The sequence below is a fragment of the Pelophylax lessonae genome (assembly GCF_965119305.1).
Source record: "Pelophylax lessonae genome assembly, chromosome: 5".
NCBI classification, from domain to species: Eukaryota; Metazoa; Chordata; class Amphibia; order Anura; family Ranidae; genus Pelophylax; species Pelophylax lessonae.
In genome coordinates, this window is record NC_138772.1 from 44245680 (window position 1) to 44529492 (window position 283813).

General features: G+C 46.1%; 1 protein-coding gene across 1 annotated transcript; it reads right to left on the reverse strand.

Annotated features, from left to right (window-relative positions):
- Positions 1-27104: 27104 nt before the first annotated feature.
- Positions 27105-202766, reverse strand: GLCCI1 (glucocorticoid induced 1). Its single transcript, XM_082258801.1, has 8 exons — positions 202352-202766; positions 141861-142012; positions 121710-121799; positions 91349-91459; positions 66904-67053; positions 52703-52916; positions 33525-33645; positions 27105-27871 (listed from the first exon to the last, which is right to left on the reverse strand). Exons 1-8 carry the CDS (start codon positions 202632-202634, stop codon positions 27517-27519), a joined length of 1476 nt encoding a protein of 491 aa, XP_082114927.1. The 5' UTR covers positions 202635-202766; the 3' UTR covers positions 27105-27516.
- Positions 202767-283813: the final 81047 nt, after the last annotated feature.

The window sequence follows — 283813 nt, forward strand, 5'->3', positions numbered from 1 at the left end:
TTGATAAAACACATGTAGTAAAAAAGGATTGCGCTCGCAGTGTGGAAATCGGGCATGCAAAGTTCTCATCCTCCTCCTGATAAACCAGATGACAGTCATGTGGATCCCATAGATGTATCAAGGTCTGCTTCCCGCTGTATCTGCTGGATTCACAAATCGCTGGTCTGTGTGGAATAGCCCTACAATCAATTAGTAAATTTACATGCAAGAGGCCTAAAGCTCAAGTTAGTGTTGGATCAAATAGGAAGGAGCGAAATCTAGTTATTACTTCCTGTCCCCGTGACACCTGTACAAAGTGCATCCAGTAGTGATCGTCGCAGGTAATCGCTGGCTGAGAGGATATCCATGGCCACCAGATCCCTGTCTTTGAAGTGTACAGGGCTTGTTAGCCGCAGCTACCCGCTCACAGATAGCAGAAAAAGCAGCAGGAGTCAGCAGATTCTTGCCGCTGTCATTTCACACCAGTGCTACTGCATGGCAAAGCCCCTGTCACTGTATAGACACACAGGAAACAATTTTTTCGTGTGTCCCATTGACACTACAACATACCGCATTTTATCACCACTCACTGTACAGCGCCATTAATAATGTGTACTTTTGTTCACTTCAAATAAAGTTTGCACAAAAAAAAGGCAGTTCTGTGATGTGTGTAGCACCCACCTGGTATAGAGCACACTGCTAGTTTGGCTCCCCAGCAATCAAATCAGTGGAGCAGGGATTGATTATTAGGGGCTGCTCAGTGTTTCACAGGCTGCTGTTCTGTTTCTTCCCCGTCTTCTAGAAGTATAGTGGGAGGTAGAACAGAAAACCAGAATATTATTTGCACTCCAGCCAACCCATGGGAAGCTGTGCCCAGAAGATGGAGGGTGAGCCCATAAATAGTCCTGAGCAGTAGTGTTCCTGGGTCTAGAGATGTCTGTGCAGGGCTCTAGAGGAAGACACCAAGGTCCCCTGGCTAGGATTAGCTGGGGGGGGGGGGGTCTATTTGGAGATCCGTGTCCAGAGATAAAGTTGGGTCTGGAGAAACTCACTGGAGAGAGCCAGGAGGAAGTTGGTGGGAAAGAGTCCAGCTGTTCTGTGGTGGTGAGTCTGCACTTCCTCACACTAGGATGAGTCTGGTCACGTCCCCTGGTAGGAGGCAACCGAAGATCCTGTAGCAAAGTGAGTAAATTACCCCAATGCTGAAGGAAAGTGACTGTGTGCAGTTTGTTTTTACTCTGAGTACAGGTCACCAGCAGCATAGAGAGCTTGTGGGACACTCGGTGTGTACAGTGCAGCTAAAATTAGGTACTCAAGCTATCTAGTTCTGCAGTTTTCAGGTTAGCCCATGCTCTCTCTCCTTATCCCAGTTCATCGTACCACAAAGAACCCCTACCTAGACTGTTTTCTGAGCTAGTGGAATTAAGAAAATGCTGTGCACCTGGCTGCGTGTGGTCAGGAGGAAGTTATACAATTACCAGTGGCTCCCACGAGGGTGTGCCACACTACCTACCCCTTACTGCAGTTGGGAACAGACAGCTACCAGAGAGGTAAGGTTTTAGTGTGAATTTGCTCTTGGTGTGTCATATCTTTCCAGGTGTGTGCTTCTGGAAAGAGTTAATTTTGAGGATCATAGGATAACATTTTCCAGTAATGTGCCATAAAAGAATGATGCCAGCAGGCAGATAATCTATATCCTATGAAAGTTTATTGGCGTGGTGATCAGTGGAACATGAACATTGAAAAAGAGAACATTAAATATTTAACCTGAGCTGATTAAGCCGTTATTTGTATGCGCTTTTAAATGCACCAAGTAAATATTTTTTTTTAACCTGAGTGCTGTTCATTCTGTTCATGTTTCTTGCTGGTGATTGCATGGGTTTTGCTGTATGTTGGCTGAATCTAGTAAAGTACAATGAGGCAGTGATAGGACTGAGCTCACATCCTCCCCCACTGACTTGTCTTGGCACCCATTCACACCTTTACATTACAGGAGCATGTTATATGCGATGGTGCACTGCAGTGCCATTCATTTTGAATGGTACCCCAACACGTGCATTACAACACACGCTACAGTGCAGAACAAATATTGCAGGTATGTTTGGCCTGTCCATTCTGATGCCCTACCAAAATTATCCAATCCATTTCCAGTGAGCCCAGGGTGTCAAGGCTCTGTGCCCACAACCTCGACTGACAGGTTAAGGAGGCGCCACCTGCTACGGCCCATATGATTCACTCATGCTGGAGGAAGAGGACTTGTGATGATCATTTTTGTTTTAAGGTGCAGGGATGCCCCAGGGAGGAGGGGAGATGGCACTCGTACACACAATATGAAAACCGGATGGAAAATTCCGCTTTCGTTGCGGAACAAGTGAACAGGGAAAAATGGGCAGTGTAAGGATTTGAGTGACTTTGGTAAAGGTCACAATTTAAAGTTTAGACAACAAGGTCAGAGCAATTCCAACGCTGCAGCTCTTGTCGCCTGCAGTGGTCAGGACTGACCAAAAGTGGTCCAAGGAAAGAAAACTAGAAACAGTGTCATGGGCGACCAAGGCTCATTAATGCAGGTGGGAAGCAAAGGCTGGCCGCTCTACAGTCCAAGAGAAGAGCTAATGTAGCTCAACTTTCTGAAAAAGTTAATACTGTGTTCTGATAGAAAGGTGTCAGAACACACAGTGTATCGCAGTTTGTGTATGGGGCTGTGTAACATAAATGTCAGATATAGGGTAGCTTTGCGGTAGCGAAATATGAAGTGAGTGATCTGTAGATGTAGTATCATTTTGAGTTAATTCATTTAATATCAGTCACACACACACACACACATGTCCTGTTAATAGCATCTGAAAAGACAGGGGCCATCCTAAGATAGAGTTGACACCTACATGCCAATAAGGTCCCCCATGCAATTGAGCAAGAGAATGGTCACCTTCCGGGAAGCTTCAAAGGAGACTGCTAGTCATTTTGGCTGCAGAAATCCGCAGGAGGGTGACAATAGGTTCCGAACCGTCTGTGAGCGGTTGCTGTTTTTATCAGATCAAAGGAATGTATTTTATCTCTCATAAAAGTTAAAATATTAGTGGCAGAGAGATAAAAATAATTCCTTCTTGTGGCTCACATGTGGGGAGACACGTACATGTAAATCTGCGTCTGTGGCATGTGTGGGGTCCTGGAGAATTGCACAAAACCGTTGTATAGCGCCTGATTGCGGCAGGCAAGCAGTGTTTGGTACTGTCGCGGTCAGACCGATGCGCTGGTGTCAGAACTCCTATCCCTGACCCATCGGTCAGCGCCATTCTGGGCCAATTCCACTCTGGTCAGTTCAGAACACAGAACATCGGGTGGGCTGAGCAGGGCACAACCCACTGGGGGTTGATTGGGTAAGGGCTAAAGTCCAGCTCACATCAATATTCCAATAAATTGGGAAAGTTGAGATTTGCACGTGATTCTTCCTTGAAGCCAGTTCTGAACTGGGGAGTTCCCGCACGATTTCCGGTATGCTTCTGCCAAAGAGATAATCTTAGGTAAAGTTTATTTCTGGTTTTTATTCCCTTTTATTTTCATAGCAAATTGCCAATTGTGTGTCTTCTTATCTTTTGTGTATTTTTTGTAACTGCTTTTGTTTTGTATATATTTTTTATGCACTGCCCACTTTCGGGATATTAAATTATAAAATTAATAAGTGACTTCTGTGTACTAAGCTAGGACTCATACCTCTAGAGAGATTATTTGCATTTTAGTGCCTAAATCGCTTGATATATACGCTACATGCCAATCTGTATGCAATTGCACTGTGTGTTGGAAGATTGCATGCAGATTGTACACCAGACAGAGATCTGCGTGTGTGTGGTGTCCCAGCAGACCAGTCTGCGGACAAACAGTTGGGTGGTGGCAGGCTATCGTTTGTGGTGTGTGGGTGTGGGGACAGTGGGAAGAGTGATTAACACAGGGGTTCTGGCTTGTAGGATAGCTGGAGGAATCCTAGTAGTGTGTGGTAATTGCTAGACTACTCCCCAACCCTTAGAGTGCACCAGATTGTATGTAAGATTTGTATCTGCCTGTGTGTGGTCAACCAGCTGGATTGGAATCTCCCTCTAGTGGTGACTGAAGGCAGTGCAGGCTGTGAAAGTGTCACAGCCAATATTACTTAGTAGGAATTTTCTTTAATCTGTTATCCCCTTATCTTCCCCAGTCACGATTCATCACGTCTCGGTCTAGCTAGTCGCCGTGGGTGTGGTCAAAATTGGCGGCAGCTGGCGGGATCTGCTTAGTACATTAGTGCATGGTTTATTCTTTTAACCCGTGTCCTAAAGGTTGGAAGCTTGTTAGAAGCAACTGACCTACAGAAGCTCACTCAGTGTATAATTTTTGTTTTGTTGAAGACACACTTGGCTATTTGCTCCCCACCCCCTCTTTTTTTTCTTTTCTATCTTTTATTTTGGCAAAATTGCTGAGACGGTGATCAGCTACCTAAAGCAAAGCCGAGATGACCTGCTGAATCTGTGTGAGACCAGAGGCATCCCGACCACACGGGGCCATACGAAGGATCAGATGATATGCGCCCTGGCCGAGAAAGACAAGGAGGAGCGAGCCTCTGCTATGGGGTCATCAGATGGGACTCATGACGCCCCAGAGGAGCAACAGTCCTCCCCACCAGCTGATGTTGACGACGGTGATGTCCAGGAGGACCAACGAGAGGTCCAGTCATCATCCTTAGAGGCTGAGCTACAACTGCTAGGCCCAGTCAGTGACTCATTACGTGTTGAGTTCATTCTGCTGGTGCATGGAAGCAGCAAATAAGCATCAGCTGGAGCTAGCAAAACTTCAGCTGCAGCAGAACAGGCCTGCTGGCAACGCTGAGTCCAGGGAAGAACGAATACACAAAATTCCCCTGGACAAATTCCCAACCATGGACAAAGATGGCGATATGGACACTTTCTTACAGGGATTTAAAAGGACTTGTCGTCAGTACTGCCTGCCCAAGGAGCAATGGGCCCAGTACCTCACACCAGGGCTGAGAGGCAAGGCCCTGGATGTGCTTGTGAGTCTTCCAGAGAGTCAAGGAAGGGACTATGAGGCCATTAAGCAAACCATTATTAAACGGTACCAACTCACGCCAGAGGTGTACCGCAAGCGTTTCAGGACATTGCATCGAGGTCCTAATGACAGCTATGGTGATCTTGTTTGTAGTCTGCGCACTGCTTTCCAGCAGTGGCTAAAGGGACTGTCTGTAAGCACCTTTGACGCCTTGCAGGAGCTAATGATTAAGGACCAGTTCCTACATACATGTCCTTTTGAGGTCCGGCAGTTTGTGCTGGACCGAGATCCCAAGACGGCGGATTAAGCAGCGGAAATAGCTGATACCTATGCGGCTAACAGAATGGCAGACACCAGGAGGTCCACTGCAACCAGCGGGAAAGGAGTGAAAGCAGATATACCCTCTTCTCGGGACAGCCAGAGGACAAAGCCACTTGGACCTCCCGGAGCCAAGCCAACAGGTGTGAATACCCGGAAATATTTTGTCTGCAACCAGATTGGTCACGTCAGTATGTCCTGTCCTGAGAGAAAGAAGGCTGCTCCATCTACACAGCCAATCAGCACAGAGCCTGCTGTCTTGTGTGCTTCCAGGAATGCAGGGGTGCTCTCTGATAATCTGCAGCCTGTCACTGTGGGTGACAAGGTTACCACTGGCCTTAGGGACAGTGGAGCGAAAGTGACATTAGTGCGCCCTGAAATGCTGAAACCTGAGGACCTCATCCCTGGTAAGACTATGACTGTAAAAGGTGTTGGGGGTGTCAACCCAGCCATAGCCACAGCATGGGTTTTTCTAGACTGGGGAGCAGGAAGAGGAATGAGAGAAGTGGGGGTAACGGACGCTATTCCCTCAAATGTGTTATTGGGTACTGACCTGGGACGGTTGGTAGCCCGTTATGAAGCGAATTCAGCCCCCCGGGGACCTGCATCTCCACCTGAAGCCCCGGATTCATTTAAAGTACTGTTGGGTGACTCAGTGCACATTGGGAACTCTGGGGAGGGTCAAGGGGCTAATGACTGTGCGCAAGGTCCTAGCCCTAGTAAGTCTCCAGAGCCAAGGCCTGGAATAGAACTTAAAGACTTGATGGACTCTAAAACTAATTATGTTTTATGTGACATGAAATGTCAAGATCTGTGCAGTGCAGACCTTACCTCTGCTGCAGTGGTGACTCCTGGGGCCCACTAGTCAGCCCCAAACTGGTCCCTGCCCACTGCTACAGAGGAACCGTCTGTGGAAGGGCCTGATCCAACTAGGTCAGACCCTTGTGAACTTGGTCTGGCGGGCCTAAGGTCCCCTCACCCTGTTGTCTCCCTGTCATCTGTGGCAGACAGCTCTGAGTCCCCCGAGGCTGTTAAAGTTGACATCAGCCTGGAGGAGTTCAGGGGTCTGGCTGACAGACTGACAGCTGGGGATAGCAGGATGAAGGTGTCCTGGGAGCAGGTTTGTGATACTGTAACTGTTTGTGAAGAAAGGGAATGCTCTGGAGTACCTGGTGAAAAGGAAATGTGTGTTTCAGCATCTCCTAGTAAGGTCAAGGAAGGGGTGCCTGTAGCCCTGTGTGGGGAAAAGTCTTCTGTGGTCTGCTCCTCTGTCATCGCAGCTACCAGTACTTCCATTGTGGATTGCCGGCTGTGCATCACAGAGAAAGGACCACCGAGCGAGGGTTTAAATCTGACCCAATCGGACTCTGCTCCCTCAGTAGCTGGGGCTGATGGCACTGAGTTTCTAGGGGCTGATACATTTGATGCCAGCTAGGAGGAACTCAGTTGCTGTGCCAACCAACTTGTGGCCAAGGGCGGAGTAGAAGTTTGTGACTTGGGTCAGGTGACAACCCCTGGCAGGGTCCAGTCTCCTGTGACCTCCTCTGTCACCACAGTTGCGAGTTCTGCCACTGCAGACTCGTTGCTGTGTGTTGCAGAGGGAAGACTACAGGGTGATGGGGCAAATCTGGCTCCATCAGGGCCTACCTCAGCAGCTGCAGCTGACAACACCGAGTACCTACCGGTTGATAAATTTGATGTTAGCCCCAAGGAACTCAGGTGTTGCGCTGGCAGGCGTTCGGCTGAGGAGGACAGAGCAGAAGTGTGGGAGATAGGTCAGAGGGTGGAGTCCCTGGTACCCAGGTCATGGAACCGTGTCCAGATCACCCAGGAACGGCCTTATGCCAGGCTCAAACATCTGGGTGTGGTAGCTAATAGAGCACCACCAGATGACCAGAGCCAATGGCTGAGAATGATGACAGCGCACAATGACAAATTCACTTGTACCCTTTCAGTAGGTAGTCAGTGGCCAGTGGATGAAGTGCATACACAGGGTGATCTGCTGGCCAATCCAGATCCAGACCCGATAGGATCCATCAGAGAAGGGTGTGGTAGCCCTATCCTATCTGCAAAGGGACAGGCTGAAATGTCAGCGGTGCCAAGCTTCAGTTGGGGAAACCCTCACCCCCCCCCCCCCCAACCTAGGGAACCTTCCATGCCGACGCGTTAGCTGACCCGTTTAGGCTCAGCTGTGCGTCATCTAGAAGAGGGGAGATGTAACATAAATGTCAGATATAGGGTAGCTTTGCGGTAGCGAAATATGAAGTGAGTGATCTGTAGATGTAGTGTCATTTTGAGTTAATTAATTTAGTATCAGTCACACACACATGTCCTGTTATTAGCATCTGAAAAGACAGGGGCCATCCTAAGATAGAGTTGACACCTACATGCCAATAAGGTCCCCCATGCAATTGAGCAAGAGAATTGTCACCTTCCGGGAAGCTTCAAAGGAGACTGCTAGTCATTTTGGCTGCAGAAATCCGCAGGAGGGTGACATTAGGTTCCGAACCATCTGTGAGCTGTTGCTGTTTTTATCAGATCAAAGGAATGTATTTTATCTCTCATAAAAGTTAAAATATTAGTGGCAGAGAGATGAAAATAATTCCTTCTTGTGGCTCACATGTGGGGCGACACGTACATGTAAATCTGCGTCTGTGTCATGTGTGGGGTCCTGGAGAATTGCACAAAACCATTGTATGGCGCCTGATTGCGGCAGGCAAGCAGTGTTTGGTACTGTCGCGGTCAGACCGATGCGCTGGTGTCAGAACTCCTATCCCTGACCCATCGGTCAGCGCCATTCTGGGCCAATTACACTCTGGTCAGTTCAGAACACAGAACATCGGGTGGGCGTGGGGGGGGGCGTGGGGGTGATTGGGTAAGGGCTAATGTCCAGCCCACATCAATATTCCAATAAATTGGGAAAGTTGAGATTTGCACGTGTGTGTGTGGTGTCCCAGCAGACCAGTCTGCGGACAAACTGTTGGGTGGTGGCAGGCTATCGTTTGTGGTGTGTGGGTACAGTGGGAAGAGTGATTAACACAGGGGTTCTGGCTTGTAGGATAGCTGGAGGAATCCTAGTAGTGTGTGGTAATTGCTAGACTGCTCCCCAACCTTTAGAGTGCACCAGATTGTATGTAAGATTTGTATCTGCCTGTGTGTGGTCACCCAGCTGGATTGGAGTGGAGTCTCCCTCTAGTGGTGACTGAAGGCAGTGCAGGCTGTGAAAGTGTCACGGCCAATATTAGTAGGAATTTTCTTTAATCTGTTATCCCCTTATCTTCCCCAGTCACGATTCATCGCGTCTCGGTTAGCTAGTCGCCGTGGGCATGGTCGAATCGTGACAGGCTGCATAGCCGCAGGCTGGTCAGGGTGCTCATGCTGACCAATGTCCACAGCCAAGAGTGCTTATAATGGGCACATGAGCATCAGAACTGGACCGCAGGGCAATGGAAGAAGGTGGCCTGGTCTATCACGTTTTTTCTTTTACACCATGTGGTGTGGGTTGCTTGCCTGGTGCAGAGATGGCATCGGGATGCATTATGAGAAGAAAACAAGCTGCCGGAGCTTAAAATTAGTTTGGTGGTCATAATGTTATGGCTGATCGTTGTAAATGCATTAAAAGCAGTTAGTGATAATACACAATAAAGCTAACAGTTTGAGAACACCTGACCATTACACCTACACTATACACCCTGAATGGAAAAAGTAAATGTAGAAATATGTGAACCATCATTTCTAATCTTACTGGCTTCCGCATTGACACCACTACCAAGCTAGTCATTGATGGAATGTAAGCATGCCTTAAAGCTAGGTTCACACTATTGCAGCTCTGGGGGCCAAGGCATGGCAGCCTTTTTATTTGGGGAGGATGGAAGGTCTGGGTCTCAGGACCACCTTGTCTCTCTATAACACAAGAAAAAGCACAACTCAGACAAGCTTGATGGAGGTAACAGCCAACAATAGGCCATCTTAGTTGTAAGCTCCCCCAGTAGAAAATCTGAAATTGGTTCGAAGCGAGGTCTTTGAAGACTTGAAAGTACCAGATTCAGATACAAGACGCACACAGGAAATCAGAGTTGGAGATGAACATGAGCAATTCATTGTATAAAGACTTGACAAGAGTGCAAAGCCAAAAGGTTCTGGAACAGTTTGGCTAATGCAGAAACCCATCCCTTTAGAGCAGGGATCCTCAAACTACGGCTTCCAGCTGTTGCAGAACTACACATCCCATGAGGCATTGTAAAACTGACATTCACAGACATGACTAAGCATGATGGGAACTGTAGTTCCTGAACAACTGGAGGGCCATAGTTTGAAGACCCCTGCTTTAGATTACTAAGAGCCAGATTCTTGTCCAGACCAAACTAGAGGAAGGCTAGGATGTCAGCAAAAGAATATTCCAGGGTTTCAGGTGCCTGCTCTCGAACCAGCCAAAGTAGGCCCTTCCAGGTGCAACAGTGGATTTTCTTGAGTAGGGTGGGAACAAGTGTCAGCAATGCCCCTATCTTTTAGGACCTGTGTTTCAACAGTGATGTTGCCATTAGAGCAATGACTGAGAAGCAGGTTGAAGCAGAGGGCCCCGTGACAGCAGGTCTGGCCTGTTTGGAAAAGGTCAAGCCTCATCTGCCTGGAGTCTGTGTATGTCTGTATACCAAGTTTCCCTGGGCCAAAATAGAGAGTGTTTTCGCAATCTTGCAAAGCAGCCAAGGGTGAATCTTCACTGGAGGGAATTATACACCAGTCTGAAACAAGGACAGAGAACTCACCAGGGCATAAACTGCAAAAGCAGGGGAAACCCTGGACCTGGTCACAGTCCCGTGCAGTTTTTGTTACTTCTGGAGGGTGTGTCGTCTACATCTGATACTCCCTATTTCTGACAGGGACGTGGTAACTTCAACTCAAAGAATCTTTTTGCTACAAGTCCAGGTATTGACAACTCAGTCAGCTTGCCAATTTTTCGCCCCCTTTATGCAGACAGCAGAAAGAGTGGTTTCCTTCCCAGGAGAGAATTAGATTTGCCTGACTTTGGGTAGCCCCTTGACTGTTTATTTGGGCCCCAGCCTTGGCATTGTATGACTGCACACTAATTATTTGAGTTGTATGCATGGGATGAACGGTGCAAGTCTGGACCAAGGCCATAGGTTTGGGTGTGTTCTTGTAGACTAAGGCCAGCCACAAATGATGCAACCTGTGGTTTCAGGAATTAAATTTCCTCCAACAGATACTGCTAACAGGGGAATTCCTCCCACGGAACCATTGTATTCTCCTAGAAGGGGGAGGAGCCAAACACAGTGATTCTTGGTAGCAGTTATAACAGCCACTAGCAATTATCGCATGTAAAATCCAATAGGCTGGTTATACCAAAGTAGATTGATTAACTTGGGTACATTCAGCCTGACTATACATGGTTCAAAACTGGGCCAAGATTCATTCAAACAGTCTATAGCGGACTTTAGTCCTAGCTTAGGCAGGTGTCAATGCTCTCTATACAGATAGGCCAGCAAGCCAGACTCCACAGGGGAAAAGATTACTTTGAAGATAATCAAGCATACCACTAACCTAATAGTTGGTATTGATTTATGTTTGAAATAGGTAAAGAACAGAACAATGTGCTTCACGGCCATACTTATGCCTCGTACACACGCATCGATTATTGGCCGGGAATTTTCGGCCAGCGTCTGATCGGCCGATTTTCGGCTTGTTAGTATGATGCTTCCGACAACCGACTCCGACTTTTCGGCCGAAAAAAATCTGGTGTGCAGGCTATAAAATTTTTGTTGGCTGTCAACACAACAGCCGATTTTCCATCAGTCAGTACAGAATTTGGCAGACAAAAATCTGATGAGCAAGACTGGGCATGCTCAGAGAAGAAAAAACACACGGAAAGTAAACCAGCACATGACATCACTTCTGAAGTAGATTTTTGTTGGCCATGAAAATTCGTGTGCAGTCTAGGCACATTCCAACCAACAAAACACCACTCTGGACAAAAGTCGGACGATCGGTCGGCCGATAATCGTTGCGTGTGTACGAGGCATTAGATTCCCCTCAGGCTCATTCTGGCTCCTTGGGGGTGGGATGACCCCAAGCAGGTTTCTTTCTATCCACGTCTCCCAGCTTTCCATTGAAAGCCCACTTTCATACACATAACTATGTAGGGTATTATGTTGCTTGACATGGTAATTTTTATTTTTTTTTTTGAAAATCTTTTTATTATTTGTAGCATAAACAACAACACACAAACAGTTGGTGCAAAAGAGTCAGCAACAGCCCGCTACCGGCGACCGGCAGCAGGGATAACAATCCGGAACTTGGGGTGCCCACGCAGGGGCGGATCAATAAGACATCGAGATATGAGCACATATCAGTAAACCATATCAGTCACAGACAACAATCGGGGCGGCAGCCCATCCAATACCAAGATGTGTCTAGATGACCCCCGGACCCCCCCCTCCCAGACACTCTGCAAGCAGCTGTACCGAAGAGTCCGCCAGCCACCTGGCCCAGACTCTGTCATGTTTCTTGGGGCATCCCCTATGAAAGTAGGTGTCTTTGTATAACGGTTTTACCGAGTCCAACAGTGCCCTCCATCGCTGCAGCGAGGGGGGGGACCGCTGTCTCCAGTGGAGGGCAACATTCTTCCTAGCGAAAAATAAGAGGAGACCCATGAGGGTGCGGTCCGCCACCCTAGGCAGCAGATCATCCAGGAGACCCAATAGAGCTATTTTAGGTGAGGGGTCGAGCGAAACCTGCAGAACCCCATTCGCAACCGCAAATATGCGCGACCAATAGTCCGCCAGACCCGGGCACGTCCAGAAGATGTGTATAAAGTCCCCAGGAGCGTGGCCGCACCGCCAGCACTCCGGGGAGTGGGAACCATGCATCATGTGAAGGCGGTGAGGGGTGATGTAAGCTCTGTGGGCAATTTTATATTGGACCATGCGGTCCCTGATGGAGATCAGTATCTTAAAGGGGGAATCCCACATCTGGCGACAGTCCTCCTCGTCCATGTCCGGGATGTCCCGCGTCCAGCGGGCCCGAGAGCTCTGGAGAGGACACCCGAAGGAGATGGGCATGCAGGATGGAGGCGGCACGGTCGGCGCAGTAATAACGGAGGACTCTCTCCAGGTCCGACAGCACCGCCCCCCCCCCCCCCCGGGCGGGAACTGAGCTCCGAAGGCATGGGACAACTGCAGGTAACGGAACAGATACGATGGCGGTATCCCATGAGAGTCAATGAGGCCCTGGAATGTGGGAAGGGAGAGGTCCGTGGACAGATCCGAGATCCTCTTGATTCCAAATTTAGTCCAGGCCACCGGGTCCGGGATATTATATAGGTGTGGCAGGGCAGGATTAATCCACAGTGGTGCATTGGGGGAGACCGCGGTGCTCGGGTACACTTCTAACGCCAGACCTTGGCGCCAGGCCTTGATCGTCGTCCTCATGGAAGAGGTCAAGGCGTATGGAGCCTTGGGGCCCCTAAATAACAAATGCGACAATGCCTCTACGGACCCCAGCACCGCCGCCTCCGTCACCACTGCGGAGTTGAAAGCATCTGGAGATAGCCACCACACCGCGGTGACCAGTTGGGAAGCCAAAAAGTACTTATGACAATCTGGGAAGGCCAGGCCCCCTTGAGACTGGGGTCTCATCAGCGTGGAGAACCTGTAACGGGGGGGCGGGAGCCCCATAGAAAGGAGGAAAAAATCTTGTTCAAGTTGGTAAAGAAAGACTTGGGGATCCACTGGGGCGAGTGTCGGAAGAGGTAGGTCAATTTGGGGAGGATCTTCATTTTTACTAGGTTTACGCGGCCCAGTAGGGAAAGGGGGAGGTTCTCCCATGCCTTCAGCTTGGCCCGAATGTCCCGCACCACCGGATCCAGATTGAGGGAAATGAACTCCGTAGGATCTTTGGACACCCGCACACCCAAGTACATGAAATTCTCGACCCACTGAAGCGAGAGATCCGACGGGGCGCCACTCCTGGCCTCCCCGTCGATCGCGAGCAACTGGGATTTCGACCAATTCACCCTCAGTCCCGTCACTTTGGAGAAATCATCCAATATAGTAAGCGCCCCCCTAAGCGAGGGACCCGCATCCTGCAAAAACAGGAGGAGGTCATCCGCGTACAGCGCCACCCTCTCCTCCAGCCATGCCACCCGAAGCCCCCGAACCTCCGGTGAGGTCCGGAGCGCCTCGGCCAGTGGCTCCATAGCTATAGCAAAAAGGGCCGGAGAGAGAGGGCAGCCCTGCCTCGTGCCTCTGGATAGCGGGGATGAGGGGGATAGCCTGCCCCCCAATCGAATGGCCGCCATCGGAGAACCATAGATAGTCCGTAGCCACTCGATGAACAAGAGAGGGAACCCCATGCGCCTGAGGACCTCCCATAGAAAGGGCCATTCCACAGAATCGAAAGCCTTCTCTATGTCTAGAGAGGCGACCACCCTCGTACCGGAGTTCAGATGCTGCGTTTGTAAATTGGTGAAGAGCCTACGCAGGTTGACATCGTTGGACCTGTGGGCCATAAACCCGGTCTGGTCCTGATCTATCACAGAGGGGAGGACGGGGCGAAGTCTGGAGGCAAGTATTTTCGTAAGAATTTTGAGGTCGTTGTTAAGGAGTGCTATCGGTCGGTACGAGGCACACAGTTTAGGGTCTTTCGGAGGTTTGTGAATCAGGATAACGTGTGCCTCCGCCATAGAGGGTGGTAGCGAACCCATCGCCAGGCAGTCGTTATACAGCGCCGCCAGGAGAGGGGCCAGGACACCAGAGTGAGTTTTGTAAAATTCGATGGGTAACCCATCCGGGCCGGGAGCCTTGCCTCCAGGGATAGAACGAATGACAACCTCCACCTCCTCCTCCGTGACCGGCCGAACCAGACCAGCGCGCTCAGAATCCGACAACCAGCCCAGGGCCACCGGGTCAAGTAGCGCTGCAGGACCTTCGGCCGGAGATCCGTGGGAAGAGTAGTGGCATATAATTTGGAATAGAAGGCACAGAACGCCCCCAAGATCTCCGCCAGGGACGTAACAGCCTCCCCAGTAGGGGAAGTGAGCTCCGGTACCAGGGTGAGGGGGGGCATCATGGTGAGACATCACCGCCAACAACTTCCCGTTCCGGTCCCCATGTTCAAAAAAAACCTCTGCCTGGATTGGTACATGGACAATCGGGTAACCTCAGACAGGTGGAGATGCAAATCCCGCCTGGCCGACTGCATCCCCTCAAAGTGGACGGCCGAGGGGTCCCGGGCGTAACAGCCCGAAGCCTGACATGGTAATTTTTACTTTGCTGCTTCATCTTATCCCATTTACCGTATCACTGGCAGGGAGCCTTGTGAATGAACCCTTGTGATGTCTCATCATGCCTGCTTTTAATAATGATCATGTAAAAGACTTTTGATTTTATGTAATAAATGGTTTACATTGTACTCAGAGGCACCTTCCCCTTTTATGTATCCTTTAGAGCTTGCTTCTGCTCTCTGGAAAAGCAGCCCAGGGGACAGTAAAGACACCATTCACCTATACTAGAGGCCAACATTGGGTGCTGAAAAGCGTGACTGCTATCACAGAAGGGCCTGTGACTCCTATATATTCGTAGCACTGCCATGATGGCTAATATAATACCTTTCGTGAAAGCAAATTTAAAAAAAAAAAGTGTTAAAACACAAAAGTACAGTCAGCATTTGCCTGAACTTTGATACTATTGGTCAGTTTTTAGATCCTGACTGGTACACTATAACCACTTCAATACAGAGGACTTGCAAGAACTTACTGTAAAATCTTTTTTACTGTAAAATCTTTTTTTCTGATGTGCATTGACAGACACAGCCTCATCTTCTCATGAGCTGTGTGGGTTCTGCTGGCACCTGCAGGAGTAGTCTAGGCAGCACATTAGTACAAAGTTTTTACATATACACACTCACAGGGCTGTCCCTCCAGACATAACCCTCACAGACACAGCCCATAAGTTTAGTTGCAAGCAGTGAAGACCAAACTAGAAACCCCATCAGAGGCACAGGTGCTGCATCTGCCAATGGGCATCAGAGAAAAAGATTTTACAGTAAGATCTTACAAAAATCTTATTTTTGTATATCGTCCAACAAACAGCCTCATCTTCATGGGACATCCCAAAGCAGTATCAGCCTGAGGGGTGGGAAAAACCACAACCAGAAAGTAACAAACTCCAAAGGCTAAACCTAGCCAATTGGTTAACATGAAGCTCAACCAAAACATGAGCTCACCAAGGTAAAGGACCCCTAAAAGAATAAGAAAAAAAAAAAACATTCTCTTATGAGACAGCAGCCTGCAAAACCTTGTGGCCAAAAGACGCATCTGAAGAAGCCAACAAATCCACCTTGTAAAATTTGGTAAAGGTGTACACTGACTACCAAGTCACTGCCTTACAAACTTGTACGACTGCGGTCTGATAGCGTAAAGCCCAAGAGGCATTCAGCGCTCTAAAAGACGCACCTTCACAGGGAAAGGAGGAACATGACCCTTGAATGAATATCCTGAACAACTGCCTGCCTGATCCATCTCAAAATGGTCGCAGCGAGAGTCCAATTTTCTAAAGGCTTCAGTAACCATCAGATAAACCCTTACCACCGCCAGAGAGTGCAAGGCAATTTCCTTGGACTGTTTAGGCTTAGGACATAAGACATCGTGTTGCCTTCCCTAAGATGAAAATCCAAAACCACCTTAGGGAGAAAAGATGGTTTTAGCCAGAGGACCACCAAATAAAGCCATCGCCACCAACTCGAATACTCTGTGAGCAGAAGTGATAGCCACTTAGAAGGCAACCTTCTGTGACAAGGAAAGCAGAGAAATCTCCCCAATATTCTTTAAAAAGGGAGGCTTTTGAAGAACAGACAAAACCAGATTGAGATCCCATGAAAGCAACAGGGATCTCCTCTGAGGAGCCAGATGACGCTGCCCCTGGACGAAAGTGCGAATCAAGCTATTAGTAGACAACGGACGTTGGAAGTAAATAGCCAAAGCCAACACCTGGCCCTTGATCGTCCAATGCCAAGCACTGCTCAACCCTTTTTTTATAAAAAGGCCAAAACCCTAGCTATAGAAAACAAGTGAGGCTGCAGCAATTCACACCATAAAAAAATGTAAGATTTCCACGTACGATGATAGATCTTCCAGAAAACCCAACTCCCTGGCCTTCAAAAGGATAAGAATCACCGAACGAGATAGACATCTATCCCTCACCACCTTGCTTTCAACAGCCAAGACATTTAAGACAGCGACCATAAAGCAGGATAGAAGATCGGTCCTTGAGACAGAAGATCTCCCAGCAAAGGAAGTCTCCATGGAGAGTCTACAACCATTTTTACCAGGTCTGCCTACCAAAAACAATGAGGGCAGCAGTCTGGTGCCACCAGAAAGACTAATGCCTTCCATTGCCAACTAGCGAAGAAACCTTGGCAGGAGTACGAGCAGAGGGAAGGCATCAAATCAGTAAAAACTGGCTCCAAGGAGCCACTAGAGCATCTGTGGCGTCGGCCAGAGGATCCCGAGACCTATACAATTTGGGCAATGTTGGGACTTTAGATGAGACCATATGTTAGACAGGTACATTTGGTTTGTTAGCAGACTGGTGGGTAAGTATAGCAAGCTAAGGGCCGGTTGGTTTCCACAGACACACCTTCTACAATCCCCTTTTTCTCTTCAGTTTTGTTATACACAGGGATGGAGACGCTGAGCAGTGCTCGGCAGTGTCTCATCTAAAGTCCCAACATTATATGAGACACTGCCGAGCACTGCTCAGCGTCTCCATCCCTGTGTATAACAAAACTGAAGAGAAAAAGGGGATTGTAGAAGGTGTGTCTGTGGAAACCAACCGGCCCTTAGCTTGCTATACTTACCCACCAGTCTGCTAACTGTCTAACATATGGTCTCATCTAAAGTCCCAACATTGCCCAAATTGTATAGGTCAACAGGGATGGAGAGACGCTTGCTTTACAGGCTGGTGTCTCATATAAAGTCCCAGTTTGGCTTTACTACTGGGATGGGGGTGTGTTTTCCAGCTGAATTGTTAGTTTGCACCCTATGGCCATTAGTTTTTACCAGTTATGGATGGGAGCAGATTGGGGGAGGATTGGGCAATCTCCATGCTCAGCTGTTTACCATCCATCAGCATTCACGTACTTCCATGTTGGAGACACTCCGACCAAGTAGTGTTAGGACTTCAGGATACACAAGGTGCCATGGAGTGGCCTGCAGCTTATACATGCGTTGCAAATGTGTGTTAACTAAACCCCTGTTTTTAACCTATATTAGACAGGTACATTGGGTTTGTTAGCAGACTGGTGGGTAAGTATAGCAAGCTAAAGGCCGGTTGGTTTTTCCACCCACACACCTTCTACAATCCTCTTTTTCTCTTCAGTTGAGGATCCCGAGACCTGGCCACAAACAACTGACATTTCCTGTTGAGGCAAGACGCAAACAGATCCACCTCCGGAGTCCCACCACCGGGCACACAGGAGACAAAAACACCTTCAGATGAAGGGACCATTCCCCTTGATCCAACACCTGACAACTCAGGTAATCCACCTGCCAATAGGCAACACCCAGAATGTGGACTGCGGAACGAGCCAGAACATTGTGTTCCGCCCAAATCAGAATCTCAGCCACATCTTTGGCCGCCAGGACACTCTTGGTGCCCCCCTGATTGCTGTAAGCCATGGGTGTGGCATTGTCAGACTGTATCCAAACCGGAGAGCCGCATAGCCGACTCGTCCAGTGAAGCAGGCAGACCTGGATAGCTCTTAGGTCCACAACATTGATCGGCGAGGAAGAATCTTCCTTCGGCCCAAGCCCCCTGGGAACAGAGCTTCCCCAGCACTCCACCCCAACCTGACAGGCTGGCATCCATGGTGATCACCATCCAAAACACCGGCAGGAAGGACTTGCCCTGGCACAGGGCAGGTAACCAGAGCCACCAAGAAAGAGCTGACTTTGTGGAATCTTCTGGTCCAATGACTGAGGATCTCTGTTCCATTTCACCAGAATCTCCTATTGCAAAGGTCTCGAGTGAGACTGTGCAAACGGGACTGCTTTGAAGGTCGAAACCATCAGACCCAGGGCCCTCATGCAAGCCTGCAAGGACTGATCAGTCTCCATCAGCAACCTGACTGCTTTTTGCAGCTCCTGAAGTTTGTCCAGGGGAAGAAAGCCCCTCGCTATAGCAGTCGAGGGTCAGCCCCAGATAAGTGACCCATACTGATGGCGTCAGAGCAAATTTTTTTAAATTGATCGTCCACCCGATTTCTTGAAGGGTCTGAATCGTGATAGATATGTTGCCCAACAGATCAGAGTGGGAGATTGCTCGGAACAGATCGTCCAGATATCCCACAATAGAGATATCTCGCCGACATAAGGCCAACACAGGGGCCAGGACTTTGGCAAATACTCTGGGAGCCAAGGCAAGACCAATAGGGTACCACCACAAATTGAAAGTGCTCCTCTGCCACCGCAAAGCGAAGGAATCGCTGATGTCCCTCGAATATGGGGACGTTGAGATGCGCATCATTGAGATCGATGGAGGCCAGAAACGCTCCCCAATTCAATGATGCCACAACTGACCAAATGGACTTAATTTGAAACCTCTGCACTGGCACAAAGCAGTTCAGAGCCTTGAGATCCAGAATTGGACGCACCTTGCCCTCCTTTCTGGGCACTGTGAACAGGTTTGAATAGAAGCCTTGAGAGCGTTCCTGCTGAGGAACTGGCACAATCACCCCTTAAGTCTGGAGATCTTGCACAGCCTCCCGCAGATCCTTCAAACTCTCCGGAGACAGGTGAAGTTGACTGAAAAAAAACCTGTCCCCTAGCCGGGACCGGAACCAGAATTTGATCTTGTACACGGAACATATCAGTTTGCGAACCAAATCGTCCTGAATGAAAGCAGTCCAGGGTTCCTGGAAGAAGCACAGACATCCCCCCACCCCTGAGCCAGGTGAGGACACCCCTTCATGTTGAAGAGGACTTGTTAGCAGCACCAGACTGACCAATCTTGGGCTTGCCCAAAGGATTTTTAGCTCCTCCAGAAGCTCTGAACGGCTTATCTTTTTCCTGCACCCCGGAGGCACGAAAAAAACGCTTGTGAGCAGAAAAGAGGGACCCAGCTTAGTACGGGGAGTCTTACCCTAGGACAGGGGTTCTTAACCTGGGTTCGATTGAACCCCAGGGGTTCGGTGAGTCAGTCTCGTGGGTTCGGCGGAGGTCAAGACACACACCCGACTCATAGGATTCGTGATGACACGCCCCACTCATTGGCTGCAGGTGATCACGCAACATCGCTTGGCCTATCTGTTCTGCAGGGAATTTGGCACACCCAGTAGTTGAATTGTAACTGTCGTGATGGTACGTCGTGTGATTTTTCTTAATATTAATCCCTTCATACTATGTCGAGCAAAAAAAGAAAGTGGTCGGACGAATATGTACAATATGGATTCACATGTATAACGTAACGTGATGAGTCAGCGTCCTAACTGCATGAACTGCAATGCCAAGTTGAGCAATTCTAGTCTAGCACTGGCAAAACTAAGAGAACACTTCCTTAAGCTGTACCCATCAACCAACCGATCCTCATAGCATGGCAAACCACACACCATTGGTGAAACACTCATAAAACCAGCTGTGTTGAAGAATGGTTTTGTTAATTTTTTGCACCCATGTATAAATATATACCTAAATATATACCTATGTTTTGAATTTGAAAAAAATCGCAAATTTTTTTTTCCAATTAAGAAGGGTTCGGTGAAAGCGCATATGAAACTGGTGGGGTTCAGTACCTCCAACAAGGTTAAGAACCACTGATCTAGAGACAGGGTGGCCCACTATAGGTGGCACCATCCAACGGTTGGAGACCTTTTCAGCAAAAGGATACCAGCGTTTAAAACATTTGGGCACAGCTAACACATGCTTAACTGCACCGCCATTGGTCATTCACAATATCGTGAAAAGTGTCAGAAAAAAGGGAAAACCCTGTCAGCGTTGAGACTTCTGGGAGCCAAAAGCCACCCACGTCCCTGCCAGCGCAGGCTCATCAACCAATTTTAAAGTGTCTCGTACTGAAATAATCAGGGCTTCCACTAAAGCACATTCCCGCACTGTAGCTGAAGAGGGCCCTCTTCCCCATCTGACTGCAAGGACAACAACCCCTCAGGAAGGGGAGCATCTGGGGCAGCCTTATCAGCCTCTGAATCAGAGGCCACCTCCATAGATGGAGAAGGCAGCGGCCGTTTTTGGCTATCACCCTTTCCCTTGACTAAACCAACTTTTGTCGACCGGCTTTCCAGAGCTGCTGAAATCGCGGCCAGCGACTGCAATCCGGACTGTCCGGGAGTCCCACAGAGTGGGTCTGAGGACGATTTCACAGTTTGGGGCTCCATAGTGCAAGTTGCAAAAAACAGTACTGTCGCTTTAAGAAGCGCCAATCGCGGTTCTCACCACCGATCGCCGCGGTTACCCATACAGTTACAATAGGAAGCTCGGGGAAAATGGCTGCCCCATACAAATCTATGGGGAAAACCGACATTGCCCTCACTTAAGATGGCAGCGCCCACGGCTTGCCATGTGGCCAGGGACCGACACTATGAAGGCCTTAAGGATCCACAACAGGAACCAACAATCCCAAAGGTACCCTACCACCCCCCCAGGGTGCCAGGTGCCCCCACATAAACCCCCTCCCCCCATGGGAACTAGGAAAAGGGGGGGTGTAAACACAGAGGGGTCTTTTAGGAGGCACAAATCCCATATTCCCCAGGAGAGGGCCCACATCCCCCCCCAAGGCCATCAGGGGCAAGGGGGGCACATTTACTTACCATGCCATGGACCGGGTGGGCTCCGCTCAGGGCAGACTGCCTCCCGCCAAAAGTGGGGGTGCTGGCAGCCGAGGGGTACGCTGCAACTCAGTGCATTCCAGGTCGTCGAGTCCCGGCGAGGCATCTGTTTGCAGGCTCGTCCCCATCTGGAAAAGGGGCACCGTCGTGGCAAGGCCTAGTGCTGGACTATATCCTGCTCACGCGTGTAGGTCAGGCTTGGGGGGACCATAAGGATCTAGATTATCCAGTGCGAAGCCCCAGCTGGCATCGTTGCTTCTAGATCACCAGGAAATTCTTCCCTGAACACTACCTAGCAAGTAAAGAGAAGAAAATATTCTGGAAAGAAAAAAAAAAAACAGACCGGAGTCCCAGGTTCTATTCCTTCTCTAGGCAGAAACACTGATGTTCTGGTCTGTGAGGGTTATGTCTGGAGGGACAGCCCCGTGGGCGTGTATATGTAAAAACTTTGTACTAAACGTATTGTCTAGACTAATCCTGCAGGTAGCAGCATAACCCACACAGCTCATGAAGATGAGGCTGCGTCTGTCAATGGACGATAGACAAAAGTTTTTCCTCGTTATATTTTGTAAATACGTTTTCGCCTTCACTGACCAGGAGGCACTAATATGCAGCACTCATGGGCACTGCTAGGCAGCCTTTATGGGCAATCATGGGTGGCGCTGATGGGGGTTGCATTAATAATCACTGCACTATCAGTGCAGATCCCCGTCAGGAGAGCCACTTATCGGCTCTCCTCTATTGATGCACTGTAAGCGTGAATAGAGGAATGCCGATAACTGGCACTTCCAAGTTACTGTGTGGTCGCGCATGAGCAGCTCGTTGTGAAGGATGTCCTAGGACGTCCAGTCAGAACTGGAAAGCCACCGCCCAACTGTCGTTTTGCTATTGGCTGGGTGGGAAGCGGATACAAATGAACCCTCAATAGAGCCCAACAAACACAGATTCTTCACTCGCTGCCTACAATCAATTTAATACAATAAGTAAAAACAAACAACTTTTTTTTGTTTTTTTTATTAATAAATTTAAATAAAGACACGAGAATTTCTATACTGAAAAAATACAAAACAAAAGCCACACATTTTTTTTTTTTCTCTCCAAAGCAATATCGTGTGGTAACTGGAATACTGTAAAGCACATTGGCTAAAAATAACAGGACAACTATGTACAAATCTTTCATCGTTATTTCAACGAAAAAGGTCTACAGCGTCCGAGAATATGAGAATTGCTAGTACAGGGAATTGGAATAGACTTCTCTATAACAGGCAAGAGCAAAACCTCATCCTTCAGCAACAGGAAAACAGCATGTCCCAACATGCCTTCTTGGTAATAATGGGATTTGTAGTACTTCCATAGCTGAAAGATGAAAGGATTTCTCAACATCGGCTCAACAACCTTGATATAACACCTGAAATATGTCAAGAAGATTAAAGAAAAGCTTATGTGGGAAAAATATTTGACATTTCAAAAGGTGCGCAGGAGACATCTGGTCAATGTGACTGAATGACAGACAACATTTTAATGTCTATTAGACTTGACATGAACATTGTAAATACTGTAATGAACATTAACAGGAAGGAAAAAAAAAAAATCAAGAGTTGTACGTCGATATATAAATTCATCTATCCACAATCAGGTTCATGTGTTCTTTTTTTACATTTTTATTTCTTCTCATTCAAGACCTGAGATTTGTTACAATAAGTGCCATTCTTTCTGCAGTGTACTGTAGGAACTGGCTTCAGTAAAGAGAAAAGACAAAAAAAAAAAATGCTACTTAGGCTTAAACAAGTACAAAAATATAAATAGAAAAAAAAAAAATTAAATATCTTTATTCTCCACCTAAGGTCATATACTGAATTTTGTTTTTACAATCATTCAAACGGCAAGAGGAGAGTATTAGAGGGGGGGAAAAAAAAGGCAACTTTTTATTTTTCCAACACAAAGATATTGGAGAATGGTCAAAAGTTATATGAAAGGAATAAGATTCTGTGTATATTGCGTTGTGCAAAAAAAAAAAAAAAAAAAAAAAGGGATTTGGTATGGGCCGTGGCGCTGGGCCACATGTTGGCAATGTACAGAATAGGGAAAAGTACAGACGGATTTTTATCCAATCGTAGGAAAGTTCACAAGTGAGTGCTCTAACTAGAAAAATAGACCCCACCTTCCTAGTGGGCTTTGATAAACAAGAGTTCAAAGTATTGCTTGTGCTACCCTTTAAAATGCCTAATTTTTTTAAAGCTTTTTTTTTTTCCCCCAGATTTAGGTTTTTTTTTTTTTTCCTTTTTGAAAAAAAGACAGCAAACTAAAGTTTTACAACTTGAACTAAGCTTTATATTTCATCAACAAAATAAAAATGGCTTTCAAGGCTTCAAAAAGAAAAAAAAGGGCAATATTGATTGAATTAAGACAGGCTCCCTTCATGCAGCGGCTGAGAGCCATTTCACAGGATTGTGCCTCTTAAATCGCTCTTAGCAAGTAATGATTCGGCCCGCAAAGATGGCTGTCCCTCTTCTGAGGCAAGTCCACTTCTTTTAGAAAGTCAGAAGGGCAACAGGATTTAGTAAACAGGGACCAGTAAAGATAATTTTGAGAGACAAACCTTTGACGTGCTGATTGGGGGCACAACTTTGAGCAGTCCTTAAAATGTTCTTATCACCTATGATAAACTGAGTCAGCTACTTTGAGGGACCAGCTTGTAGCTTGCAAAGATATATCAATTCAGGAACACCACTCCCGGTGGAGCCAACCAGCTGATAATTGTTCTAGCCCACAAAATAGCTGCATTCACCGATGACAGGCCAACTTTAAGGACCTTTACAGAAACCTGGAGAAGGGGAGGAATGGTTAGACGGCCAAAACTAATACGTCAAGGTTTGCTGGCTTGGAGTGGTGACCCGTGTCCAGGACATTCCACCTAGTTTGGTTCCCAAAAAGTGGAATGTTGCAAGAGAAGGAAAAAAAGAATATAATATAAAAATAAAACTTGTGCCCATTTCTTTTTTTGAGCGGCTTGCAAGATTCGGAATTTCCAATGTAGTTTACATTCCAAGTTACCTGAGATTTAGACTTCGGCTGAAGTACCTGAAAGTTAGGCCGTGGGAGGGCACTGTGCAATTAGCCTTGGCCCATGGATTTATTTCTGCATTCGTACGTCTGAACTGCCACCACACAACGGTTCTGTCGCACAATGACCCCCCTTATTTTTCATTACCATACTGATTTGTCATACACCTGGATTTTTTTTTTTATGTAAAAAGCCAATCCTGTAGTACAGTAGTCTCCATGGGACAACACGAAAAATAAAGGGCTAGAGTATCGTGTGTTCCTCACAGCAGCCAATCAGATTCTTCCTTTCTCATTTCCAGCATGGGTTAGAAAATGTAAGGGAGAATGTCTGACCGTGTGTACAGTTTTCTTCTCGCATGCTAACATAGAGGAGGGCCCTTCTTTAAGCTAGTGTCACACAGACCGCTTGTGCTCCAGTTTGGTTGGCCTAGGCCTAACATTACCCTGTGTATTCCTGCATGTAGCATAGAAAGGACTTGTACATCCTGTGTCCTTTCCTTCATGCTTTTTAAATTAAATTACCAGGGGAAAAACAGAAAAGAACCCGAACCTTGGCCAGATGCTGAAGTCCCAGAGAATAGGCAATTTAAGTTTTGCTGCACACATGTTCAGCGAGTTTAGCAGAGTTGGAACAATACTTCCCTGTGAATTCCCCTTTGTGAATGATGCATGCCGGTCACAATTGTTTTTCCCATGCCCAAGAATGCAGTCCAAAAAGTTTGTACTTGTGAGCATTAAAGAGGAAGTAAACCCTCCTATGACACTTTTCCCTATAGGTAAGCCTAACCTATAGGTACTGTAAATATCTCCTAAACATGCACCGTTTAGGAGATATTTACCTTACATGCTGCCAGTGACGTCACTGGCGCATGCGCTTTGAAGGAACGGCCGCTCATGCCGTTCCTTCAGAGACCTGTGCCGTGACCATCGGCTCCCACGTGCGTGCGCGGGAGTGACATCACCGCGGTTCCGGCCAATCAGATGGCCGGATGCCGCAATCCCAGAAGACGGGCGACTGGACATGTCACCCGTCAGAGGTAAGCGGATGGCACGGCGGGGGCTCGTTCTAAGGTATTTCATAATGAGCTAATATGCGATGCATACTAGCTCATTATGGGTTTCTCTTACAGGTTGCAAAAAGGAGAATTTTTTTTTTCAGGTTTACAACCTCTTTAACTCATAACCTGTCTCCAACTCCCATATCTCATTCATAATCAACTATCTATTGTGAAATAAGTGGTTCACCACAAGCTGGGGAGGTTTCAAATTTCACCATTTACCAAACTTGCACAATTGACTTACAAATTGCAAATCACACCTATTTCCTAATCAAGGGCATATTCACTCAGTTTGCCTCAATTTAACTAATTTGAGGCAAACAGCATACCAATTCAGTCATTTCTACATTTAAATACACAAGCAAATACATTATTGAAGAACAAAAGGAACAATAATCTTACCTTCAACTAATCAGCAATGCCAATAGTGCCAAAGACCTTTTTATCCATGAATATTTGGAACTTTTTCCAAGCTGAACCTAACTTACAAGGTGTCTTCTTGCTAGAATGGCTGACACTTTGTCATGCAGATGGATGCATGACAATGGCTGACACCGTCATGCAGATGGATGCATGACAATCAAAACTGTTGCTTCTCAACCTCCCTTATCCATACACTAAATAACTGGTAGGGGTGCTTTCAGTGAATTTCAACCCTCAACTCATTACAGTGATTCTGAAGCCTTAAGGTTTTTCACCCCCCCCCCCCCCCCCCGAGACCCCTCCTTTTTCTTACCTGAGCCAATCCAGCGATGTGCACGACTGAAGCGACTCCAGCCGTTCTCTCATCATTAGACAGATTGAAAGGCTCCTGCTGCTACCAAATCCTGTGACATGGGAGCATGGCCGAGGTCTATTGTTTGTCAATGGACACAGCAGCGGGACTAAGGGGCGAGCCCACACGGGCGCCCCCACGGAAAGTGGCTTTCCGTGTGGGCACCCGCTGATGAGGGGGGGGGGCCCGGAGCGCTGGCTGAGGACCCCAGAAGAGCATTGGGGCTGCTCTGTGCAAAACTATTGCACAGAGCAGGAAGTATAGGCATGTTTGTTATTTTTATTAAAAACCTGAAGGTTTACAACCACATATATGCGTATCGGATGTGTTTTTAACCACATCCGATTTGCATAACTTGTGAACTGGACCAGCTTTAAGAAGGAGTCGGTTCACACATTTCCAGGGCGGCTGTAGTCCATTTTTGAAAAGGCTCCTGTGCGATTTTGGGTCTGGTTTAGGTGCGATGTCAAGTAAAAATTTGCCCCGGCTCCAAACCGCAGCCGGACATGTGTGAACCAAGCTTACAGGCATTGGCTGTAAAAGGAAATATTGCCACATTGCTATATGTTTGCAGTGCCCCCTCTGACAACCAGTCTGTCAACACATAGAAATTTCAGATTTTACTGGCTTCACACAGTCCAGCAATGGGCTCCTATAGAAGTTTAATAGCTGAAGCCAATAAATCTGACATAAGCAGAGATTCTCTCTCTCCTAAAAGAGCTTAGTCAAATACCTCTCAGCTCATTAACATTTGCAGGAGAGCCAAGGGCTGCATTAAACAAAAGTGCTTACCTGATATGCACAGAAGACAGAAAGGACATGCTGCTACAGATACAATTTAGAACAGCGCCTCTTTTACCCAGTCTTCCTTAAGCAAGGCCCATTTCATTTCCAGGCTTTACCAGGACCAAGCTCTTCAATTAAAGTTAATGAGCTGAGGAATGCAAGTCTGGAAAAAGATGCCATCGAGAAAAGTGGAAAGGGTTCTTTTCCTTAACCCAAGAAATTTGCAAGACACTGGAAACCAGGACTTGGTCCCCTCTGCCACATGCAAAGCACCTGTGTGACACTAGCTTTAGATGTTTTGTGGTTTTAAAGAAATTTTATGCTTTGATAACAGAATGCAAAATGTACCTGTTCAGACAAACTGCAAAATGCATAGTCCACAATGAAATCATTCAGAGATACTGGTGAAAATTTCTGCACATATTTACCTTTATCTAGAAAGAATAAACCAGAATTTTTTTTTTTGTTTTTTTGATTGGGGGGATTTGGTCCCAGCCCCAGACAGACATTGGCAGATATGAATAATTGACGCTAAGCAGTACTTTTCTGTTACAATAAGGATCAGAGAGCGTTAACCAATCTGCATGCAGAAGTTGTTGGTCTGGCTTCTAGACAGCTCAAGAATGGCAGAGGCCAGCTCCGCCCAGCTTACATGACAACATGGTTGTGGGTAGGAGGAGGAGACCGTGATAACTGATCATCGGCAGGTCTCTCCCCAGTATGTTGCTGTTCTTGTGAGGAGTCTTGGCCATTGGCTTCAGTGTTGTCTACGGTGCTGGTGGCATTATCGGTCAAGGAGGAATTGGAGACCTGAGATGTTAGGTGCTCAACAGTCACAGCAGAGCTCGGGACAGGGTTCTGAAGATTCTTGATGGTCAGGTCTGAAGTAATGAGCAGGGAGGTCAGGAGCTTTACAGGACAGAACGCTGATCCGGTGGGGTAGAAGTTAACCTTGTTTTTGTCAGGACATGAAAGGAGAGCGGTAGGGACTGGCTGACGAGACCTGAAGAGAGGAATAGACAAAAGTGCTGTATCAATCTGGATTGTGATATGGCCATGAGAAAAGTCACAAGCACACCGAGATGAATGAGAATCTTTATAAATGTTGCTGTAATGTTAATGGTGAAGCCAATTCTGATGTTAAAACATCTTCCATATATTTTGTATTTATTAAATGTAGACCCTGAATTTAAAGATAACCCTACAAGACAATTTGTGGAGCAGGGGACTTCTATTAAGACAACAGTTCCACTGCTCCAGAGCCTTCCTGCACAGGGCATCAGCCCAATAGGAGTTAACTGTAAAATGTAAGGGTAAGTTCCCATTTTGAAAATAAAAAATGCACATTTTTTGCAGGTTAAAAAAAATTAGATTTTTTGACTTACCGTAACATTCATTTCTCTGATGTTCATTGACGGACACAGCTTGTGATCTCCATAACCGTTGGGTTATACTGGCCCCTACCGTAGGACACTAGGCAGAAAAAAATTCTGGCTACACCTATGGGCAGTCCCAGGGGGTATACCCCCTCTCTCTGCTATAGCCACTCAGTTTAGTGACAAGCATTGTCAGAAGAACTACACCTCCACGGGGGGGGGGGGGGGGGGGGATGCTGAGTCCGTCAATGAACATCAGAGACGTGGATTTTACAGTAAGACGAAAATCCCATTTTCTCTTTGGTTCATTGACGGACACAGCTTCTGATCTGCATAACCGTTGGGACATCCCAAAACGGTGTTAAACATCAGGGGTGGTAACAGCAAAAAGATTCCCAAGGCTAAACACTAGCCAACCAGGCAACAGGAGCTCAACCAAAACAACTGGAGCCCACCTGGAAAAAATAAAAAATAAAATAGACCCTCAAAGAGGATCAAGTCATCCTAAACAGCAGCCTGAAAAACCCTGCGGCCAAAAGAAGCATCCGCCGATGCCAACACATCCACTTTATAAAACTTTGTGAAAAGTGTGCACAGACGACCAGGTGGCTGCCTTGTAAACCTGCATCACTGACGCCTGACGGAGGGTCCAGGACCAACCGCACCAGATTAACGTACCAAGCCCAGCGAAGCCAGTCCGGAGACACTCGATCCTGTGTAGAAGTCTTGGCAGACGCTTGAGAGGTAGGAAGGCATAAATCAGACGATACTGACCCCATGGGCCACCAGGGTGTCTGTGGCGTCCCCCAGAGGATCCCTTGACTGAGCCACAAACCTCTGCACCTTTCTGTTGAGCCGAGACGCCAACAGATCCACCATGGGGATGCCCCACTGGAGACAAAACTGATAAAAACCCCTCCGGATGAAGGGACTACTTCCCTTGGCCTGCCGACTGAGGTAATCCGCCTGCCAGTTTTCCACCCTGGGAATGTGTGAAGGGGAGAGGGCTGAAATTAACCATTCTGCCCACTTTAGAATTCCAGCTACCTCCAGGAAACTTCTTCTGCCCCCTTGATGATTGACATAAGCCATGGCCGTGGCATTGTCCGACTGAACAACCCTAACGACTACCCATCCAATGGTCCATACAATGGTCCATACACAGTCAATGTCTTGGAACTCCGAGAGATCAGATTGGAAGTCTGGACTCTTCCAGTGTCCAGATCCCCTGAGCAGAATGCTTGCGGAGAATGCCTCCCCAGCCGTATAGGCTGGCATCCGTGGTGACCACTGTCCAATACAAGGGGAGGAAGGATTTGCCCAGCCGAAATGCCAGAGAACGAAGCCACCCTATCAGGGACTCCTTCATTCCATGACTCAGCAGGATCTGACGGGAAGAAGTTAAACTAGGATCATTCCGAAGGGCCCATGTCCTTGGGGAGATAGCTACTCATCCCATACCATGCGGGCACCACTCCAGACAGAACCCCTCTCCATCGAAATGGGGGACTACCGGCCAGGAGGAATGCTACGACTCGGTCCAAAACCCGGTCGTATGCGACCTCGCGAGGCGTTTAACTATTAGACCAGCTCCTGTCCAGTGGGGCTATGCTGCGGCCGACCTAGCACGGAGCTGAGGTCTGCACACGCTCGCTGGCCAGACTGGGGGTGACCACCGGATCTATATTATTCAGCCCATCGCCCAGTCCGGCAGTCAATTGTAGATCTCACAGGAAAAAAAAAAAAAACCCGGAGAAAAATTTCTATCTAAAAAGAAAGAAAATCTGCCAGGACAAGAGATCCCAGCAAGGAGCTAGGTCCTTACTCCTGACTAGGCAGAAAAAAAAAAACTGAGTGCCCATAGCAGAGAGAGGGAGTATACCCCCTGGCACTGCCCAAAGGCGTAGCCAGACTTTTTCTGCCTAGTGTCCTACTGCTGTAGGAGGCAGTAGCCCCCAACGGTTATGGAGTTTGGAAGCTGTGTCCATCAATGAACGAAAGAAAAAAGGTGCATTTTTTAATGGAGCCTGCAGAGCATTGGACCTGAGATCAGCAATGTCTGGCTCCTGTTGCCTCTCAAGATAGTGGTCTGCCCAGACCACGTACGGTCAGGGCACACGGTCAGGAAGATCAATGGACTAGGAATGCGCTTACCAGCACCCTTGTAGTTCACTGAGAGCTACAAGTACTTGTAGTCTTATTCATTCACAGGAAACTGAATGATTGACATGGCCAAGTGGGCGGAGCGCTTCACTCCCACACTGTTTACAAATTGTGACAGCGGGGGTGGGGAGAAGATCCCCTGCCTGCTGTCATTTGGTTGGGGGGCTGCATGTTCCACCATAACAAGCAGATGGAACATGTTCCTAAGGTGAGGATAGCCTTTAAAAGCATACCATTTTAAATGGTCATTTGTTCTGTTTCGCCAGATATAAAGGAAACAAAGCTGAAGGATGCCAAGGTGCAATAGATTACACTTTTGCTTTTCGGGTTTAAAGTGGTTCTAAAGCCTCAAGGGTCTATAAGTTGATGCATTCTACTGCTGCACCCCCCTTATTATCAGAGCCTGATCCAGTGACTTGCACAAGAGAAGCGGCTTTCACCGCTGTCTCCCTTCTCATTGGGCAGATTTGATAGCAGCAGGAGGGGCACTGGACAGATAGAAGAAGCCAGGAGTGGCGGCCGGGGACCTGCGAAGAGGAGGATCAGGGCCACTCTGTGCAATTCCATTGCACAAAGTATAGAGAGGATTTTTTTTATCATTGTTCCCCTTTACAATTGCTAAAAATATGGTTTAAGGAGGACATAAGCTGAAGGTGACCGTTCTTTGTCATGTTAGTGCTTAGGAACAAAAAAGATGGCCAAAAAAAAAAAAAAAAAAAAGTCTGATTGCAAAGAAAAATTTAAAAATGAATGCAGGTACTTAATATATTTAAGAATTTGACCCCATGAGGTTTTGCTGTAGGTGTTCTTGCCAAAATGCACCGGTAGTGGGAAGGATTCCACACACTGCAATATGCTTGGCATATGTGGTTGAAGAACAAGCGTTAACACGTGAATAGCGTCCCAAGTATAGGAAAGGTTCCCCTCCACCAGCATACAGATGCACTATACACTTAGCAAACTTAACTGACTCCCTATTATAGGGAGTCAAATTGGCCATATGGGAAAATCCAAGAGGTCATACATGAGGTTACAGGAATGATTTCAAACCGCTGCTGTTGCTCATTCAATATGTATATAAATCACGTATTAAAAGCTCCAGTGTTGCCATAGAAAGAGGGAGAGGAAGAAACTCCCATGGTGCAGTATATTAAATCATTTAAAAAAGGTAGAATTGCATTTACATAAGACGACAGGGACCAGCATGTATCATATAGGAATCACCGGTTTGCGCTCCACCTGACTGGAAATGACATATCGCAAACACCTGGTCAGCTGAAACGCAGGTGGAGCCCAAACCAGTGATTCCTATACAATACATGCTTATCCCGGTCTTTGATGTAACAATTTTTTTTTAATAAATGATTTGACATACTGCACCATGAGTTTTCTTCTCCCTCTCTATATGGCAACAATGGAGCTTTGTATATGCCTATATATATCTATATACATACATACATACATATACACACACATATGCATATATATACTGAATGGATGACAGCAGCGGTTGGAAATCAGTCCTGTGACCTCATGTACGACATCCTGGATTTTCCCATACGTGCAATTTGACTTCCTATAATAGGGGTCAAGTCTGGTAAATATATAGTGCATCGGCATGCTGGTGGAGTGGAACCTTTCCTATACTCACTGAGGGATTCCCGTGTGGGATTATATACGGACTTCACAATTATCTATTTTTTATCATTTTAATGAAGAAGATGTGTTTGTCTATTCACTACTGTTTATTCACTATGGTGATATGTATTTTAGGATGTAAGAGCGTGGTTTCTGTTTCTTTTCATGGTATAGGTGTTTTTTTACACTTTACAACACGCAGCTTTTTATTGTAGTTTAGTTGTTTTTTGGTTCTTGATTTGCACGGTTTAGAACCTATTGGGTTCCTATATTTTCTTTTAGTAGTTATCCTGTGATATAATGAATACTAAAAAGATATCCAGCGAGATTGCAGGTGATACACAGCCAACAAAAAAGGTAAGCATGTTTGTCCTTTATTTTGAATTGTAAGGTGTGTACTCTCAGATGAGCCCTCTTTGGATAGTTCTTTTCGTGCCTTCGACCTGTGGTTGCTGGGCAGTTGGATAGCTTCTGCCTCTCTGCACAGAAGTGCACTGGTAATCTATGGATTCTTCAAAATGCGCAGTTTTGAAACAATGCAGTGGGGGGGGGGGGGGGGGACCCACAATTGTTTTACTTTCTGCTAAAAAAAACATCCAATTAAAAAAAAAAGAAAATCAAATTTCTTCATCAATTTAGGTCAATATGTATTCTGCTACATGTTTTTTTGTAGAAAAAAACCCCAATAATCGTATATTGGTTTGCACAAAAGTTATAGTCTCTACAAACTATGGGATAGATTTATGGAATTTTTTTTCTCTTTTTTACTAGTAATGGGGGCGTTCAGCGATTTTTAGTGGAACTGCGACATTGCAGCAGACAAATATGACACCAAGTGACACTTTATGGGGACCAGTGACACCAATAGTGATAGGTGCTATGAAAAAAAAAATGCACTGTCACTGTACTGACACTGGCAGGGAAGGGGTTATTAGGGGCAATCAAAGGGTTAAATGTGTTCCCTGGGAATGCTTGCTGTGTGTGGGTGCTTTGACTCGGGGAAGGCAGAGATCTGTATTCCCGCTTAGCAGAAATGCAGGATCTCCATCTCCCCCCTGTCAAATGTTTGTGAAATGCTGCTATGTGAGTGATGCTATAATTTACGCAGAAAGAGGGCAGCTGGAACCAGGGACCTCAACTACCTCAACTACTAACTATAAAAACAAATGGCAAACACACACATTTAGCAAGAATTTAAATTGACACATAATTAACGCCAATGAAAAAATTAGAGCAACTCAAATGGTAGTTGTGTCTGCTTAGCATAAATGCATTTTTTTCTGTATGTCTAGAGTATACCTGTAAGCAGAGAAGACAAGTTTGCAGCAGAAAAAAAAAAAAAAAATGGCTCCCCGCAGGTTCTGTGTCTGCAACCGAATTACAGAGCAGCAGTTCAGTCGCAGACAGAGGGCTTGCAGTGTGGCCAAAGCCTGCCTTACCGCTCAGAAGCCACCAGCAGACGAAGAGGATACTACTTACGACATCTCCTCAAAGACCTTCACTCGCTCACATCCCTCTGGGGGCTCCCGTTTGAACATGTAGCTGTTGTTTGGTTTGGGAGAGGAGGCGTACTTGGGCAGCGGTGAGCTACTCCCACTGTCTGAAAATTTAAACAGTGATATTACTAGTGATTGAGAGCACGCTTCCTTTTCATCTAGCTCTTAAGAGTTTCAGATTCAGTGTTAGGCATTTGGTTTTGTGCTCATCCTTATTCATAAAAAGGTGGAGGAGAAAAAAAATACACAATCTGGATCACATCCAGAATGCAAAGCAGAGGCAGGGGAAAGTAAGCAGTGAAAGCATACAGCAGACTGAAAACTTCAATATCACGGTTAGTACATACAGGACATGCAAAAGGAAAGAAAAGAACGCCTGTATTAAGCAGAGTAGGTGTTTTGGCAAAGGCCTGACCAAAAAAAATCTGAAACTTTCCTAAAACTAAAATTTGCCAACAGAAAACAATTCTGAGCAGTAGATTCATTTGATTGTTAAAGAGAAGTATGGGCTTCACAAAAAACACACACTCACCTAGGTGGATGCAGCATAGATCTGATGTTGCACCTGTCCCCCGCTGGATCTGCAGTGAGAACTGAGCGAGCAATCACCACTGATCACTTGGTTCTCCCCCTCTACTCTGAGCAGAGTCGGGACTGTCAGTCAGCAGCTCTCTGCTCTGCCCTCCAGCACTCACTGGAGTGCTGGGCTGTGGAGGGGGCAGAAAGGGCTGGCTCCAGCTCTCAGCAGATCAGAGAGGTGGTAATGTTTCCAGAGCCTGGACCGGCTCTGTGATGTCAGCCAACAGCAGGCTTTATCCTGCTGAAAACTGATTACAGGAGTGCAGAACAGCTTTAAAAGAAAAAAAAAAAAAGCTTTAAAAGCAAAAGTAAACCGCATTTTTTTTTTTTTAATCCCTACAAGGTAAAGGCATAATTGTGCTAGTATGCATCACATACAAGCACATTATGAAATATTTACCTTAGAAGGAAGCCCCCCAGCTGCGCACTGTCACTGGTGAGAGGGCTTCCATCTTCACCTGGCCTTTCTTCAAAGTTTGCATGCGCACAGGAGCCGAGCCATAGGCCGCAGCACAGGGTTCTGAAGGGACCCATGTGTCTGACATCACCGGCTGCATGCAGTGTGAATATCTCCTAAACAGAGGTTTAGAAAATACAAGTACCTACAGGTAAGCGTCATAGTATTACCTGTATGTACAAGTGCAAAAAAAAAAAAAAAAGTTTACTTCTACTTTAAATATATATTTTAGGATCAGAGGTTGAAGCGGTACTGCTCACATTTTTAAGTAGATCTAAACCCTAACAAAGTGAGATTTAGCATGCTAAAGAATTGTGCATCAAATGTCATTGTGTTTTTGCCCTTGCTACAGGGTTAGCTGCACATCACTGCTCGAGACTGATTTTTCAAGAGTGACAATGGTGGGTCATATACGCATTGTGTGTCGATAAAACTTCATGTAATTTCCACCAAGGCCGCTTGTGATAGGTTGACAACAGAGAGCACAACTGAGAGACGCTTGTCATGGGGTCATAACAAAAGTGCTTGAACAGGGACCTTTGTTGCAGGATCATCAGGGATAGTTTAATGAAAGCTGCAGATTTAAAAAGTAATAAAAATTGCTTTTAGAGCCCACTTACACTTGCAAGTTGTAGCATTGCATGTTAAAATTGATTAATGTGTACTGCATGGCAACGCATCTGCTCTGTGTGTGGCGTGTTGCCATGCATTGGGATTGGCATCCGATTCATTGTACAATAGAGTCCATCGCATATACTATTTGTTATGGCAATTGCCATTTTCAGAAAACAGATTTGACTATTTTTTAGTCTGTTGTGGTGCATTGGTATATATCCATAATGTCCTGCCTTACATATCCATAAATAATGTCCTGCCTTACACGAAACGTGTGTTAATGCATAGCAATGGAAAGTCTTAATGTGAATGGGCCATTACAAATTGCATGTTAAAGCTTGAGATTTTAGTAGTGGGTTTAGATCTACATGAAATTACACAATTTCAGCAGCTTAATTCTAAAACGAACATGGAAAATCAAATCCGCAAATACTGGCATAGGTTTATCTCAATATACTTAAAAAAAAAAAAAAAGGTTTCTCCTTAAAAAGCAGAGTAATGTTTCATTGAGAGACTGCAGAGACTGAAAACAGCAGCAAGGTCTTGTTCACTAAAGCCCCTTGCACATTGGACTGTCCAGCTGCAGTGCATTACTGTGCTCAGCAGGGACAGATGCAACGACCAGCCTAGACATAGGAAGCCTTTGTCCCTGAATACAATGGGCCCTAAAAACGCCAGTACCATTAGGTACAGCATTCAGCCTGCCATAAACGCTGCACCTGTCCCTCCCTGGCACACCAAATGCCAGGCTGGAGGGACAGACTGGCCCTGTCTGCAAGCGGTCTTAAAAGTCCAAGACTTTCTACAACCATGGGGAGGCAGAATTCAAATCTCCGCAAATGTGGATGTCTCCTAAAATGGACAGGGCTTTGCAATATGCTATTTAGCTATTGTGGAACAATACATTTTACAAGTCTGCAGCTAAAGGCTTTTTACAGGACTGCTTGGAGAGGAGATTGGGGAAAGGTAAGGAGGTGCTTTCCTAGGACTTCTGGGGAAGGAGGTTGGGGACAGGTAAGAAAGGCATTCTCCTAGGACTGCTGTGGGAGGAGAATGGGGACAGGTATAAAAGGAGCTCTCACAGGTACTGCTGGGGGAGGAGAGTGGGAACATGTAAGCAGATGCTCTCTGAGGACTGCTGGTGGAGACTGGGGACAGGTAAGGAGGAGCTCTCACGGGACTACTGGAGGAGGAGATTGGGAACAGGCAAGGAGCTGCTCTTACAAGACTTCTTTGTCAAAGGGATTGAAGTCAGGTCAGTAGATACACTCATAGTTGGGGAAGGGTTGGAGGGACAGGAAAGTATGTGCTTTTATAGGACTGCAGAGAAAAACCTTGAGCCCACTAAGTGAATTTAAACCTCAATAGACTAACAACTCTCAACCAACACCCAAGAAGGGCGCTAAAAAATTCTTAACCACAGTTGCTTTAAAAAAAAAAAAAAAAAAAAAAAAAAAAACGCAATTACAATGAAAAATTGGATTTTTGGACTACTGTAAAATCCATTTCTCTGACGGACACAGCTCCAGTCATCTTGACCATTGGGTTATGCTGCCCCCTACAGGAGTAGGACACTAGGCAGAAAAAAAAAAAAAAACTTCTGGCTACACCCATGGGCAGTCCCTGGGGGTATAACCCCTCTTCCTGCTATAGTCACTCAGTTTTTTTACAAGCAGAGTCAGGAGAATTATAGCACCCACTCCTCTGTGGAGTTATGTCCATCAATGATCAGAGAAATAGATTAAGGTAAGTAAAAAAAAAAATCCCCATTTTCTTTCATTCTTGACCATTGGGACATCCCAAAGCAGTGTCATACATAAGGGGTGGGAAACAGCAAAAAATTCCAAAGGCTAAACAATAGCCAACCAGGCGAGGGGGGCTCAAAACAACTGAAGCCCACCTGAAAAACAATACACCCTCAAAAGAGAACAGGTCTTCTTAATAGCAACCTGCAAAACCTTGCGGCAAAATGAAGCATCCGCAGATGCCAACACATCCACTTTATAAAACTTTGTAAAAGTGTGCACTGACAACCAGGTGGCCGCCTTGCAAATCTGCGTCACCAACGCTTGATGACAAAAGGCCAAGGAGGCACTATGCGCCCTAGTAGAGTGCGCCTTTACAGGGAACGGAGGAACATGACCCCTGATGGAATAGGCCTGAATCACCGCCTGTCTGATCCATCTGGAAATGGTCGCAGAGGAAGCGGACAACCCTTTTGCAAGGTTCATTCGTGAGCAGAGTCTGGCCTCCTGAAAGGCTCCATAGCTGCCAGGTACACCCTAATTGCCCGGACGAGATCCAAGGCATGCAAGGCAATTTCCTTTGGATGTTGAGGCCCAGGACACCGGGAATTAGAGCTGCACGATTCTGGCAAAAATGAGAATCACGATTTTTTTGCTTGGAATAAAGATCACGATTCACTCACGATTCTCAGCACCACGTATATTTATACATTTATTTATTTTTTTTTTTTTTTTTTAGGGATTACATTTTCTGCACATAACACTACCTTTTCAGCATTTTTACTTGTGAATTATCAATATTATAATAATGAAATTATTATTTTCATTATATATATATATATATATATATATATATATATATATATATATATATATATATATATAAAATACAATAAATATAATGAAAAACGGAATTTTTGTAAAATCTTACCTGTAAAATTCCTTTCTCTGAGTCCTCCGACAGTCGCCGCCTCTTCATATTCGTCACATATGGGGTATTAGACTTTGCTCCGAAGGAGTAGCTAGGCAACAGAATATGTTAACAATAAAGCTTTAACATATCCCACCCTCAAGGGGTGGTCCCCTCAGTCAATACCCTCCTACTTCCTGCAACCATATCTCAGTTTTAGTGGAATAGCAGTAGAGTATACAATCAAACCCCAAAAGAGGGGCGGGGGCGGCGACTGTCGGAGGACTCAGAGAAAGGAATTTTACAGGTAAGATTTTACAAAAATTCCGTTTTCTCTTACGTCCGACAGTCGCCGCCTCTTCATATTCGTCACATATGGGGACGTCCCAAAGCAGTGCAAACATGAGGGGTGGGAAACGCATCCGCGCCGAAAGGCAACGCAGTCTCCACAACAAAGAAAGGAACCTTACCAAAGGAAGGAAACCAGCTGGGCAACAGCAAAAATAAGTGCTCAACAGGAGCAACAACCCAGGAAAAGACAAAAAAAACAGGGGATACAAAACTTATCCCAACAGCCAGGAGTCCCCAACAAGGGACCCTAGGGAACAGCCGCACTAAGAACCTTGCGGCCAAAGGAAGCATCCGCCGATGCCTGAACATCTACTTTGTAGAATTTTGTGAAAGTGTGCACGGTCGACCAAGTCGCCGCCTTACACACCTGGGCTACAGAAGCCCCATGACGACAGGCCCAAGACGTACTCAGAGATCTAGTAGAGTGCGCCTTCACAGGCACAGGGGGAACCTTCCCCTGCAAAGCATAGGCCTGTTCAATGGTCTGCCTGATCCATTTGGCGATGGTAGAGGCCGAAGCCGCCATGCCCTTCCGAGGACCCTCTGGAAGAACAAACAAGGAGTCCGTCTTTCGAAAAGACTCAGTCGATTTAAGGTAAACCCTTATCGCCCGAACAACATCCAGAGAGTGCAATCTCACCTCCTTTGGATGTTTAGGCTTCGTGCACAACGAAGGCAAGACAATATCCTCATTAAGATGGAATTCCGAAACTCGTTTCGGCAGAAAAGAAGGATTAGGTCGCAAGACCACCTTATCCAAATGAATAACCAGGTACGGAGACTTGCAGGACAAAGCCGCCAGTTCCGACACTCTGCGAGCCGAAGTGATCGCCACCAAAAAGGCGACCTTTTTGGACAACATAGACAACGAGATCTCCCTGATCTGTTCAAAAGGAGCACGTTGTAACACAGAGAGAACGAGATTCAAGTCCCAAGGGGGCAGAGGATCCCGCCTCGGGGGAACCAGATGCCGCACACCCTGAACAAAGGTGCCAACCAAAGGATTGGAAGCCACGGGACGTTGAAACAGAACGGCCAGAGCAGACACCTGACCCTTTATCGTAGCCAGCGCCAAACGCTGATCAACACCCGTTTGAAGGAAAGACAGCACACGGGACACCGAGTACGTGCGGGGTGAAAACCCCCTGGACTCACACCAGGCAAAATAGGCCTTCCAAGTACGGTAATAAACCTTCCCCGAGGAAGACTTCCTCGCGTTGATTAAAGTATGAACGACCTCCGGAGAGAGACCCCTCTCCTTCAGGACCTCGGTTTCAACAGCCAGGCCGTCAAAGCCAGCGACTGTAAAGCAGGGTGGTATATCGGTCCTTGAGACAGTAGATCGTCTCGAAGAGGCAGACGCCACGGGGCGTCGACCGCCAGATTCACGAGGTCTGCGTACCAGGACCGGCGAGGCCAGTCCGGTGCCACAAGAATCACCGTGTTGCGTTCCGATTGAAACCTGCGAAGGAACCTGGACAGCAACTGGATCGGTGGAAACGCATACATCAGTCTGTACTGATGCCACGGGGCCACTAACGCGTCCGACGCGTCTGCCCGAGGGTCGCGCGTCCGTGCCACGAACCTCCTCACCTTGTTGTTGAGACGAGACGCGAACAGGTCCACATCTGGAAGACCCCACTTCGCGCACAACATCTGGAAGACAGCCGGGTGGAGAGACCATTCCCCCTGATCCAGGGTCTGGCGACTCAGATAGTCCGCCTGCCAGTTCTCCACCCCCGGAATGTGAACCGCCGTTATCGCCGGGACATGAGTCTCGGCCCAAGATAGAATGTCGGCCACTTCCCGAGCCGCTCGGGCACTCCTGGTGCCCCCTTGGTGGTTGATGTAGGCCACCGCCGTGGCATTGTCCGTCTGCACCCGAACCGGGCAGCCCTGCAGCCGGTCCGTCCAGCGACGAAGACAGAGACTTATCGCACGCAATTCCAGAATGTTGATCGGAAGGGAGGACTCCCCCTCCGACCAAGTTCCCAGGGCGGACAGAACGCCCAGAACACCACCCCAGCCCGACAGGCTGGCATCCGTGGTGATTACCGTCCACGAGATAGGACGAAACGACTTGCCCCCGGACACCATCGGGGACTGGAGCCACCACAGAAGGTCTTTTCTGGTGCGATGACTCAACGAGATCTGAAGATCCAGAGATTGAGGTCGCCCGTCCCACTTGGACAGGATCTCCGCTTGGAGACCCCGCGTGTGAAACTGGGCGAAGGGAATCGCCTCGAAGGCCAAGACCATCAATCCCAGACATCTCATGCACGTCCGTAGAGACGATTGCGGAACATCCCGGAGGGACCTGACTTCCTCCTGAAGAGTTCTGAGTTTGTCTTCCGGCAGGAAGACCTTCGCCTGCACCGAGTCCAAAATCATTCCCAGGTAGGGAAGACGAACAGACGGACTCAGTGCCGACTTTGGAAAATTTATCGTCCAACCAAACTCCTGCAGAGTTTGCATCGTGACAGACAGGTCCTGCTCCAGACCCTGGCTGGTCGCAGACCGAACCAGAATGTCGTCCAGATACCCCAGGACAGAAATGCCCTGGGCCCTCAATAATGCCAGAACCGGTGCAAGCACCTTGGTGAAGACCCGCGGAGCCGAGGCAAGACCAAAAGGCAACGCCACGAACTGGTAGTGATCCTCCGCAATGGCAAATCGAAGGTACCTCTGGTGACCCTCGAAGATGGGGATGTGAAGATACGCATCCTTCAAATCGATGGAGGCCATGAATTCCCCCGGAACCAGGGCAGCCACCACCGACCGCAGGGATTCCATGCGGAACTTGCGAACCCACACAGAGCAGTTCAGAGCCTTCAAGTCCAGAATCGGACGAACCTTGCCCTCCTTCCTGGGCACGGTGAACAGGTTTGAATAAAACCCCCGAAATCTGTCCCGATGAGGCACCGGAACCACCACTCCCTGAGCCCTCAGGTCCTGCACCGCCAGGTGTAGGTCCCGCAGGCGCTATGGAGACAGTTGAAGATTTGAAGGAAAAAATCTGCTCTCCGGCCGAGAGAGAAACTCGATCTTGTAACCATACCGAACGATTTCCTGAACCCATCTGTCCCGCACACGGGCCAACCAGGGCTGAAGAAAACCGAGCAAGCGTCCCCCCACCCCAAAACTGGGTGAGGGCGCCCCTTCAGGCCGAACTGTTATGGGCTGCAGGTCCGGATTGGCCGGACTTCTGCTCACCAGACCAGGGCTTCTTCTGAGAGCCTTGACCTTTGAACGGCTTGCCCTTGTAGTGCGGCCGAAAGGCACGAAAGGACCGCTGAGGGGGCCGAAAATTAGCATGCTTCTTCCCAGAAGCCCCCTTAGCCTTGGGGAAATGGGGCAAGAGAGTGCTCTTACCCCCGGTGATTCCCTTAATCAACACATCCAGGGACTCCCCAAAAAGGCGAGACCCATCATAAGGCAGATTGGCTAAGGTCTTACGCGAAGATTGGTCCACCGACCAACATTTTAACCAAACCAGGCGGCGAGACAACACCGCCACACTGTGCACCCGTGCAGCCAACGGAATCAGGTCCAGGTCCGCATCACACAGATACATGACACCCTGGTGGATCTGATCCACCATATCCAGGGTCGCCGGCGAGGCCGAGTCGGCCACCAAGACGCGCCTAAGCATCTGCGTCCAACTTGCGATCGCCTGGGCCGCCATGAGAGAAGCAAACAGAGCTTTAAGCATAGAACCCGTAACAGAATACGTATGACGGGCCAGAGACTCCAGTCTCCTATCTGTGGCATCACGGAAAATGGGTGAACCCTCTGCAGGAATCGCAGTGGCCTTGTTCAAAACCGCAATCGCATGATCCACTGGTGGAGGCACGCACCACCTTTCATCAGTGGCAGGTGAAAAAGGATAACGCAGCTTGAATCTACTTGGTACCGCAAAAAGTTTGCGCAGATCGCGCCATTGATCCTTAACAGCGCGCTGAAAATCAGCATTGCAGGGAAAAACCTGTGGCGTCCTGCGTTTCCTCTGCGTCCCATAAGCCGCCAAGGCAGCGGGGGGACACACTTCGCCCTGCAAACGCAGCGTTTGCTTAATAGAAGCAATCAACTCATCCATGATTGCAAGCTCTTCAGGCGAGCCAGGGGGAGAATTATCAACCCCCTCAACTTCAGCCTCCACCTCAGACCCCACTAGATCAAGAGAGGAGCGGGACCCCGATAGGGAAGCCCCTGCTAGAACAGCCCCATCACCTTCACCCTCAGAATCAGAGGAGAGCACAACTCTGGGCCTTTTGGTAGAGTGAGCAGCCACCAGCATTTGCACCTGAGCAGCAAGGCCAGCCACAATAGTGGCTAAATCCCCCCCTGGGGGGGAAGCAGCGGTCCCCTGGCTTTCCACCAATACTGTAGGAAATTTGCCCTCCTGAGAATCCATTGCCCCTGTAATGCCAGACAACCAAGGGTTAACTGCCCCTTTCAGCAAGCGCGGCAAGTGCAGCCCACCGCGTCACACTAAGCACAATGAGACCCCCACAGGGATATGTAAACTGAACACAGGCAATGGATAGCAAGAAACAGAAGGATAAAACCTGAGGAGACCCTCGCCGCTGCTGCCTCGATCGGTGTTCCTGGGAAGAGGAAGTGATGCTGCTAGGGCGCTCTATGTAAACCTATGGAGGCTACAAGAAAATGGCCGCCATGCATGTAAAACATGCGGCCGGAGCGAGGGCAGGCAAAATGGCGTCTTTTGGCGCCGAAACCGTCGCTCCACAGTGCAGTAATGCACACATGTCTGTATGTAAAAAAACAGAACCGATCGCTGCAGCGATCGCTGTAAGTGCCCAAACATGCCATAAAAAATGCCCCACAGCACACAGCTTTCCACACTGATCATGCTGACACCCATAGTGCCACACAACTCCCCCCCCCCTTGCAGCCCACAGCATGCAGCCGAGAGATAGGGAGACAAACAGTGTGAATAGAGGCAGGTTACACAGTCCCAGACTGACACCCCTCCAGACAGACAGGTCCCCACATAAATACACTTACCTCACCACGGTGTGGGGGACCCGCACAGGCGAACAAGCCGCTACACATGAGGCAGGGAGAGTCGCATACAAGACGCTCCGAACGTGGGTTAAGAAACCGCACAGCGTCCAGTGAGGTAGCCACCTCACCAAGCATCCCTGCACCGAACAGGGATGGGTCGTTCACTATGCCAGGAGCGTTACCTGGCTGAACGCTCGATGGCAGACTGGGAAGCCACTGACCCACGACCTGCGACCAGGGGGATCAGCCCGAGACCCAGTCCGCATGATCCTCTTCGTCCGAAGAACTAACGCTGACAAAATAACAGCTAAATAAAGGTAGAGAGAAAAACTCAAACAAAATATTAAAAAGAAGAAAGAGTCTGGGACATAAAGTCCCAGCACAGAGAGAGCCAGCCACTCCTGACAAGCTAGACATTAAAACTGAGATATGGTTGCAGGAAGTAGGAGGGTATTGACTGAGGGGACCACCCCTTGAGGGTGGGATATGTTAAAGCTTTATTGTTAACATATTCTGTTGCCTAGCTACTCCTTCGGAGCAAAGTCTAATACCCCATATGTGACGAATATGAAGAGGCGGCGACTGTCGGAGGACGTAAGAGAAATAATAATTTCATTAATTATTATATTGATAATTCACAAGTAAAAATGCTGAAAAGGTAGTGTTATGTGCAGAAAATGTAATCCCTAAAAAAAAAAAAAAATAAATAAATGTATATTATAATGAAAATAAATAAATATATATATATATATATATATATATATATATATATATATATATATATATATATATATATATATATATATATATATATATATATAAAATTCATTACAATATACATTTAATTATTTATTTTTTAGGGTTTTCCCCTCTCTCCCCCCCTCCTCTGTCCTTGATTACCTCATGGAAAGCTCATCATGCCATAATTTTCCTCGAACCCGTGAACAAATAGGACCTCATCACTTGCGGGGACAGAGCAGGCGGGGCTGAGGTGGGACGGAAGACACCGTCGCGTCATCTGCAGACTTGAATTGAGGAGGCGTGACGGAGGTGCGGCCTGCCGCGTCATCTGCAGAGTGCTCAATGGAGGAGGCGTGATGGAGGTGCGGCCTGCCTCGTCATCTGCAGAGCGCTGAATAGAGGAAGCGTGACGGAGGTGCGGCCCGCCGCGTCATAGAGGAGGCGTGACGGAGGTGCGGCCGTGAAATAATCCCACCCCCAGAATCGGCGATATTCGTGATGGAGATCGCATAGGGGGGTGGATCGAGATCGCGATCCCAGAACGATTAATCGTGCAGCTCTACCGGGAATGCAACAATATGTCTTCATTCAAATGAAAGTCAGAGACCACCTTAGGAAGGAATGACTGACTGACAGGGGCGAAGCAATATCTTGTGAATCACCAGAGGTAAACGAAAGGATAACGCCAGTGCTGACACCCTGCATGCAGAGGAGAGCCACCAAAAAAGCCACCTTCTGGGACAGAGTAAGCAGGGGAATCTCCCAAATATTTTCAAAGAGGCTTCTGGAGAGCTGTAAGCACCAAATTAGGATCCCAAGGCGGCAACGGAGCCTGCACTGGGAGGAACCAAATGTCGGACACCCTGAAGAAAAGTACGCACCAGGGAATGCGTGGCCAAAGGACGTTGAAAAAAAAGAGCGCCAAGGCCGATACCTGGCCCTTGATGGTACTCCAGGCCAATTTCTGTTCAAACCCCTGTTGAAGGCAGGTTAAGATTCGAGCCGAGAAGAAGCGAGGATGGACCCCAAGGAGACTTATAACAAGCAACATACGTCTTCCACACACAATGGTAGATCTTCCTAGCGGTAGATTTCCTAGCTTTTAACAACGTAGGAATCACCGACTCAGATAAACCTCTATCCTTTAGCACCTGGTGGTTAACAACCAGGCTGTCAAAGCCAGTGACTAAACCAGGATAGAAGATCGGTCCTTGGGACAGCAGACCCTCCATGAGAGGACGCTTCCAAAGAACGTCGGCAACCAGCCGAACTAGATCGGTGTACCAGGTCCGGTGAAGCCAGTCTGGTGCCACCAAGATGACCGAAATCCCTTCTGCCTTGATCCTGCGTAGGAGTCTGGGCAGAAGCTTGAGGAGAGAAGGCGTAGATTAGATGATACTGACCCCACGGGACCACCAGCACATCTGTGGCATCTGCTAGAGGATCCCTTGACCGAGCAACAAACCTCTGCTCCTTTCTGTTGAGCCGAGACGCCAACAGATCCACAGCTGCTGAAACTCCTCTGGATGAAGAGACCACTCCCCTTGGTCCAACACCTGCCGACTGAGGTAATCCGCCTGCCAATTTTCCACCCCGGGAATGCGTACGGTGGAGAGGGCTGGAACGAACCGTTATGCCCACCTTACAAGGCCGGCTACCTCCAGAGCCGGCAGGGCACTTCTTGTGCTCCCTTGGTGACTGACATAAGCCACGGCCATGTCCGATTAAATGCGCAACCCTGAAAATGATCCATCCAATGATCTAGACACAGTCTGATCACTCGGAGTTCCAAGACATTAATCGGTAGTTTGGACTCTTCCAGTGTCCAGATTCCCTGATCAGAATGCTCGACGAGGATGCCTCCCCAGCCAGACAGGCTGGCATCCGTGGTGACCACTGTCCTATACAAGGGGAAGAAGGATTTTGCCAGCCGAAATGCCTGAGAGCGAAGTCCCAATATCAAAGACTCCTTAGTTCCCCGACTAAGCCAGCTCAGATTGTCCAGACACTGCAGAGTCTTGTCCCATTTGGTCAGAATCTCCCTTTGCAGGGACCTCGTATGGAACTGTGCAAACGGAACTGCCTTAAAAAAGGTAGATACCATCAGCTCAGCACCCACATGCAAGTCTGGAGGGATGATAATTTGTTGGACAGCAGGAGGCAACGTGCAGCCTGCAATTTCCGGAGTTTGACCAGAGGAAGGAGCACTCTGGCTATGGCAGAGTCTAGAGTCAGACCCAAATAGTCCAGCTTCATGGACGGCACCAGGGCAGACTTCTGAAGACCAAAGGGTAACCCCACAAACTGATAAAGCTCCACTCCCACAGCAAAGCGGAGAAAGTGCTGGTGACTGGCACATATTGGAATGTGAAGATAGGCATCTTTGATATCTATAGGAGGTGAGGAAATCGCCCTGACGCAGAGTTGCGACCACCGTTCAAACTCTTAACTTTTGTACCCACACAAAAGTTTAGCACCTTGAGGTCCAGGATTGGCACGCTTTGCCTTCCTTCTTGGGGACTGAACAGGTTTGAACAAAAACTCTGAAAATGTTCGGAAGTCGGAACCGCAACAATTACCCCTTGAAGGAACAGGTCTTGTACCGCCCCATACATACCTTGTAACCGGTCTGGGGACAGGTGCAGGTTGGAACGAAAAAAACCTTGCTAAGGGACAAGAGCGAAACTCGATCTTGTAGCCGGACCGAATGACTGTGGACTCACTTGTCTTGCACCAGGGAAGTCCACGGGTCTGGAAACCAGCGAAGACGTCACCCCACCCCTGTAACCGGTGAGGGTGCACCTTCATGCAGAAGGAGCCTTGTCCGTGGGTCTGGAGAAGCCGGATCTCGGCTTTCCAGCCCAGGTGTTTGGATCCGCCAGAAGCCCTGAAAGGCTTCGCCCCCTTGTCAGTCAAACCCGAGGAACAAAAAAAAAAAAAAAAAAAATGAGCCAAGGAAGGTCCACGTTTTCAACCAAGTTCCTTACCCTTCGTTGCCTGCAAAAGAAAGGTACTCTTCCCTCCTGCGAGACCTTTTAGGTCATCCAGGGTAGCTCCGAAAAGATTATCTCCTTGAAAGGAAAGATCAGTCAAGGTCCTTTTAGAAGTCTTGTCTGCAGACCAGCATTTGAGTCAAAAAGACACACTGAAGGACCACTGCCAAAAGGAGAGGCAAGCCATCAGGGGAGCCGCGTCCAAAGAGGCATACTGAACTGCAGCCCCTGGGTCAGCTGGTCCACAAAGGCAGGAGGGAGCAATTTTCCTTCCAGGTCACAGCATAGGAGCTTAGCCCACTCGGTCAGAGTTTGCGACACTAGGGCAATGGTAAATACCAGCCTCATTGCCAAAACAGCTAAGGTATACATAATGCGGACCCACGGGCTCTGCCTTCCGGACAGCTGGATCCTTAAAGGCCAGGGGACTCTTCAACCAGAATCATGTTTGCCTTGTTTAAACTGGAAACCGGAGGGTCCACCACCAGTGGCACAGTCCACTTCTTAAGGAGGGACTCCTCATAGGGGTAAAGCGCTTAGGAACCCCCACAGGGACGCTTTGGTCGTCCCCACTCTTTAGCGACAATTCTGTCAAAATAGGCGGGGAAAGGAAACACCTTTGTCGCTCTGGGATGGCTTGTGAGTGCCAAAGGGTACCTGTGCCTCAGTCGTAGCTTCAGCTGCGTCCTCTATCTTGAGGGTCTCACGCAGATACAATATCAGTGCATCAACCAGCGCCTTCTCGTGTGCAGTCGCAGATGTGGAGGAATCATCCTCACTATCTGAGGATTTCAGGCATGTGGTCGGAGACCCACATCCGCAGTTGCCGAATCAGATTCAGGATCTGATGAGACAGATGAGGCAGGGGCACTTTTTTGCTAGCCCGTAAGCTGCCTCCACCCGGGACACAAGGGACTTCTCCAGGACCGCTGTCAGTGCATGGATGGATGGTTGGGACCTGGAGGGCCCCGCAGCCTCAGAGGTGATCAGGTGGGGAAACGTGCTCCAAAGACTTCATGAGTCACCAGGGGGGACCCAACAAAAAAGTGCAACACTGCTAAGGGACAACTCCCAGCGCACTGGCAGCACCACCAGGTCGCCAGCACAAGGCATTGATCGATCCTCAAGAGAGCAAGAGGATCCCACCAGAATAACCACCCGCCACCTACACAGGCACCTGCAACCACCAGAAGAATCTACAACACGTTTGGACAGCTACTCGCCATACCAGGAACAGGGTGGGCACAGTTCCAGACAGATCCTGTCTGGAGGTCAGGTCATATGCGACCTTGCGAGATGTTTAACTTGCAGGGCCAGCCCCTGTCCAGTGGGGCTATTTCGTGGCCGACCTAGCGCAGGCCTGCGCGCGCTCACTGACAAGACTGGGGTGACCACTGGATCTGGAGTATCCAGCCCGTCGCCCAGTCTGGCAGTTGATTGTAAATCTCAGGAAATTTTTTCCTGACTAGGAAAAACTGAGTGACTATAGCAGAGGGAGTATGCCCCATGGGACTGCCCATGGGTGTAGCCAGAAGTTTTTTTCTGCCTAGTGTCCTACTCCTGTAGGAGGCAGTATAACCCAATGGTAAGAATGACAGGAACTGTGTCCGTCAATGAACGAAAGAATTTGTGTCACATATTAAATACAGCATACACATGTAGTATAGGGGGGTGGGGCTTATTCTAAGACTAGGAGTAAACCTGGGCCTAGGGCCCAAGTATAAAAAAAAAAAAAAAAAAAACACACACACACACACACACACACACACAGGTACTCACAGGCGTCAAACAGCGCCTGCATTTCAGTGCCATTGTTACCATAAGTATATTTTAGGCTGTTGGCAGGGCAATGCAGTTTGCCTAAAATGATTAGTAAACTTTGTAGAACTTTTCCCTCTACAAGAGGTTTCATTTTAAAATGAACCCATGCTTGATTGTGAGTACATTTAACCACCGCCCTCCAAAGCTGCACATACTTGACTTCCTTTTGCTACAACCACAGAGATTGAGAAAGGTGGTCTTGTTAAGATTTGGAAGCTACACAGACTCTCCTACCCCATGCAGCAGTGCTGAATAGCCAGCCATACAAGCACTAGTGTTGCCATGTAGGAGTAAAGGGAGTGATCTACATGACGCCACACCCAAAGTACTGGGTACATCTCTCTGCTAAAAAGTAGTACAGAAGCCAATAGAAGCTGGGTATTTGCAGCTGGAGAGGGCAGTTATTAAATGAAACTATTTCAATGCTCTGCAAGAACAAATTACAGGTTCTCTTTAAACCTATTTTTTTAGTTATGACAATATACAGAAGGCAGCACAAACCGACATCCTGACCCAACTAAGCATATGAACAGGTTGAGCAGCAATTGCAACGTTTAAACAAAGCAATGACAGTTGATATGGCACCTGTTCTGTGTACCTTGGAAAGCACAGCGCAGTTTCTACAAACAATCAGGGGCACAAAGGGATGAATTCTGTTCACAGGAACTGAGCTGCCAATGAAGTCAGCACTCTGGTATGCGAGATGTTGTGTGGCCTAGGTGCTGGTGGGGTGAGGTGTGACTTGTCAAACAAAGGACTGTCAATATTTTCTGACTACATGTCCAGTACGAGTGAAACTTTTCCACGCGGTCAGTCAAAAACTTGCTAAATATTATATATATATATATATATATATATATATATATATATATATATATATATATACACACACACATACACACACACACCGTATCTCACAAAAGTGATTAGTGAGTACACCCCTCACATTTTTGTAAATATTTTATATCTTTTCATGTGACAACACTGAAGAAATGACACTTTGCTACAATGTACAGTAGTGAGTGTACAGCTTGTATAACAGTGTAAATTTGCTGTCCCCGCAAAATAACTCATTACACAGCCATTATTGGCTAAATGGCTGGCAACAAAAGTGAGTACACCCCTAAGTGAAAATGTCCAGATTGGGCCTAAAGTATCAATATTGTGTGGCCACCATTTTTCAGCACTGCCTTAACCCTCTTGGGCATTGAGTTAACCAGAGCTTTACAGGTTGCCACTGGAGTCCTCTTCCACTCCTTCATGGCGGCGACATGGAGCTGGTGGATGTTAGAGACCTTGCGCTCCTCAAAATTCCGTTTGAGGATGCCCCACAGATGCTCAATAGGGTTTAGGTCTGGACACATGCTTAGGCGGTCCATCACCTTTACCCTCAGCTTCTTTAGAAAGGCAGTGGTCGTCTTGGAGGTGTGTTTGGGGTCGTTATGTTGGAATACTGCCCTGTGGCCCAGTCTCCGAAGGGAGGGGATCATGCTCTGCGCTTCAGTATGTCACAGTAAATGTTGGCATTCATGGTTCCCTCAATGAACTGTAGCTCCCCAATGTCCAGCAGCACTCATGCAGCCTCAGACCATGACACTCCCACCACCATGCTTGACTGTAGGCAAGACACACTTGTCTTTGTACTCCTCAACTTGTTGCCGCCACACACACACTTGACAGCATGTGAACCAAATCGGTTTATCTTGGTCTCCTCAGACCGCAGAACATGGTTCCAGTAATCCATGTCCTTAGTCTGCTTGTCTTCAGCAAACTGTCTGCGGGCTTTCTTGTGCATCCTCTTTAAAAGAGGCTTCCTTCTGGAACGACAGCCATGCAGACCAATTTGATGCAGTGTGCGGCGTATGGTCTGAGCACTGACAGGCTGACCTCCCACCCCTTCAACCTCTGCAGCAATGCTGGCAGCACTCATACGTCTATTTCCCAAAGATAACCTCTGAATATGACGCTGAGCATGTGCATTCAACTTCTTTGGTCGACCATGGCGAGGCCTGTTCTGAGTGGAATCTGTCCTGTTAAACCGCTGCATGGTTTTGGCCACCGTGCTGCAGCTCAGTTTCAGGGTCTTGGCAATCTTCTTACTGCCTAGGCCATCTTTATGTAGAGCAACAATTCTTTTTCAGATCCTTAAGAGTGTTTTTTGCCATGAGGTGCCATGTTGAACATCCAGTGACCAGTATGAGTGTGAGTGATAACCCCTAATGTAATACACCTGTTCCCCATTTACACCCAAGATTTTGTAACACTAACAAGTCGCATGACACAGGGGAGGGAAAATGGCTAATTGGGCCCAATGTGATGGACTGGCCAAGCACATCTCCAGACCTAAACCCTATTGATCATCTGTGGGGCATTCTCAAACGGAAGGTGGAGGAGCTCAAGGTCTCTAACATCCACCAGCTCGTTGATGGAGTGGAAGATGCCTCCAGTGGCAACCTGTGAAGCTCTGATGACCTCCATGCCCAAGAGGGTTAAGGCAATGCTGGAAAATAATTGTGGCCACATAAAATATTGCCACTTTAGGCCAGTTTTGGACATTTTAACTTAGGGGTGTGCTCACTTTTATTGCCAGTGCTTTAGACATTAATGGCTGTGAGTTGAGTTATTTTGAGCGGACAGCAAATTTACACCGTTATACAAGCTGTACACTCACTACTTTACATTGTAGCAAAGTGTCATTTCTTCAGTGTTGTCACATGAAAAGATTTAATAAAGATATATTTACAAAAATGTGAGGGGTGTACTCATTTTTGAGAGACACTGTGTCAAAAAATATTCCTAGATAAAAAAAAAAAAACCATCACAGCACTGTCCTCCATCAAGAGATCTAAAGAATCACTATCACTTAGTGCAGAGGATGCAGTCCTCTCTGCTCTTTTGTCCCATCAGCAAGCTCTTTTCATTAGGTTTGCAACACTTTGCAATAAAATAAAACCTGATTGGCCAACAGAGCTGCCCTTTCTCCAAGCTGCTAGTGCCCAACCTGCAGCCTTTTTTGTATAGCCTCGGGTCCCCGGCAGACACTAAACTGGTACCCTATTGCCCTGTTATAGTAGTGATTTCAAGCAGCCTTATGTAATGCATCTCCAGTCTGACTGCCTCTTGCGCCATGCCCGCAGTCTCTAACCGAAAAATGGAATATAAAATAATGCATGTATCTTTATGTGAAGAACAAAGGATCACTATTCCTTTTTAAATCAGACACCGCTACTGCGCTCGGCCACCACATATTTTTAATTAGGCCCAGGATGTTTTTGGGTAAAGAGGACACTGTGGGCAATTTAAGTCTTGGAGAGCAAAGATCAGCAGAGCCAGCTATGGGACTGGTAAGTAGAATATATAGCATTTGTTATTTTTGCCATGGGACAGCGATTTTATTTTTGGTGTTTGCTACTATAAATAAAATGTTCGGTCAGGAACAAATGCTCAAATATGTGGGCTTTGCAACAATAGTTTCTCCTTTTCATCAGGAAGCCATAAAAGAAGACCATATAAAGAGACAGAAATTAGCTATAGTTATGTTAGTAAGAACTAAAGAGTCCCTGTCTCCTACAGAAAAACACAAGCAAGCACACTGAAGACAATATTTCAGGAAATCAAGTTGATGAAATCTGCAGGATTTAGTGGTCTGGCTGCAATTTAGGTCTCCTACCAAAGCAAGGTCATTAGAGAGCCGACAGGCTGGATGTTAGTTCAGCCAATCTAATTTTCCCTGTATGAAGAAATCTATGGAAGATATTTGTATAGAAGCACAAAGCAAGGAAAGACAGACATAGGTGACACAAAATGGCTGAGAAGACACAAACTATGTAAAATGACAATGGACAAGTGAAAGCGGCACAGGCTGAACACAGGCGACAGAGGCAAGGGGGGGGGGGGGGTGACGTCTGCCGCTACACTCACCTTTGTCTCTGTCAAAGAGCAGATCATCTGTGGAACAAGGGCTGCCCTCCTGTGATTCGGGGGGACAGGATGGAGAGGCGCACGGGGAATGGTTGCTGCTGCAGCTGCTGCTTCGCTCTTGGACAGAAGGTGTCTGAGTGTCAATGCTGCGGGTGCTGCTGCTGCGATATGTGGAAGGTAAGGGAGCTCGACGTCCATCAGGAATTTCTAAAGGCTGTAGGCAAGAGGTTAGGGGGTAAAGAAATATAAATGTGAAGCTTTTTTTTAAAAAAACTGCAAAGTAATTTAGTCAAAATCACAAGAAAAAAATACGCTCTACATCATAAACCTATTAAAATTAAACACAGAATACAAAAACATAAGCAGATGTTACAGTCAGTGTAAACCTTATTAAAACTACAGATTCAGAGACAGATGAAGATATAGGCAATCTCAATTCACAGCCCATGTCATCAACTTGCTTTTACCAGACATTGGTGCGCAAAACAGAAATCTATATCACTTACCAGGCGTGGGATTTTATTTTAAGACCTCTCACTGGCAGTCAGTCTCCCTACCATATACAAGATCCGATGGAAAGGACCATTACTATTTATAAATGTCAATATAATAACCGCAGCTTATTAAATCACCCGATCCAAAAGCAACACTTGTGCCATATGAAGATATTACTCTCAGGACACTTAAGGCTTCGCTGTGATAATAGGCAGTTGAAGTGAATTTTCACCAACCCCCAAAAAAATGTAAAGGCAGCTGGACAGTGTTGTACACATGCTTCAATGCTTTGCTTCTGGGGGCAGGTCCAGGACAACCTGGGGGCAGAGGAAGGCAGTTGAATAATGCTGGCCAGCAAGACGGAGGATATCTAGTGACAGGTTGAGAGATGCATGTTGCCGGTTTTATTTCTACTTTTTGGGCTTCGTTCAAATGGGGTGTACTACAGCAATTCCCTGTGCGAGGGTTGTGTTCACCAGCACGGGGATGTACAGGTGTTCCATGCATCCCCATGCCGGCAGTCCAATTGATGTGAATTGGATGTGCGTGGACACAACCGCTGCACTAAATACAACTTCCATGTGGGTGTGTCCTTCCAAACCTACACTGTCTGCATCCAGAGACATGTATAAATAAAACTATAAGCACCCTCAATAGTTTGTCTCATCTCTAACTGCTACATCTGCAGGGCAGCTTTTTTTTTTTGAAAAACAGATTTGCTGGCTAGACCACCAGGTAGAAATAAAAAAGCAAGCCTAAAAAAACAAGCTAATGCAGCCACCACATCTAATGATTGGTAATCTTCAATACATTACATTTTTTGATTCTGTGTTTTAAGGGCCAGTTCACACCATAGACACGCAGTTCGGATGTGTTCCAGATTCTTTTCGGCATGCACGTTTTTGATGCGTTCCAATGCATTTTTGGTAGTTTTTTTTTTTTTATGCAGTTCAGTGCATTTTTCCCCCTTTTTTCTTAACCTTTAAAAAGGTCATGTGCTTTCCAGTGAGTTTTTGATGTGTTCCAATACAGTCCAGTGCATGAAAAATGCAGCATGTTCTATTTATTTTTCTGAAACTGCGAGCACTGGTGTGAATTATGCTATAAGAAACCATATAACCTACTTTCCATGCATTTTTAATGCTTTGAAAAAAAAAAAAAAAAAAAGAACGCACTGTACTGCATCTGGTGTGAACTGGCTCAAAAAGGTTAAATTCTTAAATGTGTTCCACCCATATTTAGAGTGTAACATGTTCATCATATGGTGTGGGATGGACATGCCAAGGTACTTCAGAACTTTATAGAGTTCAATCTAAAACTTACGACGAATGATGAGACTACCATAACTTTCCTGGACGTACAGATCTCCAAGGGTCACGATGGTCTATTGGGGTGCTGTATACCGGAGAATCAGACGGAATTGCTCCGATGATGCAACATTTAAAAATGAGGCAGACAATCTGAGACAGACTCCGTAGTCCAGGATATTCCTCAAGCCTTAAAAAGGCTTAGAGGAAAGCATGTAGTAAAACAGGTCATGACGCCTTGTATAGTTGTGACATGGTCGGATGCTCCTTGGTCCACCCAGCACGGGGAGGGGGGTACCACCCAGGTCATCTTGGGTGGATGCCTCCCATCCCCCATCTCTGTCTAACTGCTCCAGTCACTGGGTTACGGTTTTGCCTTCAGCGCCGGTGGCTGGACGCCTGGTGCCACCCCACAATCCACTGGGTGAAACATCTTGGAACGCTTTGCGTTTCGGCAATGGCGCCTCCCCATCCCCAGCTCTGCCCTATACCCGCCAGACATAATATGATGGAACGCATTGCGGTCAGGAAGCTGCGCCGCCCACCTGTCATGGCTTCGGCATCTGGGATTGGCCCTCCTCCCCGGAAGTGAGGTCATCTCCCCCCGGTAAGCTGATTGGGATGGCATTGGGTGCCGTGGAGCCATGGGAGCAAGCATGGAACATCGATAAGCTGTCCATCAAGGGGCCAGAGCTTAATGATTGGTTAAGCTCCCCCCTTGAGCTTCTCAAAGCTCATGTAGCTGTGGATCAGTTATGCCATTCACCATTGAGAACACATGGAGGTATGTTTTCTATTGTATTAGGTCAGTGATCTTGTCTCCCCTTGTACATGCCGTTCTACAAAGTTTTTTTTTTTTTTGTTGATTCCCCTTTTCCCTTAAGGGATAGTGTTTTAATACGCTGACTTTCTATGCAAAACAGCTACTATATTAGTACTTGTTAATATACATATATGCATGCAGGGACTTACTAAATCTCTAATTTATGGGCATGTGCAGAGGATGCAAATCTCAGGTCATCTTATGCCTCGTTTCCACTGAGTGGGTCGGTTCGGTACGCTATTTTGAGTGTTTCCATTATGAAAGTGGCCCATACAACCGAACCAAACCGCACCATTCCTGGTCCTCCTTCAGATGTAGGGCCATAAAATGGTACGGTACGGTTAGGGCGGAGCTACTGGCGTCACACGATACATTCCACTGATTGGCGTACAGGAAAACCTCAGTGCTCACGTCAAAAGGCATTTGGTGTAAACCCCACATGGCCCCTGGCAGTCCGACTTGCAGTGGAAACGCTCACCTGAATAGGCCGGACCATTCTAACCCTTCCAAACTGTACCGACCCGAACCGTTCCGCTCAGTGGAAACAAGGCATTAGTGACTCTTCAACCAGAATCATGATTGCGTTGTTTATTCTGGAAAACAGAGAGTCCGCCACCAGTGGCACAGTCAACTTCTTAGTAAAGCGCTTAGGAATCCCACGGGGATGCTTTGGTTGTCCCCACTCTTTAGCGACAATTCTGTCAAAATAGGGAGGGAAAGGAAACACCTTTGCCACTCTAGAGGGCTTGTGAGTGCTAAAGGGTACCTGCGCCTCCATCGCAGCTTCAGCTGTGTTCTCCATCTTCAGGGTCTCACGCACAGATACAATCAGTGCATCAACCAGAGCCTTTTTGTGCGCGGTCGCAGAAGTGGAGGAATCATCCTCACTATCAGAGTATGTCAGGCACGTGGTCGTAGACCCAGCAGGGTTACCCACATCCACGGTGGCTGAATCAGATTCAGAATCCGATGAGACAGATGAGGCAGGGGGCACTTTTTGCTAGCCCGTCGCCCACAAGCCACCTTCACCCAGGACACAAGGGACTTCTCCAGGACCGCTGTCAAGTGCATGGATGGATGGTTGGGGCCCAGAGGATTAGGTGAGGAAACGTGCTCCAAAGACTCCATGAGTCACCAGGGGGACCCCACAAAAAAGTGCAACACTGCTAATGGACAACTCCCAGCGCGCTGACAGCACCGCCCAGTCGCCAGCACAAGGCACAGAGCGATCCTCAGGATAAAGGGAGAGGATCCCACCAGCATTACACCCGCCTCCTACACAGGCACCTGCGACCACCAGAGGAATCTGCACTACACGTGCAGTGATCATAAAGCTACATGATTCAGGAGTCAGCACCAGGGGATAAAGGAGGGGCTCCCACCGCCGAAAACACCACCCAAGGGGCTCCACCATCATGGCCCCTGCTATTTGCATTGGTAAACCACAAGAAAATGGCTGCCGGACTACACAAACATGGCCGTGTATAGAAACACCGAGAATAGGGGGGATGAGGCCACAGGACAGATCCAGGCAGGAGGTGGGGCCCTGGCACGAGCCCCCACCAGCTCAATCGATTGTCCGTTTGCCCACGGAGCATCCCCCCCCCCCCATTAGCACCCTGCCCCCACAACAGAAAAGCAGCCAGGCCACCCAAAAAAAATACATCGCCAGCATATGGGGGGGGGGGATGCGGGGGCCTGCGGGAAGGGGGCGAACCCGGGGGTCCGACTGTCCCATGGAGGGGCCCACGTCCACCCCAAAACCCTCAAGTGGTGGTGGGGGGGGGGGGGGGGGGGAGGTTGGAGGCCGGGCGGGACACAGCTACTCACCATACCAGAAACAAGGTGGGCACCACTCCAGATAGATCCTCCTCTCCATCGAAATGAGGGGGCTGTCGACCAGGAGGAAGGCTGCGAGTCAGCCTGAGGCCAGGTTGTATGTGACCTCGCGAGACGTTTAACTCGCAGGGCCAGCCCCTGTTTGGTCAGGCTATGATGCGGCGGAGCTGAGGCCTGCACGCTCGCTGGCCAAACTGGGGGTGACCATTGGATCTAGAGCAGGAGTCTCCAAACTATGGCCCTCCAGATATTCAGCAACTACAATTCCCATCATGCCTAGTCATGTCAGTTTTAAAATGCCTCATGTGACGTGTAGTTCTGCAACAGCTGGAGGGCCGTAGTTTGAAGATTCCTCATATAGAGTATCCAGCCCATCACCCAGTCCGGCAGTTGATTGTAGATCTCATGGGAAAAATCTAGGAGAAAAAAGTTCCCCATCTAAAAATTTTGCCAGGACCAAAGATCCCAGCAAGGAACTAGGTCCTTACTCCTGACTAGGCAGAAAAAAAAAAAACTGAGTGACTATAGCAGGAAGAGGGAGTATACCCCCTGGGACTGCCCATAGGTGTAGCAAGAATTTTATTTTTCTACCTAGTGTCCTACTCCTGTAGGGGGCAGCATAACCCAATGGTCAAGAATGACAGGAGCCGTGTCAGTCAATGAACTAAAGAGAAAAGGCAATTCCGCCGAGGATTATATTTAGGAGTGTTTGCTTTATGCGGCCAATTCCACTTTAAGAACAGTTCGCAAGAAAGCTGTGTACCCAGAAACGTATTTATAGATTGTACAAAGAAAACAAACACGATTTACTGCCGTTCTGTGTGAGGAAAACTCCCACACCAAAGTGGAAAAAATAAGCGTACATCTCTGGGTCAGGACGAGGGGAAAGCGGTGCTAAACTCAGCCCATTCCTTACAGGGGGTGGGCGTGAGTCTGAGCTGAATAATACAGTACAGTAATGACAGGCCCAGAAATAGAATCCCAGTGAATCTACAACACAGAGGTGAATAGGAAGAGGGGGAAATAATTGCTAGATAGAAAATGTGGTGTACGTGAGCACGTCACTACAGAGAAGCCAAGTACATCCACACTTCCATGTTCCTGTGCTCTATAGCACACAATAGCATCCAAAGAGGAACCGAGATGAAAAAAGTAAAAAATATATTCTCCAACACGTCAAACACAAGGCCCACGGGCCAAATCTGGCCTGCCGGGCCATTTCATGTGGCTTTCACACCCTGGGATTTTTATCAGTCAGAACATGGCGAAACTTCGTTCCGCCACCTTCGGCTCTCGCCCTCAGCTACCCCACTCACCACTGTCACTTGCAAACACAGAAGCCTTCTGTAATTACAAGAACAGCTTTCCTCTTGGCAGCTCTCTGGTCTAACAGATCCCCGACTACCCTGCACGCGCTCAAGGCAGGGCTCAGCTGGGCCAAGAGGCAGAGCCACCTACACTGCTGGGAGGTACTAGACTTGGATCAGGTAGGAGAGATGTGAGGATGTACGCAGAGTACCCCTCAGTCTTGCACGCCACATACTCCTGAGTACTCCTACGTATTCAAGTAGATATAATCTTACAGATACTACTGATCCTTTGAGGGTAACAATTTAATCGCTGGCCGCATCATTATCGAGTTTGACGCTCCTGCTCTAGGTCATTAAAATTTAAAATGAAATAAGTAAATCTTCCGCAAGTTTTTTGTTCCATCTCTTTAAATGCTGCAAGTACAGAAAAATCACCATTGATCTACTAGAAATCCAGTGAGCACCCAACTTCCTGTATGAACGGACAACCGACTCAGAGTGCCCCTGCTACACTAAATTCTTACCTGCTGGACAACACCGCCCCCTTCATAACATAAATGAAGCCCAACAAAGAATTTGGTAGGGTTTTTAATGCAGAAAAAACTAATAGGGTTGATTTAATAAAACTGGAGCACAGAAGCTGGAACAGCTGTTCATGGTAGCCAATCAGTTTCTAACTTCAGCTTGTTCATCTAAGCTTTGACAAAATCTGAATGCAGATTGGTTTATATGCAAAGCTGGCACACTCCAGTAACTTTCCTCTACTATATCTCCCTCTTGCATAAAATGTCCTTACCTGCCTGTCTCCACCGCACCTTACATAGTTACATAGTAGGTGAGGTTGAATAAAGACAATAGTCCATCCAGTTCAACCTGTGTAGGTGTGTGTGGCCGTAATCATCTCCCATACCCCTAAATGTTCTGATTCTTGAGATGTACGTCTAAGAGTCTTTTGAAAGCAACCATACTTCCCGCAGAAACCACCTCTTGTGGTAGAGAATTACACAATCCTATAGCCCTAACAGTAAAGAACCTCCCTGTGTTGCCTGAGGTTAAAACGCATTGTATGCCCGCGAGTCCTCATGCAATCCTCTCGACTGAATAGCTTTTTTTTCTATGCGGAGATCACCATTGAGGCATTTATAAATTGCTTTCATGTCCCCTCTCAGGAGTCTCTTCTCCAGGGAGAATAAATCAAGCGATTGCAGACGCTCCTCATAATTAAGGTCCTCCAATCCCCTAATTAGTTTAGTTGCCCTTCTCTGGACTCTCTCCAGCTCCAACACATCCCTCCTGAGGACTGGTGACCAGAACTGGACAGAATACTCCAGATGCAGCCGGACCAGAGTTTTATAAAATGGTAGGATTATAGTTTTATCTCTAGAATACATCCCTTTCTTCATGCATGCTAACATTCTGCCGACTTCGGCAGCTGCCGCTTGACATTGCATGCTATTGCCTAGTCTATCATCTACCAAGACTCCCAGATCTTTCTCCATTTTTGATTCCCCCAAAGTTTCCCCCCCCCCTAAAGTGTATTGTGCTTTTATGTTTTTAGTCCCCAAGTGCAAAACCTTACACTTCTCCAAATTAAACCTCATTTGCCATGTCGTTGCCCACTTTTTTGTCCAGGTCATTCTGTAGGATATCTGCTTCATGCCGTGCAGTTATTGCCCTGCCCAATTTTGGGTCATCTGCAAAAACTAAAATAGAGCTACTGATCCCGTCAATGCGGTTTATGAATAAATTGAACAGGGTTGGTCCCAGGACTGAGCCTTGGGGGACCCCGCTTACTACCTCAGACCAGTCTGAGTATGCGCCGTTTATTACCACCCTTTGGACACGCCCTTTTAGCCAGTTCCGTATCCAAGAGCAAACCTTGCGGTCGATGCCTGCAGACCTTTTATAAATTAAGCGCTAGTTGGGAAATGTATCAAACGCCTTAGCGAAATCCAGGTACACCACATCCACAGGTCTCCCCCTATCTAGCTCACAGCTCACCTCCTCGTAGAATGTTAAGAGATTGGTTTGACAAGAACGCCCATTTGTAAACCCGTGGTGATTACTGCTGAAGAGGTTGTTTTTAGTAAACTACGATATAGTCCCTTATCCCCTCCAGAAGTTTACATACTATCGATGTCAGACTGACAGGCCTATAATTTCCCGGGACATGCCTCTGCCCTTTTTTGAATATCGGTATCACGTTCGCTTTCCTCCAATCCCCTGGTACATTTCCTGTCATAATACTGTCAGCAAAGATCAGGAACAGTGGTCTAGATATAGTCTTACTAAAGTTCGTTGAGTACTCTCGGATGTACGCCATCTGGGCCTGGTGATTTATTTGTGTTAATTTTATCCAGCCTTTCCTTGATTTCACCCTCTGTTAGCCATAGCGGCAAGCCCTGTGTATTACTACTAACCATACAGTCATGGTCAGTGTACCCCTCCTTTTCCTATGTAAAAACTGACGAGAAAAAAAAGTGTTCAGCACGGTTGCTTTTTCAGTGTCGTCTGTAACCATCCTCCCATCATCGTTTATTATGCTCTGCCCTAGTTTTGCCGCTGATATAGTTAAAGAATTTCTTTGGGTTCTTTTTACTATCCTCTGCTATTTGTCTCTGCTCGAAAGCCGATACTGTGCCCTCTGATTTATATTTCATAAAGGCCATTTTTTTTCCCCCTAATAAGTTTAATATTACGGTTTAGCCAGCCAGGTTTGGCTTTGTCTCTTCTAAATTTATTTCCCATAGGAATGCACTGTGCGATGCAGTTGTTTAATATGTTCCTAAAGCATTCCCATTTTTCCTCTGTGGTCAGTGTTACTTGGGTTTGGTCCCAGTTAACCCTTTCCATCATTGAGCACAATTTGGGAAAGTTTGCCCTTCTGAAGTTTAGGGTTCTTATGTTCCCCACTTGCCTTGTTGTATTGTTATTTACACTAAATGTGATCGTCCTGTGATCGCTAGAGCCAAGGTTGTCCTGGACTCCGACCTCCGAGATTAGGTCTGGGTCATTAATAGATACAGCACTGCATTTTCTCTAGAAGGAGAATCCACCAACTGAGACATGTAGTTGTCCTGTAAGGTTTCCATGAATAGACGGGCCTTCTGTGAGTGTGCAGTCCCCTCTTCCCAGTCAATGTCGGGATAATTGAAGTCCCCCAATATGATGACTGATCCCAGTTTTGCCACTTTACCCAGGCAGTGATATAAATTCCAGCTCTACCTCCTCCCTTTGGTTGGGTGGCCTATAGTAAACCCCCACAATTACTTTTCCCTTTACTTCTTCCCTATTGAATTCTACCCACACGGATTCTAACTCCATACTCATCCCTTCCATAATATCACTCCTCTCTATCACCCTTCCCTTATTCTTGACAGACATACCCCTCCCCCTCTTTTTCCTACCCTGTCCTTCCGGTACACCGAATACCCTTGGATATTGGCCAGCCAGTCATGTGAGGGGTCGAACCAAGTTTCCGTTATTCCCACAAGGTCTATGTCCTCCTCATGTACTAACATTTCCAACTCATCCATTTTATTAGCTAGGCTCCTGGCATTAGCATATACCCCTCTTAGTTTTGTGGAAGTAGATAGTGAATGGTGATTATTTTTATTCCTGTATGGTCTGAGGTTTTCCCGCACAGACCCCCCAATTGACATTATGGAACTAATGTCGCTGCTGACTAATACTGCCTTCTGTCCTTTGCTCCCTCCCTCCTGACTCTACTTCTGAGCCCCCCCCCCCCCCCCGTCTCCTAGTTTAAAAGCCCCTCCAACTCTTGGTGGCCATCTTTCTCCCCAAAAGAGCTGTACCATCCCCATTAAGGTGCAACCCATCCTTACTAAAGAGCCGGTAGCCGACTGAGAAGTCAGCTCAGTTCTCCAGGAACCCAAACTCCTCCTTCCTACACCAGTTCCTCAGCCACTTGTTAAGTTCCCTAATCTCCTTCTGCCTCTCTGGTGTGGCTCGAGGTACCAGCAGTATTTCAGAGAAAACCACCTAGGAGGTCCTATTCCTCAATCTATTCCCTAAATCGTTCTTTAGGATCCGCCAACTTCCTCTTACTTTGTCATTAGTGATTAGTGCCCAAATGCACCATGACCGCTGGGTCGTCCCCAGCCCCGCCCAATAATCGGTCTACCGGATACGCGATGAGCCGAACTCGAGCGCCCGGTAAACATACTGTCCGGCTACCGCAATCTTTGACAGATTGCCCTCTCTGTCCTCTTGATAATTGAGTCCCCTGCTACCACAACCTGTCTAACCTTTCCTGAGTCTCAGCCCCCCTCCTTCCTAGAGGCGCCACTCCCCTGGCAGCTGGGGGAGGGTGCCTGCTCCAGCACTGCCAACCCTGAGTTGATATCCCCATCAACATGCAACTTTGTTAGGGTGTACCAACTCAGGACTGGCCTCCCTGGCACTCTTCCCTCTACCCTTCCTAACAGTCACCCAACTGCCTACCTCTGATGCCTGCGTCTCCTCTACTCCTCCCTCCTCTATGCCGACCCCTGCCAGTGCCCGATGGGTAATGTCCAAGCTCCTTTCCAGGTGTTGCCACTGTTTTCTAGATCCAGGATCTGGGCTTCCAGGGAAACAAGTAGCACACATCTTGCACAGCAGTATTCGCCCTCGATTGGTTCATCAAGAAACGCATACATGCAGCAAGAAGTGCACTGAGTGGCATCCCCAATCCTGTCGGACATTACCACCCTCTACTCTATGGGGATAATTAGTAATGACCTGCTATTCCTTACCTACTCTACAGTTATCTCCACGGTACTAACCCTAGGGTACTCACCAGTTGCTAAGATACTTACCAGTCCTCCCAGGTACTCAGTCGCAGAGCGCGGTCAGTCGCAGAGCGCGGTAAGCTATGTACACGCAGCTCAGTGTACAGTTTCAGCATCTGCCCAGTTGAATGAACTGCCACAAATGCGCACCACCCGGGGTACTTAAATTGATCTTTTCCCCTAGGAGGTGGGATGATCTTCCTGATATGACCACTGTGGCTGCTACTGTGGTCACATGATCAATAGCCCATTTTGCCGGCTCAGAATCATCACTAAAGCTCGAAAGCCCTGTATAACAGCTTTGTCACTGTGCTGGGAGTGTGTGGGTGTTAAAGCTCACCCTCTTCGCTGCCCCATATATGCGTTATGCAAGCAGCAAGCAGTTACTCAAAACACAACCCGAAAAGGTTACATTTTTCCTGTAACACATTCAACACAAGTGAAGCGTATGGCCATTAGGTATTTTAAAGGCCTGAGAGACTTCGAACACTTAAACCCACTTCCTGACCAGTGATACTTCTATTTGCAAAGACACAATAACAATGCTTTGGCACTGTTTTTCAAGCAAGGAACAGACAAAAGCTAGACCTTTATTCTGCATGCATGAAAATCAGTATGTTCACAGTAACATCAGATATTAATTCTGGCCTTGGTGCGATTTTTTTCCTGCAACAGTGTTAATGGAGGAATGCCACCCGCAGAGAATATGTTTTCCTGGAACAGGGAGCCATCCTTGCTGGGAGAACACAGTGATTACTGCTAGTGGTTCTCGCCGCTGGCAAAAGCTGCATGAATAAAAACGAACATGCTCGTTGTACCCAAGTCCATTAATGGATCGACTTGGTACAATCAGACTGCCCATACATGGTGAGATTTGAACCCTATATGGCTGGCTAGTCCAACACCAAAGAAATCAATCAAATGTAAGGATGAGGGAAGCAAAACAGGGTGAAGCTAGGCACAACTTTTTGCAAGAAAATTCTAGAGCCTACCGATTGTTTTGATATGCAGGTTTCATAGAAGGTAATTTCTGCTAATCCATTTATTGTGAAATGTTCAGTGTGAATTTCTCAAATTGGCAAAACAATTAATCTAAGAGATTTTATCCATTTTGTCAAAGTGTCTGAAGGAACTACTGTCAGTCCAGGTTAGTCAGCAGCAACCAGATTCTTGTCCTAGAACAGCCTCTCAAAAAGGGTTCCTCCAGAAGTAAAGGTTCCATATGTAACCACTGACGATTTCTTTCAGCTTCTGTAAGGGGGTAATTTTAACCACCAGCTGCCAGCGCAAGGGGCCTTTTAAACTTGACTGTCAAGTGGCATTTTAACCACTGATTACCAACGTAAGGGTCACTTCATTGACTACAGAAGCAAAGAAGAGCATTTTACATCATATACACCATCACAGTAAGCAGGCCAATCTCCACTAATGTAAGGAAAACACTACAATTTTTACTGTCTGCCTATTCTGGCTATTAGTATGAGTCCTTTACTACTGAAAATAACTTTGCCGTATAGAGCAGCCCTGGGTTTCAATAACGCCAAGTACCCTACATTCTTTATTTTTTTTTATCACATTATCACAACCCACTGTTTAGAGCTGTAAATACTATTAGCAGGGGTTTTTCCATGTTTTAAAGGTTGAGAAAGGCTAATCTAGAGTATGGGGGGAGAAGAAAAAACTGCAAAACTAGACTATTCTTTCTTTAGACCCACTACTTGTGTAACTGGTCTCTAGGGGAGATAACAGGACACAGTACCTGCCACATGCACCCCCCAACCAGTTTTAATCTAGCACTGGAATGGAACTTGCAGCCAGAAGAGAGCTGGAAGCAAGTTACGAACAGTGCAGAGTTGGCACAGCCCCCGAACCAAAACAAAAGAGCTCTAGAGATAGATGCACTATTAAATCCATTCGAAATTTAAAGTATGTCTGGAAAGGATTAAAAAAAAAAAAAAAAAAAAAAATCAGTATAGCTCAAAAATGCTGAAGAGAAAGACCTGAAGGGTAATCCTGTCTAAAATTTAGTGCACGCCCAACTCCCTGGTTGAGCCGATAATGTTGCTTTTGCTAAACAGATACCCCAACCAACTCCAGTACTCATATTCAGGACATCGCCCCCTTATGTTACGTTATATAGATTTTTTTTTTTTTTTTTTTTTTTGGGGGGGGGGGGGGGGGTCTGTAGACCAGAAGGGAAAGCTGGGCAGATGGCATTCTAGGAACGCCACATAATGTAATTTTTATCCAAACAAAACTGCTGAAACTGGATTCTGTATGTGTAATTTCGAACTCCCTTTCACCTTATACAGAGTGGAATAATGATGGGTCTTGCCATGAATAGTCTCTCAGCATTTTAAAACTGCAGATCTAATCAGTACATCTTTTATTACATGAGTACATATGCCTTTGCACCTCATTTACATTAAAATCTAAACTTAATTGTGATGGTCTTAAACACAACATACATTACAAAGACTAAGATCTCTTTAAATATCTTCTATAACCAATGGCATCAGGGGAATCTTACAGTGCCCCAAGATAACATTGTCAAAGTATAGGCATGCTGTGGTCCCTTCAGCTGTGTTGAATAATTCATCTCTGACCATTAATGTTTTAGGCATACCTGGAAGCTTAATGACCGAGCAAGAGGTAAGTCCAGGAAGGAGTCTGACGCATCCTTCACTTGGAGAAACCAAAGCCCTGATGTACAGCCTGCCTAGGCATAGAAGCAAAGTTGGTCACCCCCTTTCGGCAAGGGCCCCATTCACAGAATGCTTTGCATTTACTGGATGAATGCAAAGCATTCTCCGATTGCATGAGGAGACAGTGATGTCACCGTTCTAAGGGGTTGACTGCCTGTGTTTCAAAGGCAGGATAGCTGCTCAGCACAGGAACCAGGAAGCAAACGGAGATCATTGATATATTGGGGTCTTTATTCTTTCGACCAGGTATAGTATGGGGGGTCCAAGCTAGATCAAGTAACTATCCATAAAATAGCCATACCTGGAATTCCTCTTAACGCAGAGTTCCACCCAAAAGGGAATGTTCCTCCTCTGCATAACTTAGTATGTCATTTTAGGGATGTGAGGGGCAATGGGGGACGAACACGTCACAGGTCCCAGTCTTCTGCAACACATCCCAGGAGACAACAGGACCATTGTCAAAAGTGCAGCATGACTTGTGCATCCGCAGTCGGCTGTGAAGTCGAAAGTCGCACAGCCAACTGCCCAGTTAGGATACCGGGATCCTGTAGGCTAGTGAACTAACCAGGGTGAAGACGGTGCCTCTATCGTTGGCCAGGAGTCTATTAAAAGTCATCACCCACTGTATATGTAGCCGATTTTTTTTTTTTTTTTTTTACAGACTGGACAACCGCTTTAAGCAATAGGTAAGGGGAGGATTCTCAGAGAGCCTTGACTGATATAACCATGGTGTGTAATCTGAAGTAGCCACTGCAAAGCTAGAGAATAAAAAATTATGTCTAGATTTCAGGCCTAGCGCAGGTGAATACACTTAGCTCATTTTCCAAACAGGTCATTTATTTCCTCGGTACCCATGTCGGCAATATACGTGTCAACTTCCACCCGTCTACATGCAGTAACCAATGTTCTTGTAACTGAACACACGATACCTTGACTCCGTCTTTTTCACTAGTTTCCTTAATGAAGACTCTCTCGAGTTCAGGGCTTATTCCTTCAACGTTACATGGAACTCTGGTGCCTATGGATTTTGGTACCAGGATGCTTGAAGTGGGCACAGGAATGGATCGGGATAATGAAGCCTAGAAGTACAGAAATAGGAAGACAATATTAACCACTTGAAGACCAGGATTTTTTTCAGCACTTTTCTAGTAAGTAATTTTCTAGCAAAATATACTGTTTTATACTTTTAAACATATGTTTTTTCCGCAGAGACCCTAGAGAATAAAATGGCTATCGTCACTTTTTAGTTCACAGTATTTGCGCAGTATTTTACCATAAAATCCATTTCTCTGAGGTTCACTGACGGACAGCTCCTGATCTTAACCATTGGGTTATACTGCCTCCTACAGGAGTAGGACAATAGGAAGAAAAAAAAAAAGCTTGACTACGCCTATGGGCATTACCAGGGGGTATACTCCCACTCAGCTATAGCCACCGAAGTTTGTTACAATGTCAAAAGAAATCCAACTCCACAGAGGGTTGGGTGCTGTGTCCGTCAATGAACATCAGATAAAATGGATTTTACAGTAAGACAAAAAAAAAAAAATAAACGCATTTTCTCTATCGTTCATTGACAGACAGCTCCCGATCATGATCTACTTAACCATTGGGACATCCCACAGCAGTGTTAAACATGAGGGGTGGGAAAAGCACAAAACAATTCCCCAAGGCAAAACCATGCATAGCCAAAAAGGTAACATGGAGCTCAACCAAGAACTGGAGCTCACCTGAAAAAAAAAAAAAACAATACGCCTTTAAAGAGGACTAGGTCCTCCAAATAGCAGCCTGCAAAACCTTGCAGCCAAAGGAAGCATCCGCAGATGCCAACACATCCACTTTATAAAATATTGTAAAGGTGTGCAAAGACGACCAGGTAGCGCCTTGCATACCTGCATCACTGACGCCGGATGATGAAGACCCAGGAGGCACGTAGAGTGCGGCGTAACAGGAAAAATAGGAACCTGACCCTTAATTGAATAGGCTTGAAACACCGTCTGTCTGATCCATCTGGAAATGGCCTCAACAGAAGCGGACAACCATTTCCGAGGGCCATCCGTGAGCACAAATAGGGAGTCTGACTTCCTAAAACACTATTGCTTTCAGGTACACCCTAATTGCCCGAACACCCACCCAATGGCAAGGCAATTTCCTTAGGATGTTTTGGCCTGGTACACAGGGAAGGATTCATTCAAATGAAAATCAGTGACCACCTTTGGAAGGAATGACGGGCAGGGGCCAAAAACCACCTTATTTCTGTGAACCACCAAGTAAGGTGAACAAGACAACGCCAGCCCTGACACCCTGCATGCAGAAGTGATTGCCATCAAAAAGGCCACCTTCAAGCAGGAGAACCTCCCTAAGACTTTCAAAAGAAGGTTTCTGGAGAAGGACTGAAAGCATCAAATTGAGCTCCCAAGGCGGCAATGGAGACCGCACCAGAGGAGCCAAGTATCGAACTCCCTGGATAAAAGTACCACCAAGGAAAGTGTGGCCAATGGTCATTGAAAGATGACCGCCAAGGCCTGAGACTTGGCCCTGCGCTGCTCAACAGACCCAACAAGATGACTCGCGTCCGCAGCGGCCGAATCAGATTCAGGATCTGAGGAGATAAATGCAGGTGAAGGCGGGGGACACTGTTTGCTAGCCTGTTTAGCCCAGGACAAAATCCACCTTGGGACAACAGACTCCAGGACTGCCGTCAGTGCAGTAAGGGATTGTGAGGACTTAGGCAGCCTTTGAGAGGGGATCAGGGGGTGGAAATGTGCTCCAGGGACTACATAAGTGAAAAAGGGGGGCCCACGATAAAAGGTGTAAAACACTGCTAGGGACACCCCCACCGCACTGACAGCCCCACAGGGCGCCAGGCACAGAGCACCAACCAATCCTATAGCAGAGAATGAGAGGACCCCACCACCAGACTTCACCCCTCACCGATCAGACACCGCAGCACCAGGCTATCTTCACACACATGCAGTGATAAGGAAGAGAAAGGAGTCAGCATCAGGGGATAAGGAGGGGTTCCCACCTTGGATTGTCTGTTCCCTACACTGTCTGTCTGTCTATGATTTTGAAGAATAAAGAGACTTCATTGCTTTCATTCACCTGTGTGCGGTTCCACAACTTCTATTGCATCATTCCGGATGGCGGGTCTTACCAGCACCAGGTTGGGCTGATACACCTGAGCGGCTTTCCTTCCCTGATTATCCAGAGAATGAGAGGACCCCACCACCAGACTTCACCCCTCACCGATCAGACACCACAGCACCAGGCTATCTTCACACACATGCAGTGATAAGGAAGAGAAAGATACAGGAGTCAGCATCAGGGGATAAGGAGGGGTTCCCACCGCCAAAATCACCACCCATATATGCTTCACAGTCATGGCTGCCGCTATTAGCAATGAGAAACCACTAGAAAATGGCCAATGAGGCTACACAAAAATGGCCCTTGAATTTACAGCACACAGGTTTCAAGAAAATGGCGGCTCCCGGGGGCCCAGGAGGCAACCCAAGAGCCCCAAAAACATTACCAGCAGGAAAGGAGGGGCCTGGCAGAACACCCTCCAGCTACAGCCCCTCCCAAAAGCCGATCGTCTGGTCGCACGCTCCCCCACCGCTAGCTCAGCACCCCAGACCGACCTTAAAAGGTGGTATGGCCACCCCATGGGGAAGGTGGGGTAGGCAGATGAGGAGTGAAGTGTCCGCAGGGACCACAGAGAGGGAGAACGCTGAACAGGGAGGAGAACCCGGGGGGGGGGGGCAGACCGTCACCCTAAAACCCTCTAGGGGGAGAGGGGGTGGCCAGCTACTTACCATACCAGGAACAGGGTGGACACCGCTCCAAACAGAACCTCCTCTCCATTGAAATGGGGGGCTATCGGCCAGGAGGGAGGTTGCGACTCAGGCAGAGACCAGGTCGTATGACTTCCTGAGATGTTTAACTCGCAGGCCAGCCCCAATCCAGTGGGGCTATGTCAGAGCCGATCTAGCGCGGAGCTGAGGCCTGCGTGCGCTCACAAGTCAGACTGGGGTGACCACTGGATTTTAAAAAATATCCAGCCTGTCACCCAGTCTAGCAGTTGATTTTAGATTCTTACAGCAATAGAAAAATCCATTAAAAAAGGGGAAAAAACTGCCAGGACCGAAGATCCAAGCAAGGAACAAGGTCCTTACTCCTTACTAGGCAGAAAAAAAAAACTGAGTGCCAATAGCTGAGAGTGGGAGTATACCCCCAGGGACTGACCATAGGCGTAATCAAGCTTTTTTCTGCCTAGTGTCCTACTTCAGTAGGGGGCAGTATAACCCAATGGTTAAGATGATCAGGAGCTGTGTCCATCAATGTACGATGGAGAAATGCATTTTATTGAATAAAGAAAAAAAAATAAAAAAAAAACACACCACAACAATTACCTTAATTTTTTTGTATAATGTAAAAGATGTTACTCCGAACAGATAACTTACACGTCACGCTTTAAAATTGTGCACGCTTGTGGAACGGCAACAAACTCTGGGACTTAATTTCCATAGTTAATGCTTTAAACGCCTTTACAGGTTACCTGTTTAGATTTACAAAGGAGGTCTAGCGCTAGAATTATTGTGCTCCTTTTAACACTTGTGGCGATCTCGCTTGTGGTTTGAATACCGTTTAAATATGTGTGCAGGACTTACGTATGTGTTCTCTTCTACTATTTTACTTTTTTTGTACTGTCCAGTTTTTTTTTATCACTTTTATTCCTATTAGAGCCCATTCAGACTAGCGCGACTTGTCAGCCTGACAAGTCGCGGTCCATTGAGTAGTACAGGAACCGTTCTAATAGGAGCGACACAAGTCGCTCCGACTTAGAAAAAGGGTCCTGTACTACTTTGGGGCGACCTGGGAACGACTTGCATAGACTTCCATTATGTGAAGTCCCTGCAAGTCGCGCCGAAGTCACGGTGCACAGCGGTGCACGCGACTTCACAGGTCGCCCCCCAAAGTCGGATCGCCTCAGTGTGAACTGGCTCTTACAAGGAATGTATACAGCCCTTGTAAAAAAACAAAAACAAAACAACAAAAACAAAACGGGTGCCTTGAGGTTTCTTCAGGGATGCCTTGGCAAAATACCTAAAAATTGCCCCAAAAATGTATACAACCTGGTGGGTGGATGAAACCTGCCTTTTAGTTACACAAAGCCACAGGTCTTCATTGTGCACCACAACAACCTTCTAGCTGCTAGCCAATGACATTGGTTAAGGAGGATGTCAGTTGCCTGCATATCATCCTTGTTTGACCCTCACTTTCCTATCAGCTTTGTGGTCTCATTAGCGAAGTGATGGAGAAAAACCTGAGGGAGAAGAGAAACAGTGGAATACTAGAGCGTATCAGTTTGGAAAAGTGTATTTGCTTTGGAATATTAATTCACCTCTAACATTGGGTGACCTACATGTATCCATTTACTGATGTTGCTGCATTATGTAAAATTACAAAAATAGTTTTTACATTTTTAGAATGGGGTGCCTCAAAATTGTCCATAATTTTGGAGGGTGCCTTTAATGAAAAAAGAGACACTGCTCTATACAAGTCAATAGAACATCCAAACCTCTTGTAATGAATGACTAACTGTACTGTGTACCTTTGTTTTGTAAAGCAAGTAGGTTGATGCAGCTTAGCAGAAGGCTGGATACAGGTCAGAAGGAAGACAAGACAATTCAAAACACAACTCTCAAACTGACGTAGAATGCAAGCAGAAGACACATGAAAGTGTACAGCATTTTTACCCCAGTCACAAGCTTAAAGCCCAATGACACAGGCTCCAAGACAACTCACAAATACAGGGCTGCCAAGCAAAAAATGTAAGCTTGCATATTTACAACTACACTTTAAGGTCCAATCACATGCAGCAGGACTGTTGGTATATTCCTATATATAATAAAGGTGTGTGTGTGTGTGTGTGTGTATATATATATATATATATATATATATATATATATATATATATATATATATATATATACACACACACACACACACAATATATATATATATATATATATATATATATATATATATATATATATATATATATATATATATATATATATATATATATATATATACACACACACACACACACACACATACATACACACACACATACATACATACATACACACACACACACACACCAGCTTAAAGTGTTACTAAACCCAGGAGCCTGCATTATCTGGTCTCCCACAGTACACAGAAATGTAATAGTTTTAGTAAATATACAATGCTAAATACCTTTTCCCATCAGCAGTATCTAGCAGCCTTGTGACGTTGTGTCCAGCAGAGCACTGGTTAAAAGTTATAGGAGTTTTCATTCTTCTCCGATTGTCCTTTGAGGCTGCAGGACCACTGACCCTATATATGGACAGTGCTAATTGACCCTGTGCAGATTACATGCACCTTCCCAAGAAAAAAAAAAAGTCTCCAGCAATAAACACCAAACTGAGCATGTGCAGAGTGCCTCCAAGGCTCAGTTCTATCGGGAGATGGGTTGGGGGACAGTAAAAAGGGAGGAATCAGAGGACAGGATCAAACAGCCCTTTTAAACAATGCAGAGAAATAACCCCTTGGGTTCCACATAGGCTGATTTTACTGTTGTGGGTTTAGTAAAACACAAATGTCCCTGGTCTCTAGAGGAAATGACAGGACACGGTACCTGCCACATGCACCCTCCAACCAGTTTTAATGTAGCACTGGAATGGAACTTACAGCCAGAAGAGAGCTGGAAGCAAGTTACGAACAGTGCAGGGTAAGAACACCTGGGTTAAAAAAAATAAATAAAATAAAAAAGCCACACACAAAGCACTCGCACTAAACACAAAAACACTCACACCAAACCCCAAAAAGCCAGTGAACTAGTACTGACCAGCACATACCCCTGGTGGATAGATTCAGCAGGCTTTTTACAGTGTTTTTTGATATTTGTGGCCTGCTACACAATGCCATTGACAGCCCTCTCAGTCTAAAATACATTTCACTTGGTTGAGACTACAAGAGGATCGGAGTGGTGGTGTTGCTGCAACAAGGGAACACATTGGTCTGTCTTTATACATGCGTAGATTTGGAGCCTTACAGAAAAGGCCGATTTGATCGTTGGGATGTTCGTAGCAAAGTGTAGGCAGATAAAACCTGCACTCTGTCAACCAGCATTCCCTGTGTCAATTAAAACCGACCTAACCTCAAACAACTGAAGACTTGCTATTTAATAGGGAACATTTAAAAATGTTGATTGTGCCTTTTGTCTTGAATTCCTCCAGCAAAATATCTGCACTTCCTGTGCCTAGAGCCGCATATCCGCACTGTTTATCATTTGCTGCCCCACATGGTTTGTCCCACCAGATTCGGTAATGTCGTTTTTGGGGCTGCTCAGTGTTTTCCTTGCTGGAGAGAAAGTAGCAGTGCAAGGTTCTCCCTGCATCCGATTCCTTCATTCTTTGAAATCTGTGCTGGACTCTTCTGCTACTTGATCATTACCCCATCAGTCATCACTGACATGAGGAAGAAAACTTTCTCCTCTACCTAGATGGCCGTCTACACACACAGCACAGAATGTATGGTGAGTCAGGAAGTTAGGAAAAGTACAGCTGCAGGGAGACCAAAGTCAAAACTAGTCCTCTGCCATATGCCTGCTTTTTTGGGCACAACTTTTACAGTACAGGTTCTGTTTAAAATGCATCGCCGCAGTGGATTCCAACATCTTTTTTTGTTATCTTAATAAATTATTCTTTTTTGTAGGGCTCCCGCCCCCCTCGCTACAAATTTTCTACCCTCATGCGCCCCCTGTCACAGGCGGGCCTTGCGTTTCTGGACTGCCACAAATACTTTTTGGCATCCCAACTGGTAACTTTGGTTTGGTGGCTGGAAAAATATTGCCCTTCATTGGCTCCCTCCACGCTCTTGCAGTGGAGGGGTCTGGTGGACACAGCCATACCTCTGCACCGTGATACCTACTGCCATAGAGGTTGCCCCAAAAACATGATAGAGTTTGGGCACGCTGGTTAGCGGACTCTTCTGCTGTATTGCTACATTAATGGTTGCTGTGCCTCTGACCCACGGTCTCGCTGCACTATACTGTTTAAGTGGCCTGAATTTAATTGCGTTTCCCCCATTATGATCTCTCTACCCTGTTTGCTGGATTTTCCTCTCAGATGTATTGGTTTTTGAGCCTTACTGCTTTTTCTCCATGTTTGTCATCGCCCCTGCGTGGGCAGCAAGTTGCTGATTGACTCATTGCTATAATCCTTATTCAACGACTTTTCGCACCTGGTTTTGTTTTAGTTTTGTTTCTTTGTTATGGTTTTTCATTCAATAAAAAACTTAAAAAATGTAAGCGCCCATTCAGACTGGAGCGACACGACTTGCTGGGGCGACCTGTGAAGTCGCGGTGCACAGCGTACACCGTGACCTCGGCGCGACTTGCAGGGACTTCATATAATTTAAGTCAATGCAAGTCGCCTCCAGGTCGCCCCAAAATAGTACAGGACCCTTTTTCTAAGTCAGAGCGACTTGTGTCGCTCCTATTAGAACGGGTCCTGCACTACTCAATGGCGAGCGACCGACTGCGACTTGTCAGGCGACTTGGCGCTAGTCTGAATGGACTCTTAAATGTAAAAGGAATGTTTATATTTAAAGTGATTATAAAGTTTTTTTTAGTTAAAAGAAAACATTGTATTCTTACCTGCTCTGTGGAATGGTTTTGCACAGAGCAGCACTGATCCTTCTCTTCTGAGGACCCCCACTGGCGCACCTGGCTACCATTCCAGCCATGGGGGCACTCGTGTGCAAGCTCCCAAAGCCTGCCCCCTGTTTATTTGTCACTGCTCAGATTGACAGCAGCTGGAGCCAATAGCTCCTGATTTTGTATCTGAGCAAATGAGCGAGGGAGGCTTGGCTCTCGTGAATCAAGATCAAGTTCAGGTATGTTTTTGAAGTGGAGGCCCAACCAAAAGGAGAAGTTGGTTTTCCCCGGACCCTTATTGCAAAAACCTTCTGTCTTTACCTCTAACTAAAAGTGTTCCTTTAGGGTTGGTTCGAACTTGTGTGTTCTTGTGTGGTGCGATTTTGCAGGCCATTTATCTGCAAATCACACCGGACCCGGGAAAAGTAGGACGTGCACTAATTTTAAAAACTTGTGGCACCAAACTGCATGGCACCCAGATGCAGATCGCAAGGGACATTCATTTGAATGCAGTGCAGGAAACCCGCAAGAACACATCCCCATCGCACACTGCGTTCTGGTGTGAACCGACCATAAAAGGGTGTATTTATAGTGTGCAAATATTTAGAGTTATCACAATGTGTATGCTCACAGTAAAAACATGTTTGCTGTACAAAATTTCCATTTCTAGGCTCTCCAGCTGCTGGCTATCCCTGAAAAAGGGGCCCATTCACCCTAATGGTGTTGCATGAGAGTGTGCTGGGTAGGGGACAATGCGCTGAGCATTGCAATGTTTTCTTGTTACAGTTTATTAAAACGTTGCCTCATCCAATGTGACGTGCTGCGTTGTGTTACAACACTTGTGCGTTTTGCAAAACTGCACACATTCTGCATTTACACAATACACATGCATGATGTGAACAGGACACAATTGCCAAAATAAAATCTTAGGCAAATTCTCCTAATGCACAATTCTCACAAAGGGAAGTATCTAGCACTGTATACATTTCAGCTATTCTAGTCTATGTTTTCTTGGAAGGTGTTGCCCTGTCTGGGTATGTTTATGCTTTCAGCCAAAACTGATTTCTGCATGCCAGCTTCACTGCTTTTATAGAACCTACAAGAGAACGGGCGAGAACAAAAAACTTACTGCAGTTCATTAAAATCGGACATCGGAGACAGCCAACTTCAGACAAGTAATGGTGGCCACATGGTAAAATGTGATCTGAAGATATCCTGTTTCAGTCAATTTTGTTAAGAGGAAAGCTGAACAGGCAAAACAGACCAAATACAAATATGGGAACTGTATTACCTACCAAAGAGTTCTTGTTTCGGTCTATACAGTTCGAAAAAATCACACAGCTCTGTAACAAAACACAACCCTATTTGGCAGGGGAGGTGACCCCAGTTTCTTTAGCCACCTCTTATCAGCATGCTCTTTGTTAACATGCACACTGCAGCACAACCAACTACGCTGCTTCCCCTGTTCCAGTCTGTGCTCTGCTGTTCAGAGGCTGATACTAAGCTGGTTAAACGTAACAAAAAAAAAAAAAAAAACTTGACTATCCTCTTTATTAAGGGTCCTTTCACACGGGCGATCTGATCCGATCCGCCTGTCACTTTTTCAGGAGGACCTGATCAGATGCTCCATGCAGCCCTATAGGGCAGCGGATGTCATCAGTGACATGTCCGCTGACACCCGCTGCTCTGACACGATCCGTGAAATCCAGACCGATGGAAACCCTATTTTCCATCCATCTGGCAGATCGGATGGGATCAGATGAGAACGGACAGGCGGTCTGTTCTCATCCGATCTCCCCATAGAGAACAGCAGGGATCTGACAGCTCCATCTCTGCAGAGTGGAGACTGAGCTGTCATGCGCCTGCTCATCGGGGATCGGGCCGATCGATCGCCGCTGAGCAGAGCGGACTCTGTCAGCAGTTGCGCCTGTGTGAAAGGACCCTAAATGTCTCTTGTGCTGCTGGCTGGGCAGTTGAAACGGGCATATTTCATATATTTTCAAATAATCATGGAGTGGCGAGTATCTACCAGCAAGTAAAACTGGGTTTCACCCCCTATATAATTACTCTATGAGCCCCACCACCCCCCTTCTGTTCACCTAATGATCCCCCCTTATGGCATCTTGCAACACATGCCCCCTCAACCTAGGGGGTATACACTCACACTTGGGCTTAAAGAAAAGCCTAATATAGGATTTTCTCATTTCCCTTTTCCCTATCGTTCTTAATATTCATGCATATCTAGCAATTATTACAAAAGTCATCCACCTCTATAGTTCTGTTTGTTGCAGCCAAAATCATCCTGCCTCTGTGCATACATGTGCCTATCTGATGTGTGTACACATGCGGAAAGTCTGATCCATAAAGGATATATGCGCACACCGATCTACTGCTTAATGCTGAGAAAATGAGCATCCAATCTATTTAGACATGGATACACATATACAATTTCTATTTTTTTTTATTTTCAGCCAAAATAGGTCATTTCCAAATTGCCTTTAGGTCTCAGCTTATTTTAAGGGTTTTAAAATTTATTCTGTATCTCAGTAAAAAATGTTTTATGTTATCTCGGTAGATAGTATCCCTGTACATCCCTTTGTGAGCTGGACATCCAGCATTCCCCATTATGTTTTTTGAGAGCCTCCCCCTAGTGGGCTATTTTAAGCCTCAGGCATACCCGTGTAATGCTTTGAAGGAGCGTGGCCGCCACAATATCTGCAGCGCGCATGCTCAGAAACGCGTCGCATACCAGAGAGGTCACAACCCACCGCTGAAGCCATCTGTGTCCCAAGCCTCGTTCTGTCTAACATCAACCGCCCAGTCAGCTCTCAGGTGGTGACCAGATAGGACTCGCCCAGACCGCACCTTCCTCCAGGACGCCACCAGCGTATGGGACACACGCCTACTGTGTCCGTGTACATCCAACAGCCCATAGAGGAAAGTGGGCTGTGTCCGAGTACATCCAACCACCCATAGAGGAGAGTGGGCTGTGTCAGTGTACATCCAACCACCCATAGGGGAGAGTGGGCTGTGTCCGCGTACATCCAACGGCCCAACAAGGAGAGTGGGCTGTGTCCGTGTACATCCAGCCACCCATAGGGGAGGTTGGGCTGTGTCCGTGTCGCTCTGCATAAGCGGAAGAGACACAGACCAGCTATCCACCAGTTCAGTGGGTATCCCCCTGAGCAGGCAGACTCCAATTGAGCCCGTCCCGTGTATAAGGGGTTTAAAGCCTCAAAGATGCATTTCTGAATTAGCAAGCAGTTTAAGTACCTGCATTTACCTTGGTATTATGCCCTTACAGTCGACAGTACAGCAGAGCTCAGGCAAGGGTAGGGTAATACAGAGATCTGAGGCTGTGCAAGAAGATTGCCGTTAGAGCACAGGAAAAATAAAATCCTATAGGCAGCTTTTTTACGGTCCAGTTTCAAAGGGATGAGATGACAAGTGACAATGAAACTGCAGCAGAGAAAAATCATGCCCCTTTCCCCGATAGACATGGCAATGTTGCTTAGCAGATCTCAGGAGTAACAGCAGCTCAGATTAGAGACCAGGTCAATGGCACACGGAGTTCTAGCAGCAGACACATCTCTAGAACAACTGTTAGGAGGAGACTGTGTGAATCAGGCCTTCATGGTAGAATATCTGCTAGGAAACCACTGCTAAAGAAAGGCAACAAACAGAAGAGACTTGTTTGGGCTAAAGAACACAAGGAATGGACATTAGACTGGTGGAAATCTGTGCTTTGGTCTGATGAGTCCAAATTTGAGATCTTTGGTTCCAACCACCGTGTCTTTGTGCGACGCAGAAAAGGTGAACGGATGGACTCTACATGCCTGGTTCCCACCGTGAAGCATGGAGGAGGAGGTGTGATGGTGCTTTGCTGGTGACACTGTTGGGGATTTATTCAAAATTGAAGGCATACTGAACCAGCATGGCTACCACAGCATCTTGCAGCGGCATGCTATTCCATCCGGTTTGCGTTTAGTTGGACCATCATTTATTTTTCAACAGGACAATGACCCCAAACACACCTCCAGGTTGTGTAAGGGCTATTTGACCAAGAAGGAGAGTGATGGGGTGCTGCGCCAGATGACCTGGCCTCCACAGTCACCGGACCTGAACCCAATCAAGATGGTTTGGGGTGAGCTGGACCGCAGAGTGAAGGCAAAAGGGCCAACAAGTGCCAAGCATCTCTGGGAACTCCTTCAAGACTGCTGGAAGACCATTTCAGGTGACTACCTCTTGAAGTGTGACTCTACAATTTTCGCAGTCATGAAAATAAAGAAAACTCTTTGAATGAGGTGTGTCCAAACTTTTGGTCTGTACAGTATATATATATATAATATAAATAAAATAAAAATTCAGCCTGGAGCGGATATACAGTAGAACCTTGGATTGCGAGCATAATTCGTTCTGGAAACATGCTTGTAATCCAAAGCACTCTTATATCAAAGCGAATTTCCCCATAAGAAATAATGGAAACTCAGATGATTCGTTCCACAAGTCCTTCAGTTTATAGTCTATATACAAAGATTATAGCAATGTTATAGGTTGTGTAACCATAAAATGTCCATCCACAATATGCAGCCTCCGCAAGGGGATTAGAAGCAAAATCTAGCAGAGCTACAGAATATAAGAGATGAGAGGAGCCTCTAAGTGTAGCAATATGGTTACATTTAATGAAGGTACAACATATAGCAGCTCACATGGTTGATGATTAAAATAGGCACACCTAAGTATGCAGGCATCCGGGGTAAAGCTGTCCACATAGACCATCTTCTGAACCACCGGCTCTCACCACTGTCAGTCTGCAATCCTGACCGGGAAGAATAGCCTGCAGTAGAGTGATCTGAAAGTGAGGCTTTGAATCCCTTGTGGAGTGCAGCGGGGAAGGGATGATGAAGATGGCTGTGCAGAGGAATGGTCTATGTGGACAGCTTTACCCCAGATGCCTGCATACTTAGATATGCCTGCTCAATCATCAACCATGTTGCTAAATATTGAACCTTCATTAAATGTAACCATATTGCTACACTTTAGAGGCTCCTCTCTTCTTTTTTATACATGACGCTACTTGTATATCAAGACATCGCTTGTATATCAAGTCAAAATTTATTTTAAAAATGTGCTTGTCTTGCAAAGCGCTCTCAAACCAAGTTACTCTCAAACCAAGGTTTTACTGTATATATATTATATATATATATATATATATATATATATGATAAACTAAACTATCATCACCCATGATGCCACCACAAGAATGCAGGGAAGGAAGGGTGGAATAAAAATACCAGGAATGACACAAGTGACTGAGAATTCAGTGAAAATTTTCTACAATTTATCTGGGGGATGTGATAAAATATAAACAGTACGCCTTCTACAGAAGCACCAACACTGGAACATGAATTCCAAATTGAGACCATAGCATTCTTTTTTTTTGTTGGGTAAGTTATTTTTTTTTTCCTGAATCATACTTCCCTAGATGGATACTGCATCAGTCACTACCCCCCCCCCCCTTCGGGCTCTAACACTGAGAACAGAGCGATCAAACACTGCTGATCATTTGGTTCTAATAACTCCCTGAGCAGAGACCCGGGGCAGAGTCACTGCTGTTTGCTCTGCCCCAGGCCCCCCACCGGAGGGTTGGCTTGTGTGAAGGAGCCATCTCAGCCGCTCACTGAGAGGCTTAGCCGGGTGCCAGTCCAGGCCTGTGGGCGGATCCAGAGGTCATTATTGCGATCTTGCCCAGCTCTGTGACAGCAGAAAAGTTTGCTGAAAAAATGAACTGCACTCCTGTGATCCAAATGAGAAGTACAGACAAATGAGCTTTGACTGTACTTTTATTTTATCCTTTAATGTACGTTTCAAACCCTTGTGAATTCTGGATAATTTACAATTAAAATGTAAGTCAAGCCAAAATTTCTTAGTTTTAGAGAGGGATGATATGAACCCGTCAGGTTTTTACTGTTATTAGGGGCCTGTTTTACACATCCTTCAGCTTGTAGAAGAGCAATGTAAACAGAAAACTTTCATGAAACTTTGAACCCTAAACACAAAAGCTGTTCAAAGATTGCTCAGTCACACTAGGCAGCAGAAGAAAATGGCAATGCTGCTGGCAGAAAAATTGCTCCTATGGAGCATATTGTAGACTTGTTTAGGTGCATTTGCATTTAAGTATTTTTCCCCAAAACATTAAGGGGGAAAAAAAAAAAGTTCAATAAGGGTCGGTTTACATCATGCCCGAAGCTGAAACCCACAGGACGGCACTGTGCCTTTGTGTGATTCAATATCCATTAGGGCTGGGCGATATGGCTGAAAACTGCATCACGATATCAGTGTTTCATATCGGTCGATATCGATATATATTGATATTTTTTATTACCCATTTAAAATAAGGACCCTAGGGTGAGAATGCAGGGTGACTGGCATGGTGCAGGAGAATGCAGGGTGGCTGGCATGGTGCAGGAGAATGCAGGGTGGCTGGCATGGTGCAGGAGAATGCAGGGTGGCTGGCATGGTGCAGGAGAATGCAGGGTGGCTGGCATGGTGCAGGAGAATGCAGGGTGGCTGGCATGGTGCAGGAGAATGCAGGGTGGCTGGCATGGTACAAGAGGATCCGGGGTTGTGGGCATACTACAGGCGATGCAGTGCTGTGGGCATGGTACAGGTAGACTATGCCCGCAGCACTGCATCCCTTGTAGTGTGCCCGCAGCCCTGCATAACGGCAGGTAGTGAAGCTGTTTCACTTACCTGTTCCAGAGGCGCCTTCGTTTTAAAAATGGCGCCGCCCGGTGCCAATACGTCATTGCGCACGCGCTGCCACCGCTCGTGTAATTTCGGCTATTCCCGGCCTCTCCCGAGCGGCGGCGGCGCGTGCGCAATGACGTGTTGGCGCCGGGCGGCGCCATTTTTAAAAGTTTAAACCCGTCGGAGCGGACTTTTCAATTTATCGTTCAAGTTTTCTTATTGCTATCGAGCACGGGACTATCGCGATACCCATCGGTATCGTTTTATCGCCCAGCCCTAATATCCATGCAAAACACTGCTTTTGCAATCTGCAGCAGGTGTCAAAAAAAAAAAAAAAAAAATGCTGCAGGTGTGCAGTGCGATTCTAGCCCACTCAATGAATGGGCTTGAAAGCGCACCACTCAGACTGGCATGTGAATCGCACAGGAACACAGCACACTCCTGTGCAATTCAGCTACAGGCATGGTGTGAACTGGCCCTAAAATGATTTGTCGCACCTAAACGCTGCATTTACATGTTTAGGCAATTCAATCAGTCGTTTTCTACCCAATAGCTCCTCTCAAAATCACACTTGTGATTTTTTTTTTTTTTTAAACTGTAAATGCTTCTCCATAAATATGCCTGTAAGCGCCCACACGTGCATGGACACATAGGCTAACAGTTGTTTCTACAGGCTGAAAGCAAAAATGCCAAACGCATGAACAAGCAGCATTTTTTATGCCCAGTGTGCATGAAGTTTTAAAGTGCCCTTTTCAACTGGTTTAGAAATGCTATATACGGATCTTAATGGGAGTGCTGATTGTCACTTCAGTCTGCTAGCAGGCTTCAGCAGACTTTCAACAAGCTTTAAGACTCAGCTGTCAATCACAGGCTCAGAAAGGGGGAACACTCCCCCAAACTGTGTGGTCATGGCAACACCAAGCCTTTTTAGATGATTTCATTAGTGTGAGCTTGTACACAGCCTTGCTGAGAGCACTGACCGGACTCATTTTCCCCCAAGCCTGTCAGTACACGCTGCAGAGGACTCTTAGGCCCCCTTCACACGAGCGATCCGATCAGACCTGCCTGTCAGTTTTTAGGCGGATCTGATCGGATCCCCCATGCATCCCTATGGGTCAGCGGATGTCAGCGGAGATATGTCTGCTGACACCCGCTGCCATCCGCATCCGATCCTGTCCGTGAAATCCGGAGGAATGGAAACCCTATTTTCCATCCGTCCAGGGGATCGGATCGAATGAGAGCAGACAGGCGGTCCGCTCTCATCCAATTCCCCCATAGAGATGCATGGGGCTCTGACACCTCCCTCCCCACAGAGCGGAGAGGGAGATGTCACCTTCCTGCTCAGCGGGGATCTGTGTTTACGATCCCCTGCTGAGCAGCACGGATCCGCCTACGGAGGTGGCCCGTGTGAAAGAGCCCCTACACTCAGAACTGCCAACCATCCTGCCCCAATGGCAATTGTATGTGTCCTGGGATCTTGAGGCTCTGTACAAGGTTTTTTTTTTCTAAAGTGGCATTCGGAATATTTTCATTAGTTTTAATAAAGTGTTCGTAAACTTCCATCACTAACTTTTACCTATAGGTAAGTCTATAACAAGGCTTACCTATAGGTAGTGTAAATATCTCCTAAACTGACACCATTTAGAAGATATTTACTGTACATACAGCCAGTGACATCACTGGCGCATGATCACTAAAGAAACAGCCAACCGTGCCAATCCTTCAGAGCCCTGTGTCAAACTGAGGCTCCAGGACGCACGCGTAGGTGTGACGTCATTGTGGCTCCGGCCAGTCAGAGCGAGTCCACAAGCCCGGAATGAAGACTGGTGAATATGGGAGAGCCTGCAGCTCTGACAGCGACGCTGGAAGAGCTTTATTTTAAGGTAACATTGTGCTAGTATACGATGCATAGCACATAACATTACCTTGCAGGTTAAGAAAAAAAACTTTTACAACCGCTTTCAAGTGTTTACCTTCTCTAGATTGTGCACTTCCCTGTTTTTTCGTTTATGTCTGTATAGAACCTTCGTGTATTGCCTTGTGCATGCTTCCCCCTGAAACAGCTGCAGAAGATCAAATAATACTACCCTGATGCAAGATGTAGGACATAGCCCCTTCTAGTGCTGGAGATCCCCTTTAAACAGTAACTCCACTTTTGTAAAAAAAAAAAAAAAATAAAAAACACATTCCCCTCTGGATGATCTCTGTACATTGCAAGGATTTTTAACTAACTTTGTAGCAGATTCCTACCTTTTGTTAGTCTGAAGAAATCCCTGTGTGTTTGTGTTCATGTGCACAGTGAATCTGTATTGACAGGTTTCATAATTATTCAGCTGCTGCACTTGCAGGGCTCTAATGGGGAAGTGGCAGGGACTGCATGCTGTGAGATGTGATTTTTCTTTTGGAGGGGTCTCCTCAAAAATGAAATTTTTGTTGCAGGGGGATGCCTGAAATGTGACTTGTAATCTTGCATACTTCTGGGAAAATCAGTGGGCCAATCACACAAGCAGGAAAGGATATTTCGGGAGGGGGGATGGGCTTCTGTACACATTAGGTATACAGAAAACCTCCAGGTAGCCATATTGCATTTTACAGAGGCTGCAGATTAAAAAGAAAATTAAATTTTTAACATTCAATTGCAATATGAATTGAGTTGCAATTGTATGCACTCTATTCATATTTTGCTATCCCCCCCCCCCCCCCACAAAAGTGCAGTTACCCTTTAAAGACACACAATGTCAACTGTCTATTTCTATGCAGTTGGCGGTGTTCACAAACATCTGAACAGATCAGGAGACTGAAGTAATGTCTCCACCTGCCTGCAGCATACCGATCAGATTATTGCAGCCAGGGCAAAGTCACTGGACTGGAGCTTCAGGTTGGCATTTTTGGTGAAAAAAATGTAGAGGAAAAAAAAAAAGGAAGGAGCCATCGCTCTTTATGAAGACATATCAGGAATTTCTTCATGCAGACCTGTAAAGTTACTGGAAGTTCCACTTCAACTATTCCACGTATATATATGAAAACCTACAGTGCTTAGGCATTCATCTTGCGCAATGCAATGTACACATCCCAAGAACAATCAGCCAAATTCTGAAAGATACAGTTTCCAGGCAAGATTTATCAGAATACACACAGGGCTGCTGAGTGGATTAGGGATCGGCACATAGGACAAACATTGCTGCAGACAGTTTCCAAACACATCAGGCAGGCATGAACTTGCCTGGCTTAAGTAACTCCGGAATAATTACCAATGAACTGTACCTACAAATATCACAAGCCCGTTCTTTATACCCCATGCCATTCTTTATAGTCCATTAACAACCCACAAGGAGAGAAAGAAAAGGGGAACTGGGACTTTGCAATACCAAAACACAAATAATGTAAGCAATATATGCTAGAAGTGAATATGTAGAGTTAAAAACACAACATTTTATTATTGTAACCGCATTAAAAAAATCCCTGAGGGAGATATCTTCCGGAGCCTGGAGGCCCTAGCCTTCGCTAAGTCTAAAACTTTTCCCCACCTATGCCCTTATGCAAAAGGTATGGAATAAGGCCAAACAGCTGCAAAATGTTGTAGGTTTCACCGCCTTCAGCCCAATCTGAGACAATGCCCACTTTCCCGAGTTGACCAAACTGACCTGTGAAGCTAGGTGGGAGGGGTTGGGTGTGATATTTTCGGAGCTTAGCACTGTTTCACTTGCCAGAATCAATGAGAATCTATTACCAACTACGACATGCAGTGAGGACACAGCAAGGGTCGGACTTACGGGACCTTTCATCTACACCTATCTTTATGAGTGAAGTTGACTCTTATAAAGGGTTTATTTTCTCACTGCCTCCGCATGCTTCTTACTGTGTTGCTCGGTGGCCATCCGGACACTGCTGTTGACAAATGGAAAAGAGATGTGGATACCTTCGAGGATGAACAGTGGGAGGAGGCCCTGTTGACTTTCCAGCAATGTTCGCTTAACGTGGCTGAATGTCTGTCCCAGTTGTATCTGCTTCTGAGGGTGCACTATACCCCGGTATAACTGTTCAAGATGGGCATTAGGGACAGTCCCACGTGCTCTAGATGTTGCCGTGATCATGGAGACCTCCTTCACCTGGTATGGAGGTGCCCGAAGTTGCACATATATTGGAAGGGAGTTATGGAAATTTTTAACAGGGTCTTCCAGGTGTCCCTTGGCGAGGACTCCAAACAGTGTATACTGGGGATCTTCAGTGACCTACCGGTAGATGACGTTACTGGCCAGGCCAGGAGAGCACTGATCCTGAGACACTGGATCTCCGCCTTTTTGGTCACTTAAAGTGAAACCTCTATCTCTCAATCAACATTGACTATTTTTTATTCCTCATGCTTCTAAATCTTAAATATATAGAAAGGTATACTATATTTACCAATTTTAAACTTTTTTAAATTTTTTCCAGTTGCTTCCTGGTTTCCATGCCTAGGCAAATGATGTCATACATCCCAGAAGTCTTCGTGGGGGGAGGGGTTATCGCAGCTTAGCACACCCTCCTGCATGCATGCCTGAGCTAAGGGCCAATGGATTCCAAGAAGCAAATGCTACTTGAATCACCTGTTCTTACTCAAGATGGCCTAGGCCCGAAATATTAGAGGGATGTTTTTCAAAGTGACTTCTCAGCAAAATAAATCATGGAGACATGGATAGATGGGGGAGTTTGCTTTGAATATTAATAATGAATTAAATAGTGTTTGATTTGAGGTGCTCAGATGTAGTGTAGTTCCGCTTTAAAGAAAACTTGTAGCGCAAATATATGGGGGGTTGGTTACCACCTCCTGCGGAAAATTCTAGCTACAGGCGGTCCCCTAGTTACAAACATCCGACTTACAAACGACTCCTACTTACAAACGGAGGGAGACAACAGGAAGTGAGGAGAAATCTACCTGTAGAAAGGGAAATTCACTCCTGTAAGAGTTCTCATGGGAAAAAGGTGTCTCCACTGAAGCTTTATCACCAATCCTTGTCTCCACAACAACCCAAAATTTTCAAAATCCAATTGTCATAGGGACAGAAAGTGAGGTGAAATCTTCTGAACAGGGGTACAGACAGCAAAACAAATGGCACAGGGGTGTTAACCCTTCCCCATGCTATCCATAATACTTGAAAATGATTTTTTTGGCTGGAGCTAAGCTTAAAAAAAACATACATGTTCCGACTTACAAACAAATTCGAAGAACAAACCTACAGTCCCCATCTTGTTTGTAACCCGGGGACCGCCTGTACCTGGCTGTCAGGCAGTCTACCGGCTGCATGCTTGTTCCAATGTAGTCATTGAAAATACTGACGTTAGGGGACCAGCATGACAGCCGAGCAACCTGCAGTTTTGGGTCAGCACCAGCAGCCTACATATTTCTCTCACCACAGGATTTCCATAATGACAAAAAAAACGTTTTATTACGCTCTGCATAGTTTAATGAAAGCGCTCCTCTCCTCTGGCTTCCTTGCATCCCGCTCAAACTCCCCAACTATAAATCCATTATTACAGCAGCAGGAGTCGGTGTTTTGAGCAACCATTACTAGGAGATATTCAGCCAGGGGTTCAAGCCAGGTTTCCATGCTGAAACACAGTGTGGTTGTACTATGAGGAAAAAGGGGGCCAACAGTAAAAACATTACGCACAGCAGTCAAAGTAACTAGGCAGACGGAACTTGGATACAGGAAGACATTTAAAGTGGAAAATAAAAATAATGTTCTTTAGCAAGGAACATACATTCCACATTAAAAAATTATGCTACTAAATTAGTGTGTACTGTAAATTTCCTCCAGCATTGTTCTGGTTTCTTCTTGCTGGAGGCTGCCGTTTGGCTTAAGCCAAGAGCCCCTGAGCAGCAGTAAATCTTTAGACAGTCAGCAGATCGGACTCTACAAATTTGGCAGAATAGAGAGCAACTAAGCATGCGCAGAGCAGGGTGAGACACTATTACTGGGTTTTAAAAACAGTTTAGAGACTTTTTAATGTGTTACATAGCTATACCTGCAAAAGGGACAAGCCTGATCACTCAGAGTTCCAAGAAATTGATTGGAAGTCTGGACTCTTCTAGCGTCCAGATCCCCAGAGCAGAATGCTGGCCGAGGATACCTCCCCAACCAGACAGGCTAGCAACCATGGTGACCACTACCACTGTCCAATACAAGGGGAGGAAGGATTTCCCCAGCCGAAGTGCCGGAGAACGAAACCACCATATCAGGGACTCCCTCGTTCCCCGACTCAGCCGCATCTGATTGTCCAGAGACTGCGGAGTCTTGTCCCATTTTAATCAGAATTTCCCTTTGCAGGGACCTCATATGGAACTGTGCAAATGGAACTGCCTCGATGGTAGACACCATCAAGCCTAGCACCCACATGAAAGACCAGAGGGATGACCATTTGTTGGACAGCAGGAGACGAATTGCAGCGTGCAGTTTCTGGAGTTTGTGCAAAAGTATATTTAAATCGGCGCAATCAATTTCCTTAATATATAAATATAAAGTGCAAAAATAAGCAGCTATACCAACTCAGCTTACCACTGCAAAGTAATAAAAAAAATCTCAAAACCATACGGTACAGCGCTAAGTGAATAAAAAACAAAAATGCCAGTAAATAAAAAACAGCCAAGGTGCACTAAGTGACTAAGTGTTTAAAGTGCATAAATTAGTGCAATTTAAGGTGCTTGAAATGCAATACTATATTATCAAGCTGCATATCACATTCACAATGCATACAAATATAATTCATAAACAGTCCAAAAAGCTTGTGCAAAAGATGCTTGGAAAAGGTGCTTGAACAGGTAGGTGCTAGAGAGAAGTATGTGTGCTTCCACCACCACACAAACGATTGGCCTCTCACCTGAAACTAAGACCTGTGTGTCACCACTAGGTCAAAAGCAGGGGTTGTGAGCGCCTTTTCCTTTTCAGACTCGTTAAATCACTGCTGCTTAGTAGCTAGGATAGGCCATAGACTTGAACCGTGTTCCCCTCATGGTTTTGTTTTTTACATGGAAAAGACAAAGATGCACAGGATCTAATGCTCACCGTTTAAAAATAAATGTATTGAGAATTAAGTTAATAAAACACTATGTAATGGCACTAAAAACTAGTGCCTAAGGAACGCTTGTCTCTGTACTAATCCGAGCTGACTGGCAGCTTCCTGATTGCTGGTGAAGTCTCCGCCCCCTATACACGTTACGTCAATGGGACACTAGACTTCCTCAGTAGGGGGTGGGAAGCGATGTACTGTATGGTTTTGAGAATTTCAGGAGTTTGTCCAGAGGAAGGAGCACTCTGGCTAAGGTTGAGCCAGAGTCTGGCCCAGATAGTCCAGCTTTGTGGTTGGAGCCAGAGCAGACTTCTGAAAATCTAGCAGAACTCCGGCAGAGTTCATACTAAGATCGTCAGGTTCTCCAGAGCAGAGGGAGACTCCGCTCCCAGAAGGAGATTGTCCAAGTACCCCAATACTGCGACCTGATACGGGTGAGGGCGCACCTTCATGCAGAAAGAGTATTGTCCCTGGATTTGGAGACGCACGATCTTGGCTTGCCAGACCAGGTTCGTTTGGATCCTCCAGAAAAGGCCCTGAAAGGCTTTAAGCCCTTGTCAGTCGGCCCTGAGGGATGAAAAAACTTCCAAGGTCCACTTCTACAACCAGGTTCCTTGCCCTTAGTAGCCTGCGGAAGAAAATGTAACACACACACCCCGGTGAGACCTTTAATGTCATCCAGGTTAGCTCCAAACAGTCACGTTTGTCACATGCGTTCAGGGTGAACCTTCTCTCATCTGTGAAAAGCACAGGGTGCCAATGGTGGACCTGCCAATTTTGGTGTTCAATGGCAAAATGCCCATCGAGCTTCACTGTGCCAGGCCCACAAGAGGACATCAAGCCCTCAGGCCACCCTCATGAAGTCGGTTTCTGATTGTTTGGTCAGGGATATTCACACCAGTGGCCTGCTGGAGGTCATTTTGTAGGGCTCTGGAAGTGCTCATCCTGTTCCTCCTTGCACAAAGGAGCAGATACCGGTCCTGCTGATGGGTTAAGGACCTTCTATGGCCCTGTTCAGTTCTCCTACAGTAACTGCCAGCTGTCTCCTGGAATCTCCTCCATGCTCTTAAGACTGTGCTGGGAGACACCGCAAATCTTCTGGAACTAGCAAGTATTGATGTGCCATCCGAGAGAAGTTGGACTGCCTGTGCAACCTCAAAAGTATTGCCTCATGTTACCAGTAGTGACACTAACCCTAGGCAAAACTAGTGAAAAACAGTCAGAAAAGAGGAGTAGGGAAAAAAATGTCAGCGGCCTCCACCTGTAAAACCATTCCAGTTTTGGAGGTCGTCTCATTGTTGCTCATCTAGTGTACCGTTAATTTAATTAACACCAAAGCAGCTGAAACTGATTAACAACCCCCTCTGCTACTTAACTGACCAGATCAATATCCCAGGAGTTCATTTGACTTGATGCTATAATTTTTTTTTTTTATAAATTTTGACTTGATAAACGATGACTTGATATACAAGTAGCGTCACATCACAACTGAGTATAAAAGAGATAAGAGGCGCCTCTAAGCAATACAGTTACATTTAATGAAGGTACAACATTTAGCAACTCACATGGTTGAAGATTAAAACAGGCACATCTAAGTACGGTAAGCAGGCATCAGAGTTTCCTTTTATGGGGAAATTCGCTTTGATATAAAAGGAGTGCTTTGACTACAAGCATGCTTTCGGAGCGAATTATGCTCGCAATCCAAGGTTTTACTGTACTCCGATTAAAAAATATTCCTTTAATTTTTTTGAGCAGTGTATATAGAGAAGTCACACAGGCTTGGATACAGATGCAAACCCAGCACCTACATAAAAACCTGAGTGATATTCCATCTGACCATTAGAATGGTTATAAAGCCTAAACATTTCCTACCTTATTGCATTAAGGTAAAAATAGTTTAGAATTAGTATCCACACCCACCCCCCTCCCACCTTTTTAGTTAGCCAAGCCCTCATTCAAGCCAGCACTGTAAATGTCTGCAGCTCTTCTCTGCTGTCACTTTCTGATCTCTCAGGCTTTGCTGAGGCAGCAGGAGGCATTGGCTCCCAATGCTGTAACTCAAAGCCAGTGTGATGAGGGAACGGGGCTGAGTCCCACGGTCTGTGTCAATAGACACAGATAGTGAGGCTATGGGGGCACTTGGCAGAGGTGTGCCAGCAGGGAACCCGAAAAGAGGAGGTTTGGGGCTGCTCTGTGCAATGCCATCGCACAGAGCAGGCAAGTATAAACCTGTTATGGTGTTTTAAAAAAAAAAAAAACCCCACACACAGTAGATTTACAACCATTTTAAAGAGGAATTCCAGTCAAAACCTAACACCAAATCTACTCTCAACCACATTCAAAGCCTAATCTATCTAGCCCTGTAAAAAAATAAATTGCTATACTTAACTGTTCTGCAGCTTTTCCAGTCCGATCTCCAGCTGCGGATGCTGTGTGCAGGAGAGAACCGCCAATGACTGGGAAATGGCTGGAAAGTGAAGTCACCCGTAGTAACTATGGGGCTTTCGTTGTCGGCTGCCTATCCTGCACACTGAAGCCGCCACTGACAGCTCAGCATGGGAGCTGACCAGAGCAGCTGCAGAACAGGAAAGTATAGTGATTTTCGCTTTACAGGGCTAGACAGATTAGGCTTAGAATGTGGCAGAGAGTAGGTTTAGAGTTAGTTAGGTTCTGACTGGAATTCCACTTTAAAGCCTCTACCAGAAGGATGCAAACCAATAGACCAATAAAACCACATAATGCACTTGGAACATCATTGAAGCAAAAGCTCTGCTTGGTGTGTGCTGAGCCATTCAGCACAATACAAGCTCTCACCCTGGTAGGAAGGGGAAGGGAGACTTGGAGAGCATAGGGAATGTTGTGGACATCCTCACCTGAGTATGATTGATTGCTATGTGGTTTCCCTGTAGAGGCGATGGACTGTCTTTATCTTTGATGTGACGAGTGTTCTTGGTCCGCTGTAACTGCTGTCTTAGTTTGGCGATCTGTTAAGAGAAAAAACAAAACATTTGTACAATTTTCTAGCCAGGATGAGATTTTGGTGGGGATTCAGGTAAACCAGCAGATGACCAGTTAATTACTAACAAAGCCAATCCATTTAGTACTAAAGTCCGCAACAATGACCAAATAAGGAAACTTGGGACTAGGAGATACACAAGCTGCAATGATTGACCCAAAAAAAAAAAAAAAAAAAAAAGGTCTGGCCTGGCTTATGTCAATCCCATGGCTTCAGTAGTTCCACATCCACTGACATGGAATAATATGCACGTGAAGCTAATCCTTTATGGTGACATAAGAGGCTGCATGCTTATTGCAGGTCAGGGGCTCAGAAATCATTAAACATAGAAAACCACTGTTAAAAAAAAAGTGCACACAGGAGGGCGCAAACGCCTAGTGCAATGGCAATCTTTATTGATCATACGGCATGCAAAAAAAAAAAAAAAAAACTCAGATGAAAAAGGAGCGTCAAAAATCACATTGCGTTGCAGATACGGGTCCTGCTGATTGGCAAAGACCTTCTACGGCCCTGTATGCCTCTCCTAGAGTAACTGCCTGTCTCCTGAAATCTCCTCCATGCTCTTAAGACCGTCCTGGAAGACACAGAAAGCCTTCTGGCAATGGCACATATTGATGTGCCATCCTGGAGGAGTTGGACTACCTGTGCAACCTCTTTAGGGTCCAGGTATCGCCTCATGCTACCAGTAGTGACAATGACACTAGCCAAATGCAAAACTAGTGAAAAACAGTCCAAAAAGATGAGTAGGGGAAAATTTCAGTGGCCTCCACCTGTAAAACCATTCCTGTTTTGGAGGTCGTCTCATTGTTGCCCATCTAGTGAACTTGTTAATTTAATTAACACCAAGTCAGCTGAAACAGATTAACAACCCCCTCTGCTTAACTGACCAGATTAATATTCCAGGAGTTTAATTGACTTGATGCTATACTCTGATTAAAAAGTGTTTCTTTAATTTTTTTGAGCAGTGTATTTTGGCTTTCATAGAGGAATTCATGGATTTTCTTTTTATGGGTATGGCCAACATAACTTTAGCAAACCTCCTTAAAGTGTTACTAAAACCCAGGACCCTGCATTTACTATATCTGGTACCCCACAATACACAGAACATGGAAATGCAATTATTTTTTTAAATATAAACTAATACCCTCTCATCAGCATAAAGCAGTCTTGTGATTTCTATCAGTGTCTGGTTAAAGCTTGGAGTTTATTCTCCTCCGACTTCCCTATGAGACTGAAGGACCCGTGACCATATGTGTGGACAGTGCTGATTGGCCCTGTGAAGATCACATTAGCAATATACACAAAACTAGGCATGTGCAGAGTGCCCCCAAGGCTCTGTACTATCAGAAGATGGGACTGGGCACAGTAAAAGAGGAGGATCAGAGAAGACAGGCTTAAACAGCCTATTTACACAATGCGAAGGATTAACCTCTTTATTGTTGCGGGTTTCTAACACTTTAATATACCACAAATCAGCAGGCTGCCCTAATGAGGAGTGGTATGCTACCTAGGCATACGTGCAAGCCTGTAGGGAGAAGGATTTTTCTTTAGGAGCCATACAGAATGGCTGTTATTGGCAGCACTACACAGATTTAAAAGCTCAGATAAGGAAAGGAACAACTCCCAACTTAGAGAGTGCAGGCCGTAGATTCTGGATTGAGCTGCTTGCTTATCTGAGGGATGCAAAAGGGGATACAGGTAGGCGGATAAGTTATTACGATTAAACTAGAACTACTCATACTGCAATTCAAAAAGTAAAACAGGACTGCATTTTGGGAAGAAACACTTAATGCACATCCAGCACATGAAGAGAAAGCAAAGGCAAAGTGCATGTGAAAAGACTTTGTACAATTTAACTTAAAGGAAATACAGTATAAATTGAAAAAAAGGATTAAAGTGGTTGTAAAGGTAGTATTATATCTTAATGCATTAAAATAAAAATTCTTGTGTGTGCAGCAGCCCCCGTAATACTTAGCTGAGCCCCCTCTGAATCCAGTGAGGTCTCAGAGCAGGGAAGTTAACAGGTTTGTTATTTTGATAGGAAAAAAAAAAAAAAGAAAACAAGACTTTACAATCACTTTAAACTTGTTGGCATTACAGGAACAAGTGCAACATCAGATTTGGTTTAGGAGTAGACTCACTAAAGTTACAAAATTATAATCTGAAAAGCCTGTCTATGATATAGAAGCGCAAACCTGGACTGGCTAGTTATTTATTTCATTCTGTTCATACCCTAACCTGCAAACTGTTCAGAAAGGAAAGAAATACATTGCAATTACATTAACATAGGTGGTTGCTCTACACAATGTGATCACAACCATATTTATTTATTTCAGGTTCTTATATAGCGCTGTCAATTTACGCAGCACTTTACATATACATTACACATTCACATCAGTCCCTGCCCTCAAGGAGCTTACAATCTAAGGACTAACTCACATACATACACAGTAGGGCCAATTTTATACAGGATCCAATTTACCTACCAGCATGTCTTTGGAGTGTGGGAGGAAACCAGAGTACCCGGAGGAAACCCACGCTGGCACAGGGAGAACATGCAAAACTCCAGGCAGGTAGTGTCGTGGTTGGGATTCGAACCAGCGACCCTCTAGCTGCTAGGATATTTAACCATATCCTAGGCGCAGGTTTTCTGTACAAATCGTTCTCATCAAGAAGACCTTTACCATTAAAGTGTATGCCTGAGTGAAATGATTTTCGCACTTGCAGTAAAAAGTAGTCCATTGAGGGGGAAAGGCAGTCTTCAACCTCCAAGTTTTAAGGCCAACTAATGGGGGGGTCAGCCCATGATAACCCCTCCCACCAAAGCATGCTTTTGTTGTGTAGTGCTGTACTGAGCACATAATAAATGAATGCCAAGAAAATGATTTAGAGTGGAATATCACCCAAAAGGGGAAGTTCCGCTTGTTTGCATCCTACCCTGCCACATTTGGCAGTTTTTTGGGGGAAGCGGGTACCTAGTTCAGATATACAATGGCAATCTGAGCGGGAAGCTCTGCCCACCCCAACAGTCTTCTGGGGCACATCAGAGGTCCCAGAAGACTGCGGGACCATTCATAAAGTGCATGGGGCTTGTGCTTGCACAGTAGGAAATTGGCTGTGAAGCCACAAGGCTTCACTACTGGTTTCCCGTACCCAAGATTTCGGTGCCTGCACCTGAAGTCGTTCGAAGAATCAGCTCTGAAGAGGACACCGCTGGATCTCTAGACAGGTAAGTGTTCTAATATTATACAGTATTTGTATCTACTGACTATTTTTTGGGGGAGCCCCGAGCTCCTCCTAGAGGAGTGCAAAAATGCCATTTATCTCTCACTTGCTAAGGGAAACAGGAGTCTAGCAATCGTAAAACATCCAAAAGCAGCCCAACTGAAAGGTTGGCAACACCAAAAACATACTAAGAGGCCCAAGAAAACAGACCTGGGGACTGACTGCAGCTAAAACTGCCGCAAAGCCTGGTATCAGAAAAAGGCCACAAAGTCCACCTGGTAGAACTCAAACCAGACGACAGCCTTACAAATATGGGAATCGGCTGTTTGATGCTGAAAACCCCAAAAAGCACCCACAGATCTCTCTAATGGGTTCAAACAGCCATTTCTACAGAGAAAACTGGATTCAGATCCCACAGAGCAACAGGGGAACAAAGCAAGTGAACTACATGGGAGACTCGCAAAGAAAAAAGTCAAGGATTTAGGCCAATGGTCTCAAAACAGAAAAAGGGGCAGAAACCTATCTCTTGATAATGCCAAGTGCCACTTGTGCAGGCCCAACTGCAGGAAGGAGAAGATTAAGCAAATGGAGAGGGAAGAAAGCCCCAAAGCCCATACGTTCACTGATTTTGTGGGAAGTAGCCACTCTAGATTTTAGAATTGTAGGAAACCCACAAATTTAGAGATGTCTCTGTCTAAAAACCAGGACTTCAAACAGCAATGACCATTAAAGCCAGATACTGTGAAGCAAGATGGTAAATTGGTCCTTGAGACAAGGTTATCAACAATTTGGAAAAGCCCAAGGAGCATCTGTCAGGAGTACCAAATCCTGCACACCTCACCCATTTCAGGTCCTGGAACCCCTCTGGGTGTAAGAGTCACTTCCCCAGGTCCAAGCACTGTGACAATGGTTTACACATGGGATGATCACAGTGGAACAATATGCTCTGCCTGGGACAGGGTCCAATCTCTTGCTGTGGCTAGACTTCTCATTTGTCCCTGGTTAGTGTACATGGCTGTGGGGTTACATAGTTACATAGTTAGTGAGGTTGAAAAAAGACATCAGTCCATCCAGTTCAACCTATGATGTGTGTGTGTTTGCTGTGAACCGTACATTGTATACCCCTGTATGTTGTGGTCTTTAAGGTGTCCAATAGTTTTTTGAAACTATCAATGCTCCCTGCTGATACGAATTCCACATCCTTACTGCTCTTACAGTGAACAACCCCTTACGCACTTTAAGGTTAAACCGCCTTTCCTCAAGTTTTAGTGAGTGGCCACGTGTCTTATTGTATCTCCTTTCTATGAATAGTTTGTTCCTTATGCTCAGGTCACCAGTACAGTATTTGTACATTGATATCATATCCCCCCTCAATCGTCTCTTCTCCAGAGAAAATAGGTTCAGTGCTAGTAGTCTTTCCTCATAGCCGATGTCCTCCATTCCCCTAATTATTTTTGTTGCCCTTCTATGGACTTTCTCCAGTTCCAGCACAACCTTCCTGAGGACCGGTGCCCAGAACTGGACAGCATACTCCAGATGTGGCCGGACCAGAGCTATCCAGCTAAACCTGATGATCTTCCATCAGGATGGTCCAAAATCGAAGAAACAGCCAAATCATCCAAAAAGTGCCAGAATGCTGATCGGGAGATAAGACGAATGAGGTCTAAGCTCCCTACACCATGGAGTGATCAGGATGACTCCATACAGCCTGACATTTGTCATGAAGTTCTTCCAAAAGATAAGGAAGAACTTTCCTGATTCCAGAACAAACTTCCTGAGCCACCAAGTCAAAGACAACCAGATCCCTCTGTGCCAGACAGATTGGTCTATCTGGGGAATTGATTGTTTTTGTCTCACCACAATAGGATATTGTGTTGTGGAGGCCTGAAGTGAAACTTGGCAAACATGCTACCATCAGACCCAAGACTTATGCACAGGAGGAGAGATTGCCGATTCTGGGATTGTACCGCTTCAATTTGATGAGCTGTGTTCAGGACTAAACTGATACTCTTTAAAAAAATAAAATAAAAAAGTCAGATTCAGCAATGATTGCTGAAGGTTCAGAATCCATCAGATCTACTTTATGTTTAGACAGTCAAGGCTACGATGTCAGATAACACCCATAGCAACTGTTCTTTCAAAGGGGAGGTTGTCTAAGTAGCCTAAAATGGTGAACATCTATCTGAGCAATAAACGTAGTATAAAGGGCCCCACAGTAAAACAAACTGCAATGGAAAGATGGGGACATGCAGGAAAGCATCCTTGATCACCACAGAAGCTAGAAAGGAGGTAGTGAAAAGACCAGGTGGATTTCAAGCAGAATTTCTGGGCTCACATTCAGAGCTTTGAGATCAAGGCAGATGCCCCATTTGAGTTTGGGAAATGGTGAACAGTTTCAGTTAAACTTCTGGATCCATTCGAGTGAAACAGGGGCAATAACATTATGTTTAAGAATACACGAGAACGCTTAAAGTAAAACTATACGCAAAACTTTTTTTTTCCCCATTTTGGATACAAGAGAGGGCAATAACCCATTCATTTTTCTGCCATCTGTGTCCCATCGCGGAGATTTGCCCTCACTTCCTGTCCCATAGCCACAGGAAGTGAGAGGAAATCCCTGTAAATTAAGGAAATACATTGGGGCCCCCCAGGTCACCAGAACTAGTGTCTCAATTGGAAGATTTCACCTCTATTACTATTCTGGGGACAACCCAAAATTAGGGATTTTCTTTTACTTACACACAAGTATACAGGTAAACAGGATAACTAGAGGGTCAATCTCCCTTAAAAAGGACACGATGACAAAAACTGACGAGCATTCTAATCTCTTGCATCCCTCCCTATCCAAAAATATAAAAAAAAAAAAAGAAGATTTGCCTTTAGAAAAACTTTAGGCCCCTACCTGCCCAGCATATAGTAAAATGACAACAAGTGGGAGCAATGTTGTTCTGGGACAAAGTCATAGGGGGGGAAAAAAAAAAAAAAAAAAAAAAAAAAAAAACTCACCACACCTCAATACCTTGGACTCTCTACTTTCCAAAAAAAAAAGGTCAATTAGGGGATATTTGTACTGCCCTGGCATTTTCAGCCTCAAGAAATAGGAGGCTGTCAGTACATCAGGATTGATCAATTTTCCATGTACTATAGTTTGTTGACACTAACTTTCCTACAGACTAAATCTACATGGATTTGGGTTACCGTATATACTCAAGTATAAGCCGACCCGAATACAAGCCGAGGCACCTAATTATACCTCAAAAAACTGGGAAAACTTATTGACTTGAGTATAAGCCTCGGGTGGGAAATGCAGCAGCTACTGGACCACCACAAGGCCCAAAACAGGGGCTGCGGGCATGGTGCAGGGGGTGCGGACATGGTACAGGAGATGCAGGGCTGTGGGCATGGCACACAGGCATGGCACAGGAGATGCAGTGCTGTGGGCATGGTACAGGAGAATCTCCTATACCATGCCCGCGGCACTACATCTCCTGAGGAGATGCAGGGGCTGCGGAGGAATCTCGCTTACCTTTCCGCCTTGCATTTAAAAATGGCACCGCCCGGCGCCAACACGTCGCCGCGCATGTGCCGTCTGGCCGGGAATAGCCGAAAGTGTACGGGCTTTCCAGAGGGGCGGCAGCGCATGCGCACTGACTGGGTGAGATTGATTTGAGTATAAGCCGAGGGGGGCTTTTTCATGCTGAAAAAGTCGGCTTATACTCGAGTATATATGGAATTTTCCAAGACATTTAGCAGAATACATTGTGGCCTAAATTTTTAGAAAAAAAAGTTTACAAAATTTTACAACTGAAAAAAAAATTTTCTTCAATATTGTCTAATTTGTTTAGGGAAAAAAAATAAACCCAGTGGTGAAATAAATACCACTCCATTTCTTTGGGAAAATAAAAAGGTTACATTTCTTGTGGGTACAGTGCTGCAAGACCGCGCAGTATTCATTCAAAGTGTGACCGTGCTGAAAGCTAAAAACTGGCCTGGTCAGGAAGGGGGTGACAGTGCCCAGTGTTGAAATGGGGATCTGCTAATTTGTGCACTGACACAGTAAATGCTGGCAGGTGAGGACAAATTCCAGAATATATCCCTGGGATGCCATTACCTTCACCAAAAAGGTCAGCTGTGAAATTTCCATTACAACCCATCAGGACATGGTAAACTGAGCAAGTCTGAACCAGGGGCAAAGGAAGTTTTCATCATAAAATAAACCATCTTCCTTGGTGTGCAATATACTAGCTTTACAGAAAATGCAGGTTAATGGTCGGTCAATATGGCGCACTTTTCTTCGTTCATCAATTGTTGGCTGTGGCTCGCCCCCCCCCCCCCTCGCCCTTTCAGTTATGACCACCACCACAACCTGGCAGAATTTAATTTACTTTTACACATTGTTTAAGGCAGCAAAACCCATTAACAATATCAGTCCTGCCAGAACAGTAAAGAATTCTGGTTAATTTGATGGTTTAATCGTGTGATAGTGCAGACGCGGGATAGTGGAGACGTTCACTTGCACTTTGTAATTAAACCAACTAGAACAAAACTGATGTCTAGGTTACCGAGTGTGGGCGTAAAGTAACTAGCGAGAAGTGTAAAGCGGCGGGCGTGGGCGCAGTATGGATGACACATAGTAATTTGCAACCTGTGCTTTTATTCAGGCAGCACAGCTCTCTCATTGGCAGTGACAGATTGGGGTTATTCGGAATTTTAATAGTTGCTGACCTGAAATAACATTCGATATTCAGGAGAGTCTTCCTTTGCCGCAACAAGTGTCTTTCACGACAGGAGTGCATGCGGGGCATACTTTTATGAGTGAAAGTTCCTGGGAACTTAGCATCCAGTTCAAACGATGCTATCCAATGGGGGAAAGTGGTAAACTGCAATTTAGAAATTCGGAGGGGGAACGTGTTCAATTCCATTTAAAAGCGGAGTTCCACCCTGGGAAAGCTTTTTTTAATAAAAAATACCCCCGGGTCAGTCAGGGCTAGTGCATTCCACAATGGATAGCCTCTGATCTGTCCCAGGTTGCACTTACCTTTTAGAAGAAATACTTACCTCACCATGCCCAGAAGCTGTTTAGCAAGGTATGATGGCGCCCGCACCGGAAGGGACGATCGGGGCCGGTGCAAGCGCATTGATTCCTGGGAGCGATGACGTTCAGCTCCCAGGAATCATTGCAAGCCAGGCAGTGACGAATCGCCGTGACCGCCGAGGGGAGGAAGTAAGGTAAGTATATTTTCTTCTAAACCAGGTAAGTAAAAAAAAAAAATAAAAATTGCGATTATCCATTTGTTTTTCAGGTGACCCCGGGCAGGAAGATGGAGGTAGGTTGAATATTAGGGTGGAACTCCGCTTTAACACATCATTTATTATACTTTAAAGCACATTTAAAGCAAAAAAACATTAAAAAAAAATGGACAAAGTGCCACATCCCCTAATAACTAGGAATGGAAAAGGGGTGCTTAACTTGGCGGATTTTTACAATCTTTAAATTCAAGACCATATAAGAATAGAGAAAATACAATCAATACATTAGAAAGGGGATCTCCTCTTAGAGAACAAAATAGAGCGCCTGATGAAGTGGATATAGTCCATGAAACGTGTTAAGCTGGGTTATGGCAAGAAAATTGGATTTCAGTACATGAAAAATACTTTTTTGAATTGATACACTATTGTACAGTTGTGCTCATAAGTTTACATACCCTGGCAGAATTTATGATTTCTTGGCCATTTTTCTGAGAATATGAATGATAACACAAACTTTTCACTCATGGTTAGTGTTTGGCTGAAGCCATTTATTATCAACTGTGTTTACTCTTTAAATCATAATGACAACAGAAACTACCCAAATCACCCTGATCAGAAGTTTACATACCCTGGTGATTTTGGTCTGATAACATGCACACAAGTTGACACAAAGGGGTTTGAATGCCTATTAAAAGGTAACCATCCTCATCTGTGATCTGTTTTCTTGTAATTAATGTGTGTATATAAAAAGGTCAATGAGTTTCTGGACTCCAGACAGACCCTTGCATCTTTCATCCAGTGATTCACTGTCGTTTCTGGATTCTGAGTCATTGGGAAAGCAAAATAATTGTCAAAGGATCTGCGGGAAAAGGTAGTTTAACTGTAAAAAACAGGAAAGGGATATAAAAAGATATCCAAGGAATTAAGAATGCCAATCAGCAGTGTTCAAACTCTAATCAAGAAGTGGAAAATGAGGGGTTCTGTTGAAACCAAACCACGGTCAGGTAGACCAACTAAAATTTATGCCACAACTGCCAGAAAAATTTTTGGGATGCAAAGAAAAACCCACAAATAACTTCAGGTGAAATATAGGACTTTGAAAACATGTGGTGTGGCTGCTTCAAGATGCATAATAAGTAGGCACTTGAAAGATGGGCTACATGGTTGCGTTGCCAGAAGAAAGCCATTGCTACACAAGTGCCACAATGTATCCCACTTACAATACCCCAAACAGCACAGGGACAAGCCTCAAACCTTCTTGCACAAAGTCATTTGGAGTGAGGAGACCAAAATTTTGCTTTTTGGCCTTAACCATAAACGCTACATTTGGAGAGGAGTCAACAAGGCCTGATGAAAGGTACACCATTCCTACTGTGAAACACGGAGGTGGATCGCTGATGTTTTGGGGATGTGTGAGCTACAAACGCACATGAAATTTGGTCAGAATTGATGGCAAGATGAATGCAGTATGTTATCAAAAAATACTGGAGGAAAATTTGCATTCATCAGCCCGGAAGCTGCACATGGGACGTACTTGGACATTCCAACATGACAATGATCCCAAACACAAGGCCAAGACCTGTCATTGGCTACAGCAGAAGTGAAGGTTCTGGAGTGGCCAGCTCAGTCTCCTGACCTCAATATCCTGACCTCCAACCCCCCGTCCCCTTCGGAAAGATTTCTGTACATGTCCTGTACCTAAAAGTAACAGCAGAATGAGAGTAAAGCTCTTTAAAAATGAGGGGGGAACCCCTCAAACATCTGTTAATAGAACAGGTGCCCCCATTGAAAGGTTTTCCATATAAAGTGGTTCTAAAGGTAGGTTTTGCATTATCTTAATGCACGTAATGCATAAAGATAATACCTTCAGTGTGCAGCAGCCCCCCTCATACCTGAGCCACATTTCGATCCAGCATCCGCATCCAGATGTGACTCTCCATCCTAATTGGCGGAGATTGCAGCGGGCGCCAGTCAGTAAGTCAATGAGAAACAAGGGGATGGAGGGGTGGCAAGGGGGGGGGAGGGGTGGCAAGGGGGGGGGGGGGGGTTGGATGGGCCGAGCCACAGCTCAGAATCGGAATGGACACAGAGCAGCGACTCTGGCAGCACCATACCAAGCTGATTGTGGGGGCACCTGGCAGGGGACTCAAGAAGAGGCAGATCGGGAGTGCTCTGTGCAAAACCATTACACAGAGCAGGTAAGTATAACCTGTTTCTTATTTTAAACAAAAAAACACAAGATTTCACAATCACTTTAATGCCTGTTCTGGAGGTAATCAGAACATTTTGAATTCACCATCACTTTTTTTTGTCCAGGTGACAACAAAAATGGACTGAATGAATCTTCCCAGCAGAAATACAGATGGTAATAAAAAACTGACAGAGGTCCTAAATTTCCCACATACTATAAAAATTAAAGAGGAAGTAAACTCTCCTCTGCAACTTGTACCTATAGGTAAGCCTATGAGAAGGCTTACCTAAAAAGGTACTGTAAATATCTCCTAAACATGTACCGTTTAGGAGATATTTACCTTAAATGCAGCCGGTGACGTCACTGGTGCATGCGCTCTGAAGGAACGGCCGCTCATGACGTTCCTTCAGAGCCCTGTACGTCGGCTCCCACGCGCATGCACGGGAGTGATGTAATCGCGGCTTCAGCCAGATGGCTGGATGCCGCAAACCCGGAAGAAGGGCGACAGAACATGTCAGCCATAAGACAGGTGAGCGGTCGGCACTGCGGGGCTTCATTCTAAGGTAAGTATTTCATAATGAGCTAGTATGCGATGCATACTAGCTCATTATGCGTTTGTCTTTCAGGTGTTTGTTTTTTCAAAAAAAAATAAAAAAAAAATTCTGAGGTTTACAATCACTTAAAAGAAAAAATGACTTGCTAAAGATACACTTTAAAGGAGTTGTAAAGACGCATTCTATGCATTAAGATAAAAAGCCTTTTGTGTGCAGCAGCCCCCTCATACTTACCTGTGTCCCCCTTCTGTCCAGAGATATCCACGAGTCCCTTGGCCGTCCGGGACTCTTGGCTGAGCTACAGCCGCGGCACCATTGCTTCCCGCAGCCATCAAAGTCAGAGAGCCATTCAGGGGGAGAGAGGAGGAGAGATCTAATGGCAGCTTCGTGCCTGAATGGACACATGGAGCTGCAGCTTGGGTGCCCCCATAGCAAGCTGCTTGCTGTGGGGGTACTCGATAGGAAGGAGGGAGGGGTCAGGAGACCCGAAGAGGGACCCGAGTAGAGGAAAAATCCACTGCACAGAGGTGGCAAGTATAACAGTTTTTTTTTTTTTTAAAAGGATACTTTACAATTACTTTAAAACTGTGCCGACTAGGACATTCCAATATTTACATGTTCTTAACAGGTTATAAATGAGCAAAAAAAAAAAAAAAAAAAAAATCTCATCATTGACCTCTGTAGCTGAAGGTAATGCAGTGACTTGGCTGCCTTCTATGCAAGTGTAAATACAGGTGGACATGAAGTGGGGAGAGGAAAAATGTGGACTAGGAAAGCATCACAACTGCTCTTGTGAAATGTTAAAATAAATCGCTTTACAGTGCCTGGTTAGCAACAGATTTCAAAGCTCATTTGCTGCAAAATAATGCCCTGTCCATAACCTGGCCACAGTGTAAAAAGGGCCATATACTGATCGAAACTGAGCCAACTCAGTACAGACCAGACAAATTTCCATTAGTGTTTGACTGTCCCTGCTCGACAAATGTTTAGTATTTGATCGACTACTGCCGAAGCAACTTGCTGGAAAATTCTCCTCGATCGTTCGCTACAGCCACTAAACAGTGTATTGTGAGTGGCATGTTGTGGTCATGTGTACTGCTCTAAGCACACTACAGAACCCGAGTCCCTAGTTCATGTTCAGAGGACGACTCCCTTCCTACATATACTGGGACCATGGACATTGAATGTAGCCACTATTTAGCAGAAAGTCAGATCAAAGCAGTAAATAAAAAAAATTATAAAAAGGGCAGATTAAAAGTGTTACTTAACCCAGGAGTCTGCAGTCACTATATCTGGTCTCCCACAGGACACAGAACATGGAAATGAAATTATTTTAGTAAATATAAACTGCTAAATAACTTAGCAGTATCTAGCAGTCTTGTGACTTCTATAAGTGTCTAGTTAAAGCTTGTAGGAGAAGTTTTCATCCTCCCCTGATTATCCTATGAGGATGCATGGTTCACTGACCCAGTGCTGATTGACACTGTCAAAAAAAAAAAAAAAAAGCTAGCAATACACACCAAACTGAACATGTGCAGCGTGACCCCAAAGGCTGTCTTATCAAGAGATAGTCTGGGGACGTAAAACGAGTATCAGAAGACAGGATCAAACAGCCTTTTTACACGATGTGGAGGATTAACCTCTTTCCAGTGAGTATAACAAGCATGCACTACTGCATATACAGACTCATTTTACCATTGTGGGTTTAGTAACACTTTAAGACTATTGTTTCAAACAAATCATGTCCCTGGTCTCTAGAGGAAATGACAGGACATGGTACCTGCCACATGCACCCTCCAACCAGTTTTAATCTAGCACTGGAATGGAACTTGCAGCCAGAAGAGAGCTGGAAGCAAGTTACGAACAGTGCAGGGTTAGAACGACCCCTGGGCCAAAAGAGCAAAAAAAAAAAAAAAAAAACCACACACACAAATCTTGTTTTATTTAAACCCCCGGTGGATAGATTCAGCAGGCTTTTTACAGTGCTTCTTGAGATTTGAAAAACCAAAAAAAAAAAAAAAAAACGGAATTTTTGTAAAATCTTACCTGTAAAATTCCTTTCTCCGAGTCCTCCGACAGTCGCCGCCATCATATTCGTCACAATGGGGGTATTAGACTTTGCTCCGTAGGAGTAGCTAGGCAACAGAATATGTCAATATTAAAGCTTTTAACATATCCCCACCCCAGGGGGTGGTCCCCTCAGTCAATACCCTCCTGTTTCCTGCTTCAGTTTCAGTGGAATAGCAGTAGAGTACCTAAACCCCAAAAGAGGGGCGGGGGCGGCGACTGTCGGAGGACTCAGAGAAAGGAATTTTACAGGTAAGATTTTACAAAAATTCAGTTTTCTCTTACGTCCTCCGACAGTCGCCGCCATCTTCATATTCGTCACAATGGGGACGTCCCAAAGCAGTGCAAACATGAGGGGTGGGAAACGCAGCCGCGCCTAAAGGCAACGCAGTCTCCACATCAAGAAATTAACCTTACCAAAGGAAACCAGCTGGGCAACACAAGAAAAAATTTGCTCAACGGGAGCAATAACCCAGGAAAAAAACAAATAACCCAGGGATACAAAGAAATCCCAAACAGCCCAAAGGACCAAAACCAGGGACCCTAAGGGACCGCCGCACAAAGAACCTTGCGGCCAAAGGAAGCATCTGCCGATGCTTGAACATCCACTCTGTGGAACAGAGTGAAGGTGTGCACGGTCGACCAAGTCGCCGCCCTACACACCTGGGCCACAGAAGCCCCATGACGACAGGCCCAAGACGTACTCAGAGATCTGGTAGAGTGCGCCCTCACAGGCATAAGGGAAACTTTTCCCCGCAAAGCATAGGCCTGTTCAACGGCCTGTCTGAACCAATTGGCGACGGCAGAAGCCGACGCCGCCACGCCCTTCCGAGGACCCCCGGAAGGACAAAAAGAATCCGACTTGTGAAAAGATTCAGACGATTTTAGGTAAAGCCTAATCGCCATGAACAGCATCCAAGGAGTGCAACACCACCTCCTCCGAATGTTTAGACTTCGCGCAAGGCGAAGGCAAGACAATGTCCTCATTGAGGTGAAATTCCAAAACCCTCTTCGGAAAAAAAGAAGGGTTAGGTCGCAAGACCACCTTAACCAAGTGATTGACCAGATACAGACAATGGCAGGACAGGCTGCCAGCTCCGACACTCTGCGAGCCGAATTGATCGCCACCAAAAAAGGTGACCTTCTAGGACAACATAGACAACGAGATCTACCCGATCCGTTCAAAAAAGAACCATGTTGTAACACGGACAGAACAAGATTCCAGTCTCAAGGAGGCAGAGGCACCCTCCTAGGAGGGACCAGATGCCCCCGAACAAAAGTGCCAATCAAGGAGATAGATGCCATAGGACGTTGAAAAAAGAACGGCCATCGCAGACACCTGACCCTTGATCATAGCCAGCGCCAAACGCTGTCAACACCCTTTCGAAGGAAGGACAACACCCCAGACACCGACCACGGGCTAGGTGAAGACCCCCTGAACTCACACCAGGCAAAATAGGCCTCCGAAATACGGTAAAAGACCTACCCCGAGGAAAAAATTCCTCGCGTCGATCAAAGTGTGAATGACCTCAGGGGAGAGACCCCTATCCCTCAGGGCCTCGGTATCAACAGCCAGGCCGGCAAAGCCAGCGACTGCAAGGCAGGATGAAATATCAGCCCTTGAGACCGGAGATCTTCCCGAAGAGGCAGACGCCACGGGGCGTCGACCGCCAAATGCACGAGGTCTGCGTACCAGGACCGGCGAGGCCAGTCCGGTGTCACAAGAATCACCGTGTTTTGGTTCCGAGACCAACCTGCGAAGGAACCTGGGCAGCAATTGAAAACGGTGAAAACGCATACATCAGTCGGTACTGAAGCCACGGAGCTACCAACGCGTCTGACGCGTCTGCCCGGGGATCGCGTGGCCTTGCCACGAACCTGTACACCTTGCTGTACAGACGAGACGCGAACAGGTCCACCTCCGGAAGACCCCACGTCGCGCACAACATCTGGAGAACACCCGGACGGAGGGGCCATTCCCCCTGGTCCAGGGACTGGCGGCATCAGATAATCCGCCCGCCAGTTCTCCAACCCCTGGAATGTGAACCGCCGATATCGCCGGGACATGCGTCTCGGCCCAAGACAGAATGTCGGCCACTTCCCGAGCCACCCGGGCCCTCTTGGTGTCCCCTTGGCGAATGACGTAAGCCACCGCCGTGGCAATGTCCGTCTGCACCCGAACCGGACAGCCCTGCAGCCTGTTGAAGGCAGAGAATCATCGCACGTAATTCCAGAATGCTGACCGGAAGGGAGGATTCCCCCTCCGACCAAGTTCCCTGGGCGGACAGAACGCCCAGAACACCACCCCAGCCCGACAGGCTGGCATCCGTGGTGACCACCGTCCATGAGAGAGGACGAAAAGACTTGCCCCCTGACACCGGCGGGGACAGGAGCCACCACAGAAGAACCCTTCTGGTGCGATGGCCCAACGAAATCCGGATCCAAAGATCGCGGTCGCCCGTCCCACCTGGACAGGATCTCCGCTTGGAGACCCCGCGTGTGAAACTGGGCGAAGGGAATCGCCTCGAAAGCCGAGACCATCAATCCCAGACATCTCATGCACGTCCGAGTGGACGAGGACGGAGCGTCCCTGAGGGACCTGACTTCCTTCCTGAAGAGTCCTGAGTTTGTCGTCCGGTAGGAAGACCTTCGCCTGGACAGAGTCCAGAACCATTCCCAGGTAAGGGAGACGAACCGATGGGCACAGTGCTGACTTCGGAAAAGTTATCGTCCAACCAAACTCCTGCAGAGACTGCATCGTAACGGACAGAGCCTTCTCCAGACCCTGGCTGGTCGCAGACCCAACCAGAATATCGTCCAGATACCCTAGGACAGAGACGCCCTGGGCTCTCAACAAAGCCAAAACCGGTGCCCGAACCTTGGTGAACACCCGTGGAGCCGAGGCGAGACCAAAGGGCAACGCCACAAATTGGTAGTGATCCTCCGCTATGGCGAATCGAAGGTACCTCTGGTGACCCTCGAAATTCGGGATGTGAAGATACGCATCCTTCAAGTCGATGGAAGCCATGAACTCCCCCGGAACCAGGGCAGCCACCACCGACCGCAGAGATTCCATGCGGAACTTGCGCACCCGCACAAAGCGGTTCAGCGCCTTTAAGTCCAGAATCGGACGTACCTTGTCCTCCTTCCTGGGCACGGTGAACAGATTGGAATAGAACCCCCGAAACCTGTCCCGATGAGGCACCGGGACCACCACTCCCTGAGCCCTCACGTCCTGCACCGCTAGATGCAGATCCTGCAAACGCTCCGGGGACAGTAGAAGATTTGAGGGAAAAAATCTGCGCTCCGGCCTATAGAGAAACTCGATCTCGAAGCCAGATCGAACGATTTCCTGAACCCACCTGTCCCGAACACGGGACAGCCATGGCTGAAGGAAACCGAGCAAGCGTCCCCCCACCCCAGAGTCGGGTGAGGGCGCCCCTTCAGGCCGCACTGTTGTGGGCCGCTGAACCGGACTGGCCGGACTTTTGCTTACCAGTCCACGGCTTCTTACCAGGAGCCGTCTTAGCCTTGTGGGATTAGGGTAAGAGCGTGCTCTTACCACCCGTGATCCCCCTAATTAACGTATCTAGGGACTCACCAAAAAAGGCGAGAACCATCATAGGGCAGATTAGCCAAGGTCTTACGCGAAGATTGGTCCACCGACCAACACTTCAACCAAACCAAAACGGCGAGACAATACCGCCACACCATGTACACGTGCAGCCAACGGAACCATATCCAGGTCCGCATCACACAAATACATGACACCCTGGTGGATTTGATCCACCATATCCAAAGTCTCCTGGAGGGCAGAATCAGCCACCAGGACGCGATTAAGCACCTGCGTCCAGCTCGCGACAGCCTGGGCCGCCATAAGTGAAGCAAATAAAGCTTTCAGCATAGAACCCATAATAGAATAGGCATGACGGGCAAGGGACTCCGTCCGTTTGTCCGTGGCATCCCGGAACACTGGGATATCCTCAGCAGGAATCGCAGTGGGCTTATTCAGAACCGCTATCGCGTGATCCACCGGAGGTGGGACAAACCAACGCCCATCAGTAGCGGGCGTAAAAGGATAGCGCAGCTTAAACCTACTTGGTATAGCAAAAGGCATGCGTATATTACGCCAATGTTCCTTTACAGCGCATTGAAAATCATCAGTGCAGGGAAATACCTGCGATGTTTTGCGTCTTTTCTGCGTCCCATAAGCCGCCAAGGCAGCAGCAGGACAAGGTTCATCCTGTAAACGCAGTGTTTGCTTGATAGAAGCAACCAATTCATCCATGAGTGCAAGCTCTTCAGACGAGCCAGGGGGAGAAATATCAACCCCCTCAACCTCAGCCTCCATTTCTGACCCTACAAGGTCCAGGGAGGAACGGGACCCCGACAAGGAGACCCCAGCAACAGCAGCCCCATCACCAACACCCTCTGAATCAGAGGAAATTGAAAACTCTGGGCCTTTTTGAGGATTGAGCAGCCATCAGCAATTGCACCTGAGCCGCAAGGCTAGCCACAATCGCAGCCAAACCCCCCCCCCCCCCCCCCGAGGGGGAAAACCGCAGTCCCCTGGTTTCCCACCAATGTGACAGGAAATTTGCTTTCCTGAGAATCCACCGCCACACAAGCACACCCACACCAGGGACCCCCACAGGGAGAAGTTATACTCAGACAAGGATACAGAGAATAGAGGGAAAAAACCTGGAGAGACCGCTGCTGCTGCTGGCCAGATCGGTGTTCCTGTAGAAAAGGAATTGCTGATATTCAGGGCGCTCCATTAAAGCCTATGGGAGGCTACAAGAAAATGGCCGCCATGCATGTGTACCATGCGGCCGGAGCGAGTACAGCCAAAATGGCGCCGTTTGGCGCCGAAACCGCCGCTCCCCCACCTCATGAAGGTGGAATAAAAATACACCACATAGTTATAAAGAACATGGTGGACCGCCGCAGCGGCGCTGTAATGTGCCCCAAACATGATAGCATCAAGTTCAACAGCACACAGCCGTTCACACACTCAGACTGACACAGAAGTGCAGCACAGCCCCCCCTCCTTGCAGCCCACAGCATGCAGTGTGAGAGATAGGGAAACATCAATAGTGTGAACACAGGGCAAGGTAACAGTCCCAGACTGACACCCCCCAGACAGACAGGTCCCCACATGAATACACTTACCTCTTACATGGCGTGGGGGACCCGCACAGGCGAACAAGCCGCTGTACGTGACAGGGAGAGTCGCATCCAGGACGCAGCAGAAGGTGGGTTGAGAAACCGCACAGCGTCCAGTGAGGTAGCCACCTCACCCTAGCATCCCTGCACGGAACAGGGATGGGTCGTTCAGAAAACTCAGGAGCGGTACCTGACTGAACGCTCGATGGCAGGCTGAGAAGCCACTGACCCACAACCTGCGACCAGGGGAGTCAGCCCGAGACGCAGCCCGCATTATCCTCTTCATCCGAAGATCTAACTATTGCTGGTAAAAATAACAGCTAAATAAAGAAAGAGAAAAAACTCAAATAAAATCAAAAAAAAGAGAGAAGGCTGAGACAAAATGCCCCAGCATAGAGACATCCAGCTACTCCTGACAAGCTAGACATTGAAACTGAAGCAGGAAACAGGAAGCAGGAGGGTATAGACTGAGGGGACCACCCCCTGGGGTGGGGATATGTTAAAAGCTTTAATATTGACATATTCTGTTGCCTAGCTACTCCTACGGAGCAAAGTCTAATACCCCCATTGTGACGAATATGAAGATGGCGGCGACTGTCGGAGGTCGCAAGAGAAAAAAAGTTTGGCTAGACTTTAATGGTCATTTAACATCACACGCAGTCTAGTTCATGCATGTCTGCATTGAAAATACATGGAAAGTAGGTTGATTGGTTTCCAGTGTCCTAGTTCACACCATTGGGTTCCAGTTCTAGGAAGGAAAAAAAACGAAAATGTATTTTTTCTGCACTGGAACGCACAAAGACGCACCGAAATGCATTAGAATGCATCAAAAAATGCATCAACCACTAAAGTGAAAAAAAAAAAAAAAACAGGAAAAAAAGGCATTTAAAATGCACCCGGAAACGCATCTAAAATGCGCATGCAGAAATGCATCTGGAACGGATCTGGGGTGTGTTTTTGTGGCGTAAACTTGCCCTTAAACCTTTAAATTTCATAAACTTTAAGGCCTCATGTACGCTACTTGTAAACGGATGTTTAGGAGCAGTTGGGCGTTTTTTTCAGAAGCCCCTGAACCTTCCTCTATGTTATCTGTCCATGTACACAGGGTCGTTTACAGTCATTTACAGGCAGTTGAGTTCAGTGTGGTTTTTTGGAAAGGAATAATTTGCGTTCAGGATGTTCAGAAAGTGTGTTTACCGGCGTTTCAAACGCAAAACGCGACCGAACGCCATCACCTGCATTTGGCGCTTGCGTTTTCCCTGTTTAAAGGGGAATGATTTTTTTTACCTCTAAAAACGGATCTGAGCGCAAACACCCGCTAAATGCCGCTGCAAACGTGACAACGGACGTTTTAAACGTCCTTTACATAGCTGTTAAATTCCAGCGTTCAAAGGACTTTTTAAAACGTCCCGTGTACATGTAGCCTTAAAGTTAAAGGCTGCCTGGTTACTTTCCCCTGCAGTTTCTCTTATGAGAAAAGAACCAATCATGTGACTAAGCAGACATTCCCATTTTCAGAAGCAATATTCATGTATATAAAATCGCCTTATGAAACAAAAACCACAAGTGTCATCTATAGAGGGGTTCACACTACAGTGGTGAGCACCTTCACTGCACCAGCCGTTTCCTACACCACCCAAAAGCAGACCCTAAACTGGCTCTCTGATGGATTTCTGGTTTGGACTATTTTTTTTTTTTTTAAACTAAAGGGGATCTCAAGCCTACTCCCCGAGCCCCTCAAATTCCAGGGATACTACCCCCCCCCCCTCTCAAGCTGGTCAGCAGATGGCTACATCTCAGCCAAGAAATATCTAATGCTACAATACGTCCTTGACATAGCTCTTGAAAAAATAGACAAAACCCATCAAGTAAAGTTAGTGGGTAGGCAAGCTGGCTCTCAGAGGAGACAGATACAAACCTGTCAGGGTAGGAGGGTAAAGAGCTGTGATATATGGGGGGGGGGGGGGGGGACATCTGAATGAACTCAGGGGGCTAGGTGGGGGGGGGGGATTTTAAAATGTGTACATGTACTTTAATCACTTACCATCCCCCTAACTGTAAATATGTCATTAGTTTGACCCTAAAAACCAAGGTTACGACTGCAGCTAGATGTTATAACCCTGGCACCTGTTTTTCCCCTTCGGTGGTCAGCTTTCCACTAAAAAGGATCCCAGCGGTGGATTCATTGCGGGATCACTTTTAGAAGCGTCACTCCTGTGTAGTCTTGGCTGTGTGCTTAGGACCTCAGAATGAGCGAAAGGTTCACCTTCTAACACAACGATCCTGAATGCCGTAAACAGGTTTTCACTGAGGTTCTCTGTACCTTGCTCCATTCAGTTTTCAACTCTGACCAGTATATCCCAGTCCCTGCTGCTAAAAAACACCACCCCCACAGCATGATCCTGCCACCACCATGCTTCATTGTTGGGATGGTAGTGGGCAGGTGATGAGTAGTGCCTGGTTTCCTCCAGACAGAATATTTAGAATTCAGGCCAAACAGTTCAATCTTGTTTTTTTTTTTTTCCAAACTCCAAGCAGGCTTTTGTGTTTTGCACGGATGAGATGCTCCCATCTACCCACTCTGCCATAAAGCCCAGATCAGTGGAGGGCTGCAGCCCTGGAAATTTGTCCCATCTCCACACAGGATGTCTGGAGCTCAGAGTGACCATCAGGCCCTTCTCTCCCAATTTCTCAGTTTTGCCTGATCAGCTCTTGGAAGAATCCAGGTTTGTGCCCAAATTCTTCCATTTAAGAATTATGGAGGCCATTGTGCTCTTGGGAACCTTTAGTAAAGCAGAAATGTTTTGTAGCCTTCCCCAGATCTGTGTCTTGCAATATTCCTGTGAGCTCTGCACGCAGTTCCTTTGACCACAATGGCTTTTGCACAGATATAATATGCTTTGTCAGCTGTGAGGCCCTTTATAGAGGGGTGTGTAGATCACTTGACCTGGATGATTTTACCCCCTTCGTGACCAGAGCATTTTTGCTGTTCGGCATTGCCCTATAACTGGTAATTGCGGAGTCATGCAACACTAAACCCAAATTAAATTTATATCATTTTTTCCAAATAGAGCTTTATTTTGGTGGGTTTATTTGTTGCAATGTAAACAAAACTTTTTATCCAAAAAGTTTAACTTGCTATGAAACAAACATTCTTTATAAATTTAGGTCAATATGTATTCCGCTACAAATTTTGGTTAGAGAAAATAAAGCATCTACAAACTATGGGATATATGCCAAATTTATTTTTTTAGTATCAGCGACTTACAGCTGGACGGTGATAGTACGGCGGACAATCTGATACTTTGTGGGAACTGACAAGCTGACATCTCCAGTAAGTGACAACTTTCTCTATACTTATGGTAGTGCCATGGGAAAATACTAATATAGAGATCTAGAGAGACATCCGTATATGCTTCTTGGTCAGTGAGTAACAATAGTGGAGAGAACTTTGCTTTCCAACCTGGCTGTTCTGTGTCTTAGTTGTGCCTGGATTAAAGACTCACTGGACACAATCCTAATTCTTTTGGCTGGTACAATAGTTGATATACTACATATGTATTTGCACTCTGTCAAAGTTAGAGCCTTTCTCCATGTTTAATATTCCTTTAGTTTGTTTGGGGCAAGCAAACTATTTACTGCACTAACATAACAGGTGATCTGTATTAACTGTATGTGGCCTCCGTTACAGTATACAGCGCTGTGTAATCGCAGTGGGAGACTTCCTGTCCCATTCCTGAAACAAAAGATCTTTGAATGAAGAAAAAAAAAAAAAAAAAGCATCTGATTGGCTGAGACAGATTGAGATGCCAGCCTCAGCCAGAGTAAGCTTTGTAATCAGTTATAGAATAAAAAGCTTCCCGTGAATGGTCACTTATCACACAGCCCAGCTCTAGTTTGTCCTGAAAGTTGGACAGGAAGCCGAGGCTACCTATAATACTTAATACAGCGCGGCCAGCAAGCGCACCTGTTCGTGCAGTAAGTATATTGTTTGGGCCAGCTTGGCCCAAATTAACTATTTAAAAAGGACATTAAAAAGTAGAGTAAGGGTTTAAAAATGGTTGCAAACCCATGATTTTTTTTTTTTTTTTTTAAAACAGGTCATACCTAACTGCATTGTGCAATGAATTTACACAAAGCAGCCCAGGTTCTCCATCAGCATTCGTGGCTCCTCCTTCCCCCCTGCCGAGTGACCAAAGCAAGCCTCTTGCTACAGGAGGCGCTCATGTTCTCACTCCCGAGCCATATTGTGGGCTTGACACAGAGCATGACTCAGCCCTGTGCCCTCCTCACTAGCTGTGACTGACAGCTGTCTGAGCCCATGAGAAGGGAGAAAAGAGGGAAACCGCTGCGCTCATTGCTGGATCAAAATTAGGCTCAGGCAAGTATGATTCATGTAGCATTTACTTCCTGGAATCCATCTGCCCTTACTTTAAGCATGCAGGCAGGAGGGTGTGCTTAGCTGACAAGACCCCTCCTCCTCTCCTGAAGACTCCTGGGATGTATGACATCATTGGTTATGTCCAAGCAACCAGGACATAACTGAAGAAATGTTAAAAAAAAAAGGAAGGTTTAAAAAACAAGTAAACAACATACTTTTCTATTTACTAATGCTACCAGCATAAGGAATAAAAATAGCCAGTGTTGATTGGGAGAGAAGTTCCACTTTAAAGTGGTTGTAAAGGCTGAAGGTTATGTTTACATTCATGCATTCTATGCACGAAATGTGAAAAATCTGTGTGCTGCTCCACTCATAGCCCCCCAAATAGTCACCTGAGCCCCCTATTGATCCAGCGATGTGCACAGGAGCCTCAGCTTTTGAAGGACTCCCCCCTCTCCTCATTGGCTGAGACAGCCATTGGCTCCCACTGCTATCACAGCCAGTGAGCCAATAAAAGCACTGGGGGCAAGGCCGAGATCAGGCGCTATGTGTTAGAAACGAGCACACACTAGTGCCCACTTAGCAGGTAGATTGCTATGGGGGGCATTGGTCAAGGGGGAGGAGCCAGGAGTACCGGTTGAGGGGACCAGAGAAAAAGAGAATAGGGGCTGACCTGTGCATAACCACTGCACAGCGCAGGAAAGTATAACTTTTTCTTTTCTTTTTTTTAAAGCCAAACCTTTAATTCCACTTTAAAGTAAAAAAAAAAAAAAAAGCCTTCAACCTTTAGAACCCTTTTAAAAACGGACCTTTAGGAACAGTTTAGGCAGGAACAGAAAACTAGGCTCTCTTTAGCGAATGCAAGTATGCCTTTGCTTGTTGATACAGCTAACATTTATCTTCTGGATATCATGTTACAATAATTATAGCTCACCGAGAGGACCACATTGTTCTAATGTAACATAATAAAAATAAATTACAAGTATGGGGTCCTGGTTGAAAAGTACTATGCCTAAAGGCAAACTAAAATGACATAGCATGTCATTGTAGATGGGAAAACACTGGAGGGGTTTTGTCTGAACTCTTCACAGAGTGATTTGTCACAGTTTCTCGTTATCCTTTGTGTGTGTGTATATTAAACCTATTCTATTTTGTACCAATCTCTTTGCACTGCACAATACAGCAGCCAGGGACTTGCATTGGTGGAGAGACCAACCCTGGGCCTCCAGAAAAGTCTACACTACCAGCGGTGGGCTGCACATTGTTCAGGGTGAGACCAGTCTCTTCCAGGTCAATGTGCTATCCTCCCCTTATCTCCTCACATTTCTATTGGCTAGGAAGTGTGGCAAGCGTCCTTATTGACCAAGAGTGACATAAGAACAGTAAGAGGTAGGTTACGTATCAACCAGAACAGAAGACACATTCCCGTACAATCCAGGAGGAGGAAATACTGCGTGCGGGAGGGACACTGGTGTTTGACCCACCAAGAAGGGTTGAATACTTGCATAACAGTTAAGCGGCAGCATTTCACGACAAAGGCCACTAAAAAGGGAAGGTTGATCTTTTATAGGTACGTGGAGTATATGGTTTCTTTTAGTCTTCTACCAGAACACGCCTCTCCTGAAGCATATCTGCGAAACGCGTTCATACTGGAACCCCTCCACAGCACATTTTTGTTGCAGTGTATTTATGTATACACTCGAATAAGTATAGATCCAGATGGCCAGTAACTTGACATTTTCTGGAGCATGCATAATTAAAAATAAAAAATACAAGTGTTAAACATGCCCCCCCATAATTAAGAACCATACATGAAGGTGCATGCAGCAACTAATCTAGAATGCAACCAGACTGAGTTTCTGTGGTGTTAAACAGCCCTTATGCGGAGCTTAGCTCGCTGTTCCACCTGCCAGACTATGAAATGTTACCATTACCAGCTACAACATGCAGTGAGGGCACAGCAGGGGACAGACCAGTGGAACTTTTCTCCTACTCCCATCTTTGTCAGAAGTTACTTCACACAAAGGTTTTATCTCCCAATACTATCACATGCTACGGACGGTTTTTCTTGGGGGTGATCCGGACACTTCCACTGCTCAGCTTGAGAGGGATGTTGGCTCCTTTGCGGATGAACAGTGGGAGGAGGCCATGTTGATGGTCCAACGCAGTTCACTCAATGTGGCACATTGCTTGTCCCAATTGTATCTACTCCTGAGAGTGCACTATACCCCAGCCAAACTGTTCAAGATGGGCATAAAGGACACCCCCACGTGCTCTAGATGTTGCCGGGATCATGGGGACCTCAGCCACTTGGTATGGAGATGCCTGAAGCTACATCAATACTGGCAGGTGGTTTTAGGAACCATTAATAGGGTCTTCCAGGAATCACTTATAGAAGACCCCAAGCAATGTATTCTCGGGATCCTGGGTGACCTCTTAGTGTAGGACATTACGGTGCAGGCTGTAGAAATGGCACAGTTTCAGGCACGCAAACTGATCCCGAGATACTGGATTTCCCCTAGACCTCCCACGGTGGGGGAATGAATAAACCAGATGGGAGACACCCTGCGGTTAGAAAAACATATTTGGCAGCACCGAGGATGTTCTGCTAAATTTGAGAAACGATGGCACCCTTGGTTAGATACCCTAGGTCTGTCCCCAACGGAACTAGTTCTGAATCGTATCCTGTCGACTTCGGAAAATGTATGGGTGTGAACACCATGCTGTTATGTGGATGGGAGGTTCTGCATGGATCATTGGTCCCGATACCTAGATGTGCCTTAGTCGCTCTGTTAGCCCGGTTAGGATGGTGGAATTGTACACTGTAAATGTTATCTGCTTTGTCCTGTTTTCTGTATTTCTTTATATGCATACTATTGGAGAGTGGTGCACGTACCACCTATAGCTTTTTGACTTGTAGTGGATGTTAACCTTAATAAACCTTTGTTTCTGATAAAAAAATTAAAAAAAAAAAACAGCCCTTATGAGTGACCCTGTGGTGAGCGTCTCTTTTAAGACTTTTAAAAATAGTCTAATACTAAACTAAATCGACTAATACTAATGCATGGTACACACAATTAGATAATTTTCTTTTGCATGCTAATCTCATAAATTGAGAGGTTACTAAAATTACGAAAATTCTCATATGACAGAAAAAACTTGGAAGCGAACTAATGTATTTTGACAAAAACTAATAATTAAAAAACGAAAATACGATCTGGTATCGTAAGAAAAATGTTCACGTTTGTCCCTTCAGATAACATCTGTCGTGCTCGGCTCTCAAAAGCTGTGCGATATTGATCAGATTATTGTATCAATTTAAAAGTGATATTTTTCATATGATTTTCTGATCACGTGTACAAGGCCTATGAATGTGGCTTTGAAATTGAGTGACTTCATCTGGAATTGCCAGATTTCAAAGCCAAATGTCAGGGAGACATCAGGTGCGACTTTGAAGACATCTGTGCGGCTTCATGCATTCATGTCACACCTGAAATCGACAATAGTGCAGAAACCTTTTCAAATCAATGCGACATCGCAAAGTTGGCGTTGCATCGATTAGAACATGGCCATTTTCTGACCATAGTGTTAAAACTTATGCGATTTGGCTTGTCAAATTGCATAACAAGTCGCTCTAATGTGAATGAGGGCTTAAACTAAAATAGTCTAATACTAAGCAAAAGCAAAGTGTGTAAAACTTTGTAAGTATAATAAACGCATCAGTTTACATAAAATACACATACTTGGTATGCTGATATGCAGCAAAACTTGACATATCATGAGTCATTTCCTAAGCACAACAACAACAGGAAAGACCGTGGGGGGAATTCTTAATTTATGCCAACTTTCAATTGTGTTCTGCAACAAAAATAAAGATACTGACTTAACAACTCAATGAAAAGAATGTCTCATCTGTACCGGGGGGGAAGCCATGAAAATTATATTGACACAAAGCCATTTTAAAAAATATATTTTTTTATTAAACTGCTACAGGGAGTGAAAATTGTGAAAATGTTTTGCTCAGCAAAGTACGAAAAAAAGCCCTTACCCATGAAGATCAAAGCAAAATGCTCACCTTAACCCCACCCCCTTCAGATACATATACCAACCTTCCCTCTTATCCCCTGCCACTATTTGCCCACAGGATGGGTAGAATGATCATTGCATGAACTCCACATCCCAAGCTGAGGCCAATAGAGCTGAGGGCTTCGAGTGCTGCCACATGACAGTGCAGGGTGCCTGAATGGCCAACCACCACCCATGTCACGAGAAGGGGGGAGTGGCATGATTCGCCAGACCTTGGACATACCAGACGCGTTCCTTCAGGATACTGGTTGAAGAGTGGCAGGGGACTTAAGGAAATAGAAGTAAATATGTGTATGTGCAGATTGTGGGAAGCACTGCATTAAAATGAACTTGCTGTTTTTACCGGCATGAGAAACCACTGGTTCCCCTTTAAAGTCACTCTCCATCTGGAACCTGTGCAACTCCGACATGGCAAGAAAAAAAAAAAAAAACTGAAAAGGTGTTCTGCTCCGTAAATTATGAAGAACCCCCTAAACCCAAAAAGAGCTAAGCAAAGGTTCACCTTAATATGCTCCGTCTGCCTACAGGAATGAGTAGACTAATCTTTACATAACCTGCACAATGCCCTTCCTGTGAAGCCATTATCTTATCTCAATAGAGGTTTAAGTGGCTGTAAAGGCTGAAGGTTTCTTTACATCCACACATTCTATGCACGTAGGCAAAAAACTTCACAGCTTCCCCCCAGCCCTCCCCCCAATACTTACCCAAGCCTAATCTCCATCCAGCAATGTGCATAAGAGTCAGGGCTCTCCCAGGTCTCTCGCTCCTGCTTGGCGGAGATGCAGCAACATGCTGTCAATCACAACGAGTGAGGTGGGAGCGGGGAGGAGACATGCACTCTGTCTTATGGACACTGATCCGACTCAGGAGTAAGCACAGACAAGTGCCCCCATAGCAAGTGGCTTGCTATGGGGGCACTTAGTAGGGGGGGGGGCCCTGAGAAGAGGAATCAGGGCTGCTCTTTACAAATCCATTGCACAGGGCAGGTAAGTATGACAGTTTTTTTTTTTTTTTTTTTTTAAATAAAAAGGAAAAGGTTTTCCTTTACAAACGCTTAGTCCCGGTTCACACTTGTGCGATGCGGGAAGGTTGCGAATATGCAGCGTGTTCCCGCACAGCAAACGTACCTCTGGCAGTTCACACTGCCATATGCGATACGCAGGGGGTGTCAATTAAATGTGAACGACACCCCCAGTTTGATTGCATATCGCAGTGCACTTGTCTGACAGTTCGCACAGGATCAGATCGCACAAGTGTGAACCACTGTGCGATCCAATCCTGATGCAGCTGGAAAAAAGGGTCATGTGCGTGTTTGGTGCGGATACAGAGCGAATTCAGCCATACAAAGTATATGGCTGAATTCGCATCCACACATCCGATCGCATGTAATGAAGGAGCAGTGCGCTCCGAATTACATGCGATCGCCGCACTCTCACAAATGTGAACCGGCCCTTAAAGCAGTTAGGCAAAGTAATTGTAGTGGTTAAAGTAGCCTGCTTCTAATGGCCAATATTCAGGGTCTACATTAATTAAAATAAAAGAAAGGACACTGGTAAAAATATGAACGTTACAAAACAAAAAGCATTGTCACAAGACTGGGATGGATAAAGAAGCAGCAGGGGATCGCATGCAAGGTGGGCATAAAGGAGGTGGGGATGGGGTGCCCTTGCAGTTACACTATCTCTTCAAATATGCACTGAAAAAACACACTATAGTACCCCTTTAAAGTTTTTTTTTTTTTTTTTTTTTTTAAGTGGTTCTAAAGGCTCAGTTTTTTTTTACCTTAATGCATTAGAGGTAAAAAAAAAAAAAAAAAAATATTCACTTAGGCTCGGTTCACACTGATGCGATGCGGGAAGGCTGCGAATTCGCAGCCTGTTCCCGCATCGCACACGCACCCCCGGCAGTTCACACTGCCATATGCGATCCGCTGGGGGTGTCAATGTAATCTTAACGACACCCCCAGTTTGATCGCATATCGCAGTGCGATCTTGCAGTTCGCACAGGATCGGATCGCACAAGTGTGAACCGCTGTGCGATCTGATCCTGATGCGGCAGCAAAAATGCCTCCTGTGCGTGTTTGCTGCGGGTGCGATGCGAATTTAGCCAAACTGTATGGCTAAACTCGCACCGCACAGCTGATCGCATGTCATGTCGGAGCAGTGCGCTCCGACATGACATGCGAACCCCGCACACGCAGTAGTGTGAACCGGGGCTAAAGGTCCTTTCAGACGAGCGATCCGATCAGTTTTTTTAAGCAGATCTGATCGGATCCGTTTCCCCCATAGAGATGCATAGGGCTTCGACACCTCCCTCTCCGCACACAGAGCGGAGAGAGAGCTGTCACCTGCCTGCTCAGCCCCCCCCGCATAGAGTCCAGCACTATAGGAAATAGCCCCCTTAAAAGGGGCCACCCGCCATGACGCAGGCAGAGTATCCTGACGGTTTCGCAGCGCTAAAAGGGGTAGGTGCCCTCCACAATAAAGGCAGCATGGTTGCCATCAAAGATTAAACCGCTACCACAGCGCCACCCCTTCCAAGGGAGGTGCCAAGTTGGCCACATGGCCTAGTAGGCCACGGCCTCAATTTGTATGAAGGCCTAGCTACAAATGCACTCATCCCAGCCAGGCTCACTGGGGTCTCCCATCCCCCCCCCCCTCCCTTTGGCCTTTTAGTGGGTCCCGAAGACCGGAGTGGAGAACCACTGATCTAGATTATCCAGTCTGTCGCCCAGAACGGCAGTTGATAGTAGATTCTCACAGGAATATAACAAAGATAGGAAAAAATCCAATTCAAATTGCTAGGACCAGAGATACAAGCAAGGAGCTAGGTCCTTACTCTTGATTAGGCATAGCCAAGCTTTTTCCTGCCTAGTTTCCTACTCCTGTAGGGGACAGAATAATCCAATGGTTAAGAATCAGGAGGAGCTGTGTCCATCAATGAACGAAATAAAAACCTTCTGGTTGCAGCTCCTCCCCGCAGCCCCCTTTATACATACCTGAGCCCCGTCTTGATCCAGCAATGTGCATGAGAGCAGCAGATCATTCTCCTTACAGGTTCACAATGGAGGACCGCAAGCAGGGGTACCCAAAAAGATGATGTTCGGGGCTGCGCTTTGCAAAACCATTACACAGAGCAGATAAGTATAACGTTTACTTTTAAAATAAAATAAGATTTCCTTTAGAAACATTAAGCTCCAAAAACCAACAGAAAGCCTCAAGGCATGCTGTATTGTAAAAAGCCAAAGCAAAAAAATAAAATAAAAATAAAACCTTTACGTTAGGAAGTAGTCCAGTACCTCTTTGAGTTGATCTGCACTACCCCAGGATGCAGACCGCTGATGGCCCATTTTCTTCTCCGTACCCTCTTCTCCCCAGCAGCTTGGTGTCTATGGGAAGAAACAAAGTAGAAAATTACTGTGACTGACTGTTCCTGCCGTTTCCTTTTTATTTACAATATAGAAAAAAAGATCTACAATTGAGAAAAAAAAAAAAAAAAAAAAAAAAAAAAAAAAAAGATTCTTTCCGCTTTAAAACACAAACATTCTATAAAAACAAAAAGAAAAAAAAATCAAATCTCTATACATTTAGGCCAAAAATGTTTTAAGTTACAGTTCCTTGGTTAAAAAAATATCCCAATAGAGGTGCGCATCTTCACTGGTCTCATGATTCGATTCCACGATGCATCACGATTACTGCCCAAGGTTTTCATTACAAAAAATTCAAGCAGTCAGAAGAACTCTTATTTTATCTGTTCCTAATGACAACACTCCCTGCATGTAGCAAAGTCTAAACACAGCAGACAACCTAAAGAGATGTGGTCAGAGACTACAGACATGATACAAGAGCTGGTTAGAGAATGCAGAGATACTACCGGAGACAGTCAAAGGTTATGATACATTTTTTATTTTCAAGAAAAATAGCCTTTAGTATCCTCACAAATCGCACTATAATAATAAAAATGGTACATATTCTCCTGCAAGTACAGTATACACTGAGTGGGGGGGGGGGATACAAGCAGCTAAAAAGGTAAATGAATTGCTGTTGAGTAGATATACTATTGGGTATTTGCTGCTGGAGATAAATAGGTTGCATTAAAATATGTAGCTGATAGTTTGCACCTACTTGCCATTGCTACCAGATCCATGGCCAAATAAGTTATATCGCTATTGTTAAATTGAAAGACACCTGTGGGAGGTTAATGACCTTAGTACCTGCCATGCCAATTACCCGATGACAGTCAGAATGTGGGGAGGACCGAGGACAAGCGCGTCCAGTATTCCGGGAGTCGGGGGTGCTCACTCGTGGCCTCCCTCAGCAGCCTGCAACACAGGAATGCCGGGCCGCTGGAGAGGACGTCAGCGGCTAAGAAGGAAAAGAGGGCGCGGCTAACGCCCACAGCTCCCGATGACTGTCAGTGTGGGGAGGACTGAGGACGAGCGCGTCCAGGTGCAGCCTGCAACACAGGAACGCCGGCTAGGCAAGAGGCGGGATAAGAGGGCGCGGCTAACGCCCACGGCTCCTCTTTCAAAATAAAATGCTCCTCTTGCTTTGAGGGGAGGCAGGGCCGGATGACGTCATCCTCTATAATAGATTAGGTTGGTGCGTAGCATCGATGCAGAATCGCAGACCGATGAATCCGATGCATCGATTCTACGATTATATTCAGCACCCCTACCCAATAAAGCCCCGTACACACGCACCGATTGTTGGCCGTAAATTTTCGGCCAACGTCCGATCGGCCGATTGTCGGCTTGTTAGTATGATGCTTCGGACAACCGACTGCGACTTTTCGGCCGAACAAAATCTGGTGTGCAGGCTATAAAATTTTTGTTGGCCGTCACCAGAACGGCCGATTGTTCGTCAGTCAGTACAGATTTCGGCCGACAAAAGTCAGATGAGCAAGACTGGGCATGCTCAGAGAAGAAAAAACACACGAAAAGTAAACCAGAACATGACATCACTTCTGCAGTTGGTTGTTGTTGGCCGACAAAATTCGTGTGCAGTCTAGAGCACATTTCAACCAACAACACACTGGACAAAAGACGGCCGATCGGTCAGCCAACAATCGGTGCGTGTGTACGAGGCTTAAGTGTATATTGATTGGTGTGCGTAAAAGCTATAGCGCCTACAACTATTGTATATACTGTACGCCGAATTTTCTTATATACCAATGGTGGAGATCAGTGACTTAACAGGACTGCGATGGTGCGGCAGACAATCTGCCACAGACAACACTAGTGACACGAATACAGTGATAATATACACTGTCCCTGTACTAAATTACACTGGCTGGGAAGTGGTTACTTTCAATATCCCTTATTAAGGGGTTAAACATGTGCCACTTTCACTAATAGAGCACCAAGTTTCTCATCCCTGTTTTGTAGGCATGTGAAACAGATTATCAACACAGAGCTCTGGCCTAGGCTGTGAATCATCGGCCAGGATTTGCCGATAGGCTCCTGCGGTGTACAACTACAGTGGGTGCCAGCAAGGGGACGGCACGCATGTGTGCACCCTAAAACCCAGAAGTAGGCCGTTTTCACTACACCAGCCACCCATCCGCAGTACATTGCACGCAGGCGGTAAGTGGTTGAGAAACAAAATATGGGGAACGGTGCGCAAAAACACAATTCAGTTAAAGCAGGGCTCAGCAATCAATGTCGACCTATATTTTCCATAGGTGACTTTTAAATAGTCACCTATGGAAAATATAGGGTACTGAAGTTTGTCACCATTTCACAGGCGCATGCAAATTGAAAGGTTTGGCATGTTGGATATCTGTTTACATTGCGCAACCTCGGTTGTTATATTTTGTCAAAAAATTGGCTGATTTATTGCGTTCGTTTTTTTCTTAGGCCTTTGTGGTAACATCTTGTGACAAATTGGAACTACCACAATTTTCTAGGGTGTCTGCTTTCAGAAAATATATAATGTTCGGGGGTTTTATGTAATCTTTAGGACTAAAATAGTTTCTTAAACGTGCGCAAAAACGGCTCTGGCTGTGAAAGGATTAAAGGATAAGTTCACCTTCGGGAACATGTTACACATTCAATCTGTAGGCTTTGTCAGATAGAAAACTGGCTCCTAACTTTTTTTTAGCTGGCTCTTAGATTCAAAGCAAATTTGTCAAGCACTGTGTTAAAGTATTTATTATTTCCAGTGTTTGTACATGTGCAGAATCCAAGGTCCTAACCGATTGTGCAGCAGAATCACTGGGCCTGATCCTCGTGTCTCTGTACATTAAACATGCAAAAGGAGAGACTGGGCTAAATGAGGAGCTGTTTGGAGCAGCAGAAAGACTCGCTGCTATTCTGTTACTTATTCTAAGCCGGTGTGAAATATTAAACAAGTCTCTCAAGTCACTAAACATTATCAGCCAATTTTACAAAGCCCATGTATACCCCAGCATGGAAAGAAAAAAAAAAAAAAACACGGGTATTTGAAAAAGGGGGGGGCTCTTTAAGGCAGGGGTGTCTTTGCCATCATCCTGTTGAATTCTATAAAAAAAACACATATACACAGACACACACACATAGATATATGTGTGTGTATATAATATATATATATATACATATATACATACATAAATACATACACACACACATAAATATACACACACATAATATACACACATACATAAATACATAAATACATACATATATAAAATTTAATTTTTATTGCTCTATTTTATGGGATTGTAAAGGCAATTTGTTTTTAATAATTATATTCTAATTGTATAAAAATTTACATTTTTTTTTAATACATTAAAAAGAAAAAAAAAAACGTTATTCCTTCATATGACCAATCTAGAAAGCAACTATAACCAGATATTTTACAGCTCAGAACACTGGAAATTTTTAAACTACATCTAGGTCATCAAACTAAAGCGAAAAAAATTTGTTTTTCAGTTTTGGATATCATAAGAAACAGGTAAAAATCCGTCCATATGCTTTGTCTCTTGTATCCCAATAGAGAGATTTGTTCCGCACACACATCAGAAGTGAGACACAATCTCTCCATAGAGTTAAAGCGGAGTTCCACCCAAAAATGGAACTTCCAGTATTTTGCTTCCTCCCCCCCTCCGGTGCCACATTTGGCACCTTTCGGGGGGGGGGGGGGGGGGGGGTACCAGTTTTTGCCCGGTACCCATTCCCCTCTTCCGGGACACGGGCCGCAGCGCAGTGTCCCGGAAGTTTGGCCCCCTCCTCCTCCCTGCCGCCGAGCCAATAGTGCGCTTCACGCATGTGCAGTAGGTTCCCTTTCCCAGAATGGCAGCGGCAGCACCCGAGAGCCGATACCAAAATCGACTTCGGGTGCCCACATCGCTGGACTCCAGGACAGGCAAGTGTCCCAATATTACAAGTCAGCAGCTACAGTATGTATACAGTATGTGTAGCTGCGGACTTAATTTTTTTAGGGGAAGGCGGAGCTCCACTTTAAGTGTATCTGTGGTCAAAATGTAAAACCTCAGAACTCTACATTGCAGTTATTTGCAGCCTACTCCTATTATACAATATCTTGGCATTTGTAAACTTACTTTGGGAAGATCTCCACACATTTACTTCCTTGTACTGTGTGACAGGTATTTCCTATGCCCTTAAGTAGTCACTGCTGTGTCACACATTGAACAGTGCCTGTCTTCTGATCTACAGAGGTGCTGAGAGGAGACGTTTCAGGAGGGGAGGGGGGAGTCAGTACAGGAGTCACAACTTACAGAGCAAGGGAGATGTAGTTCTTAGAAATTGAAAATAAACAGCAGAGCTCCAAAGCATGTGGGGAATACGGGAAGTTGCGGAAGGAGACGGCCAGCTTAAGGCAGAACTTGCATGAAAGGACATTTTAAGTAAACTTATACTGTATTGTAAAAATATTGTATGTATTGCAATTACAATGCTGATGTGACCATAAGTCCCCCCCCCCCCCCCTCTTAGCCACAGACCGCAATATCACCACTGAAGATTTCTGCTCTGTTCCTGTTCTGGTGGCACCTCGAAATGTTGGATTTTCCCTCACTTTCTAAACTGGTGACAGCAGTCACTAAGACAGAAGGTGACTATCCATAAAGCATTAAAAGTTGACCAGTATTTTAACGTCTCACCACTAAAAAATAGATAAATAAAAAAAAATAAAGGTTTGCCTTATGTTATCAGCTATTACAGGTACTTAACTTAAAGCGGAGTTCCAGCCATTTCACTCACCTGTCCAACGGTCCAGCGATGCGGCCGCCCGAAGCCTCGATCCTCTCCCTCGGCATCACTGCTGTGGGCACCCGGCTGTGACAGTTTGCGGCTTCACAGCCGGGTACCCACTGCGCATGCGCGAGTCGCGCTGCGTGTTTATATTGGCCGGCAATCTTCTGGGACCTCTGACATGTCCCAGAAGATTGCAGGGAGGGAGGGGGAGAGGAGAACTTCCATTCAGGGCGCCGCGGCGCTCCGAGCGGAAGTGGGAGCGGGTACCTGTCAAAACTAGGTACCCGCTCTCCAAATGTGGCATGTCAGGGGGTTAGAATACCAAAAGCGGAAGTTCCACTTTTGGGTGGAACTCCGCTTTAAGCAGTGCTCCACATATACAGCGGGTAAAAGTATTAAACTAATTTTTCTAGGTAAAATTATTTCTAAAGGTGCTACTGACATGAAATTTTCACGTTGGTAACAACCCATGCAATCCATACAAAACAAAGAAATTCAGAAATTAGGTTATGTGAAATGAAATGACTGGGGGAAAAAAAAAAGTATTGAACAGGCTAACTACAATGTATTTAAAAACTTCATACAAAAGCCTTATGTTGGTAATGACAGCATCAAGACACCTCCTGTATGGAAAAACTAGTCGCATTCCTTGCTCAGGTGCGATTTTGGCCCATTCTGCCACACACTCTTTGAACCTTGAAGGTTCCGTGGGCCTCTTCTATGAACTCAGATCTTTAGTTCTCTCCATAGATTTTCTATTGGATTCAAGTCAGGTGATTGGCTGGGCCATCCTAGCAGCTCTATTTTCTCTTTGAAACCAATTGAGCGTTTCCTTGGCTTTGTGTTTGGATCATTGTCTTGCTGAAATATCCGCCCTCGTTTCATCTTCATCATCCTGGTAGATGGCAGCAGATTTTTATCAAGATTATCTTGGTACATTTTTCCATTCATTCCCCCTTCAAATATGAAATTTGCCAGTACCGTAAGCTGAAAAACAGCCCCACCCCATGATGTCCCCACCTCCAAAACTTAACAGTTGGTTTTGGGGTGTTTTTGGGATGATGTGCCATTTGACCTCCAAACATGGTGTGTATTATGGCATCCAAAGAGTTTCATTATGGTCTCCTGGCCAGACTATATTCTCCCAGTATTTCACAGCCTTGTCTAAATGTTGTGCAAACTTTAAACGACCTTCAACATTCTTCTTCAGCAATAGTCTTGCGTGGGTGGTGAGCGTACATACAGGCCATGGCAGTTGAGCGCATCACTTATTGCAGGGCTAGACAAATGCCAGGCGCCAGGTTGCCATTGTGACTAGAAATTGCGCTTGGGCTTTTGTCAATGACAGGTGCATCTGCTACAGGACGGGCTGCAAGGTCTTGGCCAGGACCATGATTAGCGGCATTAGCGGGGATGGAGCAGGAAGAGTGGGGCAGCAGCCGCAGAGCCAATACCAACGAAGGCCTGTCATCCCCACTGCTGCCGTCCTCCCCCAGGGTATTGCGGGAGGAGGTGGCTCCGTTTAGAAAGGAACATGGGGGATCTGGAGTCTGGTTTCCAGGCACCAGAGCACCCTGCTCCTCTGGCTGGAGGAGAGGCTGAGCCCGGGAGAAGAGGCGCTGAGGACACAAGAGGACACCGTTTTAAACTAGAGGGGCAAAGTTTTAAAAGTAATATGAGGAAGTATTACTTTACTGAGAGAGTAGTGGATGCATGGAATAACCTTCCTGCAGAAGTGGTAGCTGCAAATACAGTGAAGGAGTTTAAGCATGCATGGGATAGGCATAAGGCTATCCTTCATATAAGATAGGGCCAAGGACTATTCATAGGATTCAGATATATTGGGCAGACTAGATGGGCCAAATGGTTCTTATCTGCCGACACATTCTATGTTTCTATGTTTCTATGAGCAGTTTATAGAGCCGGGAGGAGTGTGAGAAGGTAATCCCCTGCCTGCCAGCATGTCCAGACCTGGGCACGCACTGCACACAATTTTATTTTATTTTTTTTTATCAATTGAATGCAGAATTTAAAAAATCTGTTTTAGACTTTACTTTTTTTTTGCTTGATCAGATTTTTTTTCTTTCCCATAGTAGGCTTGCTGAGCCTAGTTGTCCTCTAGACTTTTTGAATAGTTCACTTGTTCATTTTCCTTTTGCGTCAAGGAAGTGGATACAGTCAATTTAATGTGTGCTAATCCCATGTACAAACCTACAAAACACACAGTATACTGTACATCACCTTAAGACCGCATTCATACTGGTACGACTTGGACCGTGACTTGTCAGCCTGACAAGTCACGGTCCTCACACTGCCATTGTGTAGTACAGGACCCGTTCTAATAGGAGCGACACAAGTCGCTCCGACTTAGAAAAAGAGTCCTGTACTACTACTGTACTCCTGTACTACTTCGGGGCAACCTGGAGGCGACTTGCATTGACTTCCATTATGTGAGGTCCGTGCAAGACTTCACAGGTCGCCCCCCAAGTCGGAGCAACCTAATGTGAACGGAGGCTTACTCTGTGCAATGTATCAATTACTTAATGCACGTGCAAATAAAAAAATATATCATTCTCTAAGTGCAAAGTGTCTTGTGCTAATACAAAGTGCATATATAAAAATAAATGTCCAATGATAAAGTCCCGCAAGCCACTAAGATAGGATTAGCACTTCCCTCCTCCCATTTTTCATTATAAGAATTTTTGAGGTCTAGCTGTTCCCTTATCTTATTTTATGTATTTTTTCACGGGGCTGTTGATACCCAGTATAGTCCAGTAGCGCATGTTTTCCTCTCTTAACACAATGCTAGACCCATATATGACAGTGTGGCATACAGCCCTGTACATAAAATGGTCCAATACTGATTCTGGACAGGCTTGAAAAAGAAGTCCACCCCCCAAAACATGCCACCGCTCATTGCCACCTGCCCCTACGTGCAGCCTTCTCCAAAAAGACAACATATGACCGCAGACGTTGAATCTTGACAGTTACCCCGAGCAGGCTCGTCACGGAGTCATACCAAAAAAAAAAAAAAAAAAAAAAAAAAAAACAGGACTCCTAATTTTTGCTGGCTCCTAGATTTAAAGCAAATTTGTCAAGCCCTTATTGTTTTCTTTGAAATAATTGTACCTGCCAGTTCCAAGTCTTTCTGAAGCTCTCCACAAGTGCTCCTTGGCTCTACAACAACTCTTCTGATAATTCTTTTCACTCCTCTGTCAGAAATCTTGCGAGGAGCACCTGGTCGTGGCTGGTTTATGGTGAAAGGTCGCCCTTTCCACTTTCAGATTATGGCGTCAAAAGCGCTCATTGGAACATTCAGAAGTTTACAAATCCTTCTGCAACCAATGCCATGGGTATGTTTTGCAACAATAAGCTTGCAAAGGTCTTAAGAAAACTCTTTGCTTTCCTCCATCATGAGATGTTTGTGACACCTTGATAAGGAGACACCTTTTTACAGATTATAGACCATCAGTTGAGACAACCAGCTGATATTAATTTGCGCTGACAAGGGGCAGGATTGTTTTTTTTAATTACTCAGATTTCAGCTGGTATCTGTTTTCCATGCCTTTTTGCACCTTCCTTTCTGCGTTCAATACTTTTTCCCTATGTCAGTCCATTTTTTTCTACACTATATATTTTCTGAACTTGTTTTGTTTTTTTTGTATGTATGGATTTGCATGGGAGGTTACCAACATGTGGTGAAAACTTCATGTCAATAGCACCTTTAGAAATTTACCTAGAAAAATGGTGACATGTTCAAAACGTTTTACCTGCTGTATATTGTACATTCTCATCAGTCCCTGTCCTCAAGGAGCTTACAAGGTCCCTAACTTACATTCATACATACACATACTAGAACAAAAATTACACAGGAGCCAATTAACCTACCAGCATGTCTTTGGAGGGGGAAGAAACCGGAGTACCCAGAAGAAAACCCCCGCAGGGACAAGGAGAATATGCAAACTCCAGGCAGGTAGGGATTTGAACCAGCGACCCTAGTGCTGCTGTAGGGCAGTGCCAACCACTTAGCCACTGTGCTGCCTTGGTGCCCTTTCACATTGATCAGTTTCTCCGTTTTGCCTTACAAAAAACGCAAGAAAAATGCATGACCATTAAATCCTATGGAACCTTTACACCAGTCAGATGTGGGTCAGTTGGGTACGGCATGCTGCATTTTTTGTACATGTTTGATGCAGTAAAACCAAAAACCACACCTCCCAACTGAAATGAATGGAAAACGCATCTGCAGTTGTGTTTTTGTGTTACATGCCTTTTTTCCATAGGTGGAGACTGATGAAAATCCCATTTTTTCGCTCTTGTTCGACGGACACGGCCCTTCATAAAAACGAGTGGGACATCCAAAAGCAGTGCTAAAACAAAAATGAGGGTGGGGAAAATAACCCAAGGCTAAACATAAGAGCCCTTACCAGGACACAGGAGCTCTTATTGGGGTCACAGGAGCCCCGTCTGAAAAATGATGGTTTGAAGAAAAAAAGCATCCCTCAAGAGGGAACAGCCCCTCTTAAAGAGGAAGTAAATCCTCTGAAAAAAAAAAAGACAAGGCGCATAATGAGCTAGTATGCATCACATATTAGCTCATTATGAAATACCTAAAAACGTAGCCCCCTGCAGTGCCGCCCGCTCAGCAACAGAACGGCCGACATGTTCAGCCATCCTGCTTCCTGGATCAACGTGTCCTCCAGCCATCTGATTGGCTGGAGGCGCGATTACATCACGGTCACGGCACAGGGCTCTGAAGGAACGGCACGGGTGCGCCAATGACGTCATCGGCTGCATGCACTAAATATCTCCTAAACTTGCCAAGTTTAGGAGATATTTATATTACCTATAGGTAAGATTTTTTTTTTTTTTACCAAGGACATGTAAGGGAAAACATTTTGGCCTAAATTAATAAAGAAATGTCTTTCCTTCATCGACGGACACAGCGCTCCATAAATCATAACTAGTGGGTTATATTGCCTCTTCCAGGAGTAGGTCTAGGCAGAACAAACACTTGGCTACTCCCATGGGCCGTCCTCAGCTGGTATATAACCCCTCCTCTCTGCTCTAGGTAATCAGTTGTAACCCGTCTAGTCAGGAGTAAGGATCTAGGCTCCCGGGTGAGATTTCTGGTCCTAGCACTTTTCCTCTTCCTTGCATCTTTTGTTCTTTCGGGATATCTACAATCAACTGCCGGGCTGGGTGACAGGCTGAATAATCCAGATCCAGTGGTCCCCCCAGCCCAGCCAGTGAGCATGTGCAGATTGCAGCTAGGCGCTAGGTTGGCCGCGAGTTAAACGACTCGCATCTGACCCGGGCTTGGGGTCTGAGTCACAGCGGTCCTGTGGCTGACAGCTTCCCTACTTTGGTGGCGAGGAGTTCTGTCTGGAGCGTTACCAGCACTATGGAATGGTAAGTATAGTACAGTCCCCCTCACCCCTTTTGGTGGTTTTCTTTGGGGTGGACCTGGGTAACCTCCAGGGACAATCGGACCTTCCTCCCATCCTTAAATCCCTCACTGAGCTGGGATTCCCCACTCCCATTCCCCCCTCCCTGATCCAAGCAGGCCCCACCCACTACAGACTGCCTGCTAAAAAAATACTGAAGAAAGGCAGATACAAGACCATTCCCCACGCACAGCAGTAGTGACTTTTCTTAACACCAGAATAGTTTAAATTGGGGATTACTGCACAGATCTTGAACCCATGCCTCTAGAATTAAGACAATATTTGTTTTGTTTAGCTCGGATTTTCTTTTAGAGTCGGTTCACACTAAGGCGACACAACTCTGCATGACTTCGGGGGCTACTTGTGCATTACCATGCACCACGACTTCGGAGCGACTTGCATGGATTTCACATAATGGAAGTCTATGCAAGTCGCTCTGAGGTCGCTCCTATTAGAACGGGTCCTATAGCGGTCAATGGAGCGCGACTTGTCAGGCTGACAAGTCGCCTGACAAGTAGCTTAATGTTTCACTGCAGGCAAACAGATACATTTAGAGTAGCAATACATACTATATACAAACAAAGCCGGCTGACAAATCACTCTTCATAAATAATTTGGCCAATGCAGAGTACAATGCACCGAGCTCTGATCATCCACACAAAACAGCCTGCGGAGGGACCTACAATATCTACTGCATGTTAATGAGATCTCACTACAAAGAGCAGATTGTATGATGTCTTCATGCATTATTTCATCAAAGGCCATTTCAATATACAAAAAAACGCAACTGCAGCTGTTAGTGATGCCACACTCACAGACTTTAAATGGGATGAACATTTAAAAGCTACTATTCTATACTGCAGGCGATGAGCACTGATAAAGAATTACTTAAGTGGAGTTCCGGCCTCAAATACCTTTAACTAAAAATACCCCTATAATACTAATCCATCGCCCTTTACAGAACCGCTATTCTCATACTTACAAGGTGTACAGTATTGGATTTTAGTCAAAATTTTACTTTTAAAAAACGATGTCTGGACGTGGGCATCTGAAGCCGTAGTGTAATCTGCTGTGTCCTCCTTCCTGATTCCAGGGAGTGTTCTGGGAGTTCTTCCTGATTCCAGCCTCCTGGGAGTGATGACAAACCGCTCCCAGGATGCAATGCAAAGGCGGAAGTGATGTCGGTGGCCGCGGCCACAGAGGGGGGAGGAGGAAGTACAATCAAAAATGCCCTGAAAATAAGGTAAGGGACCCCCTAAAAAAATTGAAAATGCCCAATTGTTGATCAGCATAGCGAGCACTCCAGGAATCACTAAAGTTGCAAAATAGGCCAGAACTCCGCTTTAAACAATTTTAGATAGGGGTGATTACACCCAAATGTGCAGACCAATGCCACAACCTCAGAATAGTTTTGTATCACACACATACATAGCTGCAAGAAAAAGTATGTGAACCCTTTGGAATGATATGGATTTCTGCACAAATTGGTCATAAAATGTGATCTGATCATCATCCAAGTCACAACAATAGACAATCACAAAGTAAAAAAAAGGTAGGATATCTGCGCTCAGACAATTGGACTCAAAAACAAATCAAATTGATCACATAAATATATAAAAATAGACATATATGTGAATAAAAAAAGTGTAGGCAGCCAACTAAAAAGTAGATAAAACTTGATAAGCATAAAAAGAAATGTAGTAGCGCCAAACACTATAAACAAATAAAATCATCCATAAAAGTCCAAAAATAGAGTCCATAAAGGGAAAAAAGGCAAGATCCCAGATCCAGATTGAGCAGGTAAAGGAAAGCCAGCACCCAATTGTGATGTGCACACTTATGCGCTTACCAGAGGTCAGTATAATCAGAGCGGTGTATGAATCCAAGAGGAGCAAGATGGACCAAATTGTTTCAGGGATTCCGACTCCGATAAACCTGATAAGCTGACACCAGTAGGGCATGCCTCTGATGTCATTTTCTTTGACGACACGCGTCAGGCAACCCGGGAATGATTAGCACGCTACCTTACACTGCGGTATCCCATTATGGGACATGCTCTTTTACATTTCGTTATGTGTACTGGAGTTGGGATCAACTTGCAGCAAGCCCTGGCGATATTCCCTATATCAGGCTATATATACCCTACTGGTGTCAGCTTATCAGGTTTATCTGAGTCAGAATCCCTGAAACAATTTGGTCCATCTTGCTCCTCTTGGATTCATACACCGCTCTGATTATACTGACCTCTGGTAAGCGCATAAGTGTGCACATCACAATTGGGTGCTGGCTTTCCTTTACCTGCACAATTCTTTTTATAATAGACAATCACAGTCTGCTTTAAATAATAACACACAAAGAATGAAATGTTGCCATATTTTTATTGAACACACCATGTAAACATTCACAGTGCAGGTGGAAAAAGTATGTGAACCCCTAGACTAATGACATCTCCAAGAGCTAATTGGAATGAGATGTCAGCCAACTGGAGTCCAATCAATGAGATGAGATTGGAGGTGTTGGTTACAGCTGCCCTGCCCTATAAAAAACACACCAGTTCTGGGTTTGCTTTTCACAAGAAGCATTGCCTGATGTGAATGATGCCTCGCACAAAAGAGCTCTCAGAAGACCTACGATTAAGAATTGTTGACTTGCATAAAGCTGGAAAGGGTTATAAAAGTATCTCCAAAAGCCTTGCTGTTCATCAGTCCACGGTAAGACAAATTGTCTATAAATGGAGAAAGTTCAGCACTGCTGCTACTCTCCCTAGGAGTGGCCGTCCTGTAAAGATGACTGCAAGAGCACAGCGCAGACTGCTGACTGCTCAATGAGGTGAAGAAGAACCCTAGAGTGTCAGCTAAAGACTTACAAAAGTCACTGGCAAATGCTAACATCCCTGTTAGCGAATCTACAATATGTAAAACACTAAAGAATGGATTTCATGGGAGGATACCACAAAAGGAAGCCACTGCTGTCCAAACAAAACATTGCTGCACGTTTACAGTTTGTACAAGAGCACCCGGATGTTCCACAGCAGTACTGGCAAAATATTCTGTGGACAGATGAAACCAAAGTTGAGTTGTTTGGAAGAAACACACAACACTGTGTGGCGAAAAAGAGGCACAGCACACCAATATCAAAACCTCGTCCCAACTGTGAAGTATGGTGGTGGGGCAGCATGGTTTGGGGCTACTTTGCTGCATCAGGGCCTGGATGGATTGCTATCATCCAAGGAAAAATGAATTCCCAAGTTTATCAAGACATTTTGCAGGAGAACTTAAGGCCATCTGTCTACCAGCTGAAGCTCAACAGAAGATGGGTGTCAGGGCCGGTGCAAGGATTTTTGACACCCTAGGCGAAACCTTATTTTGCCGCCCCCCCTTGTCTCCGCCCCTGACTCCACCCCCTTCACATTGCCCATGAATATGATAGAGGTGGTGGGGATGGAGCTTTGGGTAGCGGGAGGGGGGGGGGGGGGAGGAGAAGGAGGCAGAGGATGAGGGGGCAAGAGGAGGAGGAGGAGGGGGGAAGAGGAGGAGGAGGGGGGGAGGAGGAGGGAGAGGAGGAGGAGGAGGGGGGGAGAGGAAGAGGGGAGGAGGAGGGGGGGAGAGGAAGAGGGGAGGAGGAGGGGGGGAGAGGAAGAGGGGAGGAGGAGGGGGGGAGAGGAAGAGGGGAGGAGGAGGGGGGGAGAGGAAGAGGGGAGGAGGAGGGAGGGGAGGAGGAGGGAGGGGAGGAGGAGGGGGGAGAGGAGGAGGGGGGAGAGGAAGAGGGGAGGGGGGAGAGGAAGAGGGGAGGGGGGAGAGGGGAGGGGGGAGAGGAGGGGGGGAGAGGGGGAGAGGAGGGGGGAGGAGGAGGAGGGGGGAGAGGAGGAGGGGGGAGAGGAAGAGGGGAGGGGGGAGAGGAAGAGGGGAGGGGGGAGAGGAAGAGGGGAGGGGGGAGAGGAGGGGGGGAGGGGGGAGAGGAGGGGGGGAGGGGGGAGAGGAGGGGGGGAGAGGGAGAGAGGAGGGGGGAGGAGGAGGAGGGGAGATACATCACACATTTGAGAGATCACACATATAAGTTATATGTATACACACTATAGAGTTAGTTAAAGAATCTCAATGTGTTTTTCATTATTCACTTACCACCAGGGCTCTGCTGCCAATGGTTCTCTCTGTCCAGGCACAAGGAAAGTTAGGCAGCCATGCTTCTCCAGCTCTGTCTCACACAAACCTCCAGGTACCGACCCCCCTGAGCTCCACTGATCAGATAGGTGAGTCTGCTCTGCTGCTTGATAAAGGGGAGGGGAGAAGGACAGAGCAGAGCTGGCTGGCTGTAGTAACTGGTCTTCACATGGATCATGGGAGGGACCAGGGACGATCACTGCTTCTAAAGCTCTGGACTGGCACCAGAGAGTCTCTGAGAGACGGACAGGTCACAGAGTATGACCTGTCTGTCACCATGCAGTGGGTGAGCCCCATAGTCTCTGATATAAGAGGACCTGTAGTGAGTTGGTACCGTCCTGTAGATGGGAGGATGCAGATAATAAACACTCACCCCCAGTGTCGGACTGACAACTCATGGGGCCCCTGGGCAAAAGGAGATCATGGGGTCCCCTGTGTCCCCTCCCACACTCAAGCCACACTAACACAAAGCCCCACCTACATATTGCACTGCCCACATGTGTTTGTGGCAGCCATCCTCCACATATCAGCTCAGCTGCCCAGAAGGGCCCCAATTCTTGACTGCAGCTTAGGCTCACAGAGATTCACATTGGTATTGCTGGAAAGTCACCAAACACCTGACAGGTTCAAAGGTGACAGCCATCCAAGAAAGCTTCCCTACCATACCTTCGGGAACCTTCGTGAGCCTGATCGTTTGGTTGTTGCAGCTCAGCTGCATAGAGGGGGCATTTTAACAATCTACTGCAGCATAGCCTGTAAGAAAGTCCCGGGATTCTTTCTGTAGAAGCACTTCCATGTTTAAAGATGGCTGCTGTGCAGGAGCCATCTTTATATGCAACCAGGGTGTTTTATGAAAGCAGTGGGCCTATGTGCAAGATCCAAATTTTGGCCCTAATGCCAGAGAAAAATGTTCAGTGCGTACTGCAGCAAGTATGGGGTGTGGTTTTCAGGGGCTAAGTGCTGGTTTACACTTGTGCGATGCAGGAAGGCAGCGAATTCGCAGCCTGTTCCCGCATCACAAACGCACCCCCGGCAGTTCACACTACCATATGCGATACGCAGGGGGTGTCAATTAAATGTTAACGACACCCCCAGTTTGATCGAATATCGCAGTGCGATCTGACAGTTCGCACAGGATCGGATCGCACAAGTGTGAACCACTGTGCAATCCGATCCTGATGCGGCTGGAAAAAAGGGTCATGTGCGACTTTTGTGCGGACACAGTGCGAATTTAGCCATACAAAGTGTATGGCTGAATTTGCATCCGCACATCCGATCGCATTTAATGAAGGAGCAGTGCGCTCCGAATTACATGCGATCGCCGCAGCCGCACATATGTGAACCGGCCCTAAAGGAAGCCTGCTGGTTACATGACTGATGGGTTACTTGCCTTATGCAGCTGTTTGGTTCCCATCAGCGCCTTCCTGACAGGGTTGCCACAACTTTTTTTTTTTAAACCGATAAAACATGGAAAATCTACTGACAGAACATGATTTTTACTGAGAACCTGAAATACATAAACTCCTACAGAAGGGGGAAGAAGGAAAAGCAGGAGGAGAGATAGGAATAGGCGGGAAAGAGAGATGGGGGAGATGGGAAAGTAGGAGAGAGATGAAGGATGGGGGGGGGGGGTGAGAAAAGGGAAGGGGTGAGAGACAGAGAGAGGATATGAGAGAGGGGAATTAGAGAGGGTGCTGAGAGATGGGGATGAGAGAGGGAGGGAAAGAGAGGGGGGTGAGAGGGAGGGGATGAGAGAGAGAGAGAGAGGATGAGAAAGAGGGATGAGGTGAGAGAGAGGAGACAGAAAGAGGGGGGTAAGTGTGAGAGAGAGGGGGGTAACTATGTCTGCTACTCACAATTATGACCCCAGACTGCTCTCCTCTGGGCTCAGGCAGCTGGGATCTAGAGCTGCTGTATGCTCTATATTTCAATCTGCTGCCTCCCAGCCCCTTTCATAGCAGTGTGTGTAATGTATGGGAGTCTGGGAATATTCTTTTACCCCTAGGATTTGCACTCAGAAGGGAAGATTCATCCACACACCAGATCATCCCCAGATTCTCCCAGCTGGGGTCACGAACAGAACGTATGGGAGATCAGGGCTGCAGGGGAGGGGGCGGGGCTTGCTATGCACGGCTCCCTATGCTGTTCACTGTCTGTCCTCTCCTCAGGGAAAGGAGTCTGTGTGTGTGGGGTGGATGGGGGAACCGATCGCATGTCATTGATCTGCCAGGACAGACAGGAAACTGGACTGCTGGGGGGGAGGAGCATGTACTGAGATCGGCTGTTCTGTAGATGTCCCAGCTCTCTCTCTCCAGTGTCTCCACCTTCTGACCTTCTCCAGGATGTGACACCCCCTGCACGAGCGGCCCGCCCCCCGATTCTTTGTATGGTAGGAGAATGCAGACACCTAATCCCCCCCCACCCCCACCCTCTCCTTCCATGAGAGCCCAGGACTAGGGAGGACCTGTCTCATCTACAGAGAAACGTACTGTCAGAGAGCACCCTCCCCCATCACTTACCTGATCATACAGGCACGGCAGCCTCTGTTCTTTCACTGAGTCTGTAAGTGCTGTGTCAGGACTCAGATATCAGTTCGGTCCTTCAGTGCTGCCGCAGCGCCCCTTCACTCAGTGATCAGAGCGGCTACACAGCACAGGCGGCGGCAGGACTCAGAGAGGGAGGCTGAGTAGGCAAATCAGTGGTCAGGCGCCCTAGGTGGCAGTGCGCCCTAGGCGGCTGCCTAACCTGCCTAATGGTAGCGCCGGCCCTGATGGGTGTTGCAACAGGACAATGACCCAAAGCATAGAAGTAAATCAACAGAATGGCTTAAACAGAAGAAAATACGCCTTCTGAAGTGGCCCAGTCAGAGTCCTGACCTCAACCCGATTAAGATGCTGTGGCATGACCTCAAGAAAGCGACTCACACCAGACATCCCAAGAATATTGCTGAACTGAAACAGTTCTGTACAGAGGAATGGTCAAGAATTACTCCTGACCGTTGTGCACGTCTGATCTGCAACTACAGGAAACGTTTGGTTGAAGTTATTGCTGCCAAAAGCAGGTTCAACCAGTTATTAAATCCAAGGGTTCACATACTTTTTCCACCTGCACTGTGAATGTTTACATGGTGTGTTCAATAAAAACATGGCAAAATTTCATTCTTTGTGTGTTATTAGTTTAAGCAGACTGTGATTGTCTATTGTTGTGACTTAGATGATGATCAGATCACATTTTATGACCAATTTGTGCAGAAATCCATATCATTCCAAAGGGTTCACATACTTTTTCTTGCAGAGATATAGATAGATATAGATCTATCATGCACCGAAAATAAAATTCTGGGCCGAAACCGAAAATGCAGGATGCCCTTGGCCGAAAACCGAAAATGACCTTTTCCCCCAAATGATATTAAAATAGATAGAACAGGGGCATACACCAGAAACAGGCAGCAATGTACACCTGTAGCTGCCACCCTGACGCAGTATATGTACTGTGACGGGTTGGCAAGTGGTTAAATTACCAATAGTATTTGTATTATGCAGCATGAGGGGGTTAATGAATTGCCACTGCTGGTCGCTGATGCATTAGTGACCGACCAGTGGCAGTTAATTAACCCCTTTGTGCAACCAATGTCCGTGTTAATTAACACTGGTTGCACTAATGAAGCACAAAGGGGTTAATTAACTGCCACTGGTCGGTCACTAATGCATCAGCGACCAGCAGTGGCAATACATTAACCCACCATTGGTAACCTCGCCTCAGCGCTCCCCCCACCTTCCTCAGCGCCCCCTCCCCACCGTAATGATGCAATCTCCTTACTTGTCAGCACCTCCATGTCACAGGCAGGCAAACTCTCCGCTCCCGCTGTATCCTTCCTTTCAAAAGTCCTGCCTCTGGCCGGCGGCCAGCCTCCCAGTGATGTCACTACTACGACTATGTGTATGAATGAACTAACACACCGGGCGGGCGAGCGAGCGGCCGCTAATAGCTATAACTAAGTGAGCCCTTCACTTCCCTGTCAGCGGAGATACCCGCCTGATAGGAAAGTGAAAGGTTCACATAGTTATAGCCATTAGCGGCCGCTCGCCCACCCGGTGTGTTAGTTCATTCATACACATAGTCGTAGTAGTAACATCACCGGGAGGTGGGCCGCCGGCCAGAGGCGGGACTTTTGAAACCTGCCCTGCGCCCGCGGTGGCCATCATTAATATCTGCATCTTTAACCCATTTTCAACCAAACATTTTGGTGCACCACTATTATATATATATATATATATATATATATATATATATACACACACACACACACACACACACACTATATCTATATCTAGAGAGAGAGAGTGTGTGTTTTTTTTTTTGTTCAAGCAAGAGTGCTCAAGTCCAATTAAGCTTTTAAAGCCCTGATGAACGGGGAGCTTATGTCCCCAAATTGTATTGGCCATTTTTGTGATGTTGCTGAACAATTATTAGAGCTGAAATCTAGGTATAGCAATTTTTATATAATTACACTGGTCCAGCTTGGGCCAATGTAAGTCGTATGTGCCATACCTGGACAATCTCTGTAGAAGCTGGAACTCGTAGTGGGAACTGCTACTCCAGTGATCTCCATTTGCTACCGGGTACCATGCCTACTGGACAGTAAAGCTGCACTGAACACAGGCAGTCATTAGCTCTGCATTAGAGCCATTCAGGGAAACTTTTTGTTAGGACCCTGTAAAGCATTGCAACCACAATCAGCCGATTGCAGGTTTAATGTCACGTTCCTGCAGACTGTGCAGTTATCTGCCCCTACCTCAGATACAGGCTAGTTACACTTGACAGGAAGACTCAATGAATTACTCAATTGAGAACTACAAGCTGACAGCCACAAAGGCTGTCAGTACTTTTAGTTCACATTCACCCCCAAAAAAAAAAAAAATGGCATGGTCGGGTAGGCTGAACCCTACAAAGCCAGTGTTTTTTATTTTTGAGATTGTGACAGTGAGCGGGGGGAGAAGACCCCACGTTCACTGTCAAAATGGGGGGGGGGGGGATTAGGAGGGGGGTTTTGGGGGATGTGCAGGGTCGGTGCATATGTAACAGGTTACAAAACAGTGAACTTATCTTAACTGCAGCAGAGAGGGCGGTGCTGTGTAAATCTCAGTACTGGATGGTCAAAAATATGAATTCTTTGCCAGATACAACAGCTCTTATAAAAGTATTTCATCTGTGCATTTGCTGTTTGCCTTAGAGATTTCAGCTTTCAATCTTGGCAGGGATAGGGACGATGTAAGCTTATTAGGAAGCAGAGGACTGTTGGGAAAAGTCTACATATCGTGCAAAATACCAAGAAATTTGCCATTGCAAAAATCTTTTATAAAAAAAGAAAAATCACAAGGAAACTCGCACATAGTAATATGGGGCCTGCAACTGCTGACCTTTTGAAAAATGTCAGTTTTACTCCTTTGTTACTGACCTGGAACAAGCAAAGTAAGGCTAAAGTCAGCACTTCTGATGGGCCTGCTTGTGTTAGTCAGTGGCTAAAAACCTTGAAGCCATAGGACTGGCATAGAAGGCAACTGGCATTATCAGGCCATGATAGCAATGTTCACCTATTCTATTAGTGCATGTTTCAAAAAAAAAAAAAAAAAAAAAAAAAAGATTACCTGTGTGGACTTGTCATTCATACATGAAGGGTAGTGCACATGAGGGTCCCGAGGCCAGTGCCCGCTCAGGTAGGTTCCAGTTATGGTGTCCAAGGAAGAAGTCCGTCGTATTGCGTTCGATGGTCTCAGGTGATGTGAACTTGACCTGTCGGCTGCAGGAGAAAAAAAAAAAAAAAAAAAGAGAGAAACGTTAATGATCCTCAAAGTGAAAGCTCAAAGCACCCGTGCATATTACACATTAGACCCTTCTCAAAGGATTCACGCTTGTGTAGTTTTATGCATAATGTCGCAGAGGGAACATTTTTTTCAACCAGCAACTTTTAAAATTGGGAAGAAAAAATAATTACACACACACACACACACACCTCTATCTATCTACACACATACATACACGTGTATATATACATATATTTATATAGCTATATCTCTTGAAGTGCCTTCTCGTAGCCAGCTATGTTACACTGATGTTAAGTCCCAGTTCACACATGTGCAATGTCAGACATCACATGTGATTTGCAGCACACTGCTCTACAAATCACATGCGATGTCAGTGCGTTGCAAATTTAGCCATATAGATTGTATGGCTGAATTTGCATTGCATTCGGACCAAAGTCACACAGGACCTTTTTTGGTCCGCACCAGAATCGGATCACATGGGTGTTCACACCTATGTGATCCGATTCATGTCCGTACTGACAGTTCGCACTGCGAACGGATCTGGGGGAATGTCGTTAACTTTGGACTGACTGACTGACTGACTGACTGCATTTGGAGCCTGGAAAGCACTGCACACTTGATCAGCAGATCGCGGGTGTAGTGTCAGGCTCCTGCACACACATTGCCTACACCTCTGTTGCTTCTATACAGGGGGATTTATATTTAAATCAAGTTGATTTAAATCACAAAAAGGCTTAATAATAATGTCTAAATTATGAAAACATTTTATTTTTTAACCACCTTTTCTGCCACTTGTTTACAAGTTAAAAGCCGTATTTTCTTGCTAGAAAATTACTTAGAACTCCCAAACACATTTGTTTTTTAGCAGAGAACCTAGAGAATACAATGGAAATTGCTGCAATACTATGTCACACCGCATTTGTGCAGCGGTCTTACAAATGCAATTTTTTCCAGAAAGCTAGCCCAGGTATTTTCTATAATGTTTAAGATAATGTTATGCCGAGTAAATAGATATCAAACATGTTTGGCTTCAAAATTGTGCACGCTCACACGCTCATGGAATGGCAACAAACATTGGTATTTAAAAATCTCCATAGCCAACGCTTTAAAAAATTTCTACAAAACACCAGTTTTAGAGTTACAGAGGAGGTCTAGGGCTAGAATTATTGCTCTCACTCCAACGATCGTGGCCATACCTCACGTGTGGTATGAACACTGTTTACATATGTGGGCGCGACTTGCGTATGCGTTCGCTTCTGCGTGTGAGCTCGGAGGGACAGGGCACTTCAATTAAAATTGGAGACTCACATTTAAGACCCCAAGAGACTCACACCACGCAATGTACGTCTTCCATGTACGATGGTAGATCTTCCTAGAGGTAGATGTCCCAGCTTTTAACAACGTAGATATCACCGACTCAGACAAACCTCTATCCTTTAGCACCTGGTGTTCAACAGCCAAGCTGTCAAAGCCAGCAACTGTAAAGCAAGATGGAAGATCAATCCTTGGGACTGTTGATCTTCCCTGAGAGGAAACTTCCAAGGAACGTCAGGGACTAGGCTGCACTAGATCGGCGTGCTCCGTGCCACTAGGATGACCAAAATCCCTCCTGCGCAGGAGTTTGGGCAGAAGCTTCAGAGGACGGAAGGCGTAGATCAGGCGATAATGACCCCACGGGGTCACCAACGCGTCTACCAGAGGATCCATCCCTTGGCTGAGCCACAAACCTCTGTTCCTGTTGAGCCGAGATGCAAACAGATGCACCTCAGGGATACCCCATCAGAGACAACTGATGAAACCCCTCCGGATGAAGGGACCACTCCCCTTGGTCCAACGCCTGCCAACTGAGGTAATCCACCTGCCAATTTTCAACCCCGGGAATGTGTACAGCAGAGAGCTGGAATGAACTGTTCTGCCCACCTTAGAATGCCAGCTACCTCCAGAGCCGCTAGGACACTTTCTGTGGCACTGTCTGATTGAATGCGCACTGGACAACCCTGAAGACGATCCGTCCAATGATCCAGACAGTCTGATCACTCGGATTTCCAAGACATTTGCTTGGTAGTCTCGACTCTTGCCGTGTCCAGATCCCCTGAGAAGAATGCTTGCAGAGGACGCCTCCGTAGCCGGACAGGCTGGCATCCGTGGTGACCACTGTCCAATACAAGGGGAGGAACTACTTTCCCAGCTAAAGTGCCAGAGAATGAAGCTACCATGTCAGGGACTCCTTCGTTCTCGGATCCAATTGCCCAGAGACTGCAGAGTCTTGTCCCATTTGGTCAGAATCTCCCTTTGCAGGGATCCCATATCGAACTGTGCAAACGGAACCACCTCGAAGGTAGACACCACCAGGCCCAGCACCCGCATGCAAGTCCGGAGGGATGACCATCTGCTGGACAGCAGGAGGCGAATTTCAGCCTGCAATTTCTGGGGTTTGTCCAGAGGAAGGAGCACTCTGGCTAAGGCCGAGTTTAGAGTAAGGCCCAGATAGTCCAGCTTTGAAGAGCAGACTTCTGAAAAATCTAAATCCAGCTGAACTCCCTCAGAGTTCGTATTGTGATCTCCAGGGTTTTCCACCAGAGAAGAGGAAGACACTGCTCGCAGAAGAAGAACGTGCAAATAGCTCAGTACGACGATCCCCCTTTGGCATAGCAAAGACAGCACTGTGGGCTAACACTTTTGAAGACCCTGAAGAGCAGAGGCGAGACCAAAGGGCAATGCAACAAATTGATAATGCTCCTCCCTACTTGTACATGGGTCTGGAGAAACCCTATCTTGGCTTCCAAGACCAGGTTCCTTTGGATGCTCCTGAAGAGGCCCTGAACGGCTTCGAGCCCTTGTCTGTTGACCCTGAGGGACGAAAACTCCTGATGAGCTGAGAAGGAAGGCCCACGTCTAAGATGAGATGAGATTCCTTGCCTTTAGTAGCCTGCGGAAGAAAAAGTACTCACCACACCAGGAATCAGGTGGGCACCGCTCCAGACAGAACCCCTCTCCATCATAATGCTCGGATTGTCGGCCAGGAGGAACTCTGCGACTCAGGCCAAGACCTGGTTGCAAGCGACCTAGCAAGGCGTCTAACTAAAAGGCCAGCACCCGTCTAGTGGTGCTGACCTAGCGTGGAGCTGCATGTGCTCGCTGGCCAGACTGGGGTGACCACTGGATCTAGATTTATCCAGCCCGTTGCCCAGTCCGGCAGGAAAAATCCAGGAGAAAAAATATCTAAAAAAAAAAAAAAGACAGACAAGACCCAAGATCACAGAAAGAAAATAGGTCCTTATTCCTGACTGGGAAGAAAAAAAAAAAATATATAGAGTGTCTCTATAGCAGAGAGGGAGTATACCCCATGGGACTGCCCATAGGTGTAGCCAGAATTCATTTCTGCCTAGTGTACTACTCCTGTAGGGGGCAGTATAACCAATAGTTATGAATACCAGGAGCTGTGTCCATCAATAAATAAAAGAAATAAAATCATCTGATGTTAGGCTTAATGTGGACAAACTATATAAAACAAAGAATAATTGGAATTTGGGACTACTTATGACAAGAGTGGTGAGTTTTAATTCGGTCAGTCCAGCCGCTGATAGCTGGCACACCATATGTCACTCCTGTGGATGCAGACTGAAGCACACACACACACACACACACCACAACTAGACAAGGAGGAGCAGACAGGTCACCTTTACCACAAATCAACAAGCCTCAGGGAACTTCATGTTTTATAGTCTATAAATGCAGCCGCATAGATGGGAACCAGACCTTTGAAAATATGTCACGGGTAATTTGCCTGCATTTTACTTTGCCAGTCTGATGTGCACGGCTGCGATCTCCTATTCACCTGCTAATGGCAGCTTCCTGCACCCGCTGCTTGTGTGCATACTCTGGTTAATTATCCTGTTAGTAGAAAAACGTTGTGCTCAAGATGGAAATATTTTATGTCCCTCAGTCAACTTTCATGCTATAAATGATATGAAGGGATGTAGTCCTCTGTACGGATCTGGGACAAAGAATCTCACTGTGTAACCTTACACACAAAACCACTTCTTTACATACGAATCTATAATATTTTCCCCACCTATGGTGTGTATCCAGTACAAACCACCAGACCTTGTGGTCATCAGTATATTTTCTCCAACATAGGCCGGCCATAGACTGAGTGAATTGCTTTCGCTCGATTCCCCCATTAACAAAAAGTCACAGTGGGAGTGAGCCTCCTGTAGCACACCAACTCGGAAGTGCTGGATCACATGCTAGTTACCCGATCCAGCGCAGTGGATATCGAAGCGATACGGTCGGCAAGCAATTAAAGCCCATCTCCAGGCACTGCATGGGTTAACTGTTCTTTTTTTTGTCTAGGGCAATGGTCTCCCAACTGCAGTCCTTTGCTAGGGCAATGGTCTCCCAACTGCAGTTCTTTGCTAGCCTTTAGCCAGCCCTTGGGGCACTATTTGCCTCCCACCGATATCAATGATGAAGCACTATGCCTCCCACTAATATTAATGGTGGGGAACTATCCCTCTTACTGACACAAAGGGGTACAATTTCTTCCACTGATGCCTTTAATGGGGTACTTCTCCTCCTACTGACCACCAAGCCTGAGGCCATGTTTATTCTCACTGATGCTGGGCCTGGGACATTTTCTACCCCCACAGGCCACAGTTCAACCCCCCTAAAGCTTGAAGGACAGTAAACTGGCCCTTTGTTTGAAAAGTTTGGAGACCCATGCTCTAGGAAATAGGAGATATACTTATCTAAACCTCTGATCCTCCTAGAACCAGAGCAGTCCGGCACTCCCTGCTCTCCAAAGGTCTTAAGTTGTGGACTGTTTCAAACGTTATAAAGCAGGCTCCATGGACCAGGAACAGCCCACCACTGGACTGTGGGGGAAGCGTCGGTTTCCAGTGGAACAAAAGAGGAGCGCTCATCACCCCTATGCAAAATGAGCAGTGGACCAGTGCAGTGCAGGAATAGCCCCACGGCATTGGGAAAAAAAAAATGTTTGACCAGACTTGGGCTTTAAATGTAACCCTTTTTCTTTAACAAAAAGGTACTTATTAATGCAAAATAAAAAAAAAAAAAATCACACACAAACACGTGTACACATCACTGAACAATATAAACACGTCAGTTTGCAGAACATGCAAAAGGTACAGGCAAGGCAGTCTTTCCTTCCTGTTCTGTATTAGTCATTCGTCAAGCAGTTTCTTAAATGCACCCACATCTCCGTCATCAGTTTAAAAGCCTTTACTGTAGGGGGAAAAATGCATCCTTCGCTTATACATCAAGGAGACAGTATAAAAATATTACATCAAATCAACTAAGAAATTATTTCAAAAAGTTTACAAGTCTAAATACTGCTGTTGTATAAATATGTTAATTTAAAAATGGTTGTAAACCCCTCCATAAACCCAGTGAAGTGACTGGCCACAGGTGATACAAAGATGAAACAAATCCTCCTTCATAATGGTACCTGTTTATCTGCAGCAATCGCTGCTCTACAGCCAAAGTAGAACATTTACATAGCATTTCTAAGCTTCCAGAGGCAGGGGGTGGGGATGTGACATGTGACACACATTGAAACGCTCAGGAAAGTCTAATGTAAATCGGAGGCCATAGACCTGTAGAGGGCAAAAGACACCCCATCTACACAGTCTAAGACCCCATTCACACTGGGGCGATCCGACTTGCCGGGGCGACCTCACAGGTCGCACCGCGACCTCGGAGCGGCCGGCACGGACTTCATAACATTGAAGTCAATAAAGGTCGCTCCAGGTCGCCCCAAAGAAGCTCCGGACCCTTTTTCTAAGTCGGAGTGACTTGTGTTGCTCCTATTAAAACGGGTCCACAGCTTCTCTATGGCAGGCGACCTACGGCGACCCGTCAGGTGACCAGGTCGCCTGACAGGTCGCCCGAGTGTGAACGGGGTCTTATAGGAAACATGTAGGGTCGAAACAACGAATTGATAAATCGTCAACTAATCGAAAATATTTGTCAACTATTTTCCTAATCGATTCGTTGGTCAACCATTTAGTTGGCCTGCATACAGAATGCATTATTTGTTTCAGAAGCCACAGTGCAGCACACATACAGCTCAGTACACCCTCCATACATGTCAGTAAGTGCCTTAGAACTTGAGGCATTGCTCCTCATACATTCACATGGGACATGTAGTCCTGGGCAGGAAGTGAGTGGTTCTAAAGGCATGTCCAACCTGCGGCCCGGAACCGCAGGCAATGCGGCCCACTGCCCCCTGACTAATTATTTTTTTGCTGGGGAGGAAGTCGAGTCGGGGACACAGCCACAGCGGCTTCCAACTAACTGTAGGCAGAGGCTGCCTCGGAGGGGATCATCTACTAGTTGTGTTAAATTAGTGCTGGGGGGGGGGGCGCAGCAGCGCGGGAAATGTGCTGCAATGTTTTATTATATACCTTAACTAACTATAGTATATATTTTATATGCGGCCTGATAAAATTTGTCTACACTCAATGTGGCCCAGAGAAGCCAAAAGGTTGGACACCCATGCTCTACACCAGGGGTCTTCAAACTACGGCCCTCCAGCTGTTCAGGAAGTACAATTCCCATCATGCCTAGTCATGTCTGTGAATGTCAGAGTTTTACAATGCCTCATGGGAAGTGTAGTTTTGCAACAGCTGGAGGGCCGTAGTTTGAGGATCCCTGCTCTACACTAGACTTTGCAGCTTGTTATAGGGGCACTCTGAAGGTAGGAGGAGGAGCCAGAAGAGTCAGTGGGGGACCCCAGAAGATGAGAAACAGGGCTGCTCTGTGAAAAACCATTACACAGAGCACGCAAGTATAACATGTTTGTTGCTTTTTTTTAATATGCCTAATAGGCCAAAAAAATAAAGCATAAATGCAAAGTGCAGCAAAAAGCATGAAAAGCAAACTGCATAGGTGTGAACCAAGCCTGGCCACACCGATTTTCGGACAAACATATTAATACGAAAAATCTTTGTACATTCCCTAAATGAAAGAATGTTTGAAAATTTCACCTGCTTTTAACATTCAGTTAAAAAATGAACGTCATTTCTGAACAAAAACCACATTCCCTGTCTGAAATTTTCCTTTGACCAAGAAGTTTTCTATTCTCTTTTGAATCTTCCCGTCACTGATCGAAAACTAATGTTATTTGACCCCACTAAGGATTAAAAAAATTGAACAAAATGTTCTTAAAATTAAACTTTTTTTGAAGGAAGACATTGTTTTTGTATGGCCAGCAAAAGTGACAGCAGGCGCAGGGAGCTTTTATCAAACCACCGGCCTCTGACAAGGGAGTCCGTCATACATCATATATTACAGTTCTGTCTGTAAATCGTCAAAACACTTTTAAGAAAAGATTAATTCCGAGTCAGATGATATTTACCAGATTCAACCTCCAATTATACAGTATATCTCTTCTGTGTTATTCTCAGAGTGGATTAGAGATTTTGCTCCCTAACCATATACAGTAGTTGGCTATTTATATTTACCACTGCATAGAGATATTTAGGAACAAATTGCCTTTTTTTAACTTTACATATTAACCGCTTGCCGACCGCCGCACGACTATTTACTGCGGCAGTCAGCCCCTCACAGGCAAATCGACTTAGGACTACGTCGCTAGCCTGCGAGGCTCTAGGGAGCGAGCGCACGCCGCCCGAAGCGCAGTCACGGACCCCCCCCCCCCCCCCCCGCGCGCGTGCCCAGCGGACCCGATGTCCGCCGGGCACTCGCGATTGTACATTACATGCGGAAGAAAGGCAGGCGGCTGATGTAAACAAAGCTGCCTGTCATTCTCCCCTGTGTAAGAATGGAGAGCTGACGGTTCTACTATGTAGGACCGTTGATCTCTGTTCTTACACTAGTAGCCACAGCCAATCAGAGTTAGAAACATGCCCCTAGGGACACACTTAGCCCCTCCCTCTCAAATAAAGTTAACTTCTTCCCTGCCAGTGTCATTTTTACAGTAACAGTGCATATGTATAGCACTGATTACTGCAGTAATGTCACTGGTAACCCCAAAAGTGTCAAAAATGTCAGTCAAGGGTCCGATCTGTCCCCCACAATGTCGCAGTCCAGCAAAAAAAAAAAAAATTGCAGATCTCCGCCATTACTCGTTAAAAACAAAAATGACAAAAATCTTTCCCTTAGTTAGTAAACGCAATAACTTTTGCGCAAACCAATCAAAAATGGATTTTTGTAAAATCTTACCGTAAAATCCTTTTCTCTTAGCTCATTGACAGACGTAGTCCTCGGTGATACACCACCTTCGGGTTATGTTGCCTCCACAGGAGCAGGACTAGACAGGAAATTAAAAAGCTCTGGCCACACCCTAGGGGCAGTCCCAGAGGGTATATCCTCTCTCTCTCTGCCTCAGCAAATCAGTTATGTGAAAAAGCAGTCTTTAGAGATTTTAACCCAACTCAAAAAAACAGAGGGGCGGGGACTACGTCTGTCAATGAGCTAAGAGAAAAGGATTTTACGGTAAGATTTTACAAAAATCCATTTTTCTCTAGCGCTCATTGACAGACGTAGTCCTCGGTGATACACCACCTTCGGGACGTCCCAGAGCAGTATCACAACTGAGGGGTGGGAAAATGGAAATCAAATCCCAATCTAGAAGGCCCAACCGGTGCCAACTAGAAGTTTACAATGCTCATCCTTAATGATGAGACTCAACAAAAAAAGAGAAAACAAATTTTTTTTTTTTTTTTTTTCAAACAGAAAAAAACCCTCGAGGTAGACCACCGGTCTCCTCAAATTGCGGCCTGCAAAACCTTGCGGCCAAATGAGGCATCCGCCGATGCCGTCACATCAATTTTATAGAATTTTGTAAAGGTATGTACTGACGACCAGGTGGCCGCCTTACATACCTGGACCACTGACGCCTGATGGCGAAAGGCCCAGGAAGTACTGAGCGCTCGAGTGGAGTGCGCCCTAACAGGGAACGGAGGACTCTGACCCTTAATAGAATAAGCCTGTACCACCGTTTGTCTAATCCATTTGGCAATGGTCGCGGCAGATGCAGGCAAACCCTTTCTGGGGCCATCCGTGATCACAAAAAAGTGAATCCGTCTTACGGAATGATTCCGTAGCTTTCAGGTATACCCTGATTGCCCGAACCACATCTAAGGAATGCAACGCATGTTCCCGATGATGCTTGGGCTGAGGACACAAGGAAGGTAGTACAATATCTTCATTCAGATGAAAATCTGAAACCACCTTGGGAAGAAAAGATGGCTTAGGATGAAGTACTACCTTATCCCTATGAATCACTAGGTATGGGGACTGGCATGATAATGCAGCCAGTTCTGACACCCTGCGAGCAGAAGTAATAGCCACCAAGAAGGCCACCTTCTGGGATAAAGTAATCAAGGGAATCTCCCTGATGTTTTCAAAGGGAGGTTTCTGTAGAACCGACAAAACCAAATTAAGATCCCAAGGCGGTAAGGGCGCGCGGACTGGAGGAGCCAGGTGCCGCACCCCCTGGATGAAATTCCGCACCAAGGATTTGGTAGCTAAAGGCTTCTGAAAGAAGATTGCTAATGCTGAAACTTGACCCTTGATGGTGCTCAAGGCTAGCTTCTGCTCAACCCCCTGTTGCAAAAAGGCCAATATTCGAGACACCGAATAGGTACGTGGAGGAAATCCTAAAGATTCGCACCACGCAATATAAGTTTTCCATGTGTGATAATAGACTTTGCTGGAAGTCGCTTTCCTTGCTTTAATAAGGGTAGGAATGACTGAAGCTGACAAACCTCTGTCCTTCAGTACTTGGGTCTCAATGGCCAGGCCATTAAACCCAGCGACTGTAAAGCATGATGGTAAATTGGTCCTTGAGACCACAGACACTCCCTGAGACGAAGTTCCCACGGAACGTCTACGACCAACATGTCCAAGTCGGCCAGGCCGGCTTGAGGAGGCCAGCCTAGAATTTCTAGGACCACTAGCGCTGATTGGATCTGAACCAGGCGTCCCTAGAGGTATCTGGCCCCGACCATCCGAGAAAGTCTGGTCGTTTTCTGTTCCCACACATTTATCAGATACCTGATAGTTATCAGGAAAGGTGATCTTTTCTGGTTGAACCTCAGGGACCGAAGTCACCCGACTAGAGGCTACTTGGCCTATCTGGTCAACCAGATCCGATTCCTGTGAGGTATCGGGACTAATCTTAGGAAAAGGTAAAGGAAAAGATCTATTCAGGGAACGGTAATTACCGCTTCCTGTAGTACTTAAATGTTGGAAGGGAAGAATCGCACCGGTAGTAGTGGTTGATGCTCGATCTAATGTCCTGAATACCGGTGAAAACGTCCCCCCACCCTGAAACCGGGTGGGGGCGCACCTTCAGGCTGTGTACTCCTTTGCTTCGGGTTTGGCTGGGTTGGTCCTTTGCTTCTTGAAGATCTCACAGGAACACTGGAGAAAAAAAGCTGTCTAAAAAAATCCTTTAAGAAAAAATTCTTGCCAGGACCTAAGATCCCAGCAAGGTGTCTAGGTCCTTACTCCTAACTAGACAGAAAATAACTGATTTGCTGAGGCAGAGAGAGAGAGGATATACCCTCTGGGACTGCCCCTAGGGTGTGGCCAGAGCTTTTTAATTTCCTGTCTAGTCCTGCTCCTGTGGAGGCAACATAACCCGAAGGTGGTGTATCACCGAGGACTACGTCTGTCAATGAGCGCTAGAGAAAATACGTTTTGCGATTTTTTTTTTACCAAACATATGTAGCATAAAACAAATTAGCTAAAATGTTAAAAAAATTTTGATTCTTACATTTTTTGGGGGGAATTTCATATAAAAAAAATGTGAAAAATATTGTTATTTTTGCAAATTTGACACTCTTCTTGTTTAGAACGCATGATCAAAAAAAAAAAAAAAAAAAAACACCACCAAAAGAAAGCTCTGTTTGTGGGAACAAAAGGACGTCAAATTAATTTAGGTACAGCGTCGCACGGCCGTGCAATTGTCTGTTAAAGTCACGCAGTGCCGAATCGCAAAATAGGCCCTGGTCAGGAAAGGGGTAAAACCTTCCGGGGCTTAAGTGGTTAACTAAATTATACACCACACTTTTTTTTTTTAAGGTCATTATCCAATTAGTTGATTATTCAAAATAATAAAATCAGCCAACTAAGCGATTATGAAAATAATTCGTTGCAGCCCTAGAAACATGCACAACCGAAGCGGTCAATCACCACCTGTGTGCTGGAGGGGAGCAAACTGTCTACCAGATTGTCTATTGTAGAAGTAAACCCTCCTATCCTTTTCAGCTAAGGAAGCCATGGTGCTGCACATGTGATCAGTTAGGACACCAGCTATTTGATGGATTGATCGTTTGGTTGGGGACACAAGCAAATGTGAAGGTTAAGCCCCGTACACCGATCGTCGTCATACAAACGTTCGTCTTTTCTCCCCGGGATGTCGATGTCTGTTGAAAAGTGCAAAGACAGCACAAGAATGTTGTCCGCCGACTTCAGCTGACTGCAGAAGTGATGTCATGTAATGGTTAACTTTCCCTGTGTTTTTTCTTTTCTGAGCATGCCCAGTCTTGCAAATCTGCGGTCTGTCGGCAGAATTCTGTACTGACTGGCGAACAATCGTCCGTTCTGGTGTCGGCATACAAAAATTTTCATGTTTGCAAGAAAGACTCTTGTCCGCAGAATGTGCGCAGACAGCTGTCGGAGGCACCATACTAACAAGCGTACAATCGGCAGATCTTTCGTCCGCCGACGTTTGTATGACGACGATCGGTACGTGTGTACGGGGCTTTAGCCTTCACGGCATGCTGAGAATGCAACTTTTTTTGTTTAAACTGTTCAATTGGTTTGGTTACATTTTAAGCCAGCCATAAATGGATCAAAAATCCACCGGTTCAGCAGGGATTGGCTGATCCATCTTTGGGCAGGCTGGTTGTACAGAAATTGATCTCCCACTTGAATTTTGCACAACATGTCTGTTGTGAACTCTCTCAGTGCTACCAGCAACAACAGGCTATGTTGAGCGCATTCTGATGGCAGCAAACTCTCCACACTTGTCAGAATTAGTGGTGTTCCAAATTCTTGTGCTGAAACCGAAATTATATATATATATATATATATATATATATATATATATATATATATAGTATTATATTAGACTAGACTAATTAACGCATGTTTGCGTGCATTAGTGCAAAAAGAGCTGTGCTGAGATCGCGTGCCCTCTGCGCTCCCAGCACATTTACCAGCAGCTAATGGAATGGTCCCAATCGCAGCTTGTGATCGGGAGGCTTTCCGATCATGTGACTGTCGTGACAGCCAATCACGGTCCCTTGACCCTAAGCCACACCCCCATCCCCAACATTCTGAACCACTTAAAGGGCTGACAGGCTCCGACTCTAAGGGGTCAATGTCAGGAATTTAAATATGAATTTTCGACCACAACAGGCACCTTTACAGCCAAAAGGCTTTTTTCACACACGGCAAGAACAGCTCAAGAAATAATGCATCCCTGTAAAAATTATATGCATGCCTTCACAATGGTCTGTTGCATGTTAAAAATCCTGTTTGCTGCATTTTTTAGTGCATCAGTCAGGGGAAAAAGAAAAAGGGGAAAAAAAAAAAAAACACCATCACCACACACCAAAAATGCACCTCTCCATTGATACATTAAAAATGCAGTAAAAGCACATCAACACTCGTGTTAAGTTTATGCAGTTTGAGTCAAATGACCTATAAAAAAAAATGCACCATAAACAAAGTAAAATCACTGCAAAAGCGCATTCCATTTATCAGCGGGCAATATCCACAAAACCCAGATAAGCCTATTTTCGCCTTATAATTTTCGGCGGCCGATATATTGGTGTATGCCTAGTCAGAATACAATAGCTCCGCAGGAGAGATTACCCCATCCACATCGAATGTGTGGATGGGGGAAAAAAACTATTCATTTTCGTTCAACCAGCAGGTTCAACAAAAGAAAAGGAGTTATATATGGCCTGCCTTAAACTGTCAGACTTGACTCATGTAGATAGCAGAGGTATGGCTAAGCAGACAAATCACACCGGGTGCTTTGGGTTGAGGCAAATTCACACCATAAAAGGATAAGCTTTATTTTAATATTTCAGGGGTTGCTTACAATCACTTTAAATAACGTATTAGGAGCTTCCTAATAGGAGTGCAAAGTACTACTGGCATGATTGTTGGCAGCTTGTGTGTACCTGACTTCTTCAGACTGCCCCACCTCTACTAGAGGAAGGAGGGGGGTATACCTCTCCTATGGAAAATTCAGCAGCCCATGTCATCTCATTTCTTACTCAAATGTATTTCATACCACAGCAGGGAAAAGTCAGTATAAGGCTTACTTAGAGATTTCCACCTGTACAAGGATTTCCATTATCCTGTTCCAGCCATGAGATGTCTCTGATCCCATTCTTCCTGTGCTCCTCAATATACAGATGCATCTCATGAAAATTAGAATATCAAAAAGTTTTTTCAGTAATTCGATTCAAAAAGTGAAACGCATATATTTTATATAGATGCGCTGCCCACAGAGTGATATATTTCAAATATTTTTTTTTATTTTGACGATTATGGCTTACAGTTAGTGAAAACCCAAACCTCAGTATCTCAGAAATTAGACAAGTTAGTTCCACTCCACTTCCACGTGCGTTCCACTCAGACCAGAAGAAACGTTGCTGAAGGGTCGGGATCTACTGGGGCTTTTCCACTGCATGGAACCGAACGGTTCAGCTCGCTTTTGTGCTTTTCCACTGCTGGTACCGCATGGTATAGTGTAGGAATGGTACGGCGGCGCTTTTCCACTGCATGGAACCGAATGGTACGGCTCTCAAAAACAGTACCACCTCGATTGTGGTTCCAAGAGGTACCATACCGGTACCATATCCCACAATCCTTTGCATGCAGTCACTACTAGCCACTGATTGGTCAGAGAATCCCACCCACCCCGTTATCCCACCCACTTAACTTTAGTACTACTTTAGTGGAAAAGCAAACCATACCGTACCGAACCGTTCCAACACCACCGTACCATGCGGTACCAGCAGTGGAAAAACAAACCAGGCCAAGTAGAGCCAAGCCGGTACTTGCAGTGGAAAAGTGCCACATGTCTACGCGTTTCACCCCTCCCAGTAGGCATTCACAGACAGACGCACACTGGAGGGGTGAAACGCGTTGACTTAGATTCCGGCCCTTCAGCAACGTCCCTTCCGGTCTGAGTGGAACGCTCTCCGCTGTGCTGTACACCGATACGGATTGCAAAGCCTCCAGGATGCCTCCATCCCCATTCACTATTATGAAATGCAATTACTCATCTGCCACATTGTAAGTGCAATTTCTCTTATACATCTTAACAAAAACAAGAACGTATTACACTATTGGACTCGGTCTTTCATATTTTGGGTGACAGCCATTAGGAGGAGATTTCAGGAAGCATCATCCCCACAATTACCAGCCAAAGCTTGATAGACCCCCACACAGTACTGCTAAGGGGTCCATATTGTCTGGGGTGGGGAACACAGCCTATTGCATGAAAGTCAGATTGGCACGGACTTCCTGATATAGGAGCACTTTTGATGGACTTTCACTGTATTCATGCTTGATAATTTGGGCATTTGTTCTTTTTCTGGGAATTTTTTCATCATTGATTTATGGAATCACAAACTCTGTTAGGTGATTAAAAGTATCAGCATATTCTCACGATTTGCTCACCTATTTGGACTTTTTCCACTCACTATTGATGTGATGTGTGTGTATTAGTGTACATATACATCATACACATTTGTTTATTTCACTGTTTTTGCACTGTGGTATTGGTTTCATTTGATTTGAGTCACTTAGTTCTGAACAGCAGCAACAGCTTTTAGAGTGATAGATATTCACATAGTGCAGGGAGGACGTTTGTGGTGTATTGTCAAGAGGAAGATGAGACACCAGATCCAACAATGTGGATGAGCTAAAAGCCGAATATATATATATATATATATATATATATATATATATATATATATATATATATATATATATATATATATATATATATATATATATATATATATATATATATATAAAATTTAAAAAAAAAAACCTGGGTTTCAAAACCTCAGCAGTGCCACAGGCTGATCACCTCCATGCCATGCGCATTGATGCAGTAATTTATGCTAAAGGAGTATTGAGAGCATACTATACTGTACATGGACATACTTTACAGTAAGCCAACATTTCTGTATTAAGAATCTTTTTTATTGGTCTTATGTAATATTCTAAATTTATCTGAGATACTGAATTTTGGGTTGTCACTAGCTGTAAGCCGTAATAAAACTAAAGAGTAAAATGCTTCAAATATATCACTCTGTAACATATAGGAGTTTCATTTTTTTTAATTGAATTCATGAAATCAACTTTTTGATAATCTTATTTTATGAGATGCACCTAAAAGAAGCTGTGGCAGCAAAATTTAAAGCGGAGCTCCAGACAGATTAGAAAGACATCACTGAAGCTCTGTATTAAATTATTTTGTCATTTGTAGGTTTATTATAACTTGTAGCAAAAGTACCTACATTTAATTTTATATTGGCCTCTTGCAATCCTCTATGCATAAGAAGAAAAAAAAAAAAAAGGAGGGGGCAATATTGGGAGCCAATTGAATATGCTGCATGCATATTGACAAGGAATATGCTGGTAGGAAGAGAGTGGAGAGAGCTTCTGGCCATTTCTTAAACTAGTAGTAACGGCTGACAATTCTAAAAAAAAAAAAAAATTGTATCACCCCACTCCTCCTACCCTTCTTCCTGCATACCATGACTGGGGGGGGGGTGTTTAAAAGCTCCAGCATCCTTGTGTAAAAAGGACAGCTCATTCACTGAATCCCAGAAGCAGACCATTCCCCCGTAGGTGCCCGTGGCCCATCTATTGTTAGTGCTTCCTGCTCTCCCCTGCAGCAGCTGCTCACTGACACAGGAGAGCCAGAGCTGCTAATCACGACCAGTAAAAAAAAAAAAAAAAGTGTACACAAAAAGGAGGTGGGGGGGATTAAACTCATCTTCCACCTTAAGACCCCGTTCAGACAGAGGTGACGCGACTTGCTGGGGCGACCTGTGAAGTCACGGTGCGACCTCGGCGCGACATGCACGGACTTCATATGATTGAAGTCAATGCAAGTCGCCTCCAGGTCGCCCCAAAGTAGTACAGGACCCTTTTTCTAAGTCGGAGCGACTTGTGTCGCTCCCATTAGAGCGGGTCCTGTACTATTCAATGGTGAGCGACCCACCGCGACTTGTCAGGCGACCAAGTCGCCTGACAAGTCGCGCTAGTGTGAATGGGGTCTAACTCCAAAGCTGGGCATATAAATGCAAACAAATTGCTTGAATTCCCCCATCAACGGTATTCTTGTTTATGGGGGTATCCATCTGACAGACGGACGGACTTGAGATATCTTGCAAAGTAGGATGGGCAAAAATATCACTCTAGATGTGCAAAGCTGGTAGAGACATCCCTAAAAAGCAGCTGTAATTGCAGCGAAAGGGGGTTCTACAAAGTATTGCCCTGGGGGGGGGGGGGGGGGAAAGGGCTGAATATAAATGCATGCCACACTTTTCAGATATTTGTAAAAAAAGTTGAAAACAATTTATAAATTTTCCTTCCACTTCACAATTATGTGCCACTTTGTGTTGCTCTATCACATAAAATCCCAATAAAATACATTTACGTTTTTAGTTGTAACATGACAAAATATGGAAAATTTCGAGGGGTGTGAATACTTTTTCAAGGCACTAAGTTAGGACACAGGTATATACAAGAAAAAAAAAAAAAGATACACTAATAATTATATATATATATATATATATATATATAAAAACTGATAAAAAGGTTGCAATTTTTGCACTTTCTAGTCCCAGGACTTTATTTTTTATGGCTGTGTACACACAGCAGTATATATTTTTCTGCATGCTTTGAGCAGATGGGAGGATCGTCATGAGGCTGGAAGTAGTAAGCAGATACTGCTCTCTAATCCCTGAGGCCTGCAGTCTGTATGAACCCGTCCGCTGGCCGCATGGTTTACCTCTAGGCCTCCTAATAGCACAAAGCAAAGAGCTCTTCTAGTAAACTATGGGCTGCAGTTTATTTGTTCCTGTCCAAGTTCTTTTCTGTGGTTTCTGGATTTGCTCTTGCTTTTTGTTATTTCAGAATGACTTTGTAGTACTAGCCCTGAGCATTTCTGGTATGTGCTGTTTTGATTTCCTCAATGAGCCTCTCATTCTTGTCCTGTTATCTAGGAGAATTGTTTTTGTTTTCTTCTTCCTGTTAGCAGTGTGCAGGTAATTTTTAATCTGAACCTACACTAAATGTGAACATGAAAGCGATGTCAGCAATCTTGTTGGGGTGGCTAACTTAACGGTAGAGGGGCTAAAAATACCTTTCCTGGAGAAAAGGTTTCTTGCAGGCTCCCTCCTAAGAAGCTCACATAAAAGCAAAGGCATTCTAATCATGAGGTCTTTGATGAATGGGAGGTTGAGATTAGCAACTGTCCCTTCAGCAGAGATCATGGGACCAACTGCCTGGGTCTTCAGCCATGAGGTCAGCGCCAGAGGGAAGCTGAAGCTGCTTTTTCTCAAGGAGGAAGCTTTTTTTTCTCATGCCATCTGTTACTCTTTATACATCCCAGTAAGACTTCTAGCAGTCAGCTTTAACAATACAGCTAAAGCAGTATTAAACCCAAAATGTAATATATTGCAGTTTACAAATCATTAGATGATGTGGCCATATTCAGGTTTTTAGGCTTTCACCTGGTGATCGGGCTACTAATATACCACCTGTATTATACACACTTGCTGACTGGCCTATAGCAGATTTAGGGCTCACTTACACTTTCTTAAAAACATGGCTTTGGACAAGCTTTTTTTTAAAGCTCTCTGAACGCCAGTCAGTGCCCATCACTAAATAAAATGGTTCGCTTACAGTCCTGCCTACACCTTGCTTTTGCTTTGTCTTCACTACAAGCTTTGCAGTGTCACGGGGGGGTGCCCCGTTACATTACCGTGTCCCTTTACAATGCAGCCAGTCCCGTTACATTACCATGTCCCTTTACAATACAGCCAGTCCCGTTACATTACCATGTCCCTTACAATACAGCCAGTCCCGTTACATTACCATGTCCCTTACAATACAGCCAGTCCCGTTACATTACCATGTCCGTTACAATACAGCCAGTCCCTTTACATTACAGCCAGTCCCTTTACATTACCATGTCCCTTACAATGCAGCCAGTCCCGTTACATTACCATGTCCCTTTACAATACAGCCAGTCCCGTTACATTACCATGTCCCTTACAATACAGCCAGTCCCGTTACATTACCATGTCCCTTACAATACAGCCAGTCCCGTTACAATACAGCCAGTCCCGTTACATTACCATGTCCCTTACAATACAGCCAGTCCCGTTACATTACCATGTCCCTTACAATACAGCCAGTCCCGTTACATTACCATGTCCCTTACAATACAGCCAGTCCCGTTACAATACAGCCAGTCCCGTTACATTACCATGTCCCTTTACAATACAGCCAGTCCCTTTACAATACAGCCAGTCCCGTTACATTACCATGTCCCTTACAATACAGCCAGTCCGGTTACATTACCATGTCCGTTACAATACAGCCAGTCCCGTTACATTACCATGTCCCTTACAATACAGCCAGTCCCGTTACATTACCATGTCCCTTTACAATACAGCCAGTCCCGTTACATTACCATGTCCCTTACAATACAGCCAGTCCCGTTACATTACCATGTCCCTTACAATACAGCCAGTCCCGTTACATTACCATGTCCGTTACAATACAGCCAGTCCCTTTACAATACAGCCAGTCCCTTTACATTACAGCCAGTCCCTTTACATTACAGCCAGTCCCTTTACATTACCATGTCCCTTACAATGCAGCCAGTCCCGTTACATTACCATGTCCCTTACAATACAGCCAGTCCCGTTACATTACCATGTCCCTTACAATACAGCCAGTCCCGTTACATTACCATGTCCCTTTACAATACAGCCAGTCCGATTACAATACAGCCAGTCCCATTACATTACCCTGTCCCTTTACAATACAGCCAGTCCCTTTACATTACCATGTCCCTTATAGTGCAGCCAGTCCCGTTACATTACCATGTCCCTTTACAATACAGCCAGTCCCGTTACATTAGCATGTCCCTTTACAATACAGCCAGTCCCGTTACATTACCGTGTCCCTTACAGTGCAGCCAGTCCCGTTACATTACCATGTCCCTTTACAATACAGCCAGTCCCGTTACATTACCATGTCCTTTACAATACAGCCAGTCCCGTTACATTACCGTGTCCCTTACAGTGCTGCCAGTCCCGTTACATTACCATGTCCCTTACAATACAGCCAGTCCCGTTACATTACCATGTCCCTTACAGTGCTGCCAGTCCCGTTACATTACCCTGTCCCTTACATTACCATGTCCCTTTACAATGCAGCCAGTCCCGTTACAGTACCCTGTCCCTTTACAGTGCAGCCAGCCTGTTACATTACAGTGCAGCCAGCCTGTTACATTACCGTGCCCCTTTACAATACAGCCAGTCCCGTTACATTACCATGTCCCTTTACAATACAGCCAGTCCCGTTACATTACCATGTCCCTTTACAATACAGCCAGTCCCGTTACATTACCATGTCCCTTACAATACAGCCAGTCCCGTTACATTACCATGTCCCTTTACAATACAGCCAGTCCCGTTACATTACCATGTCCCTTTACAATACAGCCAGTCCCATTACAATACAGCCAGTCCCGTTACATTACCCTGTCCCTTTACAATACAGCCAGTCCCGTTACATTACCATGTCCCTTTACAATACAGCCAGTCCCGTTACATTACCCTGTCCCTTTACAATACAGCCAGTCCCGTTACATTACCATGTCCCTTTACAATACAGCCAGTCCCGTTACATTACCCTGTCCCTTTACAATACAGCCAGTCCCGTTACATTACCATGTCCCTTTACAATACAGCCAGTCCCGTTACATTACCATGTCCCTTATAGTGCAGCCAGTCCCGTTACATTACCATGTCCCTTTACAATACAGCCAGTCCCGTTACATTACCATGTCCCTTTACAATACAGCCAGTCCCGTTACATTACCATGTCCCTTACATTACCATGTCCCTTTACAATGCAGCCAGTTCTGTTACATTACCATGTCACTTACAGTGCAGCCAACCCTGTTACATTACCGTGCCCCTTTACAATTCAGCCAGTCCCGTTACAGTACCCTGTCCCTTTACAGTGCAGCCAGCCTGTTACATTACAGTGCAGCCAGACCAATTATTGTAAAGGGGACAGAACTGTAAGGGGCACTGTTAATGGGGGACTGTGATGTGAAGGGGAATAGAGGACACTGTGGGACAGGATTAAAGGAGGAACCCCAGTTCCAACAGTAATGAAAAGCGGGGGCTGTGGACACTGGACTATGAATGTCCAGACGCCCACCCAAGCCAGCCCCCCCACTGGTCCCTGGAAATATTGGCTGACACAAAACAGGTTCCTGGTACCAAAAAGTTTGGGTACTGCTGCTTTAGCGGATGAAAGTTTCATCATTGATAATGCTGCAAATATTGCAATGTTAACCGACTTTCATGTAACAGATTGTACATCTAATAGACAAAAAGAAAATAAGTGAAAAGGCAAAGTAAGGAAGCCAAGGCAAGTGGTTTTCAGGCCTTTAACCAGCTTAGCAGTAAAAAATAACCCAAAAGGAGAAAAAAAAAAACTGCAAAGACAAGCCCAGCTATTGATGGCTCACTACAACTATGTGAATTCTTGCGGCGGTTACAACCTCAAACAATAAACATCAACAGTGTCATAGTAACTGCATGAAGGCCAGCCAGAGCTGGAAGGGTGTATGCATCCGTCTCATGAAATGCAAGCACAGAAAACCTGCAAAGGACTGCAAAATCCTGCCAAAAATGATTCATGCAGACTGTCAGGGGAAAAAGTATAATTTCAACTGCCAATCTTCAGACTTTAAACAATTTTATATGTGGTTTTTATTTAGGGAAGTGGTGATGACTGCAGCCCGGTATAAATCCACTGCTTAGCAGAACTGCGACAGAGGGAGGGGTGACAAAGTCTACCTTTGTACAGACAATGTCAATCTAACACCAGACGCTTCCAAGCAGGAGGAAAGGGCAGACAGAAGAAGAATCCATTGGTATAGAAACAAAGATGGCAGAAAAGAACCAACACACAAAGTGGCCTACTGAGGTTACCCCACCATCAGTGACCCCCCTCATCCTATACCGCCATTCTGTTCTCCGCATCACTTCCCACCATCAGTGACCCCCCTCATCCTATACCGCCATTCTGTTCTCCGCATCACTTCCCACCATCAGTGACCCCCCTCATCCTATACCTCCATTCTGTTCTCCGCATCACTGCCCACCATCAGTGACCCCCCTCATCCTATACCGCCATTCTGTTCTCCGCATCACTTCCCACCATCAGTGACCCCCTCATCCTATACCTCCATTCTGTTCTCTGCATCACTGCCCACCATCAGTGACCCCCCTCATCCTATACCTCCATTCTGTTCTCCGCATCACTGCCCACCATCAGTGACCCCCCTCATCATATACCGCCATTCTGTTCTCCGCATCACTGCCCACCATCAGTGACCCCCCTCATCCTATACCGCCATTCTGTTCTCCGCATCACTGCCCACCATCAGTGACCCCCCTCATCCTATACCGCCATTCTGTTCTCCGCATCACTTCCCACCATCAGTGACCCCCCCTCATCATATACCTCCATTCTGTTCTCCGCATCACTTCCCACCATCAGTGACCCCCTCATCCTATACCTCCATTCTGTTCTCTGCATCACTGCCCACCATCAGTGACCCCCCCTCATCCTATATCTCCATTCTGTTCTCTGCATCACTGCCCACCATCAGTGACCCCCCTCATCCTATACCTCCATTCTGTTCTCCGCATCACTTCCCACCATCAGTGACCCCCCTCATCCTATACCTCCATTCTGTTCTCTGCATCACTTCCCACCATCAGTGACCCCCCTCATCCTATACCTCCATTCTGTTCTCTGCATCACTGCCCACCAGTGACCCCCCTCATCCTATACCTCCATTCTGTTCTCTGCATCACTTCCCACCATCAGTGACCCCCCTCATCCTATACCTCCATTCTGTTCTCTGCATCACTGCCCACCAGTGACCCCCCTCATCCTATACCTCCATTCTGTTCTCTGCATCACTGCCCACCATCAGTGACCCCCCTCATCATATACCGCCATTCTGTTCTCTGCATCACTGCCCACCATCAGTGACCCCCCTCATCATATACCGCCATTCTGTTCTCTGCATCACTGCCCACCATCAGTGACCCCCCTCATCCTATACCTCCATTCTGTTCTCTGCATCACTGCCCACCATTAGTGACCCCCTTGTCACATACCGCTGTTCTGATATCCGCATCTTTGTCCACCATCAGTAGCCCCCTCATCTCATACCTGTATCTCTTCCACCAACAGTGACCCCCCCCCCCCCCGTCATCACATACTCTGTTACCCGGATCACTGCCCACCAACGGTGACCCCCTCATTGCATACCTCTGCTCAGGGCCGGTGCTGGACTATTTTATGCCCTAGGCAAGACCAGCTACTTGCACCCCCCCCCCCTGCAAAAAAAGGGAAGGGGTTAAAAACTCCTCTATGTGACCCTGATCTGATGGTTCCTTCATGTTATGCTGTCATAACCAGTGACCCCCATATTCCTCCATGTCACACCCTGGGACCCCAATATTACTCCATGTCATGCTGTCATACCCACTGACCCCGATGTACCTCTATGTCAGATCCTGATGTTCCTCCGTGTCACACCTGGGGATCCCAATCCCCCATGGCACACCCAGGGACCCCAATTCCTCATGGCACACCTGGTGACCCCGAACTCCTGTTAAATGCGGTGGCTCCTGGTGGAGGGAAAAGCAGCAGTCAGAGCTCCGCACGTCCCATCACCAACCTCCTCAGACCATTCTGGTGCCTTGTTGTCGCTTCTGCCCCAGTAAAGGTTCCACCCTCCAGTGCCGAGCTCGGGCTCAGGTGCAGCTCTCCTCCGCTCCCTGCTTAATACCAACCCAGGGAAATAAACGGCTGCCCACCAGCTCAGTGCAGAGAGGCAGCTCCACCTAACGAGGATCATCATGAAGGATGCACTCTGGGGGGCTCCCTTCCTGCCTTTTGGGGCACCTCTAACAGTGGTGGAAAGCCATGGCCTGGTAGTTCCAACACTGCCCAAGACACTTGGCATCTTCCGCTGTTCCTTCTTCCCCCCCACCTCCGCTCCTCGCCTCAGCTCACAATAATCTTTCATGATGGAGAATTCATGATGGAGAGGGAGTGCCGACTCGTGGCTGCGCCCCTAAGTGACAATGCGCCCTAGGCGGCTGCCTAGTTTGCCTAGTGGAAGCACCGGCCCTGCCTCTGCTATGTTACCTGCTATGAGTGCCCTTCCAGCATACCAGCCTGCAACCAGCATGAGGAGAAGGCAGGCTATATAGACTCACAGTGCCGCTTTCTGTTTTGCCTGCATTCCAGTGCAGAGCTGCGAGGGAAAATGCAGACATGCTGCATAATCCTGCACAGCTCCACACCGCACATCACACCTCTGTTTAGGTGTAAACAAGACACATAGGAAATCATTGTATTCTATGTCTTGCAGAGACCTGTTGCAGAAAACCGCAGGTCTCTGCAGATAGTGTGAACGAGCCCTTAAAGTGCTTTTAAATGCTTGTTCTAAATATGTAAATATACATTCAGAAACCTAAACTGTTTGTTCTTCCAACAGCCAATGTCCTACAACACCGTTGAACTGAGTTGGCAAACAGCAGAAGGCAAACTTCTCAGATAAGACAAATTCCAAACCCCAGCAACAGTTAAAGCGTTTGTTACCCCAACAATTCATATTCCTGATATGTGCCTGATGTACCATGTTCTTGTATGAGAGTCTCCTGTTCCCTTTGTATTGATTTCTGTGAAATCCCTGGTGTTCCTGCTTTTCTATTAAAAACTGACTATACTAAGCAGAAGAGCACACCATGGTCAGTTCTCTAGCTATGATGGGAAAGCAGTGTACTCTCCTCCAATGATCAGACTGGTCCCAACATGCCCCGGATGCTCAGCCGGTCACTGGGAAGCTCAGTGTACAGCTGCTCCTCCCCCCTTCCACCCTTATGCAGCGGAGAACAGAAGCAATGTGATCACTTCTAGGGGAAAGTTAAAGTCAAAAATTTAATTTCAGCAATTCCATTAAAAAAAAAAAAGTGAAACTCTTGGCTATGGAACAGTAAGTTAAGGGAAATCTACCCAATGGGACAAAGGTGGCAAAAAAAAACCTTACAGGAGTTATAACCCTCCCTTACTATATCCAAAAAGAACCGAATTCTGCACATAGTTCCCATTTAAAATATATGCAAATCCGAATAACTATTTGCCATCTCTGATCTGTTCTATGCAATTGAAAGTGTTTATTTAGATTAAGAAAAAATAAATATAAAATGGAAAAACACACATGTTCCTGCCAGAAATCCAGTGCTGTTGTCCGGTGTAGATAAAAAAAAAAAAAAAAAAAACAAACACATACACTACAAAAAAAAGAAAAGAAAAAAAAAAAAACAAACGCTGGATTTTTGTCTTAGGGTCCCTTCACACAAGCGATCCGATCTGCCTGTCAGTCTTTTAGGTGGATCTGATCGGATCCCCCATGCATCCCTATGGGGCAACAGGTGTCAGCGGAGACATGTCCGCTGACACCCGCATCCGATCCTGTCTGCGAAATCCGGACGGATGGAAACCCCATTTTCAACCCATCCAGGGGATCGCATGAGAGCGGACAGGCAGTCTGCTCTCATCAGATTCCCTCATAGAGAGCAGCAGGGATCTGACACCTCCCTCTCCGCAAACAGAGCAGAGAGGGAGCTGTCACCTGCCTGCTCAGCGGGGATCTGTGTATCGATCCCCCGCTGAGCAGCACGGATCCACCTACGGAGGCGGACCGTGTGAAAGCAGCCTTATCGTAAAAACCCATTTCTCTGATGCTCATTGTCTGACACTGCTCTTAATATTCTTGACCATTGGATTATACTGCCCCCTACAGGAGTAGGACACTAGGCAGAAAAAAAGTCTGGCTACGCCTATGGGCAGTCCCAGGGGGGTATACTCCCTCTCTGCTATAGATAGTTTTGTTACAAGCTGTGTCAAAGAAAATACAACTCCACAGACTGGTGGGTGCTGTGTCCATCATAGAACATCAGAGAAATTTTGCGGCAAGTCAAAAATCCCAATTTTTCCTCTTTCGTTCAATGACGGACACAGCTAATGATATTCTAAACAATTGGGATGTCCCAAAGCAATGTTAAACATTAGGGGTGGGAAAAGCAAAAAATTCAAGGCTAAAAACAGTAGCCAACCAGGCAACAGGGGCTCAACCAAAAAACAGGATCCCATCTGAAACAATACACCCACAAAGAGGAAAAATTCCTCTTAACAGCAGCCAGCAAAACCTTGCGACCAAAAGAGGCATCTACCGATGCCAACACATCCACTTTATAGAAATTTGTGGCCTAATAACAGAATGCCCAGGAGGCGCTGAGCGCATGCGTAGAATGCACCTCGACAAGGAAAGGAGGAACCTGACCCCTGATGGAATAGGCCTGAATCACCGTCTGTCTGATCCATCTGGGAATGGTCGCAGAGGAAGCACACAACCCTGTCCGAGACCCATCCGTGAGCACAAACGGTAAGTCTGACTTCCTAAATGACTCAATAGCTGCCAGGTACACCCTAACTGCCTGAACCACATCCAAGGCATGCAAAGCAATTTCCTTAGGATGTTTTCCCCTGGAACACAGGGAAGGCAACACAATGTCTTCATTCAAATGGAAATCAGAAACAACCTTTGGAAAGAATGACGGACACGGGCAAAGAACCATCTTATTTCTGTGAACCAAGTAAGGGGATTGACAGAATAACGCCGCTAGTCAACATTATGTCTTTATTCCCACCTTCTAAACAGTGTAAACAAAGGAATCTCCCAAAGAATCTCAAAAGGTAAACTTCTGGAGGTCCGAAAGCACCAAATTGAGGTCCCAAAGCAGCAATGGAGGCACCAAATGGCGAACACCCTGAAGAAAGGTACGCACCAGTGTGTGGCCAAGGGTCATTGAAAGGAAACCGCCAAAGCCGACATCTGGCCTCGGATGGTACTCATGGCCAATTTCTGTTCAACCCCCTGTGAAGGAAGGTCAAGATCTGAGCCATGAGAAGGAGCGAGGATGAACCCCAAGGGACTTACACCACGCAATGTGAGTCTTCCATGAAGTTGATTTCCTAGCTTTCAACAGCAATGAATTTAACCAATTCAGACCAACCCCTATAGTTCAGTACCTAGCTTTCAACAGCCAAGCCATCATAGCCAGCGACTAAAGCAGGGTGGAAGATCGGCCCTTGGGACGGCAGATGCACCCTGAGAGAAGCTTCCAAGAATGTCGGCGACCAGCTGCACCAGATCGGCCTACCAAGCCAGGCGAGGCCAGTCCGAGGCCACTAAGATGACCAGCATCCCTTCTGCCTCGATCCTGCGTAGAAGTTTTGGGTAGAAGATTGAAAGAGAAGACATAAATCAGGCAATACTGACCCCACAGGACCACCAGCACGTCTGTGGCGTCCGCCAGAGTATCCCGTGATTGTGCCACGAACCTCTGCACCTTTCTGATGAGCAGAGATGCCAACAGATCGACCTTGGGGGGTACCCCCCCGGAGACAACTGATGAAACCCCTCCGGATGAAGAGACCATTCCCCCTGGTCCAACGCCTGCCGAGTGAGGTAATCCATTTTCACAGGCTTAGTTCGGTACTTTGCAGGAGGGCGGAAAAATAGTCACCCCTGCATCCACCTGAGACTATTGGCCACTGGTTGCTAGAGCCGCCTGGTGTATAGCAACCAGTGACATCTTGGCTGCGACTCCCTGACTCTGCCCCCTTCCTCTCCACTTTCCCACCCCCCCTTCTCTTTCTATCTCCCATCCCCCCTTCTCCCACCCCCCCCCCTCCTTTCTCTCTCGTCCACCCCCTTCTCATGGGATCTCAGGGATTCTTGCTGGGACTTGTAGTCCTTCAATATTGGAGGGAGTCACATCTGTTAAACAGGAAGGGGTGGGTAAATTTACATAGAAGGGGGGAGAGGGGGTGCCCAATTTTAGTCTTGCCTAGGGCAGCACAAAAGCAAAATAAACCACTGCCTATAGTTAAGCCTTATTATAGGCTTACCTACAAGTACAAACAATACAGGGGGTTTACAACCTCTTTAGGAGCTACGCTGAAATATTTGGGTGCGAAATGCTCCACTAAAAACAAAGGAAGAGAACGCTCCTTACCCTTTGGGTGTGGTTTGTATGTGCTGCAAAATGCCCCTCTGTGCAAAAGGCTACCAGCTGACACAAACTGAGACATAGTACAGAACCACATACAGGAGAGCTGCAAAGCTGAAAAGCATCGTATGCCAATTAAGGAGCTGAGTGTTCTAATTAGGAAGTGCTTTCACAACGCACCTTGGCAAATCTGTCCCTGGTGGTTTTATGAATGATGTCACTACGAGAGTAAACAAAAAAAAAAAATAATCAACCTAAGACTCATCTGGGGATTTCATCAAGAGATTTACAGAAATACACTGCGATGGTTTAGGATTAGAAATGCGAATATAAATACTTCTCAAACTTATTCATTAACCACTTGACCTCCGGAAGAACTACCCCCCTTCATGACCAGGCCATTTTTTGCGATACAGCACTACTTTAACTGACAGATGCGCAGTCTTGCGATTCTGTACCCAAATAAAATGCATTTCATTTTTTCTCACAAATAGAGCTTTCTGGTGGTATTTGATTACCACTGGGGTTTTTTTTTTTTGCGCTATAAAAAACACAAAAAAATATAAATATTAAAAAAAAACGACAATTTTTGGGGGGGGGGGGGTGAAGAAAAAAATATTTTTTTTTGCCTTAAAACCTATCCAATAAAAAGAAAAAAAAATTTTGAAAAAAATGGCTAAACATTTAGGCCCATATGTATTCTACATATTTTTGGTAAAAAAAAAATCCCAATAAGCGTATATTGATTAGTTTGTGCAAGCTATAGTGCCTACAACCCATGGAATAATTATATATACACACATATATATATATACACACACACACACAAAACACACACACACACACACACAAAACACACACACACACACACACACACAAAACACACACACACACACACACAAAACACACACACACACACACACAAAACACACACACACACACACACAAAACACACACACACACACACACAAAACACACACACACACACACACAAAACACACACACACACAAAACACACACACACACAAAACACACACACACACAAAACACACACACACACAAAACACACACACACACAACACACACACACATTTTTTTTCTTTAAATAGTAGTGGTGGTAATCAGCAACTTCTAGCAGGACTGATATTCTGCCACTGACTTTTAGAGGAACCAGTGACACTAAAGTGATCAGTGATAAAAAAAATATGCACTGTCACTGCACTAATGACACTGGCTGGGAAGGGGTGAACATCAGGGGCAATCAAAGGGTTAACTGTGTGCCTAGCCAGTGTTTTACTACACTGTGGGAAGTGCTTTTACTAGGGGAAGGGATTTAATTTATTCAAAGCTTTGCAGGGACACAAATTTCATCTCTTCCCTCTTGTCGGAATGGTAGAGCTGCATATTTCTGGAAAAAAACGAGAATCGTAATTTTTTTGCTTAGAATAAAGATTCCAATTCTCGACGTAACATCTTTTACATTATACAAAAAAACTGGGCTAATTTTACTGTTTCGGGTTTTTTTTTTTTTTACATTCATTAAAGTGAATTTTTTTTCCCCAACTTCTGCGCAAACACACTGACATAAAAGATTGCAATGCTCGCCATTTTTGCTCTAGGGTCTCTGATAAGAATATTATAGATATAATCTTTGGGGGTTCCAAGTATTTTCTAGCAAAAAATATTGATTTTAACTTGTAAGCAACAACTGTCAGAAAAAGGCTCGGTCTTTAAGAGGTTAAACTGCCCTCACAGACGGAAGTTCATTCTTTTGAACTAAAAGATCTAAATGATACCTTCTTGCAAAACATTGTGTTTATAGTTAGCTAGCCCATTCAGACTGGCGCGACACGACTTTGTGGGGCGACCTGTGAAGTCGTGGTGCACAGCGTGCAGCACGACTTGCACGGACTTCATATAATTGAAGTCAATGCAAGTCGCCTCCAGGTCACCCCAAAGTAGTACAGGACCCTTTTTCTAAGTCGGAGCGACTTGTGTCGCTCCTATTAGAATGGGTCCTGTACTAAATGGCGAGCGACTGACCGCGACTTGTCAGGCGACCAAGTCACGCTAGTCTGAATGGACTCTTTTACATGGTCCGCTGTCTGGCGCGGACCGTTCTCTGCTCAGGGGTGATCGATCCGCCCATCCCCGCTGAGCAGGCGGATGACAGCTCCGTCTCCGCTCGGTGTGTGGAGAGGGAGGTGTCAGAGCCCCATGCATCTCTATAGAGGAATCCGATGAGAGCAGACCGCTCCCATCCCCTGGTCGGATGGAAAATAGGGTTTCCATCCATCCAGATTTCACAGACAGGATCGGATACGGATGGCAGCGGACATGTCTCCGCTGACATCCGCTGCCCCATAGGGATGCATGGAGGATCAGATCTGCCTAAAACAGTGGTTCTCAATTCCGGTCCTCGGGACCCACCAACAGGCCAGGTTTGCAAGATAACTAAATTACATCACAGGTGATCTCATTTGCTGCTCAGTGATTGCAGTATTCTAGTCTGCATCCCCCAAGGTAATACTTAAAATCTGGCCTGTTAGTGGGTCCCGAGGACCGGAATTGAGAACCACTGGCCTAAAAAACTAACAGGCGGATCTGATTGGATCGTTCGTGTGAAAGGAGCCTTAAAGCGGTTGTATACTCAAAAAAAAAAAAAAAAAAAAAAAAAAAAAACCTTGCAGGACAAAGGCATGATGAGCTAATATGCATCGCATACAAGCTCATTATTAAATACTTGCCTTAGAACGAAGCCCCGACACGGTCGCCCGGACACCGCTGAGGCAGCCAACATCTTATCTGCGTCTCTTCCGGGTTCGGCAGCTCCGGTGCTCTGAGTGGCCGGAGCCACGATGACGTCGCTCCCGCGCATGCGCACGGGCGTTCACATTCCGGCAAAGAGCTCTGAAGGTGCCCTCAGGAAAACGCTCAGGTGTGAACAGGGCCTTAGTGCCGGTTCACACTAGGTCACTCCGACTTAGCGGCCGACCTGTGAAGTTGCGTGACTTGCACGGACTTCATAAAATGAATGTCAATGCAAGTCGCCTCCAGGTCGCCCCGAAGTAGTACAGGACCCTTTTTCTAAGTCGGAGCGACTTGTGTCGCTCCTATTAGAACCGGTCCTGTACTACTCAATGACCGCGACGGTGCACGACTTGCCAGGCTGACCAAGTCGTCTGACAAGTCGTATTAGTGTGACCCGACACTTAGTGTAAAAAGAAAACGAATGCAACCATCAAATCTAAGAATTGGTAAGCTGCAAAATAATATTTGTTTGCTTTAGCGTTTAATACTTTAAGAGTGTGCGGACATTCATTTCTTGTAATGCACTACATTGTGTTGATGTCCTTTTTTTAAGTACTGCATTTAACCCCTTCCCCTCTTCATAACAATGGGGAAGGAGGATGGGGTGTGCTCTGTAGATCACAGAAGTGAACTAGGCAGGATTAATAATATTGTTTAAAAATAACACCGCAGAGTTCATGGGAGAGCGCTGGCAGGATCAGACAACTTTCTTTTGCACTCAACAGAAACGACAGAACACTATCAATGGCATATTTAGCAAACCAAAGGCAGCAATGGGGGGGGGGGGGGGAGCAATGTTAGGGTTTTAATAAACTTAATTGAACAGGACAGGAAAAGCCAAATCGCAGGCCTCCAGCAGTCAGGTATCATCTACCAGCATGTCTCAACACCACAGGTCTGCAGATAAGACTTGCAGCAAAACACAGAATGGGCTGCTAATCTGCAGTGTGCTATGCGGTGATAGCAGACAAGTCTTATATGGGCTGAACATTATAGATCAACACACTTGGCCACAGAATGTGCTGGTTATTTTTTGCAAGAGCAAAAGTATAAGGGGATGGCTTTTTCTGAACAGAGGACAAACTCATGAAAGGGGTTGTCAACCTCTCAGACATTAAATAAGAACGATTCCAGTTATCTTTCTTATGCTTATTGGGTCAATGAGTAGATGCTTTAGGATTGTTGGGAGTTCTATCCCACATTGACTTATTATACGATTGCTCACTGGGTCCTCAGTGTTTTTGTATTGCAATTCTATTTCACTGACATTACAAAGGGTGGAGTTTGAACTCTGTGTATTGCAATTGGACCTTTGTATTTTTTTCTTGTATTTGGTCAATCTTTGTGAAATCTCAAAGTCTTACCTGATTGGAAAAATAAAACAATTCCAGGGTGTCAAACTGGATGTCCTCGAGTGGTTGCAGAACTACAAGTTCCATCATGCCTCTGCCTGTGAGTAATGCTTGCAACCATCAGCCTTGAAAAACTCATGGGACTTGTAGTTCTGCAACAGCTGGAGGGCAGCCAATCTGACACCTGTGTGGGATAGCGTGTGCTCAAATAAAAGCACCAAGTGTCATTTCTGTCACCTGCTTTCTTCCTCTGCTATCAGTATGAATCACTTCTTTCTGACAAGGTTTCATGACACCAAGGGGTTTATTTACTAAAGCTCGAGTGTGCAAAATCAGTCACACTTCTGAATAGAAACCAATCAGCTTCTAACCTCAGTTTAATTAAGCGTTGGCAACAAAACATGGAAGCCGATTGGATTCTCTGCAGAATTGTGACTGATTTTGCACTCTCTAGCTTTAGTAAATTAACCCCCAAGAGATAAAAAAGGTGTCAGGGAGCTAGAACACACAGCCTGCAAATGACAGCCTCAGCTCTGTTCTTGTGTGAAGGGGGTGTCCCTTCCCTACAATCAGATCTCAGAGTTCTCACTGAGCTCTGTAGTGTGTAACTTCAGCTCACCACGCCTTGTTTTCTGAAAGCTTAGACAAGCATCAAATTCTAGAATTTGAAGGGCTAAAAGAGAAGAGAAGACTGCAAACAAACAGGTACAACTTAGGCCCCTTTGACACTAGCAAACCATTCAGATCCGCCTGTCAGTTTTTCAGGGTGGATCTGAACCGTGCCCCATGAATCTCTATGGGGCATCGGAAGTAAGCGTAGACATGTCTGCTGACATCCGATCTGTCAAATCTGGACGGATGGAAACCCTATTTTCCATCTGTCCAGCGAATCGGATGGGATGAGAACAGATGAGTGGTCCGTTCCCATCCGATTCCCCCATAGAGAACAGTGGGGATCCCCCGCTGAGATAAACGGAGTCCACCAACAGATTTCCTTGTGTGAAAGGAGCCTTATGTAGGAGGATTTGTTTCATCTCTGTATATGATGCCAGTCGCTTCACTGGGCTTAAAGTGGTTGTAACCCTTACAGAGTGCAAGAGACACTGCAGCACTGGAATAGCAGTCCACCGTCCTTGGAAACTGAGTTGCAAGGGACCCGGAGGGGTAAGAAGGAAATTCCCATTTTGCCTGGAATGGGAATGCTTCTAAAGCCATAAGGTTTTCCACCTTAATGCAGAGTGCCACTTTCTGTGTCAATGGAAAGCAGCAGGACTCAGGAGTGAGCACACAGTGGTGCCCCCATGGAAAGCAGCTTTCCATTGTGGCACCCAACGAAGAGGAAGGGCCTGTAGCACTTGTGGGGGACCCCAGAAGAAGAGATCAGGGCTGCTCTGTGCACAACCATTGCACAGAGCAGGCAAGTATGACATTTTTTTTTTATTAAAAATAACACAAGGTTTACAACCACTTTAAAGAAACAGGGCACCTCATCAGCTCACATAAAGAAACATAGGTAGATTGAGCTTTGCTTTACTTTTGGGCTATGCCATCTTTCTCCATATACTATCCCAGCTGGGGGCTTTGTTTGAGTGATGTTTATTAATGGGTATGCAACAAAGAGCAGCCTAAATCCTACAAGCCAAGATCATCTTCAAGTGCAACAGCACAAAAAACACCTCTGTCAGCTGCTTATGTATACTGAGTATATAGTGTTTTAGGCCTAAAGCAAGCATGAAGCTTGGCGTCTGAATGTCTTTGAATCTTCTGGGCCACATATCCAGCACTGTGTCCAAGTAGCTTTAGGGTATAAGACTAAAGAAGCCGATCACTGGACATACTGTATATTACCACTCAATATCTGTTGTAGAACTATAATTCCCAGCATGCAGGCTGACTGCATTAATTAGCATATGCAAAAAACACATTTGTCCCCTGACCTCACGTGGAGGCTGAAGACCTTAAATAGGAGCTAATCCTTTGAGGGCCAATCCAGTGCTTAAGAACAAGAACAAGTCACAGTGTGCTCTCTGCTTAGCACATAGGTTGAACACTCCTCATAACTATTGCTCACATGGCTAGTCGTGTAACTACAAGTCACAGCAATCAGTCATAAGCTGCTGATCCACCGCTAGCAGCTGTAGCCCACCAAGCTGCCAGCATCCAGACCTCAAAAGAGGAGGTGTAACACCAACAGTCGTGCAGGGCCTTGTAGCTTGCAGATATAGGATGTGACACTGCAAATACCTCCGTGCTATAGAAGGAACAGCAAGTCCAAGCACAGTGTAGACAGCTCACAACCCCCACCATATTGCTGAACTGTGAAGGAGGTCGGTAGGAGTACATGCTGGGATATTCAATTCTATAGAAATGAGGGCAGACAGCTGTGTACTGGGACTGCAGCTACAAATCAGCCTAATAACACAGGCACACAATTTACACCCTCCTGTTCTCAAAGATAATAAAAGGTCATACTGGGACTTTACTCAAAGTCTCACACTACTGTATATCTGAGGTGTCAACATGATATGGATTGCATGCAGCAAAGAGAAATTGCATCCTGGCGCCTGGGCCACTGACCAAATGCTTCCACAACCCCCGCTATGTATACCGAGCTCCGCTTGCCCAGGACTGGTATAGCGGGTGCCGCCATGTAGAGGGGAGAGAGGAGAGCTGACACTTATGTCACTCCCGGGTCCCGGCAGATAGTTTCCCCGGCCATCAAATAATGTAATGAAGTGCGATGTACAGGGGCGACATCCAGGGTTAGACCCTGGATGTCAAATTAAAGAGAACTTGTCAGGCAAAAAAAAAATCATCACAGAGGACTTCTTGTCCCATGTGGAAAATAAAAATCTATTATGTAAAGAAAAAAAAAAACATGAATTCAGAAAAAAAATCTAAAGAAAACCGAGACTCTAGGTCTCAGCAGGGAAGACCTAGCTCTACTCCTGATGCTAGGCAGCTACAAGGTAATATCAGATTGGGTCTAGGACAGTGATGTCGAACCTTGGCACCCCAGATGTTTTGGAACTACATTTGCCATGATGCCCAACTACATTGCAGAGTGCATGAGCATCATGGGAAATGTAGTTCCAAAACAGCTGGGGTGCCAAGGTTCGCCATCACTGGCCTAGGATAATGGCTGAGGGATGGCCCCCTAGTGGCATGCTGAGGTATAACAGTTTTTTTTGTATTAACCTTGATAATTATCTGCCTAGCCTGCTCCTGCAGAGTGCGCCATTACCCATTAGTGAAGGCTAATACCATCGGGCGGCGACTGTCAGGACGTAAGAGAAAAACGGAATTTTTGTAAAATCTTACCTGTAAAATTCCTTTCTCTGAGTCCTCCGACAGTCGCCGCCTCTTCATATTCGTCACATATGGGGGTATTAGACTTTGCTCCGAAGGAGTAGCTAGGCAACAGAATATGTTAACAATAAAGCTTTAACATATCCCACCCTCAAGGGGTGGTCCCCTCAGTCAATACCCTCCTACTTCCTGCAACCATATCTCAGTTTTAGTGGAATAGCAGTAGAGTATACATTCAAACCCCAAAAGAGGGGCGGGGGCGGCGACTGTCGGAGGACTCAGAGAAAGGAATTTTACAGGTAAGATTTTACAAAAATTCCGTTTTCTCTTACGTCCTCCGACAGTCGCCGCCTCTTCATATTCGTCACATATGGGGACGTCCCAAAGCAGTGCAAACATGAGGGGTGGGAAACGCATCCTCGCCGAAAGGCAACGCAGTCTCCACATCAAAGAAAGGAACCTTACCAAAGGAAGGAAACCAGCTGGGCAACAGCAAAAATAAGTGCTCAACAGGAGCAACAACCCAGGAAAAGACAAAAAACCCAGGGGATACAAAAAACAATCCCAACAGCCAGGAGTCCCCAACAAGGGACCCTAGGGAACAGCCGCACTAAGAACCTTGCGGCCAAAGGAAGCATCCGCCGATGCCTGAACATCTACTTTGTAGAATTTTGTGAAAGTGTGCACGGTCGACCAAGTCGCCGCCTTACACACCTGGGCTACAGAAGCCCCATGACGGCAGGCCCAAGACGTACTCAAAGATCTAGTAGAGTGCGCCTTCACAGGCACAGGGGGAACCTTCCCCTGCAAGGCATAGGCCTGTTCAATGGTCTGCCTGATCCATTTGGCGATGGTAGAGGCCGAAGCCGCCATGCCCTTCCGAGGACCCTCTGGAAGAACAAACAAGGAGTCCGTCTTACGAAAAGACTCAGTCGATTTAAGGTAAACCCTTATCGCCCGAACAACATCCAGAGAGTGCAATCTCACCTCCTTTGGATGTTTAGGCTTCGTGCACAACGAAGGCAAAACAATATCCTCGTTAAGATGGAATTCCGAAACTCGTTTCGGCAGAAAAGAAGGATTAGGTCGCAAGACCACCTTATACAAATGAACAACCAGGTACGGAGACTTGCAGGACAAAGCCGCCAGTTCCGACACTCTGCGAGCCGAAGTGATCGCCACCAAAAAGGCGACCTTTTTGGACAACATAGACAACGAGATCTCCCTGATCTGTTCAAAAGGAGCACGTTGTAACACAGATAGAACGAGATTCAAGTCCCAAGGGGGCAAAGGATCCCTCCTAGGAGGAACCAGATGCCGCACACCCTGAATAAAAGGTGCCAACCAAGGAGTTGGAAGCCACGGGACGTTGAAACAGAACGGCCAGCGCAGACACCTGACCCTTTATCGTAGCCAGCGCCAAACGCTGATCGACATCCGTCTGAAGGAAAGACAGCACACGGGAAACCGAGTACGTGCGGGGTGAAAACCCCCTGGACTCACACCAGACAAAATATGCCTTCCAAGTACGGTAATAAACCTTCCCCGAGGAAGACTTCCTCGCGTTGATCAAAGTATGAACGACCTCTGGAGAGAGACCCTTCTCCTTCAGGACCCCGGTCTCAACAGCCAGGCCGTCAAAGCCAGCGACTGTAAAGCAGGATGGTAAATCGGTCCTTGAGACAGTAGATCGTCTCGAAGAGGCAGACGCCAAGGGGCGTCGACCGCCAGATTCACGAGGTCTGCGTACCAGGACCGGCGAGGCCAGTCCGGTGCCACAAGAATCACCGTGCTGCGTTCCGAGTGTAACCTGCGAAGGAACCTGGACAGCAACTGAATCGGTGGAAACGCGTACATCAGCCTGTACTGATGCCACGGGGCCACTAACGCGTCCACTAACTGGTCCGACGCGTCTGCCCGAGGGTCGCGCGTCCTTGCCACGAACCTCTTCACCTTGTAGTTGAGGCGAGACGCGAACAGGTCCACATCTGGAAGACCCCACTTCGCGCACAACATCTGGAAGACAGCCGGGTGGAGAGACCATTCCCCCTGATCCAGGGTCTGGCGAATCAGATAGTCCGCCTGCCAGTTCTCCACTCCCGGAATGTGAACCGCCGTTATCGCCGGGACATGAGTCTCGGCCCAAGATAGAATGTCGGCCACTTCTCGAGCCGCTCGGGCACTCCTGGTGCCCCCTTGGTGGTTGATGTAGGCCACCGCCGTGGCATTGTCCGTCTGCACCCGAACCGGGCAGCCCTGCAGCCGGTCCGTCCAGCGATGAAGACAGAGCCTTATCGCACGCAATTCCAGAATGTTGATCGGGAGGGAAGACTCCCCCTCCGACCAGGTCCCCTGGGCGGACAGAACGCCCAGAACACCACCCCAGCCCGACAGGCTGGCATCCGTGGTGATTACCGTCCACGAGATCGGACGAAACGACTTGCCCCCGGACACCAACGGGGACTGGAGCCACCACAGAAGGTTTTCCCTGGTGCGATGACTCAACGAGATCTGAAGATCCAGGGATTGAGGTCGCCCGTCCCACCTGGACAGGATCTCCGCTTGGAGACCCCGCGTGTGAAACTGCGCGAAAGGAATCGCCTCGAAGGCCGAGACCATCAATCCCAGACATCTCATACACGTCCGCAGAGACGAGTGCGGAACGTCCCTGAGGGACCCGACTTCCTCCTGAAGAGTCCTGAGTTTGTCTTCCGGCAGGAAGACCTTCGCCTGCACCGAGTCCAGTATCATTCCCAGATAGGGGAGACGAACCGACGGACTCAGTGTCGACTTTGGAACATTTATCGTCCAACCAAACTCCTGCAGAGTTTGCATTGTGACAGACAGGTCCTCCTCCAGACCCTGACTGGTCGCAGACCGAACCAGAATGTCGTCCAGATACCCCAGGACAGAAATGCCCTGGGCCCTCAATAATGCCAGAACCGGTGCAAGCACCTTGGTGAAGACCCGCGGAGCCGAGGCGAGACCAAAGGGCAACGCCACGAACTGGTAGTGATCCTCCGCAATGGCAAATCGAAGGTATCTCTGATGACCCTCGAATATGGGGATGTGAAGGTACGCATCCTTCAAATCGATGGAGGCCATGAATTCCCCCGGAACGAGGGCAGCCACCACCGAGCGCAGGGATTCCATGCGGAACTTGCGAACCCGCACAGAGCGGTTCAGAGCCTTCAAGTCCAGAATCGGACGAACCTTGCCCTCCTTCCTGGGCACGGTGAACAGATTGGAATAAAACCCCCGAAATCTGTCCCGATGAGGCACCGGAACCACCACTCCCTGAGCCCTTAGGTCCCGCACCGCCAGGTGCAGATCCCGCAGGCGCTCTGGAGACAGTTGAAGATTTGAGGGAAAAAATCTGCTCTCCGGCCGAGAGAGAAACTCGATCTTGTAACCAGATTGAACGATTTCCAGAACCCATCTGTCCCGCACACGGGCCAACCAGGGCTGAAGAAAACCGAGCAAGCGTCCCCCCACCCCAAAACTGGGTGAGGGCGCCCCTTCAGGCCGAACTGTTATGGGCTGCAGGTCCGGATTGGCCGGACTTCTGTTTCCCAGACCAGGGCTTCTTCTGAGAGCCTTGGCCTTTGAACGGTTTGCCCTTGTAGTGCGGCCGAAAGGCACGAAAGGACCCCTGAGGGGGCCGAAAATTAGCATGCTTCTTCCCAGAAGCCCCCTTAGCCTTGGGGAAATGGGGCAAGAGAGTGCTCTTACCCCCGGTGATCCCCTTAATCAACACATCCAGGGACTCCCCAAAAAGGCGAGACCCATCATAAGGCAGATTGGCTAAGGTCTTACGGGAAGATTGGTCCACCGACCAACATTTCAACCAAACCAGGCGGCGAGACAACACCGCCACGCTGTGCACACGTGCAGCCAACGGAATCAGGTCCAGGTCCGCATCACACAGATACATGACACCCTGGTGGATCTGATCCACCATATCCAGGGTCGCCGCCGAGGCCGAATCGGCCACTAGGACGCGCCTAAGCATCTGCGTCCAACTTGCGATCGCCTGGGCCGCCATGAGAGAAGCAAACAGAGCCTTAAGCATAGAACCCGTAACAGAATAAGTATGACGGGCAAGAGACTCCAGTCTCCTATCCGTGGCATCACGGAAAACAGGGGAACCCTCTGCAGGAATCACAGTGGCTTTGTTCAAAACCGCAATTGCATGATCCACTGGTGGAGGCACACACCACCGTTCATCAGTGGCAGGCGAGAAAGGATAACGCAGCTTGAATTTACTTGGTACCGCAAAAGGCTTGCGCAGATCGCGCCATTGATCCTTAACAGCGCGCTGAAAATCAGCATTGCAGGGAAAAACCTGCGGCGTCCTGCGTTTCCTCTGCGTCCCATAAGCCGCCAAGGCAGCGGGGGGACACACTTCGTCCTGCAAACGTAGCGTCTGCTTAATGGAAGCAATCAACTCATCCATGATTGCAAGCTCTTCAGGCGAGCCAGGGGGAGAATTATCAACCCCCTCAACTTCAGCCTCTACCTCAGACCCCACTAGATCAAGAGAGGAGCGGGACCCCGATAAGGAGGTCCCTGCCAGAACAGCCCCATCACCTTCACCCTCAGAATCAGAGGACAGAGCAACTCTGGGCCGTTTAGTAGATTGAGCAGCCACCAGCATTTGCACCTGGGCAGCAAGGCCAGCCACAATAGTGGCTAAATCCCCCCCTGGGGGGGAAACAGCGGTCCCCTGGCTTTCCACCAATACTGTAGGAAACTTGCCCTCCTGAGAATCCATTGCCCCTGTAATGCCAGACAACCAAGGATTAACTGCCCCCTTTTAGCAAGCGCGGCAAGCGCAGCCCACCGCACCACACTCAGGCACAATGAGACCCCCACAGGGAATATACAAACTGAATACAGGCAATGGATAGCAAGAACAGAAGGATAAAACCTGAGGAGACCCCGCTGCTGCTGCTGCCTCGATCGGTGTTCCTGGAAAGAGGAAGTGATGCTGCCAGGGCGCTCTATGTAAGCCTATGGAGGCTACAAGAAAATGGCCGCCGTGCATGTAAACCATGCGGCCGGAGCGGGCGCCCGTAAAATGGCGTCGTTTGGCGCCGAAAACGCCGCTCCACAGTGCATAAAAAACACACACATTACATCCCAATATAAGGATACATGTTAGATCGCCGCAGCGATCGCTGTATATGCCCAAACATGCCAAGAAAAAACATGCCCCACAGCACACAGCTTCTCACACTGCCCAGCCTGACACACACAGCGTCATACAGCTCCCCCCCCCCCTTGCAGCCCACAGCATGCAGCCGAGAGATAGGGAGACAAGGCAGTGTGATTAAAGACAGGTTACACAGTCCCAGACTGAGACCCCCCCAGACAGACAGGTCCCCACATAAATACACTTACCTCACATGGCGTGGGGAACCCGCACAGGCGAACAAACCGCTGCACATGAGGCAGGGAGAGTCGCAATTCAAGACGCACACAATGGAGGTTAAGAAACCGCACAGCGTCCGGTGAGGTAGCCACCTCACCAATCATCCCTGCACCGAACAGGGATGGGTCGTTCACTGTGCCAGGAGCGTTACCTGGCTGAACGCTCGATGGCAGACTGGGAAGCCACTGACCCACGACCTGCGACCAGGGGGATCAGCCCGAGACCCAGTCCGCATGATCCTCTTCGTCCGAAGAACTAACTAATGCTGACAAAAATAACAGCTAAGTAAAGATAGAGAGAAAACTCAAACAAAATATTAAAAAGAAGAAAGAGTCTGGGACAGAAAGTCCCAGCACAGAGAGAGCCAGCCACTCCTGACAAGCTAGACATTAAAACTGAGATATGGTTGCAGGAAGTAGGAGGGTATTGACTGAGGGGACCACCCCTTGAGGGTGGGATTTGTGAAAGCTTTATTGTTAACATATTCTGTTGCCTAGCTACTCCTTCGGAGCAAAGTCTAATACCCCCATATGTGACGAATATGAAGAGGCAGCGACTGTCGGAGGACGTAAGAGAAAAGTTTTTTATTTGTAAAAAAAAAAAAATTTAAAGAGGTTGAAAAGGCAGTTTTTTTTATCTTAATGCATTCATTGCATCCTGTGTGCAGCAGCCCCCCAAATACTTACCCGAGACCATCTCTATCCAGCTGTGTCCACAAATGCCTCAGCTGTCCGGGAGTCTCTCCTGATTGGCTGACAGCAGCGGTGTCAATGGCTCCCGCTGCTGTCAAATGCAGTTAGCCAATCGAGGGGGGGGGGGCGAATGGCAGCACCATGTCTGAATGGATACACAGACCTGCAGTTCAGCTCTAATGCCCCCACAGCAAGTTGCTTGCCGGACCGGAGGCTTTTCTTTTCTGACAGTTGTGAGTGAGAAGAGAACAGCTCTGTAAGAATCGAGGACATGCTGTTTTAAGAACACTGGGGGGGGGGGGGGGGGGGGGTAAATCGAGATCACAATTTTTTAACGCTTAATCCTGCAGCTCTACGCACCCGTGGAGTCAAAATGTCGAACCCCCTGAACAAAGGTACGCACCAGGGAGTGTGTGGTCAGGGGTTGTTGGAAGACGACAGCCAAGGCCGACTCCTGGCTTTTGATAGTACTCAATGCCAACTTCTGCTCAACCCCCCTTTAAAAGGTAGGTCAATACCTGAGCCAATGAGAAAGAGCGAGGGTTAACACCAAGCGACTGACACCACAAAATGTACGCTTTCCACATTCAATGGTAGATCTTCCGAGGAGGCAGACTTCCTAGCTTTTTAGTGTCGGAATTTCCGACCCAGACAAACCTCTATCCAGCATCCGATTTTCAATAGCCAAGCCATCAAAGCCAGCAACCGTAAAGCAGGATGGACGATTGGCCCTTGGGACAAAAGATCGCTTTTTTTTGGACAGGCAGTGCGTGTCTGCACCTAGTTTAAAGCTAATAATGAGATCCGCCAGCACAGCACACAGTGTTAACCACTTCTGGACCACTCACTGTAGATGTACAGCTACAGGGCAGCACAGCTGTGCTGGATCATGTACACGTATCTGATCCAGTATTTCCATGTAAGGGGCCTGCGCATTTACCACCCCAGCTGGGATGTCATTTGCTACAGCACAAGTCGGTCAGCCGGTCCCAGACAATGATTTATGTTAAGAACCCATCGATCGGCTGAGCAAATGACAGGAGAGCGGTGCGCTCTTTGTTGGTAAACACAGAGCTCTCTACAGACAACAGCAATGTGACGCTTCTTCCCCTGCAAAGCAGGGAATAAAAACCCAGCAAACTGCTTAGTAAAACACACAGTAAAAATGGTTAGGCACACAGTTAACCCTTGGATTGCCCCTAAACATTAGCCCCATGCCAGCCAGTATCATTAGTAGTGACAGTCAGTACCCACAAAGTGTCATGTTACCCGCCACACTGTCACAGTCCCACACTACAAGTCGCTGATCACCATTACTAGTATTCAAAAAAAATAAAAAAAATTGCAGTATATATCCCATCATTTGTAGACACTAGAACTTTCACACAAACCAATATACATTTATTGAGATTTTTCTTCATCAAAGACCTGAAGCAGAATACATTTTGCAAATTTGATTTTCTTTCTTGGATAGGTTATAGTAGAAAGTATTTTTTCCCCAAATTCAGTTTTTTGTCCATTTATATAAAAACCCCCATTGGTGATCAACCACCACCAAAAGAAAGCTCTATATGTTTGAAAAGTGTACAGTGTTGCATGACAGCACAATTACCAGTTAAAGTAGCGCAGTGCTAAATAGCAAAAAAATGGCCTGATCATGAAGGGGGTAAAATCTTCCAAAGCTTAAAGTGATATTAAAGAGGAAGTAAAGTCAAAAAAAAAAAAATCAGAGAAAAAAAAAGCCCTGTAAAGAGAAAGGCATAATGAGCTAGTATGCATCGCATACTAGCTCATTATGTAGTACTTACCTTAAAACGAAGCCCCCGCCGTGCCGCCACCTCAGCGACAGGACGGCGACATGTCCTGCCGTCCCGCTTCCGGGTTCGCGTCCTCCGGCCATCTGATTGGCCGGAGGCGCGATTACATCACTCCCGCGCATGCGCGCGGGAGCCGCCGTTCACGGCACTGAGCTCTGAAGGAACGGCACGGTGGCCGTTCCCTCAGAGCGCCTGCGCCGACGACGTCATCGGCAGTTTGCGCTGTAAATATCTCCTAAACGGTGCAAGTTTGGGAGATATTTATAGCACCTATAGGTAAAAGTTATACAAGAGGGTTTACAACCTCTTTAAAGGCAGAAAAAAAAAAAAAAAAAAAAAGAGAAAATATAAAAACAAACATGTTATACTAATCTGCGCTGTGCAGTGGTTTTGCACAGAGCAGCCCTGATCCTCCTCTTTACGGGTCCCCCGCTGTGCCCCTGGGCCCTCGCTCTCCCAAACTGCTGCTCTGGGTCCATTCAGACATGGAGCTGTGGCTCAACCCCGCCCCCTCATTTGCTAACTGGATGTGATTGACAGTAGCAGGGAGCCAAAGGCTCCCGCTGCTGCCCCAGCCAATGAGGAGGGAGAGTCCCCGGAGAGCCGATACTTTCATGCACAACGCTGGATCAAGAGGGAGCTTAAAGCGAAGTTCCACCCAAAAGTGGAACTTCGCTTTTGGTGGTTCTAACCCCCTTACATGCCACATTTGGCATGTCTTTTTTTGGGGGGGGGAGCGGGTACCTAGTTTTGACAGGTACCCGATCCCACTTCCGCTTGGAGCACCGCGGCGCCCTGAGCGGAAGTTCTCCTCTCCCCCTCCCTGCAATCTTCTGGGACATGTCAGAGGTCCCAGAAGATTGCCGGCCAATCACAATGCGTAACGCAACTCGCGCATGCGCAGTGCGTACCCGGCTGTGAAGCCGCAAACTGTCACAGCCGGGTGCCCACACCAGTGATGCCGGCGCCGTAGAGCAGAGAGGGAGAAGAGCGAGGCTTCGGGCGGCCGCATCGCTGGACCGTTGGACAGGTGAGTGTGTGAGGCTGGAACTCCGCTTTAAAGCGGAGTTCCAGCCATTTACTCACCTGTCCAACGGTCCAGCGATGCGGCCGCCGGAAGCCTCGATCCTCTCCCTCGGCGCCGGCATCACTGCTGTGGGCACCCGGCTGTTACAGTTTGCGGCTTCACAGCCGGGTACCCACTGCGCATGCGCGAGTCGCGCTGCGCGCCGTGATTGGCCGGCAATCTTCTGGGACCTCTGACGTGTCCCAGAAGATTGCAGGGAGGGAGGGGGAGAGGAGAACTTCCGCTCAGGGCGCCGCGGCGCTCCGAGCGGAAGTGGGAGCGGGTACCTGTCAAAACTAGGTACCCGCTCCCCCCCCCAAAAAATGACATGCCAAATGTGGCATGTCGGGGGGTCAGGACTCCCTAAAGCGGAAGTTCCACTTTTGGGTGGAACTCCGCTTTAAGTAGTGTGGGGGTGGCGGGGCTGCCGCACACAGGAGGTAAAAAAACCATCAGCATTAGCACCCAACTGTCAAAACATTTAAAAAAAAAAAAAAAAGTCAGCAGCTACAAAAGCTGCGGTCTTAAAAAACAGCCTGTCACCTGTCCCACGGTGCACTCAGCCCAGCTGTCTTCATTCTCTGTCCTCCCTAGATGGCGCGGGCATCTTCACAATGGGCACCACGGCTGTGACAACTTGCAGCTTCGCAGCTGGGTGTCCAATGCGCATGCGCAAGTCACGCTGCGCACTGTGAATGGTGGCTGCAGTCTAGGTGATTCGGAAGATGCAAAAAATAAAGTAGGTGTTATTGTAATTGGTCTACAAAAATGGAAATTTACTTTAGGCAATGAGTCCCCCTAGTCAGATCTTGCACAATTGTCTCCTTGTCACTTAAAGCGGAGTTCCACCCTGGATTTTTTTTTTTTTTTTTTTTTAATACCCCCGGGACAGTCAGGGCTAGTGCATTCCACAATGGCTAGCCTCTGATCTGTCCCGTGTTGCACTTACCTGTTAGGACAAATACTTACCTTGCAATTGTCTTGTCCAGCGCTGCCATCTCAGATGTGGGCAGCTTGAAGCCAGCGCGTCCTCTTCGGCGTCTTCTTCCGCCTTCTTTGGTCCCACGATGCTCTGCGCCGGCCCCGACGTCACTTCCGGGTCGCTCGCGTCATCCCTCCACAGCTTCTGGGCATGCCCAGAAGCTGTTTAGAAGGGGATGACGCGCGCGACCCGGAACTGACGTCGGGGCCGGTGCAGGCGCAATGATTCCTGGGAGCTATGACGTCCAGCTCCCAGGAATCATTGCAGAGCCAGGAAGTGACGACGGGCCGCGGCCGAGGAAGGAGGAAGAAGGAAGTAAGGTAAGTATATTTTCTTCGCTACGAGGTAAGTAAAAAAAAAAAAAAATATGCGATTATCCATTTCTTTTTCAGGTGACCCGGAGCGAGAAGATGGAGGTAAGTATAAAAATAGGGTGGAACTCCACTTTAAGAAGCAATACCAAAAGGGCGGCAGCCACTAGTGCAGCTGTAGCACCACATTTCCCAGCATGCACTCAGCCAAAGCCTCTGGAATCAAAGGAACCTTGCTTTGCATTTGCAATTCTGTGTCATTTGAACAGCTGACTAGATGCAAATTGCCTGCAGCGTGCAACTCCTAACCACTGTGGAAACTGCATTCTGACAAGAAATCTACCCACAACATCAGTCCTGTTCCATTCTTTGCAACCTGTACCCTGACCTCACAGGGGGGTGGCGCCGATCACTGCTATCCTGATATTGCATGCCGGGCTCAGTTGCTTCCCAGCAGCTGAAAGAAGACAGCCAACTACCCGTGTCTCTGTGGACCTACAAGTGCCAGCAGACAAAACCGCATTTAGCCAAGAGATCTAAAGTTACTGCTTGCACCCTTTCCAATACACCATGCTCTGCCTTCTCTTTGACCACAATGGATATAATACAAGGAGGGTGACAGCCATCAGGCCATCCTAGGCCTTAGCAAAATGCCCACACAGCTGCAACTATAAGCACCAGCATGCCAGGGATTCTGCCCAGATATCTGCAGTCGCAGCTTCCATTCTCCATGCTGCTTCCAGCTAATATGAGAGGGAGCTGCTGTGGCACCAAGCTGGCCTTGCAAAGCCTGTGACTTGCAGTCTCTGAAGAAAACTGGTGTCAAGGGAAACTCATTTTTTTGCAAATGCAATTCCCTCCATACTGCATGCTGAGAGTTGCAGTTCCTCAACAGCTTTAGGGTTTCATGTTACTGCATTTGGCAGAGATCTAGAGCTACAGCTTAGACCACTCAGCCTGCTACCATGCTTAAAGTGGAACAACACTGAGCACCACAAACCAAAATGTTATTCATATTTAAAGGCCAAATCCAGGAAAAACCTACTCTGTGCCACATTCTAAACCTAATCTAACCCTGTAAAGCACAAATCGCCGTACTTACCTTTTCTGCACCCGATCCGGTCTCCAGCGACTGAAGGTCTGTGCAGGAGAGGACCGACAACAGCTGTGAAATGAATGGGAAGTGACGTCACACAGAGTTAATACGGTGCTTTAGTGGTCGGTTGCCTCTCCTGCACCCGCCTCAATGCTGACAGCTCAGCGTGGGACCGGATCGGCTGCAGAATAGGCAAGTACAGTGATTTTGGCTTTACAGGGTTAGATAGATTATGTTAAGAATGTGACAAAAAGCAGGTTCAGCGTGGACTTATCCTTTAAAGAGGAAGTAACCCCTCCTCTGACACTTTTACCTATAGGTACTGTAAATATCTCCTAAACATGCACCGTTTAGGAGAGATTTACCTTTCATGCATCCAGTGACGTCACTGGCGCATGCGCTCTGAAGGAACGGCCGCTGGTGCCGTTCCTTCAGAGTCCCGTGACCATCGGCTCCCGCGCGAGTGACGTCACCGCTGCTCCGGCCAATCAGATGGCCGGATGCCGCGATCCCGGAAGAAGGGCGACTGGACATGTCGCCCGTCATAGAGGTAAGCAGACTGCACGGCGGGGGCTCGTTCTAAGGTAAGTATTGCATAATGAGCTAATATACAATACTAGCTCATTATGTGTTTCTCTTTCAGGTCGAACAAAAAAAAAAAAAAAAAATGTGTATGAGTTTACAACCTCTTTAATATTCAAAGCAAACTCCCTACCCCTCCTATGTCTCCATGCTTTATTTTGCTGAGAAATCACTTTAAAAAACACTTCCCTAGAATTTCTGGCCGTGGACATCTTGAGTAAGGGCAGAATCAAGTAGTATTTACTACCTCAAACATGCATGTGTCCTGTCTAAATACCACTACCCATCCGAAAATGTAACGGAAGTGACGTTCTAAACATAAAATGCTTACCGCGCATGCACCATGCGTTCCAACATAGCCGCTATGCGTTCCAATAGGTTTCCTAATCTGACAGAACACAGACAGCAACAGATATCTTCACCCAGGCAAGTCTTCAATTTCACACCTCTTTTAGCAGTAAACTTTCCTTATATAATGAAATCCAGTATTACATTTTTTCTATAGTATAGTACAGGGGTTGACAAATTTTCTTGGAATCTAGGAGCCAGCTAAAAAAGTTAGGAGCCAGTTTTTTAAAAAAAAATCTGCCCCGCGCCCAGAAAAAAAAAAAAGAAATAAAAGGGAAATAAAGGGAAAGAAGGGGAGGGGTGAGAGAGAGAAGGAAAGAGAGGGGGGGAGAGAGTGAAAGTCTCAGGCAGATGTGTATATGTACAGCTCTATGGTGTGTACAGAAGAATTCTCCAGAAGTGTGGCACTCCCCCCCACCTCCACCTTCCTCCTATACACTCAGAAAATGGCCTGCTCTGCTCCCCCACACACATGTCTATGCATTTTAAAGCACATTTCTAGAGTGTATATAACAATGTGCAATGTATGTATTGTGTGCTGATTTTTAATTCGGATGGATTTGTTTATTTTCCCTGCTTAGTAGGGAGAAGAAACAAAGCAACCATTCCCTTTGTACAGAGCCCTCCCAGGGGAGTTGACGGGTGAGGGCATGCGCCTTAAACAGGCAGTGATGTATGGGTACACTGCAGGTCCTGTAGTTACAGCCCTGTTGCAGTATATGTACTGCGGCAGGTGGGCAAGTGGTTAATTACCAATGGTATTTGTAAAATGCAGCATGAAGGGGGTTAATGTATTGCCACTGGTCACTAATGCATTAGTGACCACTGTCAGAAAATTAACCCCTTTGTGCTGCATTAGTGGCAGTGTTAATAAACCCCTATATGCTGCAGCATAAATGAACACCGATACTAATGCCACTAATGCAGCACAAAGGGGTTCATTTTCTGACACTGGTCACTAATGCATTAGTGACCAGTGGCAATACATTAACCCCCTCATGCTGCATATTACCATTGTAATTATATAACCTCTGCCCCCCCACCCAGAGTATGCCAATTCAACTGTAGATGCAAATCTGCTTACTTTTCGGATGCGCTGGCTGGCTGATTCCTTCCCGGCGGCTCTCTATGGTGCTCTCCGATCCCGCCTCCCGGTGACGTCGCGCCTTGCCGGGACTCGTAAGCATCTGTCAGGCGGAGATGACCCTGCGGCTCTGCCTGACAGGGAAGTGAAGGCCGGGTCCTAGGCTTGTGCCGAGTGCAGGAGTGCACTCGGAACATCCTCCTTACAGCTCTGCAGTGTTGTAGCGCGCCCGGCGGAAGTCACTTGTTGCCCAATAAACAACACACTGTCAGCACTTCACCTGCTCTGCGCCCCCCCTTTCTAAAATAAATTGATCCGCCCACCCCTTGTACCGGGCTCACACACCGCTCAGCTGCGGACCCAGCACTCTTACCTGATGTGCCGGGTGTCCGCAACGAGGAGGGCTGACAGTGGAGACTGGAGAAGAGGCAGCCGGTTCTGATTGGTCAGCGCCGTCCATGTGAGGATGCGACCAATTAAAATGCCTTGTCAGGACACGGAGAATTATGGATAGGAGCCGCGGGGATTTCAAATCTCTGCATCACAGAGCGGCGTCCCGATGCCTGACAGGAGATGGCTGAAATCCTAGGCGCCTGGACTAAGTTTCTAGTCGCCAATGCGACCTGGCGCTCGGGAATTGTCGAGCCCTGGTATAGTAAATACGACGACAAGCCTGCAGGCAGAAGGTGGAGACGACCATCTTGGTACACCTCGCACTGCTCAGTGCCAAACTGATTAGATAGTGAAATAGACTTTCACTCGGCCGCAGTGAAATAGTCTATTTCAGTATATAAAGTGAGTTAACTTCTAAAATAAGTGTGAAATTGTAGACTCCTGGGATGTGGAAACCAAGAAGTAACTGAAAAAAAAAAGAAAGGTAAACACAAGTAAATATAATATACCTTTCTATTTACTAAGGCTAGCAACATGAGGATTAAAAAAAAGTAACGTTGGTTGAGAGCGAAGTTCTGCATAGCCAGCACATAAAGAATTGCTACAAGAGAACACCGCGATGTTGGTGCGCTACGTGGCGATTACCTGCAAAAATTCAGCTCTGGATGCAGACTGTCAGCGTCCAGGGCCAGTCATTGGCAGGCAGAGGCATAACTAGAACCTTGAAGGCCCTGGTGCAAGAAACTATTACTTTCCTGACCGCTGGGGCCCTTTTTAATCGATCCCAGTGACCTTCCCTCCAAGCCTAGAGCCCTTCATTGCAATAAGTAATGCCCTAATCAATGCAACTCAAAAAAAAAAAAAAAAAGTCCTGCAATACTTTCTGCTCCTTGACCACTGGGGCTCTATTGGCCCCGAAGCCCCTCTCTCTAAGCCTGGGGCACCTAATTTCAATGGGTAATGTCATAACCAATGCAACTCCTGCACTACTTTTCTGTATCTTAATGCAATTTAAGTGCATTAGACTGCAATGTTAAATCACTAAAGTAGGCATTCAAGGAATTGCACGATTTTTGGGGGGGGGGGGGGTCACAGCAGTATGAATCAAGCCTTAGGGTCCCACAGCGCCCCCCCCCCCCTTTGAAGTGGCAGAACATCAGGGCCAGGCTGCAAGTGTGACCTTTGCGACCCTGGTAGCTCCATCACTGTTCACAGATAATCGCCTCATAGGAATTACATGCGAGTGGCTGCAATTCATTGCAAGATCTGGCAGCCTCCTGAAGCTAATAGAAAGGACACCCTGGTGATTTTACACGTTGTCTGTCAAAAATGCAGGTGTGAGTGTAGCCAGTGTCCTAAATCATGTTGGCTTATCTTACAAGAGGGTAATAGAGGAAAGCAGCTAGTCTCGCATGCAGAAGTTTCAACCGGATGCAAATAACTGTTCTGAAACCTCGAGTCCCAGCAAACACACAGGCCAGAATCTGCAGTCATAGCTCACAATATCCCCTCCATGCCGTGTGTTCAAAATTCAAAGTTCCCTCTCCATATTGCTTTTCCTGAACCCATAGGAGATCAGGGTAGTAGCAGGCATGTCAAGCTGGGACTTGCAGTACAACAGGGACAGCATTCTGCTCCAAGATTTGGGTCCACGACATACATGTTTGTTCCCTAGTATGAGTTTCTAGCCCCTCAACAGCTGGAGGGCTGCCCAGCAACGCCCCCCCCCCCAAATTTTCTTCAACCCTGTGGAACTAAACATCAACTATTGTAGAAGCACCGCACTGCGCAGAACTTGGACCCCTCTGCCCCCTGCAACGGTGCTTGTCCCTGGAAGTAATACGAGAGGGTGGCAGCTGCCAGTTCATGCTAGGGCTTGTCACAGCAAATTTCCCACACTCCTGTGAAAACGACAAGTCACAGCATGCCAAAGATTTTATTCAGCCTGCAAACCCATAAAGACCCCTCTCCATTTACTGCTATACTAAACTACAAGTATGTCAGGGATTTCACTTAACCTAAACATCTGAAGATATGTCTAGCACAGCAAGTCACAAATTACCAATATAGCAGTGGAAATAAGAGCACATTAGTGACGGCATACAGTCCAGAGACGTGCTGCCCCAGCCATTTATGTTACTCACCAGTGAGCTCCAGTATATGATGGGCTGCATTTAGTCAGGAGATCTGGAGCTGCACCTTGCACTCCTCAGGCTTGCTATTGCTTGTACCCAACCTCATATAAGGAGAGACAATGGCAGCTTTCAGGTCATACTGGACGTGGGCTCAGTAAACTTTGTTTTCTGTGTGCAAAGCTCTGCATTCAAGGGTCTGTTACAATGGTTGTCATGTTTTCTGCTGCAAAATAATGTTCTTAATACGATCCATACACATGGATGGAAAGACGTCCTGCATGCTTTGCAGTGCTGACCGGCATTTAGCCATTCAAGCCAACACAGCTCTTTCAATATTTAAGACAAGTGTCAATACAAGCCATTGTGGTGCAAAATAAGGCCTTAAAGCCGACCTTAATAGCCAACAATAACCACTTGACCTTGGAAGATTCACCTCCCCCCCTTCATGACCAGGCCATTTTTTGACAATATGGCACTGCGTTACTTTAACTGACACTTGCACGATCATGCAACGCTGTACCCAAAAAAAAAATTATTTTCTCCCAAAAATGGGAGCTTTTTTTGGTGGTATTTGATCAGCACTTTTTTTTTTTTTGCGCTATAAACAAAAAAAAAAAAAAGCCAATATGTTTACTTTCTGCTATAAATCATTCAATAAAAAATTGAAAAAAAAAAAAAACCACAACAAATTTCTTCATTTGGGCCAATACGTATTATGCTACTTGTTTACATAGGCAGACCGCCCTTCTGCTGGAATGATCTGTGGGTGCCAGCAGACAGAGTCTGTGGTATCTGTCGCTTGGCTCCCGCTCTGTGTGATCCCAGCGGGAACGAGCTGTGCATGCGTGCCCCCTACCAGAAAGGGCCTGATCTCATATATATATATATATATATATAGCTTTTTTTTTCCTCAGAGAATAGGTGCAGGTACTCTCCTCTTCTGAGTCACCCCTTGTCGCCACCCCCTACCCACCTCCGAGCGCTGTCCTTTGGTTCCACCCTTTACCCACCTCCTAGTACCCCCCCCCCCCTTTAGAGAATTCAGAACCCAGTATTATGTTGTGGTTCTAGGTAATTTGTATGGAATTTGTTAATGATAACTAGAAAAGCAGTAAAACAGATTCCCTGGAATCAGAAACAATAGACCCCCCCCCCCCCCAACAATAGATAACCTCAGCAACAAGAAATCTTACTCTGCAACAATAGAAAAAAAAGAGTAAAAAAGATCCCCTGCAATCAGCAACAACAGACCCCCCCCCCCCAACAACAATTGACCCCCAGCAACAATAAAACCTCCCCCGCAACAATTCCCCCCCAATAAATCCTCCCCCAACAACAATAGTTCCCCCAAGCAACAATAAATCCTCCGCTGCAACAATAGCCCCACCCACAACAAAATGCCCTCCAGCAACAATAGATTCACCCCAGCAACAATGGATTCCCCAGCAGCCAGCATCAATAGGCCCTTCAGCTCACTCCACTGACCCCAGCACCCCTTTGCCATTGAATAAATTCAGACTGGAGGTTCCGGAACTGCGTTCCCCCACGTTCCCGCTGAAAAAAAAAAAGATATATATATATATATATATATATATATATACACACACACACACACACACATACATACACATAAAACTGCTATAGGGCAGACCTTGAGCTATTAAAGTGATACTAAAAAGGAAAAATATACTGTACATAGTATATATATATATATATATATATATATATATATATATATATATATATATATATATATATATATATATATATATATATATATATATATATATATATATATATATATATACACACACACACACACACACACACATACATACACATATATATATATATATACATACATACATATACATACATATAGTTCCATTACACTGCTCTATATAATGGTTTTGCACAGAGCAGCTTTGATCTCCTTTTTGGGACCCTCACCGACCCTCATAGCAAGCCTGCTTGCTTGCTTGCTTTGGGTGCACTCACATTTGCTCACTCCCTAACCTCGGTCTGTGTCCATTGACACAGAACAGGGCTCAGCCATGCCCCCCCCCCCCCCACACTCTCTCCTCACTGGCGCTGTGATTGAGGCAATGTGTCTGAGCCAATAAGGAAGAGAGCTGGGAGAGCAGGTGCTCTCATGCACATTGCTAGACTGAGATCTGGCTCAGGCAAGTATTCGGGGGGAGCATGCACACAGAATTTTGTACTATTAAATGCATTAATGTAAAAAAAACTGAAAGTTCTAATTGCAGAAGAAAACCCCAATAACTAACGTTTTTTCACTTCTGGCTTTTTCTGAGCCACTGATGATGTAGCCAGTGCCTCCAGATGCCTCCTGGGAAGGTTACATCACCAGTGCCTTCATTGGAGATCTAGCCAGAAACCACAAAATCTCATGAGACCCAAAGCAAAAAAAAAGTCACTTTTTCACAGATGACAAACCAGCAGGCAGCAAGTCCTGGCTTTTCGGATGTGCAAGATCTGGTGTTACATCACCAGTGGGTCAGCCTGGGGAATGAGGACACCAGCCACTGATTACACGTATCTACTAGTCACAATGGTGTCACAAGTTTCTATAAGGAGATGAGGAGCATTAGTACGTGGGAAAGCACCAAATTATTCCTATATGTATTTTTTGGGCTTAAAGTAGAACTATAGGCAAAACTTTTTTTCCATTTTGAATAGAGTAAGGGAGGGTTATAACCTGTCAGATTGTGTTTCCCCATCCGTATCCCATTGGAGAGATTTCACTTCACTTCCTGTCCCATAACCCAACAGGAAGTGAGACGAAACCCCTGTAAATTAAGGAAATTCCTTGGGGACCCTCAGCTCCCCAGAACTAGTGTCCCCATTGGAAGATTCCCCCTCTATTACTTTTCTGGGGAAGAATTCTTTTTTTTTTTACTTTTACTCATGATAATGGTAAACGGGGCGAATAGAGAAGGTGAATATCCTTAACGGTGGCACAGATAGCAATATAAAGTGACAGGGGTTCTAATCCCTCTCCCCTCCACCCAAAACTAAAAAACAAGTTTTGCTATTAGATAGAGAGAATATACATTGGGCACTTTCATAGGAAATGGGGAGGGGGGGGGATTAGGTCCACTTTTAGCTGAAAGCCTATTCTGTACTACATGGCAAGTTCCAGCATTTTATCAGAGATGTGTTCTCCCCTCTGCCATGCAGTCTGTTTGAGGCAGGACAACAAATCACACAGACTACTCTAGAACTACAAGTCTCAGCGGGTCATGGCTTTCATTTGGTCTGGAGACCTAGAAGAATACCTGGCATGCCGTCGGCTGCCTTTACCCGACCTCACAGAAGGTAGCAATAAAGACTGTCAGTAGTCAGAACAGTGGGATGTCTAATAAAGTTTGGAATTTCAGCCTCAGTTCACACTGCTGCAATCCCATGGTCATGCATCTTTCAGAGCGACTTGCTTGCATGTTTCATGCAACATTAGAGTCCATGGGAAGACACCTAAAAGCAGTGCAGGAACCTTTTTAAAGTTGCTGTGACTTGAGGTGCATCGACTGGAACGGTCACTACTGAAATGAATGCGTTTTCACTTGTCATGTCACTCTGCTTCACAAGTCGCCCCAGTGTAACCTGGGGCTTACAACTACAAGTCAGATATGAGAAAATAACCTAGAGATGTGTGGCTGCACCTTGCACACCTCTGTCCCTGCACTGTCCAATACAGACCCCAGCAAGCTAGGATTTCAGCCACAGAGCTTTTTATCACTGCCATAATGAACTACAAGTCACAGCATGTGTAGGACAGATTCTGCAGCCAAAACTTCCACCCATCTGTCCTCCCAACATACTGCAGGTATTGTCTCCCACCATTCAGAATTACATGCCCCAACATGCCATAGGATGTAAACAAACTAAAGATCTGCTCATAGATTTCAAGCTAACGTTATCGAGTGTGCCAGAATTCAGCCTGGATATATGGGGGGGGGGGGGGGTAACTGTATTTTGCACCCTTTATCTTTCATGTGGAACAAGACCCAGATTAGCATGAATTTCATACAACTTGCACCCCTGCAGATCCACCATAATTAACCCCTGCTTCTGCCATGCCAGAGACTGTCCTTGGTATAAAGACTGAAGAGAAAGCCAGCAGATAGGGGGCAATGCCTTTCTCCACCACCATGCTGTCGGTTAATACAGCCTTAACATCTGCTCACAGCTACTCACAGCTAGCAGCTAGCAGCTAGGCCCACATGATCATCCAGTGTCCCAGCCTGGAGATCTGGACTCACATTCTGCACCCCTCTACCCTCCATGCTGCAAATGCATACAACTTGTATGTCACATCTTGCACCCCCATGATGAACCATAAAGTCTTAGCATGCCTTGTATTCACTGTGCACGCTCCCCTTTCCCACCTATGTGCTGAACTACATGTCCCAGCATGTCAGAGACTGCAGTCAATTTGCACCCATGTATCCTCCTCCATGCCAAACTTCATATTCCAGCACAAAACTAGCCCCACCCTTCTCCCCTGCCACGAGGGGCCATAAGTCCCAGCATGCCATGAACTGCATCACATCCCGAATTTATAAGGATTCAAATGATGAACTACTAGTCCCACCATGCCAAAGACCGCATTCTGTGTAGACTCTGCACTCCCCCCATCTAAACTACAAGTCCCAGCACTATACAACCCAGTGATCTGTGGTCACATCTTGCACCCCTCTATCCCCCATCATGAATCACCAAAGATCCCAGACTACACTGCAGGACATGCACCCATCTACCTACCTCTATGTCTAAGCATACGGTACAACTTATAAATTGGAGGAGACAAACTGCACCTTACAGCCCCACCAGGATGGACTACTGGATCCAGCATGCAAAAGTGCATTCATTGTAGAACATCCACTCTTCTGTGCTCAAAGCTGAACTACATGTCCCAGCATACCATGAACCCTGCCACCACCTAAAGATCTGAGGTCACATCTTGCACCCCCATGATGAACCAGAAGCCTTAGCATGCCTTGCAATCACTGAGGAGAATGCTCTCCTCTTCCCACCTATGTGGTGAACTACATGTCCCTGCATGCCATGACTTAGACAGCTGGGATCACAAATTTACTAAAACTAGCGCACACAGAATCTAAGACAGCTGTAAATTAACCAATCAGCTTCCAGGTTGTATTGCCAATGCTGAATAAAAAAAAAAAACTGAATTTAGAAGCAGATTGGCTCCCATGCACAGCTCCACCATTTTCTGTGTGCTAGTTTTAGAAGCCCCCCCCCCCCCATTATGTACTTCTAGTCCCAGCATGCCAGAGACTTCAGTGTAAAGCCCCCCCCCCCCCCTCCATGCCAAACTTCATATCCCAGCATAAAACTCAGCCTCACCCTTCTGCCCTGCCATGAGGAACCACAAGTCTCAACATGCCAAAAACTGCATTCAGTTCAGAACTTCTATCTTCCACTACATGTCCCTGCATACTGCCCTGCGATCTATGGTTACATCTTACACCCCAAGCCCCTTACCATTTTTATTTATTTATTTCAGGTACTTATATAGCGCTATCAATTTACGCAGCGCTTTACATATACATTCACACCAGTCATGAGGAACAACAAGTCCCAGCAAGCCATACATTGCTTACAGCCAGAGATTTGAGGTCAGACCTTCAGCTCCACCATTAGGGATCACAAATCCCAGCATGCCAGAGACTGCCTGTATTTTACAGCTTGCACAAACTATAGGTCCCAGCGTGGGTTTATTATACAGCCAGCTGCGCCGCCCCCCCCCCCCCCCAAAAAAAAGGTGAACTAAAACTCCCAGGCTACACATGTGGGGTCAAACTTTCCAAGCTTCACATTAAGCCACATATCCCAGAATGCCCCCCAATGATCTATGGGGGGGGGGGGGGGTGTCACTTTTCACCCCTCTATCCCCAAACATGATCAAGCACAAGTCCCAGCATGCCAGAGTCTGGCTTCATTGTACAGACCCCCTCCCCCCGCTGAAATAAAAGTCCCAGAATACAATCTTCATATGTGGAGTCACATTTTGCACTCACCATGCTGAGCTCCACATCCCAGCATGCACTGCTCTGCACTCATTGTAGACACAGGAGCCCCCACTATGATGAACTAGAAGCCCCTGTATGAAGTAGATTGCACTCATTGAAACCCCCCCCCCATCCGTCTATGTTGAAACAGGGCATGTCATATTGCACCCTCTGACCCTCCACTATGATATACCAGAAGTCCCAGCATATCACATTTGCTGTAGACTCTGACCCCCCCCCCCCCCAGATCTCACCATTGTGAACCACAAGTTACAGCAGGTCCTACACTGCATCCCCTCTGCCCCCACTATGATGACCCCCCAGGCCATATATTGCACCCACTGAGGACTTGGCACCTCCAAGATAATAAACACCCAAATCCCGCATGGCATAGATTACTTCTAGCAGGCCACAAGCATGCTGTGGATTACACTTCTTGTAGCCCTTGTACCCCCCAATAAGGCAAAACACAAGTCCCAGCATACTATGCATTGCACCCACTGAAGGCGCTGCACAAACTGCCCCCCCACCATGGTGAACCACATATCTCAGAATGCCTTAGATTGCACCACGCCTGGCATGCTATACATCACTCTGCAGAGCACCCCACTGATCCCACCATGCCATATATTGCACGTATTGTAAACTTACACCCCCATTTGTTACACCTAAAGTCCCAGCATGCCATTATATCACCCACTGAAGTCCGTGCACCCCTGACCCTCACTGTGATGAGCCACAAGGCCCAGCATGCCACTGATTGGGCTAACTAAGCCTATGGATCCCCCATATGGCAAAACACAAGTCCCAGCATGCCATATATTGCACCCCTTCGAAAGCTCTGCACACCCTGCCCCCCACCATGGTGAACCACATATCTCAGAATGCCTTAGATTGCACTCATTGGGGGACTGCCCTTCCCCCCACGACCTGAATTTCGCTCACTGTAATATTTGCATGTTTCCTGATATGTTGAACCCCAAGTCCCAGCATGCCATGGATGGTAACCCATAGACCTTGCCAGATCCCCACCCTTCATGTGGTGAATCACAAGTTCCAGAATGCCATATGCTGCACTCATTGTAGGCTTTGCACCCCCCTATAAGATACAAGCCGCCTACAATGTCATGTATTGCACTTACTTTAGACGATGAACCCCCCTGACCCCCACAAACCCCAGCAGGCCATATATTGCACCCAGTGTAGACTACAAAGCACCCCTGACCTCAGTATGGTGAACCACAAGTCCTGGATTACACTCCTTGTAGACTTCGAACCCCAATATGGCAAACCACACGTCCCAGCATGAGATAATATATATTATATTACACCCACTGAAGGATCTGCACACCCTGCCCCTCACCATGGTGAACCATTGGATCCCCCATGGTGTGGGCAGGACTCAGACTCTGCACCCTCAACCATGATGAACCACAAGTACCAGAATGCCATGGATTGCATTCATTGGGGACTCTGCACCTCCTTCCCTCCCCCCCCCATAATGAACCACAAGTCCCAACATGTCCTGGATTTCACTTATTGCAACCTTTACACCTCACTGACCCCCAATAATATAAACTATAAGTCCCAGCATGCCATGGATAGTACTCATTGTAGACCAGATCCAACCCCTAATGTGGTGAACCACAAGTCCCAGAATTCCATACATTGAACTCATTGTACCCTTTAACCCCCCCCCCCCTGACCACCCCAAAAATATAATCTACAAGTCCCAGCATGCCATGGTCAGTACTCATTGTAGACCTGGCACCCCTGTGACCCCCCACTATGTGAACCCCAAGTCCCAGCATGGATGGATGCCATGGACAGTACTTATTATAGACATTGCCAGACCCTCGTGTGATGAACCACAAGTCCCAGAAGGCCATTTCCTGCACTCATTGTAGACTTTGTACCCCCTGACCCTCACTGATTTCAACTACAAACCCCAGGAGGTCATAGATTTTCCCCCATTATACACCTTGTATCACCCCTGACCCTCAATACAGAGAACCACAAGTCCCAGAATGCCATATATTGCACCTAAGACTCTGCCCTCCCTGCCCATGGTGAACCACAAGTCCCAGCCTGGATGGATGCCATGGACAGTACTTATTGTAGACAATGCCAGACCCTCATGTGGTGAACCACAAGTCCCAGAAGGCCATTGCCTGCACTCATTGTAGACTTCACACCCCCCCCCCCATCCCCACTAATTTCAATTACAAGTCCCAGCAGGCCATAGATTGTCCCCCATTATACACCTTCCATCACCCCTGACCCTCAATATGAAGAACCACAAGTCCCAGAATGCCATATATTGCACCTACTTAAGACTCTGCACCCCCCCATAGTGAACCACAAGTCCCAGCATGCCATGGCTGCACTCCCTGCCTCCTACCATGGTGAACCACAAGTCCCAGCATGCCATGGGCTGCACTCCCTGCCCCCCACCATGGTGAACCACAAGTCCCAGCATGCCATGGGATGCACTCCCTCCCCCCCCCATGGTAAACCACAAGTCCCAGCATGCCATGGGCTGCACTCCCTGCCCCCACCATGGTGAACCACAAGTCCCAGCATGCCATGGGCAGCACTCCCTGCCCCCAACCATGGTGAACCACAAGTCCCAGCATGCCATGGCTGCACTCCCTGCCCCCCACCATGAACCACAAGTCCCAGCATGCCATGGGATGCACTCCCCCCCCCTATGGTAAACCACAAGTCCCAGCATGCCATGGGATGCACTCCCCCCCCCATGGTAAACCACAAGTCCCAGCATGCCATGGGCTGCACTCCCTGCCCCCCACCATAGTGAACCACAAGTCCCAGCATGCCATGGGCTGCACTTCCTTCCCCTCCACCATGGTGAACCACAAGTCCCAGCATGCCATGGGCAGCACTCCCTGCCCCCAACCATGGTGAACCACAAGTCCCAGCATGCCATGGCTGCACTCCCTGCCTCCTACCATGGTGAACCACAAGTCCCAGCATGCCATGGGCTGCACTCCCTGCCCCCCACCATGAACCACAAGTCCCAGCATGCCATGGGATGCACTCCCCCCCCCCCATGGTAAACCACAAGTCCCAGCATGCCATGGGATGCACTCCCCCCCCCCCCATGGTAAACCACAAGTCCCAGCATGCCATGGGCTGCACTCCCTGCCCCCCACCATGGTGAACCACAAGTCCCAGCATGCCATAGGTTGCACTTATTGTAGACTCCCCTCCCCCCTAGGGTTGCCACCTCATCCCATTAATCCAGGCACTCATTATTACACGGGTCCTGTAACTGATTAATGGAGGTAATGAAGCCCCCTTGGTGGCTTCTATCCGATGTGTCCGGGATTATAGGGATGAGGTGGCACCCCTCCCCCTCCCCCCGGGGTCTCACCTCTGCTCCCGGGGGACACGGCGTTCCTCCTCTCCGGGGAAGTACTGCTCCTCCTCCTCCGGACTCTGGCCGCCTCGGGGCTGCTGTGGGTTGGGGGAGGGGTGGAAGGGCTGGGGGGTCCGGCCGGTTCGGTGTTGCTGGCCACGGAGGAGGCGGACGGGGAACGGCTGGCCAGGAGTTGGTAGGGCACGGTGGCACGGATGGGCTGCAGGAGGCGGGCTGAGCCCCCCGGGGTGGGAGGGGAGCCGGAGCCGCGCTTCACTCGGGGGTGAGTGGAAGACATGACGGGTGAGCTGCACTCAGGAGGAAGCCTTCTCCTCCCCCCGCGGCCGCCGGTGACGCAGCAGCTGCTCCTCCTCGGCCCCCCGAATGGCCGCCGGCGACTGTCACACAGCGGCGAGGAGGAAGGGGGCGGGGACGGCGGCGGCGTGCCGAGGCCAATGAGGAGGCGGCGGGCAGAGGTGACGCAATAGGTTCGGCCAATCGGGAGGCGAGTTCTCTCATGCAGCGCGGGAGTGGGCGGGCCCGGCGGAAGGTTGTAGTGTAGACTCGCGTAGTGACGTCACCCGCAGAGTAATCCAGGGAGAGTACTGAGCATGTGTACAACTACAAATACTACTACCCCCCATACAACTACTACTACCCCCAATATATACCCAACACTGATCATATGTACAACTACTACTACCCCCAATATATACCCAACACTGATCATATGTACTACTACTACTACTACCCCCATACAACTACTACTACCTCCAATATATACCCAACACTGATCATATGTACAACTACCCCCATACAACTACTACTACCCCCAATATATACCCAACACTGATCATATGTACAACTACTACTACCCCAATATATACCCAACACTAAGCATATGTACAACTACTACTACCCCCATACAACTACTACTACCCCCAATATATTCCCAACACTGATCATATGTACAACTACTACTACCCCTATACAACTACTACTACCCCAATATATACCCAACACTGATCATATTTGCAACTACTACTACCCCCATACAACTACTACCCCCAATATATACCCAACACTGATCATATGTACAACTACTACTACCCCCATATAACTACTACTACCCCCAATATGTACCCAACACTGATCATATGTGCAACTACTACTACCCCAATATATACCCAACACTGAGCATATGTACAACTACTACTACCCCCATACAACTACTACTACCCCCCAATATGCACCCAACACTGATCATATGTGCAACTACAAATACTACTACCCCCATACAACTACTACTACCCCTGAAATGTAACCAACACTGATCATGTGTACAACTACTACTACCCCCATACAATTACTACTACCCCCAATATATACCCAACACTGATCATGTGTACAACTACTACTACCCCTATACAACTACTACTATCCCCAATATATACCCAACACTGATCATGGGTACAACTACTACTACCCCTATACAACTACTACTATCCCCAATATATACCCAACACTGATCATATGTACAACTACTACTACCCCTATACAACTACTACTACCCCCAATAAATACCCAACACTGAGCATGTGTACTACTACCCCCATACAAATACTACTACCCCCAATATATACCCAACACTGATCATATGTACAACTACTATTACCAGAGATGTATAGTAACGAAGTAGAACTACTTAAGTACTGTACTTAGGTACCGAAATGCGGTATCTGTACTTTCCTAGAGTAGAATTTTTTTCTCCTACTTCTACTTTTACTTCACTACATTTTTTCGATGATTTCGATACTTCTACTCAAGTATTTTTTTTTTTGTGCTGCATAGTTACTCGTTACTTTTAAAAAAATTACCACTGCCAGAACAGTAGATGGCAGGTTGCATAAAGCTCAAAAAAATGTGTATAATGTCATTTGTAAATCAGCGCATACGAAAATAAAGGCTGTGTATAATAAAAGCTGCTATACCAAATCTTTCCAATAAAAACAAAATATGAAACAAACAAATAAATGGTGCTACAGCGCTTAAAGTGCATCAAGAAACTACTAACAAACATAGGTTAATCATTTGAATAAATCATTTGAAATAATAAAAAACAATATGATGTTCAAACTTTTGACTTCTTTCTTTAATAACTACATAACACAGTACTTGTACTTCTACTTTCAGTACTTGAGTAGAAATTTTTTTTCAAAACTACTGGTACTTTTTACTTTTAGTACTTAAGTAGCAAATTTTTTGAAAAAACTACTTGCAATACTTAATTAAAAAAAATGTTGAATACTTTAGTACTTCTACTTAAGTAACTTTTTCTGCAAGCACTTCCACTTCTACTCAAGTCACTTTTTGATCGAGCACTTGTACTTTTACTCAAGTAGAAATTTCGAGTACTTTATACAAGTCTGACTATTACCCCCAATAAATACTCAACACTGAGCATGTGTACAACTACTACTACCCCCAATATGTGTACACCTACTACTACCACATATTACTACTACTAGCCCCACTATATACCCAGCACTGAGCATGTGTACAACTACAAATACTACTACCCCCAATATGTGTACACCTACTACTACCTCCATATTACTACTACCAATATACACCCAGCACTGAGCATGTGTATAGTACAACTACAAATACTACTACCCTCTAATACAGTATTTCACAAAGTGAGTACACCCCTCACATTTATTATATCTTTTCATGTGACAACACTGAAGAAATGACGCTTTGCTACAATGTAAAGTAGTGAGTGTACAGCTTGTATAACAGTGTAAATTTACTGCCCCCTCAAAATAACTCAACACAAAGCCATTAATGTCTAAACCGCTGGCAACTAAAGTGAGTACACCCCTAAGTGAAAATGTCCAAATTGGGCCCAATTAGCTATTTTCCCTCCCTGGTGTCATGTGACTCATTAGTGTTACAAGGTCTCAGGTGTGAATGGGGAGCAGGTGTGTTAAATTTGGTGTTATCGCTCTCACTCTCTCATACTGGTCACTGGAAGTTCCACATGGCACCTCATGGCAAAGAACTAGGAGGATCTAAAAAAAAAAGAATTGTTGCTCTACATAAAGATACCCTAGGCTATATGAAGATTGCCAAGACCCTGAAACTGAGCTGCAGCAAAGTGACCAAGACCATACAGCGGTTTAACAGGACAGGTTCCACTCAGAACAGGCCTTGCCATTGTCGACCAAAGAAGTTGAGTGCACATGCTCAGCGTCATATTCAGAGGTTATCTTTGGGAAATAGACGTATGAGTGCTTCCAGCATTGCTGCAGAGGTTGAAGGGGTGGATCAAATTGGTCTGCATTGCTGTCATCCCAGAAGGAAGCCTCTTCTAAAGATGATGCACAAGAAAGCCTGCAAACTTTTCTTTGCTGTAGACAAGCAGACTAAGGACAAGGATTACTGGAACCATGTCCTGTGGTCTGATGAGACCAAGATAAACGTATTTGATTCAGATGGTGTCAAGCGTGTGTGGCAGCAACAAGGTGAGGAGTACAAAGACAAGTGTGTCTTGCCTACAGTAAGCATGGTGGTGAGAGTGTCATGGTCTGGGGCTGCATGAGTGCTGCCGGCACTGGGGAGCTACAGTTCATTGAGGGAACCATGAATGCCAACATGTACTGTGACATAGTGAGCAGAGCATGATCCCCTTCCTTCTGGGGCCGGGCCGTAGGGCAGTATTCCAACATGATAAGGACCACAAACACACCTCCAAGACGACCACTGCCTTGCTAAAGAAGCTGAGGGTAAAGGTGATGGACTGGCCAAGCATGTCTCCAGACCTAAACCCTATTGAGCATCTGTGGGGCATCCTCAAACGGAAGGTGGAGGAGCGCAAGGTCTCTAACATCCACCAGCTCTGTGATGTTGTCATGGAGCAGTGGAAGAGGACTCCAGTGGTGACCTGTGAAGCTCTGGTGAACTCCATGCCCAGGAGGGTTAAGGCAGTGCTGGAAAATAATGGTGGCCACACAAAATATTGACACTTTGGGCCCAATTTGGACATTTTCACTTAGGGGTGTACTCACTTTTGTTGCCAGTGGTTTAGACATTAATGGCTGTGTGTTGAGTTATTTTGAGGGGACAGCAAATTTACACTGTTATACAAGCTGTACACTCACTGCTTTACATTGTAGCAAAGTGTCATTTTTTCAGTGTTGTCACATGAAGAGGTATAATAAAATATTTACAAAAATGTGAGGGGGTGTAGGTGGGGTCCCCCAGGCATTTGGTAAGATGGCCCTGAAAGGAGGGTCGCACACCACTGGTATCATCCACAAGAAACTTAACTGGAGACTGCTCAGAGAGAACATGGTTCTGCCACGGTGTTCTGTCTGAAGTCTCAAATAACTTTTCTTGTGGATGATGCCAGTGGTGTGCGACCCTCCTTTTCAACTGGCCTAAAATCGTAGTATTCTCGTAATACTTATTAGCAGATGTCCAGAGCACCCCCCCCCCCCCACATCAAATGTTAAGAGTCCCCCACCCTCCCTTACATCACAGTGCACCCCTTTACCTTGTGCTGCTGGGAAGAAGCTGGGGGGCAAAGCTGCAGGGGAGGTGCGAGGGCCACATGAAATTAACTGGAGGGCCACATTCGGCCCCCGGGCCTTGTGTTTGACACATGTTGCATTGGCAGTCCAACATCCAGTATTTCCTATGGGCATAGTTCACACCAAAGCACTGCATTGAAAGAAAGTTCAAACGCATGCAAATTAGGGATCGACCGATTATTGGCAAAGCCGATTATCCTAGGGCCAATGTCAACTTTTCCCGATATATCGGTATCGGCCCCGGAACTGGCTGATATTGCCGATATTTTCGTGACGTCATTCTGCCTTCTTAGGCCGTCTCCCTCGCCTTGAACAGCCTCGTCTGTAGTCAGGACTAGTCTCGCGGGAGTGTATCACAGCCATACACCCACCCACAGCAGCCTGGTGCCAGCCAGCCACCCACATCCACAGGCCCTGTGCCAGCCAGCCACAGGCACTGTATCAGCGAGCCAGCCAGCCAGCCACCCACAGGCCCTGTACCAGCCAGCCACCCACAGGCCCTGTACCAGCCAGTCACAGGCACTGTACCAGCCAACCAGCCACCCACCCACCACAGGGTGCTAGCCAGCCAGCTACCCACCACAGGGTGCCAGACAGCCAGTCACCCACCACAGGGTGCCAGCCAGCCACCCACCACAGGGTGCCAGACAGCCAGCCACCCCCCACAGGGTGCCAGACAGCCAGCAAACCACCACAGGGTGCCAGCCAGCCAGCCAGCCATCCACCACAGGGTGCCAGCCAGCCATCCACCACAGGGTGCCAGACAGCCAGCCATCCACCACAGGGTGCCAGCCAGCTACCCACCACAGGGTGCCAGACAGCCAGTCACCCACCACAGGGTGCCAGACAGCCAGCAAACCACCACAGGGTGCCAGCCAGCCAGCCATCCACCACAGGGTGCCAGCCAGCCATCCACCACAGGGTGCCAGCAAGCCAGCCATCCACCACAGGGTGCCAGCCAGCCATCCACCACAGGGTGCCAGACAGCCAGCCATCCACCACAGGGTGCCAGCCAGCTACCCACCACAGGGTGCCAGACAGCCAGTCACCCACCACAGGGTGCCAGACAGCCAGCCAACCACCACAGGGTGCCAGCCAGCCAGCCATCCACCACAGGGTGCCAGACAGCCAGCCAGCCACCACAGGGTGCCAGCAAGCCAGCCATTAAACATTAAAGCAGTAGTATACTCCGCTATTTGACTTTAACCTACAGGTAAGCCTATAATAAGGCCTATAATAAGGCTTATCTGTAGGTACAATTAATATCTCTTAACCCTGCACAGTTTAGGAGATATTCAACCTGCATGAAGCCGCTGATGTCAGCGGCGCATGCGCTCTGAACGATCCGGCGGACCTTCAGAGCTCCTTGCCGGAAAGTGAAACTCCCACACATACAGAGCGCCGGAGCCACCGAACCAGGATGAGACGCCGAGGGAGCATGTCAGCACCCTCAGCGTTGTCCAGACGACCGTATCGGGGCTTCCTTCAAAGGTAAGTATTTCATAATGAGCTAGTATGCAAAGCATACTAGCACATTATGCCTTTGTCCTGCAGGGTTTGTTTTTTGTTTTTCATGAGTATACAACCGCTTTAACCACGTAAGCCCCGGAGGATTTGGCTGCTCAAAGACCAGGGCCTATTTTGCGATTCGGCACTGCGTGAATTTAATGGACAATTGCGCAGTCGTGCGACGCTGTACCCAAATTAAATTGACGTCCTTTTTTTCCCACAAACAGAGCTTTCTTTTGGTGGTATTTGATCACCAGTGCTATTTTTACTTTTTGCGCTATTAACAAAAAAAGAGCGACAATTTTGAAAAAATAACAATATTTTTCACATTTTTTTATATGAAATTCCCCCCCCCCCCCCTAAAAAATGTAAAAATCAAAATGTTTTAACATTTTAGGCCAATTTGTTTTCTGCTACATTTTTTTGGTGAAAAAAATCGCAATAAGCGTATTTTGATTGGTTTCGCAAAAGTTATTGCGTTTACTAACTACGGGAAAGATTTATGTCATTTTTATTGTTTTTTTTTTAACTAGTAATGGCGGCGATCTGCGATTTTTTTGCGGGACTGCGACTTTACGGCGGACAGATCAGACCCTTGACTGACATTTTTGACACTTTTGGGGGGACCAGTGACATTACTACAGTAATCAGTGCTATAAATATGGACTGTTACTGTAATAATGACACTGGCAGGGAAGGGGTTAACTTTATTAGAGATCCAGGGGATAAGTGTGTCCCTAGGGGCGTGATTCTAACTGTGGGGGGGGGCGTGGCTTTTGATGTAACCACAGAGACATACGATCCTACATAGCAGGATCGTATGATCTCTACAGTTACAGTGCCTTGCGAAAGTATTCGGCCCCCTTGATCTTTGCGACCTTTTGCCACATTTCAGGCTTCAAACATAAAGATATAAAACTGTAATTTTTTGTGAAGAATCAACAACAAGTGGGACACAATCATGAAGTGGAACGAAATTTATTGGATATTTCAAACTTTGTTAACAAATAAAGAACTGAAAAATTGGGCGTGCAAAATGATTCAGCCCCCTTAAGTTAATACTTTGTAGCGCCACCTTTTGCTGCGATTACAGCTGTAAGTCGCTTGGGGTATGTCTCTATCAGTTTTGCACATCGAGAGACTGAAATTTTTGCCCATTCCTCCTTGCACAGCAGCTCGAGCTCAGTGAGGTTGGATGGAGAGCATTTGTGAACAGCAGTTTTCAGTTCTTTCCACAGATTCTCGATTGGATTCAGGTCTGGACTTTGACTTGGCCATTCTAACACCTGGATATGTTTATTTGTGAACCATTCCATTGTAGATTTTGCTTTATGTTTTGGATCATTGTCTTGTTGGAAGACAAATCTCCGTCCCAGTCTCAGGTCATTTGCAGACTCCATCAGGTTTTCTTCCAGAATGGTCCTGTATTTGGCTCCATCCATCTTCCCATCAATTTTAACCATCTTCCCTGTCCCTGCTGAAGAAAAGCAGGCCCAAACCATGATGCTGCCACCACCATGTTTGACAGTGGGGATGGTATGTTCAGGGTGATGAGCTGTGTTGCTTTTACGCCAAAAATAAAGTTTTGCATTGTTGCCAAAAAGTTCGATTTTGGTTTCATCTGACCAGAGCCCCTCCTTCCACATGTTTGGTGTCTCCCATGTGGCTTGTGGCAAACTTTAAACGACACTTTTTATGGATATCTTTAAGAAATGGCTTTCTTCTTGCCACTCTTCCATAAAGGCCAGATTTGTGCAGTATACGACTGATTGTTGTCCTATGGACAGAGTCTCCCACCTCAGCTGTAGATCTCTGCAGTTCATCCAGAGTGATCATGGGCCTCTTGGCTGCATCTCTGATCTTTTTCTTCTCCTTGTATGATCTGAAAGTTTAGAGGGGCGGCCAGGTCTTCGTAGATTTGCAGTGGTCTGATACTCCTTCCATTTCAATATTATCGCTTGCACAGTGCTCCTTGGGATGTTTAAAGCTTGGGCAATCTTTTTGTATCCAAATCCGCCTTTAAACTTCTCCACAACAGTATCTCGGACCTGCCTGGTGTGTTCCTTGTTCTTCATGATGCTCTCTGCGCTTTAAACGCACCTCTGAGACTATCACAGTGCAGGTGCATTTATACGGAGACTTGATTACACACAGGTGGATTCTATTTATCATCATTAGTCATTTAGGTCAACATTGGATCATTCAGAGATCCTCACTGAACTTCTGGAGAGAGTTTGCTGCACTGAAAGTAATGGCCCGTACACACGATCCGAAAATCGGACGAAAATTAACGCTTGTGAAAGGATCGGACGATAATCGGATCGTTAGTACACAGCTTACGAGAGGCGATCACGACAGTTCACCCGATATTATCCGGTCGTGCAAGCATAAAAATTTTGATCGTATTATAACACATCGTACGATAATCGTATTATCAGTATGTTGTTCGTCCGAAAAAAATGGTGAGCAGTAGTCAGCGCATGAGCAGTAGACATCATTTTCCCCTCACACGCTACAGCGTGGTTACGCATACCGGAAGCTAAGAATTATCGTCCGAGAAAATTTGTATCGTGAGTAACCTCTCCCTTTAAGCGAATATTATTAAGAGCTGCTAGAATACGAAAAATAACGGATGGAACGTCGCCCGATTTTCGGATCGTGTGTACTGGGCATTAGGGGGCTGAATAATTTTGCACACCTAATTTTTCAGTTTTTTAAAATTAACATATTCAGTACCAGATTTGTGTCAAAAATTGTCTTTATTTTTCAAAACTTTAAATGTACAAAATATCGGCCAATACCGATAGATTGTGACCAAAATATCGCTATCGGCCCTGAAAAAAAACATATCGGTCTAGCCCTAATGCCAATGCACTGCAACATATCAATGTGCACATAGAAGCCTAAGAAAAGAAAGAAGAAGGAAGTGACCTCAAAGGACAAATGAGGACAGAAAAACGTATGTCAGCTGCATGTGAATGCACATAAAAAATGTGTCTCAAATGTTTGCATATGTGCAAAGGAAAAAACTTACATTAGATGTGCAGTTTTTAGTGTGAATGGGCCCTTAAGGATCCATTCACACCAGGTGTAGTAAGATGCATTTTTAACTGCATTCCAACTGCATAGACAGCCAAAAATCCAGGTTATCCTATGGGCATAGTTCTCAAGCTGCATTTTCTGCACTGCAAATGCACAGTTAAGGCCCATTCACTATAGAAACTGCATATCTACTGTGCATTTCTTCCTTGCACATATACATGCATTTGATGTGCATTTTTTTGCGCATTTACATGCAGTTGATACATGTTTTTTCTATCTGCATTTGTCCTGTGAGGTCACTTCCTTCTTATTCCTTTCCCTGGGCTTCTATGTGCACTGTGATGCGTTGCAGTGCGTTTGCGTGCATTTTTGCACAAATGCAGCATGCTCTACTTTTTTTTGACTGCCCTGCAATAATGTGAACTATGCCCATATGATTATCTTGATTTTAGCCTTTCTATGCAGTTGGAGTGCAGTCAAAAATGCATCCAACTGCATCCCACTGCATTAGGGGTGAATGGGTTCTTTCACACTGAACGCAGTGGGATGCATTTGCACGATTTTACTGCAAATTTTGCAGCAGAGCGGCTCGGCTGGGTCTGGCGACGTAGACCTACATTGCCAGATACCTCCCTCTCTCTCTGTTTAGACACAGCGGGAGTCAGGCCAGGGGAGGAGAGGCGGTGATCACCGCCTCTCTTCCCCGATCATTGGGGAAAGACTGAGGAAATCCGCCTGCTTGTGTAAACAAAGCGGGCGGATCTCCTCTGTGACAGGCAGGGACAGATCACAGGATTCAGCATAGCTGAACCTGCGATCTGTGTCTGTGTCACACAACCCCCTCCCCCTACAAACGTCAGTAAGCATGAGGCACACATTTAACCCCTTGATCACCAACAGTGTTACCCCCTTCCCTGCCAGTGTCATTATTACAGTAACAGTGCATATTTATAGCACTGATTACTGTAGTAATGTCACTGGTCCCCCCAAAAGTGTCAAAAATGTCAGTTAAGGGTCCGATCTGTCCGCCGCAATGTCGCAGTCCCGCAAAAAAAATTGCGGCCATTACTAGTAAAAAAAAAAAATAAACAAAAATGACAAATCTTTCCCGCAGTTAGTAAACGCAATAACTTTTGCGCAAACCAATCAAAATACACTTATTGTGATTTTTTTTACTATAAATATGTAGCAGAAAACAAATTGGCCTAAAATGTTAAAATAAATTTCATTTGTAAATTTTTTGGGGGGAATGTTATATATCAGAATGTGAAAAATATTGTTTTTTTTTTCAAAATTGTCGCTCTTTTTTTCAAAAATTAAAAATCGCACAGGTGATCAAATACCACCAAAAGAAAGCTCTATTTGTGGGGAAAAAAAGGACATCAATTTAATTTGGGTACAGCGCCGCACGACAGCGCAATTGTCCGTTAAACTAACGCAGTGCCGAATCGCAAAATATGGCCTGGTCATGAATGGGGTAAAATCTTTCAGTCTTAAAGCGGTTAAAAATACGCTCATTGAGAATTTTTTTGTCAAAGACATGTAGCTAAATACATTTTGGCCTAAATATATGACAAAAATTGAATATATTGGATATTTTTTAACTGTTAAAGTAGAAAATGTAAATTTTTCGCAAAATTTTCGATTTTTATTTTATTAATATCGCAAAAAATGAAAAGTGCAGAGATGATCAAATACCACCAAAAGAAAGCTCTGTTTGTGGGAAAAAAAGGACGTAAATTTTGTTTGGGTACGGCGTTGCACGACCACGCAATTGTCAGTTAAAGTCATGTAGTGGCAAGTTGAAAAAAGTGGCCTGGACGTTAAGCAGGAAAATCCTCCGGTCCTAAAATGGTTAAACTGCCCTCCAACTGTAACAGTAAAATCAAGGTAATTCTATGCACCACAAATGCAGAGAACACGCTACAAATGCACTTGAAATGCATCGCACCATGTCCCTTTAGGCACCTTTCACACTTGTGTGACTTGTCTTGCGTTTTGGGACTGCAAAGTCACATGAGAAGTCGTACTCCATGATTTCCAATGAGTACCGTTCATATCTGTAGGACTTCAAGTTGCAGCGACTTCAAAGTGGTCCCTGCACTTCTTTAGGCCGATTTTATTGCTTTTTGAGGTCCATAAACATAGACATCGCTTCAAGTCCACTCAAAATTGCGTGAAAATCGTGGTAAAGTAGCGGCAAAAACTTTGCTGTAAAATCATGCAACTTTTAGGTCGCATAAGTGTGAAAGGGGCCTTAAGCAAACAAAGACCAATCCAAATAATGTATAGAAAAATGCACTGAAAACATAGTGCTAAACGCAGAGCTTTCTTTTGGTGGTATTTGATCACCTGTGCAATTTTTTGATCATGCGCTATAAACAAAAAAAGAGCGTCAATTTTGCAAAAATAACAATATTTTTCACATTTTTTTATATGACATTCCCAAAAAAAAAAAATGTAAAAATCAAAATGTTTTAACATTTTTGGCCAATTTGTTTTCTGCTACATATGTTTGGTAAAAAAAAAAAATCACAAGCGTATTTTGATTGGTTTGCGCAAAAGTTATTGCGTTTACTAACTAAGGGAAAGATTTTTGTAATTTTTTTTCTTTTTTTTTTAACAAGTAATGGCGGCGATCTGCGATTTTTTTTGCGGGACTGCGACATTGCGGCGGACAGATCGGACCCTTGACTGACATTTTTGACACTTTTGGGGTTACCAGTGACATTACTACAGTAATCAGTGCTATAAATATGCACTGTTACTATAAAAATGACACTGGCAGGGAAGGGGTTAACTTTATTGGGGAAGGAGGGGTTAAGTGTGTCCCTAGGGGCGTAATTCTAACTGTGGAGGGATGTGGCTTTACATGTAACAGCAGAGATCAACGGTCCTACATAGCAGGACCGTATGATCTGTGCTTTTACACAGGGAGAATGACAGGCGGCTTTGTTTACATTAGCCGCCTGCCTTTCTCCCTTCACAGCGGACGATCGCGAGTGACCGGCGGACATCGGGTCCGCCGGTCACACGCACAGAGGTTTCCGTGAACGAGCCGGGGGGCGGGAGCTCACCTCCGGGGGCGTGCGCTCGCCCCCTATTGGCTTACAGGCTAGTGACGTACCGGTACGTCACTTTGCCTGGCCGGGGCTGACCGCCGCAGTATATGTGCTTGCGGTGGTCGGCAATCGGTTAAGGACCTATCCACACCAGATGCAGTAGGATGTATTTTAAACTGCACTCCAACTGCATAGTCAGTCCAAAATCCAGGTCATCCTATAGGTATATTCCACAAGCTGCATTTATTCTATACTGCAATGCACAGGAACATGCACAAATGGATGTAAATGCACGAAAATGCACGAAAATGCACCGCAACGCAGTGCACATAAAATCCCGAAGAAGAAAGAAGACAGAACCTCAGAGGAGATGCAAGCTTAGGAAAATACATGCATACAAAAGAGCATGTCAAATGCATGTCAGTGCGCATGCGAAAACTCACAGTAAACATGCAGTTTCTGGTGATGGGCTCTAATTCTCATTGCAACCCCCATGCGTCTAAAAACGCACCATGCGGTTTCTCTGTAGCTGCAGTTTTGGAAAGGTGCAAAGACCTTTTTCTCTGCGTTTCTGCAGGTACAGCAACCCATTCAAATGAAGGAGCTGCTGTGCCTGTGCGGCACACAGGGAAGGCAAAGATGTGAACCAAGCTTAAAGCTGAACACTGGATATGGGGGGGGGGGGGGGGGTTGCATAGTTACATTCAGGGACTTTTTTTTCAGCAGGAACGCAGTTCCAGCACCTCCAGCACTGGGTGTGTAAAATGCCAAGGGGTGCTGGGGGAACAATTGCTGCTGGGGGATCTATTTATTGCTGGGGGATCTATTGTTGCTGGGGGATGTATTGTTGCTGGGGGATCTATTGTTGCTAGGGGGGGATTTTATGGGGAGATCCACTGTTAAAGGAAGGGTCTATTAATGCTGGTTTCTAGGAGATCTATTGTTTCTGTCTATTGTTGTTGGGCTGGATCTGCAGCATTGTTTCTGGGAGGTATTTTGTTGTGTGGGTTTCTAGTTACTGGGGGTTTCTATTGTAGCTGGGAGTTTCTGTTGTTGCTGGGGGGGTATGTTGTTGCTATGGGGATCTATTGTTGCTGGTGGGATCTATTGATGCTGGGAAGATCTATTGCTGCTGGGGGGAGTCAGTTGTTGCTGGAATTAGTCTATTGTCACTGGGGGGGGGGGGGGTGGTGTGATATTATTGCTGGGGGGGGGTAATTATTTTGCTGGGGGGAACTATTGTTTCTGGAGGGGGTATATTGGTGTTGTCAGGACCTATTGTTGCTGCAGGGGGTCTATTGTTGCTGGGGGATCTATTTTTGCTGGTGGGATCTATTCTTGCTGGGCAAATCTATTGCTGCTAGGGGGATCTATTGCTGCAGGGGGATCTATTGTTGCTGGAGGGGTCTATTTTTGCTGGAGGGGGTCTATTGTCGGTTGGAAATCTATTGCTGCTAGCTGCAGATTACCTATTTTACTGCCTTTTATTAGAAGATTCTGAATTCTTTAAAAGGGGGGGGGGGGGTGCCAGGAGGTGGGTAGGGGGTGGAACCAAGGGACATTGCTAAGCGGTGGGCAGGGGGTAGAAACAAGGGGTGACCCAGAAGGGGGGAGTACCTGCACCTATTCTCTGAGAAGAAAAGCCCTGGTTTCATTGGTCTAGGTTGGATCAGTGTAAGTATACATATTCCATACCTAGCCGATCGCTGTGGAGAAGCGCTGTAGAAGCCGCTGCGATTTCTATAATAAAATGAATGTGATAATACGCTCGTTGTTTTATATCACCGCAGAGTGGAGGCGCTTTAATCTGAGCTGTGATCTGAAAGTCATGTTTGTGTATTATCGCCCGTGCTGCGTGTACGGCGTGCCTGGGAGCGTGATGCACAGAGTGACACAGAGAACTCTCTGATGAGTACAGATAAGTTATCTGCCGTCCCAGACTAAGCAGAGACACGGCACGTACCGGATCTAATGATACAACCCCCCCCCCCCCCCTGCACTGAAAATCTAAATCTGCCAAACATCTGCTGGAAATGAACAACCAATCATATTCCACTGGACACAACTTCACTCTGACCTCCGGCCTCCCCCGCAGTCTTGCACAGTTGTACCGGATCCTCTCCTGGGCTGAAATGACTTACTCTGATTTCCCTGCACACTGTGAGCTTCTCATATTGTGCATTGGAAGCTGCAACAAGTCAGATAGAGCAATCCTCATTTCCTGGCTGGGGGCAGGGGTGTATCTACCATGAGGCAAACAAGGCGTTTGCCATGGGCGGCATTTTTCAGGGGGGGTGGCGCTGCCCCCAGGCAGATGAAACACTAAGACTCTGTTCCGGTTCTAGTTAGAGGCAATGATTGGATCGGGACATACTAGTTCACTGTGGGGGGCCCGCCACTGCTCAACAGTTCTAGTTAGAGGCAATGATCATGACATAGTAGTACACTGTGGGGGGTGGGAAGCGTCGCCGCAAGCCACGGTCACGCCACTGCTACCACCCCTCCACCACCGCTGCCACTGATCCCATCCTCCCCACCACCACTGTTGCCACTAATCCCATCCCCACCACCACCGCTGCCACTAATCCCATCTTCCCCACCATCACTGCTGCCATTAATTACAACCCCCCACCACCACTACCACTGATCCCATCCCCACCACCACCTCTGCTGCCACTGATCCCATCCTCCCACTATTACCACTGCCTCTGCCACTAATTCCATCCCACCACCACCGCTGACACTGATCCTATCCCCCCTGTCACCACCACCACTGCCACTGATCCCATCCCCCCACCACCAATACTACTTTTCCCAACCCACCGCTGCTGCCACTGATTCCATCCCCCCTGCCACCACTGCTGCCACTACTTCCATCCCACCACCACCACCGCCACTGATCCCATCCCCCCACCACCACTACTACTTTTCCCATCCCAACCCACCGCTGCTGCCACTAATTCCATCCCACCACCACCACTGCCACTGATTCCATCCCCCCTGCCACCACTGCTGCCACTAATTCCATCCCACCACCACCACTGCCACTGATGCCATCCCCCCTGCCACCACTGCTGCCACTAATTTCATTCCACCACCACTGCCACTGACCCCATCCCCCCACCACCACTACTACTTTTCCCATCCCAACCCATTGCTGCTGCCACTGATTCCATCACCAAAAAATATGTAGCAGAAGACTTAAATGTCTAAATTTATGAAGAAATTAGATTTTTTATGATTTTATGGGATAGGTTTGATAGCAAAAAGTAAAAAACATTGTTTTTTTTTCAAAATTGTCAGTCTTTTTTTTGTTTATATTGTAAAAAAAAAAAAACCCTGTGGTGATCAAATACCGCCAAAACAAAAACGCTATTTATTGGAAAAAAAATGACTTTCATTTGGGTACAGTGTGGTATGACTGCGCAATTGTTAGTTAAAGTAATCGCATAAAATGGCCTAGTCATGGGGGGGGGGGGGGGGGGGTAAATTTTCTAGAGGTAAAGTGGTTAGAATAGGTACTAGCTACACTGTATACATAAAGATATAAAACGATGATAGAATTGCAAGTACTAGAATCATCTAATACAGGGGTCTCCAAACTTTCTAAACAAAGGGCCAGTTTACTATTTTTTAAACTTTAGGGGGGCTGGAATGTGGCCATGGGGAGTAGAAAAGTGTCCGACGTCAGTGGGGAAAAAACAATGCCATTGTTGGTGTCATTGGGCCCAATTGTTGTTGTCCTTGAGAGAAATAGTGCCCCATTGGTGTTAGTGGGAAGAATTGTGCCCCATCGTTGGTGTCAGTGGGAAGAATAGTGCCCCATCGTTGGTGTCAGGGGGAAGAATTGTGCCCCATTGTTGGTGTCCTTGGGAAGAATTGTGCCCCATCGTTGGTGTCAGTGGGAAGAATAGTGCCCCATCGTTGGTGTCAGTGGGAAGAATTGTGCCCCATCGTTGGTGTCAGCGGGAAGAATTGTGCCCCATTGTTGGTGTCAGCGGGAAGAATTGTGCCCCATCGTTGGTGTCAGTGGGAAGAATTGTGCCCCATTGTTGGTGTCAGTGAGAAGAATTGTGCCCCATTGTTGGTGTCAGTGGGAGGAATAGTGCCCCATCGTTGGTGTAAGTGGGAAGAATTGTGCCCCATCGTTAGTGTCAGTGGGAAGAATTGTGCCCCCTCGTTGGTGTCAGTGGGAAGAATTGTGCCCCATCGTTGGTGTCAGTGGGAAGAATTGTGCCCCATCGTTGGTGTCAGTGGGAAGAATTGTGCCCCATCATTGGTGTCAGTGGGAAGAATTGTGCCCCATCGTTGGTGTCAGTGGGAAGAATTGTGCCCCATCGTTGGTGTCAGTGGGAAGAATTGTGCCCCATCATTAGTGTCAGTGGGAAGAATTGTGCCCCATTGTTGGTGTCAGTGGGAAGAATTGTGCCCCATTGTTGGTGTCAGTGAGAAGAATTGTGCCCCATTGTTGGTGTCAGTGGGAGGAATAGTGCCCCATCGTTGGTGTAAGTGGGAAGAATTGTGCCCCATTGCTGGTGTCATTGGGCCCAATTGTTGTTGTCCTTGGGAGAAATTGTGCCCCATCGTTGGTGTAAGTGGGAAGAATTGTGCCCCATCTTTAGTGTCAGTGGGAAGAATTGTGCCCCATTGTTGGTGTCAGTGGGAAGAATTATGCCCCATTGTTGGTGTTAGTAGGAGGAATTGTGCTCCATTGTTGGTGACTTTAAGCGCCATTGGTTGTGTCATTGGGGGTAATTATGCCTCATTGTTGGTATCAGTGGATGAAACAGTGCCCCAAGAGCCACATAAAAGCAAGCAAAGGGCCACATCTGGCCCCAGGGCCACAGTTTGGAGACCACTGATCTAATGGATATGAGCAGGTAGCTCAAATACCAGACATGAGTGACCTAACCACAGAAAGAGTGCAGCTGTCAGCAGGGAGGAGGGACTCCACAAGAGGGACGCAATTGACACATGTATCAAAAGGGGAGACGAGTAACTGCTGCATCGGACAAAGTTCCAAAGATCAGGATGGATGGATGGATGATCTGCGGCTCACACAGTGTGCAGACTGATTGTCAGGTCACCTGTGGCCAGGTGACAACTGCACCCTGTTGGAGGCAGGGGTGCAGCGCAAGTTAGTGAACCCTATAGCAGACTGCTGCGGATGAACCGGAACGTGAACCCAAGATTCCCCAGGGCACGGAGTCTAAGACCCAGCAGGTGTTCACCAGGGCCTCTAGTGGTGAGGATGGACTTCGCTGCAGCTGGGCCCAGGTCGCGGCCCCTGGGGTCCCCCAGGTCACGCTCCGTAGGGAGAGAAGGGAAGCAGCCACTCAGGACACACAGAATGATGAAGGGCAAGCCAAGGTCGGGGTAACAGGCAGACAAGGGTAGTCAAGGGACAGGTCAAAGGTCAGGATAACAGGCAAACAGGAATAGTCAGGGACAAGCCAAAGTCGGTACACAGAGTAGTAATTTCAAGCACACGGCAAACAGGAACAGGAAACTAATACTGTTGAACAGCAAAGCAGGCCTGCAGTGCACTGGTTAATATAGGCTTCCTGTGATGACCTGGGTGGGGCAGGAACAGGAAGGAGAGGTGATAAAAAGGAACCAGAAGTGCAGTCTGACCTCTAATACAGACATGATGGGACAGGTAAGCTTTGCCAAACTATTGCAAGTCCATGACAGTACCCCCCCCCCCCTCTTACGAGGCCTCCCCCTACCCCGCCTGGGCCCGGGTTTAAAGGGAAACTTCAGATGAAACCTTTTTAACAGACAAGGTGCAAAGACCTTTGATGCAGGAATCCAAGACCTCTGCTCAGGACCAAAGCCTCTCCAATGAACAAGGTACTGAAGAACGCCTCTACAGAGTCGGGAATCCAGAACTTGACTGACCTCATATTCCTTAGGAATGGGCAAAGGCATGAGGAGTGAGGAGACCAGCAGGAGATTGTGTGAAGGATTTGGACTGAGCACAGACATGACAAGCCTTGACATAGTCTTTGACCTCCGAACGGAGATTAGGCCACCAGTAGTGACGGCTGATGAGCAAGAAGGTTCGGAGAAAACCCGCGTGTCCCGCCACCTTGGAATCATGTCCCCAACTGAGAATCTTAGCTCTTAGCTCAGTGGGGACAAAGGTCTTACCAGGAGGAATTTTTGAGTCCAGGGTGGTAGAATGGGCAACAATGCATGAAGTTGGGGCAATCGGCTCAGGTTCAGGAGTGGACTCCTTGTCCAAAGTGTCAAAGGACCTGTGGGGAAGAATCACCTCATCTGATTTCTTACAAAACACATCCCGGTACTCGCTGTATGCAGCGGGAAGGTCAGAAGATACCGATGGGATAGCAACCGGAGGTCTCTCCTTTGGAGTCATCTTGGAAAGGCATGACGAGAGACATGAGGGGCCCCAAGCCAGGATCTGCCCAGAGACCCAGTCCACATGGGGAGAGTGGAGCTTTAGCCAATGAAGGCCCAATACAATGGGAGTAGAAGCTTTGGGTAGGATGAGAAAGGATATCCACTTCTGGTGGAGAATCCCCACCGACATCCTAATAGGTAGTGTCTGGAAGAGAATAGGGCCCCCTGGAAGAACAGTGCCATCAATTGCCGAAACTGCTAACGGCGTAGAAAGGGGTGAAAGGGCGAGCTTCATAGAAGAAGCAGTTCTCCAGTCCATAAAGTTGCCGGCAGCCCCAGAATCCAGATATGCAAGGGTTGATTGGGGAGAAGTGCTTACATGAAGGGACACCGGAAGAAGAAGACGGGAAGGCGATGCTTCTGGGTTCAATATTCCACCTTTTAAATGTATTACCCAAGCGTTTCCCGGGCGAAGCGAGCAGGAGTCACGAAAGTGGCCCTTGCCTCCACAATAGAGGCATAAGCCCAAAGTTCTGCGTCTAGCATGTTCTTCGGGGGTTAGTCTGGTCCGGCCCAGCTGCATAGGTTCCTCAAAAGGCAGAGGATGCTCCGCGGAACGATTTGAGGGGAGCTCAGACTGGCTAGGACCTAGGGAGTGCTGGCATCTTCTTTCTATGGGCTGCATAGGTTCCCCAACAGGCAGAGGATACTCCACGGGACGAAGTGAGGGGAACTCAGACTGGCTAGGACCTAGGGAGTGTTGGCGTTTTTTTTCTATGGACCTCTCCTGAAAACGAATATCGATCTGGTTGCATAAGGAGATGACATCGTCCAGACCGACGGGAATGGTTCTTCCCGCTAATTCGTCCTTCACTCGGTCAGAGAGACCCTGCAAAAAAGTAGCGACCAGGGCCTCATTGTTCCAGCTCAATTCAGCTGAGAGGATACGGAACTGGAGAGCATATTGTCCCACTGAACGGGATTGCTGGCGGAGACGTAAAAGAGCACTTGCCGCTGAAGAAACCCGAGCTGGCTCCTCGAAGATGTTACGAAAGAGGTTTAAGAAGTCGGACAGGTTGGAAACTACCGGATCATTCTTTTCCCATAGGGGGGCAGCCCAGGCTAGAGCTTCACCGGAAAGGAGGGAAATAATATAGGCTACCTTTGCCCGATCTGACCGGAAGTTTTGTGGCTGAAGCTCAAAATGGATGGTGCATTGGCTAAGAAACCCCCTGCAGGCCTTGGAGTCTCCAGAAAAACAGATTGAAGGAGGTAATTGCAGCGAATGCGAATCTGCGACAGGCGCGACAGGCCCAACCACTGGTTGCTCTTGGGGTTGCGGATTCGAGGTTCCCAACGAGGTCTGAAGCTGTTCAAAGTGGGAAGCCAGATCCTGTAGGAATCGCATGACCTGAGTCTGATTAGTTTCATGCGTCTCGAGTCTGTGAACTAAGCTCTGTAATGGATCATCTGAGGGAAGCGGCATGTCAGCCGGGTTCATGGCTGTTCAAACTGTCAGGTCACCTGTGGCCAGGTGACAACTGCACCCTGTTGGAGGCAGGGGTGCAGCGCAAGGTAGTGAACCCTATAGCAGACTGCTGTGGATGAACCGGAACGTGAACCCAAGATTCCCCAGGGCGCGGAGTCTAAGACCCAGCAGGTGTTCACCAGGGCCTCTAGTGGTGAGGATGGACTTCGCTGCAGCTGGGCCCAGGTCGCGGCCCCTGGGGTCCCCCAGGTCACGCTCCCTAGGGAGAGAAGGGAAGCAGCCACTCAGGATACACAGAATGGTGAAGGGCAAGCCAAGGTCGGGGTAACAGGCAGACAAGGGTAGTCAAGGGACAGGCCAAAGGTCAGGATAACAGGCAAACAGGAATAGTCAGGGACAAGCCAAAGTCGGTACACAGAGTAGTAATTTCAAGCACACAGCAAACAGGAACAGGAAACTAATACTGTTGAACAGCAAAGCAGGCCTGCAGTGCACTGGTTAATATAGGCTTCCTGTGATGACCTGGGTGGGGCAGGAACAGGAAGGAGAGGTGATAAAAAGGAACCAGAAGTGCAGTCTGACCTCTAATACAGACATGATGGGACAGGTAAGCTTTGCCAAACTATTGCAAGTCCATGACACTGATGTGTGACTGGCCAGTGAATGCGGATCTGCACAGGCTGCCTGGCTTCCTCACTCCCAAAGACAGCTGTCAGTGGGTGCTGCTACCTTCAGAGTTGCTTGGTCACAGACGCGTTTCGAGGTATCCTCCTCTTCCTCAGCACTTTTTTTTTTTTCAAGAGGGTGCCCTACGTGCGAGAAACATGCAAAATAGGCTCCTGACACTTTTTTGAAAATGGCGTCACAGCGAACCACATGCAAAGACGCGACTGTTAGCAGATGTGTGGAGGTGCCCATTAACCATGAAACCATGAAGGTCAGCGCATTTCTGCACAGGTTGGGGAAGTGTGCAATTTTGCACATGCTCCAGGCATGCACAAAGTCTGAACTTAGCCTAAAGGTTGGTGTAAAATGCAGCAGTATATCAAGTTTAACCACTTTCACCCCCTTTCCTGCCCAGGCCAATTTCCAGCTTTCTGCGCTGTCACACTTTGATTGACAATTGCGCAGTCATGCAACACTGTGCTCAAAGAAAAATTTTATCATTTTTTTTTTTTTTTTTAGCCAGATATTGCTTTCTTTTTGTTGGTATTTAATCACCACTGGGGGATTTTATTTCTTGCTAAACAAACAAAAAAAGGCTAAAAATTTGGAAAAAAAAAGTTATCTTAGTTTCGGTTATAATATTCTACAAATAAGCAATTTTTCTTCTTCACTTATGTGCACTGATGAGGCTGCACTGATGGGCACGGATGAGTTGGGCAGCAGCAGTAGTACTACTGCTGCTGCTCTATTCACAATTTTTATATCTTAATAATCAGTTGTATTCTAAAACACCAGGCGCGGGGAGTGCACTTTTTTAAGTGTTACTTTACATTCACTGATGAGTTGGCACTGATAAACTGCACTGATGTGCACTAATGAGGTGGCACTGATGGGCAAAAAAAAAACAAAACAAAGCTTTAATTCCACTTTAAAGCGGAGTTCCGGCCACAAAATCGACATAGTCGATTTTGGGCCATCCTCTTGCTATTGGTCACCTGAAAAAGAAATGGATAATTACGATTTTTTTTTTTTTTTACTTACCTTGTTATTGTAGAAAGAAATACTCACCTTTCTTCCACTTCCTCCCTCTGCGGCCGTGGCCCGTGCCGTCACTTCCTCTTTGCGATGATTCCTGGGAGCTGAACGTCATCGCTCCCAGGAATCAATGCACCTGCACCGGCCCCGCTCGTCACTTCCAGTGCGGCACCCCATTCCCTGCTAAACAACTTCTGGGCATGCCCAGAAGCTGTGGAGGGATGACGCGTGCGCACCGGAAGTGACGAGCCGGTGCAGCGCATTCTGGGAGAAGAGGACGCAGAAGAGGATCGTGCTGGCTTCAGCTGCCCACACCTGAGATGGCAGCGCTGGAGAAGAAATTTTCAAGGTAAGTATTTCTTCTTGCAGGTAAGTGCGAACTGGGACAGTACAGAGGCTATCCATTATGGAATGTACTAGCCCTGACTGTCCCGGGGGTATTTTTATTGAAAATGTTTTTTTTGTGGCCGGAACTCCGCTTTAAGTATTGGATATGTGTAGATTTTTTTTTTGTAGAACAAGAATATTGTTTACTGTCACTTTTAGACATAGTTTGCTTTTATTAGGCATATTCTCTGATGTGGTTTTCATGTCGTCAAACCGCCCCATATAAGAACTCAGGGGAGCCCCATGAACATAGTAATATAAATAGCAACTAAACTCTGATACCGGCCCATCGGATGATCTGACGGCCTTGTAATGACTCATATGAGAAGCTGGTGTATTTTTAATGAGATCTTGAGAGGAGTTAAGAGCTCGCAGAGATCAGAAACTGTCACATCTGCTTATTACAGGTCACAGGGCCATCCTGACATCTTCATATTCTCAGCAAATATATGACAGAATGATAGAAATCTCTCCGGGGCAAAGTCACATGGCTTTTTTTTAACCATGTCAGTCCCGGAGACTAACCACCGCCGCCGCCACCACCGCCGCTGCCACCATGGGACTTTTTGTCAGTGTCAGTTTGCATCTCATAGCTTTTTGGATTTGTAGTCTATCTGAACTTTATTATTTGTTAGCGGGTTTGGATAGCCATCATTTTATTTCCCAGATTGTAGCTAGAAACTAAAATGAGAAAAAAAAATAATAATTTCCTGTCATTTTTCCCAACCCAACATTTATGTAATTAGCGCAGCCAGAGATAATTATGCTAAAATAAAATTGAGGTAGATCTAAACTGATATGAATCTTAACATGGTAATATCAATATCATTTTTTCTTTTAAAGTGGAGTTCCACCCTATTTTTATACTTACCTCCATCTTCTCGCTCCGGGTCACCTGAAAAAGAAATGGATAATCGCATATTTTTTTTTTTTTTACTTACCTCGTAGCGAAGAAAATATACTTACCTTACTTCCTTCTTCCTCCTTCCTCGGCCGCGGCCCGTCGTCACTTCCTGGCTCTGCAATGATTCCTGGGAGCTGGACGTCATAGCTCCCAGGAATCATTGCGCCTGCACCGGCCCCGACGTCAGTTCCGGGTCGCGCGCGTCATCCCCTTCTAAACAGCTTCTGGGCATGCCCAGAAGCTGTGGAGGGATGACGCGCGCGACCCGGAAGTGACGTTGGGGCCGGCGCAGAGCATCGTGGGACCAAAGAAGGCGGAAGAAGACGCCGAAGAGGACGCGCTGGCTTCAAGCTGCCCACATCTGAGATGGCAGCGCTGGACAAGACGTTTGCAAGGTAAGTATTTGTCCTAACAGGTAAGTGCAACCCGGGACAGATCAGAGGCTAGCCATTGTGGAATGCACTAGCCCTGACTGTCCCGGGGGTATTAAAAAAAAAAAAAAAAAATCCAGGGTGGAACTCCGCTTTAATTTTCAGCTTTTATTTAACTTGATCCTGGTGATCCATCTATGAAGGTCATCGTTCATACACTTCCTGCTATGGGGTGACAACGCAATGTGCCTGTCTCCTTATTGTTCCCATGGTGGAGAGTACAAGCAGACATGAGGACAGGAATTGTAGAGGTATGGTCCACCAATGTCACCATCAGGAAGCTGATCCAGAGCAATGATGTGCAGCAACACTGGAGCAACTTCATATAGATGAGAAATGGCTTAACCCCTTCCCGTCGAGCATACACACATATGCGGCCTCATGTTGGTGGGTCTTAACAGGGCCATCTTTAATATTGATTGGACCCTGGGCAAACATTTTCTTGGGCCCTCCCAAATCCACTTATCAACTATTCTCAGGCAGTGCAGGCTCAAGGGGCAGCTGCTTTAGGCCCCACAACAATGACTGGGCCCGGGGCAGCTGCCCCTTTGGCCCTGCCTTAAAGACGGCCCTGGGTCTTAATCTGTTGGGTTGCATATATGTACATATACATTGTACAGGATACGTTATATAATGCATGGTATACAGTACATACAGTATACATTATATAATACATGGTATAAATACAGGATACATTATATAAAATATTGTATACATACAGGATAGATTATATAATACATTGTATAAAAACAGGATACATTATATAATACATTGTATAAAAACACGATACATTATATAATACATAGTATACATACAGGATACATTATATAATATCTTGTAGACATATAGGATATATTATATATATATGTATCCCCTGCTGATATTGTATACATATAGGATAGATTATATAATATATTGTATACATAAAGGATACATTATATGATACTTTGTATACATACAGGATACTTTATATACAGTGATAAATGGTATACACTACATACAGGATATATTATATAATGCATCGTATACATACAGGATACAATACAGTGAGGGGAAAAAAGTATTTGATCCCCCGCTGATTTTGTACATTTGCCCACTGACAAAGAAATTATCAGTCTATAATTTTAATAGTGGGTGTATTTTAACAGTTAGAGACAGAACACCAACAAAAATTCCAAGAAAAAAACACATTTCAAAAAAGTTATGAATTGATTTACATTTTAATGAGTGAAATAAGTATTTGATCCCCTGTCAATCAGCAAGATTTTTGGCTCCCAGGTGTCTTCTATACAGGTAACGAGCTGAGATTAGGAGCACTCTCTTAAAGGGAGTTCTCCTTATCCCAGCTTGTTACCTGTATAAAATACACCTGTCCACATAAGCAATCAATCAATCAGATGTCAATCTCTATCACGGCCAAGACCAAAAAGCCTTCTAAGGATGTCAGGGACAAGACTGTAGACCTACACAAGGCTGGAATGGGCTACAAGGCCATCGCCAAGCAGCTTGGTGAGTGGGTGACAACAGTTGGTGCGATTATTCGTAAATGGAAGAAACACAAAATAACTGTCAATCTCCCTCGGTCTGAGGCTCCATGCAAGATCTCACCCCGTGGAGTTTCAATGACAATGAGAACGGTGAGGAATCAACCCAGAGCTACACAGGAGAATCTTATCAATGATCTCAGGGCAGCTGGGACCATAGTCACCAAGAAAACAATTGGTAACACACTACGCCGTAAAGGACTGAAATCCTACAGCGCCCGCAAGGTCCCCCTGCTCAAGAAAGCACATTTGTAGGCCCGTCTGAAGTTTGCTACTGAACATCTGAATGATTCAGAAGAAAACTGGGTGAAAGTATTGTGGTCAGATGAGACCAAAATCGAGCTCTTTGGCATCAACTCAACTCGATGTGTTTGGAGGAGGAGGAATGCTGCCTATGACTCCAAGAACACCATCCCTACCATCAAACATGGAGGTGGAAACATTGTGCTTTGGGAGTGTTTTTCTGTTAAAAGGACAGGATAACTTCACCCCATCAAAGGGACGAGAGACAGGGCAAATGTGCCATCAAATTTTGGGTGAGAACCTCCTTCTCTCAACCAGGGCATTGAAAATGGGTCGTGGATGGGTCTTCCAGCATGACAATGACCCAAAACACACAGCCAGGGCAACAAAGGAGTGGCTCAAGAAGGAGCACAGTAAGGTCCTGGAGTGGCCTAGCCAGTCTCCAGACCTTAATCTGATAGAAAATATGTGGAGGGAGCTGAAGGTTCGAGTTACCAAATGTCAGCCTCAAAACCCTAATGATTTGGAGAGGATCTGCAAAGAGGAGTGGGACAAAATCCCTCCTGAGATGTGTGCAACGTCTGATGCGATTGTCAACAAGGGTTTTGCCACTAAGCACTAAGTCATGTTTTGCGAAGGGGTCAAATACTTATTTTACTCATTAAAATGCAAATCAATGAATAACTTTTTTTTTAAATGCATTTTTCTGTATTTGTTTTGTTGTCATTCACTCTTTAAAAAAAAAACTACCATTAAGATTATAGTCTGATCATTTCTTTGTCAGTGGGCAAACATACAAAATCAGAAGGGGATCAAATAATTTTTTTTCCTTTACTGTATATATTTTGTATACATACATTATATAATACATGGTATGTATACATACAGGATACGTTATATCATGTTGTATACACACAGGATACATTATATATGTTGTTTAAACACAGGTTACATTATATAATACATGGTATACATGCAGGATACATTATAAAATACTTTGTATACATACAGGATACATTATATACAGTAATTCATGGTATTATTATATACAGTACATACAGGATATATTATATAATGCATCGCATACATACAGGATACAATATATATTTTGTACACATACATGATACATTATATAATACATGGTATACATACAGGATGGTATACATACAGGATACATTATATAATGTCTTGTAGACATACAGGATATATTATATATATGTATCCCCTGCTGATATTGTATACATATAGGATAGATTATATAATATATTGTATACATACAGGATACATTATATAATACATGCGAGCCACTGATGGGGGGAGGGGGCACCTGTCCTCCTGTAGGGGGCCCGGGCACACAGGGGGGCCCCAACAGCACAGGGAATTTGTGTGGTCGGGCGGAGGGCCAATTACAAATGGAAGCCCTGTGCAGCCCTCTGCAGCAGCTGAAAGCCAGTTTCTCCCCCTGTGGGGAGAGACACAGACACAGGGCATCGTTCTTGTAATTGCTTCTCCGACACCGATCCCCCTCCCTGCTCTGCCTGCTTTGCATATTATTTTATATATACTGTGATTCTGTACTTGCCAAATATGCTGCAGAAATCTCTCTTCACTAAGTCTGGCTGCAGCCATTTTAACTGCGGGCAGCTGAAGCTGCTGCTTGTTCACTTCCTGGATTTACACAGACACATATATATATATATATATAGTGCCTTGCGAAAGTATTCGGCCCCCTTGAACTTTGCGACCTTTTGCCACATTTCAGGCTTCAAACATAAAGATATAATACTCAAATTTTTTGTGAAGAATCAAAAACAAGTGGGACACAATCATGAAGTGGAACGAAATTTATTGGATATTTCAAACTTTGTTAACAAATAAAAAACTGAAAAATTGGGCGTGCAAAATTATTCAGCCCCTTTACTTTCAGTGCAGCAAACTCTTTCCAGAAGTTCAGTGAGGATCTCTGAATGATCCAATGTTGACCTAAATGACTAATGATGATAAATAGAATCCACCTGTGTGTAATCAAGTCTCTGTATAAATGCACCTGCACTGTGATAGTCTCAGAGGTCCGTTTAAAGCGCAGAGAGCATCATGAAGAACAAGGAACACACCAGGCAGGTCCGAGATACTGTTGTGGAGAAGTTTAAAGCCAGATTTGAATGCAAAAAGATTTCCCAAGCTTTAAACATCCCAAGGAGCACTGTGCAAGCGATAATATTGAAATGGAAGGAGTATCAGACCACTGCAAATCTACGAAGACCTGGCCGTCCCTCTAAACTTTCAGCTCATACAAGGAGAAGACTGATCAGAGATGCAGCCAAGAGGCCCATGATCACTCTGGATGAACTGCAGAGATCTACAGCTGAGGTGGGAGACTCTGTCCATAGGACAACAATCAGTCGTATACTGCACTAATCTGGCCTTTATGGAAGAGTGGCAAGAAGAAAGCCATTTCTTAAAGATATGCATAAAAAGTGTCATTTAAAGTTTGCCACAAGCCACCTGGGAGTCACACCAAACATGTGGAAGAAGGTGCTCTGGTCAGATGAAACCAAAATCAAACTTTTTGGCAACAATGCAAAACGTTATGTTTGGCGTAAAAGCAACACAGCTCATCACCCTGAACACACCATCCCCACTGTCAAACATGGTGGTGGCAGCATCATGGTTTGGGCCTGCTTTTCTTCAGCAGGGACAGGGAAGATGGTTAAAATTGATGGGAAGATGGATGGAGCCAAATACAGGACCATTCTGGAAGAAAACCTGATGGAGTCTGCAAAAGACCTGAGACTGGGACGGAGATTTGTCTTCCAACAAGACAATGATCCATAACATAAAGCAAAATCTACAATGGAATGGTTCACAGATAAACATATCCAGGTGTTAGAATGGCCAAGTCAAACTCCAGACCTGAATCCAATCGAGAAAGAACTGAAAACTGCTGTTCACAAACGCTATCCATCCAACCTCACTGAGCTCGAGCTGTTTTGCAAGGAGGAATGGGCAAAAATTTCAGTCTCTCGATGTGCAAAACTGATAGAGACATACCCCAAGCGACTTACAGCTGTAATCGCAGCAAAAGGTGGCGCTACAAAGTATTAACTTAAGGGGGCTGAATCATTTTGCACGCCCAATTTTTCAGTTTTTTATTTGTTAACAAAGTTTGAAATATCCAATAAATTTCGTTCCACTTCATGATTGTGTCCCACTTGTTGTTGATTCATAGAAACATAGAATGTGTCGGCAGATAAGAACCATTTGGCCCATCTAGTCTGCCCAATATATCTGAATCCTATGAATAGTCCCTGGCCCTATGTTATATGAAGGATAGCCTTATGCCTATCCCATGCATGCTTAAACTCCTTCACTGTATTTGCAGCTACCACTTTTGCAGGAAGGTTATTCCATGCATCCACTACTCTCTCAGTAAAGTAATACTTCCTCATATTACTTTTAAACCTTTGCCCCTCTAATTTAAAACTGTGTCCTCTTGTGGTAGTTTTTCTTCTTTTAAATATGCTCTCCTCCTTTACCGAGTTGATTCCCTTTATGTATTTAAAAGTTTCTATCATATCCCCTCTGTCTCTTCTTTCGCAAAGAGGTCGCAAAGTTCAAGGGGGCCGAATACTTTCGCAAGGCACTATATATATATACACACACATACACATACACACACATATATATATATATATATATATATATATATACAGACATACAGACAGACTCAGACCACTGCTTGCCTGTACATTTCTCCTCTCTTGATGAATACTCATGGATCTTTGCAGTCTCCTGTTATCTCCGCCCTCATCCAGCCCCCTCCAGCTCTCCTTGGCTCTGCTATGACTCATCCCTCCTCCCTTGCTGGCAAACTCTCACGAGAGTGAGAGAGAGAGCTGTGCATGATGTCATTAGCCTAGGCTAATTACCAGACAAGATAGAGGAAGTGGGCTGTATAAGGTATTGTCAAGGTCTTACCTTGCCTTCCTGTTGGCAGCCATCTTGGAAATGTGCAGACTGCTGTCTCTTATAAACTCTGTTTGCATCATCACTTGCCTGCTGCTTCCTGGGCGTCATTCAGTGATGATGTTGTACACCTCAATATATATATCACATGATGGCTTTCAGAGCTTGCCCTTGCGTTTGTGCTCCAAGGTGCATCACTGCTAGCAGCCCTCTGTACTCTGTGTTTTCCCCATGCATGACTTGGCTTAGCTGACGACCTTCCTGGCTCTCGATCCCGCATCAGCAGACGACCCCGCATCGGTTGATGACCCGGCTTCGGCAGACTACCCACTCTGGACTTGACCCCGGCTGTTCTTGATTTCGCTCCTCTCTCTTGCTGTGCGTTTATTATTGTTGTCATTAATAAACTGCTTTATTTTACTTGCATCTTTGTGTGGTCTGGTTTCCTGGCAGCCTGACAGGTATTTAGTGGCAGAAAAAAATGTTTTACTATCCAAAGTTAAAACAACAAGGGAAGAAACTTTAATAGATGGAAAGATGAAAAAAAATTACTGAAGGTCTGCTTTAAAGCCCAAATATTATTTTGTTTCCCAAACTGACCAAGCCTTGTTAAAATACAAAGCAGTAGTGGCTGCAATACTCACCCTATCTCCAGAGCTTTCCCCTGCAGTAGGTCAGCTCTGCCACTAGAGGGACTAGAGGGTGGGTTGTGCCTCACTGCCCTTTCTCACAATGCAAGTTTACAGGTTGGCCAATTTACTAAAAACAATGCCTTTTATTTGTAGCTGATATTTTATTGCAGCAGTAGTTAAGCAGGAATAGTGAATGAAAATGAGCCAAAAAAACAGCTCCCCCTAGTGTTTATTCTACAAATTACATAGTTACATAGTTAGTGAGGTTGAAAAAAGACATCAGTCCATCCAGTTCAACCTATGATGTGTGCGTGTGTTTGCTTTTAACCGTACATTGTATACCCCTGTATGTTGTGGTCTTTAAGGTGTCCATCTAATAGTTTTTTGAAACTATCAATGCTCCCTGCTGATACCACTGCTTGTGGAAGAGAATTCCACATCCTTACCGTTCTTACAGTGAAGAACCCCTTACGCACTTTAAGGTTAAACCGCCTTTCCTCAAGTTTTAGTGAGTGGCCACGTGTCTTATTGTATCTCCTTTCTCTGAATAGTTTGTTCCTTATGCTAGGGTCGCCAGTACAGTATTTGTACACTGATATCATATCCCCCCTCAATCGTCTCTTCTCCAGAGAGAATAGGTTCAGTGCTTGTAGTCTTTCCTCATAGCTGATGTCCTCCATTCCCCTAATTATTTTTGTTGCCCTTCTCTGGACTTTCTCCAGTTCCAGCACATCCTTCCTGAGGACCGGTGCCCAGAACTGGACAGCATACTCCAGATGTGGCCGGACCAGAGTCTTGTAGAGTGGGAGAATAATCTCTTTATTTCTGGAGTGAATCCCCTTTTTTATACAACCCAGTATTCTGTTGGCTTTGCTTGCGGCGGCTTGGCATTGCATGCCACTGCCAAGCCTGTTGTCTACCAGTACCCCCAAGTCCTTTTCCATCCTAGACTCACCCAGAGGTTCCCCCCCTAGTGAGTAGCTTGCTTTCTGGTTTCTGGCCCCCAAGTGCATTACTTTACATTTTTCAACATTAAATCTCATCTGCCATGTAGTTGCCCACCCCGTTATTTTGTTCAGGTCCGCTTGCAAGGTTTCCACATCCTGCATAGAAGATATTGGCATGCCTAATTTAGTATCATCTGCAAATACTGAGATTGTACTAGATATCCCCTCCTCTAGATCATTTATGAATAAATTAAACAGGATTGGTCCCAGGACAGAACCCTGGGGGACCCCACTTTCCACACCCGCCCAATCCGAGTACTCCCCATTAATCTCCACCCTCTGGACTCTCCCCTGGAGCCAGTTCTCTATCCAGGTACTCACCTTATGGTCCATACCTACCTTCCTTAGTTTGTACAGTAAGCGTTTGTGGGGAACGGTGTCAAAGGCCTTTGCAAAGTCCAGATACACCACATCCACAGGCTTTCCTTTATCTAGGTGGCAGCTCACTTCATCGTAGAAGGTTAATAGATTGGTTTGGCACGAACGATTTTTCATGAATCCATGCTGATTACTACTTATAATACTGTTTTCATTACTAAAGTCTTGTATGTGGTCCCTTATCATCCCCTCTTGCAGACTACTGATGTTAGGCTGACCGGCCTATAGTTACCCGGGATATATCTCGGCCCCTTTTTAAATATTGGTACCACGTTGGCTTTTTTCCAATCAGCTGGCACCATACTCGTCTGTAAACTATCCTTAAAGATCAAGAATAATGGTCTGGCAATCACCTGGCTGAGCTCATTAAGAACCCTCGGGTGCAAGCCATCCGGTCCCGGGGATTTATTTATGTTAAGTTTCTCTAGTTTAGCTCTAAGTCTATCTTCTGTTAGCCATGGCGGCACTTCCTGAGGTGTATTATTTAGTTCGGCCTTACAAGCAAGGTTCGTGTAGCCCCCCAATTCCTTTGTGAAGACTGAAGAAAAGAAATTATTTAACACTTCCGCCTTTTCTCTGTCCTCAGTGGCCATTTTTCCTTTATCATCTTTTATGGGGCCAATGTGTTCTGACCTCGCTTTCCTACTGTTTATATACTTAAAGAACTTCTTGGGGTTCTTTTTACTCTCCTCCGCTATATGTCTCTCGTGTTCTATTTTAGCCGCCCTGATTTCATCTTTACATTTCTTATTACACTCTTTGTAATGCTTAAATGCTGCCAATGACCCCTCAGTCTTATATTTTTTGAAGGCCTTTTCTTTAGCTCTAATATACATTTTTATGTTGGAGTTTAGCCACCCAGGGTTTAGTTTTGCTTTTTTAAATTTATTTCCCTGTGGAATGCACTGGCCCACCCCCTTGTTAAGTATGTTCTTGAAGCACTCCCATTTTTCCTCCGTGTTCTTTGTTCCCAGGGTTCTATCCCATTTGATATTTTCTAGCAGCGAGCGCAGTTTAGGGAAATTGGCTCTTTTGAAATTCAGTGTCCTTATATTACCCTTGTGTTTCCTATTACTGTAATTAATACTGAAACCAATTGACCTATGGTCACTGTTCCCTAAGTTGTCCCGTATTTCTATATCCGTGAGCAGGTCTGTATTGTTGGTAATCAGTAGGTCAAGTACCGCATTGTTTCTTGTCGGTGCATTCACCATCTGACCCATGAAATTGTCCTGCAAAACATTTAGGAACTGCCGAGCCTTGGCTGAGTGCGCGGTTCCTTCTGCCCAGTCTATATCCGGATAATTAAAGCGGAGTTCCACCCAAAAGTGGAACTTCCGCTTTAGGGAGTCCTGACCCCCCGACATGCCACATTTGGCATGTCATTTTTTGGGGGGGGGAGCGGGTACCTAGTTTTGACAGGTACCGGCTCCCACTTCCGCTCGGAGCGCCGCGGCGCCCTGAGCGGAAGTTCTCCTCTCCCCCTCCCTCCCTGCAATCTTCTGGGACACGTCAGAGGTCCCAGAAGATTGCCGGCCAATCACGGCGTGCAGCGCGACTCGCGCATGCGCAGTGGGCACCCGGCTGTGAAGCCGCAAACTGTAACGGCCGGGTGCCCACAGCAGTGATGCCGGCGCCGTGGGAGAGGATCGAGGCTTCCGGCGGCCGCATCGCTGGACCGTTGGACAGGTGAGTAAATGGCTGGAACTCCGCTTTAAAGTCCCCCATTATAATGACATTTCCCATCCTCGCTGCCAATCCTATCTGCAACATGAGGTCCGCCTCACCCTCCTCCACTGGTTGGGGGGGCCTATAGCATACGCCCAATATTACCTTCCCCACCGTGCCTTTCCTTTGAAGCTCTACCCATAGGGATTCTGCCTCGTCCATAGCTCCATTATTAATATCATCCCTCATATTTACCTGTATACTGTTCTTAATATACAGACATACCCCTCCCCCTTTTTTACCCTCTCTATCCCTGCGATAAAGGGAATAGCCCTGAATGGTCGCCATCCAGTCATGAGAGCTGTCAAACCAAGTCTCAGTTATCCCCACAAAATCTAAGTCCTCCTCAAACATCAGCAGCTCCAGCTCTCCCATCTTGTTGGCCAGGCTTCTGGCATTGGTATACAAACCTTGTAATTTTGATCGGTTACATTTATCCTCTTTCGATGTTTTTAGGCTGCTCTCTTGATTTTTCCCCATACCCACCCTGGGTATAGGAGCTCCGAACACCCTACCGCTAATGCCCCCATTTTTGCCCTCTGAAACTTGCTTTCCACTGGCTAATTCTACATCTGTACCCTCCCCACCATTCCCTAGTTTAAAAGCCCCTCTAACTTTTTGGCCATCCTCGCACCCAGTACGGCTGCACCCACCCCATTTAGGTGCAATCCGTCCCTACCAAAGAGCCGGTGACCGACTGAGAAGTCGGCCCAGTTCTCCAGGAACCCGAAACCCTCCTTACTACACCAGCTCCTCAGCCACTCGTTAACTTCCCTAATCTCCCGCTGCCTCTCTGGTGTGGCTCGAGGTACAGGTAGTATTTCGGAAAATACTACCTTGGAGGTCCTAGTCCTCAACTTAGCGCCTAAGTCCCTGAAATCGTTTAGGACTCTCCGTCTTCCTCTGCCTATGTCATTGGTACCCACGTGTACCATGACAGCTGGGTCTTCCCCAGCCCCACCCAGTAATCTGTCCACCCGATCCGCGATGTGCCGAACCCGAGCGCCCGGCAAACAACAGACTGTTCGGCGCACACGGTCTTTGTCACAGATTACACTATCTGTCCTTCTAATAATTGAGTCCCCATACCACCAGCACCTGTCTTTCCTTTCCCTTTCTCCCGGCCTCACTGGAGGAGTTCTTCCCCTGGCAGCTAGGGGCGTCACTCTGCTCCAGCAATGCTGGTCCCTGACTGGTTTCCCCAACATCACACAACGGTGCTCCAGCCCAGGATCAGCCTCCTTGCCTTGTCCCCTTCTACCCCTCCTAACTGTCACCCCTCTACTCTGCTCTGATGCCTGCACCTCCGATACTCCGCCCACCTCTGTGCAGACCCCTGTCTGCACCTGACTGGTACGATCCTGGCTCTTCTCCGGTATGGACATTCGTCTCAGTGTTGCCAGCTGCTTCCCTAGATTCAGGACCTGAGCTTCCAGGGAAGCAACGTGCTTACATTTTGCGCATTTGTATTCGCCCTCGATCGCATGTCTGAGGAACGCATACATATCACAAGATGTACACCGAGTCGCATCCCCACACCCGCCAGGCATTGTACCTACTAATCTAATCTAATGGGGATTCAGCGATTTAAGTCTATCCTATGTGGCTATTTCCTAGCTTCCTAACGCTACCTTCTCACCCTCTGGTATTCCGCTACACTCACTTGACACTCAGTTGCACAACACTCACAATCTCACAGCCCGGTCAGTCGCACAACACTCTCAGCCGCACAGCCCGGTCAGTCGCACAACACTCACAGCCGCACAGCCCGGTCAGACGCACAACACTGAGTCGCACAGCCCGGTCAGACGCACAACACTCAGTTGCACAGCCCGGTCAGACGCACAACACTAAGTCGCACAGCCCGGTCAGACGCACAACACTCAGTTGAACAGCCCGGTCAGACGCACCACACTGAGTCACACAGCCCGGTCAGACGCACCACACTGAGTCGCACAGCCCGGTCAGACGCACAACGCACAGTCGCACAGCCCGGTCAGACGCACAACGCACAGTCGCACAGCCCGGTCAGACGCACAACGCACAGTCGCACAGCCCGGTCAGACGCACAACGCTCAGTCGCACAGCCCGGTCAGACGCCCAACGCTGAGTCGTACAGCCCGGTCAGACGCACAACACTGAGTCGCACAGCCCGGTCAGACGCACAACACTGAGTCGCACAGCCCGGTCAGACGCACAACACTGAGTCGCACAGCCCGGTCAGACGCACAACATTGAGTCGCACAGCCCGGTCAGACGCACAACACTCAGTCGCACAGCCCGGTCAGACGCACAACACTGAGTCGCACAGCCCGGTCAGACGCACAACACTGAGTCGCACAGCCCGGTCAGACGCACAACACTCAGTCGCACAGCCCGGTCAGACGCACAACACTGAGTCGCACAGCCCGGTCAGACGCACAACACTGAGTCGCACAGCCCGGTCAGACGCACAACACTGAGTCGCACAGCCCGGTCAGACGCACAACATTGAGTCGCACAGCCCGGTCAGACGCACAACACTCAGTCGCACAGCCCGGTCAGACGCACAACACCGAGTCGCACAGCCCGGTCAGACGCACAACACTCAGTCGCACAGCCCGGTCAGACACACAACACTCTCAGTCGCACAGACACTCCCAGACACTCAGGTAGCAATAGGTACTCACAGATACTCAGGTAGTAATAGGTACTCCCAGACACTCAGGTAGTAATAGGTACTCACAGATACTCAGGTACTACACTACACCCTCAGTCAGTGTACAATCTCAGTCACCAGCCTTACTTACCTAGTGTGTGTCCCTTTAAGCCTGTCACTAGCAGTTCCTGGCTGTTTTTTTTTTTTTTTCCCTCAGAAGGCCAGTCTCCGCTCTGCACCCGCCTCCCTCTGTCACTTCCCAGTCAGCCTTTGCTCCGCTAGTCTCCTCTGCTCCCTCTCTGTCTGGGGGGGGGGGGTCCGCACCACTCGCCGCCCGCCGCAAAAGGGGGGGGGGTTTACTGCACCGCTCGCCACCCGCAACAAGAGAGGGGGGGTTACCGACCCGCTCGCCGCTCGCTTCTGGGGGGGGTTCGAGCGCCGCTCCCCGCCGCTGCTCTCCTGGGGGGGTTACTCACAAACTCTCTAAATCTCTAAATTTAAACAAAAAATAAAAATAAAATAAAGGAAAGCAAGGTTAACCACTTCTGGACCGGAAGGATTTGCCCCCTTAATTACCAGGCCATATTTTGTGATTCGGCACTGAGTTATTTTAACCGAGAATTGCGCGGTCATGCGACGCTGTACCCAAATAAAATTGATTTCCTTTTTTTCCCACAAACAGAGCTTTCTTTTGATGGTATTTGATCACCTGTGCGATTTTTATTTTTTGCGCTATAAACAAAACAATACCGACTATTCTGAGAAAAAAAATATATATATATTTTTCACATTCTGCTATATAACATCCCCCCCCCCCCAAAAAACATTTTAGGGCAATTTTGTTTTCTGCTACATATTTTTGGTATAAAAGGCGCTCTTTGATTGGTTTGTCATTTTTATTGTTTTTGTTTTTACTAGTAATGGCGGTGATCTTTTTGCGGGACTGTGAAATTGCAGGGGACAGATCGGACCCCTGACTGACATTTTTGGGGGTACCAGTGACATTACTACAGTAATCAGTGATAATAATATGCACTGTTACTGTAATAATGACACTGGCAGGGAAGGGGTTAACAGGGTGAGTGATCAAGCGGTTAAATGTGTACCTAGGGGCGTGTTTCTAACTGTGGGGGGGGGGGCGTGTCTTGTAAATTGATCATAGAGACATGTGTTCCTATATAGAAGGATCACAGGGGCTCTGTGATCATTCCAGGGAGAAGAACGGTCAGATGTGTTTACAACAGCCGACCGTCCTTCTCTCTCAGCGGGGGATGATCGCGGGTGTCGGGCGGCAATCGGAGCCGCCTGACCCATACATCAGCGTCCCCGCTGATGAGCGAGGGCAGGAGCGTGCCAGCGGCGGCATGCGCTCGCCCCCTAGCTCCCTGCGCGCGACCGACCTATACGTACGGCGATTTGTGCAGGATCGGCTGCCTGCTGCAGTATAACTGTGGCGGGCGGTCGTAAAGTAGTTAAAAAATGGCTAAGCGATTGAAAAAATTGACTTTAGGTTAAACACTGCAATAGGCACTCAGTGGCCAGGAACACATCTCCTGTATTAGAGTTCCCCCACTCTGGATGATGGAGCACAGCGGGCACAATTGGGCTGATCATTGTAAGCAGTGCCAGGACAAGATCATCCAGTGCCTAAGGCAAAAATGGCAAATTGCACCTCCCTGAGCTTATGAGGAGGAAGGGGAGAGAGAGCACAGCCCGCACCTCCTCCCATCTTTCTCCTCCTCTCCTTGATGCCGCTGTCACTACTCCTGTCAGCCTTATAGTAGAAGGAACTTGTTCCCATCCCTACAAAACATGCTGCGCCCAGGGCAGCAGTCTCTTTTCCCACCCCATGTCACGGCCCTGATTGTAAGCACCACTGTCAGTAAAAATTGGTTTGTCTAATCCCTGTAACTGATACATTTGCAGGAGAGCTTGTTATTTTGAAAAACAGACTTACTGGCCAGATCACCAGATGAAAATAGAAGAAAAAAAGCCTAAAAAAATACCTAATACAGGCATAACATCTAAGAATTGGTAAATTGCAATATACCGTATATACTCGAGTATAAGCTGACCCGAGTATAAGCCGAGGCCCCTAATTTTACCACAAAAAAATGGGAAAAATGATTGACTCGAGTATAAGCCTAGGATGAGAATGCAGGGCTGTGGGCATGGTAGAATGCAGGGTGGCGGGCATGGTACAGGAGAATGCAGGGTGGAGGTCATGGTACAGGAGAATGCAGGGCTGCAGGCATTGTACAAGAGAATGTAGGGCTGCGGGCATTGTACAAGAGAATGCAGGGCTGCAGGCATTGTACAGGAGAATGCAGGGCTGCAGGCATACTAGAGGAGATGCAGTGCTGCGGGCATAGAACAAGAGAATGCAGGGCTACGGGCATTGTACAAGAGAATGCAGGGCTGCGGGCATTGTACAGGAGAATGCAGGGCTGCGGGCATTGTACAGGAGAATGCAGGGCTGCAGGCATGGTACAGAAGAATGCAGGGCTGCGGGCATTGTACAGGAGAATGCAGGGCTGCGGGCATTGTACAGGAGAATGCAGGGCTGCGGGCATTGTACAGGAGAATGCAGGGCTGCGGGCATTGTACAGGAGAATGCAGGGCTGTGCGCATAGTACAAGAGAATGCAGGGCTGCGGGCATTGTACAGGAGAATGCGGGGCTGCCGGCATACTACAGGAGATGCAGTGCTGCAGGCATGGTAAAGGTGTACCATGCCCGCAGCACTGCATCCCTTGTAGTATGCCCGCAGCCCCACATAATGGTAGGTAGCGTGGCTTTGTTTCACCTACCTGTTCCAGAGGCACCTTAAATTTAAAAATGGCGCCACCCGGCGCCGACACGTCATTGCGCATGCGCCGCTGCCGCTCAGGAAAGCTTGTATAAGTTCAGCTATTCCCGGGAATAGCCGAACGTGTACAGCCTGTCCCGAGCGGCGGCAGAGCATGCGCGGTGACATGTTGGCGCCGGGCAGCGCCATTTTTAAATCTAAAGCACGTCGGGCCGGCCGGGGACATTTTTTTTTGCCTAGGGGGACGTTTTCAGCACAAAAAAATGTTTTGAAAAACTCAGCTTATACTTGAGTATATACGGTAATAAATGTTTGTTTTTAGGTTTAATACCACTTTAATATTTTGGGGACAGCGCCATTGTGGGGGTCCTCTGAGACTGATTGGCTGAGATTTAATAGCCCAGCTAACAAAATTTTTTGGGAAGTCATCTTGAAATGTTGACAACTAGACTCTTGTTTATGACACATCGAACCGAATAGTTCTCGGCTATTTTTTCGGAGATTCATGTTTACGGCCCTGAGATCCCCTCCCTCTTTGGTGTCAAATTTTTTTTTTTTTTTGGGGGGGGGGGGGGGTGGTAATTTTAAAGCCTGTGAGAAGGCTTCAGCATGTACAGTTCCCGGTGACAGATTAACTTTTAATTAAAATGGATGGAGCTCACTGCACCATTAACAAAGCATTATCCCATGAGAACAGCTGCCTTCTCAAGTGTAAAACAAGCACAGAGGAAAAGCGTGTTTTCTTTTTATAGTAAATGCACAAACCGTGTCAGAGCTGGAAAAAGCAGCAGAACAGGCTGCAAAATACCGGCGTGATAAAAATAAATAATTCAACATAAAATGCAAGTTATATTATATGCACGGCTTACAACGGTCCCCAGTTTGGGCGGAGGGGGGCGGGGGGGGGGGGTTGTCAGTTCTTTTTTCTGATGGGCTTTAAAGCTGTTTAATCTGCATTTACAACCACCGGCCACTTTATTAGGTACACCTGTTCAATAGCTTGGTAACACAAATTGCTAATCAGCCAATCTCATGGCAGCAACTCAATGCATTTAGACATCTAGACGTGGTGAAGACAACTTGCTGAAGTTAAAACCGAGCATCAGAATGGGGAAGAAAGGGGATTTAGGTGACTTAGGACGTGGCAATGGTTGTTGGTGCCAGACAGGCTGGTCTGAGTATTTCAAAAACTGCTGATCTACTGGGATTTTCACGTACAACCATCTCGGGTTTACAGAGAATGGTCCAAAACAGAGAAAATATCCAATGAGCGGCAGTTGTGTGGAGGAAAATGCCTTGTGGATGTCAGAGGAGAATGGGCAGACTGGTTTGACATGATAGAAAGGTAACAGTAACTCACATAACCACTTGTTACAACCAAGGTATGCAGAATACCATCTCTGTACGCACAGCACATCGAACCTTGACCACACCGGGTGCCACTCCTGTCTGCTAAGAACAGGGAACTGAGGCTACAATTGGCACAGGATCACCAAAATTGGACAATATAAGATTGGAAAAACGTTGCCTGGTCTAATGTGTCTTGATTTTTAGCTGCGACATTCGGATGGTGGGGTCAGAATTTGGCATAAACATGAAAGCATGGATCCATCCTGCCTTGTACCACCGGTTCAGGATGGTGGTGTAATGGTGTGGGGGATATTTTCTTGGCACACTTTGGACCCCTTAGTACCAATTGAGCATCGTTAAAATGCCACGGCCTACCTGAGTATTGTTGTTGACCATGTCCATCCCTTTATGACTGCAGTGTCCCCATCTTCTGATGGCTCCTTCCAGCAGGATAATGCACCATGTCACAAAGCTCCAATCATCTCACCACTGGTTTCTTCACTATGACAATGAGGTCACTGTACTCCAATGGCCTCCACACTCACCACATCTCACCCAATAGAGCACCTTTATGATGTAGGGGAACGGGGGATTCGCATCATGGATGTGCAGCCGACAAATCTGCAGCAACTGTGTGATGCCATCATGTCACTATGGAGGAAAATCTCTGAGGAATGTTTCCAACACCTTGTTTAATCTATGACATGAAGAATGAAGGAAAAAGGGGGTCCAACCCTGTACTAGCAAGGTGTACCTAATAAAGTGTCCGGTGAGTGTATTTTGTCTTCTGTGGTTCTTCCGTTCTCCCCTCATTGACATGCTAAATACATTTTTAAATAAGACCTTTCCATTGTCATTACATACGGTATTTATTAGTCAATGATGTCATCACTGGGTCTCTGTGCTCAGGGCTGCTGATAGGAATCACGGGGCCCCATACAGCCTTCCTGACAGGGGCCCCCCACTAAAAATATCAACATATATTTTTGCTAAAATGCAACAGCCGCAATGCTATGCATTGCAGGAATGGAAGAAATTATACTCTGTCGAGCAAGTAAATAGTGGCACAATCCCAATATCTGCACCCGCACAGCGAGCAATCAGTACTGACCGCTCACGGCAGGGCTGGACTGGGAATGAAATTCAGCCCTGGAAACCATTTTATACCAACTCTATAGCATTATTATAATGGCCCAACATAAAAAGGAAAACCATGCATTTTAAAGCACATTTGAAGAGTGTATTATATATAGATAAGACCGATATGAAAGCACACAGGGCTTTATATACAGTATCTCACAGAAGTGAGTAAACCCCTCACATTTTTGTAAATATTTTATTATATCTTTTCATGTGACAACACTGAAGAAATGACACTTTTCTACAATGTAAAGTAGTGAGTGTACAGCTTGTATAAGACTCCATTCACACTAATACGACTTGTCAGACGACTTGGTCAGCCTGACAAGTCGCGGTCCATTGTGTGGTACAGGAACGGTTCTAATAGGAGCGACACAAGTCGCTCCGACTTAGAAAAAGGTTCCTGTACTACTTCGGGGCGACCTGGAGTGACTTGCATAGACATTAATTCTATGAAGTCCGTGCAAGACGCGCCGAAGTCGCGCTGCACGCGACTTCACAGGTCGCCCCCGAAGTTGTGCCGCTGCAGTGTGAATGCGGTGTTACAGTGTAAATTTGCTGTCCCCTCAAACTAACTCAACACACAGCCATTAATGTCTAAACCGCTGGCACAAAAGTGAGTACACCCCTAAGCAAAAATGTCCAAATTGAGCCCAAAGTTTCAATATTTTGTGTGGCCACCATTATTTTCCAGCACTGCCTTAACCCTCTTGGGCATGGAGTTCACCAGAGCTTCACAGGCTGCCACTGGAGTCTTCTACTCCTCCATGACGACATTGCGGAGCTGGTGGATGTTAGAGACCTTGCGCTCCTCCACCTTCCGTTTGAGGATGCTCCACAGATTCTTAATAGGGTTTAGGTCTGGAGACATGCTTGGCCAGTCCATCACCTTTACCCTCAGCTTCTTTAGCATGGCAGTGGTTGTCTTGGAGGTGTGTTTGGGGTCATTATCATGTTGGAATACTGCCCTGCGGTCCAGTCTCCGAAGGCAGGAGATCATGCTCTGCTTCAGTATGTCACAGTACATGTTGGCATTCATGGTTCCCTCAGTGAACTGTAGCTCCCCAGTGCCGGCAGCACTCATGCAGCCCCAGACCATGACACTTCCACCACCATGCTTGACTGTAGGTAAGACACACTTGTCTTTGTACTCCTCACCTGGTTCCACCACACATGCTTGACACCATTTAAATCAAATAAGTTTATCTTGGTCTCATCAGACCACAGGAATGGTTCCAGTAATCCATGTCCTTAGTCTGCTTGTCTTCAGCAAACTGTTTGCAAGCTTTCTTGTGCATCATCTTTAGAAGAGGCTTCCTTCTGGGACGACAGCCAAGCAAACCAATTTGATGCAGTGTGCGGCGTACGGTCTGAGCACTGACAGGCTGACCCCCCACCCCTTCAACCTCTGCAGCAATGCTGGCAGCACTCATACATCTATTTCTCATAAACAACCTCTGTATATGACGGTGAGCACGTGCACTCAACTTCTTTGGTCGACCATGGTGAGCGCTGTTCTGAGTTGAACCTGTCCTGATAAACCACTGTATGGTCTTGGCCACCGTGCTGCAGCTTAGTTTGATTCCCATAGAAATGTTGTAGGGGCCTTTTGAAATGGGCCGTTAATACAAGGAAACCCACAAATATCTAATAACTGAAGGAATTTAGTATGGAGATAACGTAAAAAAAAAAAAAAAAACTTCATAGAGTTGCTGTCAGAGACTGGTGGGCAGTTATAAAAAATGTCTACAAGAAATAATTTCTGCTATAATGGGCAATACCAGCTTTTGATGCCAGGAGTGTACTTACTTTTTCCACAGCACACCATGACTTCTGTTGATATTTTTGTTGAATAAAGGGGAAAGGGACATTTGTGTATTCTCTTTCAAGTATATCACCTTTATCTGTAGGCACTGTTTAAATAAAGGTTTAATGTTGCCTGTTCAAATGTGTTAAAAAGGATAAAGTGGAACTTCACTCTCTCAGTCAGTATTGACTATGTTTAATCCCTATGCTGCTAGCATTAGTAAATAGATAGGAAGTTCTATTATATTTACTTGTTTTATACTTTTTATTTTACATTTCTTTGGTTGCTTCCTGGTTTTTGGCCTAGACAAATGTCATACACACCAGAAGTCTGGAGGGGAGGATGGGCTTTCTCAGATAAGCACATGCTCCTGTCTGCATGCCTGAGCTAAGGGCAGGTGGATACCAGGAAGTAAATGCTATTGGAATCATCTGTCCTTACTCAAGATGGCCATGACCAGAAATTCTGGGAGGAGGTGGGGGTTCAAAATGGTTTCTCAACAAAATATAGTATGGAGACATGGATGGATGGGGGAGTTTGCTTGGAATATCAAAAATTAATTAAACAGCGTTTTTTGGTTGTGGTACTAAGATACATTGTAGTTCCAATTTAACAATTTCCATCGGGTGTACCTTATTTTCTAACTGACTGTGTATATACACTATATTCCCAAAAGTATTGGGACGCCTGCCTTTAAACACACATGAACTTTAATGGCATCCCAGACTTAGTCCATAGGGTTCAATATAGAGTTGGCCCACCCTTTGCAGCTATAACAGTTTTAATTCTTCTGGGAAGGCTGTCTACAAGGTTTAGGAGTGTGTCTAGGGTATACAATGTACGGTTAAAGCAAACACACACATACATCATAGGTTGAACTGGATGGACTGATGTCTTTTTTCAACCTCACTAACTATGTAACTATGTAACTATGGGAATTTTTAACCATTCTTCCAGAAGCGCATTTGTGAGGTCAGGCACTGATGTGGATGAGAAAGCCTGGCTCGCAGTCTGCACTCTAATTCATTCCAAAGGTGTTCTATCGGGTTGAGGTCAGGACTCTGTGCAGGCCAGTCAAGTTCCTCCACCCCAAACTCGCTCATCCATGTCTTTATGGACCTTGCTTTGCGCACTGGTCCAAATCATTTAGTGGAGGGGGGATTATGGTGCGAGGTTGTTTTTCAGGAGTTGGGATTGGCCCCTTAGTTCCAGTGAAGGCAACTTCTAAGGTGTCAGCATACCAAGACATATTGGACAATTTCATGCTCCAAACTTTGTAGGAACAGTTTGGGGATGGCCCCTTCCTGTTCCAACATGACTGCACACCAGTGCACAAAGCAAGGTCCATAAAGACATGGATGAGCGAGATTGGGGTGGAGGAACTTGACTGGCCTGCACAGAGTCCTGATCTCAACCCGATAGAACACCTTTGGGATGAACTAGAGTGGAGACTGTGAGCCTGTCCTTCTCATCCAACATCAGTGCCTGACCTCACAAATGCGCTTCGGGAAGAATGGTCAAACATTCCCATAGACACACTCCGAAACCTTGTGGACAGCCTTCCCAGAAGAGTTAAAGCTGATAAAGCGGCAAAGGGTGGGCCAACTCAATATTGAACCCTACGGATTAAGACTGGGATGCCATTAAAGTTCATATGCGTGTAATGGCAGGGGTCCCAATACTTTTGGTAATATAGTGTATTTGTAAAATGTGAATCTAGTGCGCTAGGTGTGAATGAATATACTGTAGTTGACCAAAATGTGCAATCATATATAAATAAACATGGCAATGCTAATCAGCAAACCAACCTTTGTGTCTAAAACACAAAAATTACAACAATGTGACAATAAGAACATCAACCCACGCAAATGGGTGTGAAAATGCTAAAGTCAATATGTGAATAATAAGACAAAAAAACAATCCAAGTGTCAGCAAAATAGGTTAAAGGACCCCACGGATGAAGATCCCAAGTGGTGTGCAGTGTATCCCAACACCTGAATGAATTGGCTCCTTACCAGACAGATATAAAGGAAGATGTGTAACAGAGATCAATCGGAAGGTGGTGGATTCCAATATACAAACAGTGATTACCCCACTCAGTGCCACCTCGTGTGGGAGAAAGGTAAGTAAGCCTCTTACCAAATGGCCAATATTGTGAAGCCTAAACGAATCCCTTTTGGTAAGCACTTCCCCACGGCAACGAACATGGATGGTATGGATATTGGTATCCCCGCAGCGGTTGTGTATAGGCACCTGTTTACATGTGAACTCTCATCCTCAGAGACTCCTCGGATGTTTGAGCAGTGGAGGTACATGAAAAGAATGGCAGCCAATAGTGTATTACCCCACAAACACTTTTATTATAAAAAGGTAGAACACTTACATAACCGAAGATCAAAAAATGCTATATTCCCAGGTGTTTGCGGCCGCCTGCAGTGCAGACCGCGAGTAGTGACGGCGCGGCTTCTCCGAGCTGACGCGTTTCCCCTCAGAAGGCGTCGACTGAGATTGGAGGATAGCGCGCGCCGTCACTTCCGCCCTTTTGAGTCAGTCGAGGAGTGGCGCTTCCGGTGTCCGCAACATAATACAGGAACAGACTCGGTATCCTGTTATCGCTCACTCTCCTCAATCACATTATATTCCAGAGGTAAATTTATGAATATCGAAATACCAAATATTAAAACATAGACCACAATCACTAACAATAACCAAATATATAAAGTGATTGAGAATTTAAAATAAATTAAATCTATAATGATGATCCCACAATATAATCATCCTGAACTTCATAGAAGTTCAAGTCCACAATTGAACCGGAAGCGCCCTTCTTCCTATTACAGCCTGACATTAGCGTCACAATGAACACACAATGCAGGTTGGAACAACATGGACAAGAATATTAGAAATTGGTAAAAATATATATGGGTAATCTGATTCATCAATCTGGAGTCCACAAAGTATAGGGATGCAGCTAGAAGGTCCATAATAAAAATACAAATGGAAGCATTCTCCTTCCTTTGGACTCATATTGGTGCCCCATATAAATTGGTTAAAGCAAACACAAACATGAGTAAAATTTTGACACATATATAAACATGCGAAAATATAAAATTGTAAATGGAAGGAATTTTCAAAAATGTAATGAACAAGGAGAATATGAAGGAAGAAGTGGGTGAATGGAACTATCAGTTGTTATTGATGTGGGCATTAATATCCCATTCAATATTAAAGCGGAGTTCCGGCCTCGGGGGTCAAATTTAGATAAAAATACCCCCGCAACAGTCAGGGCTAGTACATTCCACAATGGATAGCCTCTGAACTGTCCCGGGTCGCACTTACCTGTAAGAAGAAATACTTACCTTGAAAATTTCTTCTCCAGCGCTGCCATCTCAGGTGTGTGTAGCACTGCAGCTGAAGCCAGCACGTCCTCTTCTGCGGCCTCTTCGGTGACGTCCCACAATGCACTGCACCGGCCCCACATGCCCAGAAGCTGTTTAGCAGGGAATGCCGTGCCTGCACCGGAAGTGACGAGCGGGGCCGGTGCAGGCGCATTGACTCCTGGGAGCGATGACGTTCAGCGGGCCGCGGCCGCAGAGGGAGGAAGTGGAAGGAAGGTGAGTATATTTTCTTCAATATCAAGGTAAGTGACAAAAAAAAAAAAAAAATTGGGAGCATCCATTTCTTTTTCAGGTGGCTCTCAGCAAGCGGATGGCTGAAAATCGATTTTTTCGATTTTGAGGCCAGAACTCCGCTTTAAGCCCTAATGGACGGAAACTCTTTAATTCATAAATCCAAAAAGTTTCAGGTCTGGAGATGGATCGTTTAAGATTACTACCTCGCCAGTGTGGAACATATTTTTCAATGGCTATAATCTCAAGGTTAGTGGGATCCCTATGATGGCACTTAGCAAAATGTTGCGATAGACTATGTCCCACAAAACCTTGTCTGATTTTGGCCAAATGTTCACTTACACGGATACTTAAAGTGCGAATGGTCATCCCCACATACTGTTGACCGCAACTACACTTAAGAAGATAGACCACACCCTTGGTATGGCAGGAAATAAAATTCTTCATCTGGTATTCTTTTTTAGTAGTAGTGGAGGAGAGGAAGAAGCCACGTGAACGGAAGTGGCGTAACGTGTAGGGCCGTTTGACCGGAAGTGACGTTCCAATGCGGAAGTAAGGACCGCAACCCACTGTTTGCAGCTAAAGGCGCAGTTTTTAACATCTGTCTGTAAGTGCATTTGACTTATTTGAAATAAATTGGTTTTATTATGGCAATATTGCACTATGTGAGCCTTTCATTTTGAGATCCGCTGGTTACCTGGAGAACGCTGTACCCCGATCCATGTAATACAGACGGAGCACCATCCCTGATTGAAGCATAAGGAAGGAGAGGAGAGTAGCAGTTTATGTATACCAAAAGGCGCATTACTATATACATTGAGGTGAGCAAGTAGCACACCCTGAGGGGAACTAGTGAGAAGAAGCACCCCATAGTCTCACACGGTGTTAGGTGGAGGGTGAACACCTTGCAGAAGAAATCCACCACCTATTTTGGACACTTTAAGCACCTTATAAAGACTGTATATGAAGATTGGAAGATAATACACCCACCTGTATATTCAAGCACTGAGCACTTTATTTGTCACCTGTATGAATTTCTTGTTTTTTCTTAAATTATTCAGTTGTAAGACTATTTTTTATATTAACTTTATAGACACTGGTGCACTTTATATGCTATTTATTTGAAAGGTATCTTTGAACACATACTAAGATTGGTTATTACACATTTTATATATTTAATATTTTAGTAGTGCACATATTTATTTGGAGTCAACATTTAGATGTGTCTGAGCAGTTCACGAGATCTGGTACGATACTTCCTTGTAGCGCGATACCCCCCCCCCCCCCCTCTTAAGTATAACTTTACACTGTATGGCTTTCAGTACTGGTATATGCAGCATCTAGGAAGTGTACACTAAAATTCCCCCAGTCAGCGCGAGACTTAGATCAAAATACATATAAGTAGTGGAGGAGAACTTGTTAGTTTTGATGGTTTTTGATTCCCTACAAATTTGACATCTTTTGCAGGGAAAAAGCCTTTCAAATTGGGAAACATGTCAGAGGTCAAAGGTTTTTCAATAGGGTTAGGAGCCACCATATCCTTAAGACTCTGAGCTTTTCTATAGATCATCTGGGGTCTCACTGGGAGTGTAGGCCCCAATATTCTGTCTCCCTGTAGAACTCCCCAATGTTTACGAAATACATGATTCATCCATTTGTACTGACTAGAAAAACGGGTAATGAAGGCAAACTCAAACTTAGAATTACCCTTATTGGATGTACTGTTTTCTCTGAGGTTAACCAATTCCTGTTGTTTTAATTGGCCTACATTTTGGATATCCTCATCCAAAACCTGAGGATTGTAATCTTTTTCAATGAATCTCTGTTTCAGGGTTTGAGCCTGCAGTTGAAAATCAGAATCTTCAGTACACTTTCTACGTATTCTTTAGAATTGTCCCTTTGGAACTGATCTTAGCCAAGTGGGATGGTGGCAACTATCCAATGATATAAATCCGTTCTTATCTGTAGGTTTAAAAAAGGTTTTAGTAGAAAAACCTACACCTTTCCTGGAAATCCCCAGAAAGTTAACAGAGGTGGGATCCAGAAAGTTAACAGAGGTGGGACTACATTTATAGGTGAACCTAATCCCCCAACTATTACAATTCAGGTCCCTTATAAATAAAGTGTCATCTATGTAGCGTCTCCATAGATTCAATTCTCTGGCCCTATTTGAGAAGATATTCCTAGGGCCATTAAGAGATTAGCGAGACTGGGGGCAAATTTTGCCCCCATTGCCACACCAGTCCGCTGGAGATAAAACTTGTTTCCATAGAAGAAATAATTGTGCTCCATCCCAAAAGTCAAAAGGTCTAAAATGAACATCTTCTGTCTCACTGGAATCTCGTAATTCAAATCTAAAAAGGTACTAACGGCTTCATATCCCATGTCATGGGGGATGACCGTGTACAGAGATGTTACATCGGCAGTGACAAGTAGAATGTCACCCTCCACTTCCAACTGGGTGAGTTCCTGAATACATTGAGCAGTATCCTTCAGGAAAGCTAGACTATCTTGTACCATAGGCTGTAGGAACAAATCTACATATTTCCCAATTCTTGAGGTCACCGAGTCTATGCCACTCACAATCGGTCTCCCGGGTGGTTTAGTAAGGCTCTTATGCACTTTTGGGAGATAGTAAATAGTGGGTATTCTAGGTGAAAAAGGCACCAAAAATTCTCTCTCTCTTTCTTATTAATAATCCATTCTTTAAAGCCTTTGGTTATTAGTTTCTCCAGTTGTTTCTTATAAGAGTAGGTGGAATCTTTCTTGAGGATCTGATAAGTACTGTATCAGTATCTGCTAGAAGACTTTCCATCTCCTGCAAATAATCCTCTTTTTTCAACAGTACTATGCCACCTCCCTTATCCGCTGGCCTAATGATGAGGTCTTTCCTATTGCACAATGTCCTGACCCGTTTCATAAGATCTTTTTGGGGTTCGGAATGTATTTCCTTATCCTCAAGTTCCTTCAGGACTAGATCTCTAAAGACGGTAACATTATTTCCTTGTGCTCCTGGAGGATTGAACAAGGAAGCATTCCTCAACCCTGTATGAACATATGTTGCTGGCTGGTACGAAACATAGTTCCTTTCGCTCGCCTTGGACAAAATGTGTCTTTTTATATTAAGTTTTCTTATCAATTTATGAATGTTGACGAAAGTCTCAAATTTATTGAGAGATCTTTTAGGAGCATACTTCAGTGTCATGGTGCTTACCTTTGTTGGGAGTCTGTAACGCAGAGATGTACGCTCACCCTTGCAAATATCCACAGTCTAAGGTGACCAGGTAAGAAAGCCACCTGGGCTTTGAATCTGTGCACGGGGGCTTGGCAGGGAAGGTACTCCAATAAGCAGGACTGGCAGGAATACAATGGGAAGGGAAGTCCAGGAATAACTGTAGTCACTGGATGACACGAGTCCGAATAAGGATCAGGAGATGGGAGGAAGACAAGGTCGCAGGAACAACAAGGAGCGAAGGTAAGGATGGAAGGCGGAGTCAGTCTGGAACACACGCTCAGGAAACAGGAACACAGGAACAAAGTCTGTCAAACAGGAACTATCTGGAACAAAGATCAGCAATGAACTGACACTGCTCTAAGCGAGAGACAGTGTTTTATAGCTTGCTTAATTGAGCAATTAGCTTCAGGTGGACAATGAGAGACAGCCAGACAGGAGCATACTCAGGTGAAGTCCAGCCCCCTAGTTCTGCAGGCAATACCAGATTAACGAGACTGGATCCATATGAAGTGTGGCTCAGAGAAAGGAAACCAGGACAGAACATCAAAGTACCCAGGATCAAATCCCATGTTAGGTACTTAATGGTGGCCATGCATGGCTGTCTGTAAGGCATGGCGAGAGCAGTGACATTCAGGCCTTTATCTAAAGTGTGTTTCTCAGATTCAGTCAACGTGATCCAACTCAGATTGAAGATGCCTTGTCCCTTTATTTTTTATTTTTTCCGGGTAGCTTCTCCCCTGTAGCCACGTTTTTTTTTTCTTTCCTTTGGCTGGGCCCTGGCCTAAAAAACCACATGGCTTGGAGCTGATGGGTGTTCTCTGTTGTTGAGCCGGAGAATATTCTTGATCATCCCTCTCATCATAATCATTGGCAATGGTTCATACCGATTGTAAGTTAAATTCTGATATGGTCTTGGAGTATATGGGGGATCTGGATAATTACCCATATAATCCATGGATACTCTTCTCGGAGATCTAGATCTGGGTCCCCCATAATACCTCTCAGGGGGAAGCATAACATCTGTCATTATCTCTTCTGTGATGTTCAGATTTGGAGGAATATTGATGTCCTCCCTTCTTACTTTCGGGTCTCTGATTCCCTCTTGTAGATTGACCTTGATAATTTTCCTTAAGAGGTTTCAACTTCTTATTCCTAGGAACAGAAGGTACCTGGGTCCTGCTGGGCTCATCACAGGATGAAGGATCTTTCTTTGGTCCATCCTTAGGGTCCTTAAAACCCAAATTAGGTAATGTCCCCTTTGATGTGCCTTCATCTGGAGGACTAAAAGAGTCCGCACTGGACTCATTCTTTTCAGCCATTTTAAGCTGCCATTTGAAAACCTTAGTGGTTTTATAGTCCTCTAAATCTCGAAAATATTTCTTTCTTTTCTTTATCTTCTGTTCCTCCTCCTCCATGGCCAATATCTCTCTTAATTCCTGATTATATACTATACCTTATATGCTTTTTCCTGCATAGATGGTGATCATTTTTCTTTAATGTCTAAAATCTCCTTGTTTAATTTCAAAAATGTCCTTTTTTTTATCAATTAAAAAATTGAGCACGCTCATGCCTGCTCCATTAAAAAATTGGAACCATTCCAAAAGCTCAGTGTCCCTACTGATCAGGGTTAATGTTCCACCTTAAGCTTCTTGGAATCACCTTTTCCTGTAGATACTAAAAGACAATGTCCAATGAGGCGTGCAACTCTGCTACCATAACATTTTTTAATCGCATAAAAATCCCTCTAAGATCTGTAGAGTCAAACTTATTGTACTACTATCTTCCTAGAGCTGTGATATTCAAAGATATCCATCATGAAAATCTGCTGCTACCCTGTAGGTGAATGGTGCAAATAAAATTAAAAAAGGGGGGTGTGCTGATATAAATGTGTGTTAAGCAGCAACCAGAGTTCCAAAACCTGATTTGGAATAATGAAAGTGTAAAATGTGAATCTAGTGCACTAGCTGTGAATGAATATAGTTGACAAAAATGTGCAATCATATATAAATAAACATGGAGATGCTAATCAGCAAACCAACCTATGTGTCTAAAACACAAAAATTACAACAATGTGACAATAAGAACATCAACCCACGCAAATGAGTGTGAAAATGCTAAAGTCCATATGTGAATAATAAGACAAAAAAACAATCCAAGTGTCAGCAAAATAGGTTAAAGGACCCCACGGATGAAGATCCCAAGTGGTGTGCAGTGTATCCCAACACCTGAATGAATTGGCTCCTTACCAGACAGATATAAAAGAAGATGTGTAACAGAGATCAATCGGAAGATGGTGGATTCCAATATACAAACAGTGATTACCCCACTCAGTGCCACCTCGTGTGGGAGAAAGGTAAGTAAGCCTCTTACCAAATGGCCAATATTGTGAAGCCTAAACGAATCCCTTTTGGTAAGCACTTCCCCATGGCAACGAACATGGATGGTATGGATATTGGTATCCCCGCAGCGGTTGTGTATAGGCACCTGTTTACATGTGAACTCTCATCCTCAGAGACTCCTCGGATGTTTGAGCAGTGGAGGTACATGAAAAGAATGGCAGCCAATAGTGTATTACCCCACAAACACTTTTATTATAAAAAGGTAGAACACTTACATAACCGAAGATCAAAAAATGCTATATTTCCAGGTGTTTGCGGCCGCCTGCAGTGCAGGCCGTGCAGTGACGGTGCGGCTTCTCCGAGCTGACGCGTTTCCCCTCAGAAGGCGTCGACTAAGATTGGAGGATAGCGTGCGCCGTCACTTCCGCCCTTTTGAGTCAATCGAGGAGCGGCGCTTCCGGTGTCCGCAACATAATGACGGATACAGGAACAGACTCGGTATCCTGTTATCGCTCACTCTCCTCAATCACATTATATTCAAGAGGTAAATTTATGAATATCGAAATACCAAATATTAAAACATAGACCCCAATCACTAACAATAACCAAATATATAAAGTGATTGAGAATTTAGAATAATTTTAATCTATAATGATGATCCCACAATATAATCATCCTGAACTTCATAGAAGTTCAAGTCCACAATTGAACCGGAAGCGCCCTTCTTCCTATTACAGCCTGACATTAGCGTCACAATGAACACACAATGCAGGTTGGAACAACATGGACAAGAATATTAGAAATTGGTAAAAATATATATGGGTAATCTGATTTATCAATCTGGAGTCCACAAAGTATAGGGATGCAGCTAGAAGGTCCATAATAAAAATACAAATGGAAGCATTCTCCTTCCTTTGGACTCATATTGGTGCCCCATATAAATTGGTTAAAGCAAACACAAACATGAGTAAAATTTTGACACATATATAAACATGCGAAAATATAAAATTGTCAATGGAAGGAATTTTCAAAAAGTCAAGCTCCTCCACCCCAAACTCGCTAATCCATGTCTTTATGGACCTTGCTTTGGATTATAGTGTGGGGTTGTTTTTCATGGGTTGGGCTTGGCCCCTTAGTTCCAGTGAAGGGATACACTACACTATATTACCAAAAGTATTGGGACACCCAGACTTCGTCCATAGGGTTCAATATTGAGTTGGCCCACCCTTTGCAGCTATAACAGCTTTAACTCTTCTGGGAAGGCTGTCCACAAGGTTTAGGAGTGTGTCTATGGGAGTGTTTGACCATTCTTCCAGAAGCACATTTGTGAGGTCAGGCACTGATGTGGACGAGAAGGCCTGGCTCGCAGTCTGCACTCTAATTCATTCTAAAGGTGTTCCATCGGGTTGAGGTCAGGACTCTGTGCAGGTCAGTCAAATTCCTCCACCCCAGACTGGCTCATACATTTCTTTATGGACCTTGCTTTGTGCACTGGTCCAAATCATTTGGTGGAGGGAACTCTAGGTGTCAGCATAGCAAGACATTTTGGACAATTTCATGCTCCCAACTTTGTGGGAACAGTTTGGGGATGGTCCCTTCCTGATCCAACATGACTGCGCACCAATGCACAAAGCAAGGTCCATAAAGACATGGGTGAGTGAGCTTGGGGTGGAGGAACTTGACTGGCCTGCACAGAGTCCAGACCTCAACCCAATAGAACACCTTTGGGGTGAATTAGAGCAGAGACTGCTAGCCAGGCCTTCTTATTCAACATCAGTGCCTGATCTCACAAATGCGCTTCTGGAAGAATGGTCAAACATTCCCATAGACACACTCCTAAACCTTGTAGACAGCCTTCCCAGAAGAGTTAAAGCTGTTATAGCTGCAAGGGGTGGGCCGACTCAATATTGAACCCTACAGACTAAGACTGGAATGCCATTAAAGTTAATGTGCGTGTAAAGGCAGGCGTCCCAATACTTTTGGTAATATAGTGTATTTATATATATATATATATATATATATATATATATATATTGCAGTTTACCAATCCTCAAACTGGTGGCTGCATTCGTATTCAGTACAGAGGTAATCTGAGGTCTGTAAGCTGTCTGGCATCATGTGATAAGAACACAGTTCAGGCAGATAAAGTGGAATAAAAGGCAAAATTAAAATGATATTAAAGGCAATTTATTTTTTAAATAACAAACAAACAACATATTTACCTGCTCTGTGCAGCAGTTTTGCACAGAGCAGCCCCAAACCTCCTCTTCTCGGGTCCCCCGCTGGCGCTCCTGGCCCTTCCTCCCTACCGAGTGTCCCCAGAGCAAGCTGCTTGCAATGGGGGCACCCAAGCATGCTCGCTCCAAAGCCGCTGCTGTGTGTCCGTTCATACACAGATCCACAGGTTTGCCCCGCCCCCTCTCTCTACTCATTGGTTCACTGGCTGTGATTGACAGCAGAAGAAGCCAATGTCTCAGCCAATGAGGAGGGAGAGTCGAGGCTCTCGTGCACATGTAATGTTCTGGTACCTCTGGTACCCTTATTCCACTTTCCATTCCGTGTATGCGTCCCACCATTCTCTTCTGGTAGGTGCGCATACACCTTTAAGACCGATGCTGTCATCACTGAGCGCCGCAGAGCGGCTATTTCAACCGCCGGCGTTCTCACTCACATGTTCGTTCAACCTGCCTTGCATCTATGCTTACAAGCGTGTCTCGCTGTGGAACCTCGCTACAGATCCCTGTATCTCGCTACCAGGATCACTTCCTCAGACCCGAACCTCGCTACTGATCCCTGTATCTCGCTACTGGATCACTTCCTCATCACCGGACCCTTCTACTACTATACTATAGTGATAAGTACCCCGCAGGGGAAACCTCCATAACTTACACTACTACTATTGCATTAAGGACTGTTACTACCTATCCATACTATCCTATCATCTGCACTATTACATAGATTGCTAGCTCTTGAGACTACTACCATCTATCATCTGCACTGCTGCATAGATTGCTAGCTCTCCTGTCTACTACCATCTATCATCTGCACTGCTGCATAGATTGCTAGCTCTCCTGTCTACTACTATCTATCCTTGCACTGGGTTAGTCTATCCTGTATTTGTCATCTGCTGTCCTCACCACCTGTTAGCATACTCGATACTAACCTATCTGCATTCCTAAATACCATCTTGAACTCTCCTGTACAAACCTATCAAGTGCTTACCATCCTTGTCACTGTTCACACCTGTCCCTTCAGCACATCACCTTCATACTATCATATACATCCTATCACTCCAGGAACATCTCATTGAGTGTGTATATATCTGTATGTTGAAGCTGACAGGCCCACGGTGATGAGTCCTGGAGAGTTGGATCTGGTATTCAACACATCTCTACATGACTACTGAGTGGTTATTTTGCAGCTGCAAATCCAGCCTATAACAAAAACGCAGGAGCGTTACAGATTGAACGAACCTTAACCACTTAAGCCCCGGAGGATTTGGCTGCTAAAAGACCAGGGTTTTTTTGCGATTTTTTACTGCGTGAGTTTAACGGACAATTGCGCGGTCGTGCGACGCTGTACCTAAACGAATTTGACGTCCTTTTTTTCCCACAAACAGAGCTTTCTTTTGGTGGTATTTGATCACCTGTGCGATTTTTTGATCATGCGCTATAAACAAAAAAAGAGCGTAAATTTTGCAAAAATAACAATATTTTTCACATTTTTTTATATGAAATTCCCCAAAAAAAATGTAAAAATCAAAATTTTTTAACATTTTCGGCCAATTTGTTTTATGCTACATATGTTTGGTAAAAAAAATCGCAAAAAGCGTATTTTGATTGGTTTGCGCAAAAGTTATCGCATTTACTAACAAAGGGAAAGATTTTTGTCATTTTTGGTGTTTTTTTTTTTTAACGTGTAATGGCGGCGATCTGCGATTTTTTTCGGTACTGCGACATTGCGGCGGACAGATCGGACCCTTGACTGACATTTTTGACACTTTTGGGGGTACCAGTGACATTACTACAGTAATCAGTGCTATACATATGCACTGTTACTGCAAAAATGACACTGGCAGGGAAGGGGTTAACTTTATTGGACAGGGAGGGGTTAAGTGTGTCCTAGGGGCGTGTTTCTAACTGTGCAGGGACATTGCTATTGGTGTAAAAGCAAAGATCCACGGTTCTACATAGTAGAACGGTCAGATCTTCACTTTTACACAGGGAGAACTGACAGGCGGCTTGTTTACATAAGCGGCTCTGTCTTTCTCCCTTCACAGAATCGATCGCAGTGCGACTGGCGGACATCGAGTCCGGCGGTCACACGCACTGACTTGTCTGTGAACGAGCCGCGGCGGGCGCGCGCCTCGGCGGGCGCGCGCCTCGGCGGGCGCGAGCCCGCCCGCAATTGGCTCGCAAGTCAGTGACAGGCGAGTGACGTACCGATACGTCACTCTGCCTGGCCGGGGCTGACCGCCGCAGTATATAGTCGTACGGCGGTCGGCAACCGGTTAAAAATGGATTCAGCAGAATTACCCACTCAAGTGACACAATTAACACAACAAGTAAAATACTTGCTCTGACTGACGTACAAGAAAAGAATCAGACTCTGACACAGCAGGTAACCCAGCTCTCACGGCTTACTGCTATTCAGCCTCCTGAACCTAAAATAAACCCTCCTCTAGTGTTTACAGGCGACCGGAAAAAATTTCGGGAATTCAAAAACGCATGTCAATTACTTTTTTTGTTAAAGCCTCGTACATACCCCACTGATCAAATAAAAGTCTGTACCGTTATTTCATACTTGACGGGTGATCCACGGGCCTGGGCAGACTCTCTCTTTGAGAATAATGATCAGATTCTCAACACCTATTCTTTATTCCTAGCGGAACTCACCAGCTTATACGATGACCCCAATAAGCAGAGTACTGCTGATATTCAGTTGAGGGCCTTGAAACAAGGAAGGAGACCTGTAGAAGACTTTGTATCTGAGTTCAAAAGATGGACCCTTGATTCAGGGTGGAATGACACATCTTTGCGAACTCAATTCAGACTCGGGTTATCGGAAGCTGTTAAAGACGAGCTCGCCCGAGCGGATTTACTTGGCACCTTGGAGGCCTTGATACAACTTAGTATCAACATCGACAGACGACTGTGAGAAAGAAGGGCTGAAAAGATGGGAATGCCATTGTCTAGTCCTTCTCAGATTTCGGCCGTTGACCCTACTCCTATGGAGGTAGGAACCATACGCCCACCTTTCAGAGGCGTAACTAGAACCTTCAGGGCCCCGATGCAAGAAACCATGAAGGGCCCCCCAGACCCCTGGCCGGGGCCCTTCCCTTCAAGCCCGGGGCTCTTCCCACTGATCCTGGGGCTCTTTACTCTTATTGCATGGCCTTTTATTATGGTCCCGCATCAGGATCCTTTCACAAGTTCTGCAGTGGGCCCCCTTCCTGCAATCTTGGGGCCTCCCCACAGTGGTGAAATGCCAGGGCCCGGTCGCAACTGTGACCTTTGAGATCCTAGAGGTTCACCCACTGTTTTGCTACCGGGCCCCCTGGAGCATGGGGCCCGGTAGCGATTGCAACCCCTGCAACCCCTGTAGTTACGCCCCTGCCACCTTTAACGACTACTGAACGAGCTAGAACATCCAGAAATCTCTGCATGTATTGCGCATCCCCGGATCATTTGATAAGCACCTGTCCCCTTGTTCGCAAAAAAGAGGGCGAGTGTTCACATGTCTTGCTGGGAGGATTAACGACTTCCTTTTCTAACCCCTATCTTTTTGTTCATTTAATATTACAGTGGGACCAAACTAGGATCACCACCAAGGCTATGGTCGACACTGGATCTTGTGGAAACTATATTGATACACGCTTTGTTACCTCAAATAAAATACCTATTATTTCAAAATCTAAGCCTGTTTCTGTTAGTTTCATTAATGGTATTCCACTGTCTTCTGGTCCAATCACCAACCAGACACAGGCACTCCTTGCCACTACCAACGAGTCACATGTGGAGACCATCACTTTTGATATACTATCCTCACCCCATTTTCCTATTATTTTGGGACTTCCCTGGTTACACACACACCAACCAATCATAGATTGGAAAAAACGGACTTTGGTTTTCCCTTCTCACTATTGTGAGAATACGTGTAACCTCCCATCTTATGGGAAGATTCTGTCTGTGGTGTCAGATGAAATTGCACCACTATGCTAGCAGGATCTGTCCGAAGTGTTCCTTGAGAACAATGCTCAAGTGTTGCCTCCCCATAGGGATTATGATTGCACTATCGATCTACTCCCTAACAGCAAATTGCCTTTCGGTCATGTTTATCCCCTTTCACAGGATGAACTTTCTCACCTCAAGGAATACTTGGATGAGAATTTGACAAAAGGGTTCATTAGACCCTCTACTTCTTCCACTGCTGCAGGACTTTTCTTTGTCCGCAATAAGAATTCCAGTCTCAGGCCTATTATCGATTATAGGCAATTAAACACGATTACGATAAAGGATCGCTATCCTTTGCCGCTTATCCCTGAACTTATTGAACAAGTGCGTGGGGCTACTTATTTCACCAAATTAGACCTGAAAGGGGCATACAACCTAATCCGAATCCGTGACGGGGATGAGTGGAAAACAGCATTCAGAACCAGATACGGACTATTCGAATACCTTGTGATGCCATTCGGGCTATGTAATGCTCCCGCAGCTTTCCAAAGATTCATAAACGACATCTTTAGAGACTTACTTGATGTCTGTGTTGTAGTATACCTAGACGATATACTTATCTATTCTCGATCTATGCCTGAACACATAAAACATGTAAGACTTGTGTTGTCCAAACTGCTCTCACACAGTCTATACGTGAAATTAAAAAAATGCCTATTTCATAAAGAAGAAATATTATTTCTAGGATACTTCATATCCAAAACTGGAATTAAGATGGATATGAGTAAGATATCCTGTATTCTAGACTGGCCTATACCAACAACTCGTAAGGCCCTACAGCGATTCCTAGGATTCTCGAACTTCTATAGGAAGTTCATCAAGAACTTTTCCGCCATTGTGAGACCTCTCACACAACTGACAAGTATAAAAAAAACATTCAAATGGTCAGAAGAAGCAAATCAAGCTTTCTTCTTGTTAAAATCAAGCTTCACTTCTGCTCCCATACTACGCCATACAGACCCATCCCTCCAATATATTCTAGAGGTAGATGCGTCAAATATGGCAGTAGGAGCAGTTCTCTCCCAACGACCAACAAACACTTCATCACTCCACCCAGTTGCTTTCTTTTCAAAATCACTAAGCAGCCCAGAGGTGAATTACCCAGTGGGTGAAAAGGAGTTGCTTGCCATAAAATTGGCACTGGAGAATTGGCGACATCTGCTCGAAGGTACCCAGTTACCAATACTCATATATACAGATCATATAAACCTTCAATACCTCCAGACTAACAAGACTCTCTCCCACCGGCAGGTACGATGGTCATTATTCTTTTTAAGATTTAATTTCTTAGTGACCTATACGCCTGCAGACAAAAATAAAAAAGCGGATGCGCTATCACGACTAACCGAAGATAACTGCGCCGAAATCCCTTCCATTCCCATAATACCCTATGAACGCATTATTGGTGTTGTCCGATCCTTGAAGGAAGAGATTTTGCACAGTATGGGAATGGATTCACCTCCACCACAACTAAGTACTGATGCAGAAGGCTTCCTCTATTACAATGACAAACTTTACATACCCCCTACTATGCGCACCAAGATCTTGGAGTTATCGCATGATGTACCCATGGCAGGACATATGGGTATGACGAAAACCTTTAATTTGCTCACCAGGCAGTTTTGGTGGCCTGATATGAAGACGTCTGTACAAAAATTTGTTTCTTCATGTGACATCTGTGCAAGGTCCAAAATTGACACTACAAAACCATCTGGACTACTTTGTAGTCTACCAATACCCCAGGTTCCATGGGAAGTTGTGTCCTTAGATTTCATAGTAGAACTACCACCTTCCAAAGGATTTAATACCATCCTAGTGTCAGTGGACCACTTGACAAAGATGGCACATTTCATCGCTATCCGTAGACTACCTTCATCCAAACAAACAGCGGAACTACTGATGAAACATGTGTTCAAGTTGCATGGAATTCCAAAGACTCTTTTGTCCGACCGTGGTTCACAATTTTGGCAAGCACTTTGTCAAATTTTACGCATTGAGCGAAAGCTCACTTCTCCCTACCATCCTGAGACCAACGGACAGACTGAAAGAGTCAACCAGTGCATTGAGCAATATCTACGCTGCTACACATCATACCTGCAGGATGATTGGGTGAATCTCCTTCCTCTAGCAGAATTTGCTTACAACAACGCAACCCACAGTAATACGAAGCAAAGTCTGTTCTACTTGAACTATGGGTTTCATCCCACTCTTCTTCCACCACGCATCCTGCCATCGAGTAACCCAGTAGCCTCGGATTACCTTACCCAAATAAAAGACTCTTTGGGTTTACTCAATACTACCATATCACACGCTCATAGTCAACAGAAAAGGTACTACGACCTTCATAGAAGACCTTCTCCTCAGTATGTTATTGGGGACCTCGTTTGGCTATCAACAAAAAATTTAAGATTAAAGATCCCTAGCAAAAAGCTTGGGCCTTTATTCTTGGGACCCTTCCCAATCAGGAAACTAATTGGAAAAGCTGCAGTACAGCTCACCTTACCAGCAGATCTCAAGATCCATCCCATCTTCCATGTGTCGCAATTGAAGCCACATGTTCCTAACCAAGGAATAAGGCCTACCATCCCACCTCCACCTCCTGTACAAGTTGAAGGCGGAGAAGAATATGAGATAAAGGAGATTCTGGATTCTCGTATCCACAGAAGAAGACTCCAATATCTAGTACGATGGAAGAACTATGGGCCCCAAGACGACACCTGGCTGGATACCTCTGATATACATGCCCCTAGACTGATTCGCAATTTTCACTCGAAATACCCGGAAAAACCAGTTCTAGAGGCCTTCCGGAGCCGGCCTTAAGGGGGGGGGGTACTGTAATGTTCTGGTACCTCTGGTACCCTTATTCCACTTTCCATTCCGTGTATGCGTCCCACCATTCTCTTCTGGTAGGTGCGCATACACCTTTAAGACCGATGCTGTCATCACTGAGCACCGCAGAGCGGCTATTTCAACCGCCGGCGTTCTCACTCACATGTTCGTTCAACCTGCCTTGCATCTATGCTTACAAGCGTGTCTCGCTGTGGAACCTCGCTACAGATCCCTGTATCTCGCTACCAGGATCACTTCCTCAGACCCGAACCTCGCTACTGATCCCTGTATCTAGCTACTGGATCACTTCCTCATCACCGGACCCTTCTACTACTATACTATAGTGATAAGTACCCCGCAGGGGAAACCTCCATAACTTACACTACTACTATTGCATTAAGGACTGTTACTACCTATCCATACTATCCTATCATCTGCACTATTACATAGATTGCTAGCTCTTGAGGCTACTACCATCTATCATCTGCACTGCTGCATAGATTGCTAGCTCTCCTGTCTACTACCATCTATCATCTGCACTGCTGCATAGATTGCTAGCTCTCCTGTCTACTACTATCTATCCTTGCACTGGGTTAGTCTATCCTGTATTTGTCATCTGCTGTCCTCACCACCTGTTAGCATACTCGATACTAACCTATCTGCATTCCTAAATACCATCTTGAACTCTCCTGTACAAACCTATCAAGTGCTTACCATCCTTGTCACTGTTCACACCTGTCCCTTCAGCACATCACCTTCATACTATCATATACATCCTATCACTCCAGAAACATCTCATTGAGTGTGTATATATCTGTATGTTGAAGCTGACAGGCCCACGGTGATGAGTCCTGGAGAGTTGGATCTGGTATTCAACACATCTCTACATGACTACTGAGTGGTTATTTTGCAGCTGCAAATCCAGCCTATAACAAAAACGCAGGAGCGTTACAGCACATCGCTGGATCGCAATGGGGCTCAGGTAAGTATTGGGGGAGGGGGGGGGGACTGCTACACAAAGAAGGTTTTTTACCTTCATGCCTAAAAATCTTGAGCCTTTACAACCACAAAAAAATGGAAAATGTGCTGCAGTCTGTATCTAGCATGAACGTAGTATTAAACCCAAAAACAAAAATGTAATATAGTGCAGCTTACTAATTCTTATCTGATCATTTTTTTTAGTTTTTTTTATTTATTTTCATCTGGTGATCCCGCCAGGAGCACACTTCCTGTCTTAGGGCCCTTTCACACCGAATGCAGTGGGATGCAGATGGATGCATTTTGAAGTGCACTCCATCTGCAAAGACAGTCCAAAATCAAGGTAATCCTCTGTACATAGTTCAGCATCGCAGTGCAGTTCAGCGCAGTTAACCTCCCTAGCGGTATTCTCGAGTGTGGCTCGGGGTTAACTTTCAGTACCAAAAGCGGTAATCCCGAGCCACACTCAGGATTTTCCCAGAAGCACACTCACCTTCCCTGTGATCCCCCGCCGTCCTCCCCGTCGTCCTCCCCACCGTCCTCCACGTCGTCCTCCCTGTCGTCCTCCCCACCGTCCTCCCGGTCGTCCTCCCACCATCCTCCCCGTCGTCTTCCCCGTCGTCTTCCCCATTGTCTTCCCCGTCGTCTTCCCCGTCGTCTTCCCCGCCGTCCTCCCCACCGTCCTCCCCACCGTCCTCCCCGTCGTCCTCCCGCCATCCTCCCCACCGTCCTCCTCGTCATATTCCCCGTCGTCTTCCCCGTCGTCTTCCCCGTCGTCCTCCCCGCCGTCCTCCACGTTGTCCTCCCGTCATCCTCCCCACCGTCCTCCCCGTCGTCTTCCCCGTCGTCTTTCCCGTCGTCCTCCCGCCATCCTCCCCACCGTCCTCCTCGTCATATTCCCCGTCGTCTTCCCCGTCGTCCTCCCCGCCGTCCTCCCCACCGTCCTCCCCACTGTCCTCCAGCCATCCTCCCCACCGTCCTCCCCACCGTCCTCCCCGTCGTCCTCCCGCTGTGTGCTCGGCCGATGCCGGCACCTGTCTTCCGGGGTTCCCTTCCCTGCGAGCATTGCGACGCAGGGGGGTGGAACTGGCGGCAATTTCAAAAGTGTAAATACACCAAATGAGATGATAGAAAGCTGTGATTCTAACGGATTACACTGTATCATCCCATTTCACCACAGGATTTCACCTGGTGACTTTTCCACTGCCCTGCCTCTGCTTTTCCAGTTCTTTGTGCCTGGAAATTAGAGAACGACCATGGCATCCAAAAAGCGTTTTTTTTTTTTTGCGCTTTTGACGAACTGGAAAACAGCGACAGCGAAATGGAGTTACTTGAAGAACTGAGCGATAGGGATTGGTTGGAAAATTCATCATCAGGTACGGAAAGTGACGACAGCAACGATTCTGATGTTTCTTTCTGGCACATCGCATATTTTTAGCACTGATCACTGTATTAGTGTCACTGGTCCTTCCAAAAAAGTGTCAGTTAGGCCCCTTTCACATTTGTGTGACTTGTCCAGCGATTTGGGACTGCAAAGTCACATGACAAGTTGTACACCATGATTTCCAATGAGTGCCGTTCATATCTGTACGACTTCAAGTCACAACAGCTTCAAAGTAGTCCCTGCACTACTTTGGGACGATTTTAATGCGTTTTGAGGTCCATAGACATAGACATTGCTTCAAGTCCAGTCAAAATTTAGTCAAAATCGCGTGACTTTTAGGTCACATAAGTGTGAAAGGGGCCTTAGTGTCCGAATGTCCGCCTCAATATTCTAGTCCCGCTATAAGTTGCTGATTGCCGCCATTACTTGTAAAATAAATAAATAAATAAATAAATCCATCCCATAGTTTGTAGATGCTATTACGTTTGCGCAAACCAAACAATATACGCCTATTGGGATTATGTTTACCAAAAATATGAAGCAGAATACATATTGGCCTAAATTGATAAAGAATTTCGATTTTTTTTTTTTTTTATTGGATGTGTTTTATAGCAGAAAGTAAAAAAAGTATTGTTTTTTCTTTTTTTTTTTTTCAGAATTATCGCTCTTTTTTTGTTTATAGCGCAGAATTATCGCTCTTTTTTGTTTATAGCGCAAAAAAAAAAAAATTTGCCAAAGTAATCAAAAGAAAGCTCTATTTATGGGGGGAAAAAAGGACATACATTTTATTTGGGTACAGCGTCGCAGGAGAGCTCGATTGTCAGTTAAAATAACACAGTGCCGAATCTCAAAAAATGGCCTGGTCATGAAGGGGGGTAAACCTTCCAGAGGTCAAGGGGTTAAAGTGGTTGTAAACCTCAGACATGAAATATAAAATAAGCATATCCCTCTATATACTGTGTACTTGTCTCAGTTTAACCACTTCAATACTTTTCCCCCTTCCTGCCCAGGCCAATTTTCAGCTTTTAGCGCTGTTGCATTTTGAATGACAATTGCGCGGTCATGCAACACTGTACCTAAAGCACATTTATGTAATTTTTTCCCCACAAATAGAGCTTTCTTTTGGTGGTATTTGATCATCTCAAGGATTTTTCTTTTTTGCTACACAAATAAAAAAAGCCGAAAAGTTTGGAAAAAAAAAATAAAAGTTTTCTTTTTGTTTATGTTATAACATTTCGTAAATAGATATGTTTTTTCCTGCACTGATTAGGCCGCACTGACAGGCACTGATGAGGAGTGACTGATGGGGTGGCACTGATATGCAGCACTAATGGGCACTAATAGGCGGCACTGATATGCAGCACTGATATGTGGCACTGATAGGTAGCACTGATATGCAGCACTAATAGGCACTAATAGGCTGCACTGATATGCAGCACTGATATGTGGCACTGATAGGTAGCACTGATATGCAGCATTGGTGGGCACTGATAAACGGCACTGATGGGCACTGATAGGCGGCACTGGTGGGAAATAATGGGCACTGGTGGGCGGCACTGATAGATGGCAATGATGGGCACTGGTGGGCAGCACTGATAGATGGCATGGGGTGCAGCACTGATTGGTAGGGCACCACTGGCAGGCTTCCTGAGCCCTGATTGCCATCCCTGGTGGCCATGGTGGGCATCCCTGGGGTCATGGGTGGGCATCCCTGGTGGTTCTATTGGCACCCCCCCCCCCAAGGGTCTGCACTGGTAATCAATGTTCTGATTACCAGCACAGACCCCCCCCCCCCCCACCCTGTCAGGAGAGCCGCAGATCGGCTCTCCTCTACTCGTGCCTGTCAGGCACGGACTGAGGAAAGCCGATCAATGGCTCTCCCTGTTTACTATGTGACCAGCTGTGATTGGACACAGCTGGTCACATGGTAAAGAGCCTACGTCAGAGTGACACCACGCAGCACCGATCGCCTTATATTATTGCGCAGAGATGTATAGTAACTAAGTAGAACTACTTCACTACTGTACTTAAATACCGAAAGGCGGTGTCTGTACTTTCCTAGAGTAGAATTTTTTTCTCCTACTTCCACTTTTACTTCACTACATTTTTTCAATGATTTCAATACTTCTACTCCGATATTTTTTTTTTGTGCTGCATAGTTACTCGTTACAATTATAAAAATTACCACTGCCAGAACAGTAGATGGCAGGTTTCATGAAGCTCAAAACATGTGTATTATCAGCGCATACGAAAATAAATGCTACTGTATGTATAAATAAAAGCTGCATTTGAAATAATAAAAAGCAATACGATGTTCAAACTTTTGACTTCTTTCTTTAATAACTACATAACACAGTACTTGTACTTTTACTTTCAGTACTTGAGTAGCAATTTTTTTTCAAAACTACTAGTACTTTTACTTTCAGTACTTGAGTAGTTTTTTTCCAAAACTACTTGCAATACTTAAGTACAAAAAATGTTGAATACTTTAGTACTTCTTCTCAAGTCACTTTTTGATCGAGCACTTCCACTTCTACTCAAGTCACTTTTTGATCGAGCACTTGTACTTTTACTCAAGTATGGATTTTGAGTACTTTATACAACTCTGTTATTGCGACATCATATGAAGGCGGGTCAGGATAATGTAACCACCTTCCCGCTGTCAATTGCCTATAGGGCGGGAGGCAAGTGGTTAAAGTGTCATTTCTGTCTGCTGCCTCTTTCCTCTGCTATCAGCATGAATCTCTTCTGACAAGTTTTCCTGACACCAAGAGAAAAACGGTGACAGGGGAGGGAGCTCCAGCTGATTGACAGCCTCAGCTCGGTTCCTGTGTGCTGTGTGAAGTGAGGTGTGTCCCTTCTCTCCAATCAGCTCTCAGAGCTCTCCTTACTGAGCTCTGCAGAGTGTAACTTCAGCTCTCCGCCCCCTTTTTTCTGACAGTTCAGACAAGCTTTATAGATTCTGGACTTTGAATGGATGTAGAGAAGAGATACCTGCAGATAAACAGGCACAACCTATGTAGGAGGATTTGTTTTATCTTCGTGTATCATCTGATGCCAGTCACTTCACTGGGTATATGTAAAGGGTTTAAAACTTTAACTAACGGGGAGACTCATGAGAGAAATATGGGTCCAATGCTGAGCTTGACTGACATAAAGGGTAACTCCACTTTCGTAGGGGGAAAAAATAGCAAATAAAGAAAAACAATATAGCGTATACAATTGCGACACAAATCATATTGTAATTGAATTTTATTAAAAATTATCTTTCCTTTTCAATCGGCAGCTGTTGTAATTTTCTGAAAACGCAATGTAATATGGCTGCCTGGAGCTGTTCTGTACACAGAATGCATACTGACCACCAGGGCTGCTGTTAGAAATCACGGGGCCCCGTACAGACTACCTGGCAGGGCCCCCCAAAGAAAATATTAAAGATATATTTAGCTAAAATTACAACAAAATCACTATTAGCAGACACAAATATAACATAACTCGCATAATTCCTGCTAAATCTAAAAAAAAACTATGTTAAATAAAAAAGATGAGAAAAATATCCAGGCTGTGCAGTTGGAGCTCAGTGATCAGAGAGACAGAGAGAGAGAAACAAAGTTACAAATAAACTCCTGAGCAGAGATAAGTGCTGGGAGGGGGGGGGCACACAAGGGAGGGGGATTAGTGAGGGACGACTGTCTCTTTCTCAACAGATAAAAGCTGATAGCAGGGAGAGGGACAGAGATCAGATTCAGGTGCTGGAGGAAGATTTCTGTATTTGTTGTCCATCACTAATCCCCCTCTCTGTGTGCTCGGGCCCCCTACAAGAGGGCCGGTGGCCCCCCCCAATCAGCGGCCCTGCTGACCACACCCCAGAAACATCATTTCCTGCTTGTGTGATTGGCTCACCGATTTTCCCAGAAGCCTGCACTAAGATACAAGTCAGATTTCTGGCATCCCCTGCAACAAAAATGTCATTTTTGGTGAGATACTCCCAATAGGAACACGTCTAAAGGGATGCAGGCCCAGCAGATTTCCTCATTAGACCCCTGCAGCTGCCACAGCTGATAGATAATTATGAAACCACTCCCATTAGACCCACTCAGCACAGAGGAACAAACAATGATTTCTTCAGAATAACAAAAGGTAGGAATCTGCAACAAAGTTTGTTAAAAAATCCTTGCAATGTACAGAGATCACCCAGAGGGGAATGTTTTTCTTTATCAACAAAGGTGGAGTTACGCTTTAATATAAAAAGTCAAAATTTGCATATACGTTTTAGAGACCTATATCTCATTATCCATGGATCATTATCACCCCGTGTTTTCATTGAAGGTCAGCGCTGGTCATGATTCATCTGTAAATTGCACAGCTCAGTGACAGGTTCAGTATAAAGAGTAATAAATGTGAAGGGGAGAGGGACGAGGGCAGACAGGGACCTCCTATGGGTCGTCCTCGATAGCACCAGCATAGTTCTGAACGCGTTCCATCACTTCCCCTACGAGCGGCCTGTTTGTACACGCTGCATACGTCAGAGCGAATCGCAACAGCTAATGTTTACAGTCTTCATGCTGGTGCAATACCATCTGTCTGTGCAGAGCCGGCAAACTGTCATGACTAATGTTCCAGCTATTTCAGGCGATAAGATGAGAGGCTGCTTTGGCAATAGGAAGCGGTGTCCATTCCATGGAATGCAAAGGGATGAAAAACACTTCTGTAAAGTCAACATAATCACTGGCCGGGGATGGCCCTGGACCATTGCACTGCCCCAGTGACACTTAGAGTGGTTCTAAAGCCTTAAAGTGTTACTAAACCCTCAACAGTAAAATCAGTCTGTATATGCAGTAAAGCATGCTTGTTATACTCACTGTGGAACCTAAAGGGTTAATCCTCTGCAATGTGTATAAAGGCTGTTTGATCCTGTCTTCTCTGATCCTCCCCTTCTTCCACAGTCCCCAAAGCATCTCTCCTGGTAGAACAGCATCTTGGATGCACTCTGCATATGCTCAGTTTGCCGTGTATTGCTAGAGAGTTTTTTCTTTCTTGGGAGAGTGCATGTGATCAGCATAGGGCCAATCAGCACTGTCCAGACAGAGTAAGGGGTCCTGAAGCCTCATAGGACAGTCAGAGTAGAATCAAAACTCCTTCTACAAGCTTTAACCAGGAACTGATAGAAGTCACAAGACTGCTATATACTGCTGATGCGTAAAGATATTTAGCAGTTTATATTTACTAAAATAATTGCATTTCCATGCTCTGTGTACTGTGGGAGACCAGATATAGTGACTGCAGGCTCCTGGGTTTAGTAACACTTTAAGGTTTTTCACCTTAACCACTTAAGCCCCGGAAGATTTTACCCCCTTCCTGACCAGGCCCTATTTTGCGATTCGGCACTGCGTGACTTTAACGGACAATTGCGCGGTCGTGCGACGCTGTACCTAAACGAATTTGACGTCCTTTTTTCCCCACAAACAGAACTTGCTTTTGGTGGTATTTGATCACCTGTGCGATTTTTACTTTTTGCGCTATAAACAAAAAAAGAGCGTCAATTTTGCAAAAATAACAATATTTTTCACATTTTTTTTATATGAAATCCCCCCCCCCCCCAAAAAAAAAGTAAAAATCAAAATTTTTTAACATTTTGGGCCAATTTTTTTTTAACCATATGTTTGGTAAAAAAAAATTGCAAAAAGCGTATTTTGATTGGTTTGCGCAAAAGTTATTGCGTTTACTAACAAAGGGAAAGATTTTTGTCATTTTTGTTGTTTTTTTTTAACGCGTAATGGCGGCGATCTGCAATTTTTTTTTTGCGGTACTGCGACATTGCGGCGGACAGATCAGACCCTTGACTGACATTTTTGACACTTTTGGGGTTACCAGTGACATTACTACAGTAATCAGTGCTATACATATACACTGTTACTGTAAAATGACACTGGCAGTGAAGGGGTTAACTTTTTTTGAGAGGGAGGGGTTATGTGTGTCCCTAGGGGCGTGATTCTAACTGTGATTGGCTGTGGCTACTAGTGTAGGAACAGTGATCAACGGTCCTACATAGTAGAACCATATGATCACTATTCATACACAGGGGAGAATGACAGGCGGCTTGTTCACATCAGCCGCCTGCCTTTCCCCCGCTCTAACGGACGATCGCGAGTGACCGGCTGACATCGGGTCCACCGGACACACGCGCGGGGGGGGGTCCGTGACCGCGCGGGAGCGCGCGGGAGCGCGCCTCCGGCGGCGCTCGCTCCCTAGACCCTCACAGGCTAGCGACATAGCCCTATGTCGCTTTGCCTGTGAGGGGCTGACCGCCGACGTAAATAGTCGTGCGGCGGTCGGCAAGTGGTTAAAGTGTAACTCCACTTTTGTTGAGAAAAAAAACATTCCCCTCTGGGAGATCTCTGTACATTGCAGGGATTTTAACAAACTTTGTTGCAGATTCCGACCTTTTGTTATTCTGAAGAAATCATTGTTTGTTCCTCTGTGCTGAGTGGGTCTAATGGGAATGGTTTCATAATTATCAATCACCTGTGCCTCTGCAGAGCACTAATGAGGAAATCTGCTGGGTCTGCATCCCTTTAGACGTCTTCCTATTGGGAGTATCTCACCAAAAATGAAATTTTTTGTTGCAGGGGATGCCAGAAATCTGACTTGTATTTTAAGCAGACTTCTGGGAAAATTGGTGAGGCAATCAAACAAGCAGGAAATTATGTTTCTGGGGGTGTGGTCAGTATACATTCTGTGTACAGAACAACTCCAGGCGGCCATATTGCATTGCATTTTCAGAAAATTACAACAGCTGCAGATTGAAAAGGAAAGGTCATTTTTAATAACATTCAATCACAATATGATTTGTGCCACAATGGTATACGCTACAGTGGGGATCGAAAGTTTGGGCACCCCAGTTAAAAATTTGTATTAATGTGCATAAAGAAGCCAAGGAAAGATGGAACAATCTCCAAAAGGCATCAAATTACAGATTAGACATTCTTATAATATGTCAACAAAAGTTAGATTTTATTTCCATCATTTACACTTTCAAAATAACAGAAAACAAAAAAATGGCTTCTGAAAAAGTTTGGGCACCCTGCAGAGTTAATATTTTGTACTGCCCCCTTTGGCAAGTATCACAGCTTGTAAACGCTTTTTGTAGCCAGCCAAGAGTCTTTCAATTCTTGTTTGAGGTATCTTTGCCCATTCTTCCTTACAAAAGTCTTCCAGTTCTTTGAGATTTCTGGGCTGTCTGTCACGCACTGCTCTTTTAAGGTCTATCCATAGATTTTCAATTATGTTGAGGTCAGGAGAGAAGGCCATGTCAAAACCTTCAGTTTAAGCCTCTTGATGTAATCCCCCGTGGATTTCAAGGTGTGTTTAGGATCATTATCCATTTGTAGAAGCCATCCTCTCTTTAACTTCAGCTTTTTCACAGATGGCAACAAGTTACCATCCAAAATTTGCTGAAATTTTATTGAATCAATTTTTCCTTCTACTCGTGAGATGTTTCCTGTGCCACTGGCTGCAATACAACCCCAAAGCATGATTGATCCACCCCCATGCTTAACAGTTGAAAAGAGGTTCTTTTCATTAAATTCTGTGTCCCTTCTTCTCCAAACGTACCTTTGCTCATTCCGGCCAAAAAGTTAAATTTTAACCTCATCGGTCCTGTTTCCAAAATGCATCAGGATTGTCTATATGTTCATTTGCAAAGTTCAAACGCTGTTTTTTGTGGTGAGGACGTAGAAGAGGTTTTCTTCTGATGACTCTTCCATGAAGACCATATTTGCACAAGTATCTCTTTATAGTGGAATAGTGTACCACAACTCCAGTGTCTGCCAGATCTTTCTGGAGGGATCGTGCAGTCAAACGTGGGTTTTGAATTGTTTTTCTCACAATCCTGTGAGCTGTTCTGTCTGATATTTTTCTTGGTCTTCCAGATCTTGCTTTAACTTCCACTGTTCCTAATGACTGCCATTTCTTAATTACATTCCGAACAACTATTCTCAGTTTCCGAACAACTATTCTCAGTTCTGCATGCCACCATGCCGGTGGTCACTGGTCAGAGGAGGCCTGTAATGCTGCAGAGTGCTCTGGACGGTGGTCTGAGGAGGCCTGTAATGCACAGTGCTCTAGATGCAACTATGCCGGTGGTCCCTGGTCAGAGAAGGCCTGTCATGCTGCACAGTGCTTGATGGTGGTCTCAGGTCTAAGGGATGGCTTGTAATGCACAGTGCTACTCTGGTCTCTGGCAGTTGTCACGGATGGTGCACACAGTCGCTTCAACTCGCTTGGTTGCTGGGAGTGAAAGCAGGCGAAGCTCAGTGCAAACCGGAAGTTAGTAAACGTCCCTGCCTCACATTTTCGTCTCGTTTTCGTTTGTTTTTCGTCATAGTTTTTGTCGGTGGACGAAAATGGGCTGCAATTTTTGTTTAGTTTTCAATCCTGTAAAAATGCCGCTGACGAAAACATTGATGAAAATGTTTTCGTTGACGAAATGAACACTGGTCCTGCTATTCTCGCATGCATCCAGAAAGGATTCCTCTGTGTGTTGTAGAGAGTTCCTCCATAACCCAAGACCCAAGTCACCCCCCCCCCCAGACTAGGAGGCTACCCTCAACTCAAGGGTCCCTAACAGCCTCCTTAGCACTCCATCTCCAGCTTCCACCCAAACTCTCCTGCCCTTCCTGGGCTGACTCTGAGTATTTATGAGGGGGCCTGCCCCCTGCCAACCCATCTGTTGGGGATTTGTCAGGGCCCTCATGAATTCTCCAAGTAGCTCCTCCTAGCCTCCCTCCCATTCTTCTGGAAGTTTCTCTAAAGTTCCAGCAAGTAGGGAGAGGTTTTAGAGATGCTGCCTGCTGAGTCATACCAGCCTCCCTAAGTCACTCAAAACACATAGGCTTTGCTGCCTGCCAAGCCTGACAACTTACCCACACTACAGAAAAAAAACTATCACTACGTAATCTAGCACACTAGAAGGTGCTACATGTGTACTAGGCATAAGATGCAGAGAAGATAGGCTGACTCTGAGTTCCAATGTCACACCACGGTTTCTATAATAATACAATAAATGTTGCTCGCAAGGTTTATATACTGACACCACAGTTTCACTGGTGAGAAGCTATGTTCCTGGGTGGTTGGACAACAACTGGAGGATCTCCCCATTGCTGCTGATCTTGTCTTCAGGTATTTGACACTAAGATGGACCTTGCATCACCCTCAGGGACCCCTGCAGCATTCATCTGGAGGCATTGTATCTCTAATAATAACTATATACTGTATATGTAGCACTGCCCCTTAAGAGCTGCTGGTTGTTAACACTTTTGGATTCCCCTGGGTTACCCATAGCAACTGCAAACAGAACTCTTAGTACTTTACGTTCTTGGCTCAGTCAATTATCAGTCAAGTGGATGATGTTTTTGTTGTTTTATTTTATGTTGGGATAAGAGAAGGGATGAGTGGGATACTCCAACGTTTGAACTATTCACAATTCTGAGTACTCTAACTTGAGAATGCGGCAAGGCCGCTGTTTCACCTTGCCACTAGATCAATCTGAGGTAAAATGTTCCAGTTTGTATTTCTCTTCAGGGCACTCATCTAGCACCCTCTTTCTCTGTACCAGCTGACACCCGTCCACTGACTATACTCCCCTCAGTGGTCCCATTCCTGGGCAGACCCCTGGGCAAGATCCTCTGTACTCACCATACTGCTTTCCAGATTCTCGCAGTGCCCCAACTCCTCCAGTCAGCTCTCCTGGACCTCTGGGCTCAGCTCCACACTGCCGGTTCACCAGGCCGACTGCCTGTGACCATCACCATCCACTTCAGAAGAGGAGGCAGACACCACCCTCCTTCTGGGACTCTGCTTCCCGCCAGAGACCTCTACCGCACATGCCCATGGCTTTATATACTGCACCCCACAATGCACCGAGGCAACTGTCTGTGCCAATCCCTGGGGCTGTAACAAAGCCTGTGTGTCATTGGCCAGGTTTCCTCCACTGTCCAATGTGCCTCCTTATTGGACACAGTGGGGACACTCCCTCAGACCACATGAATCACACACTAAGCACACAGAGCAGACCTAATTTACAGATCCTGCTCCCTGTTAAGCAGAGTGCAATATAGAATTTACCTGCTGCTCCTCTGATAGGTAGACAGAGCCAAAAACTATACTCACTCTCTAGCACCTACCTAGGAGGGTGCTACATATACCTGGGTGTATGTATGTACAAAATCCCACCAGGACTCCCATCAGGCCCTTTGCTGATTATACTTCTTTGTACACTGGATGTGCGTACAGTTATCAATCTCTTCTAATATAAAGCTTGTATTATTTCTGTGCTGGTTTACATCTATATACATATGGTTAATGTTATATGCTGGTTGCAGTAGTTCTGCTCCCCAAATTGATTAGAATACCAATTAATTCCCCAGGAAGGGAACCCCTTCTGTTCACAGAGGCCCTGTCCTGGTTGAAGGCACTGCCAACGTTATTATCAAACCCATTCTTCCACTCAGTGAAGGTTCTGGTTTTTCTTATTTACTGTATCTACAGGTTTAGTGCAATATTTGGTTTGGGGAGGGCCGTTTCTCATAACCCCGATCACAAAGAGGGCTACACCAGCAAAGCAAGCGTGCATCTTAATTAGTTCTTAAACCATAACCACTTTAATACCGCTCTATAGCCGAAAGAAGGCTACGGCTCGGCTTTCTCGTTCTGAGAGGGCATCCATGGGCGTCCTACCAGGACGTGCCTCCAGCACGCTGCCTGGGGTGCGCATCGGGCTTCTCTGTGATTGCTGTGTCCTTCATTTAAAAAGATTGCTGTGTCTGTGTGAGGAAAGGATTGCCGATAAGAAGAATCCTGTCAGTACCCTGATTATCAGTGCAACCCCATCAGTACCAATCAGGGAAGCTTATCAGTGCAGATTATCAGTGCCACCCAACAGTGCTGCCTATCAGTGCCTCCTTATCAGTGCACATCAGTGCAGCCTCATCAGAGCCCATTAGTTCTGCCTATCAGTGCCCAACAGTGCAGCCTCATCAGAGCCCATCAGTTCTACCTATCAGTGCCCATCAGTGCAGCATCATCAGTGCACATCAGTGAAGAAGAAAAATTACTTATTTGCTAAATTTTATAACAGAAAAAAATTAAAACATTTTTTTCTGCTTGTGTAGCAAAGTGGTTATTAAATACCACAAAAAGAAAGCTCTATTTGTGTGAAAAAAAATTATAAAATGTCATATGAGTACAATGTTGCACGACCGCACAATTGTCATTCAAAGTGCGACAGCTCTGAAAGCTGAAAATTGTCCTGGGCAGGAATGGATTTCAAGTGTCGGGTATTGAAGAGGTTAACTCAAGCCATATAATTTTTTTTTTTTTGGTGTCTCTTTTGAAGAGATTTCACTTCCTGGCCTGGCTATGATGTTGGTATGTCAGCCAGAAAACTAGAATTTTCAGAAGCAGGTCAACAATGATGGCCTATGCATGTCTCCCAATGACAGGTATGTTTAATGGGCAATTATATATTGTAGTGTATAATTTCAGATATCACAGACTGAGACTGTCACCTTACACACTATCCAAAAACCTAAAAACAAAAGCAGATGGTACGGCAAAACTACACATATCGCCAGAGGCCACGCTGGGACTTGGGTATGTTTCTGTTCTGTATTGTACTCACTGATATAATGAGAGATGACATTGTAATCTGAACTGTCATACAGATCACTGTGTTTTGGAAAGCCACAATATAAAAATGAATTGGAACAGGATTTAAAAAATAAATAAATAAATATATATGTGTGTGTATATATACAGTGGGTACGGAAAGTATTCAGACCCCCTTAAATTTTTCACTCTTTGTTATATTGCAGCCATTTGCTAAAATCATTTAGGTTCATTCTTCTTCCTCATGAATGTACACATAGCACCCCATACTGACAGAAAAACACAGAATTGTTGACATTGTTGCAGATTTATTAAAAAAGAAAAACTGAAATATCACATGGTCACAAGTATTCAGACCCTTTGCTGTGACACTCATATATTTAACTCAGGTGCTTTCCATTTCTTCTGATCATCCTTGAGATGGTTCTACACCTTCATTTGAGTCCAGCTGTGTTTGATTATACTGATTGGACTTGATTAGGAAAGCCACACACCTGTCTATATAAGACCTTCCAGATCACAATGCATGTCAGAGCAAATGAGAATCATGAGGTCAAAGGAACTGCCTGAAGAGCTCAGAGACAGAATTGTGGCAAGGCACAGATCTGGCCAAGGTTACAAAAAGATTTCTGCTGCACTTAAGGTTCCTAAGAGCACAGTGGCCTCCATAATCCTCAAATGGAAGACGTTTGGGACGACCAGAACCCTTCCTAGAGCTGGCCGTCCGGCCAAACTGAGCTATCGGGGGAGAAGAGCCTTGGTGAGAGAGGTAAAGAAGAACCCAAAGATCACTGTGGCTGAGCTCCAGAGATGCAGTCAGGAGATGGGAGAAAGTTGTAGAAAGTCAACCATCACTGCAGCCCTCCACCAGTCGGGGCTTTATGGCAGAGTGGCCCGACGGAAGCCTCTCCTCAGTGTAAGACACATGAAAGCCCGCATGGAGTTTTCTAAAAAAACACCTGAAGGACTCCAAGATGGTGAGAAATAAGATTCTCTGGTCTGATGAGACCAAAATAGAACGTTTTGGCCTTAATTCTGAGCGGTATGTGTGGAGAAAACCAGGCACTGCTCATCACCTGTCCAATACAGTCCCAACAGTGAAGCATGGTGGTGGCAGCATCATGCTGTGGGGGTGTTTTTCAGCTGCAGGGACAGGACGACTGGTTGCAATCGAGGGAAAGATGAATGCGGCCAAGTACAGGAATATCCTGGACAAAAACCTTCTCCAGAGTGCTCTGGACCTCAGACTGGGCCGAAGGTTTACCTTCCAACAAGACAATGACCCTAAGCACACAGCTAAAATAACGAAGGAGTGGCTTCACAACAACTCCGTGACTGTTCTTGAATGGCCCAGCCAGAGCCCTGACTTAAACCCAATTGAGCATCTCTGGAGAGACCTAAAAATGGCTGTCCACCAACGTTTACCATCCAACCTGACAGAACTGGAGAGGATCTGCAAGGAGGAATGGCAGAGGATCCCCAAATCCAGGTGTGAAAGACTTGTTGCATCTTTCCCAAAAAGACTCCTGGCTGTATTAGATCAAAAGGGGGCTTCTACTAAATACTGAGCAAAGGGTCTGAATACTTAGGACCATGTGATATTTCAGTTTTTCTTTTTTAATAAATCTGCAACAATGTCAACAATTCTGTGTTTTTCTGTCAGTATGGGGTGCTATGTGTACATTCATGAGGAAGAAGAATGAACCTAAATGATTTTAGCAAATGGCTGCAATATAACAAAGAGTGAAACATTTAAGGGGGTCTGAATACTTTCCATACCCACTGTATATATATATATATATATATATATATATATATTTATGGAGAGAGAGAGTATCTCAAAAAAGTGAGTACACCCCTCACATTTTTGTAAATATTTTATTCTATATTTTCAATGACGCTTTGTTACAATGTAAAGTAGTGAGTGTACAGCTTGTATAAGGCCCCTTTCACACTTGCCGCTCCGTCGGCGGACTCTGGTTTTCTCAGTGGGGGATCGATCCGCCGATCCCCCGCTGAGCAGGCGGATGGCAGCTCTGTCTCCACGCTGAGACGGAGACAGAGCTGTCAGATCCCCGCTCTTCTCTATGGGGGAATCAGATGAGAACGGACCACCTGTCCGTTCTTATGCGATCCGATCCGCCAGATGGATGGAAAATAGGGTTTCCATCCGTCCGGATTCGACGGACCGGATCGGATCAGATGTCAGAGGACATGTCTCCGCTGACATCCGATGCCCCATAGAGGTGCATGGGGCATCCGTTCAGATCCACCTGAAAAACTGACAGGCGGATCTGAACGGTTCGTAAGTGTGAAAGGGGCCTTACAGTGTAAATTTGCTGTCCCCTCAAAATAACTCAACACACAGCCATTAATGTCTAAACCGCTGCAACAAAAGTTAGTACACCCCTAAATGAACATGTCCAAATTGGGCCCAATTAGCCATTTTCCCTCTCCGATGTCATGTGACTCGTTAGTGTTACAAGGTCTCAGGTGTGAATGGGAAGCGGGTGTGTTTAAATTTGGTGTTATCGCTCTCACTCTCTCATACTGGTCGCTGGAAGTTCAACATGGCACCTCATGGCAAAGAACTCTCTGAAGATCTGAAAAAAAGAATTGTTGCTCTACATAAAGATGGCCTAGGCTATAAGAAGATTGCCAAGACCCTGAAACTGAGCTGCAGCACGGTGGTCAAGACCATACAGCAGTTTAACAGGACAGGTTCCACTCAGAACAGGCCTCGCCATGGTTCCCCTGTTTTTGGCAGGTACCCTTCCCCACTTCCAGGATACGACGCCGCGGCACCGTCCTTCGGAAGCTCGGCCCCCTCCTCCGCCAAGCCAGTAGGAATGTGCAGCGCGCTTTACGCATGCGCAGTAGGGACCCGCCCAAAAAGCTGCAAGGCTTCACTGCCAGGTTCCTTTACTGGCAATGGTGGCAGCAGCACCCGACAACCGATGGAATCATCGGCTGCGGTGCCGACATCGCTGGACTCCAGGACAGGTAAGTGTCCTAATATTAAAAGTCAGCAGCTATGGTATGTGTACAGTATGGGTACAGTATGTGTACAATATGTGTAGCTGCTTACTTTTAATTTTTGGAGGGGGGAGGCGGAACTCTGCTTTAAGAAACAAAAAACAAAAAAAACCCTAATACAGCATAATGTATTGTTTGTACAAGCTGGTTTGCAACATTATGGTACAGTATTTTATTTTACATTTCCATTTTTCTGCAACCAGCAATAATTCTTTATAATTGCGGTAAGGGCTTTTTTTTCTTTTTGAACCTGTAATTCTGAGAATCCTTTTCCCCCTTCTTCTGAAATTGCGTCACCGCCTTTTACAGAAGTCTGCACATTGAAATCAACTTACAGACAGCCTGTTACCTGAATTGTGGCTTCCCTTGCAATATCTTTAGGTTTACTGCACTATGTCTTAAAGTGTTACTAAACCCAGAACAGTAAAATCAGTCTGTATATGCAGCATAGCATGCTTGTTATACTCACTGTGGAACCTAAGGGGTTAATCCTTTGCTTTGTGTAAAAAGGCTGTTTCATCCTGTCTTCTCTGATCCTCCCCTTCCTCCACTGTCCCCAATCCATCTCCTCATAGAACAGAGCCTTTGGAATCACTCTGCATATGCTCAGTTTGGTGTGTATTGCTAGAGATTTCTTTTTCTTTTTTTCTTGCATGTCCATGTGATCAGCACAGGGCCAACCAGCACTGTCCAGAGGGTCAGGGGTCCTGAAGCAATCATAGGACAGACAGATTTGAATTAAATCTCCTCCTACAAGCTTTAACCAGACACTGATAGAAGTCACAACACTGCTATATACTGCTGATGAGGAAAGGTATTTAGCATTTTATATTTACTAGAAAATTGCGTTTCTATGTTCTGTGTACTGTGGGAGAGCAGATATAGTGACTGCAGGCTCCTGGGTATAGTGACACTTTAAAAGAGAAGTTCTGTTTCTTTTTTCCTAAAATCATTCTTACCTAGGTGGATGCAGCATTGGTCCCTGCCGGCTCTAAGACTGAGAACCGAGTGATCAAACACTGGTGATTGCTCGGTTCTCAGATTTCAGGGCATCAACAGCAATAGAAGTGCTCGAGGACCTGGCAGCTCTGCCAGTACTTCAAAGGTCGCAGGAATTCTCATTGGAGCATAACCAATACGCACTGGCGAACATGCATGAGCATTGTCGAACGGGTGCACGCACGCGAACAGGTGCATGCACGGGTGCGCCCCGAACCGCGCAGGTGCACTAGTGCTCAGACATGCACGCCCGCAGCCTAGTTTTGGCGCCAATGGGCCTTTATAAGGAAGCCATTCATTTATTACAATTGCTGGTTGATCTTCAGCTCCTCCAGTGTGTTATCTCAGTGATATTCCTTTTTCTGTGTCTCCTGTTACTGACAAGGCTTGTCCTTGACCTGTCTCCTGCCTGCTTCCTGTGTTTGACCTTGGCTATCCACCTGACCACGTCTGCTCTGATACCCACCTGGCTCCCAACCTTGGCTATCCTCCTGACCACATCTGCTATGATACCCACCTGGCTCCCTACCTCGGCTATCCTCCTGACCACGTCTGCTATGATACCCACCTGGCTCCCTACCTCGGCTATCCTCCTGACCACGTCTGCTATGATACCCACCTGGCTCCCTACCTTGGCTATCCTCCTGACCACATCTGCTATGATACCCACCTGGCTCCCTACCTCGGCCATCCTCCTGACCACGTCTGCTATGATACCCACCTGGCTCCCAACCTTGGCTATCCACCTGACCACATCTGCTATGATACCCACCTGGCTCCCAACCTTGGCTATCCACCTGACCACATCTGCTCTGATACCCACCTGGCTCCCTACCTTGGCTATCCTCCTGACCACGTCTGCTATGATACCCACCTGGCTCCCAACCTTGGCTATCCACCTGACCACATCTGCTATGATACCCACCTGGCTCCCAACCTTGGCTATCCACCTGACCACATCTGCTCTGATACCCACCTGGCTCCCTACCTCGGCTATCCTCCTGACCACGTCTGCTATGATACCCACCTGGCTCCCAACCTTGGCTATCCACCTGACCACGTCTGCTCCAATACCCACCAGAAGGCCCGCAAACAGTTTGGAGCAGACAAGCAGACTAAGGACATGGATTACTGGAACCATGTACTGTGGTCTGATGAGACCAAGATAAACTCATTTGGTTCAGATGGTGTCAAGCGTGTGTGGCGACAGTACAAGGACAAGTGTGTCTTGCCTACAGTCAAGCATGGTGGTGGGAGTGTCATGGTCTGGGGCTGCCTGAGTGCTGCCGGCACTGGGGAGCTACAGTTCATTGAGGGAACCACGAATGCCAACATGTGCTGTGACATACTGAAGCAGAGCATGATCCCCTCCCTTCAGAGACTGGGCCACAGGGCAATATTCTAACATGATAACCACCCCAAACACACCTCCAAGACGATCATTGCCATGCTAAAGAAGCTGAGGGTAAAGGTGATGGACTGACCAAGCATGTCTCCAGACCTAAACCCTATTAAGCATCTGTGGGGCTTCCTTAACCACTTTAGGACCGGAGGATCTTCCTGCTTTACATTCCAGGCCACGTTTTGCAACTTGGCACTGTGCGACTTTAACTGACAATTGCGCGGTCGTGCAACGCTGTACCCAAACAAAATATACGTCCTTTTTTTCCCACAAACAGAGCTTTCTTTTGGTGGTATTTGATCACCTCTGCGCTTTTCATTTTTTGCGATATTAATAAAAAAAGAGCGACAATTTTGAAAAAATAACAATATTTTTCTACTTTGACAGTTAAAAAATATCCAATATTTTCAATTTTTGTCATATATTTAGGCCAAAATGTATTTAGCTACATGTCTTTCACAAAAAAATTCTCAATGAGCGTATTTTTAACCGCTTTAAGACCGGAAGATTTTACCCCATTCCTGACCAGGCTATATTTTGTGATTCAGCACTGCGTTACTTTAACGGACAATTGCGCGGTCGTGTGACGCTGTACCCAAATTAAATGTATGTCCTTTTTTCCCACAAATAGAGCTTTCTTTGGGTGGTATTTTATTACCTGTGCGATTTTTACTTTTTGCGCTATAAACAAAAAAAGAGCGACAATTTTGAAAAAAATAACAATAACATACAACAAAATTTTTTAACATTTTAGGCCAATTTGTTTTCTGCTACATATGTTTGGTAAAAAAAAAATCGCAATAAGCGTATTTTGATTGGTTTGCGCAGAAGTTATCGCACCTACTAACTACGGGAAAGATTTATGTCATTTTTATTGTTTTTTTTTTTAACGAGTAATGGCGATCTGCAATTTTTTTTGCGGGACTGCAACATTGCGGCGGACAGATCGGACCCCTAACTGACATTTTTGGGGGACCAGTGACATTACTACAGTAATCAGTGCTATAAATATGCACTGTTAC

Coding starts and splice junctions, on each gene's coding strand:
- GLCCI1 (XM_082258801.1), bottom strand. CDS start 202,634: ATGTCTTCCACTCACCCCCGAGTGAAGCGCGGCTCCGGCTCCCCTCCC. Junction 33,646..52,702: donor GCTCTTTGACAGAGACAAAG/GTGAGTGTAGCG, acceptor TTAAATTTTCAG/ACAGTGGGAGTAGCTCACCG. Junction 27,872..33,524: donor AAGGTCTTTGAGGAGATGTC/GTAAGTAGTATC, acceptor TCCTCTCTTCAG/GTCTCGTCAGCCAGTCCCTA.